At 41.7% G+C, this 288358-nt stretch overlaps 6 protein-coding genes across 24 annotated transcripts; 5 read left to right on the top strand and 1 right to left on the bottom strand.

Annotated features, from left to right (window-relative positions):
• Positions 1 to 76683: 76683 nt before the first annotated feature.
• TRPC3 (transient receptor potential cation channel subfamily C member 3) lies at positions 76684 to 137270 on the top strand (the record flags this gene model as incomplete). Of its 2 annotated transcripts, XM_081076431.1 has the most annotated exons (13): positions 76684 to 76895; positions 96248 to 97019; positions 102846 to 103034; positions 110843 to 111007; positions 113785 to 114001; positions 115538 to 115771; positions 117744 to 118008; positions 120965 to 121160; positions 122444 to 122653; positions 123910 to 123957; positions 125665 to 125748; positions 133603 to 133678; positions 136404 to 137270. In XM_081076431.1, the coding sequence occupies 13 exons, from the start codon at positions 76684 to 76686 to the stop codon at positions 136544 to 136546; spliced, it is 2811 nt and encodes a 936-aa protein (XP_080932557.1). In that variant the 3' UTR covers positions 136547 to 137270. The 2 variants fall into 2 exon arrangements, with proteins under 2 accessions (XP_080932557.1, XP_080932558.1); XM_081076432.1 differs by lacking the exon at positions 123910 to 123957.
• Positions 137271 to 140752: 3482 nt separating this feature from the next.
• Positions 140753 to 178384, top strand: BBS7 (Bardet-Biedl syndrome 7). Of its 4 annotated transcripts, none has more exons than XM_081077123.1 (20): positions 140753 to 140987; positions 142566 to 142631; positions 145614 to 145676; positions 147123 to 147298; positions 149983 to 150169; positions 152145 to 152217; positions 152636 to 152752; positions 154335 to 154465; positions 158627 to 158711; positions 159420 to 159522; positions 161108 to 161300; positions 162476 to 162550; positions 164890 to 164955; positions 166752 to 166891; positions 168521 to 168685; positions 172445 to 172554; positions 172672 to 172775; positions 172901 to 173024; positions 174995 to 175140; positions 178256 to 178384. In XM_081077123.1, exons 1-19 carry the CDS (start codon positions 140952 to 140954, stop codon positions 175126 to 175128), a joined length of 2148 nt encoding a protein of 715 aa, XP_080933249.1. In that variant the 5' UTR covers positions 140753 to 140951; the 3' UTR covers positions 175129 to 175140; positions 178256 to 178384. The 4 variants fall into 4 exon arrangements, with proteins under 4 accessions (XP_080933249.1, XP_080933248.1, XP_080933247.1 ...); XM_081077122.1 differs by lacking the exon at positions 178256 to 178384 and adding an exon at positions 177238 to 177364; XM_081077121.1 differs by lacking the exon at positions 178256 to 178384 and having other exon boundaries at positions 174995 to 175467.
• CCNA2 (cyclin A2) lies at positions 177244 to 182918 on the top strand. Its single transcript, XM_081077127.1, has 8 exons — positions 177244 to 177468; positions 178256 to 178499; positions 179771 to 179883; positions 180084 to 180307; positions 180986 to 181193; positions 181627 to 181740; positions 182127 to 182260; positions 182599 to 182918. The coding sequence occupies exons 1-8, from the start codon at positions 177268 to 177270 to the stop codon at positions 182645 to 182647; spliced, it is 1287 nt and encodes a 428-aa protein (XP_080933253.1). The 5' UTR covers positions 177244 to 177267; the 3' UTR covers positions 182648 to 182918.
• Positions 182919 to 183352: 434 nt separating this feature from the next.
• EXOSC9 (exosome component 9) lies at positions 183353 to 193909 on the bottom strand. The gene is made up of 12 exons (XM_081077126.1): positions 193536 to 193909; positions 193143 to 193237; positions 192339 to 192458; positions 192132 to 192234; positions 191108 to 191245; positions 190462 to 190544; positions 189007 to 189139; positions 187606 to 187694; positions 186856 to 187002; positions 186076 to 186260; positions 183825 to 183903; positions 183353 to 183496 (listed from the first exon to the last, which is right to left on the bottom strand). The coding sequence occupies exons 1-12, from the start codon at positions 193599 to 193601 to the stop codon at positions 183412 to 183414; spliced, it is 1323 nt and encodes a 440-aa protein (XP_080933252.1). The 5' UTR covers positions 193602 to 193909; the 3' UTR covers positions 183353 to 183411.
• Positions 193781 to 247347, top strand: LOC308509287 (uncharacterized protein). 15 transcript variants are annotated; one of them, XR_013995164.1, is made up of 8 exons: positions 193796 to 193918; positions 214737 to 214813; positions 219006 to 219160; positions 219296 to 219445; positions 220118 to 220181; positions 225803 to 225997; positions 229250 to 230097; positions 246956 to 247347. XR_013995164.1 is itself a non-coding variant. In XM_081077131.1 (7 exons), the coding sequence occupies exons 6-7, from the start codon at positions 225896 to 225898 to the stop codon at positions 247344 to 247346; spliced, it is 510 nt and encodes a 169-aa protein (XP_080933257.1). In that variant the 5' UTR covers positions 193781 to 193918; positions 195164 to 195266; positions 214737 to 214813; positions 219006 to 219160; positions 220121 to 220181; positions 225803 to 225895; the 3' UTR covers position 247347. The 15 variants fall into 15 exon arrangements, 9 of the variants coding, with proteins under 9 accessions (XP_080933257.1, XP_080933254.1, XP_080933256.1 ...); XR_013995165.1 differs by lacking the exon at positions 193796 to 193918 and adding an exon at positions 195164 to 195266 and having other exon boundaries at positions 220121 to 220181; positions 225806 to 225997; XR_013995166.1 differs by lacking the exon at positions 193796 to 193918 and adding an exon at positions 195164 to 195266 and having other exon boundaries at positions 220121 to 220181.
• A 136-nt stretch (positions 247348 to 247483) lies between these two features.
• On the top strand, positions 247484 to 275617 carry ANXA5 (annexin A5). Its single transcript, XM_081077120.1, has 13 exons — positions 247484 to 247653; positions 247795 to 247837; positions 258562 to 258646; positions 259649 to 259743; positions 260853 to 260966; positions 262528 to 262618; positions 265055 to 265134; positions 265563 to 265619; positions 270150 to 270243; positions 271085 to 271180; positions 272740 to 272798; positions 273029 to 273151; positions 275117 to 275617. Exons 2-13 carry the CDS (start codon positions 247829 to 247831, stop codon positions 275177 to 275179), a joined length of 966 nt encoding a protein of 321 aa, XP_080933246.1. The 5' UTR covers positions 247484 to 247653; positions 247795 to 247828; the 3' UTR covers positions 275180 to 275617.
• Positions 275618 to 288358: the final 12741 nt, after the last annotated feature.

The raw sequence follows: 288358 nt of genomic DNA, 5'->3' as shown, positions 1-288358 counted from the left end.
AAAGAAAAGGAAACATGAAGGTTATTAAAACATACGAAAAGATGCTCAATCTTTTGGGTAGTAAAGGAAAATGCAAATTCATACCACAAAAGATATATTTCATATCTGTAGGTTAAAGGGAGATAAAGTGATAATTCCAAGGGTGAAGAAAATCTGGAATAGGAAGAAATTTTTATGCATTGCCGTAGGAGTTTGAACTGGTACAGCTACTAAGGAAACAGCTGGCCTTTCCTAAAACTTGGGGACGTGCAACTTCCTGAGGCGGCAGTAGTAGGTAGGCCCTTAGAGGGAATCTCTTGCTCATATATACCTGTAAACATGAACAAAAATGTTCATAGCCCCACTGTTACTAAAAGCAAAAGAAAGAAAAATGAAAAGAGTTGGGGAGGGATAAGCCAAAATTTAATGGCCAAAAAAACCCTACAAAAAATAGTAAGTCACAGAAAACGTATACCCATTTTTATAAAGTCTCCCCCAAGGCAAAATTAAATAATATGCTATATAGAGATATACACACCTATGGCAAAACTGGGGGTGGTTAGGGGGAATACAAGGTAACGGTGTGGTTATTCTTGGCTCATTCGTGCAGTCCTGCACAGAAAGCACAGTTAGTTGTATTTTGCTGCAGCGGAGTAGATTGACGGTGACAAGGTGATTGATGACGAACACCAGTGGCGGTGACTGACAGTGCAGACCAAGATTAAATGGGCCAGACTCCTATTGTACACACAGCACCCAAGACCACCGAGAGCGGCCTTCCTCGGTGCAGGCACAGGCTGGCATCCCAGTCTACTATTGCACAGGGCTACCGAGGTTTCAGTCAGCTCTGTGGGACCTTTTCTCTGGGGTTGAAACTGCTTTTAGAAAGATTTTGCCTCTGAGTTTTGAATATATTTAGAATTACACGAAGGTCTTACAGAGACCCTTTGGTGCATTAAAAAAAATCACTGGTGACAGCCCACGGGAGGACATGGCACTGCTGGTCGCGCTCGCTGCGAGCAGCACTTTGAAACAGTTTTGTCTTATGGGGTTTATTTTTTTTCCTTTTTTGTCATTTGTTTTTAGCATTTACATTTCTACACTTTGTTTTCTGTTTATTTATTTAAGATTCATTTTCGGAGAGGAGGGGATATTTCATTTTGTTTTGATGTCTTGCTTATTTTGAAACGTACTTTAGAGCCGTTGGGAATTTTACGAGTAACGTGAATACAGTAGAAGAGACATGAAAAAGAGAGAAATGTTTGCTTACTGCGCATGTCTTTCTATGTTTCAGCTTATGCACCTCACTTTTCAAAGTCATGTATGTAGAAACATTTTGCTTCATGAACAATTCATCAGAGGCACTATGTAAGTATGGATAATAATATAGGATAACAGTGTTGTAATATTAGCTGAATTTCTGCCCCTTTGCTATGTTGTTCTGTCCTTTTGAAGATCATAGTTTCATTGCTAAGTATGAGAATGTGTGTATGTTTGGGAAAAGGGGGAAGAAGGGAGAGAAATATATAGAATAGAACGCAGGCCCCCCCCAAAAAAACAAAAAAACAAAAATACCTTTTCGTTTCTGGGGCAGAGTCCCAGGATGGCATCAGAACGACAAGAATCCTAAAACATCCACCTAATACTTCCTAGCACTTACGTGTGTACTGTGTTAAGCCTGTTCTAGTCATTAGCATAACTGTTTAAAATCATCTTACAGAGACTGAGTGACTTACCCAGGGCGACAGCACTAGTAGACGAGAAAGCCACGACCCAATCCGAGGCCATCTTACTCCCGAGCCTTTACCAACCTGACCTTAATCTGTTACGTGGTGTATGTTCTTGAATATGACACCACACATTAGGAAAATTCTTATTTTAACTTAAAATCATGCTTTAATCGCATTTCTCACTGGCCCGAGATAACAAGTTCATTGTTTTCTGATGCGATCTGGAATGACACCCAACGACTTTGCCGTTTTCAGCCCACCAGAACTAACTGTGTACATCTCTTCCCAACTCCATGTTCAGAAATGTCACAATGGGAACTTGACATATGCCACATGGGCGGGGGAGGGTGCAGTATTTACGACAGTAATCAGCAAATGCTAGAATCAGGGCTTCTCAACAGAGTTTTTTTTCTCAGAGAGCAGGTTGTTAAACATTTACCGGCACACCACTGAACCTGCATCTACTTATATCCAAATTTCATACATATTCTTCTTTTATAAAAATTATCCCGAAATTCCAAGTAGAAAAGTTAATGATTTATAGCGACAAAGGATTGGTGCCACACAATAGCCACCGGTTTTCATTTCAGGATTACTTTCTACTCACAAAGATTCAAAGAAGTTAGTGAGCTGATACTGATTCCTTTGTTCACAAAAGCATAGAAAGCTTACACCCCACCCCACTCACCTCCACCCTCACTACGTTTAGTGCCAGTGGCCAACACGACCTGACACTTTTGGCAGCTTGACCTTAGTGGCTTGTGATTCAGCATCTCCTATTGTCCATCTGGAGAGATGACAAAAGAGTCACCTCGGAGTCTCTGCACTTTGATATCTCAGAATAGAGGAAGTAGACATTGTGGGATGTATGCAGCTTTTTAATATTATTGATTTCATGGAATAATAGAGTATAATAATTCATAAACAATGAGAACAGATAACCGGAGCCATGGAAAGAAGTCTTCAGTGAATCAGAACGTCAGTCAAGTGCTAGAAGTTAAAAAATGTACCTTAATTGGCTCTTATAGGAATTAGTTTATGGTTTTCTGAACAGACAAGGTATCTTTAACCATTTGTAAATCCATTACTATTTTATCATCTTAATCACTTTTAATTAACCAACAGCAAAATTAGAGCTTTGTCCTTAGCGAGAGCGATTTCATACAATTTTAGCTCCTTTTGAAAGAACACATAGATTGCAGTCAGGGACAGTATCCTGAACAGGGTTAACTTCAGAACAGACAGAACCCGTGAACACCCCCTAGGGGGCCTGCAACACACCTCCAAGCAGCTCTCTTACCCCTCAAGGATCAGACTGTCAAGAAGGCAGTACATTTGTATTTAACTTAGGTGAACAAGAACACACTTGGTGCACACTCTGCAGTTTGACCCAGAGAAAGTGGAGCTCCTTCAGTCAGCCCAAAACCTGCTGAGAGCTGCTCCACACAGAAGTGGTTATGTGTCTGCTTGTCTCAGGGGATTGAGTCGTACGCCCTAGTAATTACTCTTACATGGCACTAACATGTGCCCCGCATTGCTTCATGTGCTTTACAGAGAGTAAGCACATCAGTCTTCAGACCAGCCTGCGACAGAAGTGCTCTGAGTATCCTCATTTACTGGTCCATCTGAGCCCCATGTGTCATCCCCAATTGGTGGCTTATACAGTCTCTGCTTATTCTGTTCCAGTAATGGAATTTCTACTCCATGAGTAATTAATTGTATAACTGGGAAGTTTTAATTGTTAGAAAATTCTTCATTTTAAGACAAAATGTCTTCTATCTCCCTATGTCTATCTAGTGTCCAGAGTTCTGCTCTCCAAAGCAAAACCAAATAGGCTGCCCGCTTCTGAGTGTCAGCCTGGGAGGGTCTACTAATGGGACACAGTTGTCCTATTTCCCTGGGGCTCCTACTTTACAGGATACACATCCCCTTACAATTTTTTTCACCTTGTATTGGGACCTTGTGATCTTTCCAGTCTCTCTATGAAAATGAGAATCCTTGAACAGGATGTGAATCTGATCCAGGAACATGATCTCCATTCAACTTGGTGCTATTTTTCTCTTTATACAACCGAATGCACGGATTTTCATCAGTCTTATCATATTTTTGGTCATATTAACATTTAAGTCAATTAATACCGCCAGGCCTTTTTCATATGAATGACCATGAAACTGGATCTCCAGCCTTCATGTGGTGAAGCTTTTCTTTTTAGTCCCAAACACTGAATTTTATGCTTCTCCCTGTTAACTTTTATCTTAAGGTTTGGGGCTTGGCATTATGTATACTCTGCCAAGTTGTTTTGCATCTTAGAAATTCACAGAAGGTCATGAACCTGCAGAGTTGAGATTTTAAAGTTTATCTAGGAGGTTTATGAAACCCCAATGAGTCAGGTGGGGGCAGCATGGGTGAAGAAGTTCCTCCGTAGGGCTATTTTCTGATGTATTTGGTGTTTGCTGGGGCTGTGGAGAAGAGGCTAAATTGCAACCATGAACGGCAAGAGCATTCATCACTTCCAAGAGCCTTGCTGGAAGGACGGACAATGATGAATTGGAGAATGGAAAGGAAAGATGGGGACCAGTCTGTTTTTCATCCCCACACGCCTGGTAACAATGAGGAATTCGGTTGTGATGAGAAGCTTTCCCACACTAGACGGTTCCAATCTGCTATTTCTCACATTTCTTCTTCTTTTTTCCTTTAAACTTTTATATATTTTAGTGTGTTTTTCCAGGACCCATCATCTCCAAGTCAAGTAGTTGTCTCAGTCTAGTTGTGGAGGGCGCAGCTCACGGCGGCCCATGTGGGGATCTAACTGGCGACCTTGTTAAGAGCACCGTGTTCCAACCAACTGAGCTAACCGGCCGCCCCTTACCTCTATCCTAGACTGGACTCACTCACAAACTTAGAGACACTTGTTGCTATTTCTTCTGTATTTTAGACCTTACCTGTAAGAACTACAGGATAAACAATCCTTTTCACCCTCAGGGTTTTCTAACAGGAGGAAATGATCTCTGTGTTTAGATGACTAGTGCACAGTTACAGTCATGGAATGGCACTTCTTGTGACAAGTTGGTTTTTTTTTCTCTCTTGAGGAACATGCAATTATCCTGAAGTAGAAGGAAAAGGACCTGTTCAGCTTCGTCGGGGTCCCGTCTCGCTAAGAACATACAGCCCATTAGGACACTGGTCCCAAGACTGCAGGAATGACTCACCCAGACCGCTTCAGCTCCACGCTGGCACCTTCTGAACCTATGTCATGGGAGCACCCACAGAGCTTGCTGGTACTCACAGCCAAAGGGCGAGGAGGTTGGGAAAGGAAAGAATTGTTCTTAACTCATCTGAAAGGTGCCGTGACTTCAATCTTTCATACACACCCAAATCCATCATACAACAGAATTTAATCAGTGATATTGCTCTCTCAACAGCAACTCAATAATTCATTTTCTACTGCTGAGAATAAATGTTAAAGAATCAATTGCTATTTACATTCAACTTTTCCAAAACCACGCTAATTTAGGATGTCGAGACTGAAGGAGACCTATGCAACAATGGAAGGCACATCCCCTTGCCTGCTTCTGATGTCAAGTGTCAGCCTCAGTGCACAGTTCACTCTCCCTGTCACATTCTGTAGGAGGTGACTTCCTCTGTTCTCATGCAAAACACGCCCCAGCAGGTGGGGGCATTATCTGCCCAGAGGCAAGCCTCCAAGAATAGGGGACACAGCCAGTGGATCAAGGTTCCAGCCTTCTGACTGCAAGAAGAAAATTCTGGAAGACACTCTGCAGACTTCCCAGTGGAATCAAGTCTCTTACTGCTCATGGAAGTGACCTGTACAATATGCTATCTATATTTGGTTTTCCTTTCTCCCTGTCGCATTTTTCTGCTCCTCACTCTTTTTTTTAAAATTGTTTCTTTTTTATTAGTTTCAGGTGCACAAGACAAGGTAATACTTAGACGTTCATCATTTATATCCCTCACACTGTGGACCCCCCCCTCCCTCATCCCCCCTTCCACTATCCCTCCGACCTTGCACCGAGCCATCACATTATATATATAAAATTATAGTTGGCATTCATTATTGTTCACCTTCAAAATGGCCTCAGGGTTTTTGAAAAATAACTTGGGGAACGTAATCAATAATGTTATAAAGATTTTGTAGGGTATCTGATGGACACAGGTCCCATTTGGGAGACCACCTCAGGGAAGATGTAGATGCTTGATCTGCTCCTCACTCTTGCTCCCTGGAATTACTTTCCAAATAAACCACCTGAGTTCTTGTCTCAGACTCTCCTTTCCAAGGAACCCAAATGATAGCACCTCGCTGTACAGTATTTATATTCATTGCAAGTTCTTGAATCCAGATTAACTATGTGAGAAAGATACGTGGTTCTCACCAGAGTCTGGGTGTGTCCATTCTCAGTAATCACCTGCATATCGGCCACAATTAAGGAATCCATTGGGTGCTGTTCTGAGTCAGTGCTCAGGATGGTACCTGCTGAATTACAGTCAAGATTGGGGCTTACAAAATTTATTTCTGTCTGGGTGTGTGACACATTAAAAATAACCCTTTAATATTAAATAAGCTTTAAAACCATAACTATTTCTAAATCATTTCACCCAGAGGAATAGAGATTATTAGTACTTTATATTGAGGCTTATAGTTCAGAAAGGTCTTTCAGGTTACTACCTTAGCCATTCTGAAAAAAGGGGGGTCCATTTTAGTGAGGAAAGTCACCCCTTTGCTATTCCTTGAGAATTAAAATTATATGTGAAAATCAGGCTGTCTCTGAAGCACTGCCTAACAAATTTAAGTACTTTTATTCCCCTATTATATTTACATGATTCGAGTATTGTACAAAGAACTAATACCATTCTAGAAAAAACTCTTTTATCTTCCCTAAGTTTTATGATAGTAGAGGGGTATGTGCATGTGCACGTGTGTGTGTGTGTGTGTGTGTGTGTGTGTGTGTGTGTGTGTGTTGGGGGAAGTGTGCTTGTAAAAGCTGTCAAGGAAGAGGATGGGACTAGAAGCAGCCCGTGATCTCCTCCCTCTCAGGAAAGCCTCTGAACTTTCTGCATGATCGAGGGTGGGAAGGAAAGAGTCAGATCACATATGTCATCTCAGTGCTTCGGGACGCCTAGAAGAGCGCACAACTAAAGAAGTTATAGCATCGCTTTCCGGGGAGCCCTTCCCTTTAAATCTCTGCGCTCAGGACCCTGTCTTTCCCTCCACCTGTGCCCACAGTATCTAGCCCAGTGCATTCCACGGAGTGAGCACTGCCCAAGCCACTGCCTAACCTTGTCTGAGCCTGTGTACCAGGCATCATTCTAAGAGCATTACCTCTGGTAACTCTTCTAATAAGAGGAGCTCAACAAACATCTTAGGATATCGAATAAACACACCAGAATTGTTTACTTACTGTTTACATAACAAGTTAGAAAAATAAGTTGAATGAATTTTTGAAGACTAGTCAACTCTCTAAGTCAAACAACAGATCACATTCTTATTTCCTCTATGAGCACACTTTTTTTTTTCTGATACACGTATGTTTTGACTCTCATTTCTACTCCCTCTGCTCTCTCTGGGAGGTTCCCAGCTTTCCTGGGGCAGGCAACGTGATCTAAGTTGCAAACTGTTTCAATTGCATGAAACCCATATAAAATTACAGTGGTCACCGGGAAACTGAGTGTCCCCCCTTTTCTGTAGTAAGTTCAGTCCAGCCAGGGACACCCATGGCTGGAAGAGAGAAGATGGACATGTAACTGTCCTTTACCATTATTTCCACTGGTTTCAGCCAGTCAGAGAGAGCAGCAAGTGCTTTCGCACGTTCTCCTGACCACGCGTCCGCTATTCAAGAGTCTTATGCACAACTGAGAACACTTTCCTGCCAACCTCATACTTTATCTCCTCTCATCCCCTCCCAACTCCTCCTGAAGTCTTTCTCCAAGGCTGACGGTGTATGGCTCCACCTTCATTACGTTTTGCTAATCTGCATGCATCTTTCTCATTATAGTGGCGTCCCTGTGGGGAGTTGGTCCTGCTGGCAGGTGCCCAGGAATAATGAATGCAATGCTGCAGTTAAGCTTCAGTTGTACCCTCTTCTTCCCTGGCCAGACTTCAGCTAAGTATTTGGATCACTTCACTCCTGGGGTCGCTAGAACGTCAACTTTCCGCACTTTCTCCCTCAACATCTGGTTTTTCACATCTTATTGGTAACCTGTGGATATTCCTCTGAATTTATTAATTTGACACATTCTTCTCTTTTTTACAAACTAACTAACTTTGATCCATTTCCTTCCTCAAATATGGCATCATAGAATCTCTCTTTGAATTTCTCCTCTCAGAAATACTACCCTCTCAATGGTAATCTTAGGAACTCTCTATTTAAGAGTTCACCATGCTTACCGAGAGAGAGAGAGAGAGAGAGAGAGAGAGAGAGAGAGAGAGAGAGAGAGAGAGAGAGAGAGAGAGAAACTTATCCTGCTTCTAATGTGGGATGCCTACTGATTCTTGATTAAAAAGGAAAATTTCTAAAGGGAAAGCTGACTTTTGATTGTGATGGGAGCAAATGAAATGGATGGTGACCAGCTGTTTCTTATGGAGACTATGAGACTAAAATAGTAAGAAACAAATTAAACTGATGCTTGGAGTGGTTTAGGTTCAATGTGAAGAAAAATTTCCTGTGAGTAAAAGATGCAAAAAATTGAAGTGGATTTCTAAGGAAGATAACATTTTCTGGATGTCTTCCAAAATGGAATAAATTTGCCATTGGATAGTTAAAACAATATCCTTTTATTATAATATAACGCCTCAAAATTCTTTCCACCATTGAGATTCTCTTTCCCATTTTTGGAGAAAGCAAAACAAAAAGAAAAATAGACATTATTACAAAAATGACAAAAGAGCCATTTTAAGTCAAAATAATTATAAGATTATTTCAAAATAATTTGAATTTATGATTTGATACTGGTTCAATGCAATTTAACAAATATTTGTGGGGTATTTGCTAATAAAATGAAGATAATCTAGACAAACTCCTCATTCTCAATTTGCTCCCTATCTACCCAATCTACAAGGCAGTTTGTCACACGTACTTTTACTAGAGCTTCTGAAGAGTGCTAGGATAGAAGAAAGTAATTGTTACTGCAAGGAGATTTGGGAAGTCTCCTTGCAGAAACTTGCTTTTGAGCTGGTCTTTGAAGAATGGACAGGACTTTGTGGTAGAGTTAGAGCAGAGAAACACTTTTAAGTGTCCGTGTAAAGGACACTTTCAGGATCCCTTTGCAAGGAATCAGAATTAATAAAGGCCTGGAAGTAATAAATGCTTCAGCTGGGTGGAGGGTAGAGTAAATGGCAAGGGAAGGTGCTGATAATTTTTTTAAACAGTCTAAGCAAGCATGTGACACTCCAGTTCTCCGGCATCGAAATTCAGAGAGCAAAATGATCTTGTAAGAGCAAGCGAAGGATGGAGCTTTGGAAATGTAGTGGATACGTCGAGAATGACATATTCAGGCTAATTCATCTTGGAAAATCCATCTGAGATGAAATATGAAAAAGATCCCAGCAAACAGTCTCACTGGAAAGCCACATTCCACCAGGGGGCCACGTATATGTAGGCTTCTGCATTCTCTCTCCCCTCCTAGTTTACCAAACATCCTAGGCTAGTGTTCTCCAAACTTCAGACATCCCTCGGTCACCTGCATCATTTTTACCAATTAATGTCCCAGCTGCACTAATATTCACTTAGCATTTATCTTTAAATTAAATCATTTTTAGTTAAAAAGTGGAAACTTTATGTCATTACCATAAACAGAAAAATAGTATTTGCCATTCACAGACTAAAACCAGAGAGTAAATTCAACTAAAACAAAAGGATATTCTTACATTCTAGCCAAATATCATTGTCTGTCTATGGCTTTGAGCTTGAGGTCAGCTCTCCCTTTGTTGAAAATTTAGGCTGGAATCTGTTAGATTTAAAGACATTCTAGCATTTAACTGAGAATTTCATCCAGACCCAAGAGAAGGATTAAAAGAAATTAAATAGAAGTATGATCCTACGCTATCTAGTATGGTTAACAAGGACCAACTTTTTCTTTTTTTTTAAATTCTTCTTTGGAATGCATCTCTCATGTGTTAGTCTGTACCTGTTACTCAGTATTGTAATATTAGCCTCATTCTAGACATTTGTTTCCTTTAATTTCTTACTTGTATTTTATGCAAGTGTGGACTTAAGCAGCAAAACGTGTATTATCAGTCAAAATGTTGGCTGTAAGTAAAAGAAAAAAATATTTGAAAAATGGAAAAACTTTATTTCACATAATTGAGTCACAGATAGGGTGACTCACCTGCAGATATGGCAACATCCGGCAGAACAAAAGCCATATTTTCCTGTGTGTTTCTTTTAGCAGTGAATAAACTCTGCCTGAAAGCCATCCCCCACCCTTACATGTTTCCCCTTGTATCTTCTTGGCTAGGATTGTATCACATGTCCACGCTACCTACTCTGTCTAGAGGAGTGGCTGTCCTACAGCCCCACCTGAGGCCCAGTGGACAGCCAGCACTCACCCGAGTAGTGAACTGGCGTGGGAGGGGTCGACCCGTCCTGGGCGAGCCACTCAGCCGTCAGTGGGAGCAGAGGGGAGCTCTTTCCACCAAGCCCTACTCAAATTGCAAAGTCACGAGTGAATCAGTGATTGTTGTCTAGGGACTCTGACTTTTGGGGTGTAAGTGTTCTGCATCATTCCTGGGCACCCTACCAACACTAGCAGGACCTGTCCGATCATTATTCCTGTACTCATGCCCAGTTAATGTTGATCTGTTCACTTTCTTTTTTCCTTGTATTGTAATAAGAACACTTAAGCTGAGACCTATCCTCTTAGCAGATTTTAAAGCGTATAATATAGTATTGTTACCTGTAGGTACAGTGTTGAGGGGTGGAGGGCAGGTTTCCACACCACCAAACAATGCTCACACACCAGCGGATTGTCCAACAACTCAACTCAAGTCTGACACTACCTACCCAGAAATAGTATCAGATTCCACAGGTTAAGGGCTCAGTCCCATAAGACTGCCCCTGCCCCCTTCCTGTGGCCCACTTCAGATGCCAATCTCAAGTCCTGGTGTTTTGTTACCTGTGTTTTTTGACGCATCGGCTACAAATTGGAGATTTCCACAACCCTCTCGTTGGGTTTGATTAATTTGCTCAGCGGCTTACAGAACTCAGGAAACCAGTTTCCTCACTAGATAACTGATTTATTATAAAATAATATAATTCAGGAACAGCCACGTGGAAGAGATGCACAGGGCAAGGGACGAGGGAAGGGCACAGTTTCCATGCCCTCTCCGGGCGTGCCACTCTCCCCAAATCTCCCAGCATTCACCAACCCAGGAGCTCTCCAAATCCTGTCCTTTGGGTCATTAATAGCACTTTCTTTACCTTCCAGTAGAACTAGTAGAGGCTACACACAACTTACTGAATTATTCAAGTTATTTTCATGATCAACATTTTGGACTAACATATGTCAGAGTGATATGGGTTGATTATTATGTTTTAAGCCATTTACCCTTGACATTTGTTTCTAAACTCATAATTTTTGAGATACTGATAATGTTTTCCCACGTTGGCTCATCTTTGGCCTTGTAGAGCAGTTTTGTAGAAAGTAAGACAAAGAGGACAAACATTTTTAATTAAAGCTAGGAAATGCTTGATGAAATCAACCTAAGAACGCCTGAAATATAATGAGGTGAATTTCTTTCTTTGGCCCATCTTAAGTATAACTGGCAGTTATAAATCCATCCTTAACATTTATAAAGATGAATACATTAAAATTAAAAGTTGGACTTGTGATACATAAGAGTAGATACATTTCCTGGTTTGAATACACCAGCTCAGAAGGACTTCTTTGGGACAATTGAGGGAAGTTGAATATTATTTGGAAATTAAATTTTATTAAGGCATAATTGTTACTTTCATAACATCTAATGAAATTCTGGATTTTAGGGAAATAACCTGGTTTTTCAGGGATGCATAATTAAATATTCAAGGGTAAAATGTCATAGTGTCCATAACTTGTTTTAAAATACTTTAAATTGGTGAAACAAATATGCCCAAATAGTAAGCCTTGTTTCATAAAGGTGATGGGTATGCGTCTCTGTGCCAGTCTCTCTGGTTAAGTATTTTTCATAACACAAGTGGAAACAAAAAAGGATACATGTATTACATGCTTGTGTTTTCCTTTCAGGGAATATGATGGGGGGAATTCAACAAATCCTAAGTGATATTTTCAAAACTCGATGTTAATCCTGAAAGAAATGTCTACTTTAGAGCCTGTAACTTTCCATTAGAAAGGCTCTCTTTCTAACGCCTTCTTATTTATCTTAACAACTGTCCACAGACACACTTCCCGCAATCAGAATAATTTTGATATTGCCACAATCTGAAGCCAAATGAGCACTAGAGTCAAATTTTATTTTACTTAATTCAATGAGTTTGAAATGTGTGCACTTTGATTAAGCAGGCGATTTGGAGAGCAGCTAATGGGGCTGCCACAGCCTTCGGAACAGGAAAAGCTCAGCATAATTGAAGTCAGCTTTCCAGCAGGGAAAGCTTTCCCTGAGTGTGTGATCTGATTTTCTTTGATGTTTGTATTGCAGTAATAACATTAACAGCATCCTGAACAACACTTAATGAAATTTTAGACTTGCTATACGTGAGGACTCCTCTGTCATCAAATCTGGCTGTTTCCTGTACAGTTTCTCTCAGGTATAGTGGCTCAGCAGGTGGGGAAACCAGGACAGAAATTAGTAAAAGTAGGCAACTAATGACAATTGTCACCTTCAAATGTTCAGCCCCAATACTTCTGCTTTTTAAAATAATTCTACGTGCTGTCCTTGCCTAAGCCTGTGCAGATACCAAGGTAAGAAAGTATCTAAAATAGTCAAACTTACTGACATAAAGAATAGAATGTGGTTGCCAGGGGCTGGGGGTGGAGGAGGGATGGAGAGTAGCTAATCAGGGAACATGAAGTGTTTGTTTTGCAAGATGAATCAGTTCTACAGATCTGCCGTACGTACGACATTTTATCTAAAGAGAACAATACTGTGTGGGACACTGAAAATCTGGTAAGACCACATCTCACGTTAAGTGTTCTGGCCACAATAAAAAGAAAAAAGAAAGTGGACAGATCAACAGCAATTGCACAAGAGGACAGGAGTAATGACTGGGAAAGTCCTGCTAACGGTCTGTCACGATGGTTGCTTAACGTACAAGGAATATCTCATTTTCACATTTCCAAAAAATTGCTTATATCACTTTACATGTCATTTAGAAATATAACAAATATTAAGTGCCATTATAGGAATTGAGATTCCAATTACTACTTGTAATTTTATTAACAGTGAGTCGGTAAAGAAATATTGACTGTGTCTTTAAAAAGCTTTTCAATGAATAATTAACACAGAGAGAGAGTCGTCATACTGATTTCACTGTCGCATAAATTTGGAATGTGAAAATTCATCTCTCCCTGGAAATGCCTGAAAACTGGGAGAACAGGTTCTTGCTTTCCCTGAACTCGTAACTCGTGCCTGACTACTAACCCACAGGAGTGAACTGTATGTAAGTACCAAGGTTAAAATCCATGTCTAAGATTTTCCAGGTCTGATGGAAACGGCTTTATTCTCTGTGTGTATTTGGAAGAAAGGTCTTACCGTGTTTCCCCAAAAATAAGACCTAGCCAGACCATCAGCTCTAATGCATGTTTTAGAGCAAAAATTAATATAAGACCCAGTCTTATTTTACTATAAGACCGGGTCTATAATATAATATAATATAATATAATATAATATAATATAATATAATATAATACTGAATATATGATAGGATATAATATAAAATACTGGATCTTATATAATAATATAATATAATTTAATATAATATCGGGTCTTATACTAATTGCTATTTCAAAAGACACGGTAGAGCTGATGGTCTGGCTAGGTTTTATTTTTGGGGAAACACAGTAGTTCTTAGGTCAGAACTAAAGATGGGGCTGGGGGTGGGATAGAGGAGAGTAGAAATCTCTGGCTGACTGATGAGTTAACTATATACATTAATGAGTCCATAAACTAAAGTTATACCACAACTAAGCAAATAATTATAAGATAAGACATTAGTAAAAGTAGGCAATTACTGACAATTGCCAGAAAAAACAAGAAAGGCATTTGGCCAGTTATGAGTCCTACCAGTGGAGTTAGAATCCATTATAATATGGACCCAATTTGCAGAATTTCAAGAGATACCACGTATATGAACCTTGTGCTTTCTGATATTTGTGATCGCCTACAATTTCTATTCAAAGCACTTCAAACAGTTCACTGAATGAAAACCAGGGACATGCTGTTGTTCTAACATGGCTGCTTGATTTTAAATTTCAGCAAGAAGGATGATCTTGTCCTGGTCCCAAAGTGCACAGCATACTCCCACTCACTATACCAGGTCTTTGTAAGACCCTGATTCCAAATTCAATTGCAGCAAAGCAGTTAATTTGAAAGTTTCTGAAAATCATTTTTGTTTCCTTCTGTTGAGACCAATTACCTTATTTTAAAAATTCAGGTTCCACCTGGATTTATTAGCTAAATCACAAAGCAAAAATGTAGTATGGATGATGGCTTGTTTTGTCTCCAACTAAAAGACAGACATATTATAAAATCACTTCAGAATTTTCTCATACAATGTCATTCATTTGGCAGCCCACATTATTGAGCCCTTACTACAGTCAAGGGATGGACCTGGCTGGCCTTGCGGTGTATACGGGAAAACGTAGCCAGGGAGACAGTCGCTGCCCTCCAGGGGACTTTACGAGGTCAGTTCATTGAGGTCCTGCACATATTCAAAAGTATACGAATTATACAACAAATTCTCCCAGGTACCTGAAAAGAGCATTAAACTTGGGACTCGAATTTGCTCTAGCTTTCCCGTAGCTCAGATAAAAAATGGCAGCATAGGTTATTTCTTATCATTTTTGTTGTTTTTTGAGAAAAAGGAAGCATTTATGTTCCTCTACAGTGGCAACATTTTTCTCGGAAATAAATCCTACTGATCATGAGTAACTTAATGACCAACATTTATTCAACAAAGACAGGTTCCACTTTCACCAACATAGGACGGATTTATTTTTGCCAATCAAGTATTTAACAAGAGATGTGGTCCACTACCATCATACATAGCAGAGGTAGTGATTTTTAATCTATTCTGTAGAATAAGTAGCAGGGTCATTCACATCAAAAGAGTTGTGATATACATCCTTTTATTATTAGTTCAAAATATCTTAATTTCCGTTACTCTGCTAGTTTGCAAATCCAAAAAGAAAAGCATTCCATTCTTCTGAAAATAGCTGACAGTAAAACATTAAGAAAAATTTGCGAGGAAATGTTTCATAACTATCACCTCTAATGTGTTCAAAAGGTTATCCAAGTTTGGTGCCATTGAAAGCATTTGTTAGATGATTTCCTAACAGGGCATAATGGTTCATAATGACTTTGATGTTTTCTCTTTATTCAAGAGTGGTGCCCTGTATTTTTAAGAATACATTTCAATTATTATCGAGTAAGCTTAAATTATGTTAGCAAAGACAAGCAGTATATTATGCTTTGGAAATAGATGTTGTATTTAACAATGCGTTATCAACAATACAACAGCAGCATAATTTTGTGAATTCTATTCTGTGGCTGTTTTTTATAAATGTTTCATTTTCTGGGGATCCTCAGAATAACTGGATAGCCAAATGACTTGCTTGGCTTTGGTGGGGGAAGAAAAATGTTACTGTGAGACTTGCATAGGTAGGAAAGTGTTTGAAAACTGAAATTCTTTACTAATTAATTTGAATTTAAGTAATGGGCTGCATAGACCTTTTGATTGAGATACTATTTTATTGAAATGAAGGAGTGACGGTTAGTTATCATTTGTATGAGTATTCATTCATTTAGCAAATATTTATTGAGTCCTACTCTAAGCCCAGCACAGTGTAAAGCATGGGGATATAATAATGAGTAAAATGGTCTTAATCTCATGGTATTTAAAGTCTAATGGGAAGGCAGACATTAGTCAAAGTATCTCACAAATATATAATGCCAAATTGCAGTAAGTGCTATAAAGTGACTTCTCTTGCATGGGAGATGCAATGAGAATCTGTCGTAGGCAAACCTGATGCAATAGGGGGGTCATATATGGTGGCTGAAAAACATCAGAATTTAGTAAGTATGTAAGAATACACTAAGAAGAAAAGAATCTTCTTTTAATTTTCATTATTTAATTCTTGGTAGGAGGAAAACCATCTGACTTGGCAATTATGTGATAACTGGTCGGAGTTTTACACTTGGAGCTATTCTAAAAATTTCATAAAGGTGAACTCCCAGAGTGAAACAAAGGGGCAATGACTGTGTATGACAATACTGATGAGAATGACAGTGCATGTTAATGGGGTTTAGCCTGAATTTAGCTGCCTATGAGGAAAATACAGGAGAGTGGGACAGTGTGTTCCCATTTGTCAGGACTATTTGTCAGTACAATGTGTCCCAGGTACATACTGATTGAGTGTCAGTTGGTAAACTTTTCATCAATCGCCCTTTTAGGAGATTGTTTTTCGTGATTGCTTTGTGACCCCATTCGCTCAGTACATAGCCATCATTGTGGGCTCGATTTAACACGGATTCTAACGTAGCTAATCCATGCAAGCTTTAGATAATCAGGGCCTGAAAAAATAAAGTCAGCCCCATCCTCCAGTCCAGAAATCCTGTGTTTCAGTCAGGCACTTGTCGTTGTTTCCCTATTACTGTAATCGCACGGGATGTCTGCAGAGTGCTGAATGCATTACGCAGAGGGCACTGAAGATACAGTGATTCTTTCTGAGAGCTTTTGTGCTAGGTCCTTTCGAGGGTGCTATTAATCCCACAAGGTGCTAATGCAGTGATGTGAGGCATGCAAAGCAGAGTGGAGAACGCCCTTCTCTATAGATTTTCCAGGGCCTTGACTGCCAGCTTGCTGTGACTATTGCATTTCGTCCTTTCTTCACTTTATCAAAAACAGACTTCCGACCCAGTGTAAATTTACATATGGTTTCTTTGTTTTATGCAACAACTAGACCACTGGCCTCAAATTCAGCGGCCCTATACCGTTCTATACATTTCTCCAATCAGCCCCTATTGCAGGCTATTTCAGAATATGTGTGTGGCCAGAGCAAGGAAAGGGGGCTGGACAGCGTGGATGGGATTCAATATGGAGGCAGCCACATCAATAAACATCACTTGGGACCACTGACTTCTTTTCACAGTAACAAATGTGTTCATTTCCGTTGTCCATTTCACTATGAAATAAGATTAAATATTTCCCTCCCCATTTAATTCTAATTGTGATTAGTGTTACTAATTCCCCCCCCCACACACAAATACAGAAATTCCAAACTTAACAAGTGAGCTCTAATTCTAAGGAGAGAGAATAGACTGAGTTCTTCAGCACCACTTAAGTGTGACAGGCAGCAGTTAGCTGGGGTGACAGTTCCATCCATCTACCTTCTAACACCCCACCTCGACTTCTACTGACCCCTGCCTACTCTGCTCGGATCTAAGTGTCCAATCAGCACCCATCACACCGTTCATTCCAACTTCTGTGCCTTTGTTCACAGAATTCCCTTTTCCTCTCAGCTTTTTAAAAGGTTTTATTATGACACATTTCTAATGTACAGAAAAAAAGCACAAAATAAAATATATAATAACAGTATATGTGCAGCTACCAACAACTTGAAGAGATATTAGTATTTGGTCGCACTTGCTTTGGTCTCTCCAGCTTTGTTTTCACTTTTTAAGAAAAAAAAGTGTTGCTCAAAAAGAACTTCTGATTCCTTTCTAACCATTCGTTCTCGTTATTCAAAAAGAACATTTGTTTATTGAGTATCTGCTACATGCAGAGGCTGTGCCCTGGTGTGGAGAGGGGGGAGAATAAGCCAGGGAGCTTTATTCTTTAAGAGTCTATCATACGAAGACCTTCCCGGTTAAATCCTACTTCCCCCATCAAGGCCATCCTACCTGGAGTCTGGTTGGCTGGCGTCCCTTCTCCAGACATCTGGGACACCTGCTATCAGAACCACACCATTTCAGGTGTGGTACCTGGAAACAAATGAGCGATGCGGGCAGGAGCGGGCTTGTACTGACCGGCTTCTGAGAGACCACTCTGGGCATCTCTGCCCACTCTGCCTCCAGTGACCGCCATGGTGGGAGCAGTTACAGCACAGAAACTGGCAAACCCTACAAAGAGAGGTTTTTGCTTTTAGGAGAGCTGATGTACTAGCACTTCACTGCATATAACACGCTCATGTCTAAACACACCTATCTCGTACACTTAAATTGCTTTTGTAAATAAGTCTCTAATATGAATCCTATAATCTCCTTGATGGATGGAATCAGGTTTTCCGTGATTTCCTTCATCTCGACAGTGCTGGGCCAACAGTAAGCATTTCGTACATACTTTCTGATCACTTCGAAAGAGCGTGGTCACGTCTCCTGTCACAGTGGTTCATGAATGACATGCACTTTGCCCTGCTTTTGTTACCCCGAATTTCAAAATCCTGCCATTTGAATTGACTCTGATGGTTAACTGCTTTCCATCTCCCTGTGAGGTTAATTTCATAACATGAAAATATCAAGTACTTGCAGCCCAGAAAGATACTTTCCAGTAAATGATAGTCTCTCCGGCCTGTGCATTCCTGGCAATGCCAAGCGCTGTGACACAAGCCACCTGCTCAGTCTGTTTCTCGGTCACACTCTCTGCACAGCCTGCAACGCTCAGCAGGTCCCTTTCAGAGGCCGGCTTGCTGCTGGGCACTTATGAAGAATCTGGAGAAAGGGAGGGGTGGGTGTGAGGCAGGTGGTTCCGGAGCAGCAAAGGTCCTTAGCAGGGACCCCAGGGGCTGTCAGACTGAAAAGCAGTCAGATGCCAGCAGTAACAGTCGTGCACACGTTTCCCAGAGCCCTGACCTTTTTATGTCTTCATTTCTCATCCCTCTATTAGACAGCAGAGCTCCCTGGAGAGATGGATGCTCTGCAGTTCTCTTACGTGCAGACCATGTTCAGTGCTCCTCACAGGTCTTAGGCAAGCGTGGAGGTTCCCCCAGAGCGGGACTATGTCTGCGGGGAGACGGTCTGTCCTTTCTCAGGGGTGCTTTACAAGACCCGACAAACTAAGTCAATCTTTCTCCTGTTGGGCCTCTTTCTTCAGGAAACCACTCCAGTGTTCAAGCACTTTGTCCATTGTTAAACTGGAAAAAGAATGTTTTTATTTTCTTTATTCCAGTCAAATGAAAATAGAGTAGATTAGGATTATATCTCGTATCCTGAGAATTAAAAGTTTCTCATCAGCTTTATTTTCCCTCAGTCATATTTATGGTAGGTGGGATATTTATGCAGAGGATGCTATAGTGCCTTCAGATGTGACTGTTCCCTTAGGTCTCTGGGACATTAGTAAATGAAACAGCATCCACTTTCTTTTCCTGTCCTGCCAGAATTTCCAATGTCCAGACCATCTGGCTCACTGTCAATCTGAAGATATTCCCTGAGATTCACTTTCCTGGTCTCCGCACCTTCCCAGAGGCCTAGAGTTAAGCCTTCCGTCCAAGGCAAGAAAGCACAGGCCACCGAGTAGTTTTCCCACTTCGCTTGGCAAATGGTTTCAAAATTCTCATTTTGGAAAGAAAACGCTTTGCACAGGCGATGCTTTCTCTTCATGTTAATGACAGGTAAGGACATGTGTCCTTCTAGTCACCACACCCCGTGTGACCACAGGGCGCCCACGGCAGCTTCGCCAGCCTGCAGGTCACAAGGAGGCTTTGCACCCCAGGCTCTAGGAGAACAGGCCAGTTCTCATGTCTGGCTCTGCCTGAAGCATCTTTCTGGACTGGCTTCCCGACTCTCCATAAATCACAGTCCAGAGCAGGCCTCAAGCTTTTCGTGTCAGTTATTCAGTAACTGAATTCGATCACCACGCCACTGACCCATCCGTAACAAGTTTTCCTGGTTAGGCTAGACCAGAGGAAGGAGGCAATATCCACTTCCTGAGCCACGAACTCACACAGCGGCTAGGGAACCTCTTAGGGGAAAAAGCCCTGACACTTTTGGCAGTCCGAGTCCAGACAGGTCTGATAGAGGAGAGACACCAGAAAGCAGGTTAATAGCTAAAGAGGCTGAGAGAAAACTCCCGACGAGGGAGAAAGGAGACTCACCAGATAAGCCAGAGCCAGTATCAGCACCCCAGCAACATCTACCTCGTGATTTAATTCAGTAGATGTGTATTGGATCCCTACCATGTACATGCCAGACCCTGCACTAAGAGGGAACCTTAATTCTGCATGTTTATCACCTGTGATTGACCCATTTGGGCGCTTGTGTGTGTGCGTTTGGCAATCGGACAATTGTACAACTATGGTTTTAATAGCCTCAGCACTTCAGAGAGACTATTAATTTTGGTAAATGATGCTACTCAAATCGGGTTACTTTTTAATAGTAACAAATGCTACCTGAGATATTAGAATAAGAATCCTAAAAATGTTAAAATATCTCAAAAAATTATCCATGTAATCGAATAATTTTCACATGGAATGCTATTATGTTAACAAAAATTTAGCATTCTATTTGATATGAATCCCTGGCAGTGATAACTTCCCACCTTTTTTGGTCAGATGCTTGATTCAATTGCATCTGAATCCCTGAGCACATGAAACATTCTATAAAATTCCATATTCAAGTGTTATGTATCACTGTGCTGGCATTTCTCTTCTGCTATCCCATCCCCAATAAAGTCACTGACCATTCAGAACATGAAATGAAACACTGGTGGGCTTGAAGTGGAAACTCAGGAATCTTGAGTTTTTACCCTCCCCCCAATTGGATTATCTGATGTTGGCTCTCAGGATAAGCCCTGAAATGATGTGGCAATCGCTGTGCTTCTGGTGGTATTGTAAATGCGATGTCACTGGAATTTGTCTGCATCAACTTCCACTCCTGGGGTCTTCTACCCCAGGAACAGTGTGAGGTGGACAAAAGGTACAGAATTGAAACATGTGCCCCAGTTGGCATCTCCAGGCACATGTGGTCCCAGAGGGCAAAGCTGTAAGAGCAGCAGTGAGCACAGACCATGCAAGCCATACTGCTCATGACAAATGAAGAAATATTATGGATGCTATCAAAGATCTAGAAAACGCTTCCTAAACAGCTGAATACTCCACCTCCTCTGTGGCTGTGGGAGCAAACCTACCTATTGCTGAAAAAATTCTGTAGTATGGCGAGTATGCGAAGAACCACATCAAGAATTAGATGCACAGAAGACCTGCACAAACCGTCAGCTATGCGATGAGAGAGATCTGAGGACCTCATGTAGAACATGGTGACTGTCGTGTTGATAACACTGCTTTATATACTAATTTGCTAGTTGCTAAGAGGGGAACTTAAACGTTCTGACACACAAAAACAGATAAACGTGAGGTGATGTATGGGTTAGTTAATTAGATGGGGGATCCTTTCCCAGTGTGTACGTAGAGCAAATCATCATATTGTACACTTTAAATATCTTACATATTTATATGTCAATTATACCTCAATAAAGCTGCAATTTAAAAAAAAACACCTATAGTTAATGAAGTTCATTCATGGCTGTAATGTACAATGTCCTAATTCCTGATGAAACAAGCAAACTGGCAGAAAGCGGAATTTCTCTTTATAAGATTCTGGGTAGAAAGATGAGAATATATTCTCATCTTCATAGTTGGAGTTTAATGTATCTAAATGACTTAGCGGATTCTGCGGGGGAGGGGCGTGAGCAATGTAAGGATGGAAACTCCACAACTGCTTACCACGTCCCGCTTTCCTGCTTCCGAAAACCCTTCCAAGCCTGTGTCCCAAGGCTGTGACACATGCCTCCAGCCTGGACTTTGCTCCAGTTGCTTCGGTGGCATCAACTTCTGCTGCTGTCTGGGACACCCACCTGCTTGGGGAAGCCGGATCTCCCCTGAACTATTTTTAGGGTACCTGGATTGGACTTCCAGACTGCTGACAATAACTTTCCACTCACTCTTGTTTGCTTAGCACATGAGGAACTGCCATAATGATATTATGTAACAATCACAAACATTATTAATAATAAGAAGAATAGCATTGGTGATTTTGGCAGCTGGTGGCATAAAGCCATCCAAGCCTACCGGAACCAATAACATCAAAACGCGGCGGTGGGCAACTGAGGTTCTGGGACAGCCACCACTGAGAGAAGCATTCCCACTGGAACACGAACCCCAACCAGTTCCATCGATTACTGAGGACAGCAGCTCACAACACAGGGTGCCAAAGGATAGGTGTCCTAGGGACGGCGTTGCACTAACTGCAGCAGAGGGCAGGAAAATCAATGACAATACTGGATAGTCTACAACACAGAGAAAAACTCTTCAAAGTTTTGGGAACATCAATAAAGGAACTAGGACTCTCATTTAATGCCATTTTGCACCTTCCTAATCATACAGCATTCTAAAGGTATTTTACCAGTTTCTCAGGTCGCCTATCAACCTTCAACTCTTTCTTAACAACTAGTGGCCAACGTTTGAGGTGAAGGACTTCCTCCTGCCACATCCTAGCTCTTTTCTTTCTCTAACCAGACTAATCACAGGGCCCATCACAGGACCCTCTCTGGGCACCCTCCGGGCTCTTCTGATGCTTTGCAAGGTTTTCACACCAAGCCTTTCAACAAATTGCCACCAAGTCTACATATCCTTTGTTTTAAACCACATTTTTAACATTTTATATGTGCTAGGATTGTTTTGACTACTTTTTTTCAGTGACAGTTGCTATTTCTTCAAACTTGAAGCATTTTTAGTTTTTTTTTTTCTTTCTTTCTTTTTGGTGCCAATTCTTCAAATGACAAATCAGCATAAATTTCATGCTTTTATCATCATAACTAAAATTGAATATTCCTGTTCATATATTATAAACCATTTTTGCCAAATCAGTAAATGTTGGTGAATTGGTCATTCAGTGAATTAAATCTTATCTTTCAAAGCGTTGCTTTTTAGTGACTTGCTCTACAAAAGTTGGAGACACGAAACTAGGTCCATGCTTACATTGAACTACTTCTAGAGAATATAAATACACATTGACAGTTTTGAAGTATTTTGGCTACAATAGTATCTCAGACAGAAAACATACACAATTAGAAGACATGAAAATGATTAATAAAGCCCTGGAGAGATTTGGGCTTCAAAAGTTGCGAAGTGTCTTTATCACACCTCCAAGCAGAGTTTATAAATAACCTAGAAGGAGGCCCAGGACTCTGTTTATAGGTGTCATGTTGTGTCATTATCTAGGGACACCGCTGAACATTACTGGTCCTTCTGTGTGCTGCCTTATTCATGACACCTTAGAAGGATTTTTGTTTCACTGTCTATACCATGAGGTTCCCACTTGTTACAAGTTATAATAATTATTATTGTTTGTATGGTAATATACTGCGTATAACATTTTTTGCTTACCATTATCTCTATTACTAAGGCAATGAACCAGTTGCATTACAGTGGATTTTTTTAATAAGGAGGGAAAATTTTGTACAGTAACGGATAGAAAAATATTCCAATTCTTCAGCTAAAATGTCAACATACAACACATTCACATGTAGACATTTCAGTTAAGATTTTGTGAACAATCAATTTACTATTCAAAAGCCGACCTCCTTTTCCCTGAAGCCGGTTCAGCGCGGACTGATGCCTTTAGTACTACTGTGTTTCAGCGCTAACGTAGCCTCTCCTAAGACAGAAGCTAACAAATTCAAGAAGAATGGATTTAGCTGAGGCCAACACTAGCGTGGAGATTATCAGAACGGCTTTTTGATAAAGTCAGGAATCAAACTGAAAGCACCAGTGAAAACGGGGACATCTTTGACTTCACTGATGAGACAAGAAAACCAAAAAGCAATGTTTGGCTACAAAACCAAGTCATAGCAAGAGTGCATATACCAAATTTTTCTTCTAGTATTCATGAGATAAATCTACTGTCCCTGAGATGCCCCAGCCAGCCCTGCCCCCACCAGGATCTGTGCTAATCGATCTGTGGAAACAGTACAAGGAATCGCTGATTGACCACTGTTGAAATATATTCAGAGTGGTGACTGGCCGAGATTAATATTCTTTCTGAATTACAGTAAATTCCTCTGACAAAGCCATGCACAAAACCCTCGCTTTGATTACAATAGATAACTACGAAATAAAGTGAAGGTGCAAAGTCTCTGGACACTGAAAACCAAAATAGCCTCTTAACTCTTTTTCCTAAAGTAGGTTATGTGAAACCTCTTTTTACAGAGAGATTAATTGGCTACCATAAATAGTATAAAAAAGTAGTCGCTCATTTCTACTGTGAAAATTGAAATGTATTCATGACAAAAGAGAAGACTCCAAGTTCTAACCTTCCATTTTTAACGCCATAGTTATTTTGTAAAAATATGTGATCTCTTATGTTATGTAGTGGTCAAGCTAGCTAAGACTTTACTACCAAATGATTACCTGCTTAGGCACTATTAAATAACCTAATTTCCAACATACTTCACCGAGTAGTAAGGGTCACCAGTCACATTTCAGCCCGTATAATTTATAAACGATAGTGCATGTTCTCACTGCGAGAACATGCCTACATGTGATACAGTGTTAGGACATTAGTTTTTTAACGTTGCCAAATACCAGCTTAACAAGCTGAATCCTCAGTTTGAGAAGTTTTATAAATTCAGGATAATAATGCTATCAAAAGAGCAAATGCTATCAAAGTACCCTTCCTTGTGTTTTGAGGTTGTCGCTACCTCGTCACTGAAAGGCCCCTTCAGAACCCGGTTCCATGTCATGATGCAAGTTTAGAGCTCTTGTCGAAGGGGGAATCGCCGAAGGTATCATGGTGGCAACTGGAAAGCTACGTGAGAAGCTGGTTCTCCCAGGATGGGGACACTTGTGACACCAAGTAAGGAGAAATACGACTGGACAGAAAGGAGATGCATCGGATTGGCAACTGGAAACCTCTAGCATTTCACGAGTAGGTGGTAACTCTTCTGTATGTGAAGAATAACATGAGATGGGGGAGAATGCAGACAAGGAGACCAGCGAAGAGACTGTTAGGAACACGTGGGTGAGGGGAATTAGGACACTGGTTGATGTGCTGACTGGAGAACTTTAAGAAAGGCATTAAGGGAACATATTGAATGGGGTGGCAGCTGATTGCGTAGGAGGAAATATGAGTTTCTGTTGTCCTAAGCCAAGCAGTTTGGGGGACCTGTGCCCGGAGTCCTAGGAAACCAATACACTGACCTTTACAGACCTTTCTGGGTGATATCAATGGTCTACCTTCCTGGTAGAGTTTGGCCGGGGGGTGGGAGGGAGCAGTAAGAAGCGAGCAAATGGAAGGTGGGAACGTGCGCTGGGCCAACTGCTGGGTTTCTCCAGGAAAGGCCAGGCCGTTCTCTGTCCGGCTCCTGTGACTGGCCCTCCCCAGGCCTCTCCAACCTGGGAGTGCGACTGGACTTGCTGTTCCTAGCTCCAGGGCACTCCCCCATCCTGAGAGTTCTCCCTTTCCCCAGGCTACACTTTTGCCAATAGTCCAACTGTTAAACTCTTCTCAGTTACCCTGTTTGAGGATTCTGCATGGATCCTGAGTCATATAAAGAAAAGAACCAGCACTTCCCAAGTACTATGTACAACATCTATCCAACACATTATAATTCTTAGAGCAAGTCTGTGGGAATCATGATGAGAAGCCCTCCGGAAAATCCCCTACAAGGCTCTAAAGCCCTATGATACTAACAAGGGAAGAGTTTTCCTGACCCAAGTATTGCCTGTGTTCTTAAGCCAGGTCAGTGCAGCCTCCCAGAACCACACTGCATTTCTGCAAGAAGAGAACTGGTACCTTCAGCAAAGCCCCTCCTTAAAATGCCTTTGTTTAGAAATCATGCTTGCTTGTTTTTATTTCTACAAAAAATAGAGGAGAGGAGAATTTATCTCCCAAGTAAGGCAAAAGAATTTTGTGACCAGCTGTCACTATGGCCCATAATTTCTGTTCTGGGAAAAACCACCCATGGGCTGCATGGCTGCAGGCTGCAAACTACAAGCTGTAGAAAGAGCCTTTGGTTATCTTCCCATAAAGGAACCATCCAGCTCCAGATGTCAGAACCAATCATCCGTGGAGACCTCCCATCTTCATCTTCAAAAAGTGTGTTTCAAACAGAATGGCCACTCGTCAGATATAGCTAGACGCTGAAGTGATAAGAAAGAGTGGAATGTTTCGAACTTCTATCTGTTATGATTAAACAAAACAAAAAATCAATAAATGGCCTGGTTCAAGGAGGGAGGCAGCACCAAGCTGGATATATGCGAAGAAAGAGAGGCAATAATGACGAGTATTAGTTACATTGGAACATTCACTATGTGCCAGGCTAAGCATGTTACATACTTATCTCTCCAACAACACAAGGGAGGAGTTATGAGTACCTCATGCTACAGGTAAGGCAACTAAAGCTAACAGAGATTAGGTAACGTGCCTAAAGTCATGTGGCTAGTACGAGTTAATATTAAGGACTCATACACAACCTTGTAACAGAGACACTGAAAAGCCACTGTCTCCCCGGACAGATGGGAAGGGAAAGTCCTGGGGTCTCCCCTCAAAAGCCGAAAAACTCAAGGGTGAGGAAAGAAGTGAGGTGCATTAAGAAACAAATACAATTCCCCTCCAGATTTGCATTCTGGCTGGGAGGCCCCGATTTTGCCAAAGAGGAACGAAGGTTCCTGGAGGTTAAGTCATTTGCTCAAAGTCACACAATTATTAAGTAGCAAAACCCAATTCTTGCCCTCTTAAAATGAATACTATGTTTTCAGTAAGTTAAGGCCGAATTTCCACGTGTGGGAAACTTGTGACTACGTATTAATCTTGGAAATTAAAGTGCTGATCAAAACAGAGAATGTCTTCCCTAGAAAAGGACGCTGCTATTATTACCTGAATTGACAAACCAGATCAAGTACCTTGGATGGTACTTCTTCCTCAGGGTAGTCAGGCTTATTCGCTCCCAAAATTGTGTGGAATTGGAATTGGTTATATGAAGAAAGATTTGGCAGGACAGATCCTATAGACACAAGATCACACAAGAACAAAGAGACAAAACTGGATTTACTGTGTAGTAACAGCCTGATGGGCTCAACATAGAAAAATGACAGTTCTGTGGAATGGAACTAAGGTTCAGACATAGTTTGTTAGTTATACATATCTTAAGATTTAGGTTTGTACTTGATATTATGCATTGATGCTGATTGCTAGACAGAGATTTCATGCATCTTTAAAATATAGGGAAAAAATTGGGTACATATATATAGTGAAATCTTACTCTGCCACAAAAAAGAATGGAATCTTACTATTTGTGACGACATGGATGGACCTACAGGGTATTATGCTCAGTGAAATAAGTCAGACTGAGAAAGACAAATACCACATGATCTCACTTATATGTAGAATCTAAAGAATAAACTAAATGAACTAACAAAACAGAAACAGACTCATAGATACAGAGAACAAACTGATGGTTAGTAAATGGGAGGGGGGTGAGGGGGCTAGGTCAGAAAAGTGAAGGGATTAGGAAGTACAAACTGGCAGGTACAAAAAAGTTATGGGGAAGTAAAAGCATAGGGAATATAGTCAATAATATTGTAACAACTATGTACACTGTCAGATGGATAATAAACTTATTGGGATGATCGCTTTGTAAAGTATACAAATGTCTAATCAATATGTTGTTTTGTGCACCTGAAACTAATAAAAAATAAAATGTCTATCTAAGGCAGTGATAAAAAAAATTAAAAAGTTCATGCAGCATTACGATGCCACTGATGATTATTCTCTAGTTACAATACTGTGGAACCAGCCGTACTGGTCCCACAGAAAGTTTTTTCCATGCCACTAACAGGTTCTCTCAGTGACTTCCCTCCCACAGAACCATGCTGGAGAGTTTAGGAGTAACAAAATATCCTAATAGGAGAATAATTGAACTCTGTCCTTCTCCAACTTTAAAGTGCTTTGAATCATATGGGGGCTTTTAAAACTGATTTTGGGGCCCCATCCCAGGCCTTCTGACTCAGGAGGTCTTGGCCGAGGCCCGAGAATTTGCATCTCTCACACAGTTCCAGCTGATGCTGGTGCTTTGGTCCAGCGGAGACACTTTGATACCCTCTCATCTAACTGTACGGGCAGGCTGGTTGCCTGAGACAAGCATCACCCAGGATGAGCTTCTCATCTATTTGTTTCCAGCAAGTACCAGTTTCACATGCACGACAAGGTTAGAGTCAAGGTTCAAAAATGAAAAAGAAGTTTGCATCTCTGCCATGACCACAAACATGGAAGCCAACAAAATTCTACAGAATGAACCTAAAATCAGAGCAAAAACCCACCGCTCTATTTTTCCGAAAGACTGGCAGGTTACATGGACATGCTGTGTTAGGATTTACTTGATGAAGGCAGAAGCTGTAACGCTCAATAAAATCATGTGAGAATAGCACTGTTTTCTTCACTTAGCAGCTGACAAAAATGAGGACTTGAATAGCAGGAGATAATTCACTATGGGCAGCAGACTAAGGGAATGGTAAGAGAAAGAAATGAAGACAGAGGAAGAGACGGAAGGAGAAAAGTTATTCATTTTTTTTCTATTTTCCTCTGCTTGTAAAATGCACGTATCACACTTGTATCGAATGTGGAGAAAAGAGAGATTCCTGATGGCCCTGTTAGTCTATCATGGATCACACAATGTGAGAGCAAAGAGAGATTTCACTTTACAGAAAGGGAAACTGAGGCTAGAGAGATGAAGCAACCATTGCAAGCTCCTCTGGCTGCTAAGGGGCAACTTACTGGACGTCCTGGGGTTCGATCCAGCACCCTCTCCACCACACAAATTACAGCAGTTCTAAAGACCAGATGCAGGTCACAGTGGAAAGAGCCCTAGGCTAGGGTTTGGGTTCTGGCTGTCCTCCGTGGACCAGTCACACATCAGTCTCATTTCCGTTTCTTCCGTTCTAAAACAGAATAACACCTCCTGCCCCACAGAGCGGATCAGTGATGGATTGGATGTGATGTCACATTTTCTACACTGAAACGCACTGCACAGATGCTAATACTCCAATGGTAGATTAGCCGGGACTGGGGGCCCACTGACATCTTACAGCTAAATGGGAGATTATAGACAGAAAGGGGCAAGGGGCACAAGGAAAGAAAAGTATCCAAAATAGTCAGTAACAAATAACTCCAATAGACGTCCATTTCACTTTTCTGGTGCTGAATGGCATGAGCTTTTGAGTAAATAAAAAGTCGAAACAAAAATGAACAAGCAAAAAGCAAGAAAATACTTAACCGAGCCACATCCCATAAGCCCCAGGTTACCCTGCTGGCTGGCACAGGCCGGGGGCGGCGTGATCACACGTGAAGCCTTTTGTACTAGTGCCTATTCCATAGAGGCTTGGGCTAAGTCTAGCTGTCCATGCCCAGCTGTCTATAGTCCTGTCCCAGCTGGAAGTTCTAGGTCAATAACAGCGAGACCTCAGCTTTGAAATGGTTTGTGGCTCTTGCAATTACCAAGAGACCCCCAACTCTCTGGTTCGGGGATTAGACCCTCCGTGGGACTATTTACCAACACTGTGGCCCTGGCAGTTAATGGTGATTGCAGCTGTGTGACTCCAGGATCCCAGGGCCGCGATACTGCTGGGCCCGGAATTAACTACGAAGCACGAGAAGTAATACAGTGACCTCTGCGAAAGACCCAAAATAACCCAGGCCAAGATGGGATGGGATAAGGAAAACTCAGCCTGAATTAGCACCCATGATATACAGCAAGAAAAACAGGATTACTTGTGTCCACAGTCTATGTTTAGCAGAATGTGCTCCTTCGAAAGCTGGAATGTGTGGCTGTTATTTATAGAAAGCACCGTAAGCACGTCCTGGATGTTTCTGCGGTATAAAAAAGCAAAGTATGGTGAGCCACAGAGAAGAGTTTACTGTCAGTGTCCATAAAACAAAACCCCAGTGATGGGGATGTGATTACACAACTCACTGGGGCGATTTTCTTATCGTCGTGTGTGCCACGAGGCTCGAGGAAGCTATGGGGACAGAGGTGGAAGAGGGACACACTAATAGGAAATAAAAACAATTTTCTGAAGTTAAAATAAGGTTCTACTCTTCTGGCATCCCCACTTGACAAGAGATTGGATACCATTCACCCTAATGCTGTTAGGTGGAGGGGGGAAAAACCTGTAAGGAAGAAAGAAGCCATGAAAAGAAATAAGAGCATGTCAAGTCAATTGCTATCACTTTGCTTTGGGCATATTATCAAGAACATCATTACCTTTCTTATTCTACAATGTGTTCATTTAGTTTAACGAGCAGCTATTGGGCATGTATGTGCTTAATTTTTATAGGACAAATGTTACTTCTGTCGTTATTTTTCTATCTTGCGTTTCAGAACAATGCCTCCTTAGGTCCCAGGCAGGGGCACTTTGCATCGGGGCCACCGCTGGCCGGTCCGGGGCGTCTGAGGGAGTGGAGGCAGCCTCGTGCACACAGGGCTTACGGGGAGAAGGGCTGGGTGTAGGCTCCCACCTGTGTCCCAGGCCAGGTGTCGCTGGGCAATGCACAAACTGCACACCTGTACGTGGCAGCACAGCTTCACGTAATCAATATGGCTTTTGTGGGTTTCTTTTTGTAACAAACTGTTTGTAAACTAAATAAGTGTGAACTCTCTACAACCTTTGGTTTCCCCATGAGGGAAGATTTTGTGAATTGTCAGGGCTCTATCTTATATTCTGCAACCAAATATTTGCAGCAATTCCATGATGTATTTTTTCATATGGTGAAAAATTGCCTCTAACTTACCTGTCCCACCTATCAATAATTAATAGTAATATTACAGCAATTATTTAATTATTATAGAATAATTTAACGACAAATTAAGCTCAGCTTACTTTCTCGTGTCGAGGGTGGCAAAGAACCTCTACGTACATGCCCCAGAGTTCTTCAGAATAAAAACTTAATTGTCAGCTGTTCTGGAGAAATACGTCACACCATACAAACTGGTTTCCTACTACCACTAGGTCAGGAAAGCCTCCTCGCAATGTGAAAGTCTTGACAGGCGGCAAGGGAGACTAGAAAACAGGAGTGTTATGGGTGAATTATTCCAAAACGTTATTTCTCTGCTGTCAGTCCTCACCCTTGCCCTCCCTTCCAGGACTGCGCAATACAAGTTTAGAGATGGAGAGGCACGTGCCATGTGCGGAGGTAGAAGACAGACAACATTTCCCCTTTCCCTCAGTAAAACCCGGACTGCATGTGTTAGGGAAAATTAGCGTTGGCAATGGGGGGAGCTTGAGAAGGACGAGATACCAGGTCTCAGACTCTGCCATCCTTACTTTCTCTCCATCTCTCCTCGTGGTTTCTATCTCTCCATCTCTGGGTTTCCACCGACAAGTCAGCTTTTTATTCCCAGACCTATCACTTCATGGATGTATAACCACAAGCCACTCTTGTGTCAGATGTCCCCTAGCTTCACCACCAGAGGGAGACTGAGATTAGACTCTGGTCTCTGATTGGCTCAGCTTGTGTTCACCCAGTGGGCCCCAACGGTTCCAATCAGCTGCAAGCCCGACCAACCTGGGGCCAATCAGAGGACGCATGAGAGTGGGATTTGCAAGTGAAGGGCAGCTCCTATTTGCCTCTGATTAGAGGAGGCGAAGGGGCACCGCTCAGAAGAAAGCTGCACGGTTGTGGCCAATGGCCACTGTGCCTATTCTTACACCAGCAAGTGAGAGTGGAGCTGAGAGGCCCAAGGTACGTGTTTACTCAACAGATGTTTACTGAAGTCCTCTAAACCAGGCAGGAGGCTTGGGGCTGGAAGACATAGTCAGGACGGTTCTAGATTCTAGAGCCCAGTCCAATCCAACAGTCAGGGCAGAGATGCTCAATGAGTCTGAAGCTGGGCTCTGAGTTGACAGACACGAGCTGAAATCTCAGCTTTGTCATTTACTTGGTGTGTGATCTTGGGCAAGTGATTAAACTTCCCTCAGCCTCCAATGTCCTTGCCCTCAAAGTACTTGACCAAAGAGCTTGGCATATAGTAAGCCCTCAATAATCAGCAGCTATATTATTTAAAAACATCAAGAAGATCTAATTGTCTCCATTGTGTTAATAAAATGGTGGACTGTCTTCGTGAAGACCAAGTCAAATTTGGATAAAAATCCATATTGTTTTATTTGGGTGGTCGTGGGGGGGGCTTCCTTAGCCACTCTCCCCAGAGCAGTCCCTGTTCTGGCACAGAGTGACAGAGGCCTCTCTGGAAACTAGACCTTACCTCAGGATAATTTTCTCATTAGAGTGGTTCCTTGTCCTGAGTTCCTTGTGTGCTGGAGTTTTGGGCCTTTTTTCTGCCCCTTTTCTAATACTTGCCTGCCTCTCGGCCTATGTTTGGACACCCTGCATTCCTGACATCCTTACTTGTTTCTGACCTCTACCTTCACCTTCCTGGCAGCTGTTCCTGGCTCTGCAGATGACTGAGGCCTACATACTTTCATACCGTTGCTGGGATACCTCATACTGTATAGGGAATCAGCCTGAAAACAGGGAGAGATGACAGTACGTCAGTAGAGAGGGACAGAGTGCAAGTGGGCCACCAAAGCCCTTCTACGAAGAGAAAGCTACATCCCAGGGGACAGCGAGAAGCTCCATGTCAGTGGAGGCTTACCATAAAGCAGTCTATGGTGTGGTCCAGAACAGACCCTGAAGGACAAAGGCTGGTACAAAAAAGCCGCACGCCGGCGGAAGGAGTATCGGGACTTCACTAAATTGCCAGAAGGCTGGACAATCCGACTTGGAAATGGGCAGGCACCAAGGCAGCTGTGGGAGACGGAGGAGCAGGAACCCTTGCAAGGTCTCCCGCCCCATCAGGACACCACAAACAAAATGTGCAAAGCGCCTACGGGCCAGTTGTTTTGTCCCACATTCCAGATTCAAAGTCCAGGAGAGAGCGTCTGACCGGAGGAGCAGGCCCCCTCGCTGTCCTGGGCTCTGACGGGAGGGATCAGCTCCTGCAGTGGCGGGAAGACCCTGGGTTCACCACCCACTAGCACCACATTCAGTGGGAGAGAAGCAGTTCCCTGAAAGAAAAGTCAGGGTGCTGCTAGGGGAGGGGAGTAGATCCCACGCAAATACCCTCCACACGTCCCGAAACGTGACATTTTGGTGATTTCAATGCAGAAAAAAATTAGTTTCATTGCTTAGAGAGAAAAAAGTCTCCATGAGTCCATCATTTAGGGATTTTAGAATTTTTTTCCCTCCAGAATCTATTTTTATAATTGTAAATTTTATGTAGAAATCCAAATGTAAAACATAAAAATCAAAACTACTGGGATAGGAGTGGGTGAGAAAAGTCCCCACACTCAGCACCACTTTTGACATCCCTGAGGTATCACCATGACTGAGAAACACAGTTTGAAAGCCTGCTGAAAGTCCTTAATGGGGGCTATTAAAAAACAAAAAACAAACAAACAAAAGTCAACCACATATTTAAAGGCAATTTTCGCGTGAGAGTGTCTAGAGGAGAACGATATATGAAGCAGTGTATTTATATCCTCATTCTTGTGCTTTCTTCCTGTCAAGCAGATGTTAAATTATGGCTGCTAAGAAATTAAAATGCAAAAAATGATAGACTGCCCCCCAAAGTGTTTTCTTGCTTTTTAGACATCTGCCCCTGTTGCTATGTCATTTCAAGTTATTCCTTGAAAGGCTGGAAAATGTACTTTTCATCATTAATACGTTGCACTTGGGACTTGAAAAGGGTGAGGTTGAATGCTATGTGATTGTTAGAACCATGGGTACAACCAGCAGCGACCGATCTCTATACAAGTGGTTTCAATGGGGAAGAAACTAAAGCCTGGAGGGCACGAACTCTGCAACTGCAGAGGTATTCTCTCCGGCTTGACAGGAAAGTTCGTGAACTGGACAGAAACGCAGACTGCTAGCTAGAACTCAGCCCTACTGAATGAAGGTGGGAGCTCAGAGATATCTGTACTATTTAAACCAGCACATTGCAACAGCATTAAAATTGACAGTCAATCATTTTCCAGTTTAAAATGGTTTTCCAGCATCTTCAAATAGCAACTTGCATTTAAAAAAAAAAGAATATGTGCTTGTTTCAAGTTCTTAATCTTTACATTTAAAACCGTTCTCCCCAAACCCATTTGTTTAACTGCGAAATAAATCAAGGCCCCTGAACAATAAAGACTAGTAGCTGCTTCTTCCATCACAATTAGAAAAGCCAACAGAGATGGGTATCTCTGTTTAACATTTTGAGTCAGGAAAGAGGAGACTCGGGATTATAAAGAAGTATTTGTTGTTATTATTATTGTTATCGAAAACGTGGACTCATCAAATTCAGTGCAGATTGTACTAAACCTGCTAGCTTTCATTCCAAATGAGCTAAATATGGGTGAGAGAAAATCAGGAGTGTGGGGAATTTCAAAGCGATCTCACATTCGAATCCTTCTTTTCACAATTTGGGATATTGTTCAATATGCATTTCGGGGAGAGGCACAGGAAATGCTAACATTAATTAGCCCATGAGGAATAAAAGCAAATTAAATGTATATCTGAACAGCTCATTTACATATAGGAATTAATGTTATCCTCTGGGAATCCACTGCTGTACCTGGGAGCCCGAATTACTAGGGTTGGAGTTTTAAATTTAGCCCATGATAGACTCATACAGTGATATTTACAGGACATTTATGTGCCTTATGTGACTTCTGACTTTTCATTCCTGGTGTACCATCTAAAGAGATGGGTGATAAGTGCTTGGAGGGCCAGATCACGATGATGATGATGGTGGTGATGATGATAGTGATCATAGTCTTTTGCAGTTGGGAATTTATAATCTAGTTGGGCAAGTGAACGCATACACATGAAAAGCCAAATTACAAAACAAAGCAGTAGGGTTTCCTTCCACCCTTCTTCACCCTGTTTTGCTCCCCATCCTTCCTCATTGAGAGCATTTCTCAAAACTACCTGCAGGCCAGGACTCTGCTTTCTGGGAACAGCCAGGCTAAGCCAGCTCCTAACTAGTCTATACCATTAGGTATAGAAAACAGATACACCGTTTTCATTACTAAGTTTAATGGGCAGAAATGATACTTTTTTTGTACTTGCAATAATGAAGTTTCTACTTCTACTCTGTGAATAATTAAGTTTGCGTTAAGCCACCGACATTTGGGGAAGTTATAGCAACTGATGTTATTTATCCTAATATGGCCCTCAGGAGTATGCACGGCAGTTCTCTTGCCAAAAATGGATACTCTCTTATTTTTTTCTAACCAAAATCCTACCCATGTGTAAAAACCCATAAACTCCTACTCCATCCACAAACATTTTGATGACCCCTACAACTCAAGGTGACATCTCTCTTCTCCAAACTCCTCGGGTACCTACTGTTGTCATATTTAGACCTGAAGAGTATGTACCAGTCCAGCGGTGTGTGGTCTGTTGTCCAGTTGGTCCCCACTGCGGGGAATTGGGGTTTGATGCCGATGGCACCAGCTGTGGAACCACGTAGGAGCCTCAGGTCTGTCCACCCAAGGGGTGGAGGAGAGGGGCATTGTGATACCCTGCCCATCCACACACACTTTCAGGCTGCAGGTGAGAGGCCCGCCAGGCCTCACAGGTGCCCCGCACCCCGAGCCTTAAGTGAGAGAGGCTCAGAGCATCTGCGCCCCTGCAGCAAGGCCACCCTGGGCCAAGCGGGCTGGCGCAGCAAAGCTGGAGCAAAAGGTGGGCTGCTGTGACAGGAGGTGACTGAGGCAGTTCCAGCCTCGGAATGAGGAGCGCACAGGCTGGGAGCCTAGCCGGGCTGAGGCAAAGGGGACGACCTCCTGCCACCCTTGCCACTGCATGTCTCTCTCCTCTGTCTGTGGAAAAAGAGCAATAATCCCAGCCTCCACAAGAAAGCAGAATTTTACTCCTGACCTTTAACAGACACAGGCTGCTTAAGGAAGCCTCTTTAAAAAAGAACTGGAGAAAGAGGAAAAGACTACCAATTTCTCTTTTAAAAAATCCCACTGATAAAGCCAGACCAATTGGGGGGTCATGCCCCCCAGTGTTAGCACTCAGTCTAGTGTAAACTGTGGTTTCCCAGAGAGTGAGTCACTGATTAATGCATTTCCCTGACTCTTGCTGTAGAATGCTGCGATATCTGCCATCGCACAGAAAAAAGCGGCTAAAATAGTTACGGCCTGCGCTGACCTCCCCCACCCGGCCCACTATAAATGAAATGGTTTTGGCTTACACCCACACTCAGACAAATGTTTTTCCCAGATAATGGTCCCTGGCACTGGACTGCTTCCTTTAGAGACTTTCTCATACTGGAATGTTCCGTTTTCCAGCCTCCTTCACTCCTGCTGGTTTTCACAGTTCCGTGTTTTTGACACAGTCGTTAGGCTCATAGCCGCAGCCAGTCGTGTCACAATTAATAGTCAAAACGTTACTGCAGGTTCCAAAGGAAGGGGGCTTGGTGGGAAATGACACGGGTAAAGACACGTCTCCGTGGAATCGTGACGCTCTTACATGTCCCTACCCATAAGCATCCATTTAGCTAGTGACACTTCTTTTAAGTGACGACAACCTCAGTTCTTCTGACGGGAAAAACGTCCATGCTCAGTACGTAAGACAGAAAATTCCAAGCAAGCCGTGCTTCTATAAAACACCGACAATGCAGTCATTTGTTAAAAATCACACTAATACGGGGCATTGCTTTAAGTCAGTGCTAATACCCTGATTGTTTCAAGAAGCGGTTACGTACCAGATGCTAGGGGCTAAATCTGAGGCCATCCCTGCCTTCAAGGAGTTCACCGTCTAGTGGGGGAGACAGGAAAATAAATAATGACCCTCCCTGTAGAAACGCCACAAGAGGAACGTGCATAATGTGCTCAAGAGTCACAGAAGAACCCCTCACTCTGCCGCTGGGTGTGTGGGGTACAGTGCGGGGATGGGAGCAGCCCAGGAAGAAGGCCGGGCTGGGAAGGTGCCATGGCACTGAGTCCAGAGGATGGGTGGGAAATCACCAGAAGAACAAGGAGGGAAGGGCAGGGGCGAAGGGGTGGCTTTTTGAAGAGCTGCAAGGCACAGAGTCCCGCTGGACTGTAGGGCGCCACCAGAGAAGCGCTGAGAACTGAACGCTGAGAACTGAGGCTTCTGCCGAGATCCCACTTCACACTTCACCCGGGAAGGCAGTCTGCAGACTTACGCTGGAGGGCAACACAACCACCTTTGCATTTTAGAAAGAAAGCCTTGGCGTGGGGGTGTGGGAAGTGGACTGAGGGGCTGATGTAGTTAGTGTTCAGTCAGCAGGCGACCGGCACCTGAGAAAGCCAGTGGTGATGGAGTGAAGAGAAGAGAGAACTTGAGAAATGTCCGGGGTGTAAAACTGAAGTTCCCTAACGGGCAGGGGAGAAGAGGGTGCAAGGGAGAGGACAGGGTGACTGTGTTTGCTCTTTTTTCTTGCCTTGCTGGCACCAATGCTTCTTGCTACAGTGGCTGCCTGCTCTCCAGCCAGTAACTTTCCCCACACAGCAGACAAGTGACAGCGGTACCTTGTTTGAACAAACTGGTTATAGTCTTACCTTCTGGCGTTTGACCTTTGGTATAGAAGATGAGCTGTTTTTAAGTAGCTTTGGGATGGTCGTGTTTGCACTAGGATTCTAGAATCATAACTGGAATTTATAAAACTCGTTGTGGTTGACAAAGCAGTTTTCCATTTGTCATCTCACTTAGGACTCATGTCAAAACTCTGGTGGGTAAAGCGAGTACTGTGACCATTCCCACATGGCCAATGGGCAGCTGTGATGGAAGGAGGTTAAGTGACTTGCCCAAACCACACAGCTTCTGAGGGGCCGACCCAGGAATCCCAGAATAACCTCACTCACTCCGTAACTTTACAATATCCCACGTTAGCTGAGCCTTTCGGGTTTTAATTTGGAATGTCATGCATTGTTTTTTATTTCTATTTTAGTACTTATCATATTTATCCAACTTGATTATAATCTCAAAAGGCTAGGAATTAGGAATTATACCTTTCTTCTTCCACACATACTAACTAGATAGTCAGTAACAGCCTGTTATGGATAACAGTGATTTCTTTTAAAACTAAAAAGATCTAGGAATTCGGGACAGCATAGAAAGGCAGCATTTAATTATTTCTATTGAAAAGGAGGCATGTGGCTCAGAGTGTCAAGTAGCACTGCGGAGCCGATGGGGGCCCTGGAAAGGCGGTATCAGCTGACGGTCCAGGACATGGGCTTCTGTGTCCTGCAGATGTCTTTTCTCTATTTAGCGGCAGCATTTATGGCCCTAAGCAAGTTATTGAACACTTCTATGCCTCAATTTCTTCATCTCAAAGAGGGAAAGTAATAAAAACCATTTCTAATCACTGTGAGGAATGAACAAGAGAACATATGTAAACTCTAAGGCCTGGTACATAGTAAATCTCTTAACATGTGTTAGTAACTATCAGTATGTAAGCGACCCCAATGTCAATTCAAGCGCCTACCCCACCGCTTCCCAGAATTTCTGTGCCAAGCTTGGGCGATATTTGAGACTCATTTCTTGCTCTACGGAACTCTCAGTCTCACTGAAGTGTTGTCTCCATTTCCCCGATTCCCACGACCTTAGATATGGAACTCAGGCCATATTTCCTTGAATTCCAACCATACCTTCCCCCTGAAAAAATGAATGCATTTCAATGTATAGCAAATGTTTACAAATGATCCCGAGAAATGGCAAGAAGTTTCCATCACAGATTTCTAGAGCAGACAACTTGAAATGTAAGGCTAGGCTTTCTTCTCCTGAGGACCCTTGGCTGTTCCACCAACTCTAGCTTCCCACCAAGTGGCCGAGCTCTGGTTCTGCCTCCGCCTTTTGCTGCCACAAACAACTAAAACACAATAACAGCAGTTCTTCCTACTGAGGATGGGGTGGGAGAGAACTCTGCAGCTCCCTCCAAGCTCTATCCCTTGACTCAGGGTCAAGCCCCCCATTTTCACCCACCCCCCCGAACGACCGCAGACTAAATGGGGGAGTGGGGGAGCCCTGCTCCAAGTCTCACCGCCCTCTCTCCTCCTCCATAGTCTCTGTGAGGAGAAAGGTGCTGCACAGAGATTTAGAGAGATTGACTACTCCACTGAAATGAATTATACCTCTTCTTCCTTATAAGGGAGAACCAGCCATAGTCAGTTTTCGTTTCCGATGCATTTTTTTCTCATGTTATTATTATTGTGCACTGTGGTGATGCATGCTGCCTGTCTAATAAGATACAAAACGATGATACTGAATGAACCGAGCTTTTGTTACCTATCTCTTCGTTTGGTGAAGACCTTCACCCCCACTCAGGCCTTGCCATCCACTCACTATAACATTGCACAACTCCTCAGGTGATCACTTAAAAAGGAGTTGGGTTTACATGAGATGCAGGAACGCAATGCCATAATTTTGTCTCAGATAAATAGCTAATTTTTCTTCAGCCCTTGGAATAACACGTTGTCTCACAATTACACAGTATCTATAAATTACTGCAATGTTTTCAAGTTACCTCTCTTTGAAATAATGGATGTCTTGTTATTCTGGGATAAGAGACTAATGTCTTTGTTTTTGTGCCAATGAAAATGAGGCAATCTGGAATTTATGCAGACCTGGAGATCTGGTTCTTAAAAAGGTGAATCTTTGAACTCACAGTAAATAAAAAGTTCAGTTAAACATCTGAGGTATGCCTTCCATCTCACAGGAACGCCACGCATTCAGTGTCTTGTAACTGCAAGATTACAGTGCAGGCTGTTTAAGAGAAAAGGATGAAACATGTGGTTGCTTTCTAACTCATGAACTCAGCTCCCTAACTAAACTGTCTTTTCTGACAAGCAGTCAGAAACGTTGGTATGAACCCAATCAAGTTATGTGACTTTACCTCAGGGCTTTTTAACCGTCACTTTGATGAGCATAATAGATAGTTTCCCTCAAGAATCTTGCTTTGTTATCTCTGTTCTGCCATCATTCTGACTTGGTCTACATGTGATGTCTGCGGTTTCAATGTTATTCCTTTGTCAAGTAACATTGAAGGATTCAACATGTGTGAATTCACAAACTTCCTTCAATTTAGAAATAGAATTAGCTTTAGGAATGATTAGACAGAAGACTAAAATCTTAACCCAATCCTCAAAACTTAACTGGTATATTAAGAAAAAAAATCTTAATTTCAAAATGAATTAGTGTTGGATTCAGAATTCTTCATTTTGACTTCTGAATAGCATTTGTCTTTGCCTGCAATACTTGCTATGAATAAACTAAAATTACAACACGACATCGTTGCACAATAGTGATGTAGGCATTTGTTTTTGTCTGCCTAGAATCCTTTCCCCCATCTTCTTAGACAAAACCCACATCCTCCTTCCAAAACCTCCCCTCCTCCACAATCAGTCTTGGGGGCTGGGGTAGGTACAAAGCAGGGCACAAGGACTTGTCCAATCAGAGCACTGTGTCTCTCAAGGATGGGTGGAGCCAAGAGACGGAGAAGCAAAGAGAATTCATCATCTGAGCCTGGATCCAGCTAGGCTGGAATCCAGTCCACCTCGGAGTCCCTGATTACATAAGCTTAAGTCAGCTTGAATTAGGTTTCCTATTACTTACAACAGACAGAGTCCTGACTATAACAAATAGCTTCAGAATATATTTATTTAGCAGTATCTCAAGAAAGATTTCCCTTTAGTTTATCTGTTTTGCCACTAAGTTCTTCAAGCTAAATATAAGTCACTTACTGCAGTTGGTAATTTCCAAGGTGACCCAAAAAAGCACATCAAGGATTTATTGTTTCTGCTTCTGGATTGGTAGATTTTACTCACGTGTTATCCTCAGGAAATCTTATTTGTAAGTCAAAATTTCTATTATCAAACCTCTTTTTGATATTGAGATTTACATTTCATTTAACATACTTTGCTACTTTGCTTCCTGTTTATAAACTTGCTGTCTATGTGCTTACCATGTCATGAAAGGGGAAACTGGACAGTGTGAGATGGGCCTCTTTAGTGGGAAAAATACCTTCAAGGAGTCTCTAGAGCTCCTTGAAGGAGCTCTACAATTTCCATTTCTAGTTTTCCTGTTCTTGTTTTTACGTACAGATTTACTTTACTTTCATGTAAGAATTACTTTGATTACTAAGCTATAAACTGAGCTACTTTTACCTATAACAGGAAAACCCCAACTCAACTGACTTACTAAAAAAATGTATTATCTCACATACCAAGAAGCCTAAGCGGGAGTGGCTTCCTGGCTATTTAAATCAATGGATGGGTTCCTTCTCTTTCCACTTTCCGTTCTTCAGGAAAGCATCCCTCATTTGGCAAGATGGCTAGGGTAATGCTGGGCATTATTGCACAGATGATAACATCTAGGAAAAGGAGAGCTGTTTCTTTCCCTGTGCTGCTTTTCATCAAAAGAAATCAGATCTCATTGGCCAGAACTGTATCACGTGTTCATGCCTAAACCAGTTGCTGGCAAAGAGAATGGGGATACACCATTGGCTTAATCCTCCCTCCCCAAAAGGATGGCCACGTGCGAGAGAAGGAATATCTGAGGATAGCAGCTGGGAAGGGAACCAAGGAGCTCTGCCCAGGATCAGCTTCACGAGTGTACATCCTTCTCAGCTGCACAGAGCCCAGCCGCAGACGGGCCAGCCCTTAGTTTAATGCACTGCCATCATGAAACTATTAAGAAATTCTGAACAAGGGATGTAGACTGGCTTAGTTCTTACACATCAAATAACTATGCCAGGGGCTTGGTAGACTGCCTTCTTTATCTTTTTCTTTTCCATCTCTCCTTGGAGGAATGAGAAATAAAATGTTGTGTAGAAGTAAAGCAGAATTAGACAAAAGGAGGAAGACAGTAGCTACTGATGCAGAGAGGAAGCTGTCAGCACACGTGTGAGCTGTCTGAAAGAGAACAGAAGGGATGGAAGACAGAAAGGAGAAAGGAGAACAGACAAGAAAGAGGCCCACGCTGGCATGAGCCCACACACATCACCAGGGCTCACTCTCAGGGGTTGTCACCAGAGCAGATTGCATTCTGCAGGAATAGGCCAAGGCCAAAGTGGTCAACTTTCTAGCTGTTTAATGATCCCTATACTTGCTTATGTTTATTTTTGTTTGTTTATCTTAAATCTCTCTCTCTCTTTTAACTGCTTCCTTTCTCAGGCTACTCCTTTTTCTGCTGTCTCTCCAGTTTTTCCATGAGGAAGCCCCTGTCCTCACCTCACTTCCCCCTTTCTGAGGACAGTTCCAAGAAGTCGGTCTTATGCACGCATGCAAAGGCCTGGTGAGAACAGGCTGGACTATAACCCCCTTGGCCTAACATGGGAATGGCGCACACTTGTCGACTTGCTGTGCACATAGCTGAGCCCTACACCCAGGTGGGGGACACAGGCAAATGCCTGGCTTGTCCGTAACGTCCAGACCCCTGGACTCAGTGCTTATTTCAGGAATGGATACTTCACCTAGCCATCTCGTTCAATAAAAGTTAGCTCCTGGCTATCTGCCGGAAATTGGGAAAGAGGTGCTCACTCCTGGTTAGAGGTCATTAACTAACGGGCTATCAGCCTGAGCTGCTGGTTGCTCCTTCTCTCACGACTTGGTCAGAGCCTGGGAACAAAGTCAGCACGGAGTCAGCAGAGCTGAGACGGGCAGAGGCAGATGGCTCATGACAGCACTGGGGCATCTGGGCTCCAGTGAGCCCAGACCCAGACGTGCAACTATGAGGACCAACAGATTCCCTTTTTGGTTTAATTCAGTGTGGTTTAATCTGGTGAATCCAGTCACTTTTAGACTAAAGAGATCTGACTGACACATCTTATTGCCACCACCAGACAATATAAATGTGTCAGTATTTTCAGCCACTTTTTAGGAAGAAGTGTATTTTCAAGGAAATTTTGTTCACTCTTTTTCCAACTGTTTAATGTCTACTTAGAAAAATAAGGGACAATTAGCAGGACCTGCTATTGCCAATATGCCCTCTAACTGGCCAGGACTAATCAGACCCAGTGGATTCAACCAATCAGAAGTGAGCAGGATCTGGTCCTTAGCTGCTGACAGGGGAAGACGGTTAGCGTTCACGACTCATGGGGACAGTACAGTAGAAATTGATGTAGCACTGGGTAAATAGATAGATCATCTGAAAGGTGACTAAGTCCAAAGTCTTTAGCTTACACACATGGCAGAAATGTCGTCCAACAGTAGAGAAGATAAAAAGGACAGAGATTTTAAATCATATTATGAAAAAATATATAAAAAACATAGCATGGTAGGGCTTTTGGAAGAGCTAGGAATATTTAACACTGACAATTCAGTTTTATTCCACCAATATTTGTAGAACATTTCCTTTATACCGGGAATTGTTATTAGCACTGGAGAGACAAAAACATACATGATTGGTTCCCAGTCTTAGGATGTTCAGAATTTCATTACATTGTAAACAAGAATAGAAGACTAGGAATAAAAAGAGCAACTGTCTTAAAATAATTAAGGGTTATTACATGGAAAAACAAATGGGTATGACCTCTAGATAAGAGTCAGGACCTGTGAATAAAATACTTACTTTATCAAAATTAACTATACACTAAAAATTGTAATTTCCCCAAGATGGAACAGAGTACCTTTTACACTAGTGAGTTTCCTGTCATCTGAGCCATTTAAACATAAACTGAACACACACTTTAAGGAGATTCACATTAGACTATAAGTTTGAACACTGTGATTTTTTTGAAGGTTCTTCTTACCCTGAGAATTTATTATTCAATAGGTATTAGTTATCTATTACTGGCTAACAAATAACCACAAGCTTAATGGCTTAAAACAAAACACATAAACTCACAGTTTCTGAGAGTCAGGAATCCAGGTGTGGTTTAGCTGGGTCCTCTGCTTGCTGGTCTCTCACAGGCTGCAGTTAAGGTTTGGCCAGGGTTGGGGTCTCACCTGGGAAGGAACTAGTTGTTGGCAGAATTACAGTTCTTCAAGGGCTGTTGGCCATAAGTCACCCTCATTTTCTTACTATGTGGGCCTCACGAACACCGCAACTTGCCTGATCAAAATCTGTAAGGGAAAGACAGAAGTGACTATCTTATGTAGCCTAATCATGGAAATGATACAAGTCACAGGTCCTTCTCACGTTCAAGTGAGGGGATTACACAAAGGTATAAACACCAGGAATAAATAAATATAGTGGGGATCTCTGGAGGCCAAGTCAGAAATTACTTGTGTCACACTATGAATAAATAAAAGAGATGTATTCGGAGTCTTGAGGTGGTAGGAAAATTTGGGGGAATCAAAGATAAGACACCTGGTAAAGAATAAAGGGATTGAGAAATAAAATTTAAAATCCAGCCAGAATTTAGCAATCTATGATAAAATATTCTTTAGGACAAAATCTGTTACATTGGAAATTTCTCTCTGACAGAGTTATAATTCTAATACCAAAATATGACAAATGTAGCACAAAAAGGAAAACTAGAGATCATTCATAAACAGATCAGATCTTAATACTAGCAAAGAGATTAATCAGTGTAATAAAAGAACAATACCACAATTGAGTAAGGTTCTTTCTGGGCATGCAAGGAAGGTTCAATAACACTACAAACTCTATTAAGATAATCCCTTATATGGTTCAAAGGAGAAAAACTCCAATCATGATCATCTTTACACATGCCAAAGAGGGGCTATTAGCAATTAATAAAATTGAGTAATCACTTCTGAATAAAAAGTCTTGGTGAAATAGGCATAAACATATATTTAATAAAATTTTAAAGTAGCTAATATGGCAGATTGATCATTCCATAGTCCCAATTAACAGCCTCCCTGTATTCATGCCTTTTTAATGTGACTTTGCGTCTCCTCCCATCAAGAGATAGAGACTATTTCCCATGTCTGGAATCTCTGTTGGCCTTGTGACTTGTTTAGGCTAAGAGAATGTGGCAGAAGTGAACTTGGCTGGTTTTAAGCATAGGCCTCATGGAGCCTTGCATGCTTCCACTTCTCTGTTGGATCTCTGCCTCCACCTTGAGCACAAACTCTGGCTCGCCTGCTGCAGAATGAGGGTCACATGAAGGAGAGTCAAGTGGTGCCAGCCAAGCCCTGGAAGCAGTGTTCCTTCACCATCACATGGCTGCATGCAGACAGGTGAGCAGGCCCAGGGGAGACCAGCCTAAAATGCCAATTTGACTGGCAGTGTCATGAACTAGATAAATGGTTGTTTGAAGCCATGAAGTTCTGAGGTTATTTGTTATGCAATTGATTTAGCAAGCAAGTCCACGAAAATCCTCAATTGGTTTCCTTGGTTTTGGAAATGATAACTTCTGGCTACTTCATCTGTTCCATTCACAGAAATGGAAGGAAGGAAGAAGGGAGGGGGAAGAAGGGATTTCAGGTTACATCTAATTCATTAGTACATTTCTGAATGGTGTTGAAAGGAAACACATAGTGAAATAATGATTCTATGTGGAAAAGAGATTTTATTAGTGATTTTTAGATGAGATTCAGAGAGGTAACACTTTGCTAATCTTCTCATGATGGAGTTATTTCTAAGAAGGCCTTGATACGATTAAAGGACAATTGACTTGAATGAGAATTTTAGCTGTTTTTTTCTTACTTACATATTGAAATATAGATTCATGATAATTACTCAGGCTTCTTATTCATGTTTTACTTTTACCAAGATGTTTGCTATAAGCTACATTTTAAATCACAGGGGAGACCTTGAATTTCCAGAGGCATAACATCTTCATCTTTTGGTTCAAAATCCATCTACCACCAACATGTTCTTATGACAGATCAGCACCTCCCCCCTTTTGCAATTAAAATAGAATCCCTATATTTCCCTTGCCTTTTGGAAATCCCCACCAAATGATGGTATTGGGAGAATGATTTGGGGAACACTATCTCATTACTACTTAATGCTTTTCATTTTTATTACATGCTATTACAGTGGTACCTCGGTGTTCGAACGTAATCCACGAGTTCTGAAACGTTTGAAAAGGGCTGACAGCTAGGCCTCAGGATCTTGCACTCAGCGGAAGCCATGTGACATCTTCAAATTCTGAGTTGTGTTCGAAAACCAAAAGATTTACTTCTGGGTATACGGCGTTCATAAACCAAAATGTTCGTCAATGAAGACGTTCGAAAACTGAGGTACTACTGTACTTGCTCTGCATCAAATACTTCTTCTTTTCTGGTGCTGTGGAGGATTTTCTATTAAGTAAACTATACATCAAATATTCAAGAGTACCCTCTGAGAATTAGCTCTTCATTCTAACTATTTATGTGCCATAGAAACTGGACCTCTAGTTTAGATTACACAAAGCAATATAATTCTGGGAGAATAAATAGTCTGTTAAACAGCCAAAGTCATAATTAAGTAGTCATTGTGAGCTCTAGTCTCTTGAGGAGGAAGTGATAGGCTTTAGGGGTCCTTCATGTAAGTCTCCATCATGTCCTTGAATCCAACATAATTGAAGGTCAAGAGTAATTTCAAATCAGTTTAGAATCTCTGGGACCAACATTCCCTCTGACACTGCTTCCAACTCGAGTCAAATCTTAAATGAGTGTACCAAAGAGCCCTCAGAGGTAAACATCCTTACCTCTTTACTTTTTTTCTCTAAAGATCTATTTATTTTCCAATTATCCAAGTGTAAGACCGCTCTCCTGGAATAACAGCTTCAACATTATATCACCGCTTAGGATTTCTCCCATCTTTTGTTGTCTCCGTTTGCTACAATTTTTTCTTGATATTTATCTTATAGATATTTATGATCATGACTGTAAGTCCTATCATAAAGAGTTTATGGTCATCCCTCAGGAAGAGAAGATATTAACATTATTCTTTTTGAAAACACTACTTTAAAATGTACTGTGACCTCTATTATCAATAAGAAAGCTTTTAGGCACCCTCCTCTTCATTAAAAAAGAGAATTATGCTTTGAGGAGAATTATGCTTTGGAGACATGTTCCAAACTGAGTTTTCCAACTTAGAAAATGTATACACTCTAGCCAATTAATCAAATTCTGAAAAACTGCAAAAACAACAACAACAACAACAAAAAGAAATACATCCTCATTTGTTTGGCTCTGACTCACTTTTGGCAGGGTCTCATAGTGAGTTGGAAGGACAGTTAAGACGCAAAGAGCTCCAAACACATTTCTCTTTCCATGATCATCATTGGAACGCACAATTTTGCTTGGTCAAAGCAGTACTACTGGTAACCCCATGAGATAAAGGAGTCTGTTTCAGGCAAATTCTTTTTGCATGCACACTTGATCATCACTTTGGTTATTGTTTGTTTCATTTTACTACAAATATACTTCCAAAATAGCCTGCAAATTGGGAATCATTTCACCACCAAGATGGTTGTGCGGAAAATGTAACATGGCGTGAAAAAAATATCAACTTCCGGGACAGGAGTCTGTGAACAATGATCAAGTTTCCTCTTAATCATGCAGCACTCACACCCAATTACATATCTCACTTCTTTACAGACGACAACCACGACCCTAATTCACTTCCTTTCCTCTGTTCTATTGCTTTTGGTTCCAATGTAGTCTCCCCACTTGCTGTCTTTATGTTTCTAGTCCATTCTGATTTTCATCAGCTTGAGGCCAACTTCAATTTTATCCCATGTTTAAAATTGTTTGATTTTTCTCCATCACTGACAGTATAAGTTCAAACCTCTTCTGAGACATTCACAACACGCCTCCACTTTGACATAGTAGCCGAGAAGCTTCACTCAGCTTCCAAATTCACGCAGCCCTCCCCACCTTCACATATCCTATGGCAGAGTCAAACTGATCCACTCTGTCCTACAGCCATGCTTCCCTGCCCTTCTGCCTCTGAGCTTTCAGTTCCCTCTACCTGAAATATCTTCCCCATCACTTCATGATAAAAACGATCTTTCCCTCACAGGTCAAATCATTCAACACAGGGACAATAGCAGCTCTCCTTCCAGCAGTCTCCCTGATATCCCCATATACATGGAACTGTTTAGCCCCACGTCTTCCGCAGCTTGGTGGAAGAAACTAGTTTCCTGTCAATTTTCTGAGGCTCTGCCTCATAGAATAACCTTCCCATGGGAGACTCCTCTCTCCATGATAACTGCAGTAGCCCCAGGCATGCTTACTCAGTCCCAATGGGCAATATTAAGTACTCTTATGGGGGGAGGGTGCAGAAAAGCTGCCCCATCCACCAGGAGCCCTTTCCTGTCACCCTCATCACACTCATGATCATACTACAGTGCTGGGAAAACACCAAGAGTTTGGTTATCACTGTACCACACTTCATGTCCTTTATTTGAGAAGCTGTGTTATCTTGGACATGAGAATTATCCCACCCAAATCCGGCAACCTGCCAGCTAGTGCAATCCTTGTCCTCTGAAGAACTTACACCACTGTTACTGCCCTGACCAACCACAGAGAAGAAGCATCTCTACTTGCAGGCTGTCTCCATCCCCCACCACCCAGAACGTTGCTGTTCTTCATTTGATTCCTAGGTTCCTCAAGTCTTCCCACAGTGTCCCCACAGAGCCTTTGCCCAAAGTGCTGTAGGCAGTGCCAAAACAGTTCATGCATGAGGGATTTCCTTCTCAGCCCCGTGCTGTAGGAGGAGGCCTCCACCCCCTGCCATCCCATCCCTGGCTGCCTGACTTGCATCTCATTCCCAAAACCAAAGCTTCACACCCCCTTTCATTCAGTTAAATGTGCCTTTTAGGTCATCATCCAAGTCCTTGGAAGATGTATTGGTTAAAATGGCTTTACTCTTAAGTATCTAAAAAAAGAAAAAGAGGAACAGAAGTTTTGGACAAGATGGTGGAGTAGATAAACGCTGTGCTTGCCAGCTCCCATAACCTCATCAAATTTACAACTAAATTATAGAACAATTCACCTGGAAAACCATCTGAAGTCTAGCTGAAGAGAAGTCCTATAACTAAGGATATACAGAAGAAGCCACATTGAGACTGGGAGAGGGGTGGAGACTCGACACGGGCTGGCCCAACACCCATGTGTGGCACTTGAGAGACTAGAGGGATAACTCAGCTGCAGAGGTCTGCCCTGACGATCAAGAGGGCCCAGTCCCAAACTGGGCTTCTGAGCCCAGTGCTGGGAAGAGGAGCTCCCATGGCATCCGGCTGTGAAAAACCGTGGTTATTCCGACCACCTGGGTGAGACAAGGGCGGCTGGAAACCAGACATCCTCTTAAAGGGCCCACACACAGACTCACTCACTTGCAAGCACTCACCCTGGACTCTGGCAGAAGGATGGTGGCTCGGGAGGCACCAGAGACATACAAAATAAGACTGAGTTGTATGATTTCAGGGTGAGGGCTGGAGGGAGAGCTGCTGCTGTCCTTGTGTGGAGCTCTCCTCCCACATGGCCAAATCTGAATCTGCATTAGCCTGGAGAACTCTGCTCACTCCATCCTGATGACTCGACATCTCACCTAACCGAAATCATGTACCACTAGAGGTTCTTTCTGTGGCAGGCAGCCAGCCTTGACCAGAGTTTCTTTAAAAACTCTCAAAGGTCTGCAGGCCCCAGGCCAGTGGTGGCTGGCCTTGGTGTACCCTTTCATGGAATGGCCAAGGCTCAGCACTAGCACCAAATATGAATTTCATTAACCTGGTGAGCACCACTCACCTCAACCTGGTGACTCCCCCAGACCCCGCCTCAGCCAACCCATGTACTGCCTGGGGCTTGCAGGCAGCAGGCCTTGGCTTTCCCTGAGCCTTTTGCTGAGCTACCCCAGGCCCAGTACTTGTGGCAGCCAGTCTCAGTTCACAGCATGGCCTCTCCCTCGCATCTCTAGGTCCAGAACAGGCATTTGTGTTCTGGTGCTTTTCAGTAACTCTTTTCCTCCCCATCCTGTCTGCCTTCAGGTGAAGTGCTGTCAGGGAGGCTGACAGTGCATGTGAGCTAATTGTACTGTGCAGAGCCATCTCCCAGTCACGCATCTCCGAGTGAGACACTCGTGTGTCCCCTCTGGACCCTGCCTCAGGTGTACAACTCAATATTTATATATATTGAGGGTGCCAAAAAAATGCATACACATTTTAAGAAAGGAAAAACTGTATTAAAATTATGCTGATGAGCACCTCTTGCAATTGCAGAAGTCAAATGTGACTTATATTCATCTTTTGTTATCAGTATATACTGAATATTATAATTTTAATAGTTTTTCCCTTTCTTAAAATGTGTATACATTGTTTTGGCCGTGTGTGTGTGTGTGTGTGTGTGTGTGTGTGTGTGTGTATGTGTAGGTCTCTTTGTTCAAGATGGGGACTGCCATTCCTCAGCCAATCCCTGGTGAGGAGGAGCAACGTTACCAATCAGGCTCACCCACCATGAATCACATGGGTTGTCCAGGAAAGGGGGGTGACAGGAACACCCAAACCAAAGTGGGTTCCTGCTAGGAATGACAGAGAAAAGCATGCTGAGCAGGCATCCACTAGAGAGGAGTTTCATGCATGCCTTATAATATCTGCCCTCTGTCTGAACTGGTGATGCGGAAAACATCTCATACACATTGATTCAAATCTTAGATACTGCATTACTCATTTAAAAAAAAAAAAAAAGCTTTTAGAATCTTACAAATATAATATTGAGTGAAAGAAGACAGACACAAAAGAGAAAACGTACTATATGATTCCATTTATATGTTGCGTTAGAAATCAGAGGGGTAATAAGAGAGAAAAGGGGAATAAAGAAGCATCTGGGGGTCATGTTCTTTTTCTTGATTTATGCTCATGAGAGCACGCATTTCATTGGTGCAAATGCATCCAGCTGAAGGTATATGATTTACGTAGTTTTAGAAATGTATGTTCTCCTTCAATTAAAAGGTTAAAAATAAAAAGTGAAATTATACTGTAAAGTGTTGTGCCGGTATTACAGACACCAAGGTCAACAAAGTCTTGTCAAGATTCGAGAACTTAGGAAAAAAAATGGCGGCGTGAGGTGAGCCTCTGTAACGCTCCCCTGGAATTTACAACGAATCGGACAACAATAACTCCACAAAGGACTCCTTGCACAGCAGACAGGCAAGACGAAGAGGCCGACTACTGAATTCACCTCCAGGTGGGCGAATCGCGCGAGCGGGGGAGGAGGGAGAGGAGAAGTGCGGAGACGGAGCCGCGCGGGCGCAGGACACAGACCTAGCTCAGTGCTCGGAGCCCGCTGCTCCCGGATCTGCCGCAGCTGTGGGAGAGGGAAGGACTCGGACTGCTAGGGCTCCGCTCACGGCCCACAGGGCTGAGGGGGCAGCATACAAAACCGCTGAACCCAACGCTCGCTCACGGCAGACCTCGGAGCAAAGACTGAGGGAAGAGGGCTGAAATCGGTGGTTTAAGCCCTCACTGCCGAGCGGAGAACGGAAGCCCTAGGCACGGAGACTAGCCGCCCCCTCCCTACCCTCCCAGAGCTCGCCCCGCCCCCACCTGCCCGGTGCTAGAAGCGATAAAGTAGCAGTGTCGGATCAAAGGACAGAATATTTGCTGCTCTGAGAACTGTGGACCGCAGACACAGATTCGCAGCTCAACTAGTTCCGGCAAAGGGGAGGGAGCTGTGGAAGCAGGACTGGCTGTGGTGGTGGTCGCCGCCATTGCTCTGGGCCACCTCTCACAACTCACCCCGCCCCTGGCCCCACCTATCTGGGCGGATCCCTGCAGGAGTAAACAGAACTGCTGAAACAAACGGGCTCTGAATCTGGTGCAGAAAGAGCTTTGGAACTCCAAAAGCTCTTCGCATACCTATCAACCTGTTGCAGAAGACACTCCTGTAGATGTCTAGGAAGAGAAATAGTAAATCAGTGATTGCCATGAATAACCAAGGCAACAAGATAGCTCAGAAAGAAAGTGAAAAGTCTCCAGAAAAGGAACTTAGAGATATGGACCTTTGTGATTTAAATGACAGAGAATTCAAGATCGCAATTCTGAAAAAACTGAACGAGATGCAAGAAAACACAGAAAGGCAGTTTAATGAACTCAGAAACACAATCAAAGAACACCATGAGCATTTTACAAAAGAGATTGAAATCTTGAAAAAGAACCAAATAGAATTTCTGGAGATTAAGAACTCAATAGAAGAAATTAACAATAAAATATCCAGCTTAGGTAGTAGAGTTGACCAGATGGAGGAAAGAATCAGTGACATCGAAGATAGGAACCTGGAATTTACACAGAGGGAAGAAGAAAGAGACTTGAGACTTAAAAGAAATGAAAGAACTCTACAAGAACTTTCTGACTCCATCAGAAAGAGCAATATAAGAATAATGGGTATACCAGAAGGAGAAGAAAGAGGGAAGGGAACAGAGAATATATTCAAACAAATCGTCGATGAGAACTTCCCAAACTTGTGGACAGAACTGGATTCTCGAATCCAAGAAGCAAATAGAACACCTAATTACCTCAATCCCAACAGGCCTTCACCAAGGCACATTGTATTGAAGCTGTCTAAAATCAATGATAAAGAAAGAATCCTCAAGGCAGCCAGGGAAAAGAAGACGGTAACTTACAAAGGAAAGCCCATTAGATTATCATCAGATTTTTCAGCAGAAACTCTACAAGCTAGGAGGGAATGGAACCAAATATTCAAACTATTGAAAGAGAGAAATCATGAGCCAAGAATAATATATCCAGCAAAGATCTCCTTTAGATATGAAGGAGGAATAAAGACCTTTCCAGACATCCAGAAGCTGAGGGAATTTTCTAATACACGACCTGCACTACAAGAAATACTAAAGGAGGCTATTAGACCACCATCAACAGGGACAACTTGTGGCAACCGAAACATAAAAAGGGGGAGCGTAAAGGCCTGAACTGGAATATGGGAATAGAGAAAGTAAGCGTACTGAAGAAACTGGAATACTCTAAATATCAAACTTTCTTTTACATAAACTCAAGGGTAACCACTCAAAAAACATCCAAATCTGAAATATATACTGTAATAAAAGAAGAAACAGAGGGAAACATCATAGAATACTACCACACAGAAATAACAGACAACAACAAAAAGGCAAAGAAACAATGGAGACACAGCCTTACCAGAAAACTAAAGACAGAATGACAGGAAATCCTCACATATCAATAATCACCCTAAATGTAAATGGACTGAACTCACCAATAAAGAGACACAGAGTAGCAGATTGGATCAAAAAACTAAACCCAACCATATGCTGCCTACAAGAGACACATCTCAGCTACAAGGACAAGCATAGACTCAAATGAAAGAGTGGAAATTGACACTTCAAGCAAATGGTACCCAGAAAAAATCAGGTGTAGCCATAATGATTTCCGATGAAACAGACTTCAGGGTGAAAAAGATAACAAGAGACAAAGATGGACATTACATAATGGTAAAGGGGACTATACAACAAGAAGACATAACAGTCATCAATATTTATGCCCCCAATCAGGGAGCACCGAAATATACCAAGCAACTACTAACAGAACTAAAGGGAGAAATTGACCAAAACACAATTATACTAGGGGACTTAAATACATCATTGACAGCTATGGATAGATCATCCAAACAGAAGATAAATAACGAAATCGCAGCCCTAAATGACACATTAGATGAATTGGACATAATTGACATATATAGAGCACTTCATCCTAAAACATCAGACTATACATTCTTTTCTAGTGTACATGGAACATTCTCAAGGATAGACCATATATTGGGACACAAAATCAGCCTCAGCAAATTTAAGAAGATTGAAATCATACCAAGCATATTCTCTGATCACAAAGCTTTGAAATTGGATATCAACTGCAAAAAGAAAGCAGGAAAAAACACAAATACATGGAGATTAAACAACATACTTTTAAAGAACGACTGGGTCAAAGAAGAAATTAGAGGAGAGCTCAAAAGATACATAGAAACAAATGACAATGAAAATACATCCTACCAAAATTTTTGGGATGCCGCGAAAGCAGTATTAAGAGGGAAATTTATATCATTACAGGCCTATCTCAAGAAACAAGAAAAATCCCAAATAAATAACCTCATGTTACACCTTAAAAAACTAGAAAAAGAAGAACAAGCGAAACCCAAGGTCAGCAGAAGAAAGGAAATAACAAAAATCAGAGCAGAACTAAATGAAATAGAGAACAAAAAGACAATAGAAAAAATTAATGTGACAAAAAGCTGGTTCTTTGAAAAGATTAACAAAATCGACAAACCCTTGGCTAGACTCACTAAGATAAAAAGAGAGAAGACACTAATTAACAAAATCAGAAATGAAAAAGGGGAAGTTATCACGGACACCACAGAAATACAAAGGATTATCCAAGAATACTATGAAGGACTATATGCCACCAAATTTAATAACTTAGAAGAAATGGACAAGTTCTTAGAAACATATAGCCTTCCAAGGCTGAATCATGAAGAACTGGAAAATCTTAACAGGCCGATCACCAGTAAGGAAATTGAATCAGTCATCAAAAACCTTCCCAAAATCAAAAGTCCTGGACCAGATGGCTTCACCAGTGAATTCTACCAAACCTTCAAAGAGGATCTAATACCAATCCTGCTCAAACTCTTCCAAAAAATTGAAGAAGAGTCAGTACTCCCTAACTCATTTTATGAGGCCAACATTACCCTGATACCAAAACCTGGTAAGGACAACACAAAAAAAGAAAACTACAGACCTATATCTCTGATGAATACAGATGCTAAAATCCTAAACAAAATTCTAGCAAATCGAATACAACAATGCATTAAAAAGGTTATTCATCACGACCAAGTGGGGTTCATCCCCGGGGCACAAGGCTGGTTCAACATTCGCAAATCCATCAATGTGATACATCACATAAACAAAATAAAGGACAAAAATCATATGATTCTATCAATTGATTCAGAAAAAGCATTTGATAAGATACAACATCCATTTATGATTAAAACACTTACTAAAATTGGTATAGAAGGAAAATACCTCAACATAATAAAGGCCATATACGACAAGCCCTCAGCTAACCTCATAATTAATGGTGAAAAGCTGAAGCCCTTTGCTCTACGTTCAGGAACACGACAAGGTTGTCCCTTATCACCTCTGCTTTTCAACATAGTGTTGGAAGTCCTCGCCAGAGCTATCAGGCAAGAGAAAGAAATAAAAGGCATCCAAATTGGGAATGAAGAAGTTAAATTGTCACTCTTTGCAGATGACATGATGCTATATATAGAAAACCCTAAAGACTCCACCAAAAAGCTATTAGAAACAATCAATGAATATAGTAAAGTTGCTGGCTACAAAATCAACGTACAAAAGTCCATTGCTTTCCTATATACCAACAATGAAATCTCAGAAAAAGAGATAGAAAAAACAATTCCTTTTGCAATTGCAGCAAAAAGAATAAAATACCTAGGAATAAACTTAACCAAGGATGTGAAGGATTTATATGCTGAAAACTATAAGACATTTTTGAAAGAAATTGAAGAAGACACAAAGAAATGGAAAGACATTCCGTGCTCATGGATTGGAAGAATCAACATAGTTAAAATGGCCATATTACCCAAAGCCATATACAGATTTAATGCAATCCCCATTAAAATCCCAATGGCATTTTTTAAAGAAATAGAACAAAAAATCATCAGATTTGTTTGGAACCACAAAAGACCCCGAATAGCCAAAGCAATATTAAAAAAAAAGAACAATACTGGAGGTATCACACTCCCTGATTTTTCCTTGTACTACAGGGCTACAATAATCAAAACAGCTTGGTATTGGCGGAAAAACAGACACATAGACCAATGGAATAGAATTGAGAACCCAGAAATAAAACCACATAAATATGGACAGATAATTTTTGACAAAGAAGCTAAAAACATACAATGGACGAAAGACAGCCTCTTCAATAAATGGTGCTGGCAGAATTGGATAGCTACGTGCAAAAGAATGAAACTGGACTGCTATCTGTCACCATGTACCAAAATTAATTCAAAATGGATCAAAGACTTAAGCATAAGACCTGACACAATAAACTGCATTGAAGAAAACATAGGTACTAAACTTATGGACCTTGGGTTCAAAGAGCATTTTATGAATTTGACTCCAAAGGCAATGGAAGTAAAAACTAAAATAAACGAATGGGATTATATGAAACTGAAAAGCTTCTGCACAGCAAAAGAAACTATTAACAAAATAAGGAGGCAACCAACTGAATGGGAGAAGATTTTCGCAAACAGTTCCTCTGATAAGGGGCTAATATCCAAAATATACAAGGAACTCATGAAACTCAACAACAACAAAACAAACAACCCAATTGAAAAATGGACAGAGGACCTGAAGAGACATTTCTCCAAAGAGGATATACAAATGGCAAATAGACATATGAAAAAATGCTCAACATCGCTAATCATCAGAGAAATGCAAATGAAAACCACAATGAGATATCACCTCACCCCAGTCAGAATGGCTTTCATCAACAAAACAAATAGTAACAAGTGTTGGAGAGGCTGTGGAGAAAAAGGAACTCTCATACACTGTTGGTGGGAATGCAGACTGGTGCAGCCGCTATGGAAGGCAGTGTGGACGTTCCTCAAGAAATTACGAATAGAATTACCATATGACCCAGCAATCGCTCTCCTGGGTATCTACCCCAAAAATATAAAAGCATTTCTCTATAGAGACACGTGTATGCCAATGTTCATTGCAGCTTTGTTTACGGTGGCCAAGACATGGAAACAACCAAAATGTCCTTCGATAGATGAATGGATAAAGAAGTTGTGGTACATATACACAATGGAATACTATTCGGCGTTAAGGAAAGATGATATAGGAACATTTGTGACAACATGGATGGATCTCGAGAGAATAATGCTAAGTGAAACAAGTCAGACAGAAAAAGCAGAGAACCCTATGATTTCACTGATATGTGGTATATAAACCAAAAAGAACAAGACAAACAAATGAGAAACAAAAACTCATAGACACAGACAATAATTTAGTGGTTACCAGAGGGTAAGGGGGTGGGGGGTGGGTGATGAGGGTAAAGGGGATCAAATATATGGTGATGGAAGGAGAACTGACTCTGGGTGGTGAACACACAATGGGATTTATAGACGATGTAATACAGAATTGTACACCTGAAATCTATGTAAATTTACTAACAATTGTCACCCCAATAAAATTAATTAAAAAAAAAAAAAAAAGATTCGAGAACTTAATTACTGAGAGGAGGAATCACATTACTCAATAATCCATTATTGTTAGGTGTTAGGGTATTTTCTATGATATTGGGCACCAAATCCAAGGTTGGGGAAGGCTTCCCAGGAAGGATAACAGGTAGGTTGGAATTAACTTAATATACAGGTCTGAATTTGCCTGGTGAGGGATGAAGTGGTACGGTGAGTGCTCAGAGGTGACAGACGAGCTGAGAATGGGTCAGTATGCCTGGGTCTGAGTGTGTATGGAGAAGAGCTCCTATAGAGGCTGGAGAGGTCAGCGGAGGTCTTTTATGTTCTGCTAAGGAGGTGCACTTGATCCTGAGGGCAAAGGGACTACCTTGATTCATGGTTAGTCAAGAATACACCCACCACCTGTAGAGCGGGGATTTCTACTTGTGCGTCTAAGAGACTGGAAATAACATCATGAAGAGGGCGACAGGCGTCAGGGCCTGGCTGAAAGAATCAGTGGGAAGCCAGCTGGCCTGCAAGTCAGGCGATCTAGATTCTCACCCCATTTTTTCCTATAACTTTGATCTGTACCCTTAGACAACATGGAAGCCCCTGGGGACAGAACACTTACTGAACAGTTCCCCTACTTAGGCCTGAGGGTAGGGCAGGCACATCTGTTTTACCTCATTTAATAATCTCATTTAATAAATATACCCCCATGCCTTCACTATTCTTACCCCATTTTACAGAGGAGGGAACTGAACCGCAGAGGGGCACAAGTGATGGGGCTGAGATTCAAACCCAGGGCTCTGGGGTCCGGGTGCAGCTCTCCCTGCAGAGTGCCACAGAGGAGCAAGTCCCATCTCTTCTGAGCCTTACTTATTTCTCTCGTCTGTAAGGTGAAGGATTTGCCCTTGGTTACTTCCAAGGTCCTTTCTAGTTCCTTCTGAGATTCTATGCTACAATTTAACACACTTTTTGTGTTAAAAATCATTTGCAAATTCTTGATCACATTTTTCTGTAAAAGGAGGACAGACTTTCAGAGATTTCTTTCTCTGAAAGCCTAAATTTTACAGAAAATAAAATATTACAGAAAATAAAATATTACACAAAGGGTGCCACATTCGCAGATTCAACCAACCCACGGATCGTAAACGTTCAGGAAAAAAACAGTCACATTGTTGCTGATGTGCACTATGCAGTGAGGCCTACTATGGTTGCATCCATACTGAACATGTACAGACTTCTTCTTGTCGTTAGCCCTAAACAGGGTAGTATAACAACTGCTTACATAGCATTTACACTGTGTTAAGTGATCGCAAGGTGACTTACAGTATACGGGAGGATGTGCTTGGGTTCTACGCAAACACTTGCCACTTTATGTAAGACAATTGAGTAGCCTTGTATTTTGGGGTCTGCGGGGGGTCCTGGAACCAATCCCCCATGGATACCAAGGGACCACTGTACTTTAATAGTAATTTGAGACCCAGAGTCTTTTAAAGTCAGGTCTCTACGTGTTGAAAAACAATAGGATAGCTAATTTTCATAAAATGTCAGTAGAAAAAAAATCACCTCCCTTGACAGAATGACTTTTTACAAATGCTTAAGCATAATGTATTGTTATCTTTTTGTCATTGAGTCATTATTAACTACTCATTGTTTCCGAATCCCTAGGAAGCTCACAAATTCATTCTGTTATGACCAGTGACGCAAAATAAAAATGCCATTGCAAGTATTAGCTGGAATCATAGTATCTGATGTACTTGGCATTGGGTCACTCATCCATTTAAATTATTTATAGTTTTTTCTTTTGCTATTGTTGACATCAATGAATACTCAGTGACAGAAGGATTGAGAAGCTTTCATGTGATCTGACGTTTTTCTCTCTAATAAAGGAACTAATAACATCGTAACCCAATGGTTCCATGTATAGCACCATCTATACCCACATGTTTGAAGAGACTCGCTGTTAGTAGTGGTGCCCATGAGGAGGAAGTGGTACTCTAGGAAAAAGAGTATGAAAAAGCATACTTTGGTATTATTAGGATAAATATTTTTACAGTTCAAATGTTGTCTTATATTGCATGTGTAATTTTTTTTAAAAAAATATCACTTATCTAGCTTTCAAAATTCATAAGAAATCATTCTGAAAAACTGCACAACCCAATAACGACCATACCTAATGGAATCTTATAATTAAATGAAAATAATTATATGGTTTACTGCCATTCTTTATAATAATGGTATGCTGAGAATCCTACTTTTTTAAAAAAAGAGTTTAAATACTATTGACAGAAAGGAGTGTGACAAAGAAAAAACTTCATTAGAATATTCTCTGTATGAATGACAGGCAATGATATAAACAAAGGTTCACATCTAAAGCCAAGAAAATCTCCTTTGAGGAATAATAGAAAGCCTGAGAGTTGTGAATGCCTGAGAGTGGTGAAATGGGAGTTGGGCAACCAAAAGCGCATTCATGAATCCCACAGTTAGGTTTAATTTTGAAAAGGTTTATTGAATGGCCACATTATGTGTTAGGGACACACAAGTAAATAAGATATGGTCCTTTCATACCAAATTGGCAGGCCGGTCTGACCCAAGAAGCCCCAGTGCTCTGGGGTAATGCACAAAGGAGGGAGTTGTTAATTCTCTCTGGGACAGGTGAGGCATGGTGTCGAGGGGACATTTTTCAGAGCAGATGACTTTATACTGGGCTTGGAGGACAGACTGATTTCTCCAGGCAGTAAAGAAAGTGGGCAAGTTCACTTCTTGGGAGAAGAGGAGGATGAGTATGAAGGCGATAGCACAAACAAAGACATCTAGGCACTGGGTGTGGTCATGCACCCTGACAGACTCCGACGTGGGAGTGTGGTAAGGGGAGGACAGCGAACGAGGGAGACGCAGCAGGATGGGAACAGCAACAGTGACAGGGCCGAGGTCAGCCCTGGAAGATGGCAGACTACAGCCTCTGAACGGCTCTCTACTGTCATACTGCCAATTCCTTAATAGATTAAAAAGAATAATTTTTAAAGAATTACTCAGCTCACCAGAAATCAAGAGAAATAGCCTAGGGCCAACCCATTCAAGTGAGTGGGAGGATGATGAAGGAGAGGAAGAAGGGCAGGTTTGTAAGGGAATTGGCCAGCCGAGCTACTTTGGGGACTTCACCAGGCTTTTTTATATTGCATTCTCCTTACATGTGAAACGAGGGTGTGGGGCAAGGAGATGTCTAAGGTGCCAGCTGTATATTCTGAATGTGACATCAGAGGGCTTTTCCTGCCAAGCCCCTCAATGCACACATGGCATTTCCCCCTCAGATATCCATGAGATAGGTAGGACACTGGAAAGATCACAGTTTCCTTTTCTTATTCTAGTCCTCTGGAAATTTAGTCTAAGAACGTATTCAGGACTTTTTCATTTCCAGATAAGAATATAACATCAAGAATATTCACCTGGCCAAAAGCAGCAAAGAAAAAGCAACTGCCATTTAATGAAAGAAAAAAAAACCCTAAATTTACCTCAGAGAAAAGTGACTAATGTAAACAGTGACTCCCAGAGGTAATAAATACATAAATAAATAAATACATATATACAAAAATAAATCACTGAGGTGAATGTTTATCTATTCCATCAATAATTTTATTAGCAGAATTTCTAGCTTGAGGAATAGGAAATTACTCAATAAACATTATTTTATGAAAATATCATCTATTTATTTAAATAAGCAGTTTGTATGTTTTAACAGGTGTATAATTACAAAGGCGTGAGTGTGATGTTAGGAAGTCATCCTTTAATAAAGATTCTTATTTCACAGAAATAACTTTCTGGTACTATGGGAAAAGAGTCATCTAAAATTTCTGTACACAAAATACATTACTTGAATATGCATTCATTTGGTTATGCTTATTTTATTTCAAATAAGTTATTTTTAGCTTTTAAAAGCTGTTGAAAAGTTGTGCCTCAGTAAGGAGGCTACTATTGTTTTTCTTTGGGCTATGTCCCCAGGGAAAGGGATTTATAAACTTTTATATTTGTTAAATCAATGAGAAAGCACACACGCACTCTTTAGCAGTAACTATGGAAATATAATTTCAAACACATGTATGTAATTTACTGAAAGAAAATAGGAAGTAAAAAGGAAGGGAGGAGAGGGAAGAAATTTTCATTAGGTAAATATAACTCACAAGTGCTATGGGAAAATATTTGTCCCTGCATCTTTCTCACTTATCAGGCATGAAGAAATATCATTAAGACCCTATTATCACTTTTATTGTACCAATTTTTAAATTTATTCTATGCTTAACTCCCGTCTGGGGGGAGTACACATCCTTATACAGGGTTTTGAAAATCTCTCCAGAAGGAAACCAGTGAAAATCTATATAGTGTAACAGAAGAATATGATTCAATATTTATTTGTCTTACCCATAGATAACATTCAGGGAAACTTAAACCACCAGTTTCCATTATTATTAATACTATTAATAAGAATATTAGTGAGAATACTGATTTTCTTTTGGTGATAGGTAGTATATTACTTTGCAGTGGAATTACTAGCTTCTCTGAATGACAATAATTCAGTCGGCATCTTTCCCCTGAGAAGAATTAACCATCATGGTTAAATACTGAAGGACAAAAACAACCAAGGTTAGGGTCCTTATTTGAAATGCATTTAGGTGCCTTCATTTCCACCCTCTTTGTTTTGCCACTTCACTGACTGATATGTAGCATCATGCTTTGTGTTTCTTTGCGAGTGCATTTCTACATTCCTCTCAAGAAACAACCCTTGAGGACTTTCGGCTGGAACCGCCATCTTCCAGGAATTCGCCACAATGACCAACACAAAAGGAAAGAGAAGAGGCCCCGCTATGTGTTCTGTCAGCCTTTTACAAAATATGGAGTTGCTCCTGTGGCCACATACATGTGGACCTACAAAAAAAGGTGATATTGTAGACATCAAGGGAAAGGGCACAGTTCCAAAATGAATGCCCCACAAATGTCACCACAGCAAAACTGGAAGAGTGTAGTGTCTCCCAGCATGCAGTTGGCATTATAGTAAACAAACAAGTTAAGGGCAAGATTCTAATATACATACTGAGCATATTAAATACTCTAGAGCTGAGGTGGCTTCCAGAAACGTGTGAAGGAAAATGATCGAAAAAGGAAGGACGCCAAAGAGAAAGGTACCTGGGTGGGTTCAACGCAAGTGCCCACCTGCTCCGCCCAGAGAAGCACACTCCGTGAGAACCAACAGAAAGGAGCCTGAGCTGCTGGAACTCATTCCCTATGAATTCATGACACGATAGATATAAAAAACATAAAAGACTTATGTGCTGTCAAAAAAAAAGAGAGAGAAAGAAAAGAAATAGCTATTGACTAAATGGCAAGTGTGTGATTAACTTACCACACTCTCCCTTCTGTACCTGAGAAAATATGTCTAGGGTTCCACAATAAAAAGATATGACTTTTTTCTCCCCTGTCTTTTAATCCACATTAGGAAATAGGGAAGGAAGAAAGTTTTACATGTTATATCTAAATTGAAATCTCAGGCAAAGGGTAGGGATTGAAATAACAACTGTGTATTCTAAAGTTCTTACGTGTCCTTACATGGCTTGCAGTCAAAGAACTAGGACCTTTCAGAAGTGTACTTTGGTAAATGCCACTGAAATTGAACTCAAGAACAGGATTATTTACAAATGATGGGGTCATCCGTGAAACCCAACTAGGTTTATGTACAAATAGGAGAGACAAAAAAAAAAAAAGTTGGTTAGATTTACAGTGTATCAGATTAAAAACAGGAATGTTAAACAGAGAAGTGATTCTTCCCATAACAATATTTGTCAATATAATTAACTATAGATGTTTATCACTTTTCTGTTGCTGACTTGACTTGTTATTTAAACCTGATTGATTTTCTTTTAACATTGTATAGTTTTACATCCAATTCCTCTAAAACATGGCTGGAAGTTGACTGCAGGAAAAAAATGTCTTTTTAAAATATCTTCCTACAATGTCTTGCACTAGGTTGGTGTTCAGAAAATATTGGTTGGTTTGGGTGATGAAATTAAACAAAAACTGATTTTAATCTGAGCAGCTCAGCTTTAATTTTTTTTTTCTATTTAGAGAGGTAACTCACAATGCATAAAATTTGAAAAACACAGAAAAGCTAAAGGCAAATTTAGATCATCACAAATCATTCCCCACTCTCCTTCTGTCCCCACGGAATAGGTGAAAATTCTTATAGTCTCTTTGCTCTGTTGGTTTGGGGGTGGGGAGAATGGTACAAAGCTATACATAAAGTTCAATAGCCAATTTTTACTTAATTTATATCATTAACTTTTTCTTACATCAATCAATATTCTTCTACATGACTTTTGAGCCAGCATAGCATTCTATTGCATGGGAGCACCATAATTACTTTACTCAAATCCTATTGTTTTTATTTTTTCCATTATAAATTATTCTACTGTGAATATCCATGTTCATAGCATATAAAATACACATAGCAATTAATAATCAAATAGTTAATTGAGCTCTGATAAGGATGTTTGATTAAAAAGAGACAAAGAATTAAATGAGTTTGTACAATCATATATTTTATATTTTACATTTTCACAGAACACATTACTAATCTCTTGAGTTTTAAAGTGTGACTAATAGATACTAAGATTTTACAGGAAAAAATGTATGCCTTGATAAAGTGACTAATATCTTTTTATATAGAGTATAAAATGATTAGATAATAAAGCCTTAGATCATTTAACAGTGGAGAAAACAAAAGACTTAGCATTTATTTTCTGCACCATTTACCTTATCTCAGTGAATTAGTAACATATGTATATATATATATATGTATATATATACACACATATATGTATATATATGAATTCTTGCTAATTCAGAAAACGTTCAAGACATGTACATTATAAATTATATGAATGCTGAATACAGTGATATATAATCATTGATCAATTTCAATCCTGACTTGTGTCACATAAAAAAATCTATGCAGGTTTTTTAAAAAAAATACTTAAATTCTAGATTGTGATTGCATACTTATTTAATTGTAAAGTACAAGACTGAGAGCATCCGTTACAGTCCAACATCAGTGTTTTTTTGTAATTCCATCACCAGCACAGATGATGAAAAAAACTAAAAATATCTCAGAGTATGCCACTTAAAGGAATAAGACCATGGACTATTTCTACTTCTTTTTATTGGTGAGGCATCATGTAGCTGGTGGTTTGTTTTTTTTAATCTGAAAACTTTGATAGGAGGTGAAACATCAGATTATTAAATAAAGAAAAGCTTTGGGGGAAAAGAAGTATTCCTAAGATTATCAGCCTGTTATCCACTTTGATCCCTTGCAAAAGTAGCTTTATACCTTAAACATGGGCCAATAAATAAAAGAGTAATAGTAATGAACGAAAGTACAAAGAGGAAAAGAAACAACATGGATTTAGGCCATGGGATAGAGAGATTTAAAGAATCTAGGACTTCTGCTCTGAAGTAGTCGCAATGTTCTCAGATTTTAAAATTTTAATGTAGCCCTGTACATGCACCCATTTATTGCTTAACAGGACATAAAGACTATCAAAATTTAGAGAGGGTGATGTTTAGATGAAACACATTTAAGAAATATCTAATTCCACACCATCACCCTCTCTCTTACCCCACCACCATCTTTATCAATTTACAGCATTACCTGTAACAAAGGAACATTCTGGACAAAATCAAAGTCCCCAAGCATTTATTGAGTTTAGGTTGCTAGAACTCAAGAAAGAAAAAACATAGCCCTCATCCTCACGAGTGACATCCAGAAGGGAAAATGATTTGTCAAACCAAGAGAGATTGCTCACAAATAATATATATTTAAATGTATATTTTCTGTCACAGTATAGAGTTAATCCTTATTGCTGCCTTTTTCCAAACAAGACACAGTTCTTCACATGTTTCTACTTGCCTCCCCCGCCAGTGCCTTCCGTGTTGTGATGGTCAGACAGCGTAGGAGGCCGCCTGATAATCTTGGTCTTGATTTAATGTGAATTCAAGCAGCAGACCTGTGTGGTTTCCTCCAGGCTCAGTCAGGTGCACAAGCAGAGGCATGGCATAGTACATTAGTTTTGCCAATGAATGTGAAGCTGGGGGATGTGCGTGGGGGGGGGGGGAGAATAGAGCGTGTTCTCAAGGAGTGGTAATACTGAGGTCATGGAGTTGGAGTAGGGTGAGGGGCATGTGGAATGGAGAACAAGGGTAGGACAGATGGATTGCAGATTCTGGAAAGATCGAAGCCTTGCTAGAGTTGTGCTACTAGAGGGGAGTGGTAAGGTCAGAGAGAGAGATTGGGAAGGACTTTCGGGACTGCTTATGACAAAGTCTAGATATGATCACAGACTAAAGGCTGAGATGGCATGTAGAAAACAAAGAGGAAAGGAGTTCAAGGCGCTGAGAGGCCAGGGTGTTGGAAATATCATCCATCTATGCATATCCTGAATCTTCCAAAGTTGATATAGGAAAAGTGCTGGAGAAGGTGACAGTGAGTCAGGAGCTAAGGTCACAGAGCAATAGGAAGGGCTCAGGCATAGGGAGGTGATCCCAACAGTGAGGGGTCATGGGTAATATCATCTGATGAGATCAGACTCAAGCTGGGGAGGAGGGAGGGAGAATGAGCTACAAAAAAAAAAAAAGAATATGCAAAGAGATCTACCCTCTAAATACAAAGAGTGTATAGAGAAAACAGCCTCCGCTCAAGAAGACTGCAGGGGAAGAAGCATGCTCAGAAGACAACCAGGTTTACTGTAGAGCAGGAAGGTGAAGGGATTTTTCAGAGAAGAGACTGAAGATGGAGCAGATTTTGCTGAGGATGGGTCTTGAGGTCCAGAAGAAACAGTGGAAAGGATTTGGGAGTTTGGGGCAGGATGGGGTTAGAAGTAGGAACGGGTAGAGCTGATGGGAGAGGAGGGGCAGCCAGGAATCTGGAGTTTCTTATGGTTTGCGATATAAACATACAGATAAAGGGCATATGAAGACGGTCCTGGTAGACTCAAGGCAGACTGGGGTGTGGGTGGGCTATAACTGTTGAGGGAAGGGAGGGAAGATATCGGGACATTCAGGGTCCCTTCAGAACGCCAGCAGTTAGGCTTAAAGACGCCAGAAAAATGCTATCTGAGCCTCTTGACACCTGTTGGCGGACGGTGTGACCCTGAGATGGACCTTACTCAGTGTGTACCAGGCTCTTGACCTCTGCTGGTCAGGTCTGATGATGGAAATGCAAACGATCACATCCTACTTACCATCTAAGTAAACATAAAGTGTGTGTGTGTGTGTGTGTGTGTGTGCGCGCGCGCGTGTACACACATTCATATATTTTGACTCAAAAATTTTAGGAAATTTCTTCAAAATATTCTCATGTGGCAATCAGCTTAGAAGCAAATTAAATGATGAATGGTTAAATAAAGTACGATATATCCATATAATAAAATAAGGTAAATAGAATGTTAAGCAAAAATAAAGTTTCAGAATGCTAAATATACTATAATTTCATTTATATACTTTTAAAAGCAACATAAAGACCTACACATGTATAGCCCATATAGCCAACAGTTTAAAGAACAGTTTAAAGAACTACTATGTGTGGGCACTGTTCTAGGTACTTTATATATTAACTCATTTAATCAGCTATGTGCTATTATTATTATTTGTTTTATGTTTATGGAAACAAAGACCCAGTGAGGGTAAGTAATTTGTCCCAGACCCCCAAAATGTTAAGGGGCACAGCTCAAATTTTGTCCTAAACGCCCTGGCTCCAGGGAGTATACTTAAGTACATTAAACTACCTACTGGGAATATAAATATATAGAAAAAAAGCCTCAAACTATACGCCACAAACTCTAAACTGAGAAGAAGAGTAGGATGGAAGGAGGTGAAAGGTGAGAAGGATTGCTAGTTCTTAGTTTAAATATTTCAAGTTTGTTTAAAGTTTTAACAATTGGAATATATTCATGTGTGTAGTTTTGGGGGGTTTTTCTTTCGTTGGGTGTTTTTGGTTTTTTTTTTTACTCTCTTAAAAACAGTTGTCCTACAGTTCTAGTCTGCAGGGTTGTGTACAAGGTACAGTGGTGGAGAAAGGAAACTTCAAGGAGGAGAACTCTGAGTCTCAAAGGATGAAGAGTTTGCTGGAAAAACATTTAGGAAAGTGCATATAGTTGGTGGTTATTAACTGTTTTGAATGAATATATTCTAGGCAGAGGGGACACATATGCCAAGTCTCAAAAGGAAGGTGGCAGGAGATAAGGCCAGAAAGACATACAAGGGCCAGATCACCAAAGATCTTACATGTGAAGTTGTGGAGATCATTCTGTCCTGTGCAGATGGGTTTAATTTAGGTTTCCAGCTCGTCATCCTATAAGTGCTCACTCCATTTAAACAGAAAGGGAGAGTAGAAAAGAGTAGCTGCTGCTGATGATGATGATGACGTGAGATTCTGGGAGACAAAGTACGTGGGCTCTGATCACGACAGTCTCGTGAGACACACCAATATCACATTTTCTGGATTTCAGATCATTTCATTCATGGCGATATTGATATTGTGGGATTTTTAATTTCCTTAGGTACAGGTGATTTTTTTTCCTGCTTTGTACTCAATTTTAAATTTTGTATTTATAAAACAATATCTTCTAAAACAGATCTAAAGTCATAAATAAGACCTTATATGTTTTCACACAAAGTCATTCTAATACACTATTCCATTTCTTCCCTTCACTGTACTAATACATAAATCCTTTTTTATGGGCTTTTATTATTCGTCCTGAAATCAATTTATTTGTAGATACTGGGCTTTTGCTGAATTATTTCCAAACGTGTCTTTGTTGATGTTTTGATGCATTTGGCTAGAGGATACATAGGATTTCTAGCCAAGGATGCGCTGATTCTTTTTAAATGAGGTATTATTGGCAGCACAGGCCCTTGAATGCATTTTTGGTAAAAATCCACCTGTGCTTCACTAAGCTGACTTTCCATGGAAATTGAAGTCATTTATGGTTTGGGAGCCTGCCATGTCCCTGCTGATCTGAGAAGCCTCTCTCTGCCTTTGGGCTTCCAGAATTGTAAGCTGGTAGTGAAACAGTTCAGTAGGGAGGAAAAATCCTCCTAAAACAAAACATTCTAAAGAAATGGCACTTTTTTGTTGTTCAGTAACCAACTGTATAACTTTTAGGAGACATACTTCTGTGTGCAGAAATAGTTTGTTTGATACAGATTCCAACCCTTTTTAGATTATGTCTGGGCTCTGCAGCAAGTAGCACCATCACAAGTGCCAGCAAGGCCCTCGAACAAAGCTCCTTTTCCATGACAAATCAGATTCAAGCCAAGAGTCAAAGCTTCCACTTTTTAATTCTATCTCACACCATTCTCCTGTTCTGTAGTCAAGCCAAAATCTACTTTCTTTTTGGTTTACCATAACAAAGTTCTTTATGAATTGTCTCCATTCCCATTTCCACCTCAGTTACATCGGAAGTTTACTGAATTTGATGTGTATGTGTCCAGATGGACTTTGCCTGTCCTTGTAGGTAAAGGTGACGTTGGACATCGCTGCTTCCCAGGGACCCTCATATATATCACCTAGAGTCCCCCTTTGAACACTTACTCCACTGCTAAGAGACACAACCTTCCTTACAAAGGCAGTCGCTCACAGTTTTCACTCATTGATTAAGATGTAAGTCACACCATTAATTTTTTTCCTCTGGCATCTAAACCTCTCCTAAGAAAGTGTGTATTGAATTGAAAAAGAATCTACAGAGGCAAGTGGATCACGTTTTTTTAAAACTATTTCCATGATAAAGATGCTAATATATGTGCATGAACATTTAGCCAGGACAGAAGGATTCAAGCGTTAGAAGGTGATCAGACTAAATATCCTTTAAAATGGGTTTCAAATCCACTCAGCTCGTGATTTTCAGACAGTATAATCTTCTCCCTTTCCTTTATCCCTAAAATCCTTAAAGACATTATAATGATTATAATATCAAAAATATTAATAATGGAGTTACATATTTTATGTTGCTGTGTGAATATCTTGTCATTTCAATTTTTAATGAAAATTTGCATGAACTTGAGACCATTGAGGATCCCAGGTGTGTGGATATTTCACACAGTTTTACGGTAATTTATTCCAGGTGAATATAGGGAGAAGCAGAGAGCTTTAAGAGTTTATTCTCCTTTTTTTCCTTTCCTTTTCCTCTGTCTTAACACTTCCACCTAAAGAATTACAAGGCAAACGACTCACATTTGAAGATCAGAGAGAGCTAATGGGGGGAAAGTTAGGGAAGACATGGCTTAAGAGATGGGGAAACGCTCATTGTCCTCTATATATCTAGAGTGTTTAAGTGAGGCCACTTTCCTCTTCCTAAATCCATACCTGGTGAGCCTTGGGGTGTCAGGAAGTCAAGTCTCTCTTCATCCATTGGTGGTGAGGAGATGCTTGCACTTTTAAACAAAACAAAGGAAGGTAAAACTAGTAATGTGGAAACTAACAACTTTATCCTCATTCTATTACTGAACAATTCAGATCTTAGAATGGGATTGCATTTGCAACCTATAAGAGATGAGTGCGTAGCACAGAATAAATTTGACATTAAAGGGCTATACATGCAAAAAAAGGAAAGAAAATTACACTTTACTTTTTATCACCATTTTTTTTAAATTAAAGTTCATTGGGTGTGGCAATTGTTAGTAAAGTTACATAGGTTTCAGGTGGACAATCCTGCAATACATTACCTATATATCACACTGTGTGCTCACCACCCAGAGGCAATTCTCCTTCCATCACCATATATTTGATCCCTTTTACTCTCATCTACCACCATGTCTAATATGTCCTATGGACTCACCCTCCACAGGAATAATATAAATAAGAAATTATTTTAGCTTATTTCACTAAAGGTAAAAATACTCTGACTGGAAAAACTGAAGTATTCCATTTTCTCAAACTCCGTTTCTAACAGGTAACTTATTGGACATGTTTCTGCCAGTTTCCCACTTGTAAGTCATCAGTGCTTTTTTTCCTCCCTCAAGGAAGGACAAATATAACTTTGAGGAACATGTCTGTAAATAGGTTTTGGAAGAGGGTGAGCAGGAATCATAGGGACTAGGACGAAGCAGAGTTGTTCTTACTCTGGCCAAAAATAGAGGCCGGAGAGATTTGATTTCTGTGTGTACACACAGACAGAGGTCAAGGAAATGAGAGCCAAACACTCACCCTCTTTTACCTCAAATCTCCAAACGCAACGGCATTCTCAGCAACGGCGGGACCAGCAGTGTCAAGCCACTCCTCAGATCGCCAGCACAAAACTAAGCACTCATCAAGTCTGTATCTGACTACATCAAGAGCACTGATTTCCTCTGGTACTGACTTTCCATTTAAAAAAAACAAACAAAAAACAAAGAAACAAAACGCTATTAGCAAGTATGTAAATACTTAGGCAGACACAAATTAATAATGCATTTAGTCCCATGGGAAAGTTACTACAACTTCTTTAAAAACCTAATTTAGTCTTGGAGATATATGCTCTGGGGACAGCTGAGAATATTTTCATCTGTAAATTGTCCAAAACTATGAAGGGTCTGAGCTTTTACATGATTTGCAAGCTAACAGGTTAGTCACAGTTTCGTGGATGTTGGCAGAAGGCACAGACCTCCCAGACCAGAGACAAAGGACAGGTTATTATCCACAGCAATGGCAGTAAGTAGAAGGTTAACACTTGTGTCAGCTCCCTGAGCACCAATTCCCACAGAGGGACAAGCAGAGGGCCAGATGACACCTGCACATGCAGTGGGTTGCATGACAAGAGAGGAACCCCGAGCTTAGGTAACTGAGTCTTTTATTAATATCATGATTAGTAAACCTGTCTGACCTTTGCCCCAGAGGGAACATTATTTTTACTACAGTGGACAATGAACCAACCTACACTTTGCTCCAGAGAGAGACCCTATCTCTATCTTGCAAGGCTGTTTGCCACCAGATACCCTTAATGATATTCCAAAACAAAGGCAGCCATTGCCTCTCCTTGCAGGATGTACGGAAATGTGAGGCACTCAGGGAGAATTGTCTTGCAACAATAAAAAATGTCTCAAGATTGAGACTATACAGATAGCCACTAGTTCTGCCCCATAGCCCAGTTTCCACTCTCCTCAAAATCGGAACCTTTCTTGACAGTGCTATGGGCAGGTGTTAATGGGACTTGGGAGGCACGTTTACATCCTTTGGGGATTGCAGCAGGAAAGCTGCAAGTCACAAAGCCTGTAGGGCAGTTACCCCACGGCTGGCTTGCTGCTTGGCAACTCCACACCCGTCTCCCGTCCTCCCCACAAAAGAAACATCTTACTTTCACTTCACTTTAATGCACAGCTAGTAATTCCACTAAATGGATATGCATTGCAGTTTTTGAAACATGAAAATCTCTTGGAGCACGAAAGGACTCTTAGGCATTCACACACATTAAATTTGTGTAAGACATGTTCTCTTTAACAGCTAGCTGAGATTGGCGGCCCTAAAGGAACAGCCATTTTGACTGGCAGGGGCTACAAGTGTGACTGAAGCATAGAGCACTTTTAGGATATAGCAGGCCAGACAGATACGTAACATCTCAGGACAATGAAAACAACACGAAGTCACTGCGTCCATAGGTGCCAGGGAAGACGGGCACAATAAGGTAGGAAAAGATGTGAGAGAAAGAGTAGGAAAATGCCAAAAAAAGGGGTTTTGCCCGTTTTGGCACTGTGTCCAAAGCAGCTCTTCATTCCTTAAATATGTATCAGGTATCACCTGTTGTAACTGCTACTATTACTAGTTACCGTTTATTGAACACTTGCTATGCTTCCAATTTTATGATTACACTCGTGTGACAAGGTCAGATGAGACATTATGTCTGCCCCAGTAGAGCTTACAGTCCAGTGGGAAAGACAGACAAGGGAGTCAAGAGTTCTATAATTTAGTAAATACTATTTTAGAGGGGCATGTAAATCAGACAGGGCAGGGCCTCCTTTAGGACCCAGACTTCAGACTCTATCATTAGTCCTATAGCTCACAATAGTGAAGTAATAGTAGCTAATTCTTACACAGTACAGTCGTCCCCCCTTGTCCATAAGGGATATGTTCCATGACCCCCGTGATGCCTGATACCACGGATAGTGTTGAGTACCATATGTACTCAACACACCTTTCTACACATACATACCTATGATAAAGTGTAATTTATAAGAGATTAACAACAATAACTTATAATAAAAGAGGACAATTTTAACAATATGCTGTAATAAAAGTTACGTGAATGTGGTCTCTCTCTCTTTCTCTCAAAATATCTTATTGTACTGTACTCTCCTTTTCACTTAAAGGAAGCACTTACAGCTTCTCTTTGGCATATCCAAATCGCCAGCATCCCTACTCTGGTGCTTTGGGGCCGTTATTAAATAAAATAAGGGTGACTTGAACACATGCAGCACAATACCATGACAGTGCATCTCGTGACAAGACGGCGACTGAGTGACTAACGGGCTGGGAGCCTGTATGGCGCGGAGACGCTGGACTAAGGGACGATCACGTCCCTGGTGGGATGCAGTGGGTTGCCGGAGATTTCGTCACGCTCCTCAAAAGGGCATGCAATTTAGAACGGGCCCAAAATACATGTTCTCAGATACCTCCCTGTGGTGTCACTGAAACATACTTAAGCTAACAGTATGTGTGAGCTGTCCAGGAAATACAAACATCACTTACATCTTATTTCTATGATAAAGTAAATTGTGAGTTCCAAATTTCTAAGTTATGAAGAAATTTTCAAAATGCTTGTTTTAAGTTAGGCAACAGCCTGGGTGTGGGGACAGAACCAGGAATGCAGTTTCCAGGCTCTTGCCCTCATGTGGAAGGGTGCTCACTCGGGTAGTAAATGGCCAACAACTGTGATTGGAGGGCCATCAGCTGTGGCTAGTTGGCCGTCAGCTGTAAACAGTGACCCACTGGCCACTAATATAACTGCTGTGGCTACAGTAGCAGAAAACGGGGGGCTAGCAAGAAGATGGGGGCTGAGCTAGCAAGTGGCGGAGTGTGGATTGCGGATTGCGGAGAGGCGGATTGCAACTAGCAAATGAGGAGAGTCGGTCGGTTGGCAGCAAAGCGAACAGCAGGTCTCACGTCGTGTAAACCCAGCCTCCAGTGAGACCATAGTTGTATGACTTCCCTACCGATGGCTCCGTGGGTGTTCCTTTTTGGCCTAGGCATATCCTGCATTCTTATGTGGGGAGCGGGAGCAGCGACCCCGCAGGAGACCCTGCACGATACTGGGCATGTAAAGAGCTGCAAGCGTTAGTGATATACCATTTATAGGACACTGTAAATTCTGTGAAAAAGGTACTAGAATATTAATTACCACATATGAGTTTAGGAATCTTCCTTTTTCAGGTTTAATTGTCTGATATAAGCATTTCCCATCTTACTCGTTTATGCTATTAAGAAAATTAATGACTTGTTTACTTTAAAAAAGAAAGATTCAAGAGGATAAGCAGGTATGCCACAGACTAGGAGAAAATATTTGCCAAAGATATATATATATATATATATATATAGATAGATAGATAGATAGATATAGATATAGATATAGATATAGATATAGATATATACATATATATATATATGATAAAGGACTTTTATCTGAAATATACAACAAACTCTTAAAACTCAATAAAAAACAACCAGACTTAAACGGGCCAAAAATCTTAAGACACCTGTTGACACTTAACAGACACCTCGCCAAAGAAGATATACAGGTGGCATATAAGCATATGGAAAGGTGCTCCACATTGTAAGTCATTAGGGAAAAGCTAATTAAAACAACGAGATACCACTATATACCTATTAGAATAGCCAAAACCAGAACACTGACAATACGAAATGCTGGTGAGGATATGGACCAACAGAAACTCTCATACATTGCTGGTGGGAACGCAAAATGATAACAGCTGTTCTGAAAGACAGTTTGGAGGTTTCTGGTAAAACGAAACATATTTTTACCATAAGATCCAACAATCACATGCCTTGGTATTTACCCAAAGAAACTGAAAACTTATGTCTACACAAAAACCTGCACAGAGAGAGAAATCAAAGATGGCGGAGTAAACACTGTGCCCGTTTCCTTCTGTGAATACGGTAAAATTACAACTACATTATGGAACAATCAACCTGGACAACCATCTGAAGTCTGCCGAACAGAGTTTTGTAACTAAGGATATAAAAAAGAAGCCACATTGAGGATGGTAGGAGGGGCAGAGACATGAAACGGGCTGGCCCCAAACCTCCGTGTGGCAGCAGGAGGGATGTCTCGGCCACAGAGGTTCCCCCTAGAGAAGTGAGGGGTCCCAGGCCCCACATCAGCCTCCCCAGCCCGGACTACCTGTGCCAGGAAGAAGAGCCCCCATGACGTCTGGCTGTGAAAAACAGTGGGGATTCTGACCATTCGTGTGGGACGGAAGGCTGCAGGAGAAACCCAGATGTTTTCCTAAGTGGCTGGCACACAGACTCACTCGCAGGCACTCACCTTGGGCTCTAGCGGAGGGACGGTGACTCGGAGGGGGTGTCAGAGGCACACAGTGAGGCAGACCGAGGTGTGTGGCCTTGGGGTGAGGCCTAGAGGACTGTCACAATTTCCTGTGTGGGACCTACTCCCAGGCAGCCGGCAGGTGGGCGTCACCTTTCCTGTGTTGAGCCCGCCCCCATCATGGCCAAATATGTATCTGATTGGTCTGGTGAGTTCCGCTGCTCTGCCCTGCTGACCCTGCTGGGATCCTGCCCCACCCAACTTCCCCAACATCAGAGGTACTTCCTCTTTGAGCAGCCAGGCCCACCCCCATTGTACGCTTTCTTGGAAAACTATTGGAGTCCACAGGCCCTGGGCCAGTGGGGACTGGCCTCATTGTGCTGAGACTTTTGCTGAGTAGCTCCATGCTGGCACCAAACCAGACTCTACATTAACCTGGGACCACAATTCTTCCCACTCTAGTGACTCTCTGAGACTCTGCCTCACCCAACTGGCACGAGGCTTTATCAGTGGCTGAACCTTAAGGGAGCAGGCAGGTGGCAGCAGGCCTTGGGGTGTCCTGGCATTTAGCACAACTACTACAGATATGGTACTGGTGGCATGAATGGACCTGGAGGGTATTGTGCTGAGTGGAATGTCAGGCTAAGAAAGACAGATGCAATGTGATTTCCCTTATGTATGGAATCTAAAGAACAAACAAACAAAACAGAACTAAACTCATAGATACAAAGAACATTTTGATGGTTGCCAGACAGTGGGGGGTGGGGGATGGTAAAAAAGGAGACTGGATGAAGAAGTACAAATTGGTAGTTACAAAATAGGCAGGGAGATGTAAAGCATAGGGAATATAGTCAATAATATGGTAATAACTATGTATAGTGCCAGGTGGGTACTAGACCAGTCAGGAGGATCACTTCTTAAATTATATAAATGTCTAACCACTATGCTGTACACCTGAAATTAATATAACATTGAATGTCAACTGCAATTGAAAAATGAAAAAGCGGGGGAAAGGTGAAAGGGAATAAGAGGTCCACATTTCCAGGTATAAAATAAATGTAATATACAGTATAGGGAATATAGTCAATAATATTGTGATATCGTGATATGGTATCAGATAGCTACCTGCCTTACATTGTTTACTCAATCTCTCTAGGCCTCAGTTTTATTTCTAAAACGTGGGATAAATTCCTTGATTCTTAAGGCTCTTTGACTAAAATTCCATTGTCTTTTCTCCCAGAAGAAATACTGTTGTTGAATTTTAAAATGCTTTTTTTTTTTAAGTTTTAAAAAGGAGAGCTTAAATTTTGCTGCAAAAATATTTCTTGGGAAGTATATAAATCCTGTTAGGTGTTTTTGAGATTCATTTTTTAAAAAAACTGAAACCGCGCACGTTTAAAGTATTACCATTCTCGGGGTACAAAAGCACTCAGGGAAATGTACTTAAACCTGTGGAGGTTCAGCTAAGTCCTACTTAGAGCGAGGAACAACGAAAAGTGATGCTTTCGAGTTGAATGGGGTAACCACGAGTGCAGGAAACGGAACAGCCAGCCGATTCCCTTTCCCTCCTTAGGAAACGTGTGTCTCTACGTGGCCAAGGGCCGTGGAGCCTCTGGAAGAGGGATGGCGGGGTGGGAAGGGAAGTCTCTCCGACCCCCTACCTGCCGGTCTGTCCGATTGCTCCCCCGCTCGCAGTTAGGAAGATCTCACCCCTCCCTCCCTCCCTCCCTCGCCGGCCCTCCACCCTCCCGTTCCTTCGCCCGGAGTAACGCAACTGTCCTCCCAAGTGATGCTGTCGGAGCAGGCGCCGGGCTCGCAGGCGGCAGCGCGGCCTCGGCGGGGCGGGAGCGCCTTTCGCAGTCCCCGCGCCCCGCTCCGCCCGGGCTGCCTCCTCGCGCCCACAGCCGCCGCCGCGGCTCCCCCGGTTTGATGGTGGGCGGCGGCGGCGCGGCGGCCTCGGTTCCCGCCTCCAACTGCTGGGTGTCGGGCCGCGCCGCTCCGTGCTCCCGCCTTCCCGCCCCGGGCCGAGCCGCGCTGCCCGGGCCGCGGGAGGCGGAGAAGGGGCGCCGCGGGGAGACGGCGCGGCGCAGGCGGAGGCCGGCGCGATGTCCACCAAGGTCAGGAAGTGCAAGGAGCAAGCCAGGGTGACCTTCCCCGCGCCCGAGGCGGAGGCGGAGGGCGAGGACGCGGGCGCAGAGCCGCAGCGCCGCCCGCGGGGCTGGAGGGGCGTCAACGGGGGGCTGGAGCCGCGCTCCGCGCCTTCGCCGCGGGAACCGCAGCGCCGCAGCCCGCCGCCCTTCTCGCCGGGGCCCGACATGTGAGTACTGCCGCGGCGGCCGGGGGAGGTGGGAAGGCGCCGCCGCCGCCCCGCGACGGGCCCTGGACCCAGCCCCATCCGGCACGGCCGGCAGTCCGACTCGGGGAGACTGCGGGCCCGACCGTGGCCGGGGTCCTTCCCCGGGTCCTGCTCTCTAGAGGGACTCGGGGGGCGCGCACTGCGTGGCGGGGGCCGTGTCCTGGCTGCAGCGCGCGGAGCTGCCCCGCAAACGGACGCCAGACGCGCTTTCCAGCCGACGGACACTTGCTATCCTACGGCCGGGGGTGCGCCTGCGACCACCGCGGGCTGGGAACCCCTCGGAGAAGAGACCCGGGGTTCCCACGTCCCCCCGGGGATGCCCAGGCAGGGGAAGGGGCGCATTGCCCCAGGCGCGCGCGCACCCCGACTGGTCCCCGCGTCCAGCCAGCCCGGGAACGCGGGTCCCCTCGCGCGCTCCGGGCCGTCGGGGGCAAAGGGAAGGCACTGTGTGTCCTACGGAGCATGAGTGGAAGGTGCTCCCGGCCGCTGGGTTTCCCGACGGCCCATTCACGGTTGCGGGAAGCCTGGGGCCGAAGCCCCAGCAGGTCCCCCGGGACAGAGCGGTGCGGGAACCGCTCTGCTGACTGGGGCGGCCGTCCCCGGGCGGCTCAGGGTCCGCACCTCTTTCCTTTTTTAAAGGAAGGTAAGAGGTCGGCGCTCGAATGTGTAAGAAAGAGCAACTTGGCTTCCTTGCCAGATCTGCCAGACGCAGAGAGGATGAAAAAGAGCGTGATTCGCTTTCCAGGGCGCAGGCTCTCTGTGTCTCCCCGCACGTACCTTGGCTCACTGTCTTTTTTAGGAAGAACGCTCGCATGTAGGTACAGAAGCGGGGGTCAGACGAGGCGCTCCCCGCCTGCGCCCGGAGCTGGGTCTGCAGCGCCCCCTGCTGCCGCGAGCTGCCCGCGGCTCCCGCCGAGGTCGCCGGGCCGACCCGGCCCCCAGCCGCTCGCTGTAGAAAACCAATAGGGTGCGAGTAGATCGCCTAGGAAAGGGCTCTGACTTAAAAGGAGCCACGCATCCGGGTGTGGTTCAGTTATTGCTGAAGATGAGCCTGCAGTGGAAATGCCCCAGGAAATGCAGGGAGGTAATGAAATCCTTAGGGATTCAAGCACCACCAGCGTGCTTCCCGCCTCGCTGAGGTTTTAAGACATAGTCCCATTTTCCCTTTTGCCCATTTGGCTTTTAGAACCCTGCTCGATTTCTTGACTCTTTACTTTTTTTCCTTTTACTTAAATCTACATTAAATTGGACAGTAGAGCACTCTTATCTGAGAAAGTGGGGCGGAGCAGACGTTACTCTCTGCCTTTTGAAGTTTGAGGTCAATGGCACAAAGCTGCCAGGGCAAACTCTATTGTGGACTTGCAGTGTAACTGTTAATGGAACATGTTTCCCGTCTATGTTCTGAGCTTACATCATTCTACAAGCAAATGTGTACTTGTTTCGTAAAGCCGTTGAGAAGGCCCAGTCATTTTAAGGAGATAGGCATTAATTAATTAACGTGTCTTCTGGAGGTCGGGCAGCAGCAGCAGCAAGCTCTCCGTGTTTATTTGAGGCCTGTCGCGTGGTAACGTCAGAGACTAGCTTGATTATCTATAGCAGAGATTCGCTCTTCGTTCCTGGAGTAGAACGTAGCCACAGTTTAATAGCCCAGGTGAACAAACAGCCCTAGTGGGAATTGAAGAAGGATGACCCCAGGGTTGTCCGTCAGTAGGCAGAGCAGAAGGGATGCTGAGAGTAGAACCCACTTCTTCCAAGAATGTTCCTCAGTGTCATCCTGTTGTTCATTTCACTGCTCCATGCTCCAGTATTCCATTTGGGAGTTTTAAACAGACTGATTTAGGAAGAAGGATGCCATCTGTTAAATCGCTAACAAGACTTTTGTAAAAACCCCTTTGATAGAACTCTCAATTCAACCAGTGATTCAAGCCAAGACTTCCTCTACCCCAATTATTTGCAAACCGAGGACCAAGTATTAATAGTAAGTCGCTGGTGAGGTTAACTCATTCTCGAAGTCTTTTACTTGTTAAATATATCTGATGAACTCCAAAAAGGCGTTTGAAGGCATTCTCCTGAATTTCAATTCAAAGACATTTCTTAAACATTGACATATGCAAAGTGCAGGCTAGGTACAACAAGCTACAAAGATGGGTGTGCACTCAAGGAATTAAAATCTCATGAGGGAGAGGTAGAAATAAAACTGGGCTTGAACAATTATGCTATAAGTTACAGGAAAACAAGCACCATAAAAAACACATACACAAGGGTAGAGCTATGAAGGGTCAGGTGCAAAGGAGAGTGAGACAACATAAGGTTGTGGAGAAATCGAGGAAACATTTGTGGGCCTTAAAACATAGGCAGGCTAGGAGGCAGACACAGAGTGGGTAATGAATTCAAGCCCTTCCTCCCACCCCCAAAATGCCAGGCACATCTAGAGAATATTAGTGGACTTTGGTTGGAACACAGAGTATGTAGGAGAGCAATGAGATGTAGCTGGATGTGTTGGTCTGGGGCATTCATGTGAAGGATCTTGTATGCTCAGAGGAGGCAGGAGGGAGCCATTGATTGTTTCAGAGCAGCAGCAATTGGATCAAAGCCTCTGAGAGCAGGATGGATTGATGTGGCAATTGGCAGAATGTAAATTAATAAATTAGGGAGCTCTTGTAACTATCCAGCCTGAGCTTAGGATCTGTAGTAGTGTAGCACTGGTGGGATGGAAAGGAGAGAAATTAGAAGAGAGAATACACAGAATCTTTGGGAATTTGCAACTACCTGGCCAGGAGGGATTTAAAGAGGTATTTAAACTTAGATAACTATGATCATTAATGTATTATAGAAAAGAAAAGAAAAAGGAGGATCTGGTTTTTCAAATAATTCAGGAAGAGGTGTCAAACAGAAAGATGGAATTGCAAGTTTAAAGCTTGGCGATAATTCAGTCTACTATCTGATGGGAACTGTTACGGGGCTGTGTGAGTACATGATATTACCCCAAGGAGCATGAGAGAAAAACAAAGGAAGTCTAGGTTCCCTTTTCAGAGGGAAAACATTTTGTTACAGGAGAGAGAGAGAGAGAGAGAGAGAGAGAGAGAGAGAGAGAGAGAGAGAGAGAGAGAGAGAGAGAGAGAGAGACTAGCAAGGAAAAGAGAAAATGTTGAAGGCACAGGTGGTACTAAGGCCAGGCTACATAGAGAAAAGAGTTTCAAGAAAAGGGAAGAATTGACCCACAGTTGTCAAATACTCAATAAATCAAGAGAGAAACTTAGGAGTCAGCTTTTAGTAAGAATCAATCCTTGTTGTATTAGCATACGTGCACAAAACCATTAGATTTCTCAGCAGTGTTATCTTTAACAGAGAAAGACTTCTAGAAAAGAGGATTCTTCTTCTAGTTTTTCTTCAGAGAGGGTGCTGTAATTTGTGTTTACATAATATTTCATGCTGTCGTTTATACTAATTAACTTGAATCACACCTCTTTGAAGTAGGTTTTATTGTCATCATTTACAAATGAGGACATTGGTACACAGAGAAGTACAGTTATTTTCTGAAGGTTACTTGGCAAATCAATAACAGAGTTTCTGTATTCACTGTAGTAGTATTAACTAAAGTCATAATGCTGTACACTAGAGCTCTGGATTTATTCATCATTTATTTATTCATAACTGCAACTGTGTCCCCTTTGACCGACATCCCCCGAATCTCCTCCCCTAGCCCATGGTAACCACCCTTCTATTCTCTGATTCCATGTACTTGATGTTTTTAGATCCCACACATAAGAGATCGTGCAGTATTTTCCTTTCTATATCTGGTTTATTTCCCTTGGCATAATGTCCTCCAGTCTCATCCATGTCGTCAAGATGGCAAGATTTCATTCTTTTTAATGGCTGAGTAATATTCCATTAAATATGTAGTCATCCATTCAGGGAAACCCAAGTTGCCTTCATATCTTGGCCATTGTAAACAATGCTGCAATGAACATATAGATGAACACATCCCCTCAAAGTAGCATTTTGGGTTTCTTCAGATAAATACCCAGAAGTAAGATTACTGGGTCCTTCTTTGTCTCTTGTTATAGCCTTTGTTTTAAAGTCTATTTTGTCTCATATAAGTATTGCTACCCCAGCTTTTTTGTTTGTTTGTTTCCATTTTTTATGAAATAACTATTTCCATTTCTTTACTTTCAGTCTGTGTGTCTTTTGATCTGAAGTGGGTCTCTCGTAGACAGCATATGTAAGGGTCTTATTTTCTTATCCATTCAGTCACCTGTGTCTTTGATTGGAGCATTTAATCTGTTTATATTGAAAGTAATTGTTGATTGATATGCAGTTATTGCTATTTTATTATTGACAGTTTTTATTTTTATATTTATTTTGCCTTAAAGAGGTCCCTCTAAGATTCATTGTAATACTGGTTTGGTGGTGATCAACTCTTTTAGCTTTTCCTTGTCTGGGAAGCTCTTTATCTGTCCTTCATTTCTAAATGATACCTTTGCTGTGTGGAGTAATCTTGGCGGTAGCTCCTTGTTTTTCATCACTTTTAATGTTTTCTGCCAATCCCTTCTGGCCTGCAAAATTTCTGTTGAGAAATCAGCTGACAGTCATATGGAAGCTCCGTTGTAGGTAACGAACTGTTTTTCTCTTGCTGCTTCTAAGTTTCTCTTTGCCTTTAAACTTTGACATTTTCATTATGATGTGTGTTGGTGTGGGCCTGTTTGGGTTCCTCTTGTTTGGGACTCTGTGCTTCCTGGTCTTGAATATCCATTTCCTTTGCCAGGTTTGGAAAGTTTTCCAATAGGTTTTCAATTCCTTGCTCTCTCTTTTCTCCTACTGGTATCCCTATGATGTGAATGTTGGTACACTTGATGTTATCCCAGCGGCCCCTTAAACTATACTCATTTTTTTTTGGGGGGGAGGACTCTTTTTTCTTTTTACTGTTCTGACTGTTTTCTGCTTCCTTCTAAATCACTGATTTGATCCTCTGCTTCATCTAATCTGTTGATTCCCTGTAATATATTCTTAATTTCAGTTGTTGTATTCTTCGTTTCGGACTGGTTGTTTTTCACATTTCCTATCTCCATTTTTATGTTTCCTATTTCTTTGCTGAATGAACTTCTCCCTGAGATCAATGAGCATCCTTACAACCAGTGTTTTGAATTCTGCGTCTAGTAGAATTCTTGCTTGTCTCCATTTTATTTAGTTCTTTTTCTGGAGCTTTGTTCTGTTCTTTTCTTTTGGACGTGTTTCTTTGTCTCCCCATTTTGGCTGCCTCCCTGTGTTTGTTTCTCTGTATTAGGTAGGGCTGCTATGTCTTTCGGTCTTAGTAGAGTAGCCTTAGGTAGTAGGTGTCCTGTGGGGCCCAGTAATGCAGTCTCCCTGGTCACCTGAGCCAGGTGCTCCAGGTGTGTCCCTTGAGTGGGTTGTGTGTGTCCTCCTATTATAGTTGAGCCTTGGTTGCTGTTTGTGTGTCAGTGGGAGGAGCGATTGACCCTCGGACTCACTGGTTGTGAGGACTGGCCATGACTACAGTGGAAAAAGTGTGGTGCAGAGGCTGACCCTATGGAGCAGGATTTGCTTTAGCATAGGCTCTCATGCCTGTCCTTTCTTGGAGGCGACTTGGGTCACATGCTGGCCCATGGGGTGTGCCGGACCCAGGGGCACCTGGGACGGGACCCACAGCATGCTAAGTTGAGCCACAGCCTGTGTCCTGCCTGAGGCCACCTGGAATGAGCCACAAAGCAATCCACAGATTGCTGCTGCCTGTGCTTTTTCTTGGAGGTGCCTTGAGAGGCCAGTGTGGGAACCAAGGCTGGCTGTCACTGGTGCCAGGTTTGGGGCTGCTCAGCCAGAGGTACGGGACATGCTGAAGCCAGATGCTGCTTGTTTGGGTTTTGTGAACCTTTGAGAGATATTTAGGACAGTCTGCAACATAAGCCAAGGCAGGCAATTTGTACGAAAAAGCCACTGGAAGTGACTTGGGTGTGCCTGAAAGTTGGGCAGGGCAGGGTCTCAGAATCAACAGGATGAATGAACGGCATTAGCCAGGTTGATGGAGACTCAGATATGTCAGTCGCCTGCATCTGCATACTGGAAAGAGGGAGCACTCCACAAAGAAACAATGGTTTCCACCAGCTCCTCCGTCTGGGAGAAAGCTGCCCCTGCAGCCCTCACCCTGCAGCCAGACAACTCAGTTCCTCCTGGTATGTCCCTGGTGCATTTCGAGCTGCTGCCCCAGCACTGGAGCTCAGAGTGAGTGAGTCCGTCTCAGGTAAGTCCATGCGGGGACCATTTAGGAGGAGCACCTGGCAGTGCAGCTGCCCTCTGTTTCACTCAGCAACAAACACCGCTGGTTTTCACAGCCATAAGTTATGGGGTCCTCTCTCCCCAGCACTGGAAACTGGGCTGGAGAGGGGCTGGGACGCTTCACTCCTCAGGGGGAGACCTCCGCTGTTGAGATATCCCTCCCAATTTGTAATGGTCACATGTGGGTATGGGACCAACCCGTTCTGCATCTCTGCCCCTTCTACCCTTCTTGAGGTAGCTTCTTCTGTCTGTCCATAGTTAGAGGGCTTTGGTCCAGTGAGACTTTGGGCAATTCTCAATGATGGTTGTTTTGTAGTTTAGTTGTAATTTATGTGGTCGTGAGAGAAGGTAAGCACAGCATTTACCTTCTTCGCCATCTTGCCTGGAAATTCCAGGAGTTTGGACTTTGAGGACTAAAGTCAAGACTAGTGTTATTAAGGAAGAGGCAGATTTCTCCACAGTTATGGTTTAATTTTCAATAGTAGTGCAGCATGGCATTAGACTTGAGACCTTTAATAATCTAAAACTTTTAATTATAATTTTAGTTTATCCCCTAGGGTGTAATTTCACACTGTATACAATATAGAGTTGTCATTTTTGTTGGTTGTGTTAAATTATTGTATATACTATCAAAGTAACACATGAATATCATTTTAAAAATTAGATAGTGCTGAAGAGGCTTGTAAGAAAAATAGCAAGTCCCCCGCAGTTCCTTGGTTTCCTTCCTCTTTCTTCCTGCCCACTCCCTTTACTTCACTTTCGACTCCTTCATCCACTACTATCTTACTCATATATTTTAGCTGGCATCAGTAGTCCCAGGTGGGAGTTTTCATTCACTCATCCCTTTTATTCTCCCCCTATCCTCCACCGCATGATTTATCATGATTTCTGGTTAACATCTTAAACTCTTCATTATTATGACTGTGTAACTACTGTGCACTGCTGAGTCAAGTAGTATAATATGATTTACACTGCTTTTATAATTATTTGTTTTTCTTGGAGTAAATATGTGTCTCGTCTATTCTTGTTTCTTTATCTAAATCTTCTGCACACTCTGTGTGTTCTCCTAAAGACATCCCTTCTGAAATCCTTTAACTTCCTTTGTATGTGGTTTTCAATTTTTTTTTCCTTCAGGAAGTTTTAGGGGGAAAAATAGAATTGTCTCTTCATTAGTGCTGTTCTGAAATGTCAAGATGATATGTTGCGGCATGAGTCTTTTTTTCATTACATGAGCTGGACACTCGGTGATCCCTTTCAATATCTAGAGATTATGCCCTATGGTTCTCTCAGAAGTTTTTGTGTATTATTTTTTTTATTATTTCTTACCCACTATGTTCATTCTTCTCTTTCTGGAATGCCTGCTATTTGGATGTTGGACTTCTCGATTGATCTCCTAGTTTTTGTATCTGTTCTTTCCTATTGTTCAGTGCTTGTCTTTTCTGTTCTTTCTGAGATATTTCTTTTAATTCATCTCCCAGTACTTTTACTGATTTTTTTTCCATTTTAGTTATTATATTTTTAATCTCTAAGAGCTCTTTCTTGTCTTATGAGTATTCCTTGTTACAGCATTCTTTCTTATTTCAATGATGCAGTGGGTTTTTTGGGGTTTTTTTTTGTTTTTTAATATTTCTCAGGGAGGAGAGATTTGGGAGATAATGAACCTGGCTGCTGCATTCTGTAGCTGAGTAGGGATCCCTCTGTTCTTGGTCCCTGCCATCCTCGGGGCTGATACCCCCACATCTAGAGCACCTCTGTTCCTATTTCTCCAAATATTTTATATCCTACCTTCTTTATAGGGGTGAGGTTTGTCACTTGATTATATCAGTTAGGAGTTAGAGATCCGGCGGAAAAATGTCTACCTACTCCTTATACGTATTTTCAGCCAATTCCCCCATTTTTGGCTCCTGCTTCACCTCTACTCTCTGGGATTTCTGTTGCCTTCAATTTCTGGGCCCTTTCTGGTATTGAACAAGGCGGATTATCTTGTCGTGTTACAGGCACTCTGGTTGGACCTTTCTTCTCTCCACTAAATTATTCACCATTCTTCCTCATCTCTGTTCCGTCTTTGTGTATTGTGGAGTGGGGTCTCAAATGTCTTCTGGTTTCACAGAAGATGAAATTTTTGCTGTTCTTTGTTCTCCTTGTTGTTTAGGGAGACGTTTGGAGAGGAGATGGGGTAAGAAAGGCTTTTATTCCATCATCTTGAAACCAAACATCCCTGTGATTATATTTTAGGTGTTCATTTAAGCCCTACTGAAGACAGGATTATGAACGGAACCGAAATTGCAGAAGGGAGAATATTCTTAACATGACTGATTTTATTAGGCAAATGGAGTAGATCGTAACCTATACAGTGTGATGTAAGGGTCATGTGAAGTCTCCCACCTCCAATCATGTACGTGCCACACTAACATCATCACCCCCTTCAGGAGCAGGCTCAAGTCACAGGGGCTGGCCGCTCAGCAGTCTCCTGAGAGGGAGTCTTCCTTCTGAGCATGCCCTCAGCACGACACAGTGTCAGTCCAGCAGGGAAGACAGATTAGTGGCCTGGGCAGCGTGGACTCATAGGAGTCCGGCCCCGGGTAGAGGGTCTGGAGTTGGGAACTGTTGGGAACCTCACACTTGTGCATAAGGGGCTCAGCAGTGACTTTATGACAACACTTAGGATTTCAGAGCATTTTCTCTTTAATTTAGCTTCTAGGTCAGGGATATTTGTCTACAATTATCTAGTCCAGAAAAATTCCTCTATTAAAAAAAAACTTTTTTCTTTGCACTATTCAAATAATAGGTGACAATACGGATTTGGTCCTAGACTTTTTTAAACAATGAGATTTAGAAGTCCACACGTGTGTGACTTGTTAAAGAAAGAGCATGACCATGATAATATTCTACACCACTTTTGCATTTCTAAATATATTTTGTCAAATAGGACTGACGCATATGGATTCTCTGTTGGAAAGTAGGTCGCAGGGTGATGAGATGAGGGCGAGCATCTTCAAATCTCAGACTTTTGACCTCGGATATGGAAGATAATGATAGAAAACCAGATCTCTTTGCTTCTAATAACATTAGAGGTTAATAGATATATAATTGATAATGATTAATACATTTAAATTGCCAAATATGAACTTCTTTGGGGTCAGAAGAAGTTTTTGATTTTATTACTGAGTGCATTTTGTTCCAATTCTTACTCGATTATAAACAGATTTTATATTTGACTTCTAATTTCATTGTCACTCATCTTCCTGAAATAACAAAAATTAGTTTTAGAAAGTATTGTGAAAATGATTTTATTTTTTAAAATAAGCCCAATTATTATTAGATCCTTATTAATTCTAAGATTTATCCTCTGTTTGCCCCCAGATTATTCTGATGAAACGTACCTTTGTGTAAGATCAAAATCAAGAGCTATAGAATCCATCAGTTACTTTTTGTGAGGTAACTAAGAATTGAATGTGATCAACCAGAAATCTGCTTTGGAAAAAGAATGATTATTTATATTACTTTAATTTCTGATTATTCATTTACACGAAGGTACTCCACGGCATCGTTTTGGGTAGAAAAGTTACTCCAATTCCCCTCCCCCACTACTTCCACACATTATCACACGTGATCATGGAAGGAGAACTGTCTGTTCCCTTGGTCGTTAGTCTTACAGATTAAGCACACATGCATCTGTGAATCCATGTCTCCAGCACGTAGGCTTTCATTGGCCATGTACTAAAACCCAGATGCACAGAGATCTAGAGAGGCAGTCTGCTCTTCAGGGTATTATAGTATCACTGAGGAGAGAGGCATGAAACCACACGATGACGAAGCATCCGACAGTAAGCTTGATGGATTTACACACAAAATGCCATTCCTGGAAGTGGGAACACCTAAGTTCCAGAAGGCACTTGCTAGACTGCTTTTTGGGCTCGTGTGTGAGAAGTATAACCAAGAAGTCATGCCGGCAGTGGTTGGGGGTCCTCACCTCTGCTCCTGGTGGCCTTTCAGAGGGATCAACACATGTTAAATGGCTTTTTTGCTTTTGTGGTTTTAGCTGCTGAGGGGCCTGATAGGGAAGGGAACGAGGACAGGAGCCCAGAGCCTCCCTCAAATATATACAGCGTCTTGTCTCTGACTTGGTCATTAGGTCTGATACCCAAATTAGCATATGTATAATAGGTTTATTTAAATGATACATGGAGAATTCTGAATATAACACAGGCCAACAGAAACTCGCAGGGAATTGACTGTGCAGACCCAACTATCTCTCTAGACCTGTAAATACTGCAATCGCCACTTTCATTTTTTTGTGGCATGCGAATCTTTAGACATGAAAGCTGTGCTTTCCTGTTTCTTAACTGGGGCACCTTATCTCGCTGGTTTCGTTGCTCCCATAACAGTGTATTCTTTGGCTGCTCGTGGCCGCGTGGTGCAGGCTCAGCGATCGCTGCTTCGGGCCGTGGCGCTCACGTAGTCCTGTGCCCTGTCCACTGGACAGTTGAACTGGTGGGGCGCCCTCCTCCAGCCTTGCACACAGGTGCACTTAGGGGCTCCTGAGGTCCAGCAGCTCTCCCACTCCACTTCTCCCCCACCACAAACACATATATCAAGACATGTTCAAAACATCTGTTTTCAATGACATTGTCGAAGCCATTTGTCAGGTGCTCTTTCCTCCTTCCAAGCGCACTCACATGTACGGCATACCGCTTAGAGAGCAGGTGTCCCCAGAGGCAGCCACATTGACTGACGGGTGCCTCTTTGCCAGGGGGACTGTGAGGCTTGTCTGTTTTTTGACTTTTCATCTCTGACTTTGTTGTCCTTTGTTAGTGCCTGCTGCTTCCCACCGTCATTACCACTTCCGATTATCACCAGCCCAGTCCTGTAACTAGCATGGTGCTTGCTCCCTAATCTCTAACACTTTTTCCCTCCACTGGGCTTTTCTCACTACCTGTCTTCTCTGGCTCCTTCTGCTTTTCTTGCCCTTCACAGAATGACAGACCGATCTTTTCCTGTTGGCCCATCCACTTTCTTCAGTGTGGTGAACTGATTAGTCAAAACAATTTGGGTGTGATTCTCGCTGCTTTGGCTCACATCAATGGTGTTATTACTTGGCATGCTTGCTTGCTAGATGCGTGGAGTCGTGGAAAATTCTTCACCTCGTTTCAACAAAGGATTTGAGGTGACTTCTTTAATAATCTTCATTTGTTGCTGAGTGCTAAAGAGCTTGTAATTCAATCCAGAGAGCCATTTTAAAAGCTGTTCTTTATAGAACCAAAATGTTCCAACACATAAGCTAAGCATGTACTAATAATGTTATTTTGATTTGCAAACTGTTGTTCATTTTTCTCATTTCCTAGAAACATTATAGAAAAGTAGAGAGAGCCTGGCAGAGTACCTCTGAGCGCTCATCTCCTAATTCACTACCTTTCAGTGACCTTAAGTAAATTACTTAACCATTCTAACTGAGTCTCTTCATCTGTAGAGTTACTATCAAGTAACAAGTATTTTCGAACTTCTACTGTACTGTATTATGTACCATCGAGGTGACATAAAAAGTATAAAACATAAAAAAGGAAGCACAAAGCATTTATCCTCAGTTGAACTTAGGGGACATGAGTATCACAGGAGATAATAATCAAAATTAAATTAAATGTACAGAATTACTGGCAGACCAGCAATAGTACAAAGCTCAGGCTGAAACGGTCAGAAAGGGTTTCAGAAAGGGTCAGAGGAACTCAGAGTTTCAGAATGAACAGAGTTGTGCAGGTCTGCTAGTGATTCCCTGCGACACCGTACCTCCTGTGTACAGAGGTGTAAGGCAGGCTGCACTGTGGAAGATCGGAAGGGTTTGAACTAGCGAAGAGCAGAAATGGGAGTGTGTCCCTGGAGGGAAAAAAGGGAGCATGCAGAGGCAGGTGGAGCAGGTGAGGGGACCAGACAACTTGCGTGAGCAGCAACGTGGTGTTCCTGTGATCCACCTGGAACAGGTCGTTCTCCTGACCCTCCTGCCTGCTGACTGGGAGAGAAGCAAATGAACTAAATGTCCAATCCACGGTTTAAGTTAGATTTTAAAATGTTGTTTTGTGTTTTGCTTGCTCAGCAGACACTTAGTGCCATCCAACAAGTGAACTAAGCAATCAATAAATTGAGCAGTTAGATCAAGGAAGCAATTAAGCAGGAATGTGAGTGAATCAGGAGGGAAAGCTTGCCCTGCAGTCCAGAGGGACTTGGTCGACTAGTATCTCCTGTGCCTTGAACCTGTGTCTAAGGGACCCTTGCTTGCTGATTCCCAACACCCTATCCCCCCCCCACCCCACAAGTTTTCACAAGGGGTTGGAGTCTCTTTATGGTCCAAGCGTCCACCCCTAGTTCAGGGCACTCCGGAGAGATGCTATGAGGCCGATTTCACTGATCTTAGTTTGATACAATAAAGTGCATTTCCTTTTTAAAGAAATACTCTCTCACTTGGATAAAATTGCTCAGGCTCTCAGAAAGCTGCCTCACCCTTTGTTTTTCTCTGTAGCATCTGGGCACTGGAGGAGGGGAGTATTTGTGTCCCTGGAGGGAAGGGCTGGGGTCCTCTTACTGTTCTGGTCTCTGAGCGATGTTCATTGTCTGTCAGCGGAAGTAACTTGACCTTGGCTGACTTGCCTTTGTTAGGAGCCAGCTGTGCTCCCTGCGTAAGGGGTTTCAGCTCCTCTCCCACGGGCTGCAGAGCTGGGCGCCTGCAGCATACATCCTGGGTCCAGCTCACAGCCCCCGTGGTTGTTCCTAGTCTCAGAGCAGGTTCCCTGGCTCCCAGCACAGGGTCCACACCACGTGGCTTGAGAAAGCCCTCACCATTCTGCTACTTCATCAGACTGGGCTGTCTCAGATCTCCAAATAAACACACCAGGCAAGAACCTCCGGCCCGCGGTGGTTCCTTGCCCTGCTGGAGCCTCATCTTGACTTTTACTTCCTTTCTGCTATGTCTTTCTTCTCCCAGGACAGTAAGCACTGTGGCTGTGCTGCCAAAGTGGGAGAGCTATCTTGTCTGCATGATGAGAGCACTCTGTGATCAAGTTTCTTCAAAATTAATGAGAGAAAAAAAGGAATTGAGCAAATCCTTCCTCAAGACGATTTCCCTTGTCCCAAATTCTGCTTGCAAAATCCCATTTGTCTTGCAGAAAGCTGAAAATTGCCTTGATCTTTCTCTTTGCACTTCTCTTCTAAAATTTGTCGTCTCCAATTCCCCCTAAACACACCCACCCAACTCTATACTGCACCACTCACCCCCAGGAAGATGTCCTGAGTCAACCAGGGCAAAGATCTTATATTTGGAAAGACACAAGAGAAAAGCACTTTACTAATTTTTCAAAAAAAGAAAATACCCTTGCTAGTATATGCATACCCTTGGTAGTACAGAACTAAGCAGAATAATATGTTTATAGGACAGTGAAGAATGAATCTGGGCAGTGAGGAAAGAAGGTTGGTTAGGCAGGGGGGCGGGCTGTCAGTGTCCCTGAAAGTAACCCAGGGGATTCTAGTTTTTTGTTATCTTGCTTTTAAGAGACGTGTGACAGTAAAAGCAGAGTTGAAAATGAGTAAGATGCTGGGGATGGCTATGGGGTGCAAAGAGGAAAATCAGGAGCACCTGGGAGCCTGGAGTCAGACCGCAGGCGGAATCCCAGTTCAGCGTTTTACTGACTGTTACCGTGGACAATTTCTTTTGAGCTCAGTTTTCTTCCTTATGAAACAGAGAACACAATACCCGCTTCATAGCATTGTTAGGAGAATTAAATATGACGGTGTGAATGAAGAGCATACACATATGCCAGTCATTCGGTAAAGTGTAGTTGCCTTCCCTCTCGCCATCTCTGCCGAAAAGCTGTTGCGACGATCCAGCTGTCATCTGTTAAAGGTCTGGAAGATGCTGCTGGCAGTGAGAACTGGAAGGAAGGGTCCAGTGCAAGAAACATTCCCAAGGAGAAGCTTCAGAACATAGTGACTGACAGGCTCAAAACAGTGAGTCATAGATGCCCTTGAAAGTGTTAAGCATGAATAACCAGCCTGAGATAAACGTTAGGAGATGCTGCTTTAAGGGAGAAGGGCATTTTAGAGTGACCAGGGGACAGAGTTATACATGTGGGACCTGAGGTCGAGTAAGAGGACAGAGCCCGGGAAGAGATTTGGGAACTCAACTGAACAGATATTAGTGAGTACCTGTTCCCTGTGGGACACTGGGTGAGGATACATTATAAGGCATGACCTTACCTTCCCATCCAGGAATGTGTGCAGTGGTGGCATGTAAGGGGGGATTTATTAATACTCTATGTTTTAAAAAAGAATTCAGATAACCATAAAGTAGGTTTAAAACACACAGAATATAGGATAATTGACTTAAAATCTACATGAGAAATCTTTTAGGAGGAGGGGAAAGACTGTGCCAGAGATCTGAGATACAGTAGTGATGGTTATTGAGCATTTTTAGATCTCAACTGTTCTGAATACACTGAGCTGTACAAAAAGGCCAGAGTTATATAGTTTACATTAGTAGATTCAAGGAAGCAGACTCATCTAGAGAGGCTTCTTGCTACACAATTCTGGGAAGACTTAGCACTTGAATCTTCGTAAAAGGTGCAATGACAGGCAACCTCTTTGACCCTTTAGATGCAGTTTTGAAGAAGACATGGTGATCTTTTAAAATGATCAATCCTTGATAAAAGCAAAGGCATGACACTAATTGGTTACTGATGAGGGCATTTCTGCGGGTTTCTTTCTGACTGTGACTCAGTTAAGTAGCTTCCTGGGGATCAAATTCTAAATGGTAATAAAGCATAGAGAACTGAAGTGAACATAAGACTGATGTCCCCTAGCCTGATTGCTCACCATGTTATTTCAACTTTTCTTCTGGGCCAGTGTGACAAGTGTTTCCAGGCCTCATAGCTTGGGCTCATTGATCCAGCGTAGCTCCTTGTTGTTATTCTGGAGGTTCCCAGTCTCTAGTGTGCACAGGAATTGCCAAGGATGCTCGTTTAAAATACAGATTCCGGGGCCCCACCGCTGAGGGATTCTGCTTTAGTTCATGTAGAATGGGGCCCGGAGATCTGTATTTTAACAGACAGTCCAAGCGATCTTGAGGCAGGCGGTCCTCAGGTCACACGGAAAGGCTGATCGAGGTCAGACAAGTTGAGGGCAAAGTTATAAAAACTGAGGAGTGTTACTTGTATTTTTGCCTCTGAATAGAATGGAACAAAGGGTTGCCTTTGGGTTCACCAAAATATTTCTAGGAAAAATTTTTTATCTGCTTTTGTGTTTAGACAAGTACTAAGAACCCAAAGTTTGTTTCATAAAGCATGAAAAAAATGTGTTTTTTCCTTAAGATGTGCAGTCAGTGTCTTACTCAGCTTGGGATGTCATAACAAAGTACCATAAATTGGGTGGGTTAAACAACAGAAATGTGTTTTCTCACAGTTCTAGAGCCTGGAAATATGAGACCATGGTGCCAGTATGGTGAGGTTCTAGTGCGAGCTCTCTTCCTGGCTTGCAGATGGTTGCCTTCCGGCTTTGTCCTCACGTGGTGGAAAGAGCGAGAGCATGAGCACAGGAGCAGGCTCTCTGGTGTCTCCCCTTACAAGGGCACTGATTTCCTCACGAGGGCCCCACCCTTAGTCCCTCATCCAACCCCAATTCCTTCCCAAAGGCCTCATCTCCAAATACCATCATATTAGGTTAGGCTTCAACATGTGGATCTGTGGGGGGACCCAGTTCAGCCCATAGCAGTCAGATATTCCCAGCCATCCATGTGAACCATGAAGGAGCTTGCACGTGGCCCTCGCAGAGTGTCTGACTTAGGTCAGTGGTCAGTGGTCCTCTGGTGCTTTACCAAAAAGCTGGCCCTTGCAGTGCTGCATGAGTCAGCCCATTGGATGGGGATCTAAAGGTCAGAAATGTCTGGAAAAATGACTTCAGTGTTAACATTACTGAGGTGAAACATCCTCCCGTTCACCCTCACTCCTTCCTTATTTTCATGCTACAGGACATGCATCGCCAAGACCCGCTGAGACCAGGGCCATGTTTATACATTGTAGAGGAATTGAATGTGACTCATGCCATTCCATCAGTCCAGATTAGTGAAGCTTAATACTGTAAGGAAAGTTAAAAACAAAACAAAACTTCCTATGTGTATTTACCATGAAGATAAGTACCATTAAGTCAGCTCTTTTCATTTGAAATTGCTGTATAATTTGTTCTAATTGAGAAATCTGACTTCACACTTAACTCAGTCTTAGAGTGTTTTAAAGACAAAACCAAAATGACTCATGTAGCTTGTGTTGTATAGTACTAAAACCCCACATTTCAGTGCAAATACAATATGGAGGTGTAAGTTCCAAAAAAGAGAAGAAATGCTAAGATAAAACTTAAAAATACTAAGAAATGCAAAGAAAAAAATTCATGAAAATCATTTTGTAGTATTTTTAAGTCATTCTCTTTGGGGAGAAAAGATGGGGTTTTTATAAGTGATTTTCTTTGCAGGTAGCAGTCAGTAGATAAAAGTCCTTTACATTAAGATGTGACACTAATAAATAATGAGTTTATTTCCCCAAAGATAACCCATCTAAGATTGGAATTCTTCAGACATATATACTCTGTATATGTTCTGTAGTCTTCGGTAATGTCAACATATTATCAATAGAAGCACAAAATTCATCTTTTATATGATATGAAAATTCTAGCCATTTGAAGAGTACCAGTCTGTAGCTTAATAGTAAATATATCAACCAATAAAAGTCAATACTGTTAATAAAATATACTTATTCAAATGACAATATTTACAAGATTTGTTTAAAACCCTTGACATAGAGTTTGGTCTCGAAACAAAGTTCTCTTCTGTGCAGTTCAGTTCTTTTCAGCTAAAAATCATCATATCAACACACAGACGTACACACAACACACACCCCCACTTACCCTTGCACCTCTCTGTCTCCTACATACCACACACTCCACATTCCCCACTCCACACACTACCCGACACACCACATATCCATACCCTACTAATAATAGTCAAGTGTGGGGCAGTTATTTAGCTTCAGAAAGATGGTACAGGAACAGTTGCCAACAAGTACTTGTATTTTTTAGATTTTGTCGACTAAGGAATTAAACAAAAATTTTAAGCATGAATTTTATTGTTTAATGAAAATATTCAGACTATGGTTAAAACTATTCAAAATGTGCAGAGAAGGGTGTAAGTGAAAAGGAAAACTCTCCTTCCCTGTGGATCCTAATTTCCACTTCCCAGAGCCTAGGTATGAAAAGCTGCTGTGTTGCTTTGTAGCAATTGCTACAAATACGTGTATGTGTGTGTGCATACACCTGTATGTAAATGTGTTATATAAATACTATGTTTATGTAGTTTTTAAAGTTGATCATCCAACACTAGTTGAGCAGGGAGAATGGGGTGCCAGTCGCAGCGCTCTCTGACCTGGACAACAAGCCTCTCTGGGGACCTCTGTCCAGCCAGGTTTGCCTGGCCACGTGTCCTCATCCTCTATTTGGGAAACCTCTGCCAGTGGCTTTTGTGCTCTTCTCTGGGTTTGAGGCCCACAGAGCTGAGAACTGAGTGGGGCTGATCACCACCTCTGTTCTTCTGGAGATCTCCCTAATGCCCACCTAAATGTTCACCTCCAGACCCCCAGGGAGGCCAGTGTCCTCTGGTTTTCAGCCCCTGATTCTATGAATACTGTTTTGTCAATGGTAGAAGGTATTTCTGGAAGACGTACTATGGAAGGAAAGTGTTTTTTCCTAGCCATTCGCTTTTAACTTGTTGCTCTTATTTGCTTCAAAAGTCAGTCATGTGAAAAGAGCTTTACTGGTACCTTTAATGGTACAACTCATACGAAAAACAAAAATCACAGATTTCTTTAAAGGAAGTTATATTAAGCATTTCAATCAGCAAGAATGTTAGAACTGGGTAAAGTTGTACTTATAATAATAGTCATTGAAATATTAAAAATAATCACAATGTTAAAAATTATATTGTTTATTTAACATTGTTTTTCAGAGACTCAGAACTTCTAAAATGCTTTTTATTCATGAGCTCATGGGAAAATCTAGAGCACTTTATAAATTTCCCTTTTACACCTGGGATAAGGAAGCCCAGGGAAATGAAATTATTTACCCAGCATCACAGAAACTGAAATGTGAGCTCATCAATTAATGACATGATTTTATAATGCAGCCAAATCTCAATGACTGTGGCTGGTGGTAGGACTTTGGTACATATTGTCCTGGATTTGCAATTTGTGCCCCTTGCTTTATTCACAAAGTGATACTAGTGATTTTTAAACCATAAATCATACCATATCCTTTCCGTTCAAAGAGGCAACTATATAATACTGGTAATTAAACGATTCTTACTCCAAAGGCACAGTTATTTTCAATAAAATATATCTAGATTGATGCTCTAATTTTATAATTGTTAAATCCTGTGTGTCATTGGAAAAAATCTTATTTATTTATTCTTTTGGTGGTGGGGGGGTAGATACCCTTAAGAAATAAAAGTAAACCTAAGATCCTAAAAGATAATACTTGGCCTAAATACTGGGCTTTTATTTATTTTTTTTTTTTTGGTCAATATGTTAGCTAAAAATGTGCGATGACTTGTGAGGATTGTTCTGGCCAAATTCTTTAAAAATGTACTTTCTTTAGCCTTCAAGCCTAGTGCTTTGTTGCCCAGTACCGGCTAGCCTCTATTTTCAAGACTTTTTAAGAGCAGTGGTAGGGTTATTTCCACAAAATATGAGACATTCCATCTTTACAGGGGGCACAGGGAGGTGCAGGTGTCTGGAAATTGTTTGCGAGGGTTTCTTCTGAAAGCCCTTTTCCGTGGCAGGGGGGCTCTCCTGCTGAGCGCGCTCGGCCGCCCCCGGTGCAGGCGGCCCCGCTCTGGCAGGTGTGCCCTCGGGCGCAGCGCTGGGGACTCCGGGAGGGCCCGACGTGGGGGGGAAGCGCCCTGCCCCAACAGTCTAGCTGTTTTTTTCGTTGCTGCTGGTTAGATCCATGGAGGGAAGCCCATCCCTGAGGCGCAAGACGGTGATGCGCGAGAAGGGCCGGCGCCAGGCCGTGCGGGGCCCGGCCTTCATGTTCAACGACCGCAGCACCAGCCTCACGGCGGAGGAGGAGCGCTTCCTGGACGCCGCCGAGTACGGCAACATCCCCGTGGTGCGCAAGATGCTGGACGAGTCCCAGACGCTCAACGTCAACTGCGTGGACTACATGGGGCAGAACGCGCTGCAGCTGGCCGTGGGCAACGAGCACCTGGAGGTGACCGAGCTGCTGCTCAAGAAGGAGAACCTGGCGCGCATCGGCGACGCGCTGCTGCTGGCCATCAGCAAGGGCTACGTGCGCATCGTGGAGGCCATCCTCAGCCACCCCGGCTTCGCGGCCAGCAAGCGCCTGACGCTCAGCCCCTCGGAGCAGGAGCTGCAGGACGACGACTTCTACGCCTACGACGAGGACGGCACGCGCTTCTCGCCCGACATCACCCCCATCATCCTGGCGGCGCACTGCCAGAAGTATGAGGTGGTCCACATGCTGCTCATGAAGGGCGCGAGGATCGAGCGGCCGCACGACTACTTCTGCAAGTGCGGGGACTGCACCGAGAAGCAGAGGCACGACTCCTTCAGCCACTCGCGCTCCAGGATCAACGCCTACAAGGGCCTGGCCAGCCCGGCCTACCTGTCCCTGTCCAGCGAGGACCCGGTGCTCACCGCCCTGGAGCTCAGCAACGAGCTGGCCAAGTTGGCCAACATCGAGAAGGAGTTCAAGGTAAGCTCCGCGAATCAGTGTTACCCAGTGGATTTAAAATCACGAGAGGTTGGGAGCGACCTTCAGAAATAGCTGATGATTTTCCTCTGTCAGCATGGTGCTGTGATAAATTCGCTTTGGGGATGAGGCTATTTCTGGATCAAAGGGTCACAGTTATGGTGCTGCTCTGTGTTGTGGATCAGCTTTAGAGCACAAGACTTCTCCCCTTTCCGTCAAAAGGCGGGATGTGCTGTGACCACCTCCCTTCCTAATTCTGCCTCCTCTTGTGTAGTTAGCTGTATGGTGTCACCCTCCACAGAAGTCGCAGTAGTTCTGCATGCACTGTTTGTTGGTCCAAACATTTGTGTATCCCTTTAGGTCAAAAGTCAAAAGACTAATATAAAATGCCAAACTTTCATTCATATGACAAAAATGCCTCTCCCTGAAATCCACAAATGTATATTCAAAGTGGTGAGCGTAGATATATAGACATCAGGTCAACCCAGAAATACAAGGACAGCAGTGTTTTGCTTTAATGGATTTTTTTTTTAAGGCGTGAACTTTTTTCCTGGACATCGTCTATCTCCAGTCAAGCAGTTTTATTATTCAGTTTTATAAAAATTATACATTAATGTAGAACATTTTGTTTTTTATATAATTGTTACATCCTCCTAGGCATTTTGGATGGTTCTACCTATTAAATCTGGGTCAAAAGGAAACCTGGTCCTTCTGGAGAAAGTCAGTCAGACTGTTTTCCAGCAGGGTCTTCTCTCCTGCTGTCCACCTGAGAAGTGGATTGCAGACATCAATTCCTCAAATTACCTTCTGGATGCTGAGTTCGTCTTCTTTCTAGATCAGTGTTATCGTGTCATATCCCAGAAAGAGTGATTATTCTGTCTTTCAGATCTTACTACAGCTTTTCATACTTGAGTGAGACTTACACAAACGCTAACTAGCAATGTAATTAAGGCTAGAATTCTTGTAATATAATTCTTGCAAGAAAATGGTAGGAAAGTTTTCTGGGTTTTTTGGGTTTTTTTTCCCTTCTATACACACCAAGTTCTAGATATTCATCAACCCTCATTTTGTTCTGGTGGAGCTCGCGCTTTAGTATAATTTTGTTTGTTGTTCTGTTAAATTTTTTTCTGATACAAAAAATTTATTTTTTTGTATACATATTTATTATAAGATTTTGGAAAATGTGGGAAAATACAAACAATAAATTAAATGTTACCTGATATCTACTCCCTTTGAAGAGATTCATTATGTAGTATTTGAAAGACTCATTTCCTTGGGCCCAAAATGAATTTATTTTTAGACTGAACTCAAAAATATTGACAACCTTATTCTGTTTAGAGAGAATAGGAAAGCATCCAGGTGAAATAGTTCGAAATGTCACTTCTTTATTTTGACATAGTAATAAAAAATATAATTCTGAATTTGTCACTTTCAGATGTCACAAAACCATTCTATGCATTTTGTTTGATATATATTGAAAGTCTATAAAAGAGATGCTACAAAAGGGAATATTTTGTAAGATTATGCTTTAATAATTTAGGAAAGATGGTGACGTTTGCAGTTCTGCCCAGAGAAGTCATCTCAGTAAAGTGATGGTTAAAAATTTGTCATTCGTAGTTTTCCAATGAAGCCTGCTAAATCTATATTGGTAATACTTAGAAGCTCCTTTACCCTGACTTAGAGTCACCACTGATCTTTCAAAGGTGGGAAAATATTACAAGAGGATATATATACATATATATATATATATATATATATATATATATATATACACACACACATATATATATAAAACTGAGTTTAGGAGGGCATCCATAAAGCTTCCAAATATCCAAAGATATGTGAAAATCATCTAAATCTCAGTTCCTTTATCTGAATTATATGGAAAACACTTGGGTAGCAACACCTTCCCTGAGCCGATATACAGACAGTTCTTCAGAAGTTATAGTCTCAAAAAAAAAAAAAAAAAAAAAAAAAAAGAAGTTATAGTCTCTAGGGGACGACATGTCCCTCTCCCCTGACTAAACGTTCATTTTCTTTCCCGTCTCACCTGTCCTTGTTACTCTCTTCTTATCTGGCTTCCCTTCACTTTTTTGCCCTCGTACCCCACACTCATGTCCATCTGTCAGGGCTTTATAAAGATAAAGAAAATATTACTTTCCCAGCTCTGACCCAGGACTCTGAGCTCTGTATGTGCAGCTCATTCTGCACGCAAACAGGTAACCTAATTTGCTCTGTTTCATGGTGTTCTCTGTATTCTTTCCACAGAGACATTGAGCCTTGAAATAAAAAAAATAGATGATGTGTTCCCTAGTGGAAAAGAGGTGATTGTTTTCCCTTTTCAGACAGCTATTCCTATTTTATCTTCTCCCTGGCCTGGAAGATCTAGCATCTCCCCCTCAAATTGCTATCACTCGGGTCTTTCAGAGAAAGTTCCCGGCTACCATGCAATTTTCAAAGTTCCATGAAGAAATAAGAGGTCTGATGCCGAAAACATATGAATGTCATTACCCCAAGAGGTTGAGCATTCTAGGATCTAGATTTAGATAAATTAATGGATAACAGCATGATGACAGGTTGTTAAAGAAATACTTTGGGTGTGCAAATGCTGTCTGTAGCTATTCTGAGAAACAGAATACTGGAAAGGATGGACTCTGGGTCTAATCCTTCAAATGTCAGAGGCAAGGAAGCCAGTCATTTATTAAGCTGTGAGAATGCAAAGTGAAATTTCCTAATTCTGAGTCAGTGATGTACTGTTTTGCACACACACAAAAAAGAAGCCATTTGCCTTCCCTGTGTCTCAGTTTTCCTCTCTTTAAAGTAGAAAAGCAATTTCAACTTATATCACAGTCAGGCTGTAAGGAAGAGGGAAATTTAATATAATCCTAAAGCAAGATAGCGTTTTATAGCAGGAAGATACTCTGGGAATCATCTGGCTATACAGAACTCTCATTTTACAAATGAAAAAACAAAGGCTATAGCCAAGCTTCCCCCTGCTAAATAAGCCTAGATTTGGGTGTCTTGGGTCCCAGTCCTAAATATTCTAACATGCTGTACCTGGTAATATTGAACCACATTTGTAGTACTAGATGTGTACTAAGCAGGTTCTAAGCATTTAGTCTTCACAATAGTGATGTTAGGTAGCTCATTCTCATCAGAGAGGCTGATTAACTTCCACAAGATCACACAGCTAGTAAGTGGTAGAAGCAGTGTTTGAACCTAGGAAGTCTGGCTTTAGATTGATGTTTTAACCACACACTCTCTTTGTTTTTAGGGAAAGGATCTGACAGGACCAGGCCTGCTTAGAGTTGAATTTAGTTTTCCTTTTAAGGATAAAAAGGGATTGCAGTTAAGATTAAATTAGTATGCTGAACCGTGTAGGCAGGATGTGATGAGGATGAAGTTTCCTTGTCCCTCCCTTGGCTCGAGCAGGTCCTCAGGATTTTGAGTACCTGCTCTGTGAAGTGAGCAGCAGGTCCACCGGGTAACTGTGTGGAGGGCCCTGGAGATGGATGAGTGGCACCATGAAGACGATTAAGCCACACAAAATTAAGAGAAAATTATTCGCAAATGCTGCAGACCACACAGGTAGTCTGAGTTGTGAAGTAACATGTGGGAGGACCTCATGGTAGAACTAACAGTCACCTTATAGTCAGTGCAGATTTTAGGTAGTTCCTTTTGTACCTGAGGAGAGGCCGTGGTTAGCTCTCCATTTTCCCTGGGAGTTCTGCATCTATTGACAAAACGGTATCCCATGACCACAGTTAACGGAGACCCTCGTCGTCTCCAGCTCTGATTGCTTTCTGCACTGGAATAACAGACTTCTTCCAGTGGGAAATGTTTAAATTGTTATGAAAACAAAGTGTTTTCATTGCAACTCGATGGCCGGTTTTTTGTTTCTTGACCGATCTTTCAGGGTATGTGAAAAAAACAAAACAGCTTTCTTTACGACGGGACAATGTACAGATTATAATGTTTAAAGATAATGAGTCATTATTTAGGTATTATTACTGCAGAAGTGGTTACTAAGTTTTCTCCAGGCACAGAAAATAGTCTGTTTTATTTCTCTTTAGTAGAGAAATGGCCATCCTGTGTTGTACCAAATCTTACAGAACAGTTTGAACTGAAGAGTAACGTGAGGAAATTTCATCTAAAAAAAAACTGTATTAAAAGGGGCGCTTTATATGGAAACAGACATGGATTTAATACTTCTTCTGGATGCTGTAATAAAATATTTCATTAGTCTTTCAGGCATGGAAGGCAGATGGATATTTAACTGACACTCTGCATAGAAACCAGAGACTAAACATTTTATTAATTTTATCTGTTGCATTGTACCAACTTGAATGGAAACCAAAGGTTGGAGTTTTTATTCATTTTATCTGTTCCCTTATGAGGGGAAAAGGATTAACTGTAACTGTTCTTTATCTGAATTTCTGAGATCTGAAATGGAAACTATTCTAGTCTGTGGAGGCTTTAGTCTCTGCTCTTCTTGTTTATTTTAGTTGGTGACGTGATTTTAGCTTATTGATTCGAATTAAGTAATTATTTAAGGGAACAAAATGGAAATTCTTCTGGTCTTTTTTTAAAGTATGATTTCTGGACGCCCCACATTTGGAAATCCTGCTGTGTAAAGAATGATTTCGTTATTAGACGTACACAGTGTCTCAGGACATGTTGAAATGAGGAATTCTGTTTTCTTCAAGTGTCCCAGATTAGATTACCATCTGGCTAACTTTCTTAATAGGCTGAAATTTTAGTGAAAGCCATAGAAGTAGAAGTGGGGTTTCTGAAAAATAAGACACTTTCCCAAGAGGGTCGTTGGCACCCTGTCTGGAACCAATGGGTGAGAAATAGAGGCCCCGTCAGAAGGTAACAGAAGGTAACGGGGAAGGCTGCCAGCTGACTTCCTTATGCCAGTCCTCCAATCAGTAGCACTAGGTAAATATGCTAATGAAAGAGTCACAGGTTATTTTCAGCAAGGTGTTAGTTGCAGTGGCCTGGAATTTTTTTCTCAGGTATTGATACTCTGCAACCTTTGAGAATTCAATGACATAGAATCAACCAGACATTTCTCTCCTTCCAGTTCTGCAGCACATCACAATGTGCCCTGTGGACAAACGAGGCAAAACACCGGCTCTCTATGTTAGTACCTGTGAATCTCTTTGCATTCCTTATGAACCAGTCATTCTCAAAGATAAATGTGTGTCACCTAGAGAGTATGTTAACACAGGTGACTGGGCCCATCCTCAGTCTCTATCTAAATCAGGACATCAGAGATGGGGTCTGAGAACGTACATTTCTAACCCACGGCCAGGCTCTGTGGAGGCTGCTGGTCTGGGAAGCAAAGTCTCCGTCAAGGCAAAGAGATAGGAAACTGGACAAGTTATTTTCACATAGAGTCAATCTTTTAGGTCAGATCGCCACTTTAGAAAAACCTCTGTTTACAAAAAAAAATCATAGTAATGGTTTTGCTTTGGCTTTAAGAAAACGATTGTTTATCTGTACAAGAGAGATACGGCATGTTTGATCCTTTGGTCTTTCAGCATTAGCACTTTGCCAGCGTCTTTTAATGCAAACCAGTGACTTAACGTGCATAGCATTTTCGAGCTGCCTCATATGGTGGGCAGATTGCATAAGGTCCTGGCTAAGGGAGTAGGTGGGGACAAACCCAGCCTGTATCTAACTCAGCAAGCCTTGCATCCACGTAGGGGATGTTTTCTGTCTAAGGAAGGGATGCCTTTTTTCTCAATGCACAAAAACCCTAAACACTCTCCATTGGATTTAAAGCGAATTCATTGTATTGAGTTCCAAACCTCTTGTTCGTAGAATGACTATCGGAAGCTCTCCATGCAGTGCAAAGACTTTGTCGTGGGCGTGCTGGATCTTTGCCGGGACTCAGAAGAGGTGGAAGCAATTCTGAATGGAGACCTGGAATCCACAGAGCCTGCAGAGGTACACAGGCATAAGGCTTCATTGAGTCGCGTCAAACTTGCCATCAAGTATGAAGTCAAAAAGGTGAGTGACCCCGCCCACCCAGCACCATATTGGAATAACGTGGAATATCACTGTGTTTCTCCAGGACATTTTTTGAAATAATAAGAGTAGAGATTATTGATAAAAGATTTTTTTTCCCTTCATGAAAGAGATTAAGTGAAGTAGCAGGGTAAAGTAGTGAGTCATATATCCAGCTTTGATCCTTTCCACTTTTCATTTATTGTGAGACCTTGGATAAGTCATTAAATTTCAGTTTCCTCTATAAAAAGATAATATTTGTTATCTATCGCAGGGTTTTAGTGGGATTTCAATGGATTAAGATAAGCAGAAGAACTTTGTAAACCGTTCGTTACAATGCAATTAATAATAATAAAACCTGTGACTTCGTACACTGTTGCATGCATTCTCACGTTTATCCTTATGGTAAGCCTATGTCATTATCCATTTCACCTATAAAATAGGTAAGATAGGTGATGAGATTTCTATTCTATACAAGGAAACTGAGGTTCACCAAGCTTAAATGGTATGTGTAAGATCACACAGCTGTGGAGTCCTCATATAGTTGCCAGAAATAAAAATTATGATTACTTCTTTATTCTGATTACGGTAGGTAAACTGTTATGTATGTCTATTTGCTACTTGTCTGAGGCTTTTAGATAACTCATGAAAATTGTAGTTACGATGTTTCACTACAATTTCAGGTATGCAGAATCTAACAGCTTATGAGGATGTATGTTAGGTAAATGAAATTCTTCTGTACTTTAAGAGAAACTGATAAATCACACGGAAATAAACTATCATCAGGACTAGGTCTGGTTTCATGAACAGGTCAGTTTCTACATAGCTGAGTGTTCTCTCCTTGCCATGTGACATGGTGCTTAAGAGGACAGATTCTGAGGGTTCAAGTCCCTGTGTGACCACGGTCTACACAATAGTCAGGTGGGGACTACAGTAGTAATGACTTTTTCAGTTGTTTTGAGGATTACATGAGCTAATTAATGCCTGCAAAGTAACTAACACGGGTGCAGTACTTGGTGATTGTTCATAAGGATTAGCTAAGAACATTTCTACATTATGACAGCTCATTCTCGGAATGATGTCTCTTGAGCAAGTTCAGTGCTTAGTCATCAAACAGATTTCATGTTCATTGTTATCGTTCCAGCCCTTAGCAGCAGACCATAGCCAATTTAAGGAGAAAGGAGTTTAGTGAGGGCTATTAGGAGGCTCAAGAATCATTAGAAGTGGAGGAACAAGCTTTTCTAAGCTGTGTTTCCAGAAACCTTGCCCAGAACCAGGCCCAGAAGTGACCTGCCAAGGGTTTCTGTGGCCCAAACAGAAGAGCTGTGTCTGTGCTGCAGAATGGCCAGCTCCTGCACTGGGAGACAGGTGCCCTGAGCCCTGCCTGGTAGATTGGCCCTTCCACATCAGAGGCCTGTGCAGATGCCTGTCACCAGTGGAACCTGGGCCAGTGTCGGCAAACTGGTAAGGATGGGGCGACCTCTCTCTGCCCCTCTCCTTCTCTCCCTCTCTCCTTCTCTCCTTCTCTCCTTCTCTCCCTGTCTTCCTCTCTCCTCTCTTCCTCTCTCCCTCTCTCCCTCTCTCCCCGCCCCTGACACACGTGCACACACACAATTCTACCACAATGTAGAGAACTTCCACATGTGGTGTTCACAGGACTGTAGCCCGCCATTAATGACAGATCTCCCCTCTACTTCATGAGACAGTGAAATGTGAGGATGCTCAGTAAATATGGAAGTAAGGTAACTCCTCAAGGAATTCCTAGGTAAAAGACAATGAAGCTGGCTTGATTGCCCTCCTCTGAGAGCACATTTGCTAGTTGAAGTGTTGACCCATTGGAGGGAAAGATCATTTTGAATAAGATTGATATTAAACCATTTTTAGAAAACTGTCTGGATATTTATTCGCGGGTCTTGCAATACGTATCTCTTCTCTTTAGTACCTGAGAGAATTGATTTCAGTGGTCACAGTTTCTTTATCATTGCTGTGAAAGTGTCATATTAGCAAAGACAGCTCATTTAGATGTGCTTCTGTTAACAAAGCTGTCTTGCAGAGTGGAAGTCTTCCTGCGTGTTCCTTTGAAATAAATTGATGTGTAGATTATAACATATGAAGTGTCATTAATAATAAATTCACCATCAGTCAACTGCCAGAAAACAGCAACAAAAAAATGTATTTGGAACTGAAACGAGATTTAAGACTTTGGGGATATTTCTGGGTTTGTGTGTTTTATGCTATAAAAGGAATATTAAAGTCTTTGATTTGGAATCTTCACTCGATTAATGTATACGAGTGTAAGAACGCTATTTTGGAATGCCCAAAAAAGGCCCATTTCCCCATTTTTCCCTCTTCTGCCAGAGGATTCCTTTATTCTTTACTCAACACACGTATCTCCACTCCAGCAAAGGAAAAATCCCCACCCACTCCTGCTGCTTCCTTTTCCTACCCTCTTATTTCTAGCCCTGAAGAAAAATCACCTCGTGGGTTATACGGATGTATGGAACCCCACCCACTGTAGCGCTGAGGTTGTCTGTGACTATTGAGATTTCAAAATAATTTTATATGTTACAGAATTTTTCCCGTGATACATAATAAACTCATATTTAGTCAAACCAACCCATAATTCCACCAAGGAAACCAGTTTGAAGCAATGGTAAGCTGTGTAGTTCCCATAGAAGACTCAGGAATTGTCTTCTGCCATCTTCCCAAACCTCCTCCCAGCTCTGCTTCTGAGTCCGCTGGCTTGTGTCTGGGCTCCGAGTTCCCAGAGCTCGGCTCTTCCCTGAGAATCACACCACGAGTTCAACCAGGCCCTAGAGACTCAATGGCAGTTAATCAAGAAAATGAAAGTATGAAAAACCTGCATAGGAACATTAATGATTATGTGAGAAAGAACTTTCCAATATAAAAGCAATTGAAGATATAACAAAGCAAAAATATAAATAATTTAACCACGTACAACTTAAAACCTCTGTACAGCAGGAAGATCATAAACAAAAAAGCGAAGGACAAACTGGGGAAAGTATTTTTCTCAATTATAACTTATAAAGGATTGCTATTCTTAATACCCAAAGAGCTCAGTAAGGAGAATTTCCAGAGCCCTATAGGAAAATCAGCCAAAGACTTGAATAGATAATTCACAGAAAATTGAAATGGCTAAGAAAAACATGTTTAAAATTTTCAAGTGTGCTAGTAATAAAAGAAATGCATACTAATATACAAATACCATTTCTCCTGTCTCAAATTATTAAAGAATAAAGAATTACAATTATCAGTGCTGTTGGGTAAAATGGGCAATCAAAATGCTACCAGTGGGGAACAAACAATAACGTATTTCTGTCAGGGATTTTGAAGCTTATTCATCTTAGAATCATTTCTGAGGGGTCTCTAACAGAAATAATACAACTGGAAAGGTGGTAAATACTATTACCGTTTGTAGATTTACCTACGTTCTTCTATAAAAAGAAAATGGAAGATGAAATTTGATGTTTTAAAAAATAAGTACAAGAAAATTAACTTTTAGGCAAAAACACTAATTATTTTCCAATTAGATTACTGGACTATTTGCCTCCCAAAAAGTCCTGAGCTCGATTTCTGACTGTCTCTCTTATCTTCTGGTGACTTGAGGAGAAACACCAACTCCCACCACCCATGGAAATACCGAGAGGTCTGTCTACTCCTACTGCACTGCGTCTATTGTAAGAAAGCCCTTGGCAATGATAAAAGACACTAGATCTCGATAGACCATCGAACCTGGAAAACTGAGCTCTTGAGAAAACGGAGAATATTCCCTGATCTCTTCCTCCTTTTTCTCTCTTTCCTCCATGGTGGGATTAGGTTTAACTGTAGAAAAATAGTCTAGAAAACAGACATGCAGCAGTATAAACAAAATGATCCGTGGTGTATGCGGAAAGTGTTCAGAGAAAGCCCAGAAACTGAGCAATGCAGCGAGAGAGTAGTGAATGCACTGCAGACTTTGGGTGCACGGTCCTGAGTCCTGCACCGGGAAGCCTCAGGGCCAGGTTTCTGGCCAGGCACCAACACGTCAGCATTTTACACTCGTTGGACTCAAAATCCAGAAATCTTGCACCATGTAAGTTTTTAGTTTATATGCCCCCATTCAAAGAACTTTAAAAAGAAATAGAATGACCTAGTTTTTATTCACAATATTTTCTTTTAAATTGTATAAACTGTAACTCCAACAATGAAATTGAAAACAAAAACAGAGTGTCCCTACCACGTTTTTGCACAACAGTATATCCACGAAGTCAGTTCTTATAAAGGCTGATTTGATGAAAAGACAGTGATTTTTTTTTAAGTTGAAAATTACCTAATTGTTTTCCTGTCCTGATCGGTGGTTCAGTTTACAATCTATTAGTCATTTGGAAAGGGGGAAAAAATGTGTGTTTTTTTCTCAATGCTGTAGTAGTTTTGTTCCATGGAAAGACTGAAATTTTCTTGTGTGTCAATCATTCGCCCTTTAAATCAGAAAACCTAAAAGAAGGGTATTGTTTTTGTAATGATTTCAACATACTGGTCCACTGAAGTTCGAAAACAGCATACAAATTTGATCCAGCTGGCTAGGACTAGTGTGACGGCATGAGGAGATTTTTTAGGAGGTAAAACAGTCATAAGAGACAAAGGTCACTGCCCCATTTTGAAGTCACTGAAAAGAGCAAAACTCATGTTCTAGGGGGATTAGCTTTTTTACCCTCACTCACTACTACTGTATGGTTTTCTTTTTTTAATGTTCCTTGTGTACTTGTATGAGGATTTAAAATCAATGGAGGAAAATATCTATTTGTGTTTTCTTTCCATGGATTAAAAAAGTTCAACAGATGCCATACGGTGGTGTTTATTATCTCAGTTAATAAGAGGGCAGAATTAGTAGTATAGGAGATATATCTATTAAGCTGGGTAAAATGTAACAAGTAAAGTGAAAAACACCATGATTTGGGCTAGTGTCTAACGTATATTAAGTGTCTGCACTGTATGTACACGTCATAATGGGTCCAAGATCGATCATCACCTGGGTGACGTGTGGAAAGGATCGATTTCCATCAAGTCTGTAAATGTGTAACCTTTGTACATTGTAATCAATGCTGTGAAGCACATCTTCCAATTTTAAGATAAGCTCAAGGAGGAGGAGCGAGAAGAGGGAGCCATAGGACAACATGAGTATTTCTGTCCTTGAGAGTTTAATACCTACAGAAGAAAGGCTGGACACTTGCAAAAGAGAAATTTGTCCACCAATTTCTTACAGATACATCTACCCGTCCGTTACCTTCGTGAGCGTTTCTGTCTTGCACAAACCCTCAGCCTATAAAAAGTGCGCTGATTTGATGATATTGAGTAGTGTACCTGTGGGTTTCCCAGGATGCACCACTCCCCATCCAAAGCCAAGCCTGGCTGCAGTCACAGCCTGCCTTTTATTTGCATCTGCCCGACTTACCACAGATGCACATTTTCCAAACACCAAGACCAACATTCAAATTAAGACTATTTTCCATACTGATTATTTATCTTGGCAGGTATATGGAGCCCAGGTCTCCATTATCATAGCTTTTTTCATATTCATTGATAGCTCACTGTGTGCCCTCAACCAGGGACCGCTCATCACTTAGGGCAATGCTGATGCCCCTGTTTTCATCTTCTTGTATCAAATGCCTAAACCAGATAGCCAGTGCCTGGCTCATGGGACAGGCTTTTAACGTCCTGAAGAATGAGTGAGTGAGTGAGTGAGTGAGTGAGTGAGTGAGTGAGTGAGTGAATGAATGAATGAATGAATGAGACATTTAGGGTCTGTATAGGGGAGGTGGCTTTTTCACACAGAAGGAGGGGTGAAGCAGGAAGGAAATGATCCAATAGATACAGGGACAGAAGGGGAAGTTTGGAGAAGTTCTCAACAAGAATTCTAGGAAACTGCTACATAGAGCCCAGAAAGCCTTCAACCTTGATTATGTCCACACATTTTGTCATGAGTTCAAATAATAACTGCACTGACCTTGAAGCACTGTTTTCAAAACTCAGAACTTTGGAAGAGTGACAAAACCTTGAGTTTGGAAAGAAGATCTCATGTGCTCTTTGTAGCTGGCAATGAGCAGTGAGCCTCGGGACCTGGGGTTTTTTATAACTGAATTAAAAGGAACTTATAATATATAACACGTTTCTTCACAGTGAGCTCGTCAAGCAAGAAAAGACAGCATCTTCTCTTTAGTACTTTAACTCTCCCAGCCCCTACCAGTTTGTATTATTGAAAAAAATTGAAGTATTTCAAATCTAATAGTTGTAGACCCACCTTCAACCACCTGTCAATGGGTCGTCGACTTCTCCAGCTCAGTGGCACGCAGTTGCCACCAGAGTGACCAGCATGGGCTCCCACAGGGCAGGCACAATGGGGATAAGAGTGGGCATCTGGGGGAATTTGTGCCTCCACTGCCAATTCCAGGGAATGAGATTTTATTTTTGGTTTGGGGTGGTTGGGTTTTTTTCCTTTTTTTTAATGAAAAGCACTCATGGAAACTATACACCAGTAAGTGAAACCTTCTTCATTGCCCTGTAGGTGTGCTCTTCGTAAATAGCCAAATAACTTGCAGGATTGCCCCGAGTTACTAGGAATCCTTAGGGTCGGTACCTCGGTTCAGAATGAGCCTGCTGCCTGGGGCACTGTGGCTGTTCACGGCCTCTCAGAGTTCACGGAAACGTGTCACGGGCACTTCCTAACAGGTTCACCATTATTGTTCGTGCTGTGTTTCAGAAGACAGCGATACCTTGACTCTTCTACCACTAAACACTCTTTTTAAAAAAAATATGTTGGCACTCATAGTTGATTTGGGAATGACCCTGAATAATTCCTGAGCTTGGGCAGAATGTACCTGGCCATTCAAAGAAAGGCAGATCCAGCTGTAAATGGGAACCGTTGCACCTTTTGGTGTAGGGACCTTTCCATGGGCCTGATGACAAGGACATTCTGCTACCTGAAGAAGGACAGGATCTTAAAGAAGTCCCAGTTATTCTAAGTAGAGGCAGACAGATGACTTAACAAAATCAGATGGCAAAATAAAATACAACGGCAAGGATGAAATAAGTATAATTTGCTCGTTTTTCCTGATTAGAATTGTAGTTATAAAATTACCACTGGAAATAAATGTTTGTGGTTTTTTGACCTGTGATAGAGGAAGCAATAAAAAGAGGACAGAATACTGCAATAGGGAGGAAGTGACATTTGATGCCAGCTCCGAGAAGCAGTGCAGTGTGGACCGAGCATAACCTCTGCAGATTTGTTGACTTTTGCCAAATCTTTTGCAGAGTTGCCATGGTCGTGCATACATACACATAGGCATATCATGTCTATGTTTTTCACACATGGAGCATTTAGGAGTTGCTCATGAAACGTAACACATTTCTCTTTTAGGTATAATCTACATTAAACCAAATAACTTCTTCCTTTTCCATTTGAACTAAATGACAAGTGAGCAGGCAGACAGCAAGATGGAACCACCTTTCCACAACGGAACGCGTGTGACACCCAGATTCCAAAGCGGAGTCTGGATTATGGAGAGTTTCAAGCAGAAAGAATTGTAGGTCAGGTCAACATCAATTTTACCCTCTTTTTTCCCACTTTGGTTCTTCTATTGATGCTGAAGCACTTTTGAAAAATGAAGGGAAGGTGAAAGAGAGTATTACCAGAACCTTCCAGTGCCTGTATTCTGGGGAAATGTGCATTAATATCTTTAGAAGGTACATGCATTCAGTAGTTGAACTGTGGACAGTGGCATGGTGACCCACCTCCTCTCTCTCCCTCCCGACAGTTCGTGGCTCACCCTAACTGCCAGCAGCAACTCCTGACCATCTGGTACGAGAACCTACCGGGCCTGCGGGAACAGACCATTGCCATCAAGTGTCTGGTTGTGCTGGTGGTAGCCTTGGGCCTTCCATTGCTCGCCATCGGCTACTGGATCGCACCTTGCAGCCGGGTACAACTTTTTACACCCATTTGCTCTGTGGTGGGTGTGCCGTGTCCTTTTAGGGGGAAAAAAAGAAAAAGCTTCCTACTTAAGGCTCTTATCGGTTTTACTCTGAATGTTCATTGACTTAAGAACACGAATTCTGCTTTTTAATGACCGGATCAATTCAAATACGGGATGAGAAGGGATTTGGTGCCTGCCAGTGGGATAGATCCCATTTGTAGGCATAGAATACTCAGGCTTTTAAGATAGAATCCCCATGGCAGACAGGAGGGAGAGCTGCTGGAGAGAAGCAGCATGTGTGCTGATTGCACAGCTTAGCAAACAGTCAGCTGTGCTGGCCTAGGTGAGAGCAGGGCAGAGCCTACTGCAGTGGTTCCAGGAAACAGCCAGCCTGGGAACTGGGGGGCGCTCGTTCTAACCGCTCCACGCCATTCGAGGCTGAGTGTTTTAAACCCAGTTGTAAGCGTGGTCTTACCCAAAGATCACAAAAGTGCATGTCAGCTTCCACGAATTCTTCACTCTTCAGAAGAAAAAATGTAGAATTTGGGTTTGGGGGCTTTGATTTTTTTTAGATGGCTTGTTTCTTTCGTTTTGCCTGAATCATTTTGTTCACGACCTTTCTCCTTCTCTCAACTTGCCAATATAGAGTCAAGTTGATTGTGCCTGAGAGATGTGGGAAGGAATACTAGTCATGCTGACAGAATCTGCATTAGGTTAACAAAGGGCACGGCCAGAAGACTAGATCCTTTCATCTGAGGTCCTTGAATCCTGTTGTTATATTCCCAGATCTGGTTTGGTTTAAATCAGAGGCAGTTTCAGGCAAAATGAATTGAGGCCACTTACAAATGACCCCGGAAACCCGTCGTCTCTCTGGCTCGGCAGCCTCCCCGCAGAGTCCTCATCTGCAGGCACCACATATGTGCACGAATGTTCTTCCATCCCACTTTGTGCCTGAGCTGCCTATGCGATTTCAGGGAGGAAGCTTGTCATTTTGATCAGTTTTGATGAGTTGAGTTCCTTTGTTACAGATCATGGAAAAATACCTTAAGATGCCTCAAATACATAAGCACTAAAGACTAAAAAGTATAAGACATATATGACATATGTCATATATAAGACATAATGAGAGACAGCATGCATTAAAGCAAAAATCATTTCCCATTCTGGGGGAAAGGAATTGGAGAGTACAGGTTTCTAAGTGTTTGTCTCTTAGGGGCAGCTTAGTCAGTGAAAACATCCCATCAGATCTGGAGGAGGCATCTTGAAGTATATGCACTCCCTTTTTCTCATCTCCTGTATAAATGCCGCTGATGGTGTGGTGAAGTCACCAACCGGCAGAGAAGGGAAAGGAGCGAACATGTGTACCCACGTTTATACCATACCTGCCATATACCACCTGTCCAGTGGTGAAAAGACACAGCAAGGTTTCTCCACATGGAGCCTATCTTTATGATAGGCACGCGGCTTTCTTTTCGTGTTATTTAAAGTTTCAAAAGACCAACCTTTTGGAGACTTGGCAACTCCCAAGAAATCACTCAGTGTTATGAAGGAGCTACCCCAAATGTGCCCTCTGCAGCTGCCAGACAGCATGGTGATATGCAAATGTGTCATTTATTTTCCTGTATCTAATATGGAAAATGTGCATTCATCTGTGTGCATTCATGGTCAATGCCAGAAATGCTTGACATTCTTTGGTTGTTTGTTGACATCAAATTAGGGTTCTGGACGTATGAAAACATTAGTTTGATGTTGCAGTCTTTTAAATGTGAATCTTCGTGCTTTTTAAGGTCACTAAGTTGAAAAGTAGGATCTAAGTGTGTAGAATGGAGAACATATTTGATAAATCTTCCAAATATACCTAATTCATGGACCGTGGAAGCCTTGGGGACAGGAGGAATTGTTTTTCATTTCTCCTAGAACATTGGGCTTTTAAGGACATCCTACCACATGGGATTTTAAAGGCGTTACCTTAAAATAATTATAAACTGAACTTTAGAAATGCTCTTGTACTATTTATATGATATTCCAAACTCAGGGATGATTTTCAATTTAGTTAACCTACTTAGAGATTTTAATCATTGTGTACCTCCCTCTTCTAATTGAGATAGTAACAGATAAAATATTTATCCGAATTATAATATCTTCTGCCTTTTTTCTATCATACAAAGCACAACTTGATTTTGGAATATTTAGAAATGAGAACTAAAATTTACTTGTGTAGTAGCAAGATTGCTTTTTTATTCTTCAAAGGGATTAATGTGTACAAACACATCAACACATTTGAATTATAAAGGAACAACTCTATAAATTTATTGTAACATTTCAATTTTAAAGCAATAAACAATTATACGTTACAAATTTGGAGTTTCTTTTCCTGGACTCCAAAAACCTTGACATTGCCTGTCTTTCAATGCAAAAATAAAAATAACCAGTACATGCCCTGTGATTTCCAGAAACGCATCTGTTAATGCAGTATATCCTAAAACAAATTGGATATTTGGAAACAGTGAGGTTTGAAGATGTCTTAAGTTACGTTTGGAGGACGCATCCCCTAAAAGAAGCAATTTTCACAATGTAGAGCTCTTCAGAAACAGAAGCAAAGCTTTGAAAATGTTCTCATTTCATCGTTTTGTTTTTGTTTTTGTTTTTAATCCCGTATAGTAATTTTCATAAGTGGAAGCCAGATTTTCAAAAGTAAAAGTTTCCTTTTTCTTTCTCTCTCTCTCTCTCTCTCTCTCTCTCTCTCTCTCTCTCTCTTTTTTTTTTTTTTGGTGTTGTTATAGCTGGGGAAAGTGCTGCGAAGCCCTTTTATGAAGTTTGTGGCTCACGCTGCTTCTTTCATCATCTTCCTGGGCCTGCTTGTGTTCAATGCTTCAGACAGATTCGAAGGCATCTCCACGCTGCCAAATATCACTGTCATTGATTACCCGAAACAGATCTTCAGGGTGAAAACCACCCAGTTCACGTGGACTGAGATGCTGATTATGGTCTGGGTTCTTGGTAAGCCTTTTATTTTCAAGTGATCTAATTTCTACCAAAAACGATGTCTATAGAATGATCAGCATTTTCTATTTAAAATGTTACTGTACATTATATGGTGACAACATCGCCATTGCTAGATGAGCAGAATAGCAAAATAATAGAATAATTTGGCAGCATAATGCAAAAAGGTATCCCTTAACACCAAATAAAAATTTTTAGGAGTAACATGAGCCTAATATTTATTGATATCTAACTTTAATTATTGAATAAAATGTAAGCTTTATAATGTCACTCACTGTGATGATCAAATATTTAATTGGAATTCTTATGAAGTGATCCCAGCAGCTGTTAGCTGACGACTAAAGAACATTTTTATATTGTTTTAGTTTCAGAGATTTTAGGAAAGTGTCCATTTTCAGAACGTTTGTTACTTCCCCTCACAATAGCTTGTTTTGAGTAGCTACGATTATATTAAAGTAAAAGTTGTAATACATCATCTATATATCACATTGTGTATTCACCGCCCAGAGTCAGTTCTCCTTCGATGACCATATATTTGATCCTGTTTACTCCCATCTACCACCCCCTTCTGCCCTTACCCTCAAATTGTACACTTGAAACCTATGTGACTTTACTAATTGTCAACCCAATAAACTTTAATTGAAATAAATACACACACACACACACACTAATTGTAAGCAATGTGAGGGGGGAAAGGGAAATTGGAACCAGTTATTCTTTTGATCACTAATCCAAAGTCACCTTTGTATGTTCCCCCTGTTTCACCCAGTGTGTTTCTTGATGTCTTCTCAGCTCCCAATTTAATAAGTTGGTTTCTCCCTCTCATTCACTCCTATGGCCTCGATCTAGGTCATGTAATTATAAATTTTATTCTGAGCCATTACATTTCTTTTTAAACTTCCACAATATTTTCTCCTTACACAGCCAAGACAAGGAGTATTTTGTCCTTTTCTCCCAAGATGGCTTTTTCTACTTTTCAGAAAGCTTTACGTAAGCTGCTTCTTTTTCCAGTGATATCCCTCACCTCCTCGGCATGAAGCTGGAATGAGAAGAGGGTGTAGGGCAACGGCGTACGTGTTCCTGGAAACTGTTCTTGTTAAATCTACCATAAGATGCTCATGTGGAGGCTATTTCTCCAGTGATCGCTACGGTTTGATAATTAACCGATGTAATTTTATAAAGATGAATTTTTCCTGTCCTCCAAAAGTCTCATGGGGCAAAATTGTTCGACTTGTAGAGCCTCCCTGACTTAAGTCCTCCTCCTTCCTGCCCTCACCCCCTCAATATGAGTGGCACCATTTCTGGTGGCACATGTACAAGTGTGTTTCTTCGAATTCTAACTTGGTGGAGGAAATCATTCTTTGGGTGGAAGCTGCTGCTTCCATTTATTTCTGCTCGTGGCCTCTGTGAGCTGGACAGCGGCTGCTTCACGTACGGGACATTTTATAGACAGGGACTGATGGTAGATGAAATACGAGCTTCTCAGTCTAAGCTGTGAGGTCTAACGTGTACCCTCCGTGTGTGTTGGCACAGGAATGATGTGGTCTGAGTGTAAGGAGCTCTGGCTGGAAGGACCAAGGGAATACATTTTGCAGCTGTGGAATGTGCTAGACTTCGGGATGCTGTCCATCTTTATTGCTGCTTTCACAGCCAGGTTCCTAGCTTTCCTTCAGGCAACGAAAGCACAACAGTATGTGGACAGTTACGTCCAAGAGAGCGACCTCAGTGAGGTTACTCTCCCACCAGAGATCCAGTATTTCACGTATGGTAAGTCAGGAGCTGCAGGGCCCTCATATGTTTCGGGAGGGGCATGGGAACCATGTTTTGGAAGGAAATGGCAGTGAAGAGTTTGTTTAGTATGCGAGGAGTGCTGAATGTTTCTGGATAGTGGGGAGAGCATGAGCTTTAGAGCTACATTTGTATCCAGGCTGTGACTCTCCCTTGCGATGGGACTCTATTCAAGTTAATTTACTTCTCTGTGCCTCAGTTTTCACATCTATAAAAAGAAGATGCTGAAAGGTGGGAGAAAATTACCTTTAAGCCTAACAATGTAATTATTATAATATACTTTCAGGACATGAACCTGTCTTAATTGGGGGGAGGGCGAAATAGCTTGATAAATTGCTTGATGTGGATGATGAGTACCAGAGCATGGGTTCCAGGAGGTAAAATAGTAATTGGTTCTAAACTGCCGTACAGGTGAGGTGCTGAAAAATTCAGCAGAGCAGGAAGTATTATAAGAGCGACCTGCCCCTACAGTGACCATGAGAATCTAAGCTCTGAGCACCTGCAAAAATCTTGGCGAGGGTGCTGTGTCCCTTGTCCACGTGGCACGGGATAGAGTTGATGCCACACACCTGTATCAGGGATGTCCCGCTGATACCCGGCGTGCAATGCCACTGGTGCCTTTTCTGCCCAGCACACACCCACATGAAGTAATGTTAGCCTCCCTTCCCCCTGGGGCCAAATTGGGGAATTACAACTGGCACATATTCATATGATTGTAACATCTTCAATCTGGAAAATACTTCAGAAATGAGGGTCTCACCTCCATTTTACAGAGAAGGAAACTGAGGCACAGAGTTTAAATGTGGTCTGCTTGTGAAGCATAGGGCTTGCGCTGTGCTGAGGACAAGCCTCCTGTTAATGTTACTGAAGGTTGGGCGTCTGCTCCAAAGTATAAGGTGTACATTTTACACATTGTAAACTTTAAACTCAGTAGCTCTCATTGTCAGCAAGCAAAGAGGAGACCAGATCAACTGAACAAATGATCACCATTTATAGTTAAAGAACTAACTTAGATTGCATGTTTGGGTTGTATATATCTCGACTGTCACCATAGCCTATTTATTCATGTGTATTTAATGACTCATCTGGAGGGAAATTTGTGAATTCAGGCTGCACTACTTATTATGTGTGTGATTTTTATCAAGTTTTTAACCTGAGTCTTGGTTTCTCCGTCTCTAAAAAGAGGATAATGATAACATCAAATCCCTAGGGTCATTGAAAGCAGTGTCCGATGCATATTAACATTCTTCTGGGAGTGGCCGGGTTTGCACAAAACTAACCACATGCTGTGTCATTGACCTTCCAGGGAAGTGGGTAGAGTCTGCTGTGAACTTGCTAAGTACCCTTGAAAGGGATGTTCGGGTCCTCATTTAGAATCAATATCCAAAAGTTCTGCATCTCAATAGCACTTCACGTGTTTCAGGAATAAGTTATATCATGCTCAGATGTCACGCTGACAGCACCGTTGTGATTCAGTGACATTCTCACTGATAATATGACAATTTACTGCATAGACCGAGAGGAACTAATTTCCCCATCAAATACGGAAAAGAAGTTTGTGCCAACTGAGCCAATAAGATGACAAATAGCTGGTCAATAAATCTAGTAACAGAGGGGCAAATCAGTCATCCTGACTCAGTCTGTGTCTGATGAAGTGTTTTAACCTCTTTCTTCCTCTTTTGTACTTCACTCCGTTTCTGCTCAATGTGCGGTCAGCTTAGTATCTTTATAATGCTGTTCCCTCCACTGAAAGAATTTTATGAATGTAACAATCATCTGTTTCTGGTTTAACACAACAAATAGTGCCCGGACCGTTAATTAAATCTAGAGTCATTTCCACCGAGATATTAACCACGCCCCTACCCACAAAATAGATCCTATTTATGGTATTGATTTCGCATAGGTAGCCGTGGATAGAAAGTTCATTGTTCATCTCTCTCTCTTTTTCTAGCCAGAGATAAGTGGCTCCCTTCGGACCCTCAGATCATATCAGAAGGCCTCTACGCCATCGCCGTCGTGCTCAGCTTCTCCCGCATAGCGTACATACTCCCTGCGAATGAGAGCTTTGGCCCCTTGCAGATCTCTCTGGGCAGGACTGTGAAGGATATCTTCAAGTTCATGGTCCTCTTTATTATGGTGTTTCTTGCCTTTATGATTGGCATGTTCATACTCTATTCTTACTACCTGGGGGCTAAAGTCAATGCTGCTTTTACCACGTAAGTAAGACAGAAGAAAGGTACAGTGAACAAAAGGAGAAATGTCAGTAACTTTAGGAAAGATGTTTTCAGAGCAGAAAGAAAAATCCATTAAAAAGTTAGTGCTTGTGTGTGATTATGTTGTTCCAGAAGCTCCTGTCTTTGAGCTCACGTAGTGAGCGTTTGACCACAGAACGGATCAGAATTTGGAAAAATCCTAGACAAAACAGGTTATTGTGAGAGCGTGAGGTAACAAATTTGTAATACCAGGTGTCTCTTACATTATGTATGGCATTGAATTCAGTTTTGTCATTTTATAGTGATTGCTATTATTTCAACCAAGAAGCATTGGCTCTTCTTTCAATATAGCATTAATCAGTACAGGGAGTCGAGCAAGAAGAAATTCTAGTTAAACGTGTACAGTCCACTGTAACCGTAATACTGTTTCCTTCCTGTGGGCCTGCTGGTTTCGGCACTGGAGGCTCACCTCCCCCAGGCAGTCTTCCTTGGTTATGATTAAGCTTCCTCGATCTTTGTCCTTCTAAGTTCCCTCAGCATGGAGACATTCAGATGGTGAGATTCGCTCTCACCCATCAGGGTTCAGTTGTCATGGCAGTGGGCCCTTCCTCTGTATGTAATCCTTGAGGGGGGTTCATGATAAACCCCTCCTGCCTCCCCTTGTACCCTGTAGTGCCACAGCTGGAAACCAGCTAGCCATTCATTAAGTTCCCTGAAACTGTAATAGAACCTCAAGCCCTTTCAGACATCTAAGTTGTTTGAAATGGATTTTTTTAAATAGTTAATATAGAGCAGGTCTTAGGGGTGAAAGACAACTAAGACTGACTTGCTTGTAAAGAAAAAAAAATCTGTTTTTTATTCAGAGAGATCCTGAATACAATGCTGCCCCTTTCAACAATATGAGATCTCATTTTATACCAGGTTTTCCCGAAAATAAGACCTAGCCAGACCATCAGCTTTAATGTGTCCTTTGGAGCAAAAATTAATATAAGATCCGTTCTTATTTTACTATAAGACCAGGTATAATATAACAATATAACATAACATAATATAATAATACCAGGTCTTATATTAATTTTTGCTCCAAAAGACGCATTAAAGCTGAGGGCTGGCTAGGTCTTATTTTTAGGGAAACATGGTACCTTACATTTTCTTTGCGGTTTTGTGTGGAGACCTGGCAACATGATAGCATGGAAAGAACGGCTCAAACACCAGGCAGACCTGGGTATGGATGCGGTCTCTGCTGTTCTTTAGCTGTGGCCTATGATCAAGCTGCTTAACATGTCTCTGTTAGCTTCCTTATTTTAAAAATAAGCATTAAAAGTTTAAATCAGGCTGGCATGAGGATGATGTAAGGTGATTTATATGCAGTCTCTTGCCCCCAGTAGGAGCTCAGGACCTGCCAATGTCCTCTCCTTTTCACCATCCCTCTCTCCCCACACATGTAGATTCTCCACAAAAGTCAGGGTGGGAAGGTTTGCAAAAGAGAAAGAGGAAGAAGGCAACAGTTTTGTGATACTGTTAAATTAATGGCAGGAGCAAAGAGCTTATAGTGTTTCTTAGTCTCCTTCCAGCATCTGTGCTATGGCGTCACACAATCAGATGTTATATAACAGAGTAACTCTGTAGGAGCAGGAACCCTCCATCCCCGGGATCTAGCACAACTTCTAAAACATAGGAGGTGCTCCATCGATGTTTGTTGAATGAATGAATTAATTAATCAACTAGTACTAAGACCTATAGATCTATAAAGTTGTTATTTGGAATCTGTTATAAGAAATCAAAAAAGTACTGATTCCATAAATCTTTCTTTGCAAAAAAGGACTTACTTTTGATTCTTCCTTTGCAATGGAATTCCATGTATGTAATTGTTTAGTCTAAGGATTAGTCTTGTGATTTATAGACCAAGGATCACAACTGGGTTATATGACAAAGCCAGCCAAATTTGGTTGGCAAAGTACATTTCAGTGATAAAAGCAAGGAATTAGTCTGGGGAGGGCCTAAGTGCAAATTGCTGCCATGGAAGAACCAGGAAGAAGATGATATAAATTAAGGGAAAAGAAGAAGAATCTTTCATTCTGTTGCTTCCTCTTCGTTTCCACCAAGCGTAACTGTTAGCTAGGTAATATATTTTTGTGGCAAAAATTCATTTGCAGTGGTGAAAAGCCTGTGCCCCCTCCTCACCCATGGGTCCCAGGCTCCTAGTGTTCCTTAGTTTCCAGGGGCCAGGGTTTCTTTGGCTACACTTTCAGAGATAGCTCTTTGCATAAACAAGAATATGAGTACTGGTATGCCCCACTTTTTTATTCAAATGGTAGAATATTTTACCTTTTCCATGTCATGTTTTTTTTTCTCTTAAGCCTATATCTCAGCTCTCATTTTATAGAAACACGTGAAGATAGATCTGTCATTGTCCCAAGTGGCTGCATAGCTTCCCATCATATGGATGTCCAGAATTATTTTCCCACTCCCCTATTGATGGATATTTGGGTTGTTTTCATTCTTTCCTGCTGCCATGCTACAAGGAATATGTTTGTGCCTACTATTTTGACGTGGGTATAAAATTTTAATTCCGACCTTGTTCTATTCCAGAAAACCTGATTTAAATTTCTAAACCACCTACCAAATCAAACCCCAAACTTCCATCCTTTTAGGAGAAAGGAGTGGGTATTATGGCATGGCTTCAGCTTTCCCCTGCTGAGTTCAGAGAATTTTCACGTGATGGAACGGTACAGAAAGGCTAGGCATTAGCACGATTTAACCGTTGAGGTCCTGAAAACTTGAGAGCATAATTTCTATTAAATATGATGATAAAACAATGCTACTTGGGGTTTATGATGATGATTTTTTATGATGGCATATTACAGCTGTACAGTATTCAGACCCTGACTTGTTTTCACTTTTGACATTTTACTCAAGAAAACTGTTCATTTACTTACTGTGTACCTTCTTTCGACAGTGTAGAAGAAAGTTTCAAGACTTTGTTTTGGTCCATATTTGGGTTGTCGGAAGTGACTTCCGTCGTGCTCAAATACGATCACAAGTTCATAGAGAACATTGGCTACGTTCTATATGGAATCTACAATGTAACTATGGTGGTCGTTTTACTCAACATGCTCATTGCTATGATTAACAGCTCATACCAAGAAATTGAGGTAAACCTGTCTCCTCCCCACGGGGTCTGCCCTTGCCATCCCATCCTCAGTAGTGTAGCATATCTGCTTCTGTGCCCTGTGGGGGAGCTCCGCCCATGGAGACAGAGAGGCTTATGCCAGGCAGAGGGAGCTGGGCCTTCTTCTGTGTTTTCCATCTGGACAGATAAGCGTGCACCTTCCAGTGTCTTCTAGGAGCGCAGCAGCCGTGCCCATGAATTTATCATTGCTCCGGGTGTATTTCAGAAGTCCTGAAATTAGTGGCTAGAACAAGTATGGGCTGTAGGGATAGTGTTCACTCCTCGGTTAGCCAGCAACCACCTGAAAGATCCAGGTAGAGGGATGACTAGGTGTCTGGAAAGCATGGATGATGCTTTTAACCAGTCAGAATTTTTGGAATGCTGGAAATCACTTTGTGCTTTGGATCAGGCAGGGTTGGCACCTTCCTTCATCATTGTACATATGTTTCCTCATATCCTCCAGTTTAGTATTCAGTTTTAGTGTTTCACTGTTTGTTAAGTCCGCAAAGTCTCTGTGTATGTTTTAGAAACACATAAGATAGTGTTCTCGAAGCAGAGGTTAAGTCCTCCATAAGTGAAAACTCTGCACACCTGCTTGGGTGTGGCAGTGGCCATCTAGGAAGTAGAAAATGAGTGAGCCAACTTCCTTTGCCTGCGAACCCCTCCTCTCCATTTCTTCTCTCCATTCTTTCTCCCAGTAAGGATGGGCAGCACTGAGGATAAAAAGAAAGATAAGACAGGAATGGGCCACTGAGGGCTTTTTGTAATGTCAGACACAGAAATTCCAAAGTGCATTCACCTGAGTACTGTTTTTTCCCTTTGCCCTTGGGGTATGTATGCTGTATCTACAGCCTGGCTTGGATGGCTCTAGTTAAGGAGGGAGGGTGAGTACAAAGTGGGGAACTCTTGTTGAATATGCAGACTTGGCTGGTTGGGGAGAGAGGAATTCATCTTTTCATCCGTGACCCTGAATTTTTCTTGTGTGTTTACTTTGTTTTTGGATGGTAGGCAGGAAATTCTGGTTAAATTTCAGTGGGTATAGACAGAAGCATATGGGAGAGAAATTTTTTTAAAACTGAGCATTATAAAAGTGGTACTCGGACTATTATATAGGCCAATAGAGATTATATGCAGACAAATGTATATGTCACTTATCTATTTCAAATGCATAAGTTTTAGGTTCATTGTAAGAACCTACTGGAATCAATTACTAAAATATTTAGTTTTTAAAATGAGTTGTTATTTCTTTTCTGTTTTGTGACACAGGATGACAGTGATGTAGAATGGAAGTTTGCTCGTTCAAAACTTTGGTTATCTTACTTTGATGACGGAAAAACATTACCTCCACCCTTCAGTCTAGTTCCTAGTCCAAAGTCATTCGTTTATTTCATCATGCGGCTCATTAACTTTTCCAAATGCAGAAGGAGAAGGCTACCGAAGAACATAGAAATGGGAATGGGGAACTCCAAGTCCAGGGTAGGTCTCGGAAACTTAACCACGACCTTAAGCTAAATGGTCTGTCTGTCTCCTTGTCTTTTGATGTTTGTTCAGTGTTTTTTATGTTAGAAGATATTGAAAGTTATTGTCCATTCCATAGCCTTTCATAGACTAATACTTAATATCTTCATTACGTCTTAAAAAGTCACTTAGTCTATGTCTTGCCTTTGGTCAGAATTTCATGTAAACTACCAGATTAAAAACAAACAAAAACTTCCTTAACTTGTTAAGAGTAAACAGAAAAGTTATTGTTAGAAACCACTTGGGGTTTTTTGTGTGTGTTCCATGCTTCACACCTGTTACTCTGTAGCTAAATAATTTTAATCTCACATTTTCCTCTTGGTTTTATGTGTAATTCACCACTACCATATTCTTCTTATTTGTAGAAACCCTTTATTGGGCTAAATACTCTTTTCTTCCTTCAATATCATAAAATGGATACAGAACTCAGAGTATCCTCAAATAGTAACCATAAATACCCCCTTTATAAATAACCAAGAATGCTTTGTCCTTAAGTTGTCCCGGTTGAGTCAAACTTATGAACAAAGATGAGTTTCATGATAACATCTGATTATCATGAACTTAACTTTCAGGGATAGAATTGGTACAGGCGACAGAAGTATATGGGCAGAACCTCAAATGTCAGCGATCGAGGCAGATAGGAGCAAATATGTGAGGTTAAAATAGAATTTTTGCCTAAAGTTGGGGAAACAGTCTATAGCTTCTTGGAGCCACAAGATAGCAATGTTATCTCCATAAAGTACAGGCCTTCCTGAGCAGAGCTAGATATTTTTTCTCAGTTGAAGCTGGAAAAAAGACTGGATTCATACAATTTCATTTCTCACTTTTTAAAATACATGTGCCTTTCCAAGACTTGTAATACCTGACATCTCATTCTTTAACAAGGTGGCCTTTTAAACCTTTTTTTATTTGACCTAGATGTGGGCTCTTAAGGCTATTAGGTTGCAAGGCAGTGATTGGCCATGATTTAAAATAATACCTCTATGTACCCAGTGAGAAGCAGTCTATGTAAGGAAGAGAGCCTCGATTTAGACCTGGGTTTGAATTCTGGTGCTTATGGCTTATTAGCAAGTACCATGGATAAATGATTTCATCACTCTGAGCCTTCATTGTCTCATCTGAAAGGGAAAACTTCGTAGGGTTCTTGAGAGGATGATGTGAGATGTCTTAAAGTTCCAGCCTCAACAAATATCAGTGCCCTTCCTCATTCACAGTTTACAAAGTGCTTTGCTGTACATTTGAACCTCATGCAACACTGTGAGGTAGGTATGACTATTATTCCCATTTTATAGATAAGACTACTGAAGCTGTTATAGTAACTCACTTATGCAAGCTCACGGGGGCTAGCCAGTGCGGGGTAGGTGTTTTCATCAGATGCCTTGGCTGCGCTCTGGCTTGGTTCCTGCCACACTTCCTCCCCACGGGCTGCACCTTCAGCTGCAGGGTTTCTTAAAGGCGCCGGGCTCTGATTGTCACCTTGGGCAACTCCTGCTACTGCTGACATTGACTTTGTTTCTCTGCGCGGATTTATTAACTGAGGCTCTTTCTTTCAAAAGAAAGCCTCTCAGGCATGGGAACCACAGCTCTTGCACTTTGCACCTTAATGTTATCTTTCTGTGGGTAACTGACTTCATTCCTGATGTTGTCATCATGTAGAAGGGGGATATACGAACAGTCAGGTTGCAGAGAGGGCATTCAGGTGGCCCGGGACTACCTAGATCCTGTAAGGGAAATGTGGCTTGTGTTCAGGGACGTGAAGGGAGCAGAAGGGCTCCTGCCTGGATTGCACCATTAGCAGGAAGAAGGCTTTTCTCAAAGAGGTTGCTGCAAGTGGAAGGAAGGCTGGGCTCTGATCTCCCAGGAGCCAAGCTCCTTGGCTTTCCTCAGTCTCTAATATCTGGTTAGAAACTGCCATTTTGATTTTATTTTTTTAAATCGTGTGTGGAGCTGTTTAAATCTCTTTAATGTTACTCGTATTCACAGATACTCTCTGTGAACTGAATTTAATAAAAAATTGGAGAAGTTGTATGTTTCTGTTTTTCTTTTTTAGAAGAAAGGAAGGAGCCTCCAGAAATGTTTTGTGCTAACCTACACAGCTAACCTCAGTCAGCGGTCACATACTGACCCCCAGTGGCTCCTGGGAGGGTTCACTTTGTCTGCCAGGGTTTTTCTCCTTTGCACCGTCGTGAGGACCCCAGCACCCACAGCTGCCTGAGTTTTGATGGTGGGGAGGCAGGTGGCGGATGAATACATGTTTTTGGATAGGGGTCCCTGCCTTTGAATCACACCTTATAGATAGCAAATCTTATTGTCCGCGAATAAGAAGCGGGCCCTGCTCACTCTCCCTGAAGAGCAGGCGGTAATCGTGTGCGCCTCTTGCTTCTCCTACTCAAAGTTAAACCTTAAAAAGAAAGAGAAAAGGAAAGATTACCAACATTCTTCAGCCCAGTTCTCTCCAAAGTTGTGAACCTGGCTCAGAAGAAGGTCAAGATACTTGGGAAGACGTGTTATTTGTACAAATATTTTAGGGTTACAAAACACTGAGTGATGATGCCTAAGTGATGCCATCGGAACTTGTAGTGTGTTTCTGTTCAGTGCAGGAGAGGAATGTCGGCCCAGGAGCAGGTAGCATGGCTTCTGAGCTTGGCCTTGTAGGTGCTGTGAATACATTTTGATAAAGTATACAGGGTCCCCAGGAGCAGTTATGTTTACGACTTTGTAAAATATATTTTCAGTGAAGCGGTCCTGTCACAGTACATTGGCCAGCATGTTGATACACGTGAGCGTTGTACTCACAGTAGTTTTTACCTTTGCAAATACATTAAATCACCTATAAAGCTCAATGTCCACAAAATGTTCCACAGAAATAGTGATTCCAGAAATGTTACCAAGGAGATGAAAGTAGATTATGTTTTTGATTTCCAAGTAAATGTATTCTAATTTACTAGGTTAATTGTATTTTTTCCTAGTTAAACCTCTTCACTCAATCTAACTCAAGAGTTTTTGAATCACACAGTTTTAACAGCATTCTCAATCAGCCAACACGTTATCAGGTAAGCATTCATTAGACATATCTCTTTTTTTGTTTGTAATTCTCTCTCTGTGTGTGTGTGTATGTGTGTGTGTGTGTGCGCGTGTGCGTGCGTGCACGTGAATAATGACTAAACTTAGATTCTTCAGATTTATTACGTCTTTCCCCAAAAATAACACCTAGCCAGACAATCAGCTCTAATGCTCTTTTGGAGCAAAAATTAATATAAGACCAGGTCTTATATTACTATAATATAAGACTTATTTTACTATAATATAAGGCCAGGTCTTGTATATGATATTATATAAGACTCAGTCTTTTATTATAGTAAAATAAGACCCGGCCTTATATTAATTTTTGCTCCAAAAGATGCATTAGAGCTGATTGTCTGGCTAGGTCTTATTTTTAGGGACACACGGTTTGAGGATAGAATAGAACAAAGAAAATAGAATGTTACTTGCAGAGAATTTTGTAAATCAGAGTCCAAGTTCTTTGTTTTTCTAGTTGAGGAAGAAGAATTTCTTTGCTGTATTGAAAGCAAAGTGTTGCCACAGTTTCGAAAGGACGTTGTGCAATCACCTGAGCTAGAGAAAGCAGTGGGAGATGTGGTGTATTTGGAAAATAATGCTCTGATACGTTGCCCAGATTGTTCTTTCAGGCAGTCCATTTTTCAATGGATTCTTAGGCTACACTGTTTCATCAGTACTACTTCAAAATATCTTTTGCACTTTGATATTGGATGTGACGTTTGAACACTGTTCTCCAACTCAGAAGAGAGTATAATCCTTTATTTTCCAGTTGGTAGATCATTTTTGACTATAAAATCTTTAGATTTCTAGTGTGTTCAAGATCACAAGAATGAGGATCAAAAAATTTATAATGTGTGGTGATGACAACGAATAGCAATAGTTCTCTTCGTATGACTTTCTTAGAAGCAGCAGATTGTGCAAAATTGCTTGGCACAGTGATTGCCAAAGCTTTACTTTTTAATGGTTATATTATATTCCATTATATGGTTATACTTAATTTATCAGTGTTCTGTTGATGAAAATACACAATATTGTCATACTGCTGTAAGTAACCTTGTATATATGACACTTGAAATGTGCAAATCTATAGCATTGTCTGGTTAAAGTATATGTGCATTCTAATTTTTTAGTTGTTACCAAACTGATTTTGATGGAGTTTGTGCCAATTTACATTCTTAAAATAAATGTATGAGAGTGCCTGTTTCCTCTTTAATTTTCCAACAGTGTGTTACCAAAGGTTTTTATTCTGGCCAGATCTGTGAAAATGGTATCACACTGTAGTTTCACTTTATATTCTTTATAATTAATGAACTTGACCTTTTTTTTATGTTTAGTGTTCTATATGCTTAAAACCCAAAGCATATTTGGCTTTCTTGATGGGCTTTTTGCAATAAACTAAGAGGAATTTTCAGAATTAATTAATTCTTTTAAGAAAATCAGCCCTCAGCCTGTGATAAGAATTCAAATTTTTTACCCCAGTTTGTTGTATGTCTTTTTAATGTTTATGGGTGTTTTTCCCCAACTTTTTGATTTTTGTGTAGCCAACTTTACAGATCTTTATAGCTTCAGGTTTTGGGGCCTAATTAGAAAGATCATTCCCCATAGGAGAATATTTTTAAAATTTTTTACCTATATTTTATTTAGTATTTTCATGGTTTCACTTTTTATATGAAAATATTTGATTCTCATAGAATATATTTTGATGCAATGTGTGAGGTGAGGATCCAAATTTATGTTTTTCCAGATGATTACACAGCTGAGTGTGCGGAGTAATCTATCTTTTCTATTGATTTGAAATACTGCCTTTATCATTTACTAAATTCCTGTTTCTATTTAGATTTATTTATAGGCTTTCCTATGCTGTAGAACCACATTATTTGAATCATAATGATTTAAAACAAAATCAAACAAATAAAATACACACACACATGCATACATCCTTACTTCAAGACTCTTACTTTACATACTTTTTCTGCCTGTTCTTTCTTGTTTATCTTTTTATTTGAACTTACGAGTAACTCAAATAGGTATCTAGAATGTGGGGCTTATACACCATCTGAACAAAGGGAGATTCATTTGTGGAGAGGTGACAGACAAAGGAAAAGAGATTTGGGCTCCTAGGGATGGTAAGTTATGGGAAGGTAAATATCTGGGAAGCTAGTGGGAGCTAAGGATTGCTTTAGGAATGCTGGTTTGTGCAGCCCCATCTCAGTACTTCCTTCCTATCTCCAGTGATGATGCTTATTTTCCCTCCTTCTGATGCGGGAGAGAGGAAGTGGAAAACCTTCACAAAGGGAAGTTTCTGAACTGCTTTTAGGCCGACAGGAGGATGGCACAGAGCTCTTTCTGCGTTTTCTACTTCTTAATCGCCTTCAGCTCAAAATAATTCTTATGCCAAAGTGACATATTCGGAGTGGCATATTCTGCTCCCCTTCACTACCTTTTCAGGGACTATAACCCACATTTGTTTTGGTTTTAGCTCAATGGTTAAACAGAGTCAAAATTCACCACCGGTCTTTTTGCTGTGATTTTCTATTCATCTCGGTCGGCTGAAGTTTGTCTTTACATAGTTTGTTCAAGAATTCACAGGAACTCCCATCCAAGTACTAACCAGGCCCGACCCTGCTTAGCTTCCGAGATCAGACGAGATCAGGCGCGTTCAGGGTGGGATATAAATGATGAACGTCTAAGTATTACCTTGTCTTGTACACCTGAAACTAATAATAAAAAATAATAATAATAATAAAAAAAAAGAATTCACAGGAACTATGTTTTCCGACTTATTTAATGTTCCCAACTGTTTTGTGTTTTCTATATGTCTATATTGACTAGCCGTAAAATTCTTAGATGTGACTTTATTTCTTCATGTATTTGTGAACATTGCTCCAGTGCTCCTAGAATGGAATGTTGATGAGAAAAAGTTTGAGGCCAGCCTGATTGTTTTTCTCATATAGTTGACCTGAGGTTCTGGCTTGAATACCCCAAATTTTCCTTGTTTATCATTGAAATCTAATAACTGGCTATTGATTTTTCTGTAAGTGGATCTGTATGAATTTTTTTCTGGCACACGGTGTAGCCATTCAATCTGTACACTTAAGTCTTCTTTTATTTCTGGGTAATTTTCTTGAATTATATATTGAAATATTATTTCTCTTCCATTATTTGGTATATTCTTTAAAGATACCAATTAGATGCCTGAGGAGAAAAAGACAGATGCCCATCTTCCATAGCTACTATCTTTTCTCTATTCCTTTTGAATTTTTCATCCATTTCTCCTTTTTGGCCCCTTTTTTTCCTGTAGTGTATTTTATTCCTATCTATCTTCATATGTGTTGCTTCTGATTTCATTTCTGTGTTTGTTTTTTTATTCTTGAGATTTTTCCAACTTATATATCACTTCCTTCTTTTGGCACCGTATTTTCTTTAACTTCTTTGTGCTCTTATTTCAAAGACATGATTGTGTTCTTTTTAAATTTTTTTTATTAGTTTCAGGTGCACAAGGCAAAGTAATACTTAGACGTTTATCATTTATATCCCTCACACTGTGAACCCCTGTCCCCCCATCCACTATCCCTCTGAGATTGCAGAGCCATTACATTTCCACTGTCTCTATTCCTAATGCTGTACTCCACTTCTTGTAAGTATATACATACATATATATATATATATATATACATATATATATGCATATATATATGTATATATATATAAAACTATAGTTGGCATTCATTATTGTTCAGCTTCAGGTGTACAGTGCCATGATCAGGCATCTACATCTTCCCTGAGGTGGTCTTCCAAATGGGACAAGTGTCCATTGGATACCCTACAAAATCTTTACAACATTATTGATTACATTCCCCAAATTAATTTTCAAAACCCCATGGCCATCTTGTGGTTACTGACTATTTTCTAATCCCCTCACCTTCCCCCTTATCCCCACCCCATGATTGGTACATATATATATTTTTTAATTTTGTTTTAATAATGGCATTATGTGTTTTTATCCTTGCTTTAACATTTTTCTGATGAGTGTTCTTTATTTGCTATTTGTTTTTATCCTTTTTTCTTAAAATATCTCAGTATAGATCTTCTGTAGATACCCTACTGGGAATATTCAGTTTTGAATGAAGTAAGTTCTTCTTGGACCATCTGCTTTCAGGAGGTTGGAGTGGGACTGGAGAATTCCAGGGCCACAGTCCAGGCAATTAGGAATTTTCCTGTAGGCACGAGATTGTGTGTGTGAGTTCATTTTTTCTTTATTTTTCCTTGTCAAAGAATAGCACTGTAGGACAATTCACAAGGTAGACTCTCCCTCTCCATCTCACTGAGTACTCCTAGCAAATACAGCTTTTCTATATACCTAAGCTTCTGTAGACGCTTATATCAAATGGTCAAGGGAAGTTCTGATCCATGAATGACATTTCCTCACACTCCCAGGTGACCGTTTCTTGTAACCTTTCTGAGAAAGGGTATGGATGTCTCTAAATTTCATTAAAGAAGGAGTTTAGTCATTGGGTTTTTTTTTCTTTTTCTTTTTTTTATTTATTTCTGTTTCTTATTCTCCTTGTTGCTTTTGAGTGATTTAGAAGAAGTATAGAAATTTAGAATTTTTTTTTTTTTTTGGTATATGGTATGAGGTAGAGGAAAGATTTGAACTTTCCTATCGGGATAGTCCATTGTCTCAGCACTGTTTGTTGAATAGTCTATTCTTCAAGCTACTTTTAACTGATACACTTTCCTTTGTACTTTGTCTCTATGGGAATCTGCCGTCACTGTGCCCTAAACTTAATGATGTCCCTGATACGTTCACCCGACGTAGTGAATTGCTCCTGTGAAGCGTCACTGGCGTAGGGACTGTGCTCATTGTTGCACCCCCAGTACCTGCTCCACTACCTTGCACAGAGTTGGCTTTCAGTAAATATTTGGTAAATGGACGAATGAGTCCAGGCTACTAACCACCCAACTGGGAGTCTGTCCTGGGGTCTGGATTCCACAGAGCCCAAAAGGTTTTACCTTTCACTGTGACTGGCAACATGGGTTTTTCTTTTTCTATAGCATAAGCCTCCTCCTTCTCGAGCTGTCATTATTCTCTGAGACACACATTTTGAATCATCCCAGATTCTTCCATTTTACTTGACCTTGGCATCTAATGGGTCCCTTAGGTTCATAATTTATACTTCCTTAAAGCTGAGGTGTATTTCTCACTCTTGCTATATAGTGGCACCCCTTATCCATGCTTTCACTTTCCAAGGTTTCAGTTACCCACTGTCAATTGTGGTCTGAAAATATTAAATGGAAACTTCCAGAAATAAACAATTCATACGTTTAAGTTGTGGGCTGTTCTTAGTAGCATGATGAAATCTCACTCCGTCCCACTGCGTCCAGGCTGGGACATGACTCATCTCTTCATCTAGAGTCTCCACATTCTACACACTCCCTGCCCATTAGTCACTTAGCAGCCACCTTGGTTACCAGACTGACTGTCGTTCTATCACAGTGCTTGTGTTCACATCACCCTGTTTACTTTATAACGGCCCCAATGCACAATAGTAGTGATGCTGGCAATTCGGATACGCCAAAGAGAAGCCGGAAAGTTCTTCCGTTATGTGAAAAGGTAAAAATTCACCACTTAATAATATAATCTCCGCATAATCTCATATGCTGAGATTACTAAAATACACAGTAAAAATTAATTTTCTATTCCTGAAATTCTCTAATTTGTAAGTTACACTTTATCGTAGGTATGTGTGTATAGGAAGAAACATAGTAGACAAAGGGTTTGGTACTACTAGAGGGTTCAAACATTCACTGGGGGTCTTGCAAAATATCTCCCATGGATAAGCGGGGAGTACCATATCTTCATTTTAGTTCAGGCCTTTGTTTCTTTCCTTTGTTACCTTTTGAATGTGATATTTGATGGAGGCACAAGAATATGTATAACACATAATAAATTATGAAGTATAATTACCTGCACACCTATGAAGCCACCTCCCGCCTGAGAATGATAACATTATCTGGCCATTGCCTCTATGTAGGTGCTCCTCCCTAGCCCACACCCTTGCTACCACCTAAGAGGTAATCCTATCCTGAAGTTTGGGTTTCTCATTCTTTTCCTTTGGTTTTCTTTTCAAAGAGAAGATTATTGCATATATAGGTAATCCTAAAAATGCATTATGTAGATTTACTAGTTATTGAGCTTTATAACAATATGTTCATACTTCGTGACATCTGCAACTTGAATTTTTCATTCAACATTTATGCTCCTAAGATTCATCTATTCTGTAGTGTGTGGCTACTGTTCATTAATGTCATTAATTTCATTAGTGAACACAATGACATTATATTGTGTACCATACCATGATTTGTTTGTTCTTCTGTTGATATTTGTTTAGATTGTTTGCAGTTTTTGGGTTTTTTTTGCTATTTTGGACAAGATTGCTATCAACATTGTTGTTTATGTCTCTTGGTCCAAATGTGAGAAGTTTCTCTAGGCGCTGTACCAAGGAGTAGACTTTCTGGGTAAAAGAATGTTCAACTGAAAAAGATAAGGCCAAATTATTTTTCAAAGTGGTCTGTTTATACTCATGCCAGTAAAGTGTAAAAATTCCATTGATCCATATCCTTTCCAACACTTGGCGTTATAAGATTTATTAATATTTTCCTTTTTTAGATGTAAAATTGTATCTCCTTTTCATTATAATTTGTATTTCCCCAACAAAAGACTTTGAGATTGTTTTGTATACTTGTTGACCAAGTATATGGTCAACTTGTTGACCATTCACAGTTCCATTTCTGTAAAATGTCTGTGTTTGCCCATTTTTCTATTGGATTATTTGAGTTTTTCTTACTGAATTAAAGTTCCTCATATATTTTGGATCCAAATTGGTCATCAGTTACAAGTATTTCCAGTATTTTCTCCCAGTTTGTGGCTTGCCTTTTCACTTTCTTTACGGTATCTTCATAAATAGAAGTTTTAATTGTAATGAAGTTGAATTTATTAGTCTTTTCTATTACAATTGTCATTTTTTACCTTGTTCAAAAAACATCTAGCTCTACACTGAATTTATAAATATATTCTCCTATACTTTCCTTTGAAGGATTTAAAATCTTTGTCTTTCACATTTAAGATGCATGTGGAATTAATTTTTGTGTGCATGGTATGAAGTAGGGCTCCAGTGTAATTTTTTCCATATGGATCAACAATTATCCTGTAAGAGCACTTATTTAGATTGAAATATATTCACAATACATATTTCTACAAGAGGAAAATATACAATATAACAAAATATATGATATTAAAAAATAAAATAGAGCACATATAGTAATTAATATATATACCAAATTTAAAGAAAAGGTATTGGAAGGGCAGACATACACTAAAATAACAATAATGATTATCTTTGGATGGTGGGATAATTGATCATTTTGTTTATTTCTTTTGTCCTTCTCTGCATTTTCCAAATTCTCTGTGTTGAACATATAGTCGTATTTTTTTAAACAGTGAGAAATAAGGTAGTGTCTATAGGTGATGATGTAGTGTCAACACACCTTAAAGAAAAATCCTTATTGAAAGAGAAACCATGAATTGAAATCTTCCCACTTAAGTTTTGTAAAAGCTTCTTCCATTCCTGGGGCTGGGGCGATGTTTGCGAATTATGCAGTAAGTGTCAGTAGAAGGTGAAAAAGGGTTAACTTCTGAAACCCAGGTAATTCTTCTATAAATAGTTACATAAAATTGCTCTCCCCTGAGTTGTTTGCTTTACGGGTATGTAAGGCTCTTTGGAGAATAGGATCCAGGTTACTTATGTGTATCATTGGTGATAAAATCATTTCTTTTTGCCCAACAGCAGATAATGAAAAGACTTATAAAGCGATATGTTTTGAAAGCACAAGTAGACAAAGAGAATGATGAAGTGAATGAAGGTAAGCATCTCCAACTTGAAAAACATCCTTTTACAAATAATTTAATGAACTTGGAAACTTTCAGTAATTTGTGTTCCCTGTGTTGGCAGATTAAATATGATACTTTAAAAGGATACTTTAAAAGTCCAATAATCTCAAATAACAGTTTAGGTCCCTCCAAGATTTACAGAAGAATCAATCTTATGTTACATTTCTAAAATTCTGTCTTTTTAAAGAAACGGCTATTAAAAATATCAATTAGAAACAATTTATCTCTAATCAGAATGCCCTGATTCCTAGAGAATATAAAGAAAGACTGCCATCTTTCTGGGAGCTTTAAAACCCCTATTATATAAGGTAGTTTCAGTGAGTTCACGTGAGTGTTGACATTTTTCCAGTGACATAGGTAAAATAATGGTTGGCTCAGACAGAATCCACATTTCTTCAAACATGATTTTGTCGTCCGAAAGAAATCTCTCACCCATTTTTCTCATCTGAGTTTCTCTTTTGCCTTTCATTTTTCTCCTTGGCTCCTTATTTAAACATGTCTGTTTTTCCAGGTATATCCTAGGCAGGGCATCTTTGTGAGCTAGAAAAATTGTTCATTAAAGACTGGATTATGAGCCAAAGAATCAGCCCAGAGTTGAAAAGAAATCAACCTGGAGAAATGAATTGCCCTAAAAATGGAAGCTATAGCTTTCAACACAAATGAGATGCTACTAGATCTGTTTAGAGAAGAAAGGGCTAAATAGCAGTAAAATTATTAATGAGCTTTGCAGTCATTACTTGATTAATGCAAGGAATCCCTTGCAAGTTTGAGTCAATCCAATGGTATGTGTATGTAGAAATGAAATCTATGAATGTATGAATGAAGACCAGCAAAACTCCAATCATGGCGACTAGTCGCAAGGCAACAGGGCTGGAATATTTCTAAGAATGAAATTTAGAAGTTTAGAAAATGGAAATCTGATCAGTTATACTATAACCTCCTTGAAAAAACACAAAACAACTAAGTAAGTGATGAGGGCAACAGATAGCCTTGACAGCACCAAAAACAAGGAGCCATCTTCCAAGCCCTTGCACAAAAGAGGAAATTGAATTAATGAGAATTTGGCATTTTGAACAAAGTTCTAAATAAGAAAATATCATATATCGTAACCTCATTTAATAAATGAAGAAACGAGAGTCCCAAGAGCTTAAGTAATTTGTGTTCCCTGTGTTGGCAGATTAAATATGATACTTAGTGTTCAGTCTCTCTGTAACTCAAAACCAAGGAAGAAGGATACGGTAGTACGGAGGTAAAAGGGCGTCCATTGGGCTTACGGTCCAAATATGATACTGAATGGTGTTTGAATCCATTTCTGACATAAAACTGACCTTGTGACTTCAAATTAGATCAGTTTATTCCCTCTACATTGCCATATGCAAAAGGAAGAAGCACTTTTTTTTTGGCACAAAAGCAATTTGCAATGTTTTGTATGTATTCTAAGGAAGAGTTAGAATTCCTTAAAAATAAAACGATTCTGACTTTAATAAAAGAACATAGTAAATATACTTTAAAACATCATAAAGATACCAGGACATATCATGAAAGGGATGTTTTACGTATGATTATTTTATCATAAAAAGCTGTTAAAGTGCCAATGATTTGAAGAATCATTTCTTAGATTCAAGATAAATTCCTGCTCCAAAATTAACCTTTCAGGGTCAATGGCTTATCTACATTGCAATTATGTATAAGAGAATCCAGTTTTTAATTGCAATCTACATATGCTCAAAATACTGCCAAACTCAGTTATGGAAATAGTTATGTTTTAATAGCCAAAAGTCTCCTATGGAGACTCCTGTGTATGTCCACATAGCCAGTGGTATCCCATCTTAAACTGGGTTCCTAGACCCCAATTCCATCGTGACGGGGCAGGTCCCCCACCCAACAAACCACTCTCAGGACACCAGCAGGGTATCCGAGAATTCAACTCAATTCTGATACCATCTGCTTGGAGTTAGAATCAGATTCCATAGGTTAAGGGTTTAGTCCTACAAGACTTCCCCCGCTCCTCCCCCTTCCCCTAACACACATACTTCAGGCACCAGATTCAAGTCCAGTTGTTGCTTTTTACCAACTGGCCACAGATGAGAGGTTCCAACAAGCTCTCCAACTCAGAATGCCAATTGTTAAGTCCAGGTTGTCACTTGTCCTTCTGATAGACTGGCTCTAAATCAGAGGTTCCCACAACCCCCTCATTGGGTTTTATTAATTTTCTAGAACAGAATTCAGAGAAACATCATACTAGATCATTGGTTTATTGTAAAAGGATATAATTCAGGACCAGCCAGATGGAAGAGATCCTAACAAGGGCGATGATCTGTGTAGGTGTCAGCAATTCAGGCTGGGGAAACCCAAGGGGCTCCCTGTAGACAAAAAAGAAGTCCCCTGGTTGTAGATCAGTTAACAGAGAAATCGCCCTGTGCTAGACTGCTCCCATTGGCCGAGCCACAGGATGAAAACTTCAGCTGAGTTTTACTGTTAAGAACTTAGCTGCACTATTTTTATAGCTTCTTTCAAAGGTCAGTATATTTTTAAAAATAGACATTTCCTCAACATTTTCAAGGAAAAAATCTAAAATAAATACCTTGGAGACCTTATGAGGTAAATGTATTCATATTGTATAAATTGTACTCTGTTCTTTTCTAAGTCCAAAGAGCAGATTGCCAATTGTGTGCATTTTTAATCCAAATACTCCAGGTGAATTAAAAGAAATCAAGCAAGATATCTCCAGCCTTCGCTATGAACTTCTGGAGGACAAGGGTCAAGCAACTGAGGAATTGGCAGCTCTAATTCATAAGCTCAGCGAGAAGCTGAGCCCCAGCGTGCTGAGATGCGAATGACCCCATCACCCAGAACGTGGCTTGGACTAGAGCACAAATGTGGGCAATAATATTTCTAAGTATGAAATACTTGAAAAACTATGATGTAAATTTTTAGTATTAACTACCTTTATCATGTGAATCTTTAAAAGTTAGGTCTTAATGATTTTCCTGTGTTATCACATGCAAATGGTCTTCATTTTAATTATCTGCCTTGACATCACGAACAGTGACATGCCGTCATATTTAAGGCCCAATATTACTACATTACTGACATTTTTGTCCGTTTTAGAGTAAGCTCTCCTCCATCTTTGCACTACCTGTTGGCCGCCAAGAAACTGTCGGCTCCTTGGGGACAGGCACCATGTCATATTTATCTTTGTGTCTCCAGCATCTATTACAGTGCCTGGTACATAGTAGGTGCTCAGCAAATGTTGTTGAAACCAACTGAACGGAACTGCCAACAAAATACAAAAACAAATAAAAAGGCCGTCACTATGTAGCACACCTCTTGTCAAAGTGCTGAAGGGATTTTTTTTAAAAAATAGAAACTGAAAACATTTCACAAGCAGCTATGACTTGGTCAGATTTCTTAGAATTTTTGGCATCACTGATAATCCCAGAACTTTTGAGCCCCAAAGGGAGAATTTAACAATGAAATAGGTTAGTAGAAAATATGATTACATTACATATTTAAGTTTCATAGAATTGTTCAAAACAACACATTAAAGATTTTTCTAAAGTATATGTTGTTTGCTTTCTGTCTTAGATTTACGTTTCTTGTTTTTCAGTCATGTGAATTTAGTCATGGGGTGATGAATTTTTTTTAAGGTTGGGGGTTACTTAGCGCTGTTATTTTGTTTTAACCTCCTAATCTCTGCCTGTGATGCTTTAATGCTAAGATATCAACAACTGACTTCCTGTCTTGCTCATTCACTCCATTCGGAGTTTTGGAGGGTATGCTTATGGGAAGAAATAGGGAAGAGCAGTGGCTGTATACCTGAAAAGGTATGTCCAAGTATCACCAGGTATGTTCCATTTCCCTTTAAGGCCTCTCTTACTTAAAACGATGGACATCCTTTTTCTTATCAAAGCATTTCAGTTATACTTTCTACACAAAATAGATTGTGATGTATCGTGTTTGACTTACATTATAGATCTGAGCTGAGTACTGGTAATATCCACAACGCCTCATGACTTCAGTAAGAAAGGGGATACAGGCCAATGAGTTCTCTAGTCTCTTCACAGACCATAAAACACTCAAAATATTTTTTTAACCAGGTTCAAATGTCTCATAGAGTTATGCTTAACATCCTGATTCTCTTCAGTCTGTTCTTGTCTAGCCTTACAGGAATAGCCATTGTGATCACACCTCAAAGATAGTTTCACGGGCCCTAACCACCAGTTAAATACATGATACTTTAAAAACCATTATCCTCATACATGAAGACAAAAATGAACATTAAATGGAACTACATAAAGCTCTGTAACGATGATTTCTTAATTTCTACATTTTGGGACTTAAAACAATTAAGTTTAAAAAAAGAACTTTATACATTTTTGCTACCACTATAGACTATTTCATTAACTTTTGTGCTATTCTAATAGTACTTTGTTTTAAACAGTTTTCAAACTTTATGTATTTTATGTTATGCCTCAGAAATGAATAAAATATTGAATTTTTTCATTGTTATGCTACTCTATTAAAACACTAAAGATACGGAGTTTGCATAATAGATGCAAACAGTCTTTCAGTACTTTCTAGTATCCCAAGTGTGGACTGTTTGTTAATAGCTGTGGAATGGAATATTTAATGAGGTCTCTAATTGGGAGTTGGGAAAATGTTGAATGGAAAAGTGTCCGATTCAGCTGGGGACATTCAGCCTAGGATCCTTTGAGTCTTGAATGAAGATTAAGCTCATAGCATTTATTTTTTTTTAATTCCGTGCCTCCCACAACTGTAGAATTCTCAACACAGATCAAACAAGTTCTTCTCTGTTATGGGCTAAATTATGTCACCCCCTAAATTCATAGGTTGAAGTCCTAACCCCCTAATGTCTCAGAATATGACTATATTTGAAGATAGGGCCTTTAAAGGGATAACTAAGTTAAAATGAGATTAGGGCAAGGCTTACTCCTCTGTGACAAATGTGCTTATCAGAAGAGATTAGTACACAGACACAGAGGGACGCCCCTGTGAAGACACAGGTTGAAGATGTCTCAGGAGAGAGGCCTCCGAAGATTGGTTTGGTTCCCTGCTGACACCTTGATTGGTACTCCTAGCCTGTGAGATCCTGTAAGAAAATAAATGTCTTGTTTAAATCACCCAGCTTGTAGTACTTTGTTATGATGGCGCTCTCTATCTAATACATCTTCCAACCCCTTAAATTCTATAATATTCTATAAAATTCTATTTTACGCTATCTCCTCTGTGGCTATTTTTCAATTTCTAAAAATGTATCTGTATTTTTATTGAGTATAAATTAATACATATTTTCCTCAAATTGCTATACGGCTAACCCATCTCAAGCATTATTGTCTATTTTAACATAGTTATTTTAGCCTCAGAAAAATAATTTTTCTGGAACTCCCTGGGACCTAGGCAAAACCTCAGATCCCTCTGTAGGAAATAATTTCTCTTTCTAAAAAGCACCTCTTCTCAGGGGTTTAATTTTTGATTCACAATCGTTTGTGACCTCTCCCCTAGTAGACCACAGAAATCAGGAAAGGGCCAGTATCTTATTCACCTGTAGCATTTCTGTAGGCAGAAGTGTACACTAAGGATTGATGACAGGAATGAAGGACTGTGAGCTATTGGTCAGATTCTGCGTCACCATAGGCCAGCAGTAGTCTGAAGGTCCCTGAGGCCTTTTCAGGGGCTCTCATTTTGAAACTATTTTCATAACACTAACGTTTTTGTGTTCTTCATTGTGTTGACATTTGCACTGATGGTACAAAAGGCATTGTGGTTAATACTGTGGGTACTTAAGCATGAATCAAAGCAGTGGCTTCTATTCTTTATGTGCACATTGGCAGGAAAACAAAGTTTCATATAAAAATGTTCATTATGAAGCAGGAAAAATTGTAAATTTTAAGCCTTCACTCTTGAGTACATATCTTTTTAAATATTCTGTGTGATATGGGAAGCATGCATAAAGCATTACTAGTAAATACTGACGCACATTAGTTGTCTCAAGGAAGGGCGTTTGTGTAATTATTATTTGAGTTGCTAACTCAACTGGTTGCTTTTCGCATGGAACACGTGTTTTTTGTTTTTGTTTATGTTTTGAAAGCACAACTGAAAAATTATGATTATTCAGATTTGGGTATTTATTCACTTCCTTGTAAATTCAAGCAGGGAACGTATCATTTCAATGAAACAATTGACATTGTTGCCAATGCTTAAAATTTGAGTCTGTAAGCACAAATTATGTGTTTGCAAAATTTGTATACACGATCTGAGGTTGACAGCTTTCCAATACTACAAATATTTTCTGATGAAATCCGTGGTGACATGAACAAATGAGATTTTTTTGATGTTGTATAATGAAGCCGTATTCCACATCGCAACTAACTTTTCAAACTACCTCTTGTTGAGTTTGGACCAAGTTTCCTTCATATACTTAAAAATAACCTACACATACACCAATATATTGAACGCAGACGTAGATCTGGGACTCCCGTTTACAATTCAGATGGATAGCAAATAGATTTGAAAACAATGTTAGTCTCTTTAGTTTTTTTTTACTTTAAAAATAGTTATTTTCATTAAAATATGTAATGAGTTTTTTTCCAATACATTTTTTAAATTTTCAGTTCTAATTTCGAATATGGAAATATCAACAAATAACTCATATAAACCTAAGGTCTTTGGTGTCCTCTCAATAGTTTGTAAGAGTTTTGTAAAGAGGTCCTTAGGCCAAAGTTTGAGAACTGCTGCTGTAAACTAACGCCTAGAACGGTGGAACTTAATTCTTTGAGGGACTCTTTCCAATGTCAGAGAAATAGGTCCGAATCTACCCGGGCTTCACATCAATCCCTTACATCCAAAAAGACTTAGAGGTGTGGCTCTGGGCGGCGGTGCGGGTGGAGCCAAGGCTGCGTCTCCGGTCTCCCTGGAAACAACCCTCCCCGAGTCACCTGGACCTTGTCCTCAGGCCTTCTCCGCTTCTGATTGGAGAGGTTACGGCAGTGGGCGGTCCGTCGGGGGGGCGGGGCTTCACTTTCGTCCGGGACCCACTCGCGTGAACGTATTGACGTCACGCCGAAATCGCTGCCTTGACGCTAGGCGTTTGCATCTTCGCTGAGGTACCTGGAGCTGGGGTCGCTAGTCTGAGGGGACGTGAGCTGTTTCCCCTCAGAGGCCTGAGGCCCGGCCGCCTGTCCCTCCCGGCTCGGCGACGCCCAGTGCGTCCGTGCCTCCGTCATGGATCTGAATTTAAACCGAGCGGATTACTTACAGGTAAACCCGAGAGGGGGGCGGTCGCCGCGCGGGGTGAGCCCCGCTCCCTGAGAAGATTCGGCCTTGCCACTGACGTCCGTCCGGGTCGCCCTGAGCCGGTGCGGCGGCGAAGGGGGCGCTGGCCGCTGCCCTCCGGTGGCGCTCCTCACGGACAGGTCCCGCTCTCGGTGACGGGCCCCGGGGGCTTGGAAAGCGGCGGCGCGCCCTCGCGGTGCTGGCGCCCTGCGTGCTGACGCGACCCTGGATTCCTCCCGGCCGCCGCTCTCGGGCCTGCGCCTCCTGAACCCATCTCCACCCCGGCCGCTCTCCGAGCGCCACTTGCTTCTTACTGTGAGCCGGACCTCACCCGCCAGGCCGTAATAACAGCAACAACGACCGTTTCTTGGGCATCTAGTTTATGCCGAGAGTGAAACACCCATCAATATTTAACCCTCATAAAAATTCTCTCAGCTCATATTTATAGATGATGACGATCCAGGGGCCCAGCGAAGGCAGTTTGCTTACTTAGCGAGAAAGGATGGAGTTGCTGATCTGAAACAAAGTCCCGGACTCCAGAGCTGTGTTCTCTCTGTTACACCAGCCGCCTGTCACTATTGCGGCCCTCGACTTGCTCGTCCCCGTCGCCTCTGTGTTCAGTACTCCTCTTTTGGCTCGTGGTACAAATGTTTGCCCGGTCCATTTCCCCTGAGTTGTGCTAAGCACTTCCCACCTTAATATTGTCCGTATTCACCTGCTGCAGTTATCTCTTAAATATTTCTTGAATCTGTCCCATTTTCTCCGACGCCATTACCCCCAGTTTAGGTTGTCGTCTTCTCTCGCTTGGATAATTGGAATGGCCTCCTCACTGAGCTCCTAGCTCCAGCTTCACCTCCCTCCAAGCACCCTTCCCATCACTTACTAGATTGATGTTTCAAAACACAAATCTTATTTTCAACTTTAATACTGCTCCTGGGTTACAGAATAACGTTGTAGATATATGCGCTATGTAAGTTCTGTCACGGTCTGTTGTTTTCTCCAACTTGTCTCCCATCTTCCTCCCCTAACTGTGCACTGCTGGTGATACTTCCCTGCTGAAAAAGCCATGCTGTTGTCATCTTCTGTACCTTTTATAAAACAATCTTCATCATCAGTTTTACTGGATGTCATGGCCATGGGCATGTTTGGTATTTGAGCAAAAAATTTTTCTTTGTTGCATTTTTGATAATTTGTCTATTTCCAAAGAGTTTTAAATCACTTTACAAAAACTAACAACTATATGAAGTTGTAAAAGAAGTCTTCTGGAAATATTTTTTGTGAAGCAACCTGCCAGTAATGTCACATACTGTTTTTTGGCTTGACAACATAAATTTTGACAAGCGTAAATTTTACTATTTTTGGTTGTTCCCTGTATCCTGACTTTCGTGGCATATTTCATTAGATAATAAGTTCATCACTGATAATGATTATTTCATATCACTAATTATTGCAATAAAAAGACACTCTATAATCTGAATCTGCTGGGCCTTTCAATCTCTGACGTAAAACTCAGATTACAGTGTATGAGCAAACATTCAATAAGTGGCTGGTGTGTTTCCTTAGGTGGGAGTGACCTCTCAGAAGACCATGAAGCTACTTCCTGCTTCAAGACATAGAGCTACACAAAAGGTACTGTACAGATACTGATTTCTCCACATCTCCTTAGCTCTGACAGAGAAGTTTATGTTTCCTTCTTTATTGGTAAGTTATTCTTTTTAAAATGCTAATGTTAGAATGGAAATGAATTTCTTTAATTTGAACAGAGGTTGGCATGCCAAGGGACATTTACAAACAGTCATTTTCTTGGACACTATAATTATTATGTACAATTAGCAAATAGCATAAACAAACTTGTTAAAACCGTATTCCATTTTCTGGAAATAATTTACTCTGTGTGTACTTGTATGCACCAGGTTGTGTATATGAAAGAAGAAATGTAAGACACAACTGAATATAGAGAAAATGTTTTTTTGAGACATTATTGTATTTTAAGAGTACATATTTTGATATTGACCTTTATATTTAGCAATATTGATTTGATTATTTTTATAAAAATACTGATTCTATGAGACATGACAATTATAATTTTATAGTAGACTAGTAGGATATTTTAATAGCTGCAAAATAAATCCAGTATTCTGATATATTAACCTTTTTTTCAAGCTAGATCAATAGATTTCTGATTGTCATTTATTCACTCTACTAGATCAGCATATCTCTGTTAGGTCTCAGGACCCTTTCACACTCTTAAATTATTGAGGGTTCCGAAGAACTTTTGTTTATGTAGATATATCTATCAAGTCTCACTGTATTAAAATTCAAGCTAAAAAATGTTTTCTTTATTATTCTAATTTAAAAAACTAATAGGCCTATTACATGTTTACATAATATTTTTATGAAAATATTTTCAAAAACAAAAAAAGAATTTAGTGAGAATAGCAGTCAGTGTGGTACATTTTCTTTAGTCTGGCATAAGCAAAGGTACCTGGATTCTCATGTCTGTTTTCATGTCACTCTGCTCTGATGTGTTCTTTTGGTTGAAGTATATGAAGAAAATCTAGCTTACACAGATACATAGTTAAAAATAGGGAGGAAAATTTAAATGGCTTTTCCAAATAATTATGGCTCTTCACATTTGATATTACACCTATACTAGACAAGTAGTAGTATCTTAAATATTAGGTGCAATGTAGAATCTGAAACCATATTGATTAACTTTTCATAATTTGTTACATTAAAATCCATTGGTCTGTCTTATACTTTGAATGGATCTTTTACCCACGCATGAATTTATAGCATCCTATGATGGTCATTTGAGATTATTGGTTCATTTGAGTTATACATATCTTCCAAATATTGACACATTTTATTATATAATATCAAACATATCACATTTGTTAATATTACTGCTGGTCTCATCAGAAAAGTTATGTATTGAGAAGCTGTTGGTCTCACAGTGCCAGACACAAGACTTTCCAAAGTACTGATTTTTGACTTGAAAGCTCTGACTCTACCATTGGTAGCAAACACTGTCAGTTATTTTCTTTTGAAATAACAAACTCACCTCCTTCAATTTTTTTTTAAAAGTCAGGAAATACCAATGTGTTAATAGCAACAGTTGTTGGTTGTTCCTTCGTTCTTAAAAATGGTGTTTCTTGAAAAAGTGGATAGTTCACCTCATAACGCAAACATATATACAAGTACTTTTCGTCCGGACTGTTTTGGTATGCAGCAGAAGTGTTTAATGCATGCTTTCTATTGTCTCACACTAAATATTAAAAAGACATTCAAGGGTCAAGATTTAATAATATTAATACATTTTTATTGTTTCATTAAGGATATTCTTATATGAAGCTAGATTGTTTTATTTATTCTCAAATGGTGAAGAAGATTACAGATTACTGGTATAGCTTGGTGTTATTGTTTAGTTTCTTGTCAAACACCCTAATTTTACCCACCATTACTTCTGTACCATCATTGCAGATATCAACCTAGTGAAAAGGGAAAATGAAGACTTAGAAAAAAGTGTTGATCAGGCAGATTCTCTAAAAGGTTCTCAATGAATTCCAGGAGTCTAGAAACCACACTTTGGAAATCCCTGTAATACGTTATTGTTTTATTAATTATTGGATAAATGTATTGTCAGAAAATCAAAACCTTAACTATTCTTGTGTATGTTTTCATCTGAAAAGAAATCTCTGCCAGTACCAAAGATCCATAAATCTCCTTCAAATATGAACACAATTATTTGTGAATGGTCACTGTTCTAGGGAGAAAGTCCACAGGTTTCATCAAATACACAAAGGTAATACAGGAAGTTAAAAATCAGTGACCTAAAAACAGAATCTGCGCAGTATCAACTTTTTGATATTTGAGACTTGTTTTATATCCTAATACTTGGCCAATTTTCTATTCTTCTTCTGTGCTTGATTCTTGGGATGGGTGGCTTTATTTACTATTTATACACACACACACATAGCCCTACATATATACATATGTGCATATATTAGATCAAAGGTAGTTGTTTTTCTGTTTCTTATCTTTTGTCTTGATTATCAATTTCTGAGAAAGAAATGTTAAAATCTCGCTCTATATTTATTAAGAATAATCCATTGGCCACATTTGGTAATTGATAATAGTTGAAACTGAGCAATGGATACATGGGAATTCATTATAATATTCTGTCTGCTTTTGCATGTTAAAATTTTTCCATTAAAAAGGTTTAACAAATATCAAATAGGTCAGTCACAACCTTCTTTGATGATCTCTTTAAAAAATCAATCTTAAAATATTCTTATGTTCCAGTTAAGAAAAAAAAAATTACATTCCCCCCCCCCATTCCTCTTGGCGTTTCTGTCCTTAGTCTCTTGTGCTGTTTACATTGTAGGAACAGAATATATGGCCATCTACTTCCATAGCGACTCTCCATGACCTTCTCTTTGATGCTTTTCTATAATTCTTTGGAGGATTGTTTTTTTGTAGGGCTGTCTTTCCTAGATTTTTTAATCTTTGCTTTTAAAAATCATAGTTTATATATTGAGAATTTTGTTTTCTTCATTTGTAGTTAATAGTGCATAATAGTAATTTTAGATTCTCTTCACTCTATTACAGGTAGTTATTGGAGATCATAATGGTGTAGTTATGTGCTTTGGCATGAAGAAAGGAGAAGCAGTGGTATGTATGGGTTTTAGTTTTAGGAGGAAAAAAGATTTTAAAAGAAAAACACTTTTCTTTCAATAAAAACACTTATTGAATAATCCTAGGTTAAAAATTTTCTAAAATACTATGAAAAGTGGGTTTTGAGGGAAGTAGTTCTATGAAGTATGAGGCGACAGCCCAACAGTCATTTGTCAGTTATTTGTAAAACACCTTTGACAGTCTAGGGTGGTTTATTAGTTTCCTGTGCTGTGTAACAAAGTACCTCAAATTTAGGGACTTAAAATAGCACACATTTATCATTTTACAGTTTCTCTGGGGTCATGGCTTCAGTGTAGATATCAGCCAGGCTCTATTCCTTTCGGGAGCTCGCAGTCCTTTTCCAGGCTGACATGGTTGTTCTCTGCTGTTGTGGGACTGAAACCCCCACTTTAGTGCTGTCTGTAAGCCAGGACCTGCTCTCAGCATCTTGAGGCCCCCACAGTTCCCTGCTATATAGTCTTCTCACAGGCCCTCTCACAACATGGTGACTTAACTTCTTCAGACCAACAGGCAAATCTGTCCAGTCTGCTAAGATGGAGTCATCACATCACATCACAACATAACATAACACATAACACCATAGAAGTTACTTTACCATCACCTTTGCCATTTAATGTAACCTAATCAGGGAAGTGATTAGTACGTCATCATAGTCACAGACCATAGTTTACACGTAATGGGTGTGAGTTGTGAACTCTTATATTTATTACACCTTATATGGAATTTACAAAAAGATGAAGATGCTGAAAATTATCAGAAACTCAATGTTTCCATTATTCACATGTCCTCTTAGATATTTTGCTCTCTGTGTATAAAGTCATGGGGGGAGGGGAAGAATCTAATGCCAGTAATAAAATGGAAAATAACCAGGAAGAAATTGATGATACAAATGTTTCCCATTAAGTAGAGAAATATTAAGTGAAACATTCAGATTTCCAGAAAATTCTATAGACATTTATTTATACCACTAAAACTTATAAAAACTATAAAGAAATCAGGAGAGATTATTTTTAAAAGATGAATAAAGTGTAAAAACCTGTCCATTGGAAGCAGTTGAGGAATCTTTTTAAAATGCAATGTTTCATTCCATAGATCTGGGGTTGGGCCTGACATTGCATTTTTAAGAAAGTTAATGATGTAGTTCACTAGCAGTTGCTTAGTGAACCCTACTTTGAGTTGCAAGAGTTTAGATTTTAGTGGTGTCACTGAAATACGTGTGGGAATAAGTATTCTAAAGTTAGAATATATTTAGCAAAAAAACCCAGAAGACCTATTGAAGTAAATCCATGTGTATCTAAAGGTATTTTTATATAGTAGAACTATAATATTTTTCTAAGTTTAAAAATCACAGCATTTTTACAATAAAGGAAAATGCTTACAATAAATCTGTGTACTTAATTTTTTCCTCAATGATTTTTGCAGGCAGTGTTCAAGACTTTACCCGGGCAGAAGATTGCAAGACTGGAACTAGGAGGGGTTCTTAACACACCACAGGAGAAAATTTTTATTGCTGCAGGATCTGAGATTAGAGGATTCACAAAGAGAGGAAAACAGTTCCTCTCTTTTGAAACAAACCTCACTGAAAGCATTAAAGCTATGTATGTTTATTCTGTTTTTATTTTTACTTACCCATTTACAATATTTTGAACAGGTGACAAACAATTGATTAAGTATCATATCTTAATAGGTTTTCTGGGAAATAAAATTGACTAAAGGTACTTTGTTAGTCAGAAATTAAATTTGATCTACAATCAGTATAAAATCAATTGGTTGTCGAAATGCTCTTTTTAAAATAGTATTTATGTATTTTTGACTAGTTGGTTCAGTTATGATTTAAGATCAAGGTATAAAAGGAAAAAAAGAAAGAAATCTCCAGATATTTAAGTTTCTGTTTCTTTGCTATCTCTAGTAGTTCTGGTTTTGAGGTAGTATCATTTTCTTAAAAGGCTGGCCATCAAAGTTGGTGACTACCAATAGGGTATAATTTCAGGTGAGTCAGGTAAAACTCGAAGTGAAAACATAGCTCCCATAATGGCTTCCTGAAATGTGAAATTTTGCAATTAAAATTTTAGTTTTTGAATCATGGACTGGAAAGGGATTTAAAGTTCATATTATCCACTGTTCCTCAAATCTGCTACTTAGGAGAATCCCTTAGAAGCTTAAAACAGTAGATTCTTTGTCCTACCTCACACCTACAAAATCAGAATTATTAGGAGTGGGTTAAAAGAAAAAAGTTCTTCACCTGAATCTGACGCAGCCAGGCCTCAGTTTGGAAACTACTGATTCAGTCCAGAGTTCTATAGCTCTCCTGTATAATTCTGTATACTGTGCAATACATGTCCTGATGTCTGGGCTGTAAAACATTGGCTTGGTGAGATTAGATAAGAAGTAAACAATGGCATTGGTTCAACTAGAATATAATACTTTTTCAAAAAATATTTTTTTATTGGGGAATATTGTGAAACTGTGTTTCTCAGCTCCAAGTCATTGTCCTTCAGTCTAGTTGTGGAGGGCGCAGTCAGCTCCAAGTCCAGTTGCCGTTTTCAATCTTTAGTTGCAGGGGGCGCAGCCCACCATACTATGGTGGGAATTGAACCAGCAACCTTATTGTTGAGAGCTCACGCTCTAACCAACTAAGCCATCCAGCAGTCCCTCCAGAAATGCAGCGGCAGCTCATTGTCTTCAGTCTAGTTGTAGATAGAGCTCACTGGCCCATGTGGGAATCAACCAGGGAATCCTTTTGTTCAGAGCTCATGCTCTAACCAACTGAGCCGCCCAGCTGCCCCCAGAATGTAATACTTTTGAAATGCTTTTGTAGATAGGCATGGCTAGTGATAATTGTGAAATACTAAAATCAAAGTAATAAGTATTAGCATACCTCCACATTCAGAAAGGTGTATGGACAGAGATGGGAAAATCAGGAGTTTCCCAGCCAATAGTCTTTTAACCTAGTTTCTTAAATGTTTTTACTGGAGTGGCAGAGGTGGGACAATAAGGTTCTTTGCCCAGCTTTTGAAAAATTATCTGAATCTCCACGTTTTTATATGGTTGCATAGGATAAAAAGGTTATAACTTGAAAATATTCAATAAGGAAGTTGATCGCTTATAAAATTGGTTACCATTCACACATCCTTCCTGGCTTACTACTTCTATGTGTCTCACTCTTGTCAACAATAGTGACTCTCAAGCAGTACTTTGGACAATGTAATGGAAGTATAATGCAGACAGATTTTACATGAAATTTCAAACCTTGAAAAAGATAGAAAATTTCATTGGGTTGATAGAAATATCAAGAGCACTACTGAAATCATATGCAGAGCCACAAAGTGAGGCCACCTAAACAATAACTGAAGCTGAGAAAATCAGGGAGATCATTATATAAAGGAATAAACTTAGTACCCCCAAAATTTTAAATATACCTTAGAGGTCGCGAAATAGGTAAAACCTTCCAATAAAACCACAGTATCCTCTTTATGATCACATGATAATGGCAATCCAGAAGTGAAAGATAACATTTTTGTCCAAATATTTCAGCTCCCCAGTGAAAACTTGATTTCATTTTTAAGAATTGCAATATAGTTGTGACTATTATATTAAATTTTACTAAATATAATTTGAAATGAACTTGTTTTCGTTTCTTTATTCAAAATAAAATTCTAATTTAGTCATTTTTTCCCACTGTTTATCATTTAGTTTATAGTAGGTTGCCTTCAAATAGCCTTTTCTAAGCAATATAGTGTGGTGATAAGAAAACTACCTCTAGAGCTAAAAACTACCTGAGTTGCAATCTACTAATAGTTGTGTGCCATTAGGCAAGTCACTTAACATTTTGTTATTCACCTGTAATAAGGGTAAATAATGATCCCTAATTTATGGAGTTCTGATGATTGAGTTAACAGATGTAAATCACTCAGGACAGTGCTTGGCACATACTACACATTCAATAGTGGTTGCTGTTTGACATGTTTGTCTTCAGTATAGATAATTAAATTATCATTCTTTGTTTTCAGTTTTCTGACTTCAATTTTTGAGAAGCCTGAGCCTTAAGATCCTTATTTTCAGCTTTCAAAATCAGTGTTATACCAAAAAGCTAGAAATTAAATAGGGGGAGGGGGAATCAAAACAAAACAGAACAAACCCCAAAACTGTGTTCTCCAAGTCTGTGATAAAACGATAGTAAACTGTATAAACTTTTATTTTTATTTGAAAAAAAAAAATCAGGAGTTTTCTGTGCTTGTTTTAGAAGAACATGGATGTCTTAAATTACTTTTAATGTCCTTAGGCACATATCTGGCTCAGACCTCTTTCTCAGTGCAAGTTACATCTATAACCATTATTGTGATTGCAAAGACCAACATTATTACCTTTCTGGGGACAAAATCAATGATGTCATCTGCCTTCCAGTGGAAAGATTACCTCGTATTACACCGGTATTGGCCTGCCAGGACAGAGTTCTCAGAGTTTTACAGGTTGCTGTTATTTGCATTTTTGTAATTTTTCATAATTTAGGTAAATGAATGTTGATAAACAATGTGTGCTTGAGATAAATTACTTTATTGATTTCTACCACTTTGAACGTCCTGCTTAACTGAAAAAATTTTTAATACTTTAATTGATAATCTAATTTTTTTGCTTGAGGCAAATGTGTTCAGATCTTTGGCAAGATTTTAGAGAGACATATATGAACAAAAGGACAAATCCTCACACACACACATACACACACATACAATTTTTGAGCTAATACAATCACAATGGAGTACCAGGGGTTTTTTTGTTTGTTTTGTTGTTTGTTTTTCTGCTTTATTTCTCCATCACCCTCCCCTCTCCCAAAAAATCACATTAAATGAGGAAATTGGGTTTAGAAGAGGTTGTTAGGCTTTAACAAGGGATAGTTGAGATCAGGATTGTATCGTTTGAATTTATGCACTGTTTATGACAGTATGTGGAACAGAATAAGCACTTAGTAAATATTCGTTAGATAAGTAAATGAGTGATAGATTGGAAAACTGAAAACCACAATTGGCTAAAACAACTACATAAGGCCATTGTTATTAGTAGCAATAGTTATAACTATGTCTTCTTGAAAGTGACTTTCAATAAAATACACACACACACACACACACACATACACACACATACACACACACACACGACCCATCAAATAAAGTTTAAGTGCAGGTAACATAACAGGTGGATTAATTGGTTCAGAAACTTAGGCTGATGATAGTGCAGCTGAACGAAAGTCTAGCTGTTCATCCTGTGCCACCATAGGCTATCTCACTCTTTGGAATTTCATAGCCATATGACCATTTCTTGGCATCAGCCCTTTCATAAAAGGAAAAATCCAGTGGCTCTATCAGGTTTTTTCTTTATTTTTTTTCACTAAGGGGAATTAAAGGTTCATTCTAGAGGCATGAATGATAATTTCTCTCCTTACCTGTGCTCCCAAATATGAGTTGTTTGAATAAGGCTTTTAGCAGGAGCTGGCTAGCATTCAATAGATTCTGCTTTGTTTAACAGCAAGAGGTTCCTATGTTTATTGTAAAAAGAAAACAACGCCAAAAACACTAAGGATTTATGGAAAGCAAGAAATTAGTCTTTCCTCTGCCCTGCACACATCTCCTGCTCCCTATCTGCCTTTCTAGGAAAATTTGCCCCAGAGGGAGCCTTTTTTAGACAGTCTTGTGTGTATTCTTTTGTGTTTATATGGTTGGTTATATGTAGATATCTGTAAACTTTTAAATGTTATTTTAAATGAAAGAAAGCATATGCCTCTTTTATATGTCCTTTGCATATTTATCTGGTTACTATAATTTTGCAATTTTTTTCATTGAATGGTTTATCATAGATGTCTTTTCCATGTGAGTATAAGTACTTCTACCTCATTCTTTATAGTTTCACAAATACTATGCCCTACATAAAAGCATTACAAGTGGCAAAACTGAAAACAAGACAGACAAAAGGACCTGCCTTGTTTTCTTATCTAAATAGTAGGCCATTCTGCCTCTCACTGAAGTGGATTTGGGAAATACCCAAAGGCAAGGCCAAAATTTTCCTTAGAAAGTGACTTTGGGTCTGTTTAAGTATTTGAATGTGCGCTATGTTAAAGCCCTTGAGTTAGGACAGAAAAAAAACATCTTCCTGGAAGTGTTGTTAGGAGAGTTTACCAGTGTCAAGTTTTCAGGCAAATAGAGTATTTAAAATGAAAAATATTAAAAGTGGAGAGTATTTTAAGTATTTCTCTTATTGATCTTTGCATTTTATTTTAAAATGAATTAACACGTGCAAAATTGCTAACAAGTACACATTGGTATTTGTGACCTAATTTATTCTGCAGTTTTATTCTAGAGTTCTTTATATAAATATTGATGTTATCTCTTGAGTACCCTGTATCAGTTTAACTTTGCATTCTGTTTCACTTTTAAAATACTTGTTCTCCTTCAGGGATCTGACGTGGTATATGAAGTCGAAGTTCCTGGCCCACCTACTGTTCTAACTCTGCACAATGGAAATGGCGGTAATCGGGATTTCATTTTTCACAATCAAATAAGGGAGTGCCTTATGTTAAGTCTAGACATTTTGGGTTTTTAATCATTTAACTATCTATTAAAGGAAAATGGGAAATTGTAGAAAGAACATTTTTCATGAACTGGAATTGACATGGTGGATGTCTGATAACTTGCAGTAACTTATAGTAATGACTTATTGAAGTTTAATTTTCAGTTTTCTCATCTTAAAGTTAAATGATAAGGAAGGGTGTTACCTCTTACCATTATAAAGTTCTGTGAATATACAACCATCCTCCCAAATTAAGTTTTCTGTCTGTATATTTTTAAATGAGATTTTTACATGAACATCAATATATATGAAAAATTTTAATCTTAAAGAGATGAGTTGTGGGATAAATATAATATGTTGACTTTAATTATAACTAGGTGACTCTGGAGAAGACCTTTTGTTTGGAACATCAGATGGAAAACTTGGGCTTATTCAGATCACTCCATCCAAGCCAAGGCACAAGTGGGAAATTCGAAATGAGAAAAAGAGGGGAGGTATGTTTTTGATGTAGTTCATATTCTGAAATTTTGGTGATTATTAAATAAAATATCCTAGATTATATAGTTCATTCTGTTTTATTTATTCAGAGTATGTATATAGCAGACTTAGCAAATCACAGAGCCACCTCATACATTCACTTAGCAGGGCTATCATATTTTTGGCATAAATTTTAAGAGTAAAACATGCTAATAGTAATTTGGGATGGATAGGCTCTTTTGCGCTAATGTCCATCTATAACATCATTTTATGCTCAAACCCATTTTTCATTGTATGGTGTAGGGAATTAATTGGAATTGGGGAGTATGTGGTATGAGGCAAAGAAGAAGTGCTGTGGATCAGGGAATATTCCTGTTTTCTAAGGGGAATTTATATCGGACTTTGTAGGTAGTGAGATAACTCTAAGTACAGCATGTTTATTCATGTATTTATTCCTCCAACAAATACTTACAGGTTAGGAGAGAGGATAAACCAATAAGTAAATTAGATAGCTTCAGCTAATCACCTGAAGAAAATATAAGAGGGTTATGTGCTAGAGAGTGATGGGTAGAGGGAGGAGGCCTACTCTTAGACTGGGTGGTCATGCAAGGTGCCTTATGAGAGGTGAAATTTGAGCTCAGATCTGATTGATAAGAAAAGGAGTTAGTAATGTAAAGATTTGGGGGCAAAGAATGTTCCAGAAAGAGGAAAGCAATAAGGACAAAAGACCTGAGGCAGAGGTAAACATGATTCATTTGAGGAGCAGTAGGAAGACCAGTGTGGCTAAGTGCATTAGCACAGAGTTGAAGTCAGAGAGGCAGGGTAGGACCAAATCGTTTAGGTCCTTGTGTGCCTTGGAGAAGAGTTTGCATGTTAATCTAAGTGCAGTGGGAAGTCATTGGAGAGTTGTAAGTGGGACGTGACATGATCTAATTTACCAAAACAAAACAAAAGTGGATAGAGAATGGATTTTGGAGGAAGCAGATCAAAATTGGAAGCATGGAGGTCAGTTAAGGTTTTGTTGTTGTAGTTGTTATAATTTATCCTGGTCTAAGCTGGATATGCCAGTAGCTTGGACTAGGCTAATGGTAGTTGGGAATGGAAAGAAGTATATATTTTGGAGGTAGAGCTGATAGAATTTGCTAATGGGTTTGATGCGGGAAGTGAGAAAAAAGAGAGGAATCAGAGAAGAGATGCAGTCTAGATTTTTAGCCTAGGAAACTGGGTGGTATCATACCAAGATGAGGGGAGTCTGGGGAAGGAGCATTATTGTTGAAGTGTGATGAAGAGGGGGATAAAGAGTTTTGTTTGGGGCATGGAAAGTTTGAGAAGCAAACGGATGTCTCAGAGAAGATGCTGAATAGGGACTTGGATAGAGGAGTCTGCATCTCTGGGGAGGGGCCAGAGCTGGAGATGGAAACTCAGGGGCCATTGCCATGTAGATTATATTTAAAGCCTTGGAAATGGATGGATGTGGATGGAAAAGAAAAGGACACTTGAATATGCTCAAAGTTTTTGTTGTTTTTCCCCCATGTTCATGCTTACTTGACTATAATATTAGTTTTATTAACAACTTATTACTTATATTATTTTTTACAGGTATTTTGTGTGTTGACAGCTTTGACATTGTGGGTGATGGTGTTAAAGATTTACTTGTTGGGAGAGATGATGGAATGGTGGAAGTTTATAGCTTTGATAATGCAAATGAGCCTGTCCTGCGATTTGATCAGGTAAGTTCATTTTTAAAAAGACTGTATCTGCTTATTATCCATCAAATAATTACAGAGATGACTATAATAGTTTGGGTTTTATTATACATTAAAATCTTGTTTTGGCTTAAAATATTGCTGCCTTGATATCAAAATCTCTAGACTACTCTTGTGTTTGAATAATAGACTGTTGTCTTCAAGCTGAACAGTAAATTATTTTTTCATTTGGATTCTAAATATTGTATATCTAAAGTATTAAATATTTTGCCTGAGTTTCTATAATACGTAATAGATTATAGGAATAACATACGTAACATATGCGTATGTTTGGGAACATAAATGAGACTGTGTTTTAAAGTAGTAACGTTTCAAGAATAAGCTTTAGATTGTTAGGACAATATAAAAAATATCCTTAAACACAGAGCAATTTCACTTCTAGCCACTCAAAGGTCCACTGTATAAGAATTACTAGGTAAGAATAATTTTTCATTTCACAAATTTTAAATGTAATTAAGCTTGTTTACCCCAAGGTACAGAGTCACATGGAGAAGCATTCTGGTGTAAACTGAATCTTTCATTTTCATGAAGTGGGAATTCTCCAGTCCAGGGTTTCTCCATCCTGCCTCATGCAGGATACACTGAGCCTATTTAAAACATAAAAAGCCATAACTCAGTTCTACTTTTCCTTTCTGTCTAATTTCTCCAATAGTTATACCATCCAGTCCCAACTTTAACTGTAGATCTGCACATACAGATGTTTTGGTGTATAAAGTATGTTGTATAGATAATGTGGGGATAAAAATATTATTAGACTTATTTTCTAAATTTATTTTATATTTGTTCATCTTACTTTGGTATAAAAAGTCATCTTGTTAATGATGCAAAAAACAGTTTAGGCTTAAAAACCTGTAATAACGCTTTGTTGGTAATCTCCTGTATTTTTTTCATCAACCCCTGAGAAACTTTCCTATTTAGACCCTAAGTCTCCGCTTTGGACTTCTGTTCCAAACTCCAGTAGAGACGTAGCATTTCCCTGCTTTGCTGGGTATGATACTAAGAAATCCTGTCTTCCTACTCTTTTTCCTGTTTGTCTGATGGCAGAGGTACTCTTTCGAGTTCTGTTAAGGCTGCAAATAAACTGCCTCATCTTGGATTCATGCCATTACTTTATTGTTTTCTTAATCACAAGTCCTCTTATCTGACGCAGTCTGGACTAATGGTTGGTTAATCAAAAAAAGTTCAGGAGCAAATCATAAAAAGAATATATTAATATATATACCTTAAATATCATATTTTAACTTAACCTTATAAATAGATATTCATTTGTCAATATTTTCAGGAAAGAGCAAAGTCTATTTTTGTGAATTTAGTTCCCCGATTGTCAGTCCATGTTGTTATTCACATAAACTATGTACTATATTAGCTAGTCTCCTGCTTTACAGTTATATGATTTTTTTTAAAAGATAAGTTGAATTAGTTAAATCTACAACTCTGAGAGACTTTTACAAAAATGTACTTGAAGTACATTAAGATAAATGAATTTTAAAAATGTATCAGCAAAAACATAGAAATTAACAATTTTTTAAATTTTTGTAACTTTTGAGTACATTGGGTTAATTAAGGTACTTTTAAATGAATTAAAAAAATGAAAATTATAATTAATAGCCACCCAATAAACCACTCAGGAAATGAGAAAGTATATGACTCTATTGACTGTGTAAGATATCCTTCTCTAAGTTAGATGGTTTCCATTGTTTTTCTTTCGATAAATTGAAGGGGAACCTAATCAAGTTGCAGATGATATGTCATTAAAAAACATTTTTGGGGGTAGATCAATTGGTGTTTTTAGCTATATAACTTGGAAGATGTTTAAACAATTGAGTGAACTTTCTATAACAAAATTTCTTTTATTCTGATCAACATCTTTATATGACCTAGGTTGATTAGTGCTATATCTATGAAAATGAAAAATAGGAATTAGAATTGATGTTGAACCCAGTCTTATTGTAGCAATATATAAATAATATTCATCTGTGATGCATGAATAATTTGGAAGGAAAAAAATAATCTCATTTATCTGATAAGATTCATTTCCTATAGAATTTTGCTTTTGTATTAATTATTTACTAAAACTTATAAATTTGTCTTCATCAGTTGTGTAATACTAATTATAATGATAGAAATTCCTAATGCTTAAACCTTTATGATCATAGAAGATAAATTATTTCAATTATTTTTTTCTTGGTTGCAGAAAAGTATAAATTGCAAGCATATGAGTACATTTCATTAAGATAAATATGTGTGGGGGAAGTAGAATGGAAGGAAATAAGAATTCAAGGAGAAAAAGGAACAATGTAAAATTCCCAACTTTTTCTTTTTTTTAATTTTATTGGGGAAGGGGAACAGGACTTTATTGGGGAACAGTGTGTACTTCCAGGACTTTTTTCCAAGTCAAGTTGTTGTCCTTTCAATCTTAGTTGTGGAGGGTGCCGTTCAGCTTCAAGTTGTTGTCCTTTCAGTCTTAGTTGTGGAGGACGCAGCTCAGCTCCAGGTCCAGTTGCCGTTACTAGTTGCAGGGGGCATAGTCCACCATCCCTTGCGGGAGTCCAGGAATCAAACTGGCAACCTTGTGGTTAAGAGTCCATGCTCCAACTAACTGAGCCATCCAGGAGGCAGCTCAGCTCAGGGTGCCCTGTTCAATCTTAGTTGCAGGGGGCGGGGCCCACCATCACTTGCAGTACTTGAGGAATTGAACTGGCAACCTTGTGGTTGAGAGCCCACTGACCCATGTGGGAATCGAACTGGCAGCCTTCGGAGTTAGGAGCATGGATCTCTAACCGCCTGAGGCACCGGGCCAGTCCTAAAATTCCCAACTTTTAAAGAAGGATTTGTTTCTCCATTTTTAAAGCCAATGATTGCGTACGTAAATTTGTCCTGGTATTTAGATTCATTGGGTATGATTACAGAATGTGACAGCTTTATTTTAAAATGATAATCTTTAAAACTTCCAGAAATTACATTCTTTGTAACTATTTAAAGTTCTGAGGAAAAATCTAAAAGGCAGCTTATAAATGTACAAGGGGGTGCATAGTTTTTTTTCAGAATAACTTTAGTGGGAACATGAACAGAAAGTTTTGAAGACTTCAAGTGTACGTATGTGAGATCCACTTGTTAAAAAAAAAAGAAAAATAACCTTTTTGCAAATTTATAATCAAACCTTTGTTACTTGACTCTCTCAGGTACTCATCTCCGAAAAGGCTAAGATAGCCTGATTTGCAGAATAGCTCTAAGGTTTGCCTCCTACAAGAAGGATGACGAGAACTAGAATTTTTAATGCTAGTATCCATTTCCTACATCTTCTCCTTTAAAACAATGTTTCTTAGCCTTTCCTGATAAGAATTACCTAGTAGAGTTTTTCAAACTACTGGTCAAACCGATTAGTGGGTTGCCAACACTTTTTTTTTTTTTAATGAAATAGAGTGAATAAGAATATATCAGCATGTAATACAAACCTTTTAATTTATATGTGTTGTTTTACACATTCATGCGTGATTGTATACCAGATTGCAATATAAAATATACTGCTTGCTTTCCAAATAGCTTGAAAACCACTGACCTGGAGTGTTTGTTAAAAATACAAATTGCTAGTTGACTCACTCAAGTGATTATTATCAGACAAGTTTGGAAAGTATTGCTTACAAGAGCTATAGAGCCTGAACTTTCTGAAAAACTTGCTTTCTCTCTAAAGTAGCAAATTTCTCAAAGGTTCCTCATAGGGTATGATCTTCTGTATTCATCAAGAAAACTATTTGGAGAAAACACATTAGAGGTGATCTGTAGAATTCAGAAAATAGACTAAATATTTTGAGAGTTTGCTTATGTCATTTTAAAAATACTTCATTATATAAGTAACCCATTTTTGCTCATTAGATGACTACTGTGCTGAGTGGTACACACAAATATAGGAGTCCATTTCAGTCTTTTCTCCAAATGTGAAACCACTGAAATTTTCTGACATTTGTGCAGAAGTTTTGCCTTTCCAATCTCAGTGTCTGCACGTAATACATATTTAGTAATTATATGTTGAATGTCTGGAGACAGGAAAATACATTTTGTGGCTTATTTTAACACATGTGAAATTTTTAGTTACTAATGAAGTGCTTGATCTTGAATTTATTTTAGGCCTTGTCTGAAAGTGTTACATCTGTCCAAGGAGGTTGTGTAGGGAAGGATGGCTATGATGAAATCGTGTTGTCCACATATTCAGGTAAGGTAAGTGGTAGGAGGTAGTTGAAGAAAAAAATCGGTAATGAAAAATATAAATAAATTTCTTTTGGTGACTTTTTAAAAAAGTGTTATTACTAACTCACTCTTATCTTACAGCATTAAAAGCTTTATTGGTTAAAAAATGAAAGAAGGAGTAGGCAGGTTGATTTACAAAACAGTTAATATTTAAATAATAATTTTTAAGAGTGCCTGGCATATCACTAGTATCTTTAAATGTTCGATGCTATTCTTTGGTTTAAAAACAAATTTATGTTTTGTTACTGAATACATTTCTTATTAAAACTTGCTTGCTTTTGAGGTCATTTTTGCGTTCTTATAGTAGTTATACAAGATTTTAACTTTCCATGAAAATAATTGTTGAAAAACAATTCTGTTTCATCAGCTATTTTTGCGTTTGCTAGAATGTGTTGACTTATTCCATACTTGAAAACTAAAATTGTAAATTAAGAAGTGAAAGATTTCCTTAATCATAGTATTACAGTCTTTTAGGCAAAGCAAAAATAGTATCACAGAATGCTGACATCATTTCTTTATGGTTTGAATATTTTCCAGTGTGAATTCTTTTGTGTTTTATTTTGTTTGAAGAGGAATAAGCGAGGCTGGTGGTGGTGGACAAAGGGGCATGTAGATGGGGTTTCTGTGAACAGCAGCAGCACTGATAGTACATGATTCTAACTCCTTTCTACAGGCTGGGTTACAGGTCTGACAACAGAGCCTGTTCATAAGGAAAGTGGACCAGGAGAGGAACTGAAAATTAATCAGGACATGCAAAATAAAATTTCTTCTTTACGGTAATTTTGGACTTTTTTGTTTGCCTTTATGTTTTTCATTTCATGAAGTGTATGGTTGTTTATTACTTATACATGCAGTATATTTTATTGGAAATAATTAATATAATTAATGAAAGTTTATCAGTTTGAGAAAATTAGCAGTAAGTGCTGATTAATATTTTAGAGTTAGAAATATACTTTTTGTATACTTTATTCTATGTCGACTTTATTTAAATTAAGAATTATGTTTTTGCATTTGTTTAGTTATAGATAATTGTCGTGTTTTGGGGTTTTTTTTTCCACGGACATTAGAAAGAAACTAACACAGATGGCTGTGTTCTTCATTAATTCTAATGTCCACTGCTCCTATGGGCTTTTCTGAATGTGTAACTTTGGCTTCTAAGTTTCTTACCGAATGTGAGTGATGTTGACTTCCTGACACACAGGGATTGCTTTCATAGTCTGTTCAGTTTGTCAAATCCTTTGAAGGGGACTCAAGTAAAATTGCTTCATATAATGAAGATGTGGGAGTTGCTGAAACTTTTAATGACTGCTCTCCCTACTTCAGCCCTTTTCAACCTCTTGGGGGAGAGAGGGCCAATAATTTTTTGATGGTAGTTGAGGGTTTTTAAGGCAGCAGAATTCCACAAGCACTAGTTCACTAAAGCTACACTACAATTTCTCCACAAGCCGATTTACCAACGCCACCAGGAGAGCAAGCTCTAATGATCATACAAGGATACTAAGTAGAGTTAACGAGGACTATCTCACATCCTCAGTATAATACCTCACGTTTATAACCAAGTCTGCCCCTCCTGACGGAAGCTCATGAGAAGCTTCTGTTTTGTTCATTCATCACCTGGAACATAGGTACATTTGAAGCACTCAGTACCATTTCTTAAACAAATGAGTCCTTTCCTTTGTTCATTGCACAAATCCCTTCCAAGGTGCTCCCTAGACTTTTCCTCCTACACTGGGGTAGTAGCTAAGCCTCGGGTTGGTCTACCCCAGTACTACTATTTACTTCATTTGCAAATGGCCTTTGCCAGTAATTGGAGTGTCAGCAATGCTGCACAGTGCAGTCTCAGCAGAATCCTCCCTAACACCAGGTAGAACTGCAGCTGTACCCCTGCCTCAGGATCATCCTCGTGGTCCCCCAGATGTTAATTCTTATTTTGTCTCTCTTCCTTAACGCTTCCTGAAAGGTGCATGTTTAACTGCTTTCACACATTTTGTTTCTTGTTAAGGCCGACGTCTTCCTCTGCCCCAGTACAATCAGGTTCTCTTCTGTGTAGCTACATGGACCTGTAACCAGATCTTACATTAGAATTGGTTATTTGCAACCTGCTTTGATACTTACAACTCTTTATTAATATTGCTGCTATGGGACTGAGTGGATGTTTTAATGTTTAGATTAGAGATAAATAATGGTGAATCATTTGGTCAGTTATAAAAGCAAAAAATTTGTTCCTATTAGTGTTATAGTTTTAGTTCAACCAATAAAAGTCCATTTTGCAGAAGCAAGTGTCTCAAATTTTTATAAACATTCAAAGGACCGCAAGTGTTTACCCTTATAGGTGACGAAGTTGTGCATATTTTCCTATAGCAGTGAGTTGGAACACCTGCAGTATAAGGTACTACAGGAAAGAGAGAAATATCAGCAGTCTTCTCAGTCAAGCAAAGCAAAATCAACAGTACCTTCATTTAGTATAAACGACAAGTTTACATTAAATAAAGATGATGCCAGCTACAGCCTTGTCTTAGAGGTGCAGACAGCAATAGATAATGTCTTAATACAGGTAAGCAAAATGTCTGATTTATTTGTTTTATGACTGAATCTATTTTGCAGACCAGTCATGTGCACTAATTATTATTGAACATGTTTTAGTTTTAGACAACAATTTTCCATATTTGTCTTTTAAATGTTATGTTTAGTTTAGATAGTAATTTTAAAGGTTTATCTTAATCTTCCATGAGATGACCAGTTTGCTCACAGATTATCTAAATTATATCTTTGCTTTTATTTATCCTATACATACTAAACCGAAAGCTGATGGACTTAAGTTTCAGGATGAGTCAGAAAGGACATTAAGAATTTTGTTCTTTAGGTATAAGAGGTTCATAACAGAGGTGCAACTTAGAAAACTCCAGTATTTAATGCCCTTATTCGAACCTTTTCTAAAGCTGCAAATCCTAAAATGGTAGCCTGCGGTACAACCTGCTCATCGACCACCACTTTCTAGGGAGATCAGTAGGCAAAGTAGATAATCCCAGGTGAAATTTAGGAATAATAATGTACAACTCCATTCATCAATATACTTAATTATTTTTTCCTTTAACTTGGATTATATTTGTGGAGTTGAAAAGGATGATATGTAGTATGATGAATGGAAAACAAGCAAATGATGGAAAAACCCATCAGAAAATGAGAAAAGAATAAAGAGGAAGAAGAGGACAAGGTTTTAAAAGATAGGGAAAGATCAGATTATTCATTAAAACTGAAAGGCAGAAATCTCTCTTAACTGATGCTAGCTTGGGGGCAGCTGCATTGAACAACTCTAGGAGCACGATTAATGTCAAAAGTGCAACAGCGGTTCCTCAAAACTGCCTCTGCAGAGGGGACCAAAAGTCATCCCCTTTCTGTGTTACAACTGAAGTTAAAATTGATAAAAGAGAAACTGATATAATCAGAATGGCCGTATGATTATTTGCGACCCATCATAACATTTTTAGCTAGCACAGACAATACTAGGAAGATTGTACCTTTAAGGGGTTGGTGAGAGACAACATTCTATATAATCTCTGATAAATAAGTCATTGTAACATAACATTCTCTGTTAGATTTATTTTCTAGAAGCACATATTACCAAATGTAAATTCAGATGATACAAGAATAACCCTTAGAGAGAATATGTTTTGTAAAAATGTTTAGTTTTCTATCTGAACCTTTATTTTCTTTAAATATTGACTGTAGAGTGATGTTCCAATAGATTTACTTGATGTGGATAAAAATTCTGCTGTTGTCAGCTTTAGCAGCTGTGATTCTGAGGTGAGTAAAAAACAATTCTGTAGACACTTTCATTTCTATTAGGCCATTTTGAATAAAGCCTGTGAACGTCACTGGGGTTTGTTGTTTCTTCAGTCTCTCCCTTTGCAACTTTCCCTCAAAATCTGCTGTTCTCTTTCTTTGTCCTCAGATCACCTGTAAACTAGGGTGTTGTCCCAGATTCCTTCCTTTCTCTGATCTCTTAAATCCAATTACTTACTGGTTCCAGCCCTTTCTACCTTCCTGGCTGTTCTGCCTTTGTTCGGCTTCATTTGCACGTCTATTGACGTTCCGCACCCACAGCGTGCTTGCTCGAACTGTTCATCCCCCACCCACTTGCTCTGCCTCTGTCACCTCACTGCCAGCTGTGCCTTCACTGCCGCCAGAGAGGCCTTCCTAAAATACAGGCATCACTGTCGTTTCGACCGCAAAACCTTTGGAAGATTCCTTGTTTCCTGCCGCATATAAGTCTAGATTCCTCGCTGTGACGTAAAAAATTGTCCACGATTCAGCTCTTGATTACATCTCCAATTTATCTTTCAGCGGTTGCTACCTTCTCTTCCATACACATTATTTCTGCCAAGCTGACATTCTTAAAATTTCTTGAAAATGCTATGTAATTTCACACATTCCTGCATTTGAACATGATCTGTTCCTTCTGCCTGCCCTTCCTCACTTTTCTGGGCTTGTTGACTCTTGCTGGGCTTGTTGACTCTTGCTTAACCTTCATTGAGCAGCCATTTATTGAGCATTTACTGTGTACAAGGTACCTGAGATGAAGTCTCGCCAGAGCTTTGGGATCTGCTTATTATATCACTTTTTTCTGCTTCCTGCTAGCAGACTAGCAATCTCAGAGCTCCAGGTGGCTCCTGAAGAGAAGTTAGGTAAACAGAAGATCTGGATTGGCTGCATTGCCCAAGGCAAGCCAGAACAGGGGGCGGGACTGGGCTTGGCTGCTAGTTAGTTAGTTACACAAATGAAAAAGGGATAAATATAAAAGGAATAAAAAGAGTAAAGATCCCTTCCTTACTCTGATCTCTTAAATCCAATTACTTGATAGCTATGTGAGGGACTAATTTTCAATGTAATATAATTTCATATTAAAGCTTTTTTTCTTGATAGGAGATTTTGTAACAGTTGTATTATATATGGTTTGTCATCCCTTTTTGAAAATTAAAACATACGTAAAAAATTAGGGCCTACATTTTTATGATCATTTAAAAAATTAAGTTAATATGCACATAAAATCTTTAATTCCTAAATTATCATGAAAGACTAACCTCTTTTACTTATATCACTGCAGGATTCTTTGGAATGATTATTTTATACTAATTTAAAACCTATTCTCTGGAATGATAGCTTTATAAAAACCTTACTATGAGTATTTCAAGTACATACAAAAGTACAAATAGTATAATTAACTCCATATACTCACCACTAACTTCAACATATGGCCAGTCTTACTTTATGCTCTTCATCATTTTTCTCCCCCATTCCAAACCTAATCCCAGACGTTTTATTTCTTCTAATCTATATCATTTTATCTATAAATATTTGTTTTTAATTCCACAAAAATTAATTCATTTTTCAGTTGATTGAGCCTATGCTGACTAGGTTTAAGTGATTTGAAATGTTAATGTTTGAATTTTCTTTTTGATATTTGCATCCTTTTTATTTCTTCAGTTATTAAATATAGGGAAATAACAGTACATGAAAATTGCATATCAAATATTTCATGTTGCTTTGTATTTGCAACTCATGAACCCAGATATATTTTTCTATTTTGGTAGTTTAATATTCAATTTCAAGAAGTTACAATACGTGAACTAACCTCTCCAATTTAATTCAACAAACATGTATTGAAGTCCTGCAGTAAGCCAGGGACTGTGCTACTTGGTGAGATATTTCTCAGTCCTCTGAGTATTTGTGAAAATCAAAGACATTCTATACCAAACATTGATGTTTTCGTCTTATAAACATTAGGAGTTGGTACCATACATTAAATTTTTAGAAGAACAATTAATATTTTAAAACGTTGTTGTAGAGACTCAAGATAGAAAGGGCATGACCTTTAGAGTCTGAAAGGTATGGATTTGAATTCCAATTTATTACTCACTGGCTTTTGGGAAATTTACCCAACTACTCATGCCTCAGTTTCTTCATGTGTTAAAACTTTCTTAGTGAAACTTACTGCATAGGGTTGTTTATAGAAATAAGCAAAAAGCATTTAGCACAGTGCCGCCCAGGTGATAGGTGCTTAGTAAATAGTAACCATTATTGATGTTGTTTTTATTGTTAAAAGCATGGATTCATCCTTTTCCTTAACTTTCAATTCTTCCCAGTCAAATGACAACTTTCTTCTTGCCACTTACCGGTGCCAGGCAAATACCACAAGGCTGGAACTCAAGGTAAAAATGTTTGAAAATATCTTTACTTGAAAGTTTGAACTTTTTTCTTTATCTTGGTATATATCTTGCAACAAAAATGATACATCTTTGTGTTAAATTTCTCCCTGAAATGATTCATTTTGTAGTAATGACTTTTGAATGATTTGTTAGGTTTTAATTCAGCCCACACCATTATCTCTGCTATTATTCGTCAGCCACTCATAGTCAGTCACCTGCTCTAAATTTACCATCCTTAATTTCCTCTAACTGGAAATATTTTCTGTAATTTTCTATTATGGAAAGTTTAAAATGTGTAAAAGTAATTATTCTAGCTTCAGCAATGACCAGCTGTTGGCAATCTTGTTTATACTCTCTCCATTCCAAATTATTTTGAAGCAAATACAAGATATTTTATAATATAAGTTGTAAATATTTTAGTATATGTGTCTAAAAGATAAATCCCTTTTAAAACATAACCATAATGCTATTATCACATCTAAAACAAATTAACAATTCTTTAATATCATCAAATATTTAGTTTTCACATTTCTCTAACTTTTGTTTTTATTGTTTGTTTGATCCAGTCATGGTTCAAATAAGGTCATTTGGTTATTGAAGTATTGGAGCATTAGTCCTATATTTTCCTACTATCTGGATTTTTCTGTCTGCATTCCAGTGATATCATTTATTACTATCTGTTCTAAAGAAAATCTTTTAAAGTTTTTTTTAGCAATTTAGTAACATAATCACTTCTATAATTAAATATTGATTGTGGCATACAGATCTAATTTTTAATGTGAGATTTTAAAAAAAATTTTATTTATTTATTTTTTATATATTTGTGATCTAAAAATTAAGGAGGACTGTAGCTTTTTTCCTGGTGTTCCTCATTCAAAGGAACACTTGATTCAAAGGTTCTGAGATTCAAAGTATGTTTCCTTCAAGAGATGTTGTTACACAGTTTTTTCCACATCTGGTTAAGGAAATTCCAGTTTAATGTAATTTTTTTTCTAAATAATTTATTTTAGTCTACATACGAGTAATACAAGAGGTACTACATACAATCCATCCCATGAATTGGAACAGAGGAGCTGAAAGGGGGGCAGGCGGGAGAAGCTGGACAGCTTTCCAACTCGTCTAAAATTAGGTCTTCACAGTTTAATGAATTAATGCTTTCTGTTAACTGTTTATGAATTCTCAGAATATTCAACCAGCCATCTTCAAAATCGCTCAAAAGAATTTCCTAATCTAAATATATTATAATAGATTATGAGTATGCTTCTCTATTTTCATAGAAAATCAAGAGTTAAGTTCTTGGAAACATTTTTTTCTGTCAATAGATTTTTATAGCTTTATGCTACAATACCCCTATTTCTGAGGAAATTAAATATTCCATATAAATTTTAGTTATTTGGAAAACTCACTTAACCCTTCAACAAAAATATCTAAATATGAACCCTTTTTGATGTGACTCATATATAATTAACCTGTGTTTTTAAATGTGCTAGACTAGTATGTGAGAATGTGTGTCTTTTGGAATGCATAGCATTGCTAAGTATAGATAAATCACCTAAAAATATATGGCCAGGATAACTTTTATAGATGGATTAATTTTGCTTTCGACTGCCAAAATCTTCTAAAATTTTCCTTTACTCTACTAGTACAAAATAGCTGTTTAATAGAGTGCCGTTATTTTCTTCAAGATATTACAGAAGAGATTAAGGCCTAGTGCTTGACTACTTGTGTTGAACATTTTAAAGATTGTGTCTACATTGGTGGATTATTTTCATTTTCTTTCCTCTTTTGTGTGGAATCAGATTCGCTCAATTGAAGGCCAGTATGGCACACTTCAAGCATATGTGACTCCAAGAATTCAACCCAAAACCTGCCAGGTCCGCCAGTACCTTATCAAACCCCTTTCACTCCATCAAAGAACTCATTGTATTGATCATGACAGGTAGGACAAAGGAAGAGTTTATTTTTAGGGTATTACATGGTGCAGATAAACTTGCTTTTAATTTTTATAGTGTGAATTCTGGTAGATATTTGTACATTATAAAAATTCAGTATTTAAATGCTATGGATTAATATTTCTGATAGATATAAGATCTTTGTCTTCTTTTAGAGCCTGGCTTGAGCTGGACTTCCCGCTCTCTCTCATATATTACCATTCTGACATCTCTAACACAGTAACAGTTCTCTCTCGCTCTCTCTCTCTCACGTATAGTGAGCAAATACCATTTAGCTTTTGAGTTTTCTGTGAAGTGAACAGGACCTCAAGCACTGTTGTTCTTTCTATTTCATCTCAGAAAATACTTGTAGAGCAATTGATTGTGATAGTCCCTCTTATTTCTGACTTCCATTCCCTCCTGTTTGTAGTTTTTCACTTTATTTCCTGAAGATGAGAGACCATGGGTTTAAATGAAGGATAAGGGAAAGAATTGAATGGTTGAACGAACACTTTCCCTGTGTCGTGCATTATCACTTAAGTCTTACAGCAAGACATGTAGTAATAGCTCCATTTTACAAATGAGAAAGGGAGGCTTGGAAAAGTAAAGAACTTGCAGATACAAGAAACAAAGCTATGATTTGAGACCAAAGCCCATGTTTTTTTCCTACTGCAGCTTGTAATTTTAAAGATATGTAATTTAAATAGATATAAGGAGAAATATTCCTAAGGAAGATTTGTTTTTGAAAACATTAAAGGGGATAGATTCTTCTGAGGGTGTCTTCCTGCATAAAAGTTGGAGTTGTTAGTGGAGGTAGCATAGTGTGCTGCAAAGAGCAGCAAACTGGGTGGGAATCAGGAGACTCAGGTTATACTCTGAAATCTGTTCCTGTGTCACTTTGCGGAAAGAACTTAATCTCTTTGGGCATAAATTTTCTCACCTGCAAACGAGAGGGTTGGTTTGGATGGTTCCCAAAGTCCTTGCTAGTTCTTAGTTTTCTTAATTTTTTAATTTTCTTAAAATTCCTTCTGAACCTTCAATTCCACAAACTTTATATTTTCTTAACCGTTTATAATTACTCATTTGATTTATTTAAACTCTGATTTATTTCACAACCGTGTGTGTGTGGTTTTGCAAGATAGATGGTATTATTCCCTAACTTGCTGAATGGCACACAGCTATATAATAGTACGTAATGGAGCAGGGTTTCAAATCCATCTTATTTAAAATTAAAAGCCGAATTCTTTGCCTTCACATTATGCTGATTATTTTCCTAAGGAGATTCTTGTATAAGAATGTTTTGTACTTTGTATAATAGAAATACCAGATGAACTTTTTAAAAATGAAATCTACCTGAGTAAACTGAATTTATTTCTAAAGCATGTTATAATGAAAACAAGCTAGTTACGTTACTTAACTGAATATTAAAAGCCAGAGGTATAGATAAGCACTCTTTTTTCCCCCATGAAATCTAAATGTTCATTTATCTGATATGTAAGATTAATTTGAGAAAAATTAAATGGATGCTTTAAAATTTGTTTAGCTACTATTGCAAAATCCTGATTGTTAATGTGTTGTATACATATGTATTTAATCAAACCCACACACAAATGTGTACCTCTACTATGAAATTATAGACCCGTGAATACACTGACTTTAACGGGCCAGTTCAGTTTTGCTGAAGTACACTCCTGGGTGGTGTTTTGCTTGCCTGAAGTTCCTGAAAAACCTCCAGCAGGAGAATGTGTGACATTTTACTTCCAGAACACCTTCCTGGATACACAACTGGAAAGTAACTACAGGTAGATAACACTTGTTACTACTTCACAAGGTTTCTTTATAAATGGAGCTTCTAAATTTTCCTTTGCTTTAAAACAGGAATAATTTGCAAATAATAGGATCGAAAGCCTATACTGCTCAAGGGAATCTATTGAAAAACAAGTAAAATTAATGAGTTTTTAAAAATGATTGAATAAAGATAAATATGAAAGATCAGTACATTTCCCATTCCCAACAATAACCAGTGATAATATAAATTGTTTAAATAAGACCCTTTCAGAATAGCAATAACAATAACAAAATATCCATATAAAATCTGTAGGACTGTTTTTTATTAGATATAAGCAGAAGTTACATGAAGAAAACTTTAAAATTTTATTGACATGAAAGACTTGATTTTATGGAGTAATGTCTTCTATAGTCATCAATATGAAGACATTGTAAACATGTCAGTTCTTCCCAAATTGATTTGAACATTATTCTGATTCCAATAAAAATTCTGAATCAATTTCTTTATGCAGAAATGGGAAATGACTCAGAACTTTGGCTTAAAACGTGCAAGTTTTTGAAGCTATCGCGTTATGAGGCGGAGGTCACTATGTTCTTTTATACTTTTCTCAAGCTCCCAGCTGCACTCCTGCGCTCTTCCCACCTATATGTCATGGGCTCCCATGATTTTTATTTCTCAGTACAGTAGAGCCTAAGAGTTCCTTCTCCTTTGTTCCCATCTCTGAGTGTGAAATGACTTCCTTCTTGGGTAAGCCTCATTTCTCTACATGTGCTCTTTGAGCTTGTACCCTCCTGCTTCAAGATCTTTGTATTCTGATTCTCTCTTACATCTGTAAGTTGTTTTTGTTTGTTTGATCTTTTGTTTTGTTTTTTAATTTTGTTTTGTTTCGAGGCGAGCGGGCTCTTTATCCTCTCTCTGTCTCTATCTCTTAAGGTTTTTATCCTAAGGAGATTACTGAGGTTTTCTACTTCTGTTTCCTAGCTGAGACCTCCCCATGCTGAATTCTGGAAACAGCTGTGAACTCAAAATTTTACCTTAGAATGCAGCCTTTTGGAACCAAGAACTCTCCAGAAGTCTAACTAGTTTTAGGGTCAGTTCTATGGAGCTGTTTCACTGTACCTTCCAGAGGACCTTACCTATATCTGAACCTGTACTAATGACTCCTGTTTTTTGGGGTTTTTTTTGTATTTTGGTTTTTTTTTTTTTTTTTTTTTTTAAAGAGGATAGTTTATTGAAAGCAAAGGGTCAGAGCTCCTGAGCGGAGGGGGGTCCCAAATGGGGGTGCCCGAATGACTCCTGTTTTGAAGTACCAGTGAACCTCACACTTTATTCATAGCAGACAATTCGACATGCCAGTAACATATTGTATGTTTTTATAATAGCATGCCTTTGTCTTTACCATTCTGTGTCCCTACGTTTTTTTTTTTTTTTCTTTTTAGCAGTCAAAACTCTACTTACTCTTCAAGGCCCAAATGAATAGCTGCATTTTTCACTCCTTTGATTCTCTTCTCTGGTCCCATAGCATTTTATTCTTACCTGTCTTACGTATTTGTTGTTATTTATTTGAAGTAAAAAGAGGGTGCCAAAAAATATATACACATTTTAAGAGGAAAACTGTATTAAAATTGTAAAACTCAATATATACCAATAACAAAAGATGAATACAAGTCACATTTGACTTCTGCAATTACAAGAGGAGCTCAGAGTGGTTACCATCAGCGTCCAGACTCTTCTGATTACAGCAAACTACTGCTTGAGCAATGTTGACCAAAGTGTCGACTTGTATACATGTTTTTGGCACCCTCAGTATAATAACTTTTCTGTAAGCGTCTCTCTCTAAATTAGACTGTAAGCTCACGGGCAGTCTGCATCTTGATTATCTTTGTATGTGTCCCCCAGGTACCTAACACATGGTTTTGGACATAGTGGTGCTCAATAAATGTGTTTTGGGAAACTGAATAAAATACACATGCATGGAGGAAGTGGAGGAGCATGTGCTTTGGGGGCAGACAGCCTTAGGTTTGCATCTTGGCTCTGGGACTCGCCAGCTATTTGACCTTAACTAGATTATGTCACTTTCTGAGCTTCAGTTTTTTCCTGAGGAATGGATATAATAGCACTTACTTCATTGAATTGCGATGATTAAAAGAAGATAAACCCTATGAGTCATTCCACATTATCAGGTACTGTGTGTTTAAGTAGCATCAGTTAAAGACTAGTGAAAATCTTACGATTTCTAAAACTTTAATTGGAATCAAAATAATGTGTATTACTCATCTTTCTAGAAAAAAGAATCAGTATTTGCCTACAGCTAGTCAATGTAAACTATTTTTGTGTGTGAAAAGATGAAAGATAGTATATATTAGGAAACTTTTGGTCGTCATAAAAAGGAGCCAAATGCAAGCCGACGTAACCAAATAAAAGGAATGTATGGAATTATATAACTTTAAAGTACCAATAATCTGAGCACAACTGGATCAGTGGCTTAACTGGTGTCATCAAGACTATCGTTTTCCATTACTCAGCTGTTTGTTTGTTTTTAAATGAACTTTTTTTTTTTTTTTTTTTAAGATTTTATTGGGAAGGGGAACAGGACTTTATTGGGAACAGTGTGTACTTCCGGGACTTTTCCAAGTCAAGTTGTCCTTTCAGTCTTAGTTGTGGAGGGCGCAGCTCAGCTTCAGTCCAGTTGCCGTTGCTAGTTGCAGGGGGCACAGCCCACCATCCTTTGGTGGGACGACCGGCAACCTTGTGGTTGAGAGGACTCACTCCAACCAACTGAGCCATCTGGGAGCTCAGTGGCAGCTCAGCTCAAGGTGCCCTGTTCAATCTTAGTTGCAGGGGGGTGGAGCCCACCATCCCTTGCAGGACGACTGGCAACCTTGTGATTGAGAGCCCACTGGCCCATGTGGAAATCGAACGGGCAGCCTTCAGAGATAGGAGCACGGAGCTCTAACCGCCTGAGCCACTGGGCCGGCCTGCTCAGCTGTTTTTGTCTTTTCTTGGCTTTCCTGTGTAGTGCCATGGTGGCCGACAGCAGCTCCATCCAGCCTTACATCTTTTCAGCTACATAGAGCCTCTCTTTCCCATTAGTTCAAGTAAAAAAAGTCTCAGGAGTGAGTGTCACTGTTGAGCCATGAACCGTTGTGGCCAGGAGTATGGAATACACTGCTCAGTGCTTCCTCTTGAAGGCCCAGAAATGGGGTTGAGGCCAGTGCCGATGATATTATATGCATTGAGAAGGAAGAGAGAGAGGCGTGGTTCCCTAAAGAAAAACAAGGGTCCTGTGACGGGCCATAAGACGTGACAATATATGCTGGGCGTGGAAGAACAGAAAATGCTACTCTTAGGTTTGATGTCAGCTTTCTTTTAAGAAAGAAGCATATAGTCATGCTTGTAATTTATGTAATTTATGTGAGTACATCAAAGAAAGACATGTAAATAAGCAATTCTAAATGTATTTTATATATATACGGGGTTAGCTATTGGAAATTTTATTAGTGTAAATGAAGTTGTTTTAAATCTAGGACATAAATTAGCATATTTTTAGGAGGTATATATCTAACATCTTTTATTTAGTTTTGCAAGTATGTTCAGAATTTAAATTAATATCACAGTGAAGGTTATACATTTAATATGCTTTATATTAATGAGATAAAGAAATCTAAAATCAAATGAAATCTAAACTCTAATTACTAGTTACAAAATACGTATTTACTGGATGTATTTTGTTCTAAAGCTGTTTTTTAAAATATATATATTAATTTTATAGAAAAGGAGAAGGAATTTTTAAATCTGACAACATTTCTACTATATCCATCCTAAAAGATGTGCTCTCTAAAGAAGCTACAAAGAGGAAAATTAACCTTAACATCTCATACGGTAAAAAAAGAAAAATGAATCATCTTTTTCTGGGTGTTATTTTGATTGTTGTTATTACAGTGAGAATGTTTCTGATCAAAGTGACTTTCTAATTATGCCTGGCTCAACTTCTTCTAGAGATAAATGAACTATCAGTCAAACACACTTTAAAGCTAATCCACCCAAAGCTGGAGTACCAGTTGCTTTTGGCTAAGAAAGTTCAGTTAATTGATGCTTTAAAAGTAAGTATATGTGTCATGGACTCATTATTTTATTGTGATGGGATTTCTAAAATTTTAAAGACTTTAAAGTTATACTGGATTGAATTTTGAGCATTAAATTGCTTCTGTTTTTAATTTTAAACAAGGAATTGCAGATTCATGAGGGAAATACAAACTTTCTGATACCAGAATATCGCCGTATTCTAGAAGAGGCAGATCACCTACAGGAAGAATACAAAAAGCAACCTGCACATCTTGAAAGACTCTATGGTTAGTGTACTATTCTAGAATACCTTGCCATATTTCTTTTTTACTGGCTGTTTGTAAAGGATCATGTGAGAGAAGCTGGGCAGAGCAGACAGGCAAAGATTACAGCATCATGAACCTGTGACAGCCAATTTGTTGCTTAGAATATTTATTTTGTCAAGTTAGTTTTAATATTTAGTAATTTTACTTGTTAAAATGCAAGTAAAATTAAGTGAAATAAGTATAATGCAATGTGGAGTTATATACATGAAGAAACCTGGTGTGAAATGACTATAATCTATGACGCATTAAAATTTAGGCTCTATTTTACACAAATAATTTTTAGGTTTTTTTTGCTATTGTGAAATATCAAAATGCAGCATTTAATATATTTTTAGGCAAAATTTAATAAGGGATATATATATCCCATATATATATATATATGTATATAGTATGTCAATTTACAGTCCAAAACTCATTTTGTGGGGTGGCTGGTTAGCTCAGTTGGTTAGAGCATGGTGCTGATAACACCGAGATTGCTGGTTCGGTCACTGCATGGGCTGCTGCAAGCTGTGCCCTCCTTAAAAAAAAAAAAGCCAAAAAAACGAAAAACTCATTTTGCTTTGGTGGTAGAAGTTTGGTATTTCACAAATTATACTGAAAAAGAACGAGAGCAAGAGGAAAGGAAGGACCAGCTTAAGAAAAACTTTATTTTTTGCAATCTTTACATAAGACCTACCGTACATAGCACACTTGTTTATTTATAACATCTTCATAATCAGGTGGGATACTTAATCTTTAAAATAGTTCTGCAAGGTAGATGGTGTTATCTCCATTTTTTACACTTTTTAACTGACATCTGAGACTAAAGAATTTGTTGTCGCATAGGTAAGTAGCAGCAGAGCCTGTAGACCCTCCTCACCCCAAAATGCATGCTTTTTGCACTGTGTCAAGTTTTCTATAGAGTCAATTAGTGTCATCAATCTATATTCATCCTTAGCCTACCTGATGAATTTCTTTTATTACATTGAGGGACTTGCTCACAAACTGTAATAATCATATCTAATATCTTAGTATTTACTATATGGAAAGCACGTGGTCTTTTATCCTTTAGCAGCCTAGAAGATGGGTGGTGCAGAACCACTGTCTCTTATCACCACTTCCAAAATCCAGAAAACTTCAAAAACAAAGCTGTTTTTCGTAAATCATTTGGCTTGATAAGTCAGTCATAAATCAAATCTGACTTGATCTGAATTAATTTAATGACAAAATCTCACTTAAACTGACATGAAATTATTTATAGTCTTTTTTATTCTACTTAGTGGGATTGTTTATGCATATATTTTGTTGCAGAAACATTACTATGTTTTGTTATCAAATGCTGTCATTCACTCCCCTTGAGTATTATACCATATGTGCTATATTCCTTTATTATCTTCCTAAACTGAAAAACTCTTGACACATACCTCACACCCAGGGTTTTGGGTAAATGGATTGACAGCTTGAATCATTTCTATTGTACATATGAGAGAACTTAAAGGTGAAATAATTTGCCCAGATCTTTGAACCTAGGAAGTCAAATCCCAAGAAGGTCAACATATTGATGGAATATTTTAATATAAATGAATAAACTTGTTAAGAACAGAATTTCTACAGTATGGTGAAATGGTCAGCTTGGTGGATAAAACAAACCTTTTGTTGTGATGTTAAATATACCGAGAGCAGTTCAAAACTGGACAGTATTTGTCTGAATTAATAGCTTGTAACCAATTGTTAAGAGGGTTATTAGCCATCTGATTTATATTTTGAAACTTGCCTTAAAATTCCCCCAAAATAAATATTTTTAAAAGCATCAATTCTTTCAGGTGTGTGTGTAAATAATTCAATTATAGGTGCTTAGAAATAGAGTCTCAAGCAATCATTCACTTTTATTAAGTACTATGTCATTAATTAGAACTAATCAATGACAGGAAATTAACATTTTTTTTTCATAGGCATGATCACCGATCTCTTCATAGATAAGTTCAAGTTTAAAGGCACCAATGTAAAAACCAAAGTACCTCTTTTACTGGAGATTCTGGACAGTTATGACCAAAATGCATTGATTGCTTTCTTTGATGCTGCATGAAATATAAACCAGGTAAAGTTCCAGAGAAGTTGTCTGTTTAAAAATAAAAGCTAACTACATATACTTTCATTTTAAATATTTTTAAATATTTTCTAAAAATATTTGAGATATAACTTTTTTTTAGTAATGCTTCTATTTCTTTTGACAAATGCAACTTTTTAAAAATAGAGAGCATTTTTATTTTTAAAATACAAGTGGAATGATTGTAAGGTATTCTAATGAATTTTTTGTAAGTGAATGTTTTAACTTTTATGATGATAAATAATATTTGGAAAATAAAAATACATTCAAATATTTCACAAGCTCTACCCACACATTATATATATATATATATATATATATATATATATATATATATATATATATATATATATATATATAAACTGCTTTACAGTTTTCAAAATGTATTTGCATTCGTTTACCTCTTTTGATCTTAACTGTATTATTTTGTCAATAAGACAACTGATTCTCACTGAGGTTAAGTGAAGAAGACTGCTATTATTTTGTAAAGCTGGGACGAGAACCCACATGCTAGTGCCTGGTTTGTGTCCTGGTTACTATATATGCTGTCAGCCAGTGGAAATAACCTACCAGTTATTTTTTCTAGGAGTAGAGATTGATTTGCAGTTGATTTCACTCTTGCTTGGTAATGAGCATCGTGACCAGTGCTCAGTTTGTAAGATGCTTCAGTTGGCTCAGTGCTATTAATTGTGGTCAAAGAACAAGCAGAGCTCGCACAGATTGGGGGTGAGGGGGACTTGAACTTGATGTGCTGTAACAAATAGAGCTAGACCAGTGTGCATGTGAATAGTGCAGAAATAGTGATGGCTTCTTAGATTTTCCTGCACTAGTATCCACTCATTTCCTTTTTATCATGTATGAGAGGAAGTATGACTTTAAGGCTACAGAAGTGTTATTCATTAATCTTAATTCATGTTTATTCATATTCAGAGGAATATTGTATTTAAAGTTTGCTTTAAAATGGCATAAAGATTATAATGGAAAATCAGCTATTCTCTATGTTTTTAAGGACACATGAATTTGTCAGAAAACAATCGTGCTTAATTATATACCATTCTATTTATTAGTTACGTACAGCCTTGAATATTAAATGTGAAAATCTGTTAAAGGCACATATCACTAAGAGTTTTATTTTAATAAGGTCACATATTCTGCTATATTCAAACAACACATATCTATGTCGCTAGAATTTCACTGGTGCTTTTTGGCTGCTGCATCGTGGGTTAAAACAGATCAGAACTGAGGACTGTCTGGTCGAATTTCTTGTAGTAATTACTGTTTGTTATACGTATCAGCAGTAGTTCAAGGTGGCCCCTCAAATTGACCGCATCTTCATTAGGAACAATAAAACATCTAAATGGCAGATGACACAATCTGCCTGTTACTACGTGAGCAGCGTGTTAAATAAGTTAGGCATATAGTTTAATCCTAACAACAGCACGACGTGTACATATCATTCCGAGACATCGAATAACCTTGACCGAGACTACCAGGCCAGTCAGTGGCGGCGTCAGGTTTTACACTTTGGGAATCGAGTCAGTCAAAGCCTGGAGGTCCCCGGGCTAAAGGCTGGGGCGGCCCCCTAATCACGGCTCGAGTCTCCCTGGTTAATCCCAGAGGCAGCGCTGAGCCCAGGCCCCGCCCCGTGGCTTCATTTAAAGCCACGTAAAACCAGGCCCCGCCTCCCGCCGGGCGCAGGCGTTTTTCCTCCCGCCGCCGTCCGCCATCGCCCCGCCCAGCCCCTGCGCGGTCGCCTGCGCGGCCGCCTTCACTCGCTTGCGACGCGTCGCCGCGAGTGACGTCACGGGCCCCGGCCTTGGTCATTGGCTCATTTCAATAGTCGCGGGATACTTGAACTGCATGAACAGCCGCCTCTCCGGCGGGCCGCTCGCTGCGTCGCGGTGGTGTCCTAGGCTCTGCACGCCCGGCGGTGCCTGCCTGCGCCTTTCGTAGCCTCCTCGGTTCTCAGCGATCCGAGCGGGGGGGTGCGCGGGCGGGCTGGCCCGGGCTGCGGCGGGCGGCGACGGCTGGAGCACTGCTTGGCGCGGCCGGACGGCGGTACCGACTGCACGCTGCTTGGCGCCGCAGGCTGATCCCGCCGTGTGCTCGGGAGCAGAGATGTTGGGCACGTCTGCGGCCCGCGAGGCGGGCTCGGCGCTGCTAACATTGCAGCAGACGGCGCCCCAAGAGGACCAGGAGAACATCAACCCCGAGAAGGCGTCGCCCGCCCAGCAGCCCCGCACCCGGGCCGGGCTGGCTGTACTGAAGGCCGGGCACCAGCGGGGTCCAGCGCCGCCGCAGAAACCCAAGACGAGACGGGTAAAAGACGAGCGATATCTGCGGGAGGGTGGGCCGAGGCTTAGTTTTGCAAAGGTTTAGCAGGCAGAGGAGAGGGGCGAGAGCATCCTCTGGGCTTTTTGTTAGGGAGGCCTGGGCCTACAGTCCCCCTGATCCCTGGTTTTGTGGCGTGTGGGATGCCACCGGCGTAGTTCTCCCGTTACTTTCCTGGCCATCACTGCATTGTGCTGCCTGTCTACTCTCGATTGGGGGTACTTTCCTATAGATAATGGGGTCAAACCAAGCCCTACACCATGACTGTGGTCTTTGCCCGCCTCCGTGCCTTTCTCATAGTTTTTAAACCCCCCGGCAGGGCTCTAGGACCTGGACCTGCTGCCGCCTGCCCACGCGGTTAAGAGGTTACTTCTACCTTAGGAAAGGATATAAAAAATACTGTTTTTGCTAAATTCCGCCATTTTACCCGATGTGCTCTGTTGCTCCACCCTGGGGTGAAAGTGGTGAAGCAACGCATTTTTGCCATCTCTTTCCTAAACTTGTCACCTTTCAGCCACTCCACCCCTCTTGTGGCCTTGATTAGTTTCTCATAATTCCACTTGATATGAGTCTCTATAACCTTTGCATAAATGCCTGTGACACATTGGAACATCCCTCTTCTTTGACTACTCAAAGTTCCTTGCCTGGATTTTGCTGCAGTAACTTTAATTTTCCTGATAGAGTAGTTGGGAGTAAAGCAGAGGCTGAGACCCATAAGGGGAAGAAAGAAAAACTTCATTTAATAGGCTCAAAATCAGTGTCCGTTTCTTTTTAGGCTGCACCTCTTAAGGATCTTCCTGTAAATGATGAGCATATTATTGTTCCTCCCTGGAAAGCAAACAGTCAACAGCCTGCATTTACCATCCATGTGGATGAAGCGGAAGAAGAGACTCAAAAGAGGCCAGGTGAATCTAAAAAAACAGAGTGTGAAGATGTCCTGGCATTTAATTCAGCTCTTACTTTACCTGAACCAAGAAAACCACTGGTACCTCTTGATTACCCCATGATGGGCAGTTTTGGTAAGTTTTAATGAACATCTGTATCAAATCGATGTAATCATAATTATTAAATAAGTTGGGTTAATGATATTTTGCATTTTAAGGCATCTTACCTGACCCTTACTACATGAGTTAGTCTTAATGTCACAAGTTTAAAAAGGGTGCTTTATCTCAGACCTCACAACTAGTACATGACCTAGTGACCTACAAAAAAGGATTAAAATCCTAATTGACCGGTGTTCCTTCCAGTACACTACTAGTCTCATCAATTTAAATAGAGCTCATTGATTTTAATCTGATCCTGGAAACGTTTGCCCTGTTGGGAGAATAGATTTCAATTGTATTCATCAGATTCACTATGTTCATACCACTTCAGAGATGGGTATGCAGCTTTCCATATTGTGATATCTACTAACATCTCTTGAGCTTTAAAGTTTTGTTTTGTGAAAGCATCTGAGCGATCCTGTGATACCAGAGAGGAACACTGTCCTGTGAGTCAGCAGCTGAACGGTGGCTCTTTGTCTAAACCACACATCAGAGTAGCTGCTTTCGACAGTTGTGCCTGCAGTTTGTGCTGCTGCCTAACCTTAGGGCTGGCGTCTCTGGACAGCTCACTGAATCCAATCTTGTTTTAGTTTTATTGATGAGTGGGGGTCTGAGAAGAGTAGGAAAGTCTTTCGGAATTCAAAGAATTTGTGTATTTTTATTTAAAATTTGCAACAAATTTTAGCCTCAAAGTGAACCTTGAAGTGAAAAGAATAATAGATCTTTGCTTCAAAAGATAACTTAAAATTACAAAAAGTGAATCTCTTGTTGATTACAGTGTTAATTTTATAGTGCCCATAATAAACCTAATTTTCTCATTAATACACTTGTTAGCCCTGCTTCCACTTAATGTGTAGGTTGTGCTTTGAATATATGGGCTTTGGGATCTGCAAATTCTTAGGGCAAATCCTATGTTATTTCAAAACCTGGACTTTAACTCTCTCCTAATGGAACCACCATGTCACCTGTTCTTGTCTCATGGAAGTTGAATGATACTTTAACATACATAATACATGACCCTCACATTTATTTACCTGTTTGTGGTCTATCAGTATTTTTTCTTGTTAAATAAAGCTAAGTAGACAGAGGTACTAAAACCAGGGTGAAATAAATATTCTTTGTACTTTGTCATAGGAAGCCCTTTTTCATCACGTGAAATATATGCTTTCGTGGTGTGGGACTTCCTACAAGGGCAATCGCTTTTTAAATTAAATAGTGAACTTAATTGTACTTTTGAATTCTCCCAGAGTCACCACATGCTATGGACATGTCAATTGTACTGGAAGATGAAAAGCCAGTGAGTGTTAACGAAGTACCAGATTACCACGAGGACATTCATACATACCTCAGGGAAATGGAGGTAAAGGCTCTCTGAATCCACTTTTCATACTGTTAATCAATGTCATGAAATGAAATTGAGAGGGAAATGCTTTGAAGTTTTTTAACTACCAATGAATCGCTCTAATACAATACTTAGGTTTCTAGCATATAGCAGCATAGTTAATGATAGAATAATCTAATTGAAATGTTTAAATCTATGCTAAGTAACTTTCTCAACAGATTAAATGTAAGCCTAAAGTGGGTTACATGAAGAAACAGCCAGACATCACCAACAGTATGAGGGCTATCCTCGTGGACTGGTTAGTTGAAGTAGGAGAAGAATATAAACTCCAGAATGAGACGCTGCATTTGGCTGTGAACTACATCGATAGGTTTCTTTCATCCATGTCTGTGTTGAGAGGAAAACTTCAGCTTGTGGGCACTGCTGCTATGCTGTTGGCCTCGTAAGTCAACTTGGGTGAAAAGTGATCAGTACCTTTCTGTGTAAGAAAGAAATTGGGATTTTCAACAGTGTCACATTTAGTATTACACAAGGCAGAGAGTGACTACTTTAGCGGTGACAGGCGTGGGTGAAACTTCTCATTAAGGACAGTTTCCAGGTATGGATTTCAGGGTACCTTGCTGAATGAGCATGGAGACTGGCTACATTTTAATACACCAGGACTAGAGTACAAAGTGGAAAAGTGTGGTTCCTTCCATTAAAAAGTGCTTTCTGGCACATAAGCAAAATCTTCTCCCCATTAAAACATGAAAACTAAAATTTGAAACTAAAACATAAAACGTTTATTTTTCTAAGAAAAGTTTCTAAATTTTCAGTTACTTGGTGAACTCGGTATTGTTCCCATCTTGGAAAGTCTCGTGCCTCATTTATTTCCTTTGACTGCCCTGGGAGAAATAGCTCAAACGTCCTTTATTGGCCTGGGTCTTTTAATTAGCATTTACCCAGTCTCTGCTAGAAATGGTCAATTACCAGTCAGTTATCAGTAGAAACAGGCCTCGGGTGGAGAATAGGTTTTGAATTCGTTCTGTGGATTCGTTCTGTGGATTTGTTCTGGGTTTCAGAATTGGGATAAACAAGCTTCTCTTTTAGGACTGATTGCTTGAAACTTTATTCATTGTAGAAAGTTTGAAGAAATCTACCCCCCAGAAGTAGCAGAGTTTGTGTACATTACAGATGACACCTACACCAAGAAGCAGGTTCTGAGAATGGAGCACCTAGTGCTCAAAGTCCTTGCTTTCGACTTAGCAGCACCGACGGTGAATCAGTTTCTTACCCAGTACTTTCTGCACCAGCAGCCTGCAAACTGCAAAGTGGAAAGTTTAGCAATGGTAAGTTCTTTTCATTTGGTTGAATCAAGATTCTTAGGTCACAATAAAGGGCAAGCCCTAGTTTCTTCTGTACAGCTTTAGCCAAGGGATTTAGTATTTCGGGGACAGATTAATGCTGCAGTATGGCAGAAAGCCTAACATTGGCAAAATGTAATAGAAATTGGGAAAGCATTAGGAGTAGTGATCTGAGGATGAAGTCTGGGAAAATGGTAGGGTAGCCAGAAGAGTTGTTTTAAAAGTTATTAAAAGGAGGAAAATACGGGAAGACAATGGGACAAAACACTAGTTAATGGATATAGCTAAAAGATGAGGCTATGGGAATTTTTTCCTATGGTTTCTATACAGCGAGGGAAAACTTAGGTCAGAAGGCAGGGATTTGAGATTTGAATTCTAGAACTCTTGCGATCAAAAGTATATTTACTTTTCATTCCAGTTTTTGGGAGAGTTAAGTTTGATAGATGCTGACCCATACCTTAAGTATTTGCCATCAGTTATCGCTGGAGCAGCCTTTCATCTAGCCCTCTACACAGTCACGGGACAAAGTTGGGTACGTATGTACTATGATGTCTTCACAGCTACCTTGCCACTTACATGCTTGTGCCACATTAAGTTTAGTAATCGTCGTGTACAGCTGATGGTTGTTTGGATGTACTGACCTGGAAAAACTGTTCAACTATCTACACTGTTAGGTACAAAGCTCAGGTATTACTTGGATTTGAAAGGCGTGCTGAAATTAATTCGGGTCTTATGACCTGCTACTAGCAGGGAACGTAGTAAGAATTGATCAAAGTCAGCATAAAAGGGAATGGCTTGAGAAAACTGGAAGATCTTTCAGTTGGAGGTGTTAGTACTGAAATTTAAACTCAAGCTCAGTGCTATTATAATAGTGTCTGCCGCTAAAAACAACTCAGCGGTTTCTTCTCCCTCCTCTAGCCTGAATCCTTAGTACAAAAGACTGGATATACCCTGGAGAGTCTGAAGCCTTGTCTCCTGGACCTTCACCAGACCTACCTCAGAGCACCACAGCATGCACAACAGTCAATCAGAGAAAAGTACAAAAATTCAAAGTAAGAATTAACATGAATAGATTTTAAGAAGCTTGCTTTTCCAGCCTATCGTATGGTTCAGAGATCCTTGACATTTGAATTTTATTAAAGATTCACAAATTGGGCACAGCCTCCTTAAAAGCTGTTCTCTTAGCAGGCCATGTGTTTGTCCTGCATTTGAAAATGAAGGGAGATGAATGGGGCATGTGCATGTTTTGGGAACCAGGCAATGGTTTTATAATCACTCAGATAGAAACAGATATAATCAAACAGATAGCAATAGCATTTTCGAGTTCCTAGTATATCATTCCTTCTCTCAATGAATGTTTACTAAAAATGTTTTTTTCCCCTACTTGCAGGTATCATGGTGTTTCTCTCCTCAACCCACCAGAGACACTAAATGTGTAACAGTGAAAGACTGCCTGTATTTTCTAAGATTTAAGTCACTCAAAGCATATTGTGTACAGTTTTTATCTTAGGTTTTAATTTTACAATCATTTAATACAAAAGTGTGGTCAAGTGCAAATTATGGTATCTATTACTTTTTAAATGGTTTTAATTTGTATATCTTTTGTACATGTAACTATCTTAGATATTTGGCTAATTTTAAGTCGTTTGTTAAAGTATTAATGATGCCATCTGTCAAGATAAGAATTAATAAATTGATTTGGAAAACTTGGTTTGTAAGTTAAATTTAATTTGAGGCAAAAATTTGACTTCAGGATTTCACTCAGAAAAATTAATTTGGTCTCTTACAGTATAACGGGCACTGGGAAGGCTTCTAAAATTTTTAAAATTTTAACTAGTCTCAGGAAAACAGACAAGTTTTGACATTCGCTTTCCTAAGCAACTGGACCAGTTTGCTAACTTGGGCATAATAATCAAAACACATCTGGCATAAATCTGCTTATTTATAAGTTGTAATAACCCTAGACTCTTTCAGCCCTTTGTATACACTAAGCAAATGCTTCATTCCTCATCAGCTTTTACACTGTACTGAAGTGACAATTATTCATAACGTGTTAAGTTCTTCAGAAGGTTTATTTTAAAACAATGTAAAAAAGTATAAAGGAATGAATAATGGATTTGTGAATTAAAAAAATACCCAAGGTTGCTAGCAGTTAAATAAATATCCTTTAATAATTATGTACACAAATACAACCACGTGAGCGTTAGTTAGCAACTCTCTTCTTTTTTCTCTTTCTCACTGGCCTTTTACTTGGTGCTTTTTCTTGTTTTGCATTGATGGTCTGTATTCTGTGAATAAAGTAAATCGACAATTTACTAATAGTATCAGTACTAGAAGCTGATCCCATGGGTGATGCACCAGACTCACACCATGGCGTGTATTACATTTCGCATCACACGGGAAGCCTTACTGTTTTCTAGTAACTATGAGAATAGAATACAGTAACTTTGAAAGGCATCCAAACAGTTTTACAAAATTACGTCCTAATGTTTTAAATCTCAGGTGGAAGAAACCAGAGAAAGAACCAATGGATTTCTAATGAGAAAGGAACATCTTTTTGTTTACAGTAAGACAAGATGAGAATAAAACCAGAGAAATAAACCAGAAATTTGTTACCTTATTTTCTTTGGATTCTTGTCTGGTTCTAAAATGATCATTTCTTCTTCCTCACTGTCTGACAGCACTATAGGGGCATCTTCAAGAAAAGTTAAGAAAGCAACATAAATACAGGGATTTCTAATTTTATTACATTTTGCTTTATTTTTTTTGCATTTAGAAGGTAATTTGGTTTTTTACAAATTGAAGGTTTGTGGCAACCCTGAGTAGATCAAGGCTATCAGCACCATTTTTCCAACAGGGTCAGATGATGGTTATCATTTTTAGCAATAAAGTATTTTTTTAATTAAGGTATGTACATTGTTTTATGAACTGGGAAACCAAAATAATTCTGTGACTCGCTTTATTGTCATGTCTTGGAAGGAAACCTGCATTGTCTCTGAGGTATGCCTATATCTCTTGGAAATTTCCCACACGGTTTTTATATCAGTGGTTCTAAACTTGAGCCCAAGCTACTCTGGGTGGAGGTTTTTATTTCCCAAAGATTTCTTTAATTACATAATCATTCGGTACATGCCATTATAGGAAAGTAAGAGGGAAACTATATTTTATAGATATACATAGCATTTTTTGGAGACCCAGTTTGGACACTGTAGCAGAATTGTTGGGTCAAAAGGGATATACATTCTAAAAGATATTAAAAATGCTATCATTTTTTGCTTTTAATTTATTTCCTTTATTACTACTAGGGTTGGCATATGTTATTGGCCATTTGTATTTGAAAATTACGTCTGTATCTTACTCATTTTTCTCCTTAGCCTTTGTTAATGATATATATAAAATGTGAATTAATCCTTTTCCCAGTTGTTGGTATATCAATTCTTTCTATTTTGAGTCTTCCATTAGTTTCTCCCTTTGTCCATATATCTCAGAAGGGCTTTACCTGCTCTATCCTCCTAATTATCTCAGGTCTTTATTATTCATTTGAAAATAGTAGCATTTGAAATAACTGCTTCAAGCAGCAATTGAATATTCTAGCTATTAATCTTAGAAAAACAGTCCATAGATACATAGAGGCACATGCAAGGATGCGCGCAGTAGCACTGAAAAAGTGAAAAATGGTATCAACGTGCACTTACCAAGAAGGGAATGATTAAACCAATTAGTTCAACCCTGAAGCATTCTATGCAGCATTTTAAAAGAATGTGGCTGATATGTATATAATGACGTGGAAAAAACTCTAAAGCTTCATTCACAGTACCTGTGTGTAGAAGCTTATATGGGTGTAAATATACATTAAATAAGTCCATTGGAAGAATAATCCCAAGTAGCAGTAACTCTTGGGAAAAGTGACCAAGGGTCGCAATGAATGGGGATGTTTTCCCTACAAACCCCCAGCAGACGCAGTCATGTTTACAGGCAGTCATTTCTTTCCCTCCGCAAAGGCAGGCAGGTCTGCGTCACAGACTCGTAAGCACATCATTTAGTTCTCTGCCAGCCTAGTTCCTAGATCCTTTGTAGGATTTCTGTTTTCACTACATTAAAAAACACAAAAAACCTCATTTTCTGGTATGGGCCAATCAAGAATTTGGTTTTTTTAAAAGTAAAAATATCCAGATAAAAACCATTTCTCCAGTTCTACAGCTTTCAGAATGCAAGGATCATCTAGGCTTACCTGTATCCCAGGTACTCCTAGAATTTTGTATGTTCTGATCCAGTATGGTAGCCATACTTGTATGCGGCTATTTAATTTTATGTTAACCAGAAGTATTACAATTTAGAATTCAGTTTCTTGCTCACACAAGCTACATTTCAAGTGCTCAGCAGCTAGATGGCAAGTGGCTACCATATTGGACATGTAGATAAAGAACCTTTATAACAGTGCGGAAAGTTCTATTTGGACAGCACTTTTCAATATATAAGGTTACAGGCTGCATGTTTTCATCTAGAAACTACACAGACATAGCATGCAGGAATAAGATCTTGAAAAAACCTTAAAACTGGCCCAGATATATATATACATAAAAGAAAAAAACAGAACATGTCTTAATTAAAAATGCCACTACATTTACATACCAGAGTACCACTACTACACAAAAATAAGCACATTCTTTTAGAAAAGAATTGGAGTTAATACTGCAGTTAGTCTTAGTTGAAATTTAAATCAAAATATTGAGCCTCTCTAAAAAAAGGAACTGCTAATATAAAAATAAGATCCCTGTTTTAAGGATATTTTAATGTATAAATAGGGATTATGTACACATACAACTAATTTATATATGTATATTAAAAGTCATAAAGTACCACCTACCTTGGCTTCCAGTATTGGAAACTTCTATTTCAGTGTCCATTTTTATATTATCAAAAATGACTGCTTCATCACTGCCACCTTCATCGTCATCCTCCTTTTCAGAGTCGTCAGGGTCACCCCAGGAGTTTTCTACTCCTTCTCCAATTTGGGCAGTTCCAGGAGTCCAGAGCACAGGTTTAGAAACACTTACAAGTCAAGAAAACTGAATAATAAAAATAGTGCTATTGAATGCAGCGTTGAAAAAGATGAGAAGGAAAGTTTTAACACTGAAATGTGCCTCAAATTCTTAAGAAAAAAATTTACCAATAGTTCTATGGATGGCTAAACAATGAAGAAAAGTAAAATTTATAACTCAGGGAAGATTTCAAGATCATAATGGTGAGAAATATCAAGAGATACTCAAAATTTTAGTTGTAATAAATTTGGTGAATGGATGAATAAGTAATTTCAAGAACAATGAGTAACAGTGTACAGCGTGCTTGACCTTGCCATTGAAATTAAAGAACAATTTTCCAAAGGACAATGAAATGTTATAAAATGGTTCTTAAAATAGAGGATTTTCTGGGTTGTTTAGGATAGCTGAAGAGACGGTGGCTGTTAAACCACCAACTTAGCAGGACTCGTCACCATCTTGTCGTGTCTTAAATGTTTTCTCTAACAAAGTAGTATTTCAGAAGACAAATGTCAGCGTGCACACGCTTCACATTGCCCTAATAATGCCAGTGTTAGGAATCTTGTTAGTGAAAGAAAAAACAACAGAAAACCACCCAGTAAAGATACACTTCTGTGGGTGGTTCGGCTTCAGCAATGATTTCTTCTGCTTTTTCCTCTACATTGCAGGTATCAACAGGGGCCTTTTCCATTTTAAATGCTGTGATCCTTTGATTTGCTATAGACTCTGCAAAGCCAAACTTTCCACCTTCTTTCCTGTGTGGGGTTTTTGGAGGGTTGGGGATGGGATAGGGGTGGAGGACAGATGGAAGAGAAGACATGAAGGGGAAAAAGTTAACTGTTTTATCCTATCAATGGATGACAAATATTGGAATAGTGAATGACTAACTTAATCTCACCAATTTATTATGCCTATCAAGAAAAATAATAAAAAGTTCCCATAATTACCACTTATTGAACCACGTGCCAGGCACATGTAAGGGCTTAAAATAGATTATTATTCTCTAGTCCTCAAACCAGCCCTACCAGGGTTCTACATTAACTTCCCATGTTACAGAAGACACTGACGTGCTGGGTTATAGATCTTATTCAATGTCACATGGTAAGAAGACAGAAATCAACCCAGTGTGTTCTTTCAGTTAAAGGATAACATGGCTTTCCAATACAGATTATTTAAATTGGAATACAACAGTTTAATCAACTTTTTAAAAAAAACACTAACTAGTACATTCAACTGAGAATAAGTAAGGAAAGATCCCAGTGTGAAAATTATATAGCTACCCGATGCCAGAAGGGTCCTTAACAGAAAAAGATCTATTATAAAAAGACAATTTAGTTCTGAAAAGAAATTAAACTTACCTAACTTTCTGGTCATTCTCCAAAGCCTTCTGTATTAGCTCTGTAATTTCCGCTACTTTCACACCAGCGATTTTACTACATCTCAAAACCTATTTATAAAAATCAACTTATTCAAGATAACAAATCAAATAGCTTTCTCTAACAAAACTAAAAACATAAGATTAGTTTTTCTAACTTTACAATTTAAGACTGACTTTTTTTTTAAATATGAAAATAACATAAACAAGTTAAAGCAAGATGTGAGAGTTGTTTTAAAACAGTTGAAGGATGGGGGTGGCCGGATGGCTCAGCTGGTTAGAGCGTGAGCTGTGAACAACAGGGTGGCCGGTTCGATTCCCACACAGGATGGTGGGCTGCACCCCCTGCAACTAAAGATTGAAAACGGCAAATAGACTTGGAGCTGAGCTGCGCCCTCCACAACTAGATTGAAGGACGACGACTTGGAGCTGATGAGCCCTGGAGAAACACACAGTTCCCCAATAAAATTTTAAAAAATTAAAAAATAAAATAGTTGAAGGATGATCACATTAAGGGAACAGACTCAAAAACTTCCCTAGACACTAGCAGACACCACTGAAGAGGCCACACGCGTGCATTTTATACTCAAGGTGCACTAACTTTCTTCCTGTGTGAGTGACCCACACATGGCTGCACAGTATCCCTGGAAGCTTTCACAAAGCAAAGGTTCTCAGGCTTCAAGGAACTAACAGATCAGTATCGCTGGAAACAGGACCTGGTAGTGGTCACGGTGATAAGAAAAACCTACATTTACTGCACACATAATCTACTACACTGTACAGTGCAATACAGCCATATCTATTTATCCTTACATCCTTCAAACAAGTCAATAGTAACGTTACTCCCTATTTTACAGATAAAGGAACTGACGCATGAAGATACGAAATCATTTGCCAAAGGTCAGTTAGTATAAGGCAGAGCTGGAACTCCAACTACAGCCGTCTCTGAGCTCTTGACCACCTGCTCTCTATGCTACATGGAAACCTAGTTCTAAACGCCCCAAGTGAGTCTGGTAAGCAGCTGGATTGGAGAACTTATTGTACCCAAATTCTAAAAGTAAAACTGTTTTTTTACCTCATTTCTATTTTTTGACACTTTCGGGGGTGGAGGGTAGGGATAGGAATCCCTTTCCTCACTGACAGGAGGAAAGTGTCGCTCTGTCTAGAAGAGTTAGACTCAGGAGGGCCATACAGGGAGCAGCAAGGCAGGAAGGAAGACACCTTGTTGCCACCAGTCAATAGCGTAACGACAGTACTGAAACCAGATGCTGACACATCCTACAATCAAGCACTGAAAATACCCTTGTTGGATTTTCGTTAAAAACAAACTAGAAAAAGCTTCTAAAAAGAGGCCCATTCTTACCGAACCCGAAGTAGCACTGACCTGCTCTTTCAGCAGCATGATCCCACCGCTGGACTGGAGGGTACAGACCTCTCGGTGCTTGTTCATGGCGATCACCAGCAAGCCGTCCATCACACGTTCTTCTCGCTCGTGGGGGTCCACCAGTAAGTAGGTGCTGAAATGAACGGGAAGTGGACCTGACCAAAGCTGAGGCTGAGTGCTGGCCAGGTTTAAGAGAATGGATATTTTTACAAGATGGCATTAATAGAGTCAACACAGTGAAGGCCCGAGCCTGTGGATTTCAGCCACTTTAATGGGAAAAGATACAAGAAAATTATTTTTATGGACACAAAATGAATAGTAAGTGGATGTTGCTAGCTATAACAGTAAAATCACATTAGGTTCATAATGGTTTTATTTAAATAACATGTAGTCTAACTCTAATGCTATCACTTTGGTTAAATAACTGGCTCATTGTGAAAACTCAGATAACATTAATTTGGTTAATTTTGAAATCTCCCTAATGACCTGTACTCTGAAGTTCTTCTAAGTTCTGCTAATCGCTCATTAAAAAATACCGTATATTTCTGCACTGTTTAATGTTAGCCTCTAGTCACATGTGGTTACTGAGCCCTTGAAATGTGGCTGGCCCAAACTGAGATGTGCTGTAAGTATAAAACACTGGATTTTTAAAGAGTTAGTGGAAACAAAAATGTAAACTATTTCATGAATAATTTTTAAGATTGATTATATATTAAAATAATATCTTAGATATATTAAATACATCAAAATAAATTTTATCTTATTCTTTTTCCCTTTTTATGTGGCTACTGGAAAATGTTAAATTCCATATATAGCTGACGGTGCCACTCTATTTCCCTCTAATGAAATTCTACACTACAGTGACTGACACTTGAAAGCTTTTCTCTAGTTCTTATTCATAAAATTGTTAAAATATCTTATTTATACCTCCCTTTGTTTTTAAGGAGACTGAAAGCTCAAGCTTTCATTTCAAGGCACCACCGCATGGACACAGGGCTCCGGGTTTGCAGTTGTGGGAGGAATTATCATAGCAGTGAGTTGTGAAGCAACTCCTGGAAAGCTGAACGCTTCCTCCCGTTTGTGAGCCATGCCCCCTTGGGACCTGCTCCTAGAACTACCCCATCTAATATGCTCCCATTAATCCTCAGTAATTCTCACCCCTGATGAGAGCCTCGCGTACACTTCTCTTACCACCTGGACATCTCTGGGACAGAGAAAACACTACTTGCAGCAGTAAATTCATGAAATTCTGATACACCATTAAAAGAAAAATGTGGAGTCTTCATTAGAGAAGTTTGTCACTTCTATTGAGAAAGCTCTTCCAAGTAAAGCCCTCACAAAGACAGAAAAGGACTATCAGGTGGTTTAATATAAAAGGAGGCTTGTTCATTTATCCACAACACACCAGTGCCCAGCTGCATTTACACGTTCACCCATGACAAGGATGAGACTTACCCTTGCTGGAAGAAGGCAAAACTGACGCAAATGGGCATGTGGTGGATGCTCAATGGCACAGGATCACGCTCTTCTGGGGCATACTGTGTGAAAAGTGGCAACCACTAGTCACTAAGTCATGAATATACAAAAGGGCATTGTGCACATCTAACAGGAAAATTAAGAATGAAATTCTTTTAATCCTCAGTGAGGCCCTAACTAACTTCTTTTACAATGACCTACTTGACTGCACTCCTGTTCCTTAACATTATGCATTTGTCTAATGGCTGTCCTGAGGTGTATTTTACAGACCAAAGATCCACTCACTGCTGTATGACTCACTTTTTAGTACATTCATAGTTACGTAACTGTCAGCACAATCCAGTTTTTTAACATTTCTATGACCACCCCCAACTTCTCTTGAGCCTGTTTTCAGTCAATTCTTACTCCCAGCCCCAAGCAACCAGTGATCTACCTTCTGTCTGGAAATCTGCCTATTCTGGGCATTCCATGTAAGTGAAATACAACAATTTTTAGTCTTTTGCACCTGCCTCCTTTCAGCTGAGCACGTCTCATCTATAAGCCTTTACTAATAACAGGTTGCCTGCACGTGAAGGATATTCATTCATTCCCAGAAAGGGGCCCGGCTCACATCGTGGGAGCTTACCAGTGTCACTTCATCTCCTTGGACGGACACGTCAGGCCTTCGGAAGTGACACAAGGCTACAATGGCAGCAATGCTGGCAGCATCAATAATATTTCCATCATGATTCAATAAATGCAGGTCCACTCGTATTTGCCAAACCTGAATGTGAATTTAAAACAAAAATAAATCCTAACTGATCACAACTAGGGGCCTTTTAAAAGGAATAGTAACACTGTATGCAAATTTTTCTTCTGCTGTTAAAATGTGGTTACTCCTCCTATTGTATCAATAAAACTGTATTTAGAAAAATGTTAAGCCAGACCAATATCTGAAATACCAACAGTTCAACTTTATGAGTCATTTCACAACAGCAAAATATATGCCCTAAATATATAGAGCCATTCTACGTTTAATACTAAGATTTCCCTAACTCCAAAACTAATCATATTTTTATTGTCTCCTAACTTAAAAACCTCAAACCCTTAGATTTTACTTGACAAATGATAATCTTACAAGTAATGCAAATAGAAGTGTCATATTCAAGTATGGAATGTGGAAAGGCTAAGTGACTTCTTGAGTCACAAAAGATGGTCAAAATACCCTAATCAAGAAAAAAGTGCTAATGTCATCAGGCAGAATAATTTATTGAGAGTAAGATTTCCAATGTCAGCCTACCACGGACTCACTGTGTAGCCTTGTGTAAGTCAATAAACCTATCCAAATGAAGGATTTAATCTGTTCTTCAGGTTTTCATTCATAAAAAAAGGAAACCATCTGCTTATCAACTCAAATAACATAAGAAAATAAATAAAAACATATGAAAAACCACAAGTTCTTTGAGTAAGACATTTTTTCACAAATCCAAGTTGCTATTTTCACCAGCGTTTTTTGTTCCTTTCCAGAAATGACACAAAGTTCTATGGCTGGCTCTCAGGAACATTTGAAGTGAAGTACACCAGTATAAAACTGAGTTCAAGAAGCTGTAAGAATTAACGTAATCAACAATACTCATGCTAAGATTAAGAATTTTGAGCATATTCCCCACCTTTTCACCAGCAACAACACAGAGAGATTCAGTATCTATACACTTCGAATTTCTTAGACATCTTTCCAAGAGACGATTCAACTTCACCAAGAGATCTGACTGCCTATGAAAATAGGAATGGGCTAATGTCAACCAAGCGTTAAAACAATACCTCACTGCTATTAGATTCTCCTCTGGTTAAAGCAGCTTAGAAGAAAATTAAAATACCTGCCGGGTTCAAAAGCTGGGGCAGCCATCTGAGAGAGTTCAAGGTTAAAAAAAAGAATACCTTCTGTTGCCCTGTTGAGTTTTGGAGAAACAAGTTCACAGGAAACCTGTCCAAGAACTCTGCAAAGATAAAGTACAAATCTGTTAACTAAATATACTTCCTTTCCAATTAACAAAAAAACTAGAACAGATACCAATTAAGGATCAATCATATTCTGAGTAATAACATACTCATCACGATATATCAGAGGTTGACATTACATACGTAGTGGTAGACTATATACAGGAATAAGATGTACAATGGCATACCCGAAGAGATAACAGGAAAAAACATCTCATTACAGTACTGACTATTCCACAGATTGTTTTAAAAAAAACAAATGCCCTTAACTTCTCTTTTCTAAAACAAGTATTTACTGATACAAGACGGCACGGAAACTTGAGATTTCTTAGGAGTCTTCCCGTGGCGTTCATGGTTGGCCAATATTATGGGACCCATGGCCTCACAACCGCGAAAGCCAAATGAATACTAAAAGTCTAATTCTCGTGTCACTCGGGAGAAAAGAAAGAAGGGCCTGCTTACTGACACCCGAAGGAAGCAACTTCATGTGACAGAATGTGTATTTATGATTTAAAATTTAAAACGTGACTGTAAAGCGCCTTGCATTCAAGAAAATATACTTATTCTCGCAGCCAAAGAAAATAACGTGCAGGATTCTTAGCTGCTGTGGAAACAACTAAGTCAGCTGGGTTCTTGGAAACTTTTCCCCACTGAGCTGATGTTTAAGGTGAAGCCAAAGTTACCTTGTTTTCCCAAGCTCCACAATACAGCACCCATAATCCGTTCCAAATGAGATTCTGATGCTCCTGTAGTCGTAGGTTTGTCTGCCGTCCAGGCGCTGGAAACACAACAGACACCGGCTTATTCCCTCAACGGACGCCGGGCCGCTGCTCTGAGCCGGGCCCTGCGCCGAGTACCCGGCGGGAAGCGGGATCCTCCGGCCCCGCGCCAGCAAAGTGGAAACTGGGTGCCGGGGCACAGAACCCAGTGTGGCCGAAGAAAGCCTGGTGGCCGAGGGACGCACCGGCCGCCCCCGGGGCTCCCGGGGCCTGCGAGGACCAGGTCTGCTCCAAGCCGGAAGACTGCCGTGGGCCGGGCCACCCGGGCCGCCGCGGCTCCCGGGACCGTTTGTTTACCTTCTTCTCCTCGATGGCGCGGAGGAGGAAGCGGCGCTCGCAGTTTGAAAGCGGCGTCTCTTTCATGATGCCGGGTCCGGGGCCCCAGGCGCGCCGGAATCCGCGCGGAGAAGGGGACCTGAGCTCCCCACGCGCACCCTGCCCGCCGGGAGGCGCAGGCCCTTTACGTCATCAAGGCGCGGCGGCCGAAGGGGCGAACGCCGAGGCCGGCGGCCGCCAGTGCGCAAGCTCCCAGCGCGCGGCGCGCAGCGCCGAACGGAGGGGCGGGAAGCGCCCGGAAGTGAGCGTCGGTGACCGCGCTTCGTTTCAGCCCGGCGCCCTCACGCCGCGCCCTTCCCTCAGTGCTCGCGGCGCGGGCCGCACACGTGACTGCTGTTTGACAGGTGAGGAAGGCGACGTTTGGCCACGAGGTCGCTGCGCGGGCAGAGCGTCCGGCAGACGCAGTGCAGAGACACTGCACGCAGGGGCGCAGGAGGGGGGGGGTGAAACCGCGGAGACCCGAGAAGGTGACACGAACGGAGGCTGTCGCCCTGCGCGCCCCGTGCTGTTGTAACTACCATGGGCTGGAACTAAACGTGCTGTGGATTTCTCACCGGCGCTCCCGTTACCTGAACCCGACCGGCTGACTTTCCTGGCTGTAGAGGAAGCAGCGGGTCCCTGCGGCCCCCCGCTGAGCTGTCCTTGGAGACGCAGCATGGAGGAGGAGTAAATGCAGGAAACCCAGCGACTTGGGTTCAGACTCTGACTCGGCCGTTTTCTGATTCTGTGACCCTGGTCCACTGAGCCTGCGGGCTTCATCTCACTTACCTGCAAAGTCGGAGTGACGGACGGCTGTGCAGTGCCCGGAGCCGTGCCTCGCCCGCTGTGAGCGCTGGTCCCGACGTGTTTGCGCGGTGCTAGTTTGTTTCTCTTAGCCTCAGAGGCCGGAGGCACTGCACTCCTATGGCAGGCTCTGTTCCTTTCTTTTGTCTCTTCTCTCAGGTTGTGTTTGTTTTTGTTTTTTTTTCTATCAGGGATACATTTTAGTCTCACTTTGTAACACTTGCAATTCATGTACTCAGTTATTTGTGAGGCCCTCCTGGGTTCCAAGAATAATTCAAGTGCTGGATAAGCCCGGTGCACGGATCCTGCCCCTCAAGGAATTTATGTTCTCTTTGGAGGAGACAAGCGAGAAAAATAAAACAAGTTCGCAAACTAAGCTCTATGCGAGAGTGGGGATGCTACTTCAATAGGGGTGGTTGCAGGAAGAGGTCACTTTGGAGAGGTGACCTTTGAGTTAGATACATCCTTAGTGATGAGAAGGGACAGCCTGATAGCATCTGGAGGAAAGGAAAAGTGCTTCAGGCAAAGGAAGCAACGTTAGCCAAGGCTGAGGATGAGCTCGACATTGTCTGGAGACAGGAATTGTGCAGTAGGAGGACAGGGCACAGAAATTATGTCCACGAGCTCACATCGTTGACTGGTTTTCAAAATAAGGAAGGAGAATACAGGGTACAGGCCATTTAAGTTCTTTAACAACGTAAGTTCTTATTTATAGTAGAAGTTTCACAACAGAATTCCTAGCTAAGTTCATCATTTAAATCCTTGGATTCTTGTATGGGCATTTAGTAGTTTCTCTTTCCCTTCAGAAACGAAATAGGCCTTTATTGAAACCGTCTATCCTGGGAGGCAGTTTAGCTGTGGAAGAATAGACCTTGGCTTCAGATATACTTCAGCTCAAATGGACTTTGGGTGAGTTAAATAACCCTGCTGAGTGAGGGCTTCTTTAGGTTGGAAATAATAATCGCTTTGTGTTAAGTGGTGGGGATGAAAGCCCCTAACACCATGTTCTGGACACGGTAGCTCTCCAGATGTGCGTGTCCTTCCTGTACCCCCTGCCTGCCTCTCCACATCATGCGGCAGTAGTTTGTCCTGTGATCTCACTGCTGTGATGGGTCGAGGAAAAGGTGTAAGTTTTCATTTGTTCAGTTTTTGTCATGTTGTGTGGAGTGACCCTTCCAAGCTTACTACTGCTGGACCGGAAACCGGAAGTCACATGAAGTGAAAACCTATAGCCGTTTCCTTTTAGCAAACATGCATATAACACCTACTATGTGCCAGGCCCTAATTTAAGCACTTATAAATATTAATCCTAATAATTACCCTGTAAGGTAGGTAAAAGTTTTTTGTTGTTGTTGTTTTTTTTTGGGAAAAACCCAAGGCACAGAGAGTCACACAGCCCGGGGTCACACAGCTAGTGAATCCTAGGAGCAGGATTCATACCCAAGCGGTCCGTCTCAAGAGACTGTATTCGTAACCGCTGCGCTGCACTGCGTCTCATAAATGGGAACCCATTTCTGTGCCAAGTGGGTGATCTTCGCCTTAGCCCTGAACCAGTTCTTTTGCTGTCTCTGAGGATCTTGACTTCCTCTCTTGAGTGCTGTACAGTTGATATTATGTAGAGAAGAAAGCTGCTGTTATTAGATTATCTGAACTCAGATTCTTGCGCTTAGGCTTGGCAGGCAATTAGAAGTACAATGACGAAGTAGGGCTCATTAATGCAGAGACATGAGGAGGTCCAACTGTAATTCCATAGCTTGCACACGGGAGAGAATGTGACTGGCACTGAGCTGCTAATAACGAGCCATAGGAGAAGCTGGACGTGCAAAAGTGGTGTTGGCTCTTCATGGAGAGACTTACAGAATACGTCATTTGTACAACCTTAGCCACTGTCTCAGCCCCAAAGCCCAGGGATGTTGCACCTGTATCATTGATTGACCCTTTACTCAAGTTAATGAGTTAAGAGGGAAAGTTTCTACCTTATTTCTTATTTTCCTCTTTCGTATGTTGCCTAGGAAGGGAGGCTTAGGTTGTTTCAGAAGCAGCCACTTCAGGAGAAGTGGGAGAACTCCAGACGGTGCTGACTCTATGTGAGGTAACAGTGGACAGCCAGGTCAGAAGGTGGTAGGTGTCACATCTCTTTGCGAGCCATGCAGCATTATTTTGAGAGAGAACTTCAGTGGTGGGCAGCCTCTGAGATGGCCCCCGGGATGCCCACCTCCTGGTATTCGGGGGCTGTGTAATCCTCCCCCTTTCAGTGACCTGCCTCTAACCAATAGATATCTCAACGTGGAGGGGATGACACATCTGTGATTAGATTGCAGAGAATGTAACTTCTATCTTGCTAGAAGATTCTGTCCCTTGTTGGGTTTATGAAGCATGTTTCTATGTGAGGGGGCCACACATGGCAAGGAACTAAGGGTGTCCTCCATCCAACAGCCATGTAGGTTTTGAGCCCCACAATCCACAGCCCACATGAAACTGAAAACAGCCAACCATCACGTAGGAGAGTTTGCAGACAGGTCCATCGAAGTTGCGCTTTCAGGTGAGACCCAGCCCTGGCTGATGTCTTGATTGCGTCCCTAAGAGATGCCGTTAAGCAGACCTCACTTGGCTCTGCCTAGTTTCCTGACTCATAGAAACTTGGTGATGAGTGTGTGTTGTTTAAGCTGCTAAGAATCAGTAGGCAGATAAAGCAATTTCTAGAACCAACTCTCCTGAGGTAAGCACTACTTCTGTCTTTCGTGTTTCACTGGCCTGTTTGCATCTTGTTGATAGTGCAAAGAAATCTCCATTTGACATTCTTTGCAACTTCTGAGTTCATCAAAAGGCTGCTGAAACATTTTGCGAAGGAATTTGTGGTACCTAAAGTGCTAGATCTGTGTCACTGAAGTGTGCTTTCTTTAGTGAGCCGGACGTTTTTTTAATGATCTAACGGGTTGCCTGAAAGGAAAGCCTGGTTTGTATCTCAAGAATCTTGCTCTACTTTAGTACTAATGGACTAGAACTGTAATCTCTACCACTGGTAGTAAAAATTGCAGGGGAAAAAATGACTTCTAGGACGCAAATGGAAAAGCCTTGGCCAATTTTGCTTTTACTTTAAAAAGTAAATAAATAAACTGAGCCTGAAAATGTAGTTTGTTGAAAGTCATTGACAAAAATCCATCCACCAATGGACTTTTTAATCTGATTCAATAATGTTATCTGAAAAGGCAGAATGCATATTAGAATCTCAGTTATGAGTACTTATCTGTAAAAGAAATATCAGTATCTGCTTATAAACAGGGACTGGAAGGGAAGATTGAAATTATAGAGATTATATATTATGTTTGATGGTGGCATTTTTCTTTAATTTTTCATTTGATACCACTGGTAAAAATTGTATTGTGTAAGAAGTAAAACTCTGTAGGAATCTAGTCATTTATATAAGTATTTCCTGTGATCCCACTATGTGCCAGACTCTATTCTAAGCACTGGGACAATGCAATACACAGAGTCCCTTGGAGCTTATGTTATAGAGACAGGTGGACAATCCAATCATCTGCAGACAAGCACACGAATCATGGCTGACAGTGATAAGTGATATAAAGAAAAGTAAAGCGAGGCCAGGGGAAGAGGAGGGTCAGGAGAGCATAATCAGGAAGGAGCGTCTCCGATGAGGAGGCGTTTGAGGGAGCCTGAAAATGTGGGCATGAAGGAGTATGTAAGTGGACTGTGGCATTCAAGATGATCAAATAGGATGTGAGCAAGGTTGCTGGAGACAAATAAGGTGAGTTCTTTGAGGTTCTTTAGCAAGTACTTAGCACACGTGGACGTGGTTTCATGAGCAGGAGTTTAGTGGATAAGGAGCACAGGCTCCAAAGCCAGTGGCCTGGATGAACTTCCAACTGGAGCTTACGAGCTGGGTGACCTTGGGCAAGGTGTAAAGCTTTCTGGAAAAAAACGCAGCTGATAATACCCTCATAAAGTGGTGCTGAGGATTAAATACTATGTGCAAAGCGCTTGGAGTAGCTCTCGGCCCACATTTAGCAATAATAAAGATTAGTTACAGTGACTGCTCTTACTAAGTTTCCTCCATTACAATACTGATTCTTTAGTAAGGGAGATCAACACATGTCACTCTCCAGAGATACAACAATGTACCTTTTCAAACGCTAGGGCTCTAGCCTGCACGTTGGCAAGCTCAACTTCCTAAGTAGCTTTCCTGGTTTCTGGGAAAGTTTCAGCACAGGAACCCAGAAATTGCTTCAGAGACACACTACGTATAACATACATTGTTAAAACAAAGGGATAAAGAAGTGGGTGGGTTCTTTGAAATCATCTAAGAATGTCACACACACTTTTTAAAATGTAATTTTTATAGGTGGATTAGGGCATAGGCTTTGACACCAGGCAGCCTCGAGTTTAGATCCTGATGTCTCAGTTTAGAAACTGATGTCTCAGACACATCCTCTTACCTCTACAACAAAGAGCTGTCATAGCTGACACTCATTAGCGCTTGTCATATACCGGATACTTTTCCAAGACGTTTACATCTGTTAGCTCCTTTAATCTTCACAACCCCTTTAAGGTAGCTGCTATGTTACCATCCCCATCTTACAGGTGGGCGACAAGAGGCAGAGATCAAGTGACTTTCTCAAGGTCATAAAGCCATTTAAGTGACAGAGTGAGGATTTGAATGGGTGCTGACTGGCTCCAAGTCTGTGTGCTTAAGCCATATGCTCTACTGCCTCAGGTAGAACTGTACTGCAAAGGGGGTTAAGACACAAAGTAAGAGCTTACTAAATATTTGCTGAATGATTGACTATGCAAACTATAGTAAATTATATCATGGTAAATAGAATACTTGGTACTCTGTTATGGCTGAATAATTCAATTAGTTTTTCACTTTAAAGGTTCCCTGGTGTATATTGTATCAGCTTTGTAAATCCATTAGTCTAATGACCTATTAATAATCCATTCTGGGGCGGCCGGTGGCTCAGGGGGTTAGAGCTCCATGCTCCTAACTCCGAAGGCTGCCGGTTCGATCCCCACATGGGCCAGTGGGCTCTCAACCACAAGTTTGCTGGTTCAACTCCTCGAGTCCTTCAAGGGATGGTGGGCTGTGTCCCCTGCAACTAGCAACGGCAACTGGACCTGGAGCTGAGCTGCTTCCTCCACAACTAAGACTGAAAGGACAACAACTTGAAGCTGAACGGCACCCTCCACAACTAAGATTGAAAGAACAACAACTTGACTTGGAAAAAAGGCCTGGAAGTACACACTGTTCCCCAATAAAGTCCTGTACCCCTTCCCCAATAAAAAAAAAAATCTTAAAAAAATTCAAAAGGGGCAGTTTTAAAATAAATAAGTAAATAATCCATTCTGAGAGGACATTGGATTACCTGGCAAACCGTGTTTGTGCTGAGCCCATGATGGCCCCTGCTGGTCACCTCTGGTGTTTCCAAATGCTCATGGACCGTCTGTTGGAGAGTCTTTTAGAATGTCACTTGCCCATGACTTACATCTTTGCATTTTTGGAATTTGGGGAACTGCTAGTTCTCTCCGTGGTGAAAATCTGATTTACATTACTGGTATACTTCTTTAGTGATGGAGACCACTAGGAATTGTCACATAAATTAGTTTTTTATTAAAGTAATGGGGTGATTACATTGTACTCAAAAAGCACTTCAATCATGCAACTAGCAACTCCTATTTCAAATCTATAACTGTCTCAAATTGTGGGCTGATCCAGGATAAAATAAGATTACTCATCCCTTAGGAAGTTTTCCAACAGGAAAATTTAGGTAGGACATGAGTCATATAATCTGACATTCTTCTGCTATCTAAATAAATCCTTTTTCTTTAAACCATATGTTTTAAAGGAGTAAAAAAAAAAGAAAATGTAAAATTTTTGTACATTGAAACCCTTAACCAATCAGATCTTTTATATATTTGAATTTCTAAATTATAGCTGGACTTTGAAAATAGGTCAGTCATTTTCTTTGCAGCAAACCTTTCCAACTGTACTTTTTCCTTAATAAATATTTTCTGATCATTTAAGTATAGCAAGAAAATTAAACTATGCATAGTTTTGTTTTCTGTCTAGTTACAATGTCTAAAGCAAAAGCTAGTAAAAAAAAGCTCTGAGATATTAATTGTATAGTCCATGGTCTTAAAATTTCAAAGGCCAATCGAGTTGTTAGGAAGTTGAGAATTAAACTTCATAACTTCATTTGGTCAGTTAGCCTTTTGTCTTTATAATTTACATTTAACAAGATAATAAGTTGCTTCCATTGGAAAGTTTCGGTACAAAGGAGAATCAGGGTTGCACTGAAGTGGATTTAGCCTGGGCCACAGAACATTCCATTGCCCCCAGCCCCTATTCTCTTTCCTGTTTTACGTTTGGCCTGATGAGGGCTGTGGATGAGTTGCAATGCAACTGCAAAGGACGGGGTGATAAGAGAAGGAAAACAGAGCAGACCTAGGTGATCTTAGGGAACACTAACCTCTTATTTGAGGATAAAGTGTGTGAATCTGTGTAGATGCATGTAAGAGTTTCTGTGTGGGGGGTGGAATTTAGATGGACTTAGACCTCCTTGTTAAAACCAATGAAAACTGAGTCTCTTACCTGGTTTTTCTGTATTATATGATATCGTTAAACTTCTTGACATACTTTTCCCCCATGACTTGCATGACCTTCTTGAAATACCTTTTTCTCTTGAATTTGGTGACTTCTAATTCTCCTGATTTCTCTACCTGTTTGGCCATTCCTTTTCAGTCCCTTTGGAGGGTCCCTCTTCGTCAGTTTATTCTCTTAAGTGTTTGTACCAGAACAATCTCCTTTTATACGCTCTCCCTGGTTTTCCACTTCCATGGTTTCAGTTTCCAGCCATGTGCTGAGTACTCACACACATCCTGTTCCCGCCCAGACCTCTCGGCTCTAGATGCCTCCAGATGTTCTATGGACATTTCAAATTCATTGTGTCTACAACTGAACTCATTTCCTTTCTGCCCAAACTTGTTCTTCTTTATGTTCCCTCTAGTGAATAACAACATACCAGTAGCCAGTAAACCAGGGTGTGATTCTTGATTCCTTTATCACCACACCCCCTTCTCATAAATCAAGTCCAATTGAGGCCAGAACAACTCTCCCACTCGTTTTATCCTGTCCCATCGCCACGAGCAGAGTTCAGGTCACCATCATCTTTTGCTTCAATTATTGTATCAGCCACAAACTTAGCCTCGCAGTCTCCAGTCTTGCCTTCTTTCGGTTCCTTTTCCACATAATGTACGATGCTTCTAAAACACAAATCTGAAAACGTGCTGTTTTACATGCAACCCTTCCGTGACTTCCCATTGCCTTATGATAAATTCCAAACCCTACACCATGGTTTATGGTGCCTTGTTATGTAGGCCCTGTTTATTTCCCCGGCCCCCTCTGTAAACACTTCTGTCTTTGTCTAATCTTCAGCTTCATTGAATCATTTTCAATTAATTACTCAAAGGCACCAAGTCCTCTCTCACCTGCAGGCATTTGCTGGGTTCTCTCCCAGCCTGAACTATTTTGCCCTGCCTTTTCTGTCTGGCCGGCTCCTAACCAGTCTTCCCATTTCAGCTCAGGAAAAGGGAGCAGTTTTTCTGACAGCCGCAGACTGGGCCGAATCCCCTCTGTGCCCCTGGAGCACCCGTGGTCTACACTCAAAGTGGCCGCTCACCTGGCTGTGGCGCTCGCTAAGCTCCACGGGACCATGTCTTTTGTTCACTTTTGTATTCACAGCACCGGGGTTTGAAACGTGGCAGGTGTTTAGTAAACACTGAGTAAGCGTGTAAAGAGCAGGACTGGGAGCAGATTGACCTGCAGCCGCAGGCCTACTGTGTGCCACCTCGCAGAAGTGAGCTTACAGGCCCCTGTGCCTTCCTGCGGCCTCCCAGGCACTATGCAAAGCAACTTCATACATTTCATTTCCCCCCAAAGCCCTGAGGAGATGAGGAGTTTGATGCTGAAATAAGTAAGTTAACATGTCAGAGGTAGGACATTTATTAATTTGATGCTTCCTCCTCTTTGGAAGGGGAGCCGTGAATGTTCGCTATGTCTAACAAGAAAGATGATTATTTAATCATATTTTGCAAAACAGCACCACTCCCATGATTGTGGCAGACTTCCAGTTTGAGTCTTCAGGTTCTCTGAAACAAATAGTCAAATATATTCAATCTTTAGAATTAGGAAATGCCATTTTATTTTAAATAACCATACATCCTTGTTATCAGAAACTTAACAAAGTTATTTTCCAGAACCTTTGCCAACATTATATAAATTATGTAAAATTTCCATGAAACTATCCTCCTTTATTCAAAACTGTTTCAAAGCCTTCTCAGGAAGGGCAGATGGTGTTTCCATCATCTACAATAATTCGAAGGATACCAGAGTCAGTTGAGGTGAAACAAAGCACCAAGTACCATAGACCCAGGCTAATTGATTAAGGTACATAAAGAAATTTGTTCAGAATTGGGACCCTTTATAGGATCCAAACAACTTCACAACATACTCAGCCATCTAAAACATACTTCACAAGCTTCTCGGTGCTTTCTATATTGCTACAAGACATTAGCCAATAGTTTGGTAATCAGGTGGTCTTTTTTCGGCTTATAAACAACAGAAATTTATTCTTCTCAGTGTTGAGTCTAGGAAGGCTGAGGTCAAGGCACTGGCAAGATTTGGTGTCTGGTGAGGCCCACTTGCTGCTCATACACAGCTGTCTTCTCACCGTGTCTTCACATGGTCAAAGGGGCAAAGGAGCTCTTTGGGGTCCCTTTTATAAGGGCACTGTCATGACCTGATCATCTCCCAAAGACCCCACCTCTTCATACCATGACATTGGGGGTTATGTCTCAACATGGGAATATTGGGGGCACAAAAAACATGTATAATATCCCGTAACATTTCTACGGGGCACTTTCACATCTGTTATTTCCTTTAATATTACATCGCTGATAGGGATAAATGTGCTCATTTCTAGATAGGAGGAAAAGGGGCAGAAAGGTTAAATAATTTGCTCAGTATTACCCAGCTAGAATTTCAGCCTTTCCATTACTCATCAACTCTTCTAAGTTCACTGTAAACAACTTTCGGCTCTCTAGGCCTCACCTCAGCTGTATAGCTGATTTTGAAGGAATGTAATTATTTACATAGCTTATGAAAACAAATGCAATTTAAGTACAGTTGCAGTGTTGCACATTTACTAATCCACTGATGGGAAGGGATCACAATTACCTGCTATAAATACTTGATGGAGTGAGTGATTCTTTAGCTCAAGTGAGCAAGGCAGCCACCTTGCTAGAGCAGAGGTGACCCACTTGACCCGAGTTCCCTCTAGAGGCCACTGCGCCACTGACAGTCTCGAAGAGCCCGCTGCAGGTGAAAGGTGAAAACGGAAGCCAGTTCTTGCCATTGCCTGCTATATAGTAAATCAGGTTCACACCACCATTCGGGAAGAATGCAGGTGAAACAACCTGACTGTTTAAAAACACTGGACTCTTAGATCTTCACTCAGACCGGGAATCAGCAAAGCCATGTCCATTCTCCTGGGAGAAAACAAGGTAGGTATCTTCTCAACTTCTCAGTGCTGCAGAAAACCTACCTCATGGAATCATTTTTATTCTGTGGAAAACTCTTAAGTACATAATACAGGAATACATTCTTCTTTTACAGAAATACGTTGTTCTTGCTTAAATTCCAGCAATTCAGATATCTTTTAAAAGGAATCCCAAAGGAAAACTTACCAGTTTCTGTCTTTTCAGACCTCTCTCGATGCATATTGACACTTAGTAGACCAAACAGTTCTTGTAAGGTGTGTGTGAACCTGTAGAGAATTTGTATGCGATTATTTGAGCCAAGCTGATGATATGCTGGGAAGCAAAATCTCAAATGCTCCCCGGTAATCAGGTTCCGAGAAGGCAGTTTGAAACTGCTTTTCACAGAGAAGGTGTATCTGTAGATGGAGAGGTTTTAAATGGCAGTGCTTTCCGCTTTATCCTGAAGGAACTACAAGCCAGGTGATTAACGTCGTGTAAAAAGAAATCCACAGCAATAATCCCAGGAAAGAAGTACATAAAACTTAAACCAGTGAATGTCTTAGAGTAGCGGGAGTTTGCCCCTTAATTTTATGGAGATGCTGTATGTGCCATAGATAAAAATCAGGGAGCAATAAAAGTCTGCCTAGCAGCTAGTGTGGGAGCGGGCTCAAGCATCGGGTTCACATCTGTCTGAACCCTTAGAAGGCAGCCTGCAGACCTGCACTGGGTGGCTTCACCATGTCGCCAGCCCCCTCCCGCTATGACGTCTATTTGGGCTCTAGGCTTGTGACACCAGGTAATGAGGTTCATCCTGGCCCTGAGCACAAGGCAAACGCGCTCATTTGATTGGCCCCGACTATAAAAGCCCTGTGCTCCCAGCACACAGTCTGTGGGATACTTACACGATGCTAGGTCTGAGTTCTCCCCAACCCTCACTGTGGGCGTCACACTGCTGGGGAAGAAACAGGAACAGCTGGAGCGAGACAGGGCCCTTGGCAGCAGAGCTGGTGTCAGAACCCGATTTGGCAACACAGAGCACCATTGGCAGTTACAGCAGGAGTGCCAGGTCCTTCCCAGCTGCCAGGAGAGAAGGACCGTGGGTGGGCGGGGAGGACAGGAGGCCAAGCGAACAACGCAAGCCCATTCCCAAGGAGGGCTGGGAAATACGCAGTGAGAAGATGCCTGCAGACTGTGACACATTAGTGGCTTGTCCTGTGTGTGTGGGAGGGGGTGTCACAGTCTGTATAAGTGAAGTACAGATAAGGTGTGGTTGGTGTGCCTGAGGAGCTGTGTACTTGACACTCAGTGATAAACTTCCAGGATGAGCTTTGCTTGTGGGCTCCCTCTGATTCCACACAGGACGTGTAGAGACCAGTACAGGGCTTTTAGCATCTCTGTAACAGGACAGTCTCAGCACAAAGAAGGAACCCATTAGATCGGCAAGGCTCTTATGTGACTTCGGGTCCAGAAGAGTCTTGACTTTCAGGGAGACATGGTGGTGGAACCCCAGGGATCCATCCTTTAGGCTTGCCAAAGCAGATGAAGTAGTGCAATTCACCAGATTTGATTCCTAAGAAATGCCGTGTCTACATATGAGTGAGCGACCTCCTGCTAGGAGAAGTGAAATATCAGTATTTAGTATACTGACTCCTTTCAGTAGTTCACTTAACAGATTGTGACCCTCCATGTAGATCTGCCACTAAGTGTCACCTCTCCACAGACACCTTCTCCATCACTTCTCTCCCACCCTTTCTTGGCAATGGGCCTTGTTTGATCCTTTGCCTTTTCGTTCTACCACCCACTACAGCCCTTTTTCTCGGCTGACCAATAAAAAGCAGTGGGGCCAAAAGAAACCAACTAGAAAGCCTTGAAATCAGTGTTTATCGTAGTTTCATTTTACTAATTTCACTCCATTCTGCTTGTTTATGTCACTTTGATACATAGAATACTAAATTATATAGCTCTTTTCTATATTTTGCACTGTAATTGTTATCTATTTTTTTGATCTCTGAATGCAGTCTCTTCTTAAGCAGAAAATAAAAACTCCTTACAGTTGAGGATGCATCTTTTTTATTTGGTGTTCCATCTAATGGGGACAGTACAGAGTTAATACCAAGGGTTTTAATTTTTTCTCCGTGGTGTCTGAGATAGTTCATGTGCATTCAGACCATGAAGACTTTGTGTTGATCTGTTAGATGACAGCGTATTTTGACTGAGACTCGGTCCTGGACAGGCTGTCTGACTTCTCTCAGCGTAGTTTTACTAACATGCTCTCCAGATCTAGATTTTCATGATGCAATATTAATAACACCAGCCCACCCCCAAATCACTACTTTATTCTGTTTTGGGTTTTGTTTTTTTCCTAAAATCTTCTGGCCCATAACAACAACATATATTTGAATGAAGAGTATTGATGCAGTTAAATTGAAAATAGTTCCAAATGAGTGTTTGGACTTAGAGTGTGCTGTGCTCATCTTTGCAAACGAATCAGCAAGTTGTACTCGTGTCTCTCACTTTGCTGGAATGGAATTTGTGCACTTTGTAGAAAGCACTTCATTCTAAATTGAAGGCTGTAATTGGGATCAAATTAGATCATGTCTATGAAAGTGCCCTGTTAATTGGTCTATAAATATATGTCATTAGTATCATTAGTTTCTAGCAAGCTTCCTGGTGATACCGACTGCGGAGCACAGGGAACACTTTGAGCAGAAAGGTTTAAGCCTTCACAAAATGTGCTGGTTAGAAAAACAGGAAAAGAGAACCGGATAAAGCCAAGAGCGATGTTCTTTGGAGTGCAGACTGCCCGTAATCCACCAGCACAGCAAACTTATGAAAACAGAGAGAGACAGAGACATCATCTTACCTTTATGTCCTATTTGCCTTTGTTTTAAATTTTAAACATTTTATTTTTCAATTCAGTTGATTTCAAGAAACATTTCCTGAGCAACTACTAGGATAGTTGGTCTCATACTATATAACCTTTGTAGTTGCACCCCTAAACATGAACATACTCAGCCCCTAGAAATACCTGAATAATTCCCACCAAGTGTGAGGATGGGGCGGGGGAAGGGGGGGTGTTTAGCACCAGAAGACAAGCAGTCTAGGATGCTTCCTAGGATGGTTTTTATCACAATCCCCCTGAAAGCTTTTTGAAAAACTGTATTCCCTCTAAAATATTTTAAATTGACATTTGAAACATTTTTATTATACATTTAAATCGTGGCAAAAGTTGTTAGGGCATATTGCAAATATCTATATTTTAAAATAAAGCTATTTTATCACTCTTCAGTGGCAGTGTAAGTACCACAGTGATTTGAACCCCTCATCACCCATTTAAACCATCAGTAAACAAGCTCCTTGTCAACAGTCAGAAATTTCACATCGGTCCTTTTTCTCTTTCAACTTCCATTTCTATTATTTCTCCTATAGGTTTTTGTTTTAATGTAGCAGGCTTTTATGTTTAAAGTCTTTTGTTGGCAACTTTATAATGCTTCCTCATATCAAATATATATCCTCTGACTATATGTGTACAACAAATGTTTGGATTGACATCATTATAAATATGTAATACACATTTGATTAGAACAGCATAAATTATGTATTTGATAAAAATAGTTTTCTTATGACTATTAGTCGGCACAAACGCCCTGAACTATTCACAGAAGAGGCACAGAGCGAGATGCTTTGAGGTCTTCCGTCTAAGTCAGCGAACGAGCACACAGTCTGTCAGGCTCACGTCTCGCAGTGAGAGGGGTTTAGGCCTCAGACCCCACTTCTGTAGACCTCAGGCATTGAGAGGGGCAGGGAGCTCTTATTTGGCTGTGTAACAATAGAGGCTTGTTGGTACGAGATGACTTTCTGAGAAAAAAGTAGCAGTTGGAGTTTGGGAGGCTGATAGCAGCTGGAAACCTCGCTACCGTATTTTTCATGTGGCTCATTGCTAGGCTGCCTAATGGGGTGGGGAGAGAAGAGCCACTGAAGCCATTCAGCCGACAAAGGGGTTGTTTCTTGTCACCTAGAAAATAAAATGTATTGGGAGTATATCTCTTAATGAGATGGACAGGGGAGGATGTGTTATGGTGCCTTGATCAAAGGAATTGCTTGAAGGGTTGTTTGTTTGTTTGGCCATGCGTAATATTATGATTAGGAATACATAAGAGAGATGTCTTTCTTGTTAAAGCGGGAAGAAATTTGGAAAGAGGAGTATGAAAAGAGACCCTTAACATATTACTGAATGAAAGAAGCCAATGTGAGAAGGCTGCATACTGTATGATTCCAGCTATTAAAATTCTGGAAAAGGCAAGGTTGCAGAGATAGTAAAATGATCAGTGGTTGCCCGGGGTTGGGGGTTGGGGGAGAGGGGAACAGGCAGAGCACAGAGGATTTTTTGGGCAGTGAAACTGCTCTGTATGATAGTATAGTGGTGAATACACATCATTACACATTTGTCCAAAGCCATAGAATGTACAACACCAAATGTGAACCCTACTGTAAACTGTGCATTTTGGTTGATAATGCTGTTTTGGTTGGTGTAGGTTCATGATTTGTAACCAGTGTCCCACTGGGTGCGGACATTGCTGGTGGCGGAGGCTGTGGGTGTATAGGGGTGAAGGGTGTATGGGAACCCTGCTTTCCACGCAGTTTTGCTGTGTGTCTAAAACTGCTCTAAAAAATGAAGTCTGCTTAAAAATGAGAGAGAGAGAGAGAGAGAGAGAGAGAGAGAGAGAGAGAGAGATTGAGAGAGAGAGAGAGAGAGAGAGAGGCTTGATGATTGGCATCTTCTTAGGCACATGATTTTGGGAAAAAGTACACAGAAGTTGAAGATCTGGACGTAACCATAAAACTTAGCGTGCGTCCTTTGGAAAGTCTTCGTATACCCGCAGGCATGTCTGAAACCTAGTTAGAAGACCTCTGCTCTAAGGTTATGAAAGAGCAAATAGACGAGAAGTGTAGTAGGAAAGATGAGTTATTCACTGAATAAATGGTTTGGGGAAAACAGGGCAGTCATCTGGAAAAAAAATAAGGATGATTTCTACCTACACCCATCAAAGCTTAAATTCTAGATGTATAAAAAATTTAAACATTAAAAAGTTATAAATCTAATAGCAGAAACATGACCTGGAGAGTGGTAGGTGTGATTAGTGAGGTAGGCAATTAAACTTACAGCTGGTTTGCATAGTCACAAGAGGGTTCGGAGGTTGGCACTGTCTTTGATCCATTAACATCTGACTTATGAAATAATAATAAGAAGAATAGTTAGCTTTCATTAAGTACTGGCCGTGTTCTAAGCTCTTTACATGTATTAAACCATTTAATCTTCACAACAACCCGATGTTAAGGGTATTGTTATTACCCCCATTTTACAGATGAGATCATTAAGTCACAGATAGTTGAGGTCACATGCTAGTTAGGAGGGAAGCCAAGATTCATGAATTCAAGTAGCCCTGCTCCAGAGCCCAGGGACTTAAGCAACACACTGTGCTGTGAAGCAGTCCTAATTCTATGTGCTTTTTAAATATAGGCTATATAGGTCAATAAATAGTACATCTTGACAACGTTGTATTTTCAGTGATAAGTTTAAACATTTGTGCCCTTACTTTAGAAAAATTTTAGAGAAAGACTTTTTCATTTAATAGTTCACTGAAGAAACATAAGATTATTTTATCCCTTACATATTTTACTAACTGGAGAGTGTAATTCTGACATATTTTCGAGGCTTATTTCACAATTTAATTTCATGGTATTTTTAAAAAATTACAGTGTGTAGAATAGCTTTACAAACACCCTACCATTATGCATGAATGTTTTGCAAACATGGTTATTAATAGTTTACCATGGAGGGATGAGCAAACGATTGTCCTTTAAATTAATATTCTGTGTTGAAGTTGAAAGCAAATGTTGTCACATTATTTCCATAGCAGAGTAAACCTGCAAACCTTATTAGAAAAAAGCACGAGTACCAAACAGTACGCCAGATACACTAGCATTATAATACTGTCCTGAAATAATTATTATGTTAAAGAAAATATAAAATAATAGATTGTCAACTGCTTGATAACAAAACTACTCAGTCGTCTTTTGTATTAAGTAATCTTTAAGAAGAGATCCATTTTTGTTCAAAATGAGATGAAGACTACTAAAGCCTTTTACTTAGGGTAGTGGGAAGGTAGAAAGTTTCATTTGCAAGCCTGTACAATGGAGTTGTATTTAATCTGAAAGAGAATAAAAACAGTGAATGCAATTACACTGTACATGAGGTCCTGTCCTCCCCAGCCCACCTGGCGGGTCTTATTAATAGCAGTCTTCCTCTCACACTCTTGCTTACTTAGAAAGGATTTGGGCCTGATCAGAGAAGCTGAAGACTTATACGGTATATCTTCTTGGCAGCTGGCAGAATTCCTTGTGCATCGGTCCATTTAATTTAAAAGAGAATTTGATAAACCTACAGGTCGAAACTAGCTCAGGTTGGGGCTCAGGTTTTCTACATAACAGAAAAAGCAAAGGAGGAAAAATAATAACTTTGTGGGGAAGAAAGAGTTAAAAGGAGCACATGCCTGAATTTACCCCAACAGCCACGCAGGGCCTTTGGGAGCAACAGAAACATCTACTGGATATTTGTTTGCTCTGTGGTCTAAACTCTCCCTCCCATCTGTTGTGTGGGGTCTCCTGCGGGGTCTCAGCTCCCGCTCCCCACATAAGAACGCAGGACATGGTGAGGCCAAAAAGGAACACCCACGGAGCCATAGATAGGGGAGTCATACCACTATAGTCTCACTGGAGACTAGGTTCGCACGACGTGCGACCTGCTGTCTGCTTTTCGGCCAACTGACTGAGTCCCCTGGCTAGCTGCAATCCACTCTTTCCAGCCGCCATCTTCTTGCTGGTGCCCATTTTCTGCTGGCTTAGCCACGACAGTTATATTAGTGGCCAATGGCTCACTGGTTACAGCTGACGGCCAACTAGCCACAGCTGACAGCCATCCAATCACAGTTGATGGCCATTTACTACCTGAGCCAGCACCTTTCTATGTGAGGCCGAGAGCCTGGAAACTGCACTCCTGGCTCTGTTTCCACACCATCTCCCTTCAGTAAATTCTGTGTTGATGCGTCGTGCTGTGTGGGGTGATTTTCTCTTTAGAGGGACCCGTGTTGTGCTGAGTTCTGCTTTAGGGTTTGCACATAGCGGAAAGGGGGTTGCTTTCAGGAACCGCGGATAACGTAGGTTACACATCAATAACTTTACTTTAAAAGGAAAAAGTCACGGCTGGGGCTGAGCAGTGAGCAGTGGTTAACTAACTTCTTCTGTTAATGTGTCAGAGGCCCTTCCTGGAGCCAATTGCTTTCCTGAAAGCAGGAGCTCTGGGTTCCAAGCTGACCCGGCCATCATCGCAGCTGGGAGCAATTCACCCAGATTATCTCACTCTGCCATCGCCCCTGGTCTGCGCAGTAAAACTGATAAGTCATTTGCATTTCGGAACTAGAAGGAACAAGGAACTAACTCAGGGAAGAGAAGCACAGAGAAATGCCCAATGTTATATGGCTCTCGCTAGCGGGGCATGAGGGATGGTGAGTACCCAGACCTCTTCATTTCCAAACAGTGTTCTTTCCACAGTACCAGAAAATAGGAAGAAATTCAGAGAAGAAGGAGAAAAAATCATTCTGGTAAATGTAGCAAAGGCTTCAGCAAAGGGATGAAACTGAGATACAGCTGTTTTCCTCTTGCAACAGACTTTTTACTTTTCATCTGACAAAATACACAAGATAGAAAATGTAGGCAGCAGGTGCTGAGTTTTGTATCGTGAGTTGTGTGTGCGTCTCTGCTCCTAGGTGAGAGACGGTGCAGCCAGCAGCTGGGTGGGTGGAGAAGCAGTGCCACCAGCTCCGCCACACAACACAGGACGAGATGGTGATTGCAGGCCCCCACAGAGGGCCAGGTGTGCGTCAGCCAGCGAGGAACATGCACTTTCTGTAACAGCATCACTTAGGCAACCAACGGATCCGCGATGGGGGAAAAGAAAACCTCCGGCAGGTGTTAGCATTCCGCTACCTCTAGTTTCACAAACACCCTGAACACTCTCTTCTAACAGGGTTTCACGGGTCATAGAAAATGATAGGGCGATCTCTGTTGCTGGGTTTATGGTCCATAGCTTTTATATTCTTGAAAAATGCTTTCTTTATAGGCTGCTCTCTCCATGGCGCCGATCTTCTTGGTGTTTAGATGCTCAGATTCGTTAAGCTAAAGGAAAGCACATATGAGTGAGGCGATGAAAGGAGACTGGCTCTCCTCAGCCAGCAGTCACTATTCTGAAGTAATGGTTTCAGTGGGGAGGGCTAGAAGATTCCTTGGATGGATTCACAGTGGCTTCCAGACAACTGGTGCAGAAGCCAGAGCGAAACTGGTTTATGGGGGGGATGACAGAAGAAATATCCAGATATGTTTCCAAGGGGAGGACCTGGAGTCTCCCAGCAAGAGCTTCTTTTACAGACCCCAACCAGTGTTCATGACAACGGGCCTTCTGGTGTGACACATTCCCGAGGCAGTGGCTTCCTATACCTTAACCACTGTGGAACTGGCCCCTGTAAATACAGAAGACCCCAAGGAGAAATAGTTTTCATATATACTACATAGCATTGTATTTTTCTGCATTTAGCATATTTACACTCTGCAGAAACTTGTTCTTCAGGAGGGATATGTGTGTGCCTTCCTAGAGCCAACATAGATTACTTAAATGTTTTAGATCATATGGTAAAGCTCCTGTTTTACTCAAAATAAATAAAAGATGTGTACAAGAGTGGTACATACAGATAATGGAATATGTATTAGTCAAGCATATCCAGATAAATAGAACCACCAATAGGACATAGACAATTTATTATAATGAATTGCCTCACACAACAATAATGGAGGCTGAAAATTTCCAAGCCCTGCAGTTGGCCGGCTGGAAACCCAGAGAGCTAGCTGATGGTGTAGTTACGGTGATCGTGGGTGCTGGGGACAGAGACAAAGGCTCTGCGTGACACTGGGACCCACGTCCCCAGAACAGTTTCCTTCCTCTGAGTTACATGGGATACATGGAAAAGAGGGAAATACCTGGCAAAGCAGGATTCTATTAATAAGGAAGAAAGATGGATGAGGTGCTTGGTGGGCAAGCAAAGCTATCCAAGGTCACTAGCTAGCAAGAGGTGAGACCAGGGCCCTGTCAGTCCCTAGGACTTGAAATGCAGCATTGTACAGTAGAGTGCGCTAGAGGATGTAGGGCTGGGGCCCAGGTCTGTTCATGGCCAGCCTGAACCACTGTGTCTGCTTGCGTGCATTTGGAGGGCGCCTTGGGTCCCCACATCGGGGAATGCAGGCCCTAGTTGTGGGGCTCACCAGATCTTACAAACTGGCATTTCACTAGGGGAGTGTGGGTTACAGACAAATTCTTCTTTTTTGCAATCCGTATTTCCCCTGGGGCAGTCCAGCTTTAGCCTCCTGAATGTGTACATGCCTCTGCAAACCCCAGCTCTGACCATTATCAGCGCATACAGAGGTTTGCAGGCCTTCCATTAGCAGTGTCAGTTTCACCACTGCCGCTGCTAAAGTGCTACTGAATACAGGATGTACTGCTCTGTAATGCTCAGATGTTTCCTTTTGCTACATGACATCGTATTGATCGAGTCTAGAGTCAGCCACAGTCACATTGACTTTTTCCAGTATTCCTGCTAACTTACTGGAAAGAGTCTAAATTAAAAAAATAGTGTTTGGCCATTACCACATCTGTCACTTAATATTTTTCTTTTTCAGTATTGACTAGACTTGGGTACCTTTGTTGTGTTTTAAGGCATTCTAAACCAAGGACAGGACAGAGTTGTTCTGTTTGTTTGTTTCATAGAATTGTTCTTAGTGGTGAATTCTGTATTTCAGAGGCTACACACATAGGACCATCTTTCTCATACCCCTCCAATAAACTTCTTCCTTAGATTTTCTTTCCTTCCTTCCTCCCTCCTTTCCTCTCTCCCTCCCTCCGTCCCTCCCTCCCTCCCTTTTTTCCTTCCTTCTTTCCTTCTCATTGGAATTCCTAAATGGTTAGATGAGATTTAAGCAGCTTATCACATACATGATGAAAAGACTGCCTCCCTGGTCAGAGGTGAGGATGGAGAAGGACAAAGCAGACAAAGGTGTGGGGGGACCCCATTCTGCTACACACTATAGAGTCCGTAAGCCACAGGCCGGGACCTGGAGCTGCCCCAGGCGACAACCAGTTGCTAGAGATGAGGACAGAGGCGTGAAGTGTGACATGCGTGGTGGACAAGGATCGCTGTGTTCAGTGGGAGCGTCCGCGGGGCCCACTCTGGCAGTGCTATGGGCTTGGGGATGGTAACGGCACAGCCTCCCTCCACTTTTCCTATTTGTACATGAAGGCTGTATATGATGCTGGAACCAGCCAGTCTCTTATCTATAGTGAGTGTCCTTTCTGCCTTCTGAAATGCTTGGGTGTTCTTCTGTGGATTTCCATTAATATGCACATTTAGGCAGAGAAAGATTGTGTCATTTCTATGGAGCCATTTACAATATAAACTGAAATTCAGACCATCTTATAAGGTGTATAAATACAATTAGAGGCTAAAAAGCATTGGTAGCATCTAATAAATGTAATAAATTATTTTTCTGGCAGCAATATTATTTTAAATACAAATTCTATTGAGAGTGAATATGAGGATTTATTAGTTAATATTTATAAATCCATTTAAGCTGCTCTGATAAATGGGTGTATAAGTAGTTATGGTAGCTGAAATGGATTTGAGCTTGGCAACAAAGCCTTCATCTTTTGGCCTCTTTCCCCAGCGTTCTGCAGGCAAGCACTGGCTCATCTGAACCTTCAAGATCTCAAAGGGAGGACCTGAGATGTATGTAAGCCGAAGGTATGTGTCTCTGAAATTTGTTTCTTTCAAATTTGACACTCAAAAGGAAAAAAGATGGTGATTAATTTGATGGTCATGCACAAGAGCCTGTGAGGCATTATATCCTGGGGGTTGAGAGTACAGGCTCTGGGGCCACACTCCCTCATTTCACATCCCAGTTCTGCCTCTTGCTAGCTGTGTGGCCTTGAGCAGGTCACGTAACCTCTCCGTGCTTCAATTTCCATCCTTTGGTGGCTTGGATATCTAGATGGCAATGTGCCAAATGGCATATGCCTTTCCCACCAATCACCTTGGTGACTGTGGGTGCTTCACGTGTGCAGAGTGTGCAGGTTGTGCTTTCTGTGTCACTGTGCCCACGTGCAAGCTGCCGTTCACCACTGGGCCTGCTGCAGCAAGATTTGCTGGAAAGCCAGTGTGATCTCCCAGAACAGAAGAGGGCAGGAGGCAGGGAATCCCTGGAGGCAGGCAGTGAGGGCCTTGCCTGCCCAGGTCACCCCTGCTCTGTCCAGCTCTCTGAGCTCGTCTACCACCAGGGTGCATCTGGCCTGTGAACACTTCCTCCTGCTCCATCCATCCCACGCCTCAGGGCACTGGAACCAAGGATATGTGGCTGTGTTTCTGGGATGGCTCTGTGTAGTGAATCAGGAGAGGGTAAAAGATATGTTAACCCCCTTGGTTCCCATTATGGGAGGTGGCAATGGAAAGCAGTCACTGGGACCTGTCCTCTTGCCAAGATTGACATAAAGTGCAACATGTGGCCCTTAAGTGGAGGTGTGTGTCTGCTTTCCTTACGTAAGACTTCACATTTTCCTCAGTAAGCTCGTGAGCAGTGGTGTGTCTGGCCCTGACCTGTAGCATTTGTACACTTCCACGTGGCAAACACTCCCACTGTGGCCACTTTCAAGCCACTCACATGACATCTGAACACAGTTGGGAAGAGATGTGCGATAACAAGCCTATGATTTGATACTATTTCAGCCATACAGCTACAGCAGATGGAAATAACCTCAAATGCATAGGGAGGAGTGAAATGTACTAAAATAATTAGGAAATGATGTTTTGAGTACTACTTTTGTTTTTAGCATAATTTATTTAATTGTAAGTTTATATGATTTAATTTTTAATAACAGCTATATTTTAATAAATGGCTTGCAAAATTTTTGGGAAGAAATTTATGAGCATCAGCTCAAGTACACTATTGCAATAATGTGTGTGTGTGTGAGAGAGAGAGAGACAGAGAGAGAGAGAGAGAGAGAGAGAGAGAGAGAGAGAGACAGAGAGACAGAGAGACAGAGAGAGACAGAGAGAGAGATTCCTTACACAGTGAGATACTTAGTGGCGAGACCTAGGACCTGGCAAAACACATTCTTATTCAACACCCCACTCATTTTCTATCCTCACAGCGAACCCAAGGAAAGGTAAGCAAGGTGTGTTACAAGGGAAGGGACTGAGAGCCAGAGACCTGAAGTGACCACTGACAGGGGGGCTGAGACTAGAACTGGGCCTGAGACTTCCGGTTCACAGCCTTTGCCATACCATCCTGCTTCTTTGAACCCCTTGCCATCCCTGGAGCAGCCATTTCTTAGGCAGGCTATTAAATAATCTGGGATGTGTCTGTCAGGCCTTTCACTGGAATTCAGCCCAGGGGCTCTCCTGTAGTTTCACAAATAAAGAATGAAATAAAGTTGGAAACCCACAGAGTGGGCAGTGACAACCTGTAGTATTGGCAGCTCTGACAGACTCTAAATCGGCCCCCACTCCACCCCCTCTCCTGTTCACACCCTTGGACTCCTGCAGTGTCTAGTAGGCCTGACCTGTGTGACTAACAGGATGTCCCAGGACTTCTGAAGCTGCCCCTTCTGCCTGGTTCTCCTGGTGAGCTGGCTCTGTGGGAAGCCAGCACGGTGCTATGGGGGCACCCACGGGGGCCCTGTGGAGATGCCGGGGCGCCCCTGTGGAGGAGCCCACGGTGGGAAGGAACTGAGACTTCCCATCCACAACCAGCCCGGATTGCCAATCCTGTAGGTGGGTCCTTCCGTTCCAGAGGGCTGTAGCCTGGCTGACATCTGATTGTCACCTCATGGGAAACCCTAAGTTAGAATCACCCCAAGTGCCCCCAAATTCTTGACCCACAAACTGTGAGAGATGACCAGTGTTTATGTTTTAAGCCAATAAGTCTTGGGGTGATTTGTCATACAGTAGTACCGTGTTTCCCCGAAAATAAGACCTAGCTGGACAATCAGCTCTAATGCATCTTTCAGAGCAAAAATTAATATAAAACCCGGTATTATATTATATTATATTATATTATATTATATTATATTATATTATATTATATTTAAAATGAGACCAGGTCTTATATTAATTTTTGCTCCAAAAGACGCATTAGAGCGGATGGTCCGGCTGGGTCTTCTTTTCGGGGAGACGGTCGGTAAGCTGGGCTTCTTTCAAACCTGCGCCCTACGGGCCATGGCCGCTCATCAAATACAGAGAGACGTCAGGGACTTCAGGAAGGAGTACATTGTTTTCTATTTCATTTTGGTTTTGTTTCCCACCAAAGAAATTGCATTTCAAGTCACACTTGAAAGCTTTGCACGATAGGCGCGTTTCTAAATGCCCCGCTGTGGGTAGGAAGCGCCCTGGGGGCCGAGCTCTGCGCCGCTCTGAGGAGCAGCAGCCCTTACACCTTCACGGCCACCTTCGGTTCTTTCGGTTCCCTGCGCCATGGCATGGCCTGCCCTTTGGGAAAGCGAGGACAGGGGAAATAACGGAAGGAATGAATTAGGAAGAGGAAGGGCTGGGGACCCCACTGGAGTTGGGGCTGGAAATCTTACAATCATTCGCAAAACGCCAGCCGCAGCACTCGCGGGGAGGCTGAGCGTGACCTCCTCTGCCGGCGGCCCCGCCCGGTGAAGTTGGCTGCTAGAAAAGCCCACTCCCGCGCAGGAGAGGATGTGAGCGAAGCGGGCGGCCCTCGTGCCTGTGCCTGCGGGGAGACGGGCCCGCAGCGCCTCCGCCCCCAGGCGCGTTACCTCTGAGCGCGGAGACGGCGCCCCTCGGGCCGCTGCACCCGCGGCCGCGGCATGGAGTGGGAGCTCAACTTCCTGCTCTACCTGGCGCTCTTCTTCTTCCTGCTCTTCTTACTTTTCCTCCTGCTCTTCGTGGTCATCAAGCAGCTGAAGAACTCTGTGGCCAGCACGGGCGGCGCGCTGCAGCCCGGGCGCCTCTCGCTGCACCGGGAGCCGTGGGGCTTCTCCCACGAGCAGGCAGTGTGACCCGCGGGGCGCGGGTCCGGCGGGGGGCGCGGAGCTGCGCGGGCTGCGCTGGGTCTCGGCCCCGAAGCTCTGTGGGCACTGCCCCCCGGGGGCCAGGCTGGGCTGCGGCGCCGGGAGGTGGGTTCGCCTGTGGGGGTGGGCGAAGAGGCGAGCTTCTCCGTTCCTCCGCGGAGCTCCGGGCTCGCGGCCGCCTCACTCGGTGCCGGCGACGGCGGGGGCACGGGTCTGGGCTGGCGCTGTGGGGACAGGTGCAGAGAAGACCGGAGCTCAGCCCTTGGAGCCGGAGTGGCTTTGGGCGCCTCCAAGCTCCTCTACCCACTCCAACAGCGTTTCGCTTGTCTCCAAGGGGTGCGAAACGAAGTTATTCAGATTATTCAGCACAGTCACTTCCAAACAACACCGAATGTCAACTTAAATATCCAGATTATTGAGAAACAATGTGGGTTTGGGGCCGGGAGGCAGGGCGCACTTGAAGTATTGGAAACCGCTTCAAAGGTCTATGCGCTCGGATGGATGCTCAATGCGGCGCGACTGGCGGAGCTGGGGAGACAGGACTCCCTCGCCCTCTTTTATGGGAAATCTCTTCCTCCCTTTGACCCCTACATCCTCGTCTAGCCGCCGACCAACTTGGTGCCTGGGATTGCCTTGCTCGTGGATTTAGAACCTGGAACCGCTGGAGGGTGAGCGCTAATGAGAGTCCTTTGGGGATGCGTGGGGTTGCCACGGGGCTGGGGTGCTGGCGAAAGAGGAGCTGTTTGCACGTTGCAGAGCCACCGGGGAAAGGACTGGAGGAGCGAGGCCGCGTTCCAGGGCACAGCTCAGAGCGCGCGCGGGAGGATTGACAGGCGGAGTGCTCCTCACCAGGGTGCTCCGAGCACATCTGGGCAGTTAATTTGGGAAATAACTTCATCTTTCAGATGCTTTCCCTTCGATCTACATCGCCTGGAGCTCTGGAGCCGAGCTGCTGCCCTGGGCGGGTGCACGGAGGACGGAACCCTCAGTTACAGCTGGGTAACCCGGGACCTGAATGGAGGGGGCCCGAACAACCAGAGGTGGACGTTTTCTGCGAACGGTAAGCGGGGACCACCCTTGGTTCCACTGTGTCCCTGTTTATGGCTAAATGTATGAAGACCCAGGTCCTAAAAATAAGTGAGAGGTTAGGATGGAGGAAATGGCGCAATGAAATAAAGGGTTCTCTCCCACTCAGAGCCGGTGAACTGCTCCTGGAACCAAGGAGCCAAACAGGTTCCTCGCTCAAGGCAAGCACCAGTGGCCAGGGAGAATATCATGGAAGTTAGAATGGGAAGCTGGGATGGCTGCAGTTTTAATCATCAGTCTGCTCTTGAAGTTGAAATAGGTAATGCAAATATGTTTCTCTTCAATAGGGAAAACTTGTCCATGTCAGGACTGTAACATTGAAAATAGTTATTAATTTTTTAGGCACAAAGAAAGACCATGTTGAGAGGCTGAAAACAACAAAATACTAAGTTTTGCCTAAGTTGAGAATATGAAAGTGGAGTGGAAGACAATTATTTTGATAATCCAAGGGAAGGAAAAAATAGTTTCACTTAGGGGACTAATTTTGAGAAAAGTTTTGGCCTGAGACATTCAGATAGTTTCCCACATTTTCTGTTTCACTTTGCTAGAACAGACCTGGTCAGGTCAATGAAGTAAGTGGCTTGTTTTAAATATAACGTCGTAAGCAAATCCTCACTTATGTGTACACCACTCGTGATCAGAGCTCTAGTTAGACTTGATCTGAATCCCCACCTTGAATCCAGAACCAACTGCCGTGAATGCATATCGTACTTTGAACAATACTTCTCTCGTTGGTTGCCTCCTCTGCAGGTATTCAGTTATAGGGTTGTGTGGTTAATAGGGACGCTGTAGATGAGTGTAGGGTGCTTAATGAACAATTATAGTTGTTTATAAAGATGGAAAACAATCACTTCGCACTTAAATAACTGGGATGCACATTCTTTTAACCTCCTGCGTGACTCCCTGGTTTGTCATCCTTTCTTCTTCCCAGCAGGGCCACTGGTCCAGAGGTCTAACCACTCCTGACTCCTCTTGCCAGAGACCGGAGCACTGGGGTGAGTAGTTTGCTGCCATCCCAGTACTAAGCCAATCTCTCTGCTCGTTCTGCTGACTTGGTTTCCTACCAAAGGAGGGATTGCCTTTCTCTCTTGTGACCAGTGCCATTTTATAACTTCCTTGTAATCCAATGAATGACTGAGTTCCCTTTTATACAGGCAAAACAACAACAACAACCAAAAAAAACCCGAATACTTATTGCTGTTACCCTGTGCCTGCCTGGAATTTGGCCCTGCCCTGTGGGAATTCAGGTTCCTCAAGTTTGCGCTCAGAACTTGTTGCCCTGGGTCTCCTGTCGTGTTCTTGCTTTGTTAGACATGGCTTTTGAAACTTGGACACCTGTATATGAGCTGCCTTTTTCTACTCATTTACTGCGTCATCCTTTCCCCAAACCCGATATAGACTGATCTCCCCGGTTAGGGCTACTTCTGAACCCATGTTTTTGCTACCTGCATGCACTCTCAATCGAAAGCTCTGATGCCCACAGTGGTCTAAGTCCCAGGCTTGTACGTGATGGCTCCGCCATCCACTGACCACGTCCTGGTCCTGACAGTCACTGTACTGAATCTAATTTTGACGATAGTGTGCGTATGAGCTTGACATTGAAATATTTGAAAAGCCAGGAACATTTAAAGTAACTGCTCATTATACACATATAACTTGATTATAGATGACGTCTGTTTGATTTTCAACAAAAGGTTTTTAGTGACTCTTCAGCAATGTTAGAAGTCATGTTGAATTTCTTGCATCCTAATGAAATGGCCGTAATTCAATTATTATGTAACATTAGTATTTTCTTTCAAGTATTCTTATTTCACTCTTGTCTCTAAATTTCAGCTGCTTAAAATGACTTCAACTCTTTTTTTTTTTTTTTGACTTCAACTCTTATTAGGGTAATTTTGGTTGTTTCTCTGATTTCCAAACTTTTAAGTGCTATGAATCTGCAGTTCACCTTGGAAAGAGAACTATTTCAAGTTGAAGGTAAATGACCTTACACGTTCTCCAAAATGTCTAATAAAGTAGATTCCTAGTACATTCCTACTTCAGTTTTATGGCACAGCTGTAGATGCAGGACTGATGCCATCTGGTGTAATTTCACAGAATCAGAGGGAATTCAGCCAGAGTGGGCCATGCGCTGGCTTTTCTGGGAAAGATGTGCTGCCAAGATGTGTTTTGGATTCACTTGCAGGGGTGAGAACTTGGAATTAGGTGAGCGCAAATTATGCAGTACCCCAGTTTTAGGCTGGAATTTTATGTTTCCAGTTCTGTCTGTAGTTTCAAAATAAGTACAAAAAGAGTTAAGTTTTTTAAATGGCTGAAATTTTAAACATTGTTTAAAATTTGGAATGGTTAAACCGTTTAGGATTGTGGGAAATGCTTCCTTTTTCTAACTCATCCTTTCTAATCTAGGGACATTTAAGATAGTGATGGTACTAGTGCAGTACTCAGAAAGTATCAGCAGGTACTGTACTAGGTCTTCACTGGTACAGCTGCGCTGAGGCACTTGGGCTGACGTACGCTAAATCCATAGTTAAGTCTGCTCTGGGATCCCTGGGAAATCCCGGCCCAGTGTCTGTGTCCCATGCAGGGAGGATTGAGTGGTAGATGTCTGGTGCTGATTTTTGGTTGTTGTTTGAATCAGTGAAATAAAATTCTCAATTCTCCATTTCTCACTTTGTGTATACAAAATAAAGTTATACATGAAGTAATGATCTGATTAACTATCTTAATAGTTAGCATCTTACCCTATAAGAATTTGGGTAATCAGAAGGGCAGACCTGTGTTTCAAACAGTCATCAGAACATAGTGGGCACTCAGAAAACTTGCAGATGGGTTGAGCTAAAAATCCTTATTTTCATTAATAACAGCTATTTTATATAAGCCAAACCATTTCCTCCATTCTTGATCTCTGTAGACATGGGTGGGTTCAACTTGAAATTTTTGTACTCAGCTTTTATTTTATTTATATGACTCTGAAGTTACTTGAACTTACTGAATATGTATAGATTCTTCAGGCAAGATATTTTCTACTTTCAGATGGAAATCTTGCTTTCCTATTGGGAATCCAGGTGGATTGCTATCTTGAAGTTACTGCACTGAACAGTGGCTTAAATAAAGCAGGGGTTTTGTTCTCTAGTAACAAGGAGGTGGGGGTAGGCGATTGCTGTGTTGGTTCAGCAGTTCACAGATGTCAGGGTCAGGGTGGCCTCTGGGTGCCCTTACCTTTCCTTCAGGTGGCTGCAGTTCCCCTAAAGAAGCTAGAGAAGGCCAAAGGGCCCGCCAGTTCGAATTGCTCCCTTTTAGAGAGTTTTCTCAACTGGACAACAACTGCTTACATCTCCGGCCAGACTGTGTCATTGGCTACTGCTATCCGCAGAGTGGCCTGAGAAATATAGTCTTGGTAGCCGGGCATATAACTGCCTTCAACAAAAATCTGAGTTCTCGTCATAAGGAAGATGATGATGGATCCGAGTGAACAACTAGTCTGTGTCCTGGCTACAAAGTACAGCTGTCAAGGCGCACAGCTTCGGGGCAGATCAGTACTCTAGCACCTTCCCAGCTGGCAGCCCGCCCAGCACCGCTGCTCTGCTCCGAGAGAGCGAGCGCAGAGAGAAGACCGGCTCGGCTTTCTCGCCAGCACTCGGCAGGACTGAGCTGGACTCTCAGCCAATACACGTGCCCACATCCGGAGTTTCCAGAGGAGGACCCGGGAATGTGCACACGCCCTGGGTGGACATACTCTCTTTATGGAGGTTCCGAACGGCGTGAAGAATATTCCTACCTTGCTGTTCCTCATCGGCTTCATGTCACTCTTCTCCAATTTTCCTGACAGATTTTTGGAGGAGTCTCATTTGCGTATGTAATCTCCATATGAGGATCATCCCTTTCATGCCCAGAGGACGGTCTTATGTAAAGAAAGCTGCTTGAGGCCCTTTTGTGACTCCACTACCAATCTAGGAATCTCCTGGGTGAAAAACTGCTTCTCAAAACTGCTTCCATAAGCAGCCCACACCCTGGCTAAGCAAAGGGAGAGAAAACACTTCCCACGTCCAGGGCTGTTCACAAGAACTTTCTGTGATGACAGAAATGTTCTCTGTCTGCACTGTCCAAGAGGGCAGCCCCTGGCCCCAGTGAACACTTGAAATGTGGCTAGTGTGACATTTACATAAAAAGTAAATTGTAAGTAATGTAAATGCAAGTGGCCACGTGTGGCTGGTGGCTGTGGTGTGGCACAGTGGGGCACACACGTCATCTTTCTTGCACTTTAGAGCCAGCTGGGAGGGGTTAGAGCCAGCCCTGCGCCAGGTGTTCCGTGGTCTTCGCTATTCCGCCTTGCCGTTGAACTTGTCTTCCAGAAGAAAAGGAAAAAATGGAACTAAATTCAAGATGTTCACTTGACATCTACTCATTGCATAATGCAGAGGGGTCTCCTGGGAAGCGGTCCTGTGATTGACTTGAGCGATTATTGATAACGGGAAAATGGCGATGCTGACCCACGTAGCATTCCTAGAGAACATTGTGTGTTCCTAGTCAGATTACATCGGCAGAGATTATTTTGTTCTATTGTGCAATTCATTCTGTGTTACTTTATTTTTGTTGTATTGTGGCTGCTAAATGATTATTTAGTGTATGTTTTTCAAGATACTTAGTGGTTTATAATTTTTAAAAGGCTGTGAAATTTAAAAAAATAATTATATGTTACTCACTTTGTGTGTGTGTGTGTGTGTGTGTGTGTATGTGTGTGTGTGTGAATTATTATTACCCATACACTTGTATTTTTTAAAGAGTTAATTGGGATGAGCTTAATAGATAGAAGGGAATATTTATTTTTATATCAGATTTCCTTTTAAATGGGCACGTCTGTATGCCAATTAATGCATCTTTTTAAAATATGAAATGACTCTTTCATTGTATTCAGAGTTAGTGTAAAACAGGAGGGTGGTAATGGTAGTGGGATCCTTCTTTATCAAATGTCTGGTTGTTTACACTGAGCATTGCTTGGATCCTGTTTCTTTACAAGTGCCTAGTTTTGAGTTGTCTTTTATTATCGAGTTGTAGGAATTCTTGATATATTGTAGACACTATTTATGAAATATAGGCTTTGTAACAATTTTCTCCTAGTTTGTGGCTAGCTTTTTCATTTTATTAACATATTTACTAAGTATCTACATTGTTCTAGACAGTTTTAGATGCTGTGGAAACACTGGAAGTAAGGTCAGGTCCCTGCTTTCATTGAGCAAACTTAGGTAGCTACAGTGGGGAGCTGGAGCTCTTAGGGCTCCGAGGTCTAAAGGGGTGAAAGGAAGTATGGTTCTAGGACCCAGAAAAGTAGAGATTGGAGAGGGAAGATGGCAACCAACCACGGTGAGTCAGCAGTGGGGGAACAGAGAGAAGAAATACTCAGATTGCACAATCTTCCCAGCTCCTCATTTCTTACCAGTGCCTTCCAGTGGCCAACCCAGCCAGAAGCCAGAGGACGAGGGAGCTCATCGATGCCCCTTGGGGGCACAAGGCAGGGGGCGGGGGAACAAGGTGAAAACTAGATGTGGAGGGGCAAAAGGGAAATAACCCACACACAGATCTGCTTCAAGATGTCGATGGCTGCCTTCATGCCGCTGTACCTAGTACCAGAATTTACATACCAAACCCCACACAGGGGGATAGTTCATTTGTTTCCGATTCTTCATTAGTGTAAATGAATGGAATAACTTTTTGGAAGTCCTTATCAGCTAAGGCGTTCTGTATATCCAGAATTATTTCCTAGGATGAATTCTTAGAAGTAGGATTGTTGAGCTAAAGCATGTGCACACTTTGTGTTTCTGTCATTGTTAGATTTATTTCCAGAAAGCTTATGCCAATTTGTAATCTACCCAATAATGCATGAAAATGTTCAATTCCTCATATTTTTGCAAAAAGCTTTTGCCCACCTTTTATATCTTTTCTAATCTGATAGATAAAAAAACTCTTTACTTATAGTTTAAAACTACTGATAAGATTGAACATCTTTTTATAAGTTAATTGACCATTAGACAATTTTCATCTAGTATATGTCATCTTAATATTGGGATCCAAACAAAAAACGAGAAGAACTTGTTACATTGTTCCAATCACCTTATAGGATGCAGTCAGCTCCTTAGCAAACATGGTACCAAAAAAGAAAGATGGTTCACAGCTGATATTTTGCGCCTTGATCATTTCCTTACACAAATAACTAAGTCAGTAGCATGTTCAGGGGCGAGTGGTGCTGAGCATTAGGTGTGAGTGTGCTGACTTGCCTGTGGACACACGTGGGGCAGCAGGACTTCACCCACGCTGGAGGTGATACAGCATAACTCGAGTTCTTTCACACGAGAGCTCTTTTCTAAGTTAAACATCTGAAGCCTCTTTCAGAGGATGCCATACTCTACCATTCTGTTTGCTCTCCTCTGGACGCCGTCCAATGTGATAATATTCCACTTGAAAGGGGTGCTGTTGGCATGGGCGTGGGCTGGCAAGTCCTCTCACCCACTCTGGGAGGGGTGGGCATCTGAGCAGATACACTGCATGGCCACTTAGCAGTTTCTTCGAGCAGTTAAGCTGGCATGTGTAAGCAGTGGCTCTGTCTTTTCCTGTCTCTTAGAAGCAAGCAGACGTGCAGTAGGTGGCACTGGGCATCTGGCAATCAGTCCATTTACAACAGGCTGGCATCTGGAACGAAAGGAAGCTGCACCCCATGGAGCAGAGTGAGGGGCAGCGTCCAGGACACATGGAACCAGAGAGCAAGGCAGAGACGCTGAGCTGGAAGCCGAGTCATGTGGTCCAGGCCCGCACAGCGGTGAGCAGAAACAGGCTGTGAGTCAGAATTTCACTTTAGGCTCACTGGGTGTCTGGTCGGTGACAGGATTGATTCCAGATTCCCCACCGCCGACACAACCCAGCGTGCAGCCAGGGCAGCTATACTGTCTAACCTGGCGGCCACAGTACATTCTAGCCAGGAAAGGCTGGAGTTGGGGGAACTGGAAACCACTGCCCTACATGTAGAATATTCTCTCCACCCCTGCAAAATATGAAGTATGATTCAGTGGTTTTCACATGGCTTCATTTCTAAATTTGAAAACTATATTTTTAAATAGAGAATTTTGATGTGGACTGACATCCAGTCTTCCTTCATAATTCCCAGACTCCTCACCTCCACCCACTCTGCCTGCTTTTTGAAAACAGCACCATTTGCCTGCCTCCAAACTCAAAGTTTCCACCCTGTTCCCGTGATTCCTCCCCATCCCTGGCCAGCCTTGGCTTCTCAGGACCCAACTGTGAAAGGGAGGGCATGTGGACAGCAGTTCCTGGCAGCTGAAATCACCAATCACCACTACTTTTGTCTCTGCCAGTTTTCCCTCCGCGTTTAACTGCTCTATTATAAGTGATGCCTGCGGGATGGCTGTCTCACAAGAATTTGAGTTTTCTTTCTCATGTTATTCCCAACTGAAATGATCTCACACGGAGCCCACTCTTTGCCTATGTTGGCAGCTCGAATCTGCCCGAGAGGTGGTGCTTAAGTCTTGGAAATCAGAGCCAGACGGCTGCATTCAAACCCTAGTTCCATCTTCTCTCTGTGCCTCTGTCTACGGTCTGAAACATACAGATAATAACACTTACAGGATACCTTGAGCTTACATGGCCCTATGTGACAGAGTAAGTGCTCCATAAATGTTAGCTGCTGTTTCTATTCAACATGGTGTATCGTCTTCCATCCCCGCATTCTAGCTGTTCATCCCATTTCACAGTAACTTCTTTTGTCGGACACAGCATTCATCCCCTTTTGTTAAAATTTCAAGTTCACATCTTCATAACCTATATTTTGTTAATTCATATATAGACATGTGAGTTTGTAGTACTGTACCTGGCCCACTTTCTTGTTTTCTGCCAGGAAGAACTGGTCGACTGTGATGCCAGAGTTCTTCTCGTGCCATACCTGGTCTCTGCACATGTAGTTTTATCTGGGCACTTTCCCTCCAGGCACATTTCAGGTTGGCACTTTCCGGCCAAGTATATCCCTTCCAGCCCAGGAAGATCTCTCCAGCCTCTGAAGAAATCTAAATTCAGCCCTCCCATAAACAAAGCCAGGGTAGGGTGACTTCTCACTTCCTCCTTTATTTTGCAACATCACAGCCTTTTCCTGGAAGGAAGGATAAAAACACTTCCTGTGCTCTGGGGTCCTTCAGCTTCCTGCCCAGAACCTCAAAATACAGAGACATTTGAAGAGTTCCAACTATGTTCCATCTGCTCAGTTGAACCATTAGAAGTTAGTCATCCTGAGAGGATTTGATCGATGTTGGCAGACCCCTTGACCTAACTTAGACATAATCAAGAGCCCAAAATATGTGCAGAGCTCATGAGTATCTGAGTAGTTGGAGAGCAGAGAGATGCCAGGTTGAACTTTAAATATTTCAGGTGAGCTCTGTGATGTCCAGAATGGTCTGAAGCGTTGCACACGCATTCTGTCTGTGAGGTTTCTGTCCAGCAAGGTGACAGGAGGCGCTCCAGTCACCGCACAGCTCCGTCTCTGGCGTGGGTTCTGCGGTAAAGAGCGAGGGGAGCAGTGGGTGTTTTCACGTTCATTACACCCAGAAATTTATTCTGTGATAGAGTGAATTATACTCGAAACCTTTCCACATGTGTCATGTCATACTAAGTGGGTCCTTTCTCCTGTAAGAATGTCTAATGTGTAACAAGATGTGAGCTCAGACCTCAGAGATGAGCTAGCTTCTCTCCACAGTCATTACATTTCCTTAAATTCACAGCCTCTCTCTTGTGAGGTGACACTTCTGTCCTGGGAGAGGGAGTCTACCTTTATCAGTAGTGGACACTGATGGTAACCACTTTGAGCAGCTCTTGCCATTGCGGAAGTCAAACATGACTTGTACTCATCTTTTGTTATCGGTATATATTAATACAGTTTTTTCCTGTCCTAAAATGTGTATACATTTTTTGGCACCCTCTGTATATATACAGAAAAAAACTGTATGAAAATTGTAATACTCAATATATACCGCTAACAAAAGATAAATGCAAATCATGTGTATACATTTTTTTGGCAGCCCTGGTATAGATAGATATAGATGATATAGATATAGATACAGATACAGATACAGATATAGATATAGATATATCTCAGCCCCACATATTTTTCCAGAAGAAATATAAAATGCCTCCTATACATTCATACAAAATCACCACCAATGAGTGAAAGAGAAAAGCATGATTGATACTAATTATGCTGCTATTAGTGTTTACGATCATGTAAATAATTATGATGATGGTGACTAACGGTGGTAAATAGGAGAGGAAGCCAGGGACGGTGTCTATTCCTATGGTCTTGCTAGGAGGCCCCGTCTTTCCCCAGAGGTCCTGAAGTTTTGCCCGAGCTGGGGTAGAAGTCACTGTGATGACTAAACACGTTTGGGTGAATTTAGACTAAACACATTGGGTGTTTCACTGTTTTATTGTAAGCCTCCCTGCCTCCCCCCATCCCCATGTGCTTCCTTTCTAAAGTTGAGATGTGGGAATTAGCGGACGATGGCAGGTACAGAGCTGCTGAAGGTTTTGTCAGTGTGGCTGACAGGAGCTCATCCCTGCATCTCCGCTGCTCTCCGTGGCCTGCCTCGCGTCGTGGTTTCACCCCTCGTAACCGTGCCTTTCTCAGCCTGTGGCTCGCATAGCTGTCCGTTGCAGAGGGCCTGCCTGAGTCACCAGATGTGGACAAACTCCTCCTGTGCCCCCTGTGACGATCAGGGTCCATTTCACAGTCAGGTTGGCACTGTGTTTCCTGTCTGCGGGTCGCTTGGCAAACGCAGCCTGAAGAGCCTGGGTGGCAGTTGTAGCTTATGGGACTCTTGCTGTGTCCCCTGGGGGGACCTCTGAACACCCAGAAGCCAGAGTTGACAGGACAGGAAACGCATTCTCCAAGTAGATCACTGGGAGTGAGTCATCGAGCCATTTCTGCTTCCATCCCTTGCTTCCTGAATGTATGTATCTACCTGTTGGGGGCACAGCACCATGTAAATGTCATCTGAATGTTTGTTGGCAGGCTCTGGAGGATGAGGCCCCACCTTCACAAAGCTCTGGAGAGTCCATGTGCTAACAGGAAGAATAACATCAGAGGGCGGCATGGTTGGGACGTGAGATGTGGGCAAGATGCGGGCAGGCCTCAGCACGCAGTGACATTTGAGTAAAGACCTAAAGGAAGAGAGGAGCCTGGGGTAAGATGGTCCCACGCAGAGCAGCAGCAAGTGCCCAGGCCTGCGGTGGGAACGTTCTGGCATGCCACTGCCAAGTGGGCCGTGTGCCACGGGTGGGGGAGAAGCTGAGTGTTGGTGGACAAGGTCAGATGGTGACAGGTGGCCATTCATGCAGGGTTCTAGAGGTCACTGTCAGATGTGTGCTCTTCTCTGAGTGAACTGAGAAACCACTGGGACGTTTTGAGGTGAGAAGTGCTATGATGTGATACAGTTTTCCAGAATCTCTGCCATCGTGTTGAGGACAGACAGAAGGGGGAGAGGAGCACCCACGGCCCTGAAGCCATTTCAGAGCACTCGGGACCACAGTCCTTCCATCTCTCTCTCTTACCACGCCCGTGTTAGCCCGTCGGGGTTGGGCGCTTGCCCGGAGAGCCGCACGAAGCCGGCAGCTGCGTGCTCCGCGAAGCCCACGGCCTGGCACAGCACAGAGCCACGCGTGACCGCGCGCGCCAGGCGGGGGCCGTCACGCCCAGCGGGGCAGCAGCAGCGCGAAGGACAACCTGGGAGCTCCATGGGTGCCCGTCCACTCCGTGCTGGCTTTGTTTTCGGAAGGCAGACCTCAGAGGACAGGGCCGCGGCAGCAACGGGAATTACAGAGGAGTGTTTTCAGAAGGCAGAGGGATCGGCGTGCTTTGCTGTGAGTCAGTTCAAGTAGAAATGTGGAATCCCTTTTTAATAATGTAACGAAAAATTGCTCTTTTCTGGCTAAGAATACAATATTTGGGGAGGATATGGGTCAGTTCGCTTTTCAAACTTCCTCCTGAATTGCAGCATCATAACAACTTCTGTATGATTTCACTCATTTCAAACATATCCTAAGACGGGGAAAACGTGGAGAAGGACTTAAATAAAAGAACATCCAAAGCACTTTAGGGAAAGTAAAAGTCCCCTTTTCCATAGGAGAAAACATTTTTTTTAAGTGTTTAAAATTGTGTCTAATTTAAATGTGATTCACAGGAAAGCTATAGAAAACCTTGTACGTATAAGAAAAATTTAAAGTTAAAAGAAACTGAAATTTCTGTATTTTTACTTTTGAATAGCTTGTTATAAATAGGCAACTTTGTTATGCAACTATCATTTATTTCTCACATAGTTTGGGTGAGGCAGGTATTTATGAAACTTAATGGTAACTAATGTTTTGAAACTCTGGGTTTAAACATTACCAGAAATAACTGGATGTAACTTCATTATTGCCCCACCCTGCATACTATAGGTGCCAATCCCATCACAGGGGGTCTGATTGAAGCAATGATTCTCCTGCACTTGCGGTCCCGCGAGGAACCACGTGGGGGCGACATCGCGTCGCAGGCGGCTGCCTGTGTGCCCCGCCAAAGGGGTGGTGCCCCCAAACCCCACACCTCGGTGTAGACTTTGGGAGAAGCCAGCTCCTTGCAAAGCTGATTCTTTTTTGCCATGTGGGCCCTGAGACAGCTCTTTTTCTTTGTGCAAACCGTTCCCCTGCTGCTTGCGGCCTCTTTTTTTATAGCAGTGTTTTTCCAATCGTGAGCATCAATTTAGTGAGTGAAAGACGGAGATTATACATAGTTACATGGTACAACAAGCATAAACTGAGACTGTCCTGGACAGACCAGGGCATGTGCTCACCCACGAGTTCAAGGTCAGGATTAAAGACAGTGAAAGGGAGTCAGCACAGAGAAAGCAGTGTGTCACAAACAGGGAATGTAAACAGTGTTTTATGAAACTTCTGCTCGGAGCTAGTAAAACACATTTCTCACTGGAGTCAAGGACTAAAACTCTTGAAAATCACCTTCCAGGCTGCAGTGAGGGCCTTGGGAACAGTCATCACGCTTCCTTCTTGGTGGCTGTCCATGCTGCAGCCGCCTCCGCCCCATCTAAAGCTCTCACACAAAGCAACGCTTACAACTGAGGTCCTCCCACTTGAGCCCCAGCAGTGGGCCGGGACTAAGCCAAGCTCCCCAGAACATGAGGTCTTTGCTTGTAGGATAATACTTTCTTTGTCTGGAACCACTGAGGAACAGACACGGCTCGTCTATCATAACGATGTGTAACTGCGAGCGTTTGTGGACCAGAAGCTGCTAGAAATACATATTATTTTCTCTGCAGGCTTCTTGGGGGTAAGAGCCTTCCGAGAAAATAGCCTGACAGACAGGGACCCGCAGTAACTGTTACGCAGTCCACGGGTGTGATGACTGAAAGCCGGTGGCCCTGTGTTGTGTCCCGGGCAGAGGGACTGCCCTCTCGGTGGGACTGCTGCAGGGTTTCCCCTCATTCTAGGGACGAGTGTCCAGCAGGAGAAAGTAGTATTGCGATGGGGGGCCCGTCAGTAGTTCTCACACAGCAGTAGCCCGGCGCTGGGATGCTGACGGCTCTCGGTAAGGGCCACTCACTGGGGTTACTGCTGCGTACGAGTACAGGGGTAAAGACAGCGAAACACAGGAAAAAGGACTAACCACTGGCTCCTGTGTCACTTCACAGACCGAGGCAGGGCCTTTGACCCCGCATGGAGGCTCTGCTTCTTAGGTAAACCAGCAGGGAGTTAATTTAAGGGACACCATGGTTCTCAAACCCCTGGCCTGCCTGCTTTTTCCTGTCTTCTCCGTCGGGCCTCTGTGCCCAGATAATGCAGAGCAGCCTTCCTGCCCGGTGGTGAGGCCACAGTGGGTTCCTTAGCTCAGGGCTGCTTCCTCTGAAATGGAAACATGTGGTTTGGTTCATGGCGCCCTTGCTCTGGCCTCCACTGGTGGTTGGAGAGAGATCCGTGACTTTCCACGCAGCAGGCAGGGAGTCTCACCTCGGAGCAATTGACGTTCTGGGTGGGATAATTCTTTGTTGTGGGTGGGCTGGGTGGCTTGTGCATTGCAGGACAGTTAGCAGCATCTATAGCCTCCATCGGCTAGATGCCAGTGGGGTCCCTCAGTCCCCTCAAGTTGTAACAAACAAAGATGTTTTCAGACATTACCCGATGTCCCCTGGGGTCAAAATGGCCCCAGTGGGAACCACTGAGATACACAAGGACACAAACCAAGTGATAGTCCTAAAGCACACCAGTCTTCCGTGATGGTAGTGCACACACGCACACGCACACACACACACACACACACACACGCATGCACACACACACTAAACCTTAGCAAGTAGACATGTTTAGAGGACATTTTTGCAAGGTTTATTACTGTTGCATCATGAATAATATAATTTAAAATGTCTCACCTTTTAAAATGCTGCAAGGATCAAGAAATCACTTCCCTCATGTTTCCTGCCCGCTCTGCACAAGCAGTGGTTTCTTCTTACCCTGCACTGCCCTTCCCGGGTGAGCTCCTGCTCATTCTCCAACACCCAGCTCAAATGTCACGCCCTCGTAGAGGATTCCATGTGTTCCAGTGGCATCTTGGCTGTATCTCCTATCACCATTGTTACACTCTATTGTAATTATTTAGGGTCTACCTCCCCGAGAAGGGTAGGGATTGTCTTACTCAGCAGAGTTGCAAAGCTTTTACACACTAAATGGCCGAGGGCTGACTGTCAGAGAGCCCCTGTGGTAGCTGAAAAATCTGAGTTTCAATCTTCTGCTTCTTATTAACTGTAAGACTCTAGACAAGTTATTTAACACTCAAAAATTTAGCTTCTTCACCCAACCTTATGGGCAGTGTTGTGATTTAAAAACACCCCATTATATTAGTGCCTCTTTGGGAAATGAGCTGTGGTCTATTCCAGTGGTCTGGAATATATGAAATGGATCCTTAGAGTTTTGAAGGCATGGCACAGCTTTGACTGAGGACTCTCAGGGGTAAGTTCATGCATTACTAATTATTTGATTAGGACTATATAATCATTTAATGATGCTACATATATATGGCACCATAGGCTGAAGGGACAGCTGACACCGACCCACGCCCTCCTTAGCTGGACTCTCCTGAGTGAACACTTAACGCTTTCTGGTGACTCATCTGCTCTCGGCATGTTCTGCTGGGAGGCAGCTTGGAACAAAGATCATGGGCCCAGGTCTGGAGCCAGGGCACCCACTTGTTAGGCTATGATCTTCGGGAAATTGTTCAACGTCCCTGAGCCTCCTTTTCCTCATCTCCTACAAATGGTAATAATCATAATACCTCCTCAGAGTTGTTTTGAAAATGGAAAGGTCACGTACAGTGCGTTTTTCAGACTGTGCACCGACTCTGTGTGGTACCATAATGGTAGATCCATGCCATTGTGCGTTTGTCCAAACCCGAAGAATGTACAACACCAGGGTGAACCCAAAAACAACCCAGGGACTTTGGGTGATGATGATGTGACCATGTAGGTTCATCGGCTGTGATACGTGTCCCATTCCGGTGGGGACGTTCGTAATGTGGGAGGCTCTACGTGCAAGGGGCCAGGATGGATATGGGAACTCTCCTTACCTTCCCCTCAATTGCACTGTGAGCCTGTAACTGCTCTAGAAAGTAGTCTGTAAAAAAGAGGTCGTCTATGGAAAACGTCTGATACATGCCTGGGCTGCGGGGACTACTTGCCCACTACGACCTACGTGTTGTTCGCAGATGACGTCGTGCCTTCACCCGTCATTCGGCTGTCCGTCCACCATGTGGTATATGTCTGACTTGCCTCCGTACTCTCAAGGCTCTGGTGCAAAGAACCATGAACTGAAATTCTTCCAGTGTTGTGAGTAGGGTATGATCATTGCCTAGGGAGGATAATCGTCTGAATGACATCCACCACAGTGAGCACGTGTTCACATTAGTGTGCCTGCACTTTTCTACATGCTTCCTAAGTGCTAACTCAACAACCTGTGAAGGAAGTGCTATTATGAACCCCACTTCACGGTGAAGTGAGGCCTGAAGGTGTCACGTGAGCCATGTCCCACCGCTCACAGCTGAGGGAGCCTGAGTGCAGCCTCTTCACCTCATGTTTGATGGCCGTGCATAGTTTGTTCACTCACTTAACAAGCACACATGGAACAGTTCTTTTCCTCCAGGCAGTGAAACTCTGAAGAGAAATCAGACATACGTGCAGTCCTCCAAGAGTTCACAGTCGAGTATGTGAGACAGATGGTAAGCAGATGATTGCCGTGTAATGCGAGAAGAATAACAATACAAGTAGAGGTCGGTGTTAGATGCAGCGGAAGGCCAAAGTGCGGGTACTCTTATCTCGAGGTCTTGTCCTCCGCAGAGAGAGGGGCTCCCTGGAATGAATGAAGCAGACAGCCAGCCGTCTATAGCACCAAGTGCCCAGCAGCTGGCGTGGCTGCTCAGACACAGGTAACCCTGATAAACAGTGTGCAACCTACTAGAGTTATAAGGTGTCATTAGTCACTCAGCCCATGGTCTTACTGCCTGGATTATCTTCTGAGGGAAAAGAACCATAAAAGATTCTGTGGCTTAGAAGCTCGGCAGTTGCTTTTCTGTGATCTTGTTATCGGCAACTGACAAATGGTGAAGCAGATACTCCCCTGATTGTGAGAAAATGAAGAAGCACCCTGCTTTGATGTTTATGTTCTCTGATGACACTGCAAGATTGTTCTGAGCAGGAGGAAATCGGGAAGAAGCACCTCAGAGCCTCCCCTCCCTCTGTGAGGCCGCTTGCGATGTGGAGTGCTTGTTTTCTGAGTGGTTAGGGGAAATGGGACATGGCAGGGCTTCTCAGGAAGGCTGCCCACGAAGCATGTGTGGCTCTCCTTGATGTCACAGGTGGCGTGGAAGGAACGCGGTCTTGGAGAACGAGGAACGGCCCTTGTTCCAGGAACGGCCGTCTGTAATGCACTGTGGCTTTCAGCCAGTGCATCACTTAAGGGCTGGTAACCCGAGGCTTTCCAGCCAAGGGGAGGAATAAGCCCCTGATGCTGACGTAATAACTTGACCAAACAGGCCTTTTCCTGCCAAGAAAGGTTGTGAATTGAGGGGAAACTTCTTACACGGAACTCCTAGGTAGTGGGGTTAAGATGTGTAGGAGTTTGAGAATTTAAAAACCCAGTAAGAGCTAATTCCAAGCATGGTGAAATCCCCTTTGTTGCGGAACGATGTTGTATGTTGTGAAAGGAGGTAATAAGCAGGGATGTGATGGAGAGACTGGAAAGGGGGGCTGTTGGGGACAAGAGGCCTTCTGAGGGGTGAAGCATGCAGAGCCGAGGCTTTGTGCTGCCCTCACAGGCTCAGCATTGCAAAGGCTTGTTAAAGGACCTAGGTCAGTGCCTCGCAACCTTTTTGTTGAATCTGCCCCAAACAGACACAAAATATTTGTAGTAGAAATGATTGCAGGGCCGGGTATCAGAAGCTTGGGGGGCTGGCGGCAGGAAAGGGATGAGGTGAGGAAGGGAGGCAAGGCAGGTTTAAAAGCAAACCTTCCAGGTGAGTGGGAATTTCCCTGCTCAACCAAGCCCCAGTGGGCCACTCTTCTTGGGACGTCTGTGACCGTTGCCACCACCCCTCAAAGACTGTGCTAGTTGAGATGGAGGCCATTCCTACATGTCTGTTGGCCCCAAGTTCTCTGGAACTTCCAAGAGCATGTCAGCTCTCCCTTCCCACGTGACTGTTAGAGTCAGATCCTCTCTAAGACTTTTCTAGATTAAACTTCAGCTGTCTTTTTCTTACCCATCCTACACTCTCTTCCCCCAGGACCCCACTCTGTGCCAGGTGAGGCCAAGTAATCTGAAAAACAAATCCATAGATGAGGGTAAAGGGGATCAAATATATGGTGATGGAAGAACTGATTCTGGGTGGTGAACACACAATGGGATTTATAGATGATGTAATACAGAATTGTATACCTGAAATCTACGTAATTTTACTAACAAATGTCACCCCAATAAATAAAAAAAGCAAAAAATAAAAATAAAAACAAAAAAAAAACACCAAAAAGAAAAACAAATCCATGATACTCTATCAACCAATGTATCTCTTATGTCTGTAATCACAAAACAGGAAGAGGTTTCAGGGGTCAGCTCAGCCCAATTCCACATGTATACGTGGAAAAGAGTGGGGGTTCAGTGTCACGCAGGTTGTGGTGGGTAAGTGAGGACTAAATGCAAGTTTCTGAACACTCAGGGTGGCAGGGCTTACGCCAGACCGCAGGCCTGGGAAACATCTCCACCGGCAGCAAATCAACAGGAACCAGGATAAACTGACGATGCATCGAAGAATGCAGCCTGCTGTCGCCTTTTCTGTAGCACTTCATTTCATGGAAGGAGGTCCTCCCCAAACCAGCAGGGCACCTAAGGATACTAAGGATGCATCTTAATTTGTATGATGAAGACGATAGTTTGTTGTTGTTATCGTTGTGTGATGAAATGCTCACACACAAAATGGGAGCTGTTTTTCTCCTTATTTTTTGGTTGGTGGTATTTTACCTTGAAAGCTGTAATTCTGTGTATATAACTTATTTCCAAAATCGAAGGATCCTTAAAGGAACAAATAATATTAAAGGGTGGTAGTATATTACGTAGCAGCTATATCATTTACTATAAAGGAAGGAGAGAGAAAAAATTCAAGGCAGTATTATTGGTGTGACCATTTTGCCTGGAAATGCACAAAAACTCATATGATTTTTTAAAAATAAACTTTTAATTTTAGAATAGTTTAACATTTACAGAAAAATCACAAAGATGGTACATAGAGTTCCATACACCCCACACCCAATTTCCCCTATTATTAATATCTTACATTAGTGTGGTGCATAAGACACAGTTAAGGAACTAGTATTGACACATGGTTATTGACCAAAGTCCTTTCTTTATTCAGATTTCCTTTGTTTTTATCTAATGTCCTTTTTCTGTTCTAGGATTCCATCTAGGATGTAACACCCTGAAAATAAGACGTAGCCGGACAGTTAGCTCTAATGCATCTTTTGGACCAAAAATTAATATAACACCTGGTATTATATCATATTATATATTATATAAGACCCGGTTTTATAGTAAAATAAGACGGGGTCTTATATTAATTTTTGCTCCAGAAGACACATTAGAGCTGATCGTCGGGCTACGTCTTGTTTTCGGGGAAACAGTATTACATTTAGTCATCATGTCTCAGAAGGTTTCTCTTGACTATGACAGTTTCTTAGACTTTCCTTGTTTTTGATGACTGTGACAATTTTGAGAATTATTGGTCAATTTTTATCTTTCAAATGGGACGGGTCTGATTTTTTTACCCTTAAGATTAGCCTGAGTTTCTTGGAGGAAGACCGCAGAGGTAAAGCACAGTTCTCAACAAATTTTATCAGGAGTTATGCTATCGGCATTACCTATAGCTGTTGATGTTGACGTTAGTCACCTGGCTGAGGCTGTGTCCGTCTGGTTTCTCCACCATAAAGTTACCCTTTTTCCCGCTTTCTATACTGTACTCCTCAGAAGGAAGTGACTACATGTAGCCGCACTTCAGGGGTAAGGAGTTATGCTCCACCTCCTGTGACCCATTTTGAGTTAATTTTTGTGAAATGTGTAAGGTTTGTGTCTACTTTTATTTATTTTTCTTGCACATGGATGTTTAATTGCTTCAGCTCTGTCTGAAGACTATCCTTTCTCTATTGGATTGCCTTTGTGCCTTTGTAAAAATCAGTTGACTATATTTGCGTGGGCAATTCATTTGACATTGAAGGTTCACTTGAGAGTGATTCTTGAGAAACTTAGTTAACGTTGATTTTATTTGCACTGTCTGTTCATTTAATTTCAGTGACATCTTATATCTCCACATATGTTGCTATTATCTTGGCTATTGAAAGTGGTACCTCCAAAAAAATAAAAATCTTCAACTTCAATTTCCTCTTCCATGGTAAGACTAATAGACTATGAGGGTGAGAAAGGGAATTTAGAAACCCTCCATTCTAACAATATTGTTTATCCTGTAAGAAAAGGTCCACGAATGACTTGTTCAAGGTCGCACAGATAGTAAGTGAGAGAGCCACTAGCCAGTGACCTGGGTTACTTCTCAGGGACTCCAGCCAGGCCTGCCACCCACCTCGTAGCCTAGTTTAAACAGAGGCTTCTGCCTCTTTACATTTTCCCCTCCTGTCACGCTAACCTGTAGCTACTGTATGTCTCAGGTGACTGTGTCGTATCAGCCACAGGGCCGACCAGAAAACCAGCCCCGGGGAAATGATTCTGAGAAGCCAGGCGCTCATTACGCAAACTCCCGAGTCCTTGTCCCAGGAGGCAACGGGCTTATGTTTGATCTGTAGCCAAACTTCCTATAAAACCTCTTAATAAGCACAGAAAGGTTTGCTTCTGGTCACAAAAGAAACTCAGTGAGAAAATACCGGCGTCGTACGTACATACAATCCACGGCTCTTATTGGAAAAAGTAGCTCAGTGGGCAGAGCCTGCTGAACTGAGTCAGAAGACAGTTTCACCTGACAGAAACAATGGTGCACCTAACCCTGTGTGGTGGCTATGCCGTTAGGTGACTACGTTGTTCTCAAGTAAATAGGCCGATAAAGAGGCAAGGGGTCACTCAATAAATGGAGAGAAGGTTTTAACTATACACTTGACATTCTGATCCCACAAAATTTCTTAAATGTGTTAAATGGATTTGTAAATCTGTGAATATTTAGGCCTGTATGCTAGACAATTAGCTCGCACGATGCTCCCACGTCTTATACATCATCCAAAGCAGCAGAAATGATGGGGAACAGTGAAATCTGTCTCTGTGAGTGGAGGGTTAATTTTATTCTTTTATTAAACTTCGGATCTACTACTGTAACCATCTTGCCAGTTCTTCTGAAAGATATTTGATTCCTTTAAATTTCTCAATTACAGCCCAAATCATTCTATATAATCACAAAAGCCCTCATTTGTTAAGCACCTAATATTGTGTGCCTCATAGTATCCTAAGCGTATTTATGCTCATCATTCTCATGCAATATTCACAGCAATTCCATTAGGTACATTACATTATTATCTTAATTTTGCAGTAATTAAGAGAACAACAACAACTCTGTAGTTTACACGCAAAAACCTGTCATGACTTCTGCTTACTGCATCTCAGTCCAAACTCCAACTTCCTTACGTCCCTGTCCCAGCTGCGATTGAGTCATTTCATTAACTCATACAAAGGTAAAGATGGTGACGGACACTTGGTTTTTCTGCATAAGAGAGATTGGAGAAATCAAATCTAGTAGTAGAATTTTCTGGCAGTGAAAGCCATTATTGGGGAAGGGGGTACTGGAGACAGGCTGGGGTTTCCCGCTGTGGAGGCCACTGTCCTTTCAAATACATTTCTTAGCCATTTACCTGGGAAGATGGCAACCCTGGGGTGTGTGTCTGTCAGCGAGCAAAGGGTACATCTGAGGACGAAGCCTGGCTCTGTTCAGGGAGCGCTGCTGGGAAGAGCTGAGCCCTGAGCATGTGGTGAAATTTTCCAATGAAGTTATGTACTCACCGATGGGATAAATGAGTTAACTGTCGTTCTGCAGCTAAAAATTCACACGTGGCAATTATAATAATTAGAGAGTATCCAGGAAGAAGTTTACAAAGTAGCTTAGGTGGTAGTTAATACTGAACACTCTTTTGGGTCAAATCTCGCATACTTGTTTTTATTTTCTGTTTTTAGTCTACTTAACATTAGACACATTTCTTCTCAGTCTTTCATGTTTTCAGGCAAACATTGGAGCAGCATGGATTCCAGAATACATCTCTGTGCAGTTTTGGCTGAACTCTCACATTCTCGTGGTTTGGGGCCATGAGCAAACAGAAATCATTTTGGTGACCTAAATAATTTGAACAGTGCAGGTTTTTAACCAATCTCTTTAACCAAAACTTTATCTATCTGTGGCTGTTGCAGTTGTACAAGATGCGTACTTCCTAAGAGTGAGGGCTCTGAGTTTGGACTACCCGAGTTCAAATTCTAGCTCTGCCACTGACTGGTTATTTCACCACAAACACTATTTAACCGTCTTGTACAAATGCTTCCTCATTTGTAAAGTTGGGGGGTGTCCACAGTAGTATTTATTTCACAGGATCGTTGTGAGAAATCAAACAATCACTTAGAACAATACCTGGCACAAAATAAGCACCCAGTGAGTGTGAAATGCGATCATTCTGACTTTAGTGATGTAGTTGCACTCCACAGTTCATATCTATATTTAGTTTTAACTGATAGCACACATTCTTTTCAACTGTTTCTCCTGAGTATATTGATCATACTTATTCTAATTTTTTTCTATAACTAAAATATCTGGATCAGTGTGTCTGTGCCTTTTTTTTTTTTTATGGTTTTTAGTAATTGATTCTGTCTCCTAGAATGCCTGGTAAGTTTTAATCCGATACCAGACATTGCATTTTAGAAATGATAGAGGTTTTGGGGTGAAATCTTCCAGAGGCTTTACTTCTTCCTCTCCCAGGGAGCTGATCCCTCTGACACACTCAGACATGGAACCAACTGTGGCTGATCACAGGGGTTCTTTTAGACTTAATTTTTAGAGCAGTTTTCAGTTCACAGACAAGTTGAGCAGAAAGTGGAGTTCCCATATGCTCCTGCCCGCCCCCCCCACCCCCCACAGCGTTCTCATTCTAACGTCTCTCACCAGAATGGTACTTTTTTTTAAACCAAGAATGGCTCTGTGTTGACACATCATTACCACCCCAAGTCCGTAGTTACGTTAGGGTTCACTGTTGGTGTTGTACATGCAAATGTATAATGACATGGACCCATCATACAGAGCAGTTTCACTGCCCTGAAAATCCCGTGCCCCACCTACTCAGCCCTCCCTACCCCAAGGCCCCTGGCAACCCTGATCTCTAGTGTCTTCATAGTTGTGCCTTTTCCAGAACGTCACATAGTGCATTAGAGCTTTTGTGAGGCTCTTTGCCGTCTGATCCTGGAGGGTAGCCCTCTGGTACAGACTGAGTGTTGTGTCCCCCCAAATTCATAGGGTTGAAATGTTAACCCCCACTGTGATGGTACTGGGAGGCGGGGCCTCTGGGAGGGAATGAGGTCCTGAGGATGGAGCCCTCCTGCTTAGGGTTCCTGTTTTTAGGAAGGAGACTCAGGAGAGCTCCTTGCCCCTGCCACCACGTGGGGACACAGGAAGAAGATGGTCCTCTCTGAGCCAGACACTGAATCTGCCTGCACTTTGATCTTGGACATTCCAGCCTCTCAAAGTGTGAGAAATAAATGTTGGTTGTTTAAGCTCCTGAGTCCACGACATTTTCGTTACAGCAGCCAGACCCAGCTAAAATAGCCTCCTAGGGTCCCGCCTGAGGGCCTGAGGTGCCCTGTGGCCCTTCCCTCCTGGTGAGTCTTTTCAGGGGGCAACATCTCAGTTTTATTTTGCAGACTTTCTGCTTCATTTCTTAATACCCTGCTCCATGCAGCATCAGAATTTGGGTAAAAGAGGTCAAGTGTCAGACTTGCTTTCCTACCCACCCCTCTCACTGGCATCCCAGCCTCACAAGATTCCACTTTTTCTCTCCAGCTCCCCCAAACGCCAAAATTCTGCTGCTTCTCTGTCCCCTACTGACCTCCTGCCCAGACCTGTGGCCTGGATTCTCGGCTCTTTCTTGCCCAGTGCTCAGAATTGGCACATCCCCGAGGGAAAACCAGCTGTACAGCGCCCCCTCTCCTCTCCATGTCGCTTCCTGCTGCAGAGTCTTGTCACTCAAGTCCGACGCCCCCCAGCTGTGCTTCCGACAGATGCTGCTCTGCGCTCTGACCAGCTTCACTACGTGTTCTCAGTGAGAGCTCTGCCCTTCATCTGCGCAGAGGGCAGAGGCCCTGACACACGCCTGGCAGAGGTTGTTTCCCTATTTAGCTGTTAAGATTAACAAACAATAGAAACAGTTGAGCCTACCATCTGCCTATTCCACTCACCACAGGCTTGACTTTGTGGATGATTTGTCCTTCACAAGCATAAATCTGTACTTCAATTTAGCACATTGCTTGTTAACGTATTTGATCACCTGTCGTGTAAATACTTAGGAATTTTATACGAATTTTAAAATGAATATCTGGTAGTCATAATCACCATATCTGTGTAGCATATATGAATTTCAGCTAGCCAATAGAGATTGGGGGAAATGTAATTTTACTTTTTTATAACTCAATTTCAATCTTGACCTCCGCTTTTACTTAAATGGCAGAAACTTAATCTCGGTGAATTTGAGGATTTCCCTAGAATTGTGTTTAAGTAAGGAGGGACTTACAGAGCGCAGGGCACAGGGCTGGGGAGGGATCTAAGGCCCAGTGTCATATGCCCCTGACACGTCCCCTAGGCATCCTCCGGCCTCCCCATGCAGTGGTCCAGCCCAGCACTTTTTGACGGTCTTATCTGCAAGGCCCCTTTCGATCCACTCGCTTCTCTGTGTACCTGCCTCCGTTCTTGAATGCAAAGGGAACTTTCCAGTGCTCCTGAGCCATTCTCGCGGGATGAAATGGCCCCACGTGCCCAGGCACAGTATGTTTTTCTGTAGGGCTTTGCTGCCTCACTGGAGCTGAGCTCTGACTGGCTTTTGGATCCGTCTTCGAGTCGTGGGGCAGACACAGATGTATGCTTCACAGTGTTCTGCCCCAACACGTTGCTTATGCTACAAGTTTTTTCAATTTTACTAAATACCTAGGTTTGTGAAGCTCAAAATCCAGGCATAGTTTGCTGCCTGTTATCTCATGCATCCCCTGAAGCAATGATAACAGATTAGCCTAGCTGAAAGGGGGGAAATGAAACACTGGGGAGGAAAACAAAACAAAACATTGATTAGAATTTCTGTGCATTCATTCAATAAACCCTCACTTACTCATTGAGCTTCTAATGTACGCCAGGCAGCTCGTCAGACACTGGCAGTCATGATGAATAGATACGGCTTCCAGATCGACCGGGGAACACACACAAAGAAAGGTGATTTCAAGACTTCAGGTTAAATATGCCGGAGCAAACACACCTTTGCTCACCTCCCTCCAGAAATGACGTAAAAGTGACAGTAAAGAGAATTTTTTTAGGCAGAAAAATGAAGCGCATGTAAGCGATGGAAATGTTGGAAACTGGAAGCAGATGGACTAGTGGCAAAACTGATTTAACAATTGAAAACGAAACTGGCGGTCAGGAAAGCTGAGGAGGCTGACTTTAACTACAGGGTCTCAGAAATATTTAGGAATATTCGAGTAGGGTGCCATGGTCCTGACACTGGGAGGACTGATCAGTTTCAGGTCTGTAAAAGAAAGAAATGAGCTTTCACTTTCCAGGTGAGAGAGTGATTGAGTCTCCTATGGGAAGCTAGCTAAAACTAGAAACAAACAAGCAGCAGTAAAACAATCTAGCCAGATTATCCTACAGGGATGTGGACCAGTCTGTTCATCTTTTATTATTATTATTATTTTATTACTCTATTTTAATATATGAGCAGATAGCCAAGGACTACCAGATATTTATGGAAAGCTTATGCCATGACAGATAGAACCAAATCAGACAAACAGTTGAAGAAAATAGAAACTATATATGGAGCAGAAGGAAACTTAAAAAACTATCAAAGAAACCCTGTAGTTAACATCCTCGTGTGATAACAAGAAACGCACGTCTGGGAAATGATGAGAGAAGGCTATAGAATGGGACTATTCAGAGAGCAGAATACTGCTGTTTGGAGTTAAATATAACAGAAAATTCCAGAAGCAAGTTTGGGAGATTAATTTGGGGCAATCTACCAGAAAGTCAATGAAATGTAAAGAAATGGAAAAGGAAAATGTTAGAGTTCAGGATGCCCAACACCTGATGAGCAGGAGTTTCAGAAAGAGAGAATACATAAAGATAGGGTAGGATATTTTTGAAGAATAATCAAGAAGATTTCCCTAAGCAGAAGGACCCAAGTTTCTCACTGAGAGAGCTCACTCAGTGCCCTGCATGATGCGTGCACAGACAGAAACTACCCTAAAGCACGCCATTGTGAAACTTCAGAACTTTGGAGATAGAGATCCTACGAACTCCCAGCGATTAAAAACACAAAGCTCCAGATCAGAAGGGCACCAGACCACTGACCGCCCACGTGGAAACGCTAGAAGTCAGTGGCAAAGCCCTTAAAAATTCAGATGGAAAATGATTTCAAATCTTGTTTTCTGTTCTCTGTCAAATTTTCTAACAAGAGTGAAGGCAAATTAAAGACATTTCCGACAGGCAAGTTAAAAAAAAATTACCTTCTTTTTAGGAAAATACTAGAGAATTGGTTCCACAAAATAAGGAAATAAACCAAGAAGAAAGAAGATCCAGGAAACAGGACCTAAAACAGGAATGAGACAAAAGAATGTCTAGGCAGCTTGACCAGTCGTTCCACTCCGCCTGGGCTTGCAGGGGGCCCCGATGTTGGACTTTCAGCTTTAAAACTGGGCCTGTCCCTGGGAATGGGATGAGTTAGCCATCCTGTGTTCCTGTGTGTAGGATAAGAGTGAGGGGAGTCCCATGTGGAGAATGGGCTGCAGATAGAAAACAACTGGACCAGACAGGGAGAGGACAGTGCTCCGGAAGGGAGGCTGGAAAATACACGCAGGGAAAATACAACACACACACATCCGTGTGTGTGTGCGTGCGTGTGTGCGTGTGTGTGTCCTGGTGAGTTGGAATGTATTACATTCTTACAGGTTAATAAATTGTAGCACTCAGGCAGTGGAATTTTTAGATTGTAAGATGTTAGAGGAGGAACCATTCAGAGAATGACAGTCCCCAGGGTACGTGAGAGTGACTATTACACAATGTCCTTCACTGTCCTTCAGACACTGAGTCCCCTTCATTCCCTTTCTCAGGCAAAATCCCTCCTCTCAGTTTTCCTCTTCCTTGAACGAACCCTCATGCTCATCTCATCCAAATTACAGGATTGCACAAAGGAGTTCTATAATTCTGCCCGTCACATGCCTCCTTCCCTGCTAGGCTGACTTCTGGGATGGATACATCCGTACCCACCCACCCTTCAAAGGCTTTCTGTGCAAAGCCTCCTTCCTACTCTCTTACCTCTGAGCCTGAAGTTAACAGAATTCTGCCATGTCACCCATTTGCTCTGTAGACTGAATGCTCTAACTGGACAGATTCTGTGTATCTTTTTTTTTTTTTAATCACTGTATCCTCAGTGCCTATGACAGGGTCTGACACACAATACACTTGTTGAATGAAGGAAGAAAAAACCCAAGTAAAGAACCAATGCTGAGCGAACCACAAACTGACCCCAGAGTGCTGAGAAGCTGGTGACAAGTCAGGCCTACAGCCATGGAGCAGTGCAATCACAGGGACTGCATTTTGGTTTCTGAGTGGGGTGGGTGGGAGCTGAATCACCAACATGGAAGATGAGGGTGGGGTTTAGTGGTGAGACTTTCTGGAAGGAGAAAGAGGGATGAGAAATTAAAACCAGTCTTCCTGTAATTTCTAAGCATTAAACAAGTGAGCTCATCTAATCCTAATCACCACCCCTAATTAGGAAAAATTGAAGTATAGTCCAAGGTCACACAGCAGCAGGAAGATCATAAAATACAACTTGACCCACCCGGGACGAGTCCCGTCCAGAATCCAGAATCCCTGTCTGAGCATACACATATATACATATATTCACCTGGTACCTCTCTTTTACAAGGTTTCCTTAAACAGTTGTTCACATCTTTCTCATCATTCTGAATATCAGTGGTTTGCAAATGGTTAATAGCATTGTTAAAAATAAAAACCCCACACCGCCACGTATGCATTCATCCACTGAAAACATCCCATGAGCAGTTACTAAGTGCTGGGTTCAGCGCTAGGTGCAGGGGCTGCAGCGATGAACAAGAGACCAGACGTTTGTCCTTTTATAAGTGGGCCCAGTAGGAGTATTACGGCTTCATTTTACTAACAGCTCTGAGGGTGAAAGAGCCTCCCAGTAATTTGGCACTGTTGGCTCAGGACGCGGTTGTGAAGTAACCGCGGACCTACCGGGTGTTTCTCCTAAGGACACTCTGACCACTTTAAATGTAAAGGGCGAGGATGCGGAGCCACTACCTTCCGCTGGGAGGGAGAAGTGATGGAGGCAGAGGAGGCAGAGAGATGCAGCCAGCTCCACACACTGCAACTTCGCCTCCCTTGCCAGTAAACGCCCACTCAGCTGTGACTTGGTAAAGCCCCGCAAGCGCGCGTGGCTCACCCGTGTAAGCAAACGAGAGTCCCACGCAAAGAACCACACTCGTTCTCCAAAACCTCTTTTTAAGTCCCCAAAGCAGACTAGAGTCTTCTCTCTGAACCGGGATCTTCACAGAGCTTTGCGTTTCTCCTAGAACATCTTAACGGTGTCTAGTGTTGCAGGCTTTCGTCCTCTCGTCTTGTCGCGGGGCCCTGGTGGCTCCGTCCCCACACCAGCGCGTCCCCGAAGGGCGCTGTCCTTCCAGCTCTGCCTTTTCTGCACCAGCCTCGTCCACTGTCCCGCAGTCTCTCTCTGTCTCTTTCATAGTCTCATCTATTTTAAGTATTTATGGAAATATTGATATATTTATGGAACTAATGCAGGGCACGGATCAAATTTAAGTTACATTCAAGTTTTAGGCTGGTTTTGAAAATAGAAACTGACCCTAGGCAGAGGTTTTGAAATTTCCCACGTAGGTTACCGAACGGCTGTACGTGTAAGAGAGGAAGAACTCGCGGACACTCGGAAAAGAACACCCGAAATTTTACAACAGACAACTTGGGACGTGGCCCTCAACGCTGCACGCTTTTCCGATTCCACCGTCAAAGGCGCGCCGTCCTTGGCCGCAGCGGCTGTCTCTTCCCGCAAAAGGACACCCGCGCCGCGCCGTGTCCCAGCAGCCGGCTGAGGCCACCGTCTCTGCGGCCGCGGGGAGGAGGGCGTGCGGGACAGCTGCCCGCGCCCTGCCCGCAGGCGAGGCGGAGGGGCCTCCGGGGCTGCGCGGAGCGGCGCCCCCTCCCGGTTTCCCCGCGGCCCCACCCGGTGGCGAGGCCTCGGCGGGGCAGCACTCCCACGCCGGCGCACTGAGGGCGGGGCGGGGCGGGGCCGGCGGGGCGGGGCGGGGCGGGAGGGCGGGGCCTAGGGCGGGGCGGGACCGGGGCGGGGCCTAGGGCGGGGCGGGGCCGGGGCGGCGGGCGGGGCGGGGCCGGCGGCGGGGCGGGGGCGGGGCCTAGGGCGGGGCCGGCGGCGGGGCGGGGCCGGGGCGTTTCCGTTGCCTGGAACCGGCGGGGAGCGGCTGTCCGGAGCCTCCAGCGCCAGCATCTCTGCCCCACCCGCCGCCGCCGCCCGCGCTCCGCCGCTCCCCGGGAGGTCTCGGCACTGGTCCCTCCGTCTGGTGAGTGCGCACCTGGCCCGGGGGGACCCCGGTGGGGAGCGGGACGCGGGGCTCGCGCGGGCGCCGGGCGGGGAGCGGTCCCCGAGCTGCGGAGACGGGCGGCTCTGGCTCCGGGAACCCGCTCTGTCCCTTCTCTTGCAGGCCCGCGTCCCTTCTCCGGACCGGAGCAGTCGCCATGGCACAGGTAAGGCGTGCGCCCCGCAGCCCCCGATGTCCTGACTTTGTCGGCTGTGTCGCGGGACTTGTAGAATTTGTCACCAAGCCAAGCAAGTTGGGGAGTTAAGGGAATGCGCCGTGCGGGAACGGCCGCCGCCCTGAGCTCCCCGGCCCTCGCCGCGTTCCCGGGTGACGTGGCGGGTTTCGCGCACCGCCTCCTCGCGGGAACCGGGAAAAGCGGGCCCTCCCCACGACCCAGAGTCGCTAAAATTAGAACCAGAGCAGGATAACGCTGGGTTCAGCGTAATCACGTGAGGAGAACGCGTTTTTTCCCCTCTTGGCTTCCTTTATTTTTTTTTCCTCCAAGTTTTCTGCATTTTAATACTATGGGTGGGCGTTGGCTTTTTTTTTCCAGTCGCTCCACCCAAGTTTACTAAAAGGAGCTGTTCGCCGTCTGCACTGATTTTTTTTTTTCATGCAAAATATTAGGGAGCTCCTTTGCTTAAGTGATGAACTCGTGAAACCAGTTCTGGATTGAATTTGCCTTGGGACTGTATCAGAACTGGATTACCTAATATTGGTCTTCTTTGTCCTCAACATTTATCAAAAATATCGGAAAAAGAAAACCGTTTAATTTATATAGCAACCTTTAAAAATTGACCGTACTACTATACAGTCTTTGTGTGAGTAAGATATCTGTGCTTAACAACTCCACTCCAAAACTAATTTTACAGATCTTATCAGTCTAAACGACTTGTCAGAGCTCAGATAAATTGTTCAAGCAAGTGTTTTAACTACTCAAACAATGCCCTCTCTCATTTAGAGTTCACTGTTTTCCTTTATCAGATTGACTTATCAAAACTGAATAAGGTTTCACCCTCCTTTCCAACAGAGAATGGGAGGATTAAGATAAATTGGTAACTGTTAAGTTTACACAGTGCTTCCATTCTTACTTCCTCTTTTGCACTTAAGAAATAGTACAATAAACCAATTCTCATATTGCTTCTAGGGGAAATTTGGTTTGGGTTATTCCCCATGAAAAGGATACTTTTATGTGGAATTAACGTTCCTATTTTGAGAATTCTTTTTCCTATCTTGGATATACTGACGTGGTGATGTAAATGGTGATTTAACAACCAACCATTAAAGAATAATTCTCTTCATCCTTGCTCATTCGGCTGTTTCTCAATCTCTCTTGTAAGTTTATCCAGTGGTGTCTGACGGTTTTCAATCAGTTCCTTTTAATAAGGTGGATTCTTTACCCAAGAAGGCATCAATGAACACATTTTTCCAATCGTGGACATCAACTACAAAAATTTAAAATAGTGTAAAGGCCCTTATACATACAAAACTTGGGAGAAAGGCGGCTTGTATTACAAAATTATATGTTATTTTTATCACAGTGTAACACCAGGACTGTTTTCTATTAAAACCACAGTTTTTAGTCATGAAAGTTATAAGGAATGTTACACTGGCTTTGTTATTAGTTATCCTTGGAAGCCATTCAAGTAAAACATTTTGTTAAAATATTGAGGTGGAGTTTTGTTGTCTTTATACTTACTTTAGTGGTGTGCAAAATGTCTACATTATGGGATTGCACTTTCACTGTCTAAAATTTCCTTTGGACCCAGCGTACTTGGAGGAAAACTGAAGTAGCTTCAGTGTTTGGTTTCAAATGGTTTCAACCTTTTGTTGAACTGTGGTGGGAACCAGAGGCCTCTACTCAGTGGCCATTGTAGACTAATGGGATCAGATGCCTGAGTCTTAGAGGTGCCCATTTCGGCAATTTAAAATGTATTATTAAATACCAGTGTCTCTTATTTATTGAAAAACTAAAACATAGCCTCCCACAGCAGTCATTCTTCATGTTTATGAACTATATTTTCCATACCAGCGGTTCTCTCTTTTTACTTAACGTTGGAACCCACTACCTATAATAGTCTGTGAAAATCCTGGAATCAGTTATCCTATATGTAGGTCATGGGTGTGCCTGGCTTGTTAGGAATTTAACAAGAAAGCTTTGATTGGTTGAGCTGTGATTGGTATATTGGAGTTTTTTTAATACAAACATCATTAAGAAGATGTTACACTCTTGTATGTATTTATATTAATGTGTTTATTATATAAACAACAAATTACATTATAATTAAATATAATTTATATCAATGCAATTTCTTTAGTTAAATTTTACCCTAATGATCTCAGTGCAGGGGGACAAAGCTGTGACAAATATTGGGAACTCCATAAAAAGTGACATCCATGATCATGTTGGGTGAATACATTCAGAGCTGGAGGCAATGGTAGGGTAATCACCACGTGACCTCTGTCCTCTTTCTGGTCCTAATCCTCGTCCATTAGCATGGAAATGTGTGGGATTCTATGAATTAACTGCTGTGATGGAGAGAAGTAGTCTAACGTGAGGCTTCCCCGTCTTTTTGAGAGAACATGGCTAACTAAGTGTGTCTCCTCCATGACACACAAGAAAAATATAAATTACAAATGTGCCTGCATGTAAACACTCCTGGACAATATTTTCTCTATGTTTGAACCCATTCATTTGAATGGTTTTATATTCATATGGTTTGAAACTGAAACCGGAGGCCACCTGACTCCGGGGCTCATGCTGCCTGCGCCACTCAGCCAATAGAACAATACAGGAGTTGGGCCGTAGAATAAGTGTTTATTATCAGCACTGGTGGTCTGCGAAGGCAACAGATGAACACCTCCAAAGACTGTATAAACATTCTCAGATGGATTTGGGGTAAATCTGGATGTTCCTCCAGAGGCTACCTGAGGGTTCCCGGGTTCCCTGGGTCTGCATGGAGCCTTCCCTCCAGCCACGTGATTCTATGGTGGAATCAGCAACCCAGGAACAATGATGGGATTTAGCCTGGAAAGAATGCTAGAGCACTGAGATTGTGATCAATACGCCTAAGGGTATTAATCATAAGTTTCAGGGCCATTTTCTAAAACTGGGAACTGGGTGGGACGGGTTCGGAGCTCAAACCACAGGAAGTTAAGCTACAGGTAGATCAAGGAAAAGGTGAGTACGGGATGTAGAGAGGCCTTTACTGTGGAGGTGCCAGCCAGGCCCTGCTTCAAAACCACAACCTCCATGGTAGTAAACATCAGCTTTGCTAAGTGAGCAATAAATTACTGTGGTCATTGGATTGGTAACATCTTTAACTATGTTAAATTTAGGTAGAAGAGAGTTCAAAGTATTTACCGAGCATGACCAAAAAGCTGTTAATAATCCCCTGAATTATTTATACATAGTAAAATGTTTTTGAATCCTTCTTTTTTTTCAACAATCTTCTGATTATATAAATGTGAATTTTTCATTAGGTTTAGGGTCATTTCCGTAATCCAATTTCTTAAATTGGATCCTGATCTATTTCTCTCAATGCTTAACTGGCTCACATGGGTTTTTCATGTCACTATTTAGCTAAAGCCAACATTTTTCATAGATGTCCTAATTTATTTGAAGTACTTAAAAGTACATTTTGTACTCCTGGTTTGGAAAAATCAAAAGATGGCCGTATTGCGTAGACATGATCCATTTAAACATTTTAATTCAGTTTAAGGCTTTTATACCTTTAATTTTCTTTAAGGTAGTGAAACTTTAAAATACTAGATTTGGGGCAGTTTGAACTTGGTGTCATTTATAAGGTTGTTTATAAAGAGTTAATATATTCAGGGCAGCAGGAGTGTTATGAGGGCGAAATCAGGCTACGTAAGTTTTCACTAGAAACGTGGTGAACCTCAGAGTTTGCTGCCTGTGTGAGGATTGATTAGGAAAGTCTTGGGTTGACATGAAGCCGCTGTGCCGTGACAGCTTACAAAGGTCCTGTGCACAGCACGCTGGGTCCATGTAAACCAGTCAGTGTGAGCTGAGGTTCGCTCTAGAGAAGATGGAGTACATGTGGACGTGTGCATGGCCGCTTGTCAGGCCATTCACTGGAAGTCAGGCCGCTGTGTAGTGAACGACGCCCTCTCGGGATCTTCATTAGGGCCTGTGCTGCCTCCGGTTAGGCTCAGTTCCTGATTCCTTAGACTCTTGTCTCTATTTGGGATGCGAAGAACTAGATCCAGAGCTGCTTGGCTGCTGTGCATTGGCGTTCAGCAAACCTAGTTCCCTCACCTGGCGTCTCATGCCCCCTGGGAGACCTACACTGGGGCAGGGTAGTTAGAGGTGGGCAGTCGGTGGTTTTCTTCTTTTAGTTACTTTAAGTGTCACGTGGTAGGAATATAACAATATGTTTACACCTAGATCCATTTCTGAAATGAATTGTATTCATGTAACCTGTATGCTGTTCTAAAACTTCACAGACACACCAGCTCATTTTTTTTGTCTTTAATTCATGTTCCTAAGACCTTTGCTTTAAATGGTTTTTGGACCCAGCCTTTCAGCTTTGTAGTTTATATAATATGTACTCCTATAAGCAATTGATTATTTGGAAGGAATGCATATTCCAGTTGGCGTCATTTCTTCGGACACCAGTTGCTGTTGTTTTTACCTTCCATTCATGCATGATGCATGCATAATGTGTGCATGAATGTATGAAGCTTTTGAGTTCCCACCATGTGCCAAGTATTGTTAGACATGGGGCAGATAAAGGGAAACAACTCAGATTTATTGCTGTAACAGATGCATTGCTACACCCTCTGTATGCATTATTTCATGCTCATAATACAGTTTTGGAAAAAAGTATTACGATCTCTGTTTCACAGAAGAGGAAATTGAGATTACCTAGCTGGCATTAGTTGTATGGGACAAAGGAAGGATGCCAAAAGTAAAGGCTCCGGAGTGTGAAGGGGTTGGCACGACCAGGAGCTGCATGCAGGTGGGGACATCGAGCCCTGTCTTGCATTTCAGAAGGCACAGAATACGAATCTCTTTGTAGGGAATGGAGAGCTATCAAAGAGATGTAAATTGGGGTGTGCAGTGGTCAGATATGTGTTTAACAAAGATTGCCTGGTGCCAATGTGATGCTGCGTTTCTGGGGGCTGCAGAGGTGGGGTGGCCGTATGGGGATTGAGGCGGGGAAGGAGACGGAAGCTGGATGTTGGATGGCCACTTAAGAATCTGGGCCAATAATCCCAGTGAAATCTCCAGGCCTTAGACTACGCAGCAGCTGGGACTCTAGACGGGAGGGATCTATGGGAGAGAGTGGGCAGTTTGAGTCCCAAGTGTGGTGGCGGTTGGTGGGGAAGGGGCAGGAGGACAGGCTTGCTTGACCAAGTGGTTGATGGTGTTTTCTTTGGGTAACGAGTGCAGGTTAGGGGGACCCACTAGTGGGTTTCTTGCATTTGTGTTCCTTGTAAAACACTTAGGTTGGTGCCATCTAGTAAACAGCAGGGTAAGTATGATCTTTAAATCCTCTCTGGTCTCTACAGGTCATCCATTTGATTATGTGTCATTTACCTCTTCCTATAACTAAAGAGGATCTGAAGCTAACTCATTTCCTACCTTTGTGTAGGGCAGCCGTGTTCATTAGATTTCTGCCCCTTGTTTAGATACAGAATGAAATAAAGTTGTGCATCTGGGCACACTCTTCTCTAAGGGGAGAAATTACAAACTTGCTATTTTTGAGGCATTGCTGTGAATGAATTGGTGTGATAGAGCGTTTCAAGCACTCTGCACAGAAAGCCCAGTGGACAGTTAGGTACCCCTTTTAGAGCATGTGTTCTCCCCATGTGTGATCATCAAGGCTAATGCCTTCTCCCACTTACTGATTCGGCATCTCCATCGTTCACGGACAGGTTAGCTTTCCCTTTTATTGGCATTTGCCAAGGGAAGACATTCTTACACTGGCAGGGAGGTAGTCATGGGAGCATTAAAGACACAACAAAAAATCTAAATCATACAGACACGATCTTTGTGTTAAGTTACTTAAAAACTTCTTTTCTACCACTGTGCATTTAACTTAAACTGCTTTATAGTGATGCTTTGTCCCCTTACACTTGATTTGAAGGAGGTCACAGGTAGTAGGATAATTAGATGAAATGGGAAGAAGCAAAAATAAAGAACATGAAAGGGAGAGGAAGTTGGGCAAAACTAAGCAATAGTTACAGGCCAACTTGAACTTAAGGCTGTAAGCTCTCACTGTCACCTTTTCTGATGGGATTGGAAAGGGTAAGGACAGGGGCGTGACATCTTACCTCTGACCCCTGATTGTATGTGTTTGTACCCCTCCGTCCTCTTGGAGGTTCTGGGTTTTTTTTTTTCTATTTATTTTACTTTGCAGCTCAAATTGTAATCATGTCACACTGGCTTTTTCCTCTTTTCTTGCTCATCTCATTTCTTCCTGTGTACAATAATTTTCACTTTTTTTCTTGGCCCATGGAAATGTTAGTTGGCCCTGTGCTCTCTGTCAGATAAGACCTGAGCTGCCCTGGCTGGAGCGGGAAGGCAGAGCTCTGCCCATGTGGCCTCCCCTGGGCCCCCCTTTCTCGGTGGCCTCCAGAGGTACTTTGTGAAACCTCAGAAGCACCGCACTGAACCGTCATCACCTGTAATGGTTCGCTTTACAATTTCTGGCTCCTTGTTAGTATTGAGTGGAGTGTTGTGTGGTGTTTTCATTGTACTTGAAAGACACACTTACAGAGGGCTTCGTTCCCCCCCGTGCCTTCCAGAAAGCTTTGATTTAAAATGTTCCAGGTAGGTGAACGTGTCCTCATCTTTAAATCTGAATTTGTTATTTCTGTGTTATTTTCCTGTGTTTTTAAATTCTGTGTCTACAAAAGCAACCCTTCCTTTTTGGAGGTTTAATTTTATCCAGTTTATTTTGGCATAGCTAGTCATAGCTAGAAGGTGTAGCTATGAAAGCATAGCTAGAAGGTAAAGAACTTTTTCATTTAGAACAAACAAAAAAAGCCAACAAAATTATAGAGCTGGAAGATTGGATAATTTTGAAGGTGAGAGTTAAAAGGGCGAATTATATATTGTGGCCATGTATTTTCTGAGAATATATGTAATTCCCTTGGAAAGGCACTGGTGGCAGAGGATAAAGGCGGGTGAGGCGACCAGTATACCTACGTACACTTGGGGTTCACCTGGGGAGGTGTGAATGCTCGACCCGAGGCTACTGGGAACCACAGGAAGCAGGGGACACCCTCTCGTCTGAGTCATGTAGTCACATTTGCCCACTGCCCCTCTGTCTTGTGTGGGCGGGACGGGCTTGGACAGGATGTCCCATGAGGGTTCTGCCCTGGTGACTCATGTCTGAGTCACGTCTCGCCCCTGAGCCACTATGTGGCTTTGCTGGCTTTGACAGTGACTCTGACCGAATGGAATGTAACAAAAATGTTTCCCAATTTCTGGAAAGCTCTCAGAAACACCGCCAGCAGCTACTTCTCGTTCATAGTGGCTGAGATTCTGGGGATACTTCTCTTTTGTCTTCACCTGATTTCCTTCAGTCTTCACGGTCAGATGTCTCTCCTTTTTAAGGCAAATCTCTGTTGTCTCCTCTATTCTTCACCTCAGCTGTTTTTAACTTCTGTGTTAGCAACTTTTTGTAGCCCATAAACTGGATAGTGTTTCTAAAAGCATGTTTGCAGAGCCGTCGTGCTTCAGGGCCGTCCGGGCAGGGTTCTAGCGCCACTGAGTCCTGGTTACCAAGTCCAGTGGGGCCTTCCCCCCGCCCTCAAACTTGACTTCCTGCGGTTTTGGATGTGCCCTTTCTCCCTTTCCTCTTAGAACGTGTTTCTCCTTTGGCAGCCATACCGTCACCCCCTTGGGTTTTCTCTTGGCCTCTAGGAGGCCGCAGCGTTGTGTGTAGAGCCCCAGTCTCAGCTCTGCAGCTGGCTCGCCTGCCGGTCCCCGGGGTGACCTGCCGGACCTTGCTCAGGCAGCGGGCTTCTTCCCCTGTAAATGGGGTTTCCGTGAGGTTGCCCACGGGAAGCTCCAAGCTCGTGCCTGGCTCGTGGCCGCACGCGGCAGGTGGTAGCTGCTTTTCTGACTGCAGCTGACCGTCCCTTCTCCTCTGGCTCTTCTTTCTGCCCCCTTATCACTGCCCTTTGTGACGCCTCCCGACCGCCCAGCTCCAGGCACCCCACAGCCTGCCTCCTCCCGCCGGCCAGCTGTGGGAAAGGCCAACCCAGCGTCCTGTCCCCCAGGCAGCAAGGTGCCATCCTAAGTGCTTTCTCCTGCCCTGGCCCCATCCTGTCTCCCTCTGCCTTTCCATTTCGGCTGCTCCTCACTTAAAGCTCCTCTTCTCTTCCGTGTTTGCAATTTCAAGCAGTCCCCCGGTCTCCACTCGTGCGCAGTCCATTCCGCTGTCCCCTCGCTGCCCTAGTAACACGACGGTGCAGAGTGGACACTGTCCTCTGAGGGCTTCCCCTTGCCCACAGGATGAAGCCGGCACTTCCTAGCAAGGCTTTCCTCGCCCAGGACCTTCCCTGGTTGGTTTTTTGTCCAACAGTATGGCTTGTTGCAGTCTGTGGTAATATTTAACCCTTCAGCAGATTGCTCCAGTCTCCACACGTCTGTGTGTGCTAGACCATCTGCCTCCCCTTCTCTGCCTCCTGAACCTGCCTGCCACGTCACAGGCCACTTTCAAGACGTTTGGGGACGGTTCTCCAATTTCTTTCCCCTCTTCCCAGGAGTCAGTCCCTCCCGATGTGCCCTTGTCCCCCTGGGGGAGCCTCTGTGTGTACTCAACTGCCCGTCATTTTTACGTGCCTGCCGCTTTCTCCTGGCTTTCAGAGGTCATGACTTTCTTGCTGACCAGTACAATACTTGGCACCTGGAAGGCATTCAAAAAATGGTTACTGAGTGAGTGAATAAACAGACAGGTGAACTAAGTTATGCGTCAGACTAAGTTCTCACATGGTATCTATTCATTTGTGTAATGATATTCGTGGTGTCTTCATAATCGACTTGAAGTCGTCCCACTGACGGGGGACTTGCAGTTCATCCTGTTAGGTAAAGTTTTCCCACCCACTCCAGCTGTGATGGACCATCTTCTCAAATCTTAACCAATTTACCCCCCAAGCTATCACTCTTACATACATAGAACCAGAAGAATTTGCCAGCGTTCAGTTCTCCAGTTGCACATGGCTCAAACTGTAGAACTAATGGAAGGGAAGTTATTGGTCTTTATGCCTCCTCTGTGCTTTTAGATGGGGTGGCAGTGGACACAAGCCTGGTGTGTGGGTGGGTTTCCCCCTTGATAGAGGAAGAGCTCTGGCTTAGTTCCATGACCTCCCTGATGAGTTGAGAGGGAGCGAGGCTTCCCCCACTTTCCTTGGCCACCATCCTTTGTTTAGCTCAGGACAGAGGGCATGAGAGCTGCTACTGGGCGACCCTGTGGGGCCGGGAGACCACACTGAAACACTTCACTTCTTTTGGACTGTGTTCTTTGGCCTCATAATCACAACACTGTAGGTTGTCTCATGGGGACTGTTCAGAGGAGAGAAGAACCTTTCTTTCCTTGAATCAGAGGAGAGACTACTGTTAAATTGTCTCGACATTTGTTAAGTCTGTCGCAACAGGGGAGATGGGGTTCGAGTCCAAGTGTAGCAAAGGCATCTGGGGATTTATAGCCAATGAGCAGGGCGAGGGGCTCAGTGGAGGTTTCATGGGCTGGGGATTCTCCCTAAGCTGACTTAGCAGGATTCCTGCTACAACGGGGTAGGCAGGCATAGGAGCAGCGCTAAGGTAAAGAGGGCGCAGAGGAGCCGCCCCAAGTTTGGTCAAGGAGAGTCTGTTCTGCTGAGTCCATGAGTGCTGCTTTTCCTGGAGGCATAATTCAGTGCCACCTAAGAGAGAAGGTCACTGGGCTGACCTGTGCCTGTGGAAGTTCTACCCCATGCCTATGTTTCTTATCATCGTTTTCATTTGGTTGGTGTTATGAGATTGTTGCAAATGCAGCAATTGAGGCTGAGGTGGGAATTCCTTTGTTCGTAGGTGATCATGCTTCCGTGCATTCACAGTAAGGCACAATGACTGTAAACCAGGCAGGTATTCTCAGCCCCTCCCCCCTTATTGCTGTTTGTTTCTCAGCTTTAGATGGAACCTTAGCAGGAGTTCTGAGGTACTTTAAAAAACACTTATTGATAAAAGTAAATGCTGCCAGCCTCCCTTTATCATAAGATAAATTTATGACTCAATAAAGTTCTGATGCTAAATAAGTATCTGATGATACTACAGACTTTTTTGGGGGGTAAACATTAAAATGTATTGGTTATAAGCACTGTATGTGCAGCAAGAAACCTTACAAAGAATGTTTTCCAGTATACCTTTATGAAGTTCTAAATGCAGAGACATGTATTCTTCTGGCCCATGAATTACCAAGTATGTTTTCAGGGTTATCTTCAAATCCCTCATAAGGATAAAGAAACAGGCCTAGGTGACAAGTTATGTAATAAGAGCCTTGCTTGGAGCTCAGTGCCTTGGGTGGGGCAGCAAACTTGCATGCAGGCACAGACACCCCTAGATTGCAGTGGGGAGGGACCCCTGGGAAGAAGCCTGCGAGGAAGCGAATCCGGGGTGCTGCTGGGCTCCACGAGGGCGATGCCTTCCCAGTAAGGGCTTGCAGGTGGGCCCCGATGGCTTATGCGCTGCACTGATCCTGCCTGCTACGCTGCACCGGCGGTGGTCCACTTCCCGTCTCACTTAGGGTGACACAGCTTGTCAAGTGGTCCGTCTCGTTAGGACGGGACATGGTCCGGAGCAGCGGGCTGCTGTTTATGTCGTGTGCTTCTGTTCGAGCCGTGCTGTGAGTAGTGCCCCCATGTCTCCTATCTCAGGTTCTCAGAGGCACGGTCACCGACTACCCTGGATTTGATGCGCAGGCTGACGCGGAGACTCTCCGGAATGCCATGAAAGGCCTGGGTACGTTCAGCCTCCCTCCCTCTGCTCAAACAGGGCGACATGTGTTTCTCAAAACAAAAGTCACTGATTTTCAGTAAGCTTAACTTGAGAATATTTTGATCTGAAGTGTATAGGAAGAGGAAAAGTACAGTAAGATGAAATCATATGACTGACCATCCCTGGGATTCAGTGTCCAGACCTGAACAGGTGTTAAGTTCAGCCTCGTCGCTGTGTGGCCTTTCACCTTTACCTGTGTGGGTGCCGACTGAGCAGAGAAGCAGACACTCCTGAGCATGGGCCCCCTGCCACGTTTGCCGTTGGCCCAGGCAGATGCCGACTTCTGCGAGGGTTCCTGACTGTCCCAGCCCACCTGGTCCCCCTCCTCTCGTGCTGCTCCTGCTTTCTGATCCCGCCCTGACGGGCTGGTTATCTGCTCTTCAGGAAAGCCTGTTTTTCCCTCTCAGTCTAAAAGCCTGTCAGAATCCCTCTGTCCTTCAGGACTGGGTGTCACCTTGTCCATAAAGCATTCCCCACACTTCCCTCAGCTCCTGTGGGCTCAGAGAACTTCTCTTGAATCCCCTTAACACCTGGACCTCTCCTGGGCACGTGTCATTCTGCCTTAGCTCACAGTTGTGTGTATGTTTCTGTGTTTTGACCCTAAATTGTCTGTAACTTGAAACCAGGTTCCACATCTTTCTCCTCTCCCAGGCCCCTATAACGCCCAGCATACTGTGCCTTGTGACTAGCCATCATCTGAGTAACTATTTGTTGCAAGAAAAATGAGGTCTACCAAGTTTTTAAAAAGTCAGGAGTATTTTTCCACCTACTTCACAGTGCACCAGGGATAGTGGGGAGTAGATATTGGAAATACAACATTTTACATGTGGTAAATTTTATAGTTTAATAAATGATTTAATGCAATATATGTTATGAGGTAAGGAATTGGGGTGACTGGGAGCCGATTACAGGGGACAGAGAGGGCGTGTGGGAGCCCCGATGTCATTGTTTGAACCTGAATTGCAGGCACGGATGAGGAGAGCATCCTGACCCTGCTGACTTCCCGCAGTAACACTCAGCGCCAGGAAATCGCCGCGGCTTTTAAGACGCTGTACGGCCGGGTAAGACCGCACTCATCCCAAAGTAGACCGAGAGAGCAGCTGTGTGTTTTAAGACGGGTTTGAAATCTACGAATATTCCTTTGTAAACCTCACTTATTTAATGATTCTGACTTTCCTACACCTTTGTTCTTCTCCAGTTTCTTAATCGTCAGCTGTGGGTTGGTATATAACGCTCACCCAGCTGGTCCTCACAGAATCGCTTTTTCCTTTTGTGATGCTGTGGATGGCTCAGAGCGCCTGGTGATAACTGCCGTCTTCTGTGTCCCGTCAGGGTGGTGTCGTGTGTGTTTTCTAAGTGCCCACCTATATAACTGTTTTGTTAGGACAGTCAGTCGTGGTTTCTGTTGGAGTGGTGTTTTCATAAATGAGGTTTTAATTCATTGATTTAAATCCTCTTATTTGATTGACAAAGCAAAGTAAAAATTAAATTTGTTGCTGAATGATAATGTGTACATGAAAAAGTTAAATGCAGTTTTATTCTGAAAATTTTTGTTCATCATTTTATTGAGAAACAAATGCAAAGCAAGAAAAACAAAACAATTTCTAGTTGTTTGCTGTGCTGAAACTGAAACAGATGGGAAATACTGCTTTTCCTTTCATAATGATATACATAGTTTCCCCACGGTATCCCTCCGTGAACAGGAGCACAGCAATGAATGTAACCCGTTACGTATTAGAATATTATTAGATATTGAAAGGAGAGAAAAATTTGTTTTGTTTAGGTATGTTAAGTCAAGTTTTGTCTTTTGTAAAAAATGCATTTATGATTTTTTTTGGCAGAATTTTTTTCTTTTTAAGATATAACATCTTTCTCAGAAGAGTATTTTACAAATAAAATATTTTTAGCCTACTTTAAAGTATTTCTTTTTAACTTGAAGTTAAGAAACACATTTCTTGAAAACCACTACATTGACACCTAAGTGGCTTTGCTTTAGCTTCAGCTTCTGGTCAGATGTCGGAAGTACATTATTCAAAGTTGTGGGGTTACGTTTCGCTCATGTGTCTTGCTTCTCCCTGGAGATGGCAACACAAAGAATTCATCAGGGCAGAGGCTGTCATTCATATTTAAGAAGAGTGTGGCTCACAAATTTGTATTTTATGTGGCTTAGGACCTTCTGGACGACCTGAAGTCAGAACTGACTGGAAAATTTGAAAAACTGATTGTGGCTTTGATGAAACCCTGTTGGCTCTATGATGCCTATGAACTGAAACACGCTCTTAAGGTAAAGGAGCTCGAGGAACTTTCCTCACGAGGGATGCCGGGTGTGTTGATCATTACGTCATCTTATTTTTCATATTAAACCTATTGGCATGATTTCTGTGAGGATTTCTTGGAGAACAAAACAGTCGGAGGCAATAAGATAGAAAGGAGAAAATTACAAGTGTGTTATTTCATCTTTTTGTCTAGTTAAATAATAGTGGCTATATAGAATTTTAATGCTTTTGCAGCCTTTTTTGTTTTGTTTTCGTGCCTGTTTTCTAATTTTGAAATGTGTTTTTAAAAATGTTACAGATTAGGTATTGTATCTTTTAAAATAGAAAGTTGGCTGATTAGGGAACAAGAATATTGCTAATCATTTTAGGTTAAGAAAGTAAGTTTCAGAGAGAATTTTCAGACAAGAAAAGTGTTCTTATACCCTTTGCTTCTTTCCTTTCCTTCTAAACACTAAAATATAGTAGCTGGTAAACTTGTTATAATTTCATTGTAGTAGATAACTGTATGTATATTTCCATGACTACTGTTTGCAATATTGTATAAATAATGACTAATTTGAAACATTGGTTCTGACTCAGGGACAGGAAGCTGTTAAATCATTAGTGGTTAGACTATGAAGGCATAAGGAAACAAATTTGACAACCAAGAGATATGTGGCTCAGAGATTTTAGGAGTGGAGGGAGGAGAAAGTTTATCAAGTTAGGGGCTTTTCCATGCTTATTTTCTTCGTTTTCCTGCGGTGATTCTTTTGGAATAAACAAAATCTTACATTATTGGAAAAAAGGGCATTTTGGGGAAATGCTTCTGAAATGTCAGCAGTAGCTGAAATTCTGCCAGACCATAAACTTAGATTTTTTTTCTGTGCTTGATTTTTGGTAAGAAACAGAAATACAAAGAACCGTAAGGTTTTGAAATTAAGTTCAACTCTATTATTGCTTGTATCTTCTAATTCAACAGGATCAATATAAGCAGAAAATGGAAAACTGGCTAAAATTATTTTTCAAAAATCCAGACAGAAAGTCCCAATTCCTTTTGCTGATTCAGTTCCTAATAACTAAGCAATGCTATATTTATTGTAACCTCTGCTGCAGAATTTCCCTGTGGATCATAGAAAACTTAATTTGGGCGCAGTGAGTTATGTTTTGAGATAGAGATTACTTAAGTATCAGTGTTCCTCCATGTAAATCTATGTAAAGTTTACATTTTTACTATTTTATCCTTTTTTTAAAATTTCATGTTTCATTAAAGTGTTTTACTTTTAAACTGTTTAGAATTAAACTGATAAAATTGCAAATTTACATAATCTGTTATATGCATGTATGCACTCATATATGCAATAAACATTTTTCATTAGACAGAAAGGGATACAGTTATCTTTGGAAAGAAAATTAATTTGACATTTCTTATTTCTATCACTAATAGAACTCATATACAAAGAAATGAATATTATGTTGGATATTATTTCTATAATTAATGCAATTTGGGTAAATCTATTCTAGGAAAATCACTTTCTTTTTAATCTTATTGACATGTTTTTTTTTTTCTATTAAAAATAAATCTCCACCTAGGGAGCTGGAACAAATGAAAAAGTACTGACAGAAATTATTGCTTCAAGGACCCCTGAAGAGCTGACAGCCATAAAGCAAGTTTATGAAGAAGGTACGTGTTTCAAATTGGGTTTCCTTCATCTCTGCTGTCTTTTTTATTTCTCTAAAGTGAATGCAGGTCTTCCAAGTTACAGGAGGCAGGCACATGTGGCTGCCGGATGAATGAAGGAGTGAATGGATAATAAGCAGTAATCCAAGTGAGGTTTCTCCTTTAGTAGAGGAATGACCGCCTTTTACTATATGCACAACTATTTTAGTATTTATATGAACATTCTGAGGAAGATAGTGTTTACTTTTAAAGAGAAGTTGCAGCCAGTGTAGGAATATACAGGTCTTTTTTTACATTAACTTTAAAATGTGAGTAGTTTTTCTTCCTTATAAAAATCCAGTCTTATGTTAGCGAAGTTAAGAGTTATCTAAAAGGAAAATAAGCTTTGTCCAAATGAGAGTTGCTAAAAATGTTTGAGTAACTGTATGTCATTTCTGCTAATGGCAGTGCTTGAATACTTTGCATTTTGATTTTTCTTTTTGGTGTGTCTTACTTTTTTTGTGGGAAAAAACCAAACGATTTTGTTCTGAAGCATATTCTGTGAATGGAACCAAGAAAATGAACTAAAAAGTCAAGGTAGTAGAGAGCTCTTTTTTCTCATCAGATTTCCTGTAACAGGTTCTTCCCCACCTGACCAAGGGGGGCCAGACCATCCAGACGTCAGTCTGTTAGCAGCCTCCAAGCCCAGTGCCTTTATCTAGGACAGTGGGTCTCTGTCTTGGCGTAGTTTGTTTATGTTAGAAATGAGGTTGTAACCCAGCAAGTCAGAACAGTGTGAAATTCACAGCCACTAAATAATTACCTTTCGAAGCACTGGGTCTTTCTTTCTTGCTTCTCAGTTTATCGTTGGATGGGCACCGACCTCTAAGGCAGAAGAGACACATGCATCTCAGCCTTTGACTTTTATTTTCTGTAATGCTCAAATCTCTCTCTGGGGCTGCTGACATTGAAGAGTGAGCCTCTGTGCTGCTTGATGACAAAAGGAATGCCACAGCGTATACACCTGCGTGTGCCACCCCACTCAGCCATGTTATTGTTTACTGGCTGTGTGTCCGGCAGCGCTCGGGGTGCCATGAATGATGCCAAAGGTGTACAAGGAATCTGCGTCTATTTAGGGGTGACATGACTTAGAAAAACGTCAGTAGTTAAAGGGCAGTAAAATTCAAACTCATGTCAAACACCAAACTTACTAAATGGAAGAATTCCTTCAGGGAAGAGAGGTCAACCTAGCTTTGGAGGTTAGGAGAGGCTGCACGGTGCAGTCAGATTCTGAGCCAGATTTCAATACCAGGTAGGTCTGAGTAAGTGTAGAGGGAGGAGGTTTGGTCACCCACCATCTGCAGTGTTATGACGGACTGCACTGAGGAAGGTGTACTGAAGGAGGAACAGAGAAGCTGACTGTAGTGGAGGAAATACGCATGTCCATTGTGGAGACAAAGAAGCAGTTAGGTTGTTGCAGATGGTGTCATGTGACTGGATTAGAAGTTTGGACTTGAACTGTAGGTTCCCCGAGTAGGCAGTGGAGTATTGAAGGAACAGTTGAAGGAAGAAGGAGATTTGAATCAGGAGGCTGTTTGAATCAGGAGGCAGCTGTGAGTTGGGGGACGGTAAGCTTGGCAGTTATGGCCCAGCCTGGGTGGGTGGAAGCGTGAGAGGAATAAATCAGAGGGAAAAGAAACATTTCAAAGGATTTGATGTTTAATCACAGATGGTGTTGGAGTAGAGGATGGAATAAAAGATTCCTCCAAGGTTTTGTATTTGGGTAACTGGTTGAAATAAACATGTATTTCTTTTGGACCTATTCAAATAGAAGTTTCAGGTTTTAAAGATTGTCTGCTTTCAAATGATGATGAAATACTTGAGAGTATTACCCCCTTTTTTCGACAGCGGGCTATCTGAGAGTGAAGAGTTGTAGACAGACTCCTGTAGTCCTGTTGTCCCCTTCCTCTGGTCTCATGTTGAATAGCTGAAAATAGAGGTGGGAAGGGGACTATTTTAAAATATCAGTGCTGTGTCTCAGAGTTAACTTTATTTGCTGCAGAGGAAAAATTTCTTATTAGGGGAAGGAGAGGCTGTGCCCAAGGAAAGGAAACTTAGACTATTAGAGGCAAACAGTCATGTAAACCATGTGAAAGAAAACACAATAAAGTGTCATTGCTTGTCTACAGATAAATAACTACATTGGTTGAGAGCATATCCAAAAGGCTGAGTCATAATTTAGGCTGGAACCCAATGCTGATGGGAGACTAATTTGTTTTCATCCAGCCACTCACTTAGAGCAGTTGCCTTTAGTCTTTCGAGCACTCAGAGATAGAGTAGAGAATATTTGTGCTAATCGAATATTTCTTCCTGTATGTCTCTTCCATTTGCTCAAATGGGGCAGGATTTCTTTTCCTCATTGAAAGAAGCTGTAGATGATGTGACATTATTCTGTTGCAGAGTATGGCTCCAGCCTGGAAGATGACGTGGTGGGGGACACTTCGGGGTACTACCAGAGGATGTTGGTGGTTCTCCTTCAGGTACTGGGTGGAGACATTTACAGACTGATTAAAAAAATATGAAACTAGACCGGCCTGAATCTAGTTAAGTAAGGGCACTTAAAATTCTTTTCATCATTTCTGGTACTTGCTTGATTCTGGCTGTATGGTGCCTGTATTTGTTTGTGTTTCAGAAGATCTGACCGGAACTCTTCATAGCTATAGTAATGCAGTTTTCTCAGATTTCACTGTCCTCTTCTATTCACAGAATTTACAGTCAAGAGGGTCTGATTGGCTTTGGACAGTGCTGTGTGATAATGTGGAATATTGTAGGACTGATGTGGTCTTAATAAAAGCCTATGATTCCTAAGAGAAAAAGGTTTATGTGCATCACCATCAGGTGGAACCATTTTTCCTTTTGCATGAAAATGCTCATGTAATTCAGTAATGTGCCGTGTTATCTCTCATAGGCTAATAGAGACCCTGATACTGCAATTGACGAAGCTCGGGTTGAACAAGATGCCCAGGTGAGTGACACTAACATGAGATGACTTTATTATGACATGTAGATGAAAGAAGAACCCATGGTAGTGAGAACGTCATAACGTGTGCTGTAATAGCATCTAAACTGATCTTATTTATGGGCCCTTCGCAAGTCACGAGAGCCATGTCTGTAGATGGCTCTCATTTTCGTCTGGCCAGCAAAATATTTTATCCCAAAGCTGAAATGAAAGAAAATACATTACGTAAGTTGTGAGTTCCACCTAGATATCTTAGCTTTTGTGTGTGTGATTATGGAACACTCATAAAATAGAGAATTGCCCAAGAAAACACAGGTGTTACTGAACCCTCTGCAAAGAGGCAGTAGGTCTCTGGGCAGGAAAGGGTAAAGAATAAAGTATTTTAGTGATAAATGGTGTTTTGTTATATAGTAGATGACAAATTGTTGTAGTAGATGACAAAATTCCTCCACCTTTCCATTGAGAGAATTCTAAGTAGGATTGGTCTTTTGTTGGCTGAGGTTTAGTGAGTTCCAGATGAAAATTTGCAATTAAGTGTTTAAACCCCACTATGGTCTCTGGTTTACAGCATCAGATGTAGAATTAAGTGTTAGGAAACATGACACACGAGACTGGAGAACTGGAAACTGGTAATAAAGGTATGACTTGGGTTCCCAGAATCACATGTGGTAGTTCTGCTCCCTGGTCACATGTGTCAGTTAATAAAACATATAATACAATCTGATTTTGCGTCATACACCAGTGGACAAGGAATAGTCACGCCCCCCTCCCGTTGACTGTGAAGCAGCCACTGCACGTGTGATCCGATTGCTAACAGGAGAGAGAGGAGAGCAGGGTTATTCTTCTGGGTGGGCTGTGGAATGCTGTTGTCTCTGCCTGGCTGGAGAAAGAGTGGGAAAGGAAACGATGTTAACTGAGGGCTCGCTGTCCCTTACACGATGTGAACGTGTTGTGTCACGTCCCTGCTGAAAACCCGAAAACCCTTCCGTGGATCCCACCGTCCTCAGGCTAACGTGCAGGCCCCTCAGTATGGTTCATAAGCTCTGTTACCTGCCCCTTGTTTTCTTAACCTCCAGCCTCTCTCTCACTTGCCTCTGTTTGTCCTCCCACCCCATCCACCCCCAGTTACCCTATAGATTCCTCTTCAAGGGTCAGTCCTCAGGTTAGCTACTTCGCAGGAAGCCCAGCCTGACCCCCAGGTGCCCCTTACGGGGAAGACTGTGCTTGCCCACATTGGTCACTATCCTCGCCACCCAGTCCCGTATCTCCCTGTTTACCCGACTGCCCGCCCTGGGCCCTCCCTCTGAGCTGTCAGTGCAGTCTGGGTCCTCAGCTTCTAGTGTACAGGGGGCACTCGGTAAGTAACTGATGGGTGAATCTCTGCATGACTAAAGTACAGGGGACAATTTCTGTTTCATAGATAGAGAAACTGAGGCTCAGGGATTTGAGAAACAAGCTCATGGCCCCACAAGTAGCAGTGGATTCCATCTGGGCTTGTATGGCCCCATCTCCTTCACTAGATGTCAGTCTCTGCGTCCTCCTCTATTAGCCCCCTCTCTCATTTTCTGTGCGGGAAGGAGGGTTTATTAACTACTGATGGGAAGCACGGGTCTAGCTCAGCTCCCCTTGTGGAGGGGAAGGGACCGGAGCAGCCCGACAAGCCCTCGTCCTGGCTGTCAGGGGCCTCGTTCATACCGAGACCTCCATAACTGCTTTCTAGGCGCTGAGTGCTGTGTGCTCGGTGGGGACAGGCTGACCTGTGCACCCGCTCAGTAGGTAGGACTCCTGGACGCTTTCCAAGGGCCGGGTCTGCGGCCGAATGGTTACCGAGGGCCGTTAGCAGCTGCTGCGAGGCTGCAGTAGGCAGGGGCTGAGTGGACACCGTGTTCACCTGTTTCCAGTGACTTCTCTGCTCAGAGCTCTCTCTGTGGGGCAGTGCTTCTCAGACTGACCACCTGGGACCTCCCTCAACTGCACGTTCTGACTCCGCGGTCTGGGAGGGGCCCCGATTCTGCTTTACTCACAAGCCCTCGGGTGGGTGATGCCATGGGGTCCTGGGACCACACTGAGTCCCGAGGCCGCCTGTAGGTGTCACTTAGCTGTCCGGCAGGGGACGTGACCCTCCAGACCCCTGATGGGGAAACTACGTCTGATCACGGCCTGAGGAATCCAGACTTCCTCACCTTCTCAGCCAGGAGCCACACAGCGTGCTGCCTGGTGCTCAGTCTTTGCTTGTGAAACATGTAATTAATTTCAGCCTGCTGGAAGCAGTGATCCTTTCAGCCTTAGAGAAAGGAACACACCTTGCCATGTATACCTTGTGGCAAGGGCAGCTGGGCGGTATCACTAACGGGAATTTATGATTTCGTAATGGAGAGGAACTCCAGATGCCTGAAGGGCCCTTTCATAAGCTTTTCAGTTTTTTCTCCACTGATACCTGGCACTCACAGCTTTCCTGTCATTCCAGGACTTGATAAGCCACCGGGGGGCGGAACGTTCTGTACGTGCCCCACCTCACTTCTTAGACTGATTTTCCTCCCCACCACGTCCTGGCCTTCTGCTTTCCCGGGAGAGGCCGACACTGGGGGACGAAGGGGGAATTGGGCGGAGAAGGGATCCGTGTTAATTGACCACCTGCTGTTGGTTACCTGACACTGTTCAGTGCATTTATTACGTGAGGTCAGTGACGCGCTAGAAATGTCCTTCCCGCTCTGTAAGTGAGAAGATGAAGCCCCTCATCTGAGACTTACAGATGAGGACGAGGACGAGACTTTCCTGAGTCCAAAGCCTCTGTACTGGCAGTGAACGGAGGTTATCAAACTGCCTGGGCTGGACTGCAGAGCCCCTCGGGGGTGGGTGGGCTGTGGGGGTGACGTCCCCATGCAGACAGCTCCGCGGACTCAGGTGTCCTCACGTAAAAGCAGGACAAAACAGCTTAGGTGTCTCTGCCAGAGAAGATGGCCAACGTTACTACTGCGTGCGATTTACTGAACAGCAGTTTTAGAACTGATCCCAAACGTAATTCTTCCAAGAAAATCTGGAGATTATAGTTAAAATCGCCGTTTCACCACTCATTCCCATAGAGCAGGCAGCCGCTATGCCTATGAGAGAAAATTCCTGGAAACAAAGCTGGTGAGGCTGGCGGGCCTTGGCAGTCCTGCAGTGTTTGTGGTGCAGGATGAGCCCTGTTGGGTGGTAAGCGTGTGGATGTCTTACCTACGTGGACAGGACATACCAGGGCTAGAAACCTGTGTCTTCAGGATGTTGGTATTTGCGGGAATTTTTATTTTATTTACACTTTTGTCTGCTTTACAAGATTTCTCAATGAACGTGTTAGTTTTGTAATTTGATTTAAAAGGTGATTTTAAGAGGGGTCTGCAACACCATGGCATAGTTCCAAACTTGAGCTACTTTTGAGACTTGCATAGGAATTCTCTTCCCAATTTTGAAGCGCATGCTTGCATGACCAGAGTTGATACTGTTTATTTGTATCAGTAAAATAATTAATTTCAAAGTTGAGTGTAAATATATAATTCCATTTTTTAGTCTCTGGAAATAGAATAAAAAATAGATCTATACCACCATGATCTGTATTCTTAAACGTACTGTGATTAAAATTTCTACATCCAGACACATGCTGCGGTCACTTCCTGTCCTTATTGATTTGCCACTTCTGGGGTGAGGGCAGCTTTCAGGAGCATTCTCAGCAAATTGTATGTGTTTTGGCTTAATAGATTTACTTACCTCGAAATAAATAACTAAAAGGATAGTACAGGCAGTTTATTGATTCTCTGGGTATTGATAAATTATCTACATCTCAATAAGTGGACTCAGATTTAATGATGATGTTTGTAAAAAATTTTTTTCAGCAATTATAAGAACACTGGAAAGCATATATTCTTTCCATGTAAACAAGTAAATATGGAATTGAAACTATTCAACAAGTAAATGATAAGTGCTAAGCACTCTACTGTATCCACAGCCTTTTAAAAATTCACTGTGATTATTTAGAAATGTGAAAATTTGTCGCTAGCTTTGTTTAAGCTAGCTTTCATTTGTAAAGACAAAAGACGGAGTTACTTTGCACCCGGTGTTACGGAACACAACCCGGAACACAACCCGAGCAAGCAAAACAAACGGCAGACAGACAGCTCAGCTCCCGGTAGATTCCTTCAAGTCTGTAGGTGGGCGCGTCAGCAGTGAGCTCATCAGAACTCTGCTGACCTCCCGGCCCCCAGACCACACCATCCACTTGAAAGCCTGGGACTCTCAGCAGATGTGTTGGGGACGTTGAACCTCACCAGGGCTTGCGCCTTTGCTGTGACCCGCAGTTTTCTGTAGCATGGACCCGGCCAGCTGCGAGGCAGCTGTAAACTTAGCTCACCACTCAGAAAGAAGAGAGGAATGTTAGAATCACAAGTGCAGGACGATGGACCAGGTGAATTAATAATTCAGTGAGTGAAACACTGTATGTGTTTCTGAGAACCTGGAGGTGAGGTGAAGGAACTTGATTAATTGTGGTTGAAATTTTCACAGGCTTTGTTTCAGGCTGGAGAACTTAAATGGGGGACGGACGAAGAGAAGTTTATCACCATCTTTGGAACACGAAGTGTGTCTCATTTGAGAAGGGGTGAGTGAAAAAAAGGTGTACACTCCAGATACTTGGGTTAATTTTGGAAGCACAGGAGCCAGTATGCCAAAACACCGGCTACATAATGGGCGCTTACTGAATGAATCAGTATTTGTATTTCTTGCTCTTGGTGACCTTGAGAAATCTCATTCTCTTTGTTGCTATTGTAGCTTTTACCAAACTACCCACCTTTTGCTATCAGAGGGTGACGAGGGAGCTAGGCCTCTAGATTATTCATTTCAGTCACAAATCACGGAACTGTGACTCACTCCAAATACCTCCTCCTGGAACGTGTACCCACAACCTTATCTCTGGATATTCATCCGTACTTGGGGTATCGGGTGGAAGCCAGTTCAGTGGCAAGTGACAGAAAACTCTACTAATAGTAGCTTTAAAAGTTGGGCTCTGTAGGTAGGATTCCTTGACTAATTTGGCAGGATCTGGGCTCCTTCTATTTTTCTGCTCCACTGTCCTGGAGTGTTTTGGTTTTCTTTCTTATGCTCGGTATCTCATTGTCAGAAAATGGCTGCTATAGCTCCAAACATACCAACCATTTTCATAGCAAGAAGAAAAGAAAGGGGTAAACTAATCATACAAGTCTATCACAATTCATAAGGAACGAGTTCTCAGAATCCTCTCCAGCAAATTGGTTGTAACTAGTAAGGAGGGGGTGGGAAATCAGTGAACAAAGAACATTTATAATCAGTTGTTTAGGACTTGATGCGTTGAGGCTCTGAACAAAATCAGGGTTCTGTCATCAAGGAAAAGGGAGGTTTATGCTTGGTCAGAGTAAACGTCTTGTTTCTGGAAAGAGTGATCCTTGTCATTTTCCTATTTCTAGTGTTTGATAAATATATGACTATATCAGGATTTCAAATTGAGGAAACCATTGACCGAGAGACTTGTGGTAATTTGGAGCAACTACTCCTTGCTGTTGGTAGGTAATTTTACGATGTAAATTTTACAAAAAAATTATAATTTTATAAACAAAATCTATATGATACTTATGGTGCTAAGAAGTGAAACATTTTATTCAGTTGAAGCTGTGTCTGAACATAACCACATATTCATGAAAAGAAGAGCTTATCATGGCATGAGGTAAACTACATTTTAGTGAAGTAAACTAAATTTCCAATTCAAAGTCTGTTTGATATTGGAAATACAGGATTATCTGGTTAGTTCATCTGATCCTAGGGAAAAACCAAGAGAATTGTTCAAAAATCATTTTGAAGCTGCATCAAATATATTACTTTTCATTATGTTCCTGAAATGTGGGCGTTATCTCAGGGGCTTGTACATGTTATTTCTGGTACCTCTGGAATGTATCCTTGTGAGTACCATCCTCACAGCTTTGAAGCAGACTGAAAAATGGGCATCTGATTTAGAAAAGGTATCGTTGATATAATGGAAGAAGTAACGATGGTTGTTTTTAGATTAAATAATTTGGAATTTTATTTTAGTTAAGTATTCAGAATAATGTGAAAGAATTGGAGCACCGAATTTGTGCAGGTTATTGTAGTATCATATACTTTCCAAATCCAGGGAGAACCTAATGAGTGCCCGGTGGCCCTAGTTGTCGCACGGGGTGGAGTGAATGTCTGTCTGCTTTTGTTCCGAGTATTTGGCATTGAGCTCAAATGCCAAATGAGTATTTGGAGAGAGTTTTTGTGCCCTCTCTCCCCTGGAAAGTAAGCTAAAGATGTGCATGAACCAACACCGAAAGCAGCCTCTCATTTGAGTCCGCAGTTAATGCATTTTCATCGGACATCCCCTTTGTGCTTAGAATACTCATAAATATGACATTTTCAGTCATTGGTGGCTTTTTTCTTAAGCACTGGACAAGAGAATTAACCTACCCCCAGCTGAGGGATTGTTATTTTTGTATATAAGGAATTTTCAAATGATTGTTTCTGAAGCTCAGCAGACCGAGACCTGAGCAGCCCTCCCGCACAGTGAACTCGAACATGTTTAGGAAAGATGATCTGCTTCCCTGTCCTCAGCTTATCTGGGCGTTTCTACTGCAGTGGGAATGCCTCGTGCTGCTGTACGAGCCTCGTGGACAGTAAGCACCTGGAGGGAATACCTAGACCACAGTTACAGGAAGGCAGGCCAGGGTGTGTGAAAGGTTAGACACAGTAGTAATCTTGTCTTACGGGATGAAAACTTCCTCCATGTTTGTCTAACTTATCGGGGATGAAGAGGGTTGTGGCATAACCTCCCAAGCTGCCCAACTGCTATAGTGAGAGGGTGCTGTAGAACAAGGGGCGTCGGGGAGCTCGCACCCCGTCCCACACGCCTGTCTGTGTAGAACCGAGAGCTGTAAGCCAGGCCAGTACATATGGAAATGCTTGTGGTAAGGAGATCAGCTCAGCTTGCAAATGAGCTGTCCTTTAGCTGGTGACTTCATACCCGTACAGAAATAGAGCCATAAGCATGAGGCAGCCTTTGCTTTTCATTTACTTAATCCGTCTGACATCATATTACTTCTTTTCTCAGTGAAATCCATTCGAAGCATTCCTGCCTACCTTGCAGAAACCCTCTACTATGCTATGAAGGCAAGTGCACACCTTGAATCTTCTATCTAATTCGTCTGTTTCTCTACTGATTGTCTTTCTCCTGTGTAGTTATGCTTTACATGAGTGACTTGGGGTTTTGTTTCTTTCCCTTAAAACATGTAGCTCAGCTCTACTGAATTGTGTTGTTTTATTCATTTGCCCCAACTCAGGGGAGTTTGATGCTCTAAGCTGATATTTTTACACAATGTGCCTCTTGTTCCTTTTTGAAGGGCGCTGGAACGGATGATCAAACCCTCATCAGAGTGGTGGTTTCCAGGAGTGAGATTGACCTGTATAACATCCGCAAGGAGTTCCGGAAGAACTTCGCCACCTCTCTGTATTCCATGATTAAGGTACTAGAACCTTTCTTTCAATTATGTTTAGAAATCCGCGGCAGATCAGTATACGGCAGGCACGGCCTGGCTGGGAGACCCCGACTCTTGTGTGACATCAGAAGTCGTAGTGGTGTGACAGTAACTTCTTCCTAAGCGGGACACTGTCCTGAAGTGCTCGATGCCCCCAAGGAAAACTGGCTCGTGGGGAGGCTGAGGCTGTGGGCGAGTTTAGTGTAGGAGTTCATTGAGTAGTGGCCACAGACTCAGCAAACCCAACCCCTGGCCCAGCCCTGTCTTTCCTTTATTGTCTCTTATCACTTTGTCTCTGGTATTGGTTCATAGTTCAGGAAAGAACCAAGTAAAGAGCTTAGGTATTACTATCACTTTTGTCCTTTTAACAGCAAAGGGGCGCTGTGGTCTAGAATTAAATTTGGCTTAAGACTTTTTGACCTCACCTCCCCTTCCCTCCTCACCTCTCTTCTCCCCTCCCCTCCCCTCCTCTCTTCCCCTCCCCTCCTCTCTTCCCTTGCTCTCCCCTTCCCTCCTGGCTGCTCTCTTCCTCCCTTCTCCCCTCCCCTCCTGTCCTCCTCTCCTGTCTTCTCCCCTGCCCTCCCCTCTTTCTCCTCTCTCCTCCCCTCCCTCCCCCCTTCTCCCTTCCTCTCCCCTCCTCTCCCCTCCCCTCCCATCTCTCTCCTCCCCTCCCTCCCCTCTCCTCCCCTCCCCTCCAATCTCCTCTCCTCCTCTCCCTCCCTTCTCCTCCCTTCCTCTCCCCTCCCCTCCCCTCCCCTCCCATCTCTTCTCCTCTCCTCCCCTCCCCTCCTATCTCCCCTCCCCTCCCATCTCCTCTCCTCTCCTCCCTCCATCTCCTCCCTCCCCTCCCTCTTTCCTCCTCCCTCCATGGCCCTCTTCTTTTGTATGTAGGGGAATCTGAGCCATGTGCAAAGCAGCATCTCAGTTGAGGCAGCTTTTAACTTACTGTGTGTGGTGTTGCCGGCTGAAGGGCTATAGAGTTCTCCCGCGCTCTCGTAGCTTGAAGCATTAATCTACATATGGGCTAAGCAGATGCAAAGCATATCCTGCCCTTTGTCTTTCAGGCAAAGCCATGACAGCCAGGCAGTTCCAGCATCGCCCCCTTAGCCAGACATAAACGATGTGATGCAGACTCACAGTTTGTCCAGAAAGCTGGATTTGAATACAGTTGTGAAAGCGTCCATGTTCTCTTACTAGAGGGAAGAACATACTTCACTGTCTTAGATAGAACTGTGCTTTCAGGGGTAAAATTAGAAAGTCAGACATAAGTTACGTTCCTGATGTTGAAAGCGGAGGCCAACCGAGTCCGGGGCTCATGCTGCCTGCGCCGCTCAGCCAATAGACCGACACAGGAGTTGGGTCACAGAAAAAGCGTTTATTATCAGCACCGGTGGTCTGAGAAGGCAGCAAGTTAACACCTCCAAAAACTGCCTTACCATTCTCAGACCAGCCTGGGATATTTAAGGGAAAATCTGGGCATTCCTCTAGAGGCCCTGTGAAGGTTCTGGGGTCTGCATGAAGCCTTCCCTCTGATGGAGCCACGTGATTCTATGGTGGCGTCAGCAACCCAGGAACAATGATGGGAGGAGCCTGGTGGACCACTGAGCTTGTGATCAATAAGCCTAAGGGCATTAATCATAAGTTTCAGGGTCATTTTTTAAAACAGGGAACTGGGGGAGACAGGGAACATTCCCGAGCTCAAGCCGCAGGGGGATGATCTATTGTTAAACTACAGGTAGGTCACGGAAAGGTGAGACCGGGACGCGGCAAAGCCTCCACTCTGGGGACCGACCGGGCGTGTTTCACTGTGACAGTCACAGAGGGATTTTTCCCTGCTTTGCTCCCTGTTTGGCAGAAAAGTCATATATGAATAACATTTGTTGTCAGGTACTTACTTTCAGTTTTCTGTGGCTTCTTTGAGTCATGGAGATAACGGACAACATTCGGTTTCAGGGTGACACGTCTGGGGACTACAAGAAAGCCCTCCTGCTGCTCTGTGGAGGAGAAAGTGACTGAGCGCCACCCAGAGGCGTCCCCTCCCCGCGCCTGCCCGCCACGGCCGCCCGCGCACCCTGTGTATGCCAGCGCTTGTCAGCGTGCCTTACTCACACTAGCATGTAACGACCACACGTGTAGAAGAAAATCGCGGTACTTCTTTCTGAGCGTCAGTTAGCCTCTTTCTCTCCGACCTCTGCCGTCCTGGAGTCTACCTGTGCTACTGCCGCTAAAGTCTGCGTCATTTCCGTTGTCCTTCGAGGGCAGACTGCTTTTAGCCTTTTTAAAGAGCTTCATTTATATTCAATTGATAACCATATTACCTTAATTGGAACATTAGCCTTGAAATTGTGAACTCCTGGAAGTGTTACTGATCAAGTTTGCCATAAAATTAAACCTGAAAAATTATGGCGATTGCCTTCAAAAGATTAATGAAAAATAAACATTTCCTTCCCCCTACATTATGTGTGGATGTGTGGTTCTAAATTTTCATTTATTTATTTAACAGTGGTATCTTTTTTCAAGCTAGTCGATTGACCATGGTGTCAGTTAACAACTCAGTTTACAGTTGGCTTTTTGGGTGAAAAGCTTGAAATGTGACACCATAAACTGAATTTTCCCTGCAGTATGGAATAAGGGGAGGTAATTAACGGAATGCTTATGATTCTTCTAATTTTAAAACTTAACCTAAAAGTTGAGAGTGCTATTTTTCTTCCTATTATTAACTTGTTTTTGGTATTTTCTTTTTAATTTATCTATTAAAAAATTACAATTGACAGTCAATATCATACTAGTTTCAGGTGTACAGCATAGTGGTTAGACATTTATATAACATACGAGGTGATTGCCTGGTAGGTCTGGTACCCTCCTAGCACCATATGTAGTTATTATAATGTCACTGACTATATTCCCTATGCTGTACTTTACATTCTTGTGACTATTTCATAACTGCCAATTTGTACTCCTTAATCCCTGCACCTGTTTCACCCATCCCTCCAAATCCCCTCCCACCTAGCAACTGTCTCTCTGTTCTCTGTGTCTATGAGTTAGTTTCTGTTTTGTTGGTTTACTTTGTTTTCTAGATCCCACCTATAAGTGAAATTATATGGTGTTTGTTTTTCTCTGTCTGACTTATTTCACTTAACATAATATCCTCTAGGTCTGTCCATGTCACAAATGATAAGATTTCATTCTTCTTTATGGCCGAGTAATTCTCCATTGTATAAATGCACCACGGCTTTATGCAGTTGGCCATGATGGGCACTCCGGTTGCTTCCATATCTTGGCTGTTGTGAATCAAGCTGCAGTGAACAGAGGGATGCAGGTATCTTTTCAGATTAGTATTTTAGATTTCTTTGGGTAAGCACCCAGAAGTAGGATTGTTGTGTTTTGCTTATCCACTACTTTACTATATATTTACCTTTCCAGTGAGATTTATACTTTCATATGCTTTCTTGTTATTAATTAGTGCCCTTTCTTTTCAGCTTAACAAAGTCTCTTTAACGTTTATTGTAAGTCTGGTTTAGTGGTGATGAACTCCTTAGGTTTTGCTTGTCTGGAAAACTCTATCTCCTTCAATTCCAAAGGAGCTTGCTGGGTAGTTATTGGTTGGCCTACTCACCCCCCCCCCCCGGGACTTTGAATATATCAATCATGCCACTCGCTTCTGGTCTGCATATTGTCTACTGAAAAATCCACTGATAGTCATGGGACCACCCTTGTACATAACAAGTTGTTTTTCTCTTGCTACTTTTAAGATTCTCTTCGCATTTTTAACTTTTGATACTTGAATTATAATGTGTCTTGGTGTGGGTCTCTGGGTTTATATTATTTGGAATTCTGAGAGTGTGTGTGTACCTCTTAACATGTAGACATCATATATATATATACATAGATGAGGACAGAAGTCCAAAATCAGTCTGACTGACCGTAAGTGAAGCTGTGTCAGGGCTGCCTGCCTTCCCGAGGGGAGAAGTCATTTCCTTGTCTGCTCAGCTTCTAGACGTCCCCCGATTCTGTGCCTCCTAGCCCCTCCTTCCTCCTCAAAGCCCGCCGTCAGATCCCTCCGGTTCCTGCCTTCTGACCTCATAGCCCCTCTGACCACGTCTCCTGAAGGACCCTGTTGTTTGTTCACATCGGGCCCACCTGCTAATCCAGGTTCTCGCCCCATCTCATCAACTCTGCAAATTCCTTTAGCTATGTGAAGCCGTATAGTCACAGATTCTGGGACTGACATGGACGTTTTTGGGGGGGTTGGATGAGGGCATTTTTCTGCCTCCCCTGATGGTTTTAAGAAAACGCTTGCAGTACACACAGCCTTTTCTCTGTTGGATACCGTACACCCCAGGTGTAAGTGGAACTTCCAGGTACTATACCCTTAGTTAGTTAATTCGGGAGACAGAAATGGGGGAAAACCTTTCATTATTTACTTTTGTACTGGCACCTAATTTGAATGACCAGAAGCCTCTGGGATGTTTCTCCTTCCTCACGCTCGCACGTTTGGAGTCTCCTGCCAAGTCTGCGCAGTCTCTCTTGTGCCCAGCAGGTGGTGCTGTTGGCAAAATTTCCATTTCATTCAAATTGCACTTGTGTTTACCTGGAACTTTCAAGTTTTTCATCCTCAAAGGGGATTATTCCTATACAACCTTCCTCACCCCAGCACTCAGACAAAATGTGAATCTATTTTAATCCCCTACTTGGTTACTCACCTGTCACTTGGTAGTTTAGAATCATCCTGTTTTTCCTGGTTTAGGACATTCAGTTTAGTTTTCAAAGGCACTGGTTTGTTTTTTCTCTGATATTTGGTAGTCTAATTAATTCTCACCTTCTCTCCTGCTCCCAACCCCTCAGCGGGCCACGGAGCACACAGCATGTCTCAGTCCCTGTCAAGTCTTTGGATATTTTTACGGATGGTGTGCATTTCTCCTTTTTTTTTTTTTTTTTTTACCTCACAACAGTTAGCTACATAACCAGAGGTGTACCTAGGGACAAAAATCCCTTTATGCGCAATGAATTTGCCTTCTGGGTTTTGATATTTGAAATAAAGGAATGTTTTAAAAACAAAAATTCATTTTTTTTTATTTTTTTTTTTACTGTTACGGTGTTATACACAAATGTCTAATGCTATGCCCATCAGATCTCCCACAGACAGGTTTGCCCTCCCACATTCCCTGCTTCTGGTAGTGGCTCTAAAATCCTATTTACTAGTCGCAAAACTTGGGGAATATTTTTGTATCCTCCCTTTCTTTGTCCTTCACGGTAAATTACTGATCAAATGCAGACAATTCCTCCTTCATTATGCACATCAGCCCCGTCCCCCATTCCTGTGTCGGGAACCAATGACCTTATCTGGAGGTTATCTGGAGTACGTAAATGACTTCTTGTTACTAAAGAAAACATTTTGTTGTTCTCACCAAAGCAGTCAATACACCGGTTAAAGAGTCAAATAGCAGGAAGTATTTGGAAGAGGAGAAATCCTATCCTGTCACCTACTCCCATCTTCTTCCCCACTGGGGTGCATGTCAAAAGCTTTCAAAATTTTTATCATTTTTCCATTTAGATTTTTTCCAGGGGGTTCCATTCATATTTCTGAGTGCTGTGTGTCTGTGTGTGTACATACTATGATTTCCTCATTCATTCATTTCAAGTTTCCCTGTTGGTTTCTTCCTGTAACTGAGCAGATGAAGCTGATACCCATTCACCTTTCATCTCTTCCGCCTGCTCTCAGGATACTCTTGTTCCTCTTCTTACTTCCTCTCACAGCCACGTCACTTTAACAAGGGGTGTGCACTTTTACTTCTTGTTCCAACAACTATAGGAAGAATCTCTGGGCTCCTCATGCTGAGAGGAGGCATGGTGACTACCCCTCCATTTCTCCTTGCCCCCTTCATCTGCCAGCTCTTGTTAGCTGCAGTTTGGCTTTTTAAATGGTCAGGGCTGACTTCATGTTCTGTTCTACGATCGCGAAGAAGTCTGCTGTCAGTACACCGATTTGAGAACTCGGGAACAGAAAAGTTTAGATTATTGACTACTACCTAACCCCGCTGTGTTCTGTGATTTCACATTCCTTTCTGTGTATTTGGACCTCGCACCCTCATGGTATCTGCTTGTATTGTTTCTTTTGTGCCTGTGACACCCAAGCGTGTGTCAAGTCTGTGGCGTCTTCCCCATATGTTTCCTCCTGGAATTTCTTTCCTGGAGCCTCCATCCTTTGATTGGGCTGATTTCTCCCTGGGCCACACCGGGGGCCTGTAAAGACCAGCATATGGGTGTCTTAGCGGTAGCCTACTGTACTCACTGCCTCTAGTTCTCCTCAGGTAGGTCGTTCAGTGTCCTCAGAAGAGGACGCCCTCCCCTCCCTTCCTTTGTGGCTGGACGAGGGGGTAGGGAGCTGGTGAGAGGGGTTCTGAGCGCCAGGGTATTGTGTGCAGATGGGCCTTGTTTCACATACAGACTCTCAGTTCTGCTCAGGTCCCGCATGCCGCTCTCCCCTCCGTGCTTCTTGGTATCAGTGAAGCACCAGCTTTTCTGGGGAGCCACAGGGCAGGCTGTCTTCCTCTTTTCTGTGTATTTTCAGTTAGGGCGTCATTACACACCACTTCACCTTCAACTCGCCATTTCCCAGAAATCGGGTGACATTGCTCTTGTGCAGACGCTTCCCTCCCATTCTCCTTATGGCGAGATTTGTAATGCCTTGGTTCTCATGTCAATAGAGCCCAGGGTTCATAACTGCTCAGACTGCCATCTCGAACGGGAAGTCGCGAGATGACTTCTCAGGTGCCATGCTGCTCACAGCATTGTCCACTGGTCCTGCCGAGTTCCCGGGCCCTCGTCTCCCTTTGCACAGCCACTGCATCTCCTTTGGACGTCTTGCCCTCTTCCTGTCACCAGGCCAACCAGGTTCCAATAGTGCATCTGTGCTTTAATGGCATATCTTACCTCTATCATGCAGTAGATGGAAATTTATTGCTTTGTGCTTTTAATCATCCTATTTAGTGCTTCTCTCCGCTGGAATGTCAGGCTTCTGAGAGCATTTCTGAGCCTCTACTCGGCTCTACCTGGAACAGGGCTAGTGTAGGTAGCACTGATACCTTTTTGGTAACTGAATTATTTCTCATTTTGATGAATAAAAAGCCTAAGCGTGTGTGTGTGTGTGTGTGTGTGTGTATGGAAGAAAACATAATAGGAGAAATTTTATTGATAGTGTGAAGGAATAGATTTATGTGCTTTTTTCAAACAAATGCTTTGTCTTTCTAATTAAGATAATGAATGCATTTGTCACAAGGAGAACACAGTGTGAGGCAGACATAAAAACTCTACAAGAAGCCATAGGTCTTGGTATTCTCATTTCTTTTTGTTTAAAATAATGATTTTAACAGCTAACCTGGAGTTGCTGGTTAGAGTCCAGCAGACTTTTAGAGGTCATAATATCAGGGAGTTGCAGATAATAGCTGACATGAAGGATTTCTCTCTGTGGACAGCGTGAATCTCTGCTTAAGAAGAATTTATTTTTATTTTTTTAATTTTTTAGTTTCAAGTGTTAGAAAGCAACATAATAGACATTTACATCCCTCACAAAGTGATCACTTTGATGGGGCAGCAAAGGATAAGGATTGGGAAGGTTCTGGAGCTGTCCCTTCAAATGAGCCCCCAAACTTGCATCTTCCAGGAGAACTAGGATGAGCTGATCACTACAGAACCCCAAAACATTTTTGTTTTGCAATGTGTAAGCCCTACCAGTTTCTCGTGTGATATCGGGTGTGAGTAGTTCACAAAGCTTGATGAAATTTGAAATTCTTATTTAGATTCAGATTTAATTTGATTTAAGAAAAAGGATAGTGGAATAGTGTGACATTTCTGCCTCAGAGTTGGGGGGCAGATTTGAAGCATCTGTGGTCTTCAGTTCAGCTGAGGCTAAAGCTGAGCGTAAAAGGAAGGTTGAAGAAATCTATTTTTGATGATAAACATCGTAAACTTGTAGTTTTAAGGTGTATGTTCGCAGATTATTTCCTGCTTAGAAACTAGGTTGCTATCTGTGTAAGTTATTATTAAGGCAGACAGAGATAGTCGGGAACATGCCACAGTGACTTGAACAGGCAGCTGCAGTGATTTACTGGCTGGTCCATTTGAAGGCACAGCCCTAGAACATTCCACGTCTCTTCTTGCTCTCCATCAGCTGCTGCATTAAAGGACTTGCCCCAGTCCAAGGTGTAGGTACAGGACATGGCAAGCCCTTAGATGCAGCAGCTGATGGAGGTGGGAACTGGAAGTAGGCACAGATCCAAGCCTGTCAAGAAGGATTCTCTGTCCCTGAGCTCCTGTGGCCCCCTCACATTCCTCCACTCAAGGCTTTGGAGTATAGGGTACTTACACCTGAAACTAAATCAATCAACAAAAATATATGGTACGCATATTTGAAATATTAAGTACAATTTATTATCAAATTAGCTACCTATAACCCATGACTAACTTTCAATTTCTATGTTTACAAGAGAGATGTAATGTAGAAAAGACGTGAGACTCTCGGTAGTAAGCTTGCTTCAGAGATGGACCAGCAGTGTTGGTCAACACCTTTTCTCTGTTTAAATATGGCCCTTGGGGGAAACCGGTGACTTCTCTGTTCGTTTGCTGAGAGGACTCGCTGAACTTGTTCTGTGGGTCGCTCTCATTGCCACTGCACTGGAGAAACCTGCTGAGAATGAAGCCAAGAAAAGAGCAGGGCAGAGAGGGAGACAGATAAAGTCCTGCTTCGGAAGCTCTCTGAGCCATTTGACCCACGCCTGCTTGGAGCCACCGCACCGCTGCTTAAGCTGATTCTACAGTAACCGTGAATTCTGACTAATGTACATCATCTCCGCGAGGAATAAGAAATAAGAAAAGCGTTATTAGTTATTTATCACCAGTCCAAACTCTATTAACGGAATAGCATCATACAACATTTAGCTAATGCGAATTTAGCGGCGAGAGAAAAAAATATTGGGAGAGGTTTGGGTGTTCACACAGAACGCTGTACTTTCAAGACTTGTTTTACCTGCAGTGGGTGGTGGCAGGGAGAGCAGGTCCCTTCTTGTGCGTTTCTGCCTGAGCACCTCCCACAATAAGTCGGATTCTAATGTTAATGACACTTATTTTTCATCAAACGCACTTCCGCATGAATTGGAAATAGCAGTTTGTTCCAAAGCTCAGACAAATGTCTGCTTGCAAGAGAGAACTTTACCTAACCTTGACATCAGCAGCTCTAATAAATGCTAAGTGGAATAAGTGTCAGGTGTCAGTGAGGGCTTCAGCTGCCAAAATGAATCACAAAAGTGACTTGAGGACAACACAATTCTGAAAAGCCTCTTGCTTTCAGATCTCCCTGGGAGGGAAGTAAAGGGGCATGCAGAGGCAGCTAAGGTTTTAACAATCTGCTCCAACCTCAGCATATCTACTGCTTTAAACCCAGTGTGCACCTAGAACCACACGACCCTAAAGTTTATGGGATGAGGATTCAGGAGTTTTCAGTGGTATTCTCGTGTTTTTGGCCCTGTCTTGAGGACAAGGTAAAGGTCCTCTAAAGACATCGGGAACTTCTGAGCATAAAAATTTTCATGGGGGCTGGCCTGGTGGCTCAGGTGGTTGGAGCTGCTCCTAATGCTAAGATCACCCGTTCAATTCCCACATTGGCTAGTGAGCTGCACCCTCTACAGCTAAGATTGTGAACGATAGCTCTCCCTGGAGCTGGGCTGCTGTGAGCTGTGGGAGGTCAGAGTGGGCTGCTGTGAGCTGCCATCAGAAGACTGGCAACCGACTGGCTCAGCCGGGGGAGCGCAAGGCTCATAATACCAGCATGGGCCAGGGAGCTGTGTCCTACACAAGCTGAGAAACTACGGCTTGAACTCAGTGGGTGGGGGGAGGCGGGGGTGAGAGAAGAAGGGAGGAAAAAATAAAAATGCCAACACTTGCAATTGTAAAAAATAAATTTCACTGAGTTATTATAAAAGTAATACTTTATAATTATAAGAACAATGAGTTTGGAAGATGGAGGATATAAAGAAAGAAAAAAAGTACCAGTCCAACAACTCATGCATACCATTTTCAAAATAATCCTTGTTGGAGTCTCTGAGGAGAGTCCAATGTACAGACAGACACCCTCTTCCCCCCTTGGCTCTGATCAAGTTAATAAATTACAACAAAAATTAAGGCAGAAGAGGTCCAAAAATGAGCCGCATTGCTGGGATGGGAGCTGTAGGTCTGCCACACGGGGTTGCCAATATTGAACCCCAGAATTGGGCAGATAAACCAGCAGCGCTGGATGTACAGGCCTCCTGGGGTGTGCCCTCAAGCCAGGACAGTCCCAAGGGGCGTCGGAGCCAAGACCCCCAGCTCTCCTGCCCAAGTTTAGCCGTCAGTTACCTCACTCCACCTCTCCAGGAGCAGTGGGAGTAAAAGGAAAGGGGGAGGTTAAGAGGAAAGCTCAGAGAAAAACGCTTTGTGTGGAAAATGGCAGTGGGAAAGGTGTTTTATAAGATTTTTAGAAAAAATAAACGGGAGTATAATATTTCAAAACTCAAACACAGAGAACAATGCAAGAGTTGTAGAGGAGCCGTGATGCTGCCCCATCAATCCCTCGGACAGCCCTCCTTAGAAAGCCTGCTGGGCAAGGTTGGCCTTTTTTTTTTTTTTATAGTTTTATTTTATTTTATTTTATTTTATTTTATTTTTACATCCCTCACACCGTGAAGGTTGGCCTTTGACCGGCAGCAGCGAACTTGGGTTTTGAGAGGGTTCCTTCCCATCATGGCCACAAGCGATAAGGGCAGCTCACTGCATCTAAACTACAATGTGGTTTATGCTGAACGCCCGCTTTCCTTCTGGGACAAAGGGCTCACCTGCTTACTCTTACTGTCCTTACTGACTTGGGTGAATTTTCCAGGCTCAGGGTCTGTCAGCTGTGATGCTGCTTCACTGTAGTGCCACATCCATCTGGGTCCCCCTGCGTTGCCCCTGCAGGAATTGGGGGACAAAGGGCTCTAAGACGAACATGTTCGTGCTGTGAACGTGTTCACCTCTGACCCAGGCCTTCTGCCAGAATCTTTCAATGGCAAAAGGCTAACTTACTAGCTTGTAAGGGAGTTAAGATCCCAGACTTGGAGGGCGGGTTCTGGTTTGTCCTCGCTCCCACACTTTGTGTCCGTCTTCCCTTCTGATGGCTGGCCCCATGGGCTTCAGGTTCCTCACACGGAAACATCAGACTCATGGAAATTGTTTTAACCCAATCCCACAACTGAGTAGGGACAGATCCCCCGAATAAATGCCTGTCACGTATGCATATGTCCCAGTGGGTCTGCTTCTCTGATCAAACCCTGATTCTCTCAGTCTCCCTCACACCCAGGTCAGCCAGTCTCCTGAAGTCCCTTGCCATTCCAAGTTCTGTATAAATGTTATTTTTAATGGCAGCAGAATATTTTGCATTGAGCCCGTTAGCCATAATTTATAGGCACAGAAAGTATTTGAGCAGTCGGTCTAATTTTCTAAATACAAAAGGGATTTTTAAAGTTGAATTGAGCTTTGGGAAATAATCCTTCTCTTTCTGCAGTATTAACTTTTATGTAAGTATCGGTACACCCTATTATGTACTTTCTGATATTTCTGTTTCATTTGCGTAGAGCTGGTCTACCTACAACGCAAGAGTTGGGAAGAGAAAGAAAATTGAGTTAAAATGTCGCGGGCCTTAGGACCCAGGTCTTGTTTGATAAGAGGAGAGGATTCTGAAAGGAGAGGACAGGGAGCCAATTCAGTTAAGGCCTTCTCTAAAAGCCATGGACATTTTCATCTGTCTACTTGCTGGAAGACGTGACTGTACCGTGTAGTCGACCCAGAACCCCAAGTCTTGGCTGTGAAGCAGTATGAAAATGTGCTAGGTGACAAATAATAGCAGCATTTTTGTTTTCCCTGTTGGAAAGTCCACATGACACTGTTCCATTAACTAGGATCTTTAAAGAGGCAGAAAATCATTATTTGAATTTCTTAGCAATGAAAAATTGGTATTATTTTGCGCTGTGCAATTCTGCTTTTCTGGGGGCGGGGGAGGGTGGGAACAAAAGCTCTTTTGTAGGACAAGTCTTCCAGCACAGTGTGCCAACCATAAAATGCTTTCTCCTGAAATTGCTGAGACATAATAACACCGTTATTATTTTAAGTGAACAGCCTATTTGAGGTGAAGAATGTGACCCAAGAATTAGCTTTCCTACTGAGAAAGGAACAGAAGTGAAAAACTAGACTGTTCTTCAGGGAAGTAATTACAACGATCTGATTTACCGCTGTATCCCCTTGGCCCAACACAGTTCCTGGCACAAAGCAGGACCTGACAAATTACATGTTTAACAAGTGGGTGGAGAGGACTCGGGAAGCAGGACGCTTTACGCCTGGGGTGCAGAGTCCTCTTGAGCACAGATAATCCGACCAAATTCCCAAGTTCGGAATTTCATTTCAGCAAGGAGTCCTCAGTCTTCTGATACACGATTTCCTGTTATAAGTGCTCATTATTTTGATTTATCTTGTTCTTGGCTAGTATAAATTCAGTGAATTTGTGGAGCAAGGATGTTTGTGAAATATTTATTAAGTCTGTGCATATCTGTCAATGTCATTCTGTTGCTTTCCCCATGAAAAACAACTTGGTTGTTTATAAAATTTGTTTTTGTGAAAAGCTGTCGATGTTTCTTTTTTCATTTTGCACTGGAGAAGAAATAAAAAACCGAGACCAGTTTGTGTAACTTTCCCTCCTCTCTTCATTTCTATCAGCCTTGAAGTTTATAAGATTTTTAAATTTTTGATTAAAACATTTCCAGGATGTGTCTTAATTATGAATTTCTTTTACTTGGTTTTCCTTGGAATGAGGTGAACTGTTTTAATCTGTGACCCGAAGACTCTTTTTAAAATTAGGTAATTGTTTAGTTATAGGTTTGAATATCTCCAATTGTTTTGGTGTCTTCCTGTGGAAAAAAATGTAATTCTTAGATTGAATCTCTTTTCTCTGTCCTTGGTTTTCAGTTATCATTTTTCTTTGTGTTTTGAGAATGTCAGATTTCTTGTATCTCATGTTCTCAAGTTTTTGTAATGTTAATTCTGATCTTTTTTCCCTCAAATGTGGACTAGAAGTGTTATTGAATATTCACTTTTTCTGTCATCTCTTATCTGGCTTTTTCCTGTCTTGCCATTTTATTCAGGATGTTATTTCTTTATGTCAACTGCATCTTTTTCATGGTGGTCACGGAGTCTGACCTCTTACAGAGAATGCCAAAAAGTTTCATCACTTTTGAAAAACAGTCTGCTTGTTATTTTCAGAAGACTGCAAAATCTTATTCCTGCTAACATTCATAACAATATTTCAATATCTTACGATAGGCAGTTTTCTCAAAAAGTTAAGAAAACAAGTGACAGCTCCACAAAAATTATTCCTTGCTGGAACTAACCCCACTACCACTAAAACATGTTGAATAAGTATTTATGAAAGACAGTTTTGTAAGGGTGCCCCATAGATTGGTCTAGAAGATGCATATGCCTCATTATATATAGCCTGACCCTAAAAATATTTGTGTGTGGTGGGAAGAACAGGTCCTCCCTGGTACTTATGTAACTATCTAGAGGTTGTTGAGGTGAAGTTCTGGAACTTGAGAAGAGAGTTATCCTTTGGGGAAGCTTATGGAGTCCCCCTAAATGAGGCAGGCCTCAATCCTATGTTGGAGATAGAGGGTCGAGCCGTCTCTGATAGTCACCTTCTCTGGGATGAAATAAAGATACCCTGGGTATACGAGGGACATTGGAAGGTTGGAGGTAGGGGTAGGAATTGGGCAACTTACAGGGGGTTGGATGCCTTTGTGTTACCTGACATGAGTCAAAGACTGGGGTGGGGAGAGTGAATACATTGGGATTTTTGATGAGGGTGGGTCCAGGTGACTACCAATCTCCCGAAATGTCTCCTGAAATGTCTAACTTAGATGTTTTGAGAGAGAGTAGTCCATTGTACCAAATTACTTCTTGGGGTGCCTGGCTCTTTATTCGTTTAGAAAATTTTAATACTTCCAGTTATTACTTTAATATTATAGTTATTACTTTAATACTATAGGGGTAGATTAACGTCTGAGAAAAAGTTTCAAGACTTAACAAAATTCACCCTTGTTCACTGAAAAATGTATATCTATTTTAGTCTATAACAGCGTTGACTTCTCTTTCTAGCAAAACGCTACAAAATATCCCAGCTTGAGTAACAGGTTGAAGAACTGTGCATAGAAGGCAGGGAGAGGGGATGCACTGACCCCCACAAATCATGGGGTCACGGCTTTGCCAAAGCTCTGTTCCCGAGTGTATGGTAGATCACAGACCTGCACCTTAGAGCCTCTCTGTCTCTCTGTCTCTCTCTGTCTCTCTCTCTCTGTCTCTCTCTGTCTCTCTGTCTCTCTCTGTCTCTCTCTCTGTCTCTCTCTCTCTGTCTCTCTCTGTCTCTCTGTCTCTCTCTCTGTCTCTCTCTCTGTCTCTCTCTCTCTCTCTCTCTCTCCCTCTCTCTCTCTCTCTCTCTCCCTCTCTGTCTCTCTCTCTCTGTCTCTCTGTCTCTCTCTGTCTCTCTGTCTCTCTCTGTCTCTCTCTCTCTCTCTCTCTCTCTGTCTGTTTCTCTCTCTCTCTCTGTCTGTTTCTCTCTCTCTCTCTCTCTCTCTCTCTCTCTCTCTCTCTCTCTCCCTCTCTGTCTCTCTCTCTCTCTCTCTCTCTCTCTCTCTCTCTCTCTCTCTCTCTCTCTCTCTCTCTGTCATGGGGGTGTGACCACATGTACCAACCGCAGGCACCCGATCAGAACAAGCCCTTAGAACTGCAGGGCACCTCACACTGGTGCTTGTGAGCAGAGGGCCGGGCCCTCCAGGCGCAGCCTCAGGGCCGTCACCACGGTCACCACCGCAGAGGCGCCTGTCTCTCCCCCTCCGGCCTTGGCCCTGGGTTGAAGCGTGGAGGCAGCTGAGCGCTGGTTCCCACTGGACCGCCTCACTGCGCACCGGCGCCTCGCCGTGTTTTCATCCCCCTCTGTAGTCGTCCTCCGCAGACCAGCCAGAGACAGCTCTTAAGGCACAGTGACCTCACGCCACTTGGCTCTTTAAAAACCTCCCCACGCTCCCCCCACAACTAGAAGGGAACAGCCCAGCCCGCTACAATGCCCGTTTTGAAAAAGCGACG

This window comes from Rhinolophus hipposideros, assembly GCF_964194185.1.
Source record: "Rhinolophus hipposideros genome assembly, chromosome: 16".
NCBI lineage: Eukaryota > Metazoa > Chordata > Mammalia > Chiroptera > Rhinolophidae > Rhinolophus > Rhinolophus hipposideros.
This window is presented reverse-complemented; position numbering and strand designations above follow the sequence as displayed.

Coding starts and splice junctions, on each gene's coding strand:
- ANXA5 (XM_081077120.1), top strand. Junction 265,135..265,562: donor TGTTGGTGGTTCTCCTTCAG/GTACTGGGTGGA, acceptor TATCTCTCATAG/GCTAATAGAGACCCTGATAC. Junction 272,799..273,028: donor CCCTCTACTATGCTATGAAG/GCAAGTGCACAC, acceptor TCCTTTTTGAAG/GGCGCTGGAACGGATGATCA.
- BBS7 (XM_081077123.1), top strand. CDS start 140,952: ATGGATCTGAATTTAAACCGAGCGGATTACTTACAG. Junction 147,299..149,982: donor ACTGAAAGCATTAAAGCTAT/GTATGTTTATTC, acceptor TAATGTCCTTAG/GCACATATCTGGCTCAGACC. Junction 154,466..158,626: donor CTGTCCTGCGATTTGATCAG/GTAAGTTCATTT, acceptor AATTTATTTTAG/GCCTTGTCTGAAAGTGTTAC.
- EXOSC9 (XM_081077126.1), bottom strand. CDS start 193,601: ATGAAAGAGACGCCGCTTTCAAACTGCGAGCGCCGCTTCCTCCTCCGC. Junction 193,238..193,535: donor GCGCCATCGAGGAGAAGAAG/GTAAACAAACGG, acceptor TTGTGTTTCCAG/CGCCTGGACGGCAGACAAAC. Junction 183,904..186,075: donor TTCCAATACTGGAAGCCAAG/GTAGGTGGTACT, acceptor CTTTTCTTGAAG/ATGCCCCTATAGTGCTGTCA.
- CCNA2 (XM_081077127.1), top strand. CDS start 177,268: ATGTTGGGCACGTCTGCGGCCCGCGAGGCGGGCTCGGCGCTGCTAACA. Junction 178,500..179,770: donor CCCCATGATGGGCAGTTTTG/GTAAGTTTTAAT, acceptor GAATTCTCCCAG/AGTCACCACATGCTATGGAC. Junction 182,261..182,598: donor GAAAAGTACAAAAATTCAAA/GTAAGAATTAAC, acceptor CCCTACTTGCAG/GTATCATGGTGTTTCTCTCC.
- LOC308509287 (XM_081077131.1), top strand. CDS start 225,896: ATGGAGCAGAGTGAGGGGCAGCGTCCAGGACACATGGAACCAGAGAGC. Junction 226,015..246,955: donor GCGGTGAGCAGAAACAGGCT/GTGAGTCAGAAT, acceptor TTTCCCACGTAG/GTTACCGAACGGCTGTACGT.